The sequence below is a fragment of the Falco peregrinus genome, chromosome 3 (assembly GCF_023634155.1).
Source record: "Falco peregrinus isolate bFalPer1 chromosome 3, bFalPer1.pri, whole genome shotgun sequence".
Lineage (NCBI taxonomy): Eukaryota > Metazoa > Chordata > Aves > Falconiformes > Falconidae > Falco > Falco peregrinus.
The window spans coordinates 61,576,357-61,850,023 of record NC_073723.1 but is presented as its reverse complement, the minus strand read 5'-3'; the positions used below and the strand labels follow the sequence as shown (position 1 = coordinate 61,850,023).

Below are 273,667 nucleotides of genomic sequence, written 5' to 3'. Positions count from 1 at the left end.
TATTTCACTCAGTCCAGCAAAAGCCGTCCAGCTGCATCAGCCTGTCTATTACCTTCAGCCTTTATATCACTTAGGCAGGATGGATTCATACAATCAACTCCTGATGAAAGCTCCAGATCTTATTATCAATTTCCTTTTCTATATGAAAATTATACATATACTAATGTGAGCCATGGTGGTGGATGAGTCCTTTCTCTTGTTACACTCCATACAAAAGCATGCCTGAGCATGCATGTGTTTGCAATGTAAACACCAGTCCAAACAAAAGATTGTGGTGTTTTCATGTACCGTGGTGCAGTTCAGAACAGGGGGTTCACTGACCGTGGGCATTCAAGGATGCAGTTCGTTTGTGTCTGTGGTTGTTGTAATATGTTTCATTTTGCAGGTCCTCTCTTTGGGCTGCCAATTTTGAGCACCGTTTGAGAAGACATTATGATGATTGTTAAGAGTCCATGGAGGTGACATGAACTGTCTCAGTTTACTTTTGGTGGTGTTGACATTGGGTTGCTCCATTCTTTTCACGCTTCTGGTATAACTGATACCTGTTAGTTGCTGCTTGGAAAGGGAATGTAGAGATCAGCTTCGCCCAACTAGATGTTGTCTGACTGGAGTGACAACTGCGGAGAGACTTCTACTTCAAAATGCAGGGAGGACAGCGATACCTTCTTGCCTTCCAGCACGCTGCGGGAGCAGCCCAGTGAGGGTCATTATAAATTACAACTGGATTTACTGAATGGCAGTGCTGTTTCCTCCTAGCAGTATATTCTACAGTACACTATTCTCATAGAAAATAGAGTAGTATCTAGTAGCTAACTTTGCCCAGTCTACCACCATTAGCTTTGTATGGGGTGAAGGAGCCTGTGTTTACTACCAAATGAAAGGAGGGCATCCACAATTCTCCTTTTAATTAAGCTTAGCCTTGTAAACTGTGAAAAGGGTATTATATTAAGGCCAATGTTCTATTGTCAAACAAGCAGGCTGCTATTGTGCATATTGCCAAGGGGAGATAACAGGGCTCTTATACTGTCAGAAATTTGTCCTGCCAAGTGGGCATCAGGTTCATCTAAAACATGCCCAGCGTGTGTGTGCTGCCAGCCAGAGGGCGTTTGAACTTCACATTGATTTTTCTCATTATATCCTCGGGCAATGAATGCACATTGGTAGTGCTTCCTCTGGTTACAGAAGAACCAAACAGGGATCTTCCAAACAAACCTCAAATGAAAATTTTCAAATGAAAATGCATCTATCCATGCTGGCCTGCCAGTAGTTTAGGTGGTGAGTAGGGTGTCTGTAGCCAGCTTGTGGTGTCACTCCTATGTTTTTGCCTGTATCAGTGGAACTGTTCATTATCAACAACTATGAGGCAACTGAGAAGGAGAAATTAAAATTCAGTTGTAAGCCAGGTGGTGACTGAGGAGGCTTATTGACTAAGGTTGATTCATTTGTTTAGATTTAACAGTGAGAGGTTTCTTTGCAGTCCAAACTGAATAGGAAAACAATCTAAGAAAGAAATCTCAAAGGAACAAAAATTTGATCAAGAAGTTCTCATGAATTCAAAAAAATCTCCTACAGCATGAAAGATAGTCCCCAACTCCCCACCCGCTCTCCCCCCCCCCCCCCCCCCCCCCGCCCCCCATCCTCCCCCATCTCCCCTGGTTCTGCTATGAATGAAATTCATGTGTGTTCAAATGAGCTTAAGACTGAGTTTGGGAGTGTGACCTCTCCTCTTCCCACCACCAGTCTAAACAGTTCTGAAGTGCAGAGGATGTTTGATGTAAACTCCAAATCTCCTTTTGGGTCTCTGTTCTTTAGGAGGACAAATTAACCCTTAAAGAAACCTGCAGTTTTGACCACATGAATTATTATTATTGCTGTTATGATGTCTGTGTTTTTCTTTTCAGAACAGGTCCTTGTTTAATATTTATTCCAATTTCCATGTACATCAGTGGTAGTACTGCCTGTTTATGGACTTCAGAATTTGCCTTCAACATAGATAATCTGAGTTTGTTCAAACCTAAAAATAAATGAGAAGACTGTATGTTTTGTTTTGTAGGGTTTTGAATATTTAGTAATAAAATATTTTACAAGGAGGAAAAGAATGCACTACTTGATCAACAGCTTTGTTTTTCTAATGAGGAGTAATGATATAGTAGTCTCTTCAAATAAGCGATGACTTCTCAGGGCCTTGACTGTACCAAAAGATGCTGATTACCCAGACATAACTAAGAGACTAACGTGAAGAGCAGAAATTGGAAATATGCACAATGCAGCATATTTTATCAGTCCAGGTTTTTTACCCTCCCCTTCAATCATTTTTTTGTGGTTTCGTTAAAGGTGATTGAACAGGGATGCGTGGATCGGGTCCAAAGGTCCTGCAGTGTCTGAAGAGGCTCTAAATGTTATTTTTCAGGGCAGTTAAATGCCAAGCAAAGTTCTATACTAAGCTTGCATTCTAAGGGTACACAGACATATCTTCACCAAGTGGCACCCAGATCAGGAAATCACATCTCTCACCTTCACAGCTAGAAAAGTTTTAAGAACTGATGAGAATTAAAATAATAAAGCAATTATTGGAAAGGTCAGTTGTGAAGGTATAAAGAGAACTGGCACTAGTTATCTGCAGTAATGGAGTCAGCAAAGTGAAGATCTATCTGCAGGACAACCTTAGAGAGAAGCTACCACAGTCATAATCTTTCTAATGATATCAGGAGGGTGATAAAATGGATTAGAAAATATTTATGACAGAGACAAAATATCGTTCAGTCAAAACTCAGAAAGAGTCAGAAGTCTCATTTTGGTGTTAGGGCATATTAAAAAAAAATCTCTTAGCTGAACTCTTCAGCTCTTGGTTGAAGTCTAAGTTTGACATAGTCCTGCTGAAGCCAAATAAATCCTTTCAGTAAGACAGGTGGCCAGAATGGAGATGTGGTCCCCAGCCCCCTGGTCCAGGTGTTCATGCAGTCATTAGCAAAGGAGGAGCTTAACCCGTGACAAATTTGCACTTTATTCGAGCTACTATTGTTCACTGAACGTCTGGGCATGTGTCTTGACTGTAATCCCTCTTCCAAAAAAAGCTCAGATGAACTGCACCTGGGTGGGAGTATCCCCTTTGGCTCCTCCACAGAGGATGGGAGCACTTGGGCACCTGGGTGATGTAGGTCATAGCGCTTGCTTGTGGCTGCAGAACGAACAGCAACCTGGAAAGTAAGGAAATCAGAGCTCTGGAAACAGAGGATTTGGGGAGCTGGGTCCCAAATGATTTGCACAGAGGATGCAGAAAAATTGAGCTCCTGGCTGGCTCTGTCCTGCAGGAAGGGGAGGTAAATGACACTATGTGGGTTCAAAGACTTCTATGCAAACGCAGCACTACCTGGGTGTGTTACCCCATAGCAATAGCAAGCTCACATTTTACTTGCTCTAACACATGAGCAAGGACGTAAGCACCCCTTTGAGGGGTCACTTGTTCTACACCTATTCTTGGACTGGTCAGAACATAAGCTCAAACTGAGGGCTGGTTGGTTAGTTTGTCCAGCCCAAGGGAAGAGGTCAATTAGGCAAGTAATCAGGCTCAACACGCATATGCTGTGCTAGTGGCAACTAAGGAGCTAAATGTGGAAGAGAAAAGGATGCAGAGATTTTTGAGCATAAGCACACACAGAGCCTGTCTTAAAGCAAGACATGCTGCTTCCAGCTCTATCTTTATGAAAGCTCTGTCTCTGGATCAAAGAAATAAAATTGCTCTAACAACTTGTTTTTTCAAGATAAGCCAAATTTTCTGCCTCTCCTCTAACTTGCGCTGGCATGCTGTACGCTGCATGCTTTTCTGTTTGCTTACCAAAAGGTATCATGAGATAATTAATGCATATAAACTATAGCTTTTCAAGAGAAATAACCTTTCCTTTGTTTTCAGGTTCCTAATATCCTGAAGTTCTGCTTCCTGACAATTTTGAGGACTGTACAGATTAACTTTTAATGGGTAGGTGAAGGATACCGCAGCAAGCACAGCCTTCTATTTCATCTGTTTCTTGCCGAGAAAAATTACAAACCAGAATCTTCCCTGTATATTTAATCTAATTTAAATCTTAATGGACGTTTGAGTGAAAGGATGTAATATGTTATTTAAAGCTGATCCATTAACCACAGGTTAATAGCATTCATACCCTTAAAAAGCCACAGTTGATAGGAAATATTGAGAACTAAATAGCATCTGTGGAATATTAATTCTCTATACAAAGGTCTTGAAAAACAGCAGACTGCTTTTCCAAGTCAAAGGTAGAAAGCCCTCTGAAAACATTGCATCTACACTGCTTCCTATACCGAACCCTTTCCAGCACTGGGGGCAGAGCCAACCTTTCTTTTAGCTCCTGTTAGTAGGAGAGTTTGCCTTGTCCCATTCTGCTCCTGTCTTGTTGGGAACGTGAGTCTTGCAAGCTCCCTCTCCTCCATAAAACTCTTCCTCATGAGACAGGGTATCTGCAGCCTTCCTCTGGCTAGTTTTCCTCTTACTTCAGTGAGCTGTCCTACCTCACAAATGCATGGATTATGCCAAGGAATCAGTTAGGATTACCACTATCATAACATCATTTAGCCACTGAATCATACTGAGGCACTGAAAAAAGGCACTGGGACTGTTAAAGCAATGAGAAAGCCTGTCTCCTCTGGCTCCCTGACATACAGCACATGTACACTGCATGGTATGACGCGTGCTGTACCATCCTCTGGGTCTGCACAAAAGCAGAGGTGTTCTGCTGATCCCACCACAGCATCCCTCAACTTGGCTGGGCTTCCAAGGTGGTTATGCCCTCTGAGTGCATCAAAGTGGAGAAAGCAGGGATAAGGGCAGACTACTCTGTTCTTACTCTTTAGCAAGCAGTATAAAAAAAGCAAGACATAATTCTTGATCAGGAGCCAAAAAGTAATTAAACATAATATAATTAAACAGAAGTTTTATAAATGTAACAGCTTGCTTTTTAATAATTGAACTCAGGACAACATTATCACTCATACCAATACGAAACCCCCTAAGCAGGACTCAGTTTCCCAGTGTTAGAGCTCCTTGCTTTCCGTATGAGTGGCTCCTTAGTCTCAGAAACAAAATCAGCTCTGTGGTTTTCAAAATGCTGCCTGGAAAGAGATGTGAACAGGAAGAGTGCAGATGGAGTGAGGTATATGCATGCAAATGTGCAGCCTCAACAAACCCATCTCAGTGGGCTTATGGATCCTCACTTAATAGCAAAACTGTATTTAAATAAAAATGTTGCAGCTACCCTGTTAGAGAATAGATAGACATTTCTTCTATTTTGGAACTGCAGACAGTGTCCCTTTAAATAAATGTTATTTTTATTAATTTTATTCATTTTCCTGCCCTTTACTCCCAACAAGTCTGCCTGTAGTCTCATTGCCAATGGAATATGAAGGTGAACGATGAGGTTTCTTGTTTTACTTTGATACTTTCACTGGGTTTCACTGGAATAAATAACACTTGGAAATATACTGAGGTTCTCATGGGGTAAATCCATCTTTATTCAGAAAGATTTCCTGTATGCTGTGCTTGAAAAACATATTCCACTAAATCATTACTTTGATCCCACCCACATTCCAATACCACTGTGCATACTTTGTCTGACTTTCTTTATGAATCACCCAATAAAACACACCCAGTTCAAGATATTATTGGCAATGCTATGGTCTACGTACATTAAATCTCATTTTAAACAAAAACCTTTGACCCTGAAATGTTGCCTGTGCCTGGATCCAAGAAGAAGTTTAAGTGCAGTAATCTAAAGCTTCTTAATATACCTGACACTCTTTAACTGTTCCCACAGTTAAAAAATACTACAGCTTACATTTGTATCACAACCAGGCATCCAGTGGTTCAGGCCCTATATGATAGTAAGAAAAATAGGAAATGGTCATTTATGTGTCAAGTGAGAAAAGCTAATTTGGAAATTATTGAGAAATGAGCCTAGCCAGGAGTTACTTTAGGACCATAATGTCCCTTTCACATCCTAGGTAATTTAATTATACAAAGGGACTATTTTTGGACCAGACGGCTCTTTAAACTTTTGGTACTTGCTATTACAAACCATCTGGCCCTGTATATTGTCGGATTTCATAACTCATACTGTATCACCATCTTCTGCAGAGATTATACATGGGGTTTTATGTTTATTTTTCTCCCATCTAGTTTTGTGTACATTGGTTTCAAATAAAACACTTTGTTCTTTGGATTCCCTCCCAGTTCAATAGCTGAAAAGTTTTGTGTAGGAACTGGCACATAGCAAGAACCATCATTCAGTTGTCCTCTTATTTTGGGTGGCTTTTTGGTGTTTTTTCCCTCTGCTATACAATCCTTGCTCATAGTCTGCAGATCATTTTCTAACACTGTAAATAAGATAGATATTGAGTCTTTTAGAATATTCTCAGCTTCCACTTTTAGAAGAATAACTTCAGTTTCAATTACTTCTTTAATGAACAGACCTCTGCTATATCCTGGATATATTTGACTGATTTCCAAATGTTGTGCCACTGCCTGTCCATACATCTGTCTGGGCTCAGTGCTACGTGAACTGTAATTACACAGCTATTGATTTGAGTTGGAGCACAAGCAGAATGAGCTCACATCTGCCCTCAAAAGACTGTACAAATACGCACATCTAAAGACTAACTCCTCCAAAGGTCTAAAATACACGTGTGTAACTGACCCCGAAATTCAGTGTGCTTCCTACAAGAGCCAGGGTTATCTAAACAAAGAGTTCTTAGGATGTAACCCCTTGACATCTCCACCCCTCACATTTTTTAGGATTGACATGTCCTAGCAATCACACAGACTGGGATAACAAGCCATGTCCCAAAGCAATCATTCTCCTGACAGGCATCCCACTGGCACCTTACTACCCTTCAGATCAGCAAAATAGAGCATGGCTGCCTGCATGGGCACATACCCATTTCTCCCTGACTAAATGGATTACACTGCTGCTGGCTGAATAGGGTGGCCAAGGCGACTTCCAGCCAGCCAGTATCCACACGGGTTGTGAAACAGTGTTACTCTTGGATCTGACATAAGCCCAGTTCAAATCTTAAAAAGGTCCGCAGACAGGTTGCCAGGCTCCACTTCTGCCAGGATTTGGGGTTTGTTTCTATTTTACTTTGGAAAAAAATGCAATGTGAGTATATGAAAACAGTAAGAAGGTTCAAAAACTATCAATGAAAACAGAACTAGAAGTGAGGTACACAGCAGCTTGCTGCAAGGAATTTGGGATGGAGGGGCAAGAGGGTGGGGAGAGCTGGTGCTGTAGTAAGAAGAGAAAGGATCTTAGGAAGGGACCAGTTGGAAGGATGTGAAAGTGATGTTGGAGGACAACCACCAAAAGGAAAAGCAGGTTTGGTGGTAATGGTAATTCAGTCCCATTTGTCCCTCTGAGATATGTTCTGGGATCTGAATAGCTCATCTCTGATTCAGAAGATGCAAGCCCTCTGATTCAGGGCGTGAGCACATACAGTCAGCTCACACTCTTCTTGTGAAAGCTGATTGTATGTGCCAGTATCTCAGCAGACCTAGAGAGATGCAAATTTAAACTCAGTAGACCAGGAAATGGAGGAGTGAATAAATGCAAATATATTAATCTGAAAATCAGGTTAGGTATTGCCAGGTAGGGACCGGTTGGGTGGGGAAGGGAGACTGCGTGGGCTGAGGAAAGGCTGGAAAGCCCGGCTGACTCAAGTACAGGTCTAACAGGGAGGCAGGGTCTGGCCTGGCATACGACTCGGAGCTGGCACATTAGGAACCACGCATTAGATTGCTACCTGTCATATATGCAATGGCATCAGATAGCAAAAAATAGCACAGATTTTTTGGGTGTGCTTTATTTTATTCACTGTTTTTCATCTCAGGCCTCGAGCAATATCAGGCACATTTTCTTCTTTTGTTCTCTGTTTCTTTACCTGTAAGATGAGAATAATGATATTTACTTCCTTTCAAAATTGTTTGGAGATCTAGGATGAAGGGTTGGGGGATATCAGTATCTACTACAATAGTATCCCAGCTACACTTCTATGTAGTTGCTGTAATTTCTTGAAGTAGTTAAAATTTGGATTTTTTTTTCTCCTTGCTCAAAATAAAGAAATAAATTAAACTGGCAGTTCAGTGAGGAAAAGATTCAGTTCCTGATTGCCCAGTCTTATTTCTTTCCGGTATGTTGGTGAGCCACAAACCTCTGAGAACCAGGAAATCCAGAGCTAAGGTACATTGGTACGACCTGAACTTTGCCTTGTTTGATCAGTGACTCAGTCTTCCGGTAGCATACACATGATTCCTGAAGCAGATCATCTCTTAAAGGAAAACTTGTGTCCGGACCAGTGCTACTTAACAGGGAATCCTGTACAAATGCTGCACTCAAACACTGAGATGCAGCTCCCCGAAACAGCTCTGATACATTAATTCTTTGACCTTTTTCACAGTGAGCTTGAGCACCTACAGAATCAGATACAGAAACTTTCATTTGCCCACTGTAAAGATCACAGACCACTCTCATGCAGTGTCTATAGCCAAAGGAGTTGGGGATGTCACCACCGGTAGTGGTATCAATTGCAAGACTTGTCTCCAGATTTACATGCCTCTCTTCTGTTTGCCCACACAGCTACCATCTTCATGCCATTGGTGCTATAGATTTGTTTGCAAATTAATTCCAAGAGCTATTGTGAGCCCTCGGTGTAGCCTTAATGTTGCACTGGGGTGTACGTCAGGTGGATATGTCCTAGTTTTCAGGGGTCTGAGCATCACTTGAGCTTGCTGCTGAATTTTTTGCTGTCCTGGAATGACATAAGGAACCCACAAGGCAAACTTAATTTTGTATTAACCAAGCTCTTTGTCAGCAAATTTAGGTGTTAAGTTATTCGTGGTTGGCATACTAATGTGTTTATGATTCTTCTGTGAGGCCTTCACTGGGAGCAGTGGCAGCTGGACTCTGATATTAAGGTTTGCAGGTACTCACCAGCTCAAGCTTTTACTCAGGAAACATGGAAAGCTAAACAAATATGACTAGCGCACTGTCAAAAACTTTCACAACCACAAGGTATGTATCAAAAACCCTCCAGTATTTTTATTGGAGGGGAAAAAAAAGAACACGACTAGGGAAGGGAAGGAGAGAAGGAAGGAAAAGGGAAAGGAGACAAGTTTTATGACTAACACCTCTTTTTTAGCAGAAAGGCTTTACTGTATTTTCAGATGCAAATTGACTGTGCCCCAGGCTTCAGCCATCAGGTTTTCACCTGCATCCATAGGTATTATAGGTACTCCTGTGCTTATGTGTGTGTATATGTATCTTAATCTGTGTGTTTAGTAATGGGCCAATTTTGGTTAAGCACTCTATAAAGAACAAAAAGGTGGTCTAAGAAGTAAACAGTGTATAGTTTAGCCATAAAGCACAGCATATGCGTGCAGACAAAATCCTGGGGGTGGACAAGAAAACTATGACTCAGGATAACTCAAGAGGATAAGTAGTTGCCTTGGTGCACCAGCAGTCTAACCCCAGCACATTTTTGGTAGGCTTTACAGGAAAAGGGAGTTTTGAAGAGGAATCTGAAGGAGGGTAGCAAGATGGCTGCATAGGTACTTACGGGAAGCTCCTTCCACACACGAAGGGTAGCCTGTGAGAAATGCAAAGCTAGTTAATATGCAGACATTGAAAGCTAGCATTGTTATCTGATCAGACTTGCTTCTTCACAGCAAATGAAAGAAAATAGATAATAATATGCTAGATAATAATATAGTGATAAGCGTGAATTCTTGGGGCTACAGGGTTTTGAGCCTGAGGCCTTTACACCTGCAGCAGTTTTGACTGAAGAAATGTTACTAATCCAACTACAGAATAACATGTTGCAGATATGTCTAGATGGATGTTGTGTATCTTGTGTCTAACTTGGTCACTTGTGTAGGTTTGAAAGGATTTATGTAGTAATTTATGTAAATACTGTAATGTCTTGCTGATTGCTGTGGACTTTTTTTGAGATACATCACATAGATAGCAATACACGTGTCTTCTATCACAGGCAAAGGATCTTGCCAAAGAGCCTTCCATTTGTATCCTTCCACCCATAGCCTTGGCTTCCACCCTTTGTAGCGTGTTTTTCCATGGGATAGCGTGTGCGAACGTTGAGTTTATTTCTTAGCTTTTTTTACTTTCCAGCACCTGTAAGGGTACTCAAACTGACAATGAGAACTCCAGTACAAAATGTGCTAGAATTTTTTAGCAGGTGCTATATTACTTGCTCCTTAACACGTCTTGTTGGATAATTAGGTATGTTATTTTAGAATGGCAGTTCATCATGCTGTCTGAAAGAGTCAGTGTCTGTTGTACACTTACAGGGTCTCTGTCTGCCTTGCATGTGACCAGTGGCAGGGAATCTTACCATCAACTTCAACTTTGAATCAGGCCCTTAATCAGTACCTGGGGATTCACTGAAGCCTAGAAGTGTAGAAATACCTGGTTACTTATTCATTACGTGGGATTTCGCGTTGTGTGTTAGCATGAAGCCAAACAATTACACATTTTTTTAAAATTATTTTCCCCTCTCCATGTGTGTATCACTGTATAAGCCAAAGGTTTTGCCGCAGAGTTTCTACTCATAAAGGAAGAGACCATTCCTGATGGCTGCTAGCAATATTGCTAGGACCAGCTGCGCCTGACGAAGAGTCTGATGTTCTATGGGTAATACATAGCAAAAAAAATTGCAGTTCATGAACAATTATAATTTGTCTTGCAAGGCTAAATCACACTGATCCTTGTTATCTGTGCTATTTAAATACAACACAGTCCTGCCTACAGAGAAAGAACTAACCACCACTTAAGAAGAGCACATGCACATAGGAAGATCCAAAATTCATTTATGTATAATTATGTTAAGTATAATCTTATCCAATCATTTTAACTTGCTTTATTGCATAAATTGTACTTCCTTTCTTTAAACAAATACGTACATAGAAATACAAAACAAAACACTTCAGAGACCATTACATGTGGGGCAATCCTTAACTGATGATAATTAACACTATTATTACACTTTTAAGAGCAGTAATTCTGGTGCATTCCAAATTATAAACCCAATTGTCATAGATGTATCTCACTAAGTTCCATTTCTCATTCTGATGACAATAATAATGGTCAAGGTAGCTTTGATGGTCTCAGACCACAGTAACCTATAGTCAGTGTGCATTACTGCCTCTTCGTATAGTTGGAAAAAGGAACCAAACCTCTCGATTCTTTCAGTGGAACAAAACACACCACATTTTAAGCTGTTACTGAATTCAGAGGAAGCAAAACTGGGCCTCAATTGTGGTGAAGGATGCAGAGAGGAGACGAGAAAAAAACTTCCTGGAAATAACTTGCAGCAACAGAGATAATAAAAATGGGATCTTCAAGTACACTTTACTTTTCTGTTCTAGTACATCCAGCATTGCCAGTGATTTGTGATGTCAAGTATTTCCCCTGAATCGCCTCTTAAATTACACTGGCAGAGAACAGCATGGTTCATATAACTTAGTCATGGTGAATTTACTTGATTTACTCCAATTTTGAGGTTATATATCTGAATAAAAGCAAGTGTTGGGTAATCAGTATCCAGTTGGCCCTAGTGACTTGTCTGAAGATTGAATGGGCATGAAACAGGACTCAGCTTGTCCTATAGGATTGTAAGGAAAAGGATAGATGCATTTTAAAAGAAGATTACACATTTTCAGCCTCTATAGCAAAGAGAATGACTACAGAGATTTACTCCTTGTCCAACTTACAAAATAAAAAAAACCTTTAAGATGTTAAAGAGCAGCTTACAAGACATTCTGTCAAACATTCAGTTAAAACAGAACTACTGAAATTGCATCCTTTTCTGAAAAACTGAACAAAGCCAACTTATTTTGTTTTCCAGAGTATTAACAACTTCATCTATTACTGACATAAAAATAAGGCTGTGGAAGGCTCGGATAAGACTCCCAGGTAGCACCAGTACCAGTAATGTTCCTTTCCTTTACCCAGTGCTCTGGGTATCAACTAATTAGAGCATCCTTTTTACCCAGCACTCCATCTTCTAATTTACAGTGGAAAACCTATTTAAGATGACAACAACTATCAGCACTGACCATAAGGTAAAGCCAACAAAAGCAGAAAACGATAGATGCTTTTGCACATACATTCAACTAAATCGTGTATTTTTAGAAGTCAGAAGGCAGGCGGCCGAGCCGAGCACAGCCCGTGTTTTTCAGCCAGAGCTTCTCGGCCGCTGGAAGCCGGCAGGTCGCAGGGTGCCGGTGGCAGGGCCACCTCGCAGGGGTCCCTTCTCCTCGGGCGACCCCGCAAGGCCCGAAGCAGGGACTTTGCGGCCCCGCTGACTCGCCCAGACCCTCTCCCCTGGAAGCGGCGCCACGCGGCGCGAGCCCTTCCCTCCGGCCGGCCCCGCCGCACCGGGAGCGCCGTGGGGCAACGCCTCAGCCCGCCGCCCTGCCCACCCCTCGGCGGGCGGCAGGAGGAACCCAGCCGAGCCCCGGGAGGCCGGCTGGGGCTGGGGGCGAGCCCAGGTGAGCGGGCCGTGCTGTGCCGTGCCCCGCCGGTCGCCGGCTTCGCCGCCCGCGGGCCGTGCCGTGCCGTGCCGCGCCGCGCCGCTCCGGCCGTGAGTCAGAGCGAGGGGCGGGGAGGCGCGGCCGCCTGTGCGAGCGAGCGCGGCTCCGCCGGGCGGAGGCGGGGGCAGCGTGTCCGGCCCAGACCCCTCCTCCCGCCTTCCTCCGCCCGCCCGCTCCCTCCTCCCTCCCTGCGCGACTCTCCCGGGGACGCGGGGAGACGCTGCCGGGCCCGGGGCCTGGACCGCGCCGGGCCTGCCCGCTCCCGCCGCCCCCTGCCTCGCTCGGCCGCCGGGTAAATGTAGGCGGGCGCCCCGCGGGGGCTGCAGCAAGATGGCGGGTAGGTAGCGCCCCCCCTCCCCCTTTCCGCACACGCCGCCTCCCCGGTGAGGCGCCAGCCCTCCCCCCCCCCCCCCCCCCCCCCCCCCCGGCTCCCCCGCCCCGGCTTCGGAAGCGCTTCCCGCTGCTGTCCGGCTCGGAGCGCGGGGGCCGCGGGGTGGGGTCAGGCCGGGGAGGGCGCCGGGGCGCAGCCTGCGGAGCCCGTCAGCGGCGGCGGGGGGCGGCCCCGCGGGCGGGCCGGGTCACGCGTGGCGGGGGCGCGGCGGGCCGGGCGCCTTGGCACATGGTGTATCTCCCGCAGATCTGTCGCTGCTCCAGGAGGACCTGCAGGAGGAGATCGACGCATGTGAGTGGGGCCGGGGGCCGGCGGCGCGGGGCGGCTGTCGGGCGAGGAAGTGGCTTCAGCGGGGAGCGCCCACGGTGCATTGTGGGAGGCGGCGGCGCGGTGGGGGGAGGAGGCGGCCGTGCCCCGCGCTTCCCCGTGCCCATGACACGGTCGCGGACGCGCGTGGGGCAGGCCGGTTCCCGCCGGGCTTTCCCGCGGGGCAGCGGCGGCGCGCAGCGGGGTGCGTTGTCCGGCGGGCAGCGCGCGGGGCTTCCGTTAACGGCCACCGAGGGCGGGCGGGAAGGAGGCAGCCCCGCCGGGAGGTGTGGCAGCCTGCGGGCCGCCGAGGGGCGTCGTCCCCGCATGGCCTGGGCAGGGGGGGGACGCCTCCGGGGAGGGGAATCCTGCCGCGCCGGAGGCTGCAGCGTGTGGGTTGTTCGTTCCTTTTATATCTACGGTGGTTGTTTTATATATATATATTGTGTGTGTGTGTGTGTGTGTGGTATCCTTCCCCCTCCCCCCCCCCCCCCCCCGGCCCCGCTTCCTGACCCCGCTGGAGAGATGTGTGGAAAAGAGTTCACGTCGCGGTGCAAATCACAGAATGTGGTTCAGGTACAAAATGCCTAACTCAGGGGTACGCAGCGCGGCTGGCCAGACAGGTAGATGTTACTCAGGTGAGGAGGTGTCTGCTGGCGATGTCGGTACCGAGGGAGCTTCTTGGAAGCAGAGGAGGATAAATTTGGGGCTGGAAGTGAAAATGGAGGCGGAGGCAGCTGGTGAGGCAGGCGGTGCGGCGGGGTGCGGAGCCCGGCCGGTGCCGGAGGTGTGCCGTGCTGCACGGCCGCCCGCTCGCCGCGGGGGGGTCGCGGGAGGGAAACCTTCCCGTGCATGGCTTACGTTTTTAGAGGAGGGTTGGTTTAACTTTTCAGAATTGAACTGCTGCATCTTCTTTTTCAGTTTTGACATCTGACGTTTAAAAGGCCCTTATTGTGTGTTGCCTTGCACAAAGGGGGAGCAAGCTGTAAGGCTTGCTTTTTTTAATTCTGATGGCTTGAAATCCACATCGATAGCATAGCCGCTTGGAAACTTTGTATGGTTACAGGAGGAGGACTTCAGAAGTGACACACTGAAAAATAAAAGTGTGTTCTTTAAATTTCCACTTAAGATTATGATTTTCGTTGACTGTAAGAGAGGCATTGAAGTAAGAAATTGCGTGTAGTCATTAGAGAGGTGATTGTGAACCTGTGGGCTCCTGGTGGTGGTTTGAATGTTATGGTCTTGTGTTTAAAGATGAAAAAATAATACATGCATGGAGGTATGACTCAGTCCAGATGAGAGCATCCTGAAGGTGGGAGCCATAGAAATCTAAAAATTTGAAAGCTCATTAAAAATTACTGAGGTTTTGATGGAAGCAGATGAAAGCGAATAGCTCAATACTTATGCATATTCTGTTAAGAGAAAAAAACAGGAAGCTGTGTGAATGAATGTGTGCTGTCTGGACATAGTTCAGTCACATGATGTCTTTTATGGTTCTAAATTGTATATGATTTTCTTGTGAGATGGCCGTGAGCTAGAGAAAAATAATACAGACCAGGGAGGCTGTAAATGCTAGTCAAAAGAAAGACTGTTTATTGTGTGGTGGTATTTCTTTGAAATAACCATGTTTTGTACCCATGAAACAGGTCTTATATAATTTATGAAAGCATTCCCAATTGATGTGTTATTGGGGATTACATTTCATGGTTGCACATATGAAACTGACAATGAAAAAAAAAAGACAGACACAAAGCTGCAATTTTTGTCTGAACCCCACCCTACAGTACCTCTCTGTTGTAAATAGCTGAAATATTTCCTGTTCTTTCGAGTAGTGGAGTTAGACACTGTTTTAGAGGTGTATTCCTGAAGTAGGAGAACGCAATTGCGAGAAAACTGGAAGCGCTGGCAGCTTTTATGCATGTGTGATTCTGCCAGCTGCGGTCTTGCTATTACATGTGCTAAGCTATAGTTAAAGACAAACAAGGAAAAAGACATACGGGCATACTTGTAGTCCTGGTTAGTGTAATTAGGAGCAGACACGTAGGTAAATGTGAAATATTGTTAATTATATGAAAAGACTGAGATGGGATCAATGGATTGACTATTTTTGAAAGACAGCTATATAGTTTTCAATAAATCTTTGGGCTTTTAATTGAGCTTGTATCAAGCAATAGCAGAACATCAGTGAGGTACACTGGAGAAACAGGGAGTGATTGAGACTAGGTACCTGTGTAAAGATCTGGATTGGACATCTGAAGCTGCGTCTCTAATTAGGCATATGGTTTAGGACATTTTACTAGATTAGGCATTCCTTTGTAGCTCCTCAGTGAGTCTAGGTTTGATTCTGAATCACAACATTGGGGTTTTTTTTGATAATGAGAATCTACAATGTGATTCACTGATTTTTAACGCAATAAAAGTATAAAAGAAAATTAAAGAATCTTTAAGGTGACTAAGAGATACCTTTTATTAGTCTTAATCTAAAGCACTAGGAGAAGGTCCTGGAGCTGAGCAAAAAACAATGCACAGTTGCTGCTAAAAGTAATGATGCAAGCATCTGTGTATCTTCTTGGATATGCAGAGTTAAGAAGAGGCTGGTTTACGATCTTTGTCTTTAAGGTCTCTGGAATCAAGTATTTTACTGGGAAGTTGGAGTTTAAACAACGACTTGTAAAAATGTACAATTTGTGCTTCCCCTCATTTATTGTGCCAACTCATTGGATGCTAATTAACCCGAAACATAAACCAGTAAATTATTGTATCTTTGGAGTATGGTTTTGATAGTTTCTTGTAAAAGGAAGTTTACATTTTCATAAAGAGAGCTTGATAAATATTTAGGTTAAATGAAAATTCCTAGATTTGAGCAGAGTAGTAAATCTGCTTTTGGAGTGCTGGGGGAGCAATAGAATATATGCTGTGGAAGGCATCTTTTTAAAAATTGTCTTTTGTTTATTTGCTTAAGAGGTCAGAGATTAAACAGGAGCTTTTATAAGAAAGGCTTTTAGAGGGTGGTTGATAAACCAGCTGGATTGACTTTTAAATAATTAATTTCAGCTTTGGTTTGCACTTCTATTTTGAAAGCTTCACATTTTCTGCTCTTGGTTGCTTGGTTACCACTGGAAAGCTCAGATTTTTTTTTTTTTTTTCTTTTTCAGGTGAATGCATACTTTATACCTGATGGTGCATTACACAGATGATTGCTTTAAGTAGTTACATAGTTTGGCATGTGGCGTTTCAGTGCTTTAATTTTAGCTAATATTTTGCTTCTGTAGAGGTAGCTTCTGGTGCCAAAGGCTGTGATAAAGAAATTCTGGTTCTCCCATATTCAGCCAGTGGCTTTTCCTTGTTCAGTAGTTAAAAGGGTGTGTGTCAGTGAATGCATCCTTGCTGGACATGCAGAAGGTTATAAACCTTGTATTAACTCCTAAATGCAAGTTCTTATTGTGAAAGTCAACTTTGTTATTGACTATAACCCCTCAAATAAGTAACATATCATTGCATTTCATTTGGGTTAAGGTAAACCTCATAAGAATCCTTGTGTGATACTCATTAAAGCAAAAAAACCCAACCAACGCCATCCTAAAAACCCCACCCCGGTAATAGGGTGGAAATTTGAAGTGGAAGCAAGCAGAAGCCTCCCCATCCTATCTGGTTGCTATAAGGTGGCAAAATTAAGTTAGTGGTTCAAAGTCAGCTGGACAGTTACCCATAAACACTGCTTGGACTGTTGGCTTCCTTGATCTTTTGTCATAAATCTTGCACAGGATATGAAAAGAAGTTGGGGAAAAACTGGCTTTTGTTCAAATCTTTTTGTGCATACGAAATCAAAATACAGTAGTGTAAATGCGTAAGCTAAGTATAGAACAGAAAAGAAAATAAGCAACAAAACTGGTTGAAAAGCAAATGAGGGGTTGTAGAATTACATATAGCTGATGATAAATAAAATACTCTTTGACTCTTCCTAGACAGTCCTGCCCCTCTGCCCCGGATTTTTCTGAAGATTGAACTGATCAGTACAGATAGATGCAGTCAAATGTACTATGATGCTAACTTCTTTCAGTCTGTCCATTGATGTGTGCAGGATGTGTATTCTAATTACAGATGGCTCTATTTTTCAGAATCTAGATTGTGAAAAAGGATAGCTTTATTTAACTCCAGGATTTTAATTGTGATTTAAATCAGGAGAGAAAAGAAATTTTGATCTAATACCTGGTTATAATACTGTTTTGCTTTTTTTTTTTTAAAGTTTATTATTGATAACTGACAGCTGCATTTACATACGACTTTTGGTAGTTCCAGCTACTATATGCATGCTTTGGTGGTTATGTAGCTTAAGATCCAGATTCTGAAGCTTTGACTTTAATCATGTTGAAAAATGCTGAGTGATAGTTACCCTCTTCTGTATGCATAGTGTCCAGATGTTTTAACTAAAAATGCAGAAGAGGGTATTTTAATATCTAAGCATAGTTTTGACAGTTCTAGTTTAGAACTGTTAAATGAGTTTTTATAGATATACATACACACCTATGCGTAAACTTGTTTTCTTTAGCATAAGAGTTTAATGGTAGATGTAAAATTTAACAAGATAGTTTTTACAATTAGCAAATCTAGTGTTACTGGTTGGATTTCACTAGTGCATTAAACAGTTCTAAAAATAAAACCAAATACAGTAGCCATGATCTAATATACCTCTGGTCTAGCATCAAGTTCTTTTTCATTGATTGGAAAGGGAGGACAGGTCTTTCTAAGCTTTCCTCCCAGCTGGCTTCTCTGTGAGTGAGCCAGTTATTTAGCTGAGCTGAAGAAAATAGTCTTTGTGCATCTGCAGATATCAAAAGCTGGTTTATCGTTGATAGATTCCTTTCCCAGGTGATCAGCAAATCATCTGGTATTAGCAGTGAGCTTGTGTTGGTTGAATGCTTTTAATTAAATTATTTTCTTCGACTTTGGGTAGCACAGCTTGATGCTGTGTTGTAGTTCTTATTTTCTTGTAGTGAATTATACGGGCATAACATTCATTCAGTGTGTTAAAACTCACCTTCCCTTTCCCACAGCTGTACATAGTAATATCAGAAGCTTTTGCATTATGATTCCTTTGTTTCTTTGCCACAGAACAAGAATTAGTAAATTTTGTTATGCTCTTAGTTGTTATGTATAGACTGCAAGTCGGGTCACTTGACTGCATTCCAGCTTTGAGTATAGCTAAATTTCCAACATAATGTTCAAATGCCATGCTGCAGTACTGACCTTTTGGTCCCATCAGAGTCTTAGCTCTAGTTGAAGAGTGCCAAGTTAGAGTTACCAGGTTGGCATTTCAGTAGTCCGCACTTTTTAATGTCTGTGTTGCAAAAAATAACAGAAATTAATGGCAGATTTTCTGTAGTGCTTAGAGTCAGTTCTCTGGTGTGACTTGAGATTCTGTTCTGTTGGGACTCTAATGACCATTTTTTAATGGTAATGAATCATACTTGTTAAGTCTGTTGTTTCCCCTGGAGATCAGGTTTTAATTCTCCTGACTCTTCAGTTAATTTCTTTGTTGTTATTGTGGTGATTGACCCTCATAGAAACTGGGAGACTCGGGTGGACGGCTGTGTCCCTGTAGAATTTTGATTTTAGTGGTCTCAGGTGGGTGATGGTCAATCTCTTTCTCAAGCAACCTTTTAGGATCCTAGAGAAGGAGATTATGTGAGGAAAGGATTGTGCTTGGTTTGGTATAGGCTGATGAAACTTCCTCATGCAGCTGCACATGTTTTCTCCTTTACACCTAGCAGAAGATTGAAGAAGAGGTAATTTTCTAGGCTTTCAGCTTCCCAAGACCAGTAGGATCACTTCTGATGTGAAAATGTGCTTTTCGCCAGCCAACTTTTATGTTCCTGTCTCTCACAAGGATCCTCAATTAACGTTGCCAGCTCTTTTTTTTATTATTTTTATTATTTTAATTTTACTTTGTCTCCTTATTTATCTCCTAGGGCTTCAGGTATTCTCTTCCCTTTCTCACCAGCTCAGAGGAAAAAATCAAAATGAGGTTGGAGTGAATGAGTCCAGAAGGAGGAAGGAGCTGGAAATTTAAAAAATCCTAAGCTTAAGATAGAGTAAAGCCTTGGTGTGTTCATGCAGTTGTTTCTGACTGCTGACCTATTGTGGAGGTGGCAGACTGCAGGCTGTTGAAGATAAAATGCCTTTCTTTCCTGTGTGTGTCTTTTGCTGCTAAGACTTCCCCTCTGTGTGGGCAGGAAGTTTTCATTGTAAGAACAGTAGCTGCAAGAGATGACTTGTAACACTAGCAGAACTGGATGAAAGGATAACTTCTGCTTTGAGAGCTGGAGTAACAATTCTGTCTTTGGAAGAGCAAGGCAGGGGCTGCTGCCCCTAAAGGAACCCAAAACATTAGGGTTTCTCTGTACAGCATAAGAAAACTTTATGTGAATTTTTCTTGGTTTGGGAGGGATGCTGCGGTTCTTTCTGGCAATAGACTGTTAAAATCCTATCCAATATTATAGGTTGAACAAAAGGTCAAGGTATGTTTGTGAAGGGTGTTCATTTGCAACAGCAGAGAGAGAGTTGAGAGTACTGATTTGGTGGGGTTTTTTAAACTATTTTTAAGGTAAAGAAAAATGAAAGGCAAATAGTACAATAAATATGCATTATTCTGAGATAAAATTTTCATAAAAGCTAAATATATTAATGTATAAAAGTGGCATTCTGTATGAGCGAAAATGCAGACTGTTGGAGTGTTTTCCTCTGATTAAACAAGTCTGCTTAGGGTTTTTTTTTGTCTCGTTGCCATAGTGCCTGAACAGTTCACAAATACTTTAATGGGAGAGAGACTACCTTTTCCTTCCTCTCTAGCCTTCAGGAGGAATAGCTTGATTAGTCTGTAGGGATACTTGCTTGTGCAAGTTTGCTTGTATATATGTTTTGTTAGAGAAAACTGTATTTTAAATAACACTGAAATTAACACCCATGACTGTTCTTACTTTTTCTAAGAGTGAATCCATGAGTGAATCCACTGCATTCTGTACTGCTCAGTCTTCTCCCATAGATCAGTTTTATACTTCATGCTGAACGTGGGCAGGAAAGGTGTAGAGAGTTGCAGAAGGAAGAAAAGTGCGAAGAGTTACAGAAAGAATTTCCATCTTCGAACGTCTGGGAAACACAAAGGCTGTCCCACAAAGAGTTTTGAATGCTGTCAAGACTGTCTCAAGAGTGTTGTCTGGGGTTTAAGTGGAGAGAGAAGTACAGTTAGGAAGTTCAAAGTGATTTATTTTGCAAAGCCATGTTTTATAGATTATGGATGCACTAATGATAGAACTTGCCTTCCCTGCAGCATTTAGCCCAAGTAAGTGTATTTCAGTTACTGTGATTGAACCAGTCAAAGTAACTGCAGAGCGGAGCAACATTTCAATCAAGTGAAACAGTTGGGTTTAGTAGCTGATGTGTCATAACTCATGGGGTCACTCAGGGTTGCAAAGCTAGCACAAGCCTTTGCAGTGTCTGAATTTGAACTGCTTGCTTCATAATGCTCTCTCTTCCAGTTAGCCCAAGGTTAAAGCATATGTAGTTTGAACTTGATGTTTTTGTGTGTACTAGATGCCCAGTTAGGGGGCAGAATTTGAGCATGGCCCCAAGCACAGTGAATGCATGTGTCCTGTCACGGTGGGACCAGGGAAAACATCTTGACTGAGGATGGAAGTGGAATTCTCTTTGTACTGCTACAAAATTGTCAGTGATGGAGTTAATCGAAACTCCCACAAGCGACCGTGCTCTGCAGAGAGAGTGGATGCTTTTCCCTGACTGTAAGGAACTTGTAGAGGAGAAAGTATTTTAGAGGAACTTCCTGCTCGCACTAGCTGACTTTTGCTTCATTCCACAATTCTTAATTGCATGCAGTTGTTTGGAAGGAGTAAAAGATAGGGACCTAAATAGCAGGGAACTTGAGTACCGTGGTGATCTGTGTGACATGCTCCCAACAGGAAACTGGCAAACAAAATATAAACTGTTGATTGTTATAACTGGTAGCTTAGATGTCGTCCTCTTTGTTTCAGTTTCCTCTGGACCAGCTTTTGTTGCAGGTCAAACCATTAACTGGTAGAAGGTACATTCTGTTGCTGTGCAAATAAATGACTAGTGAGCAGTATGAAGTAGAACTCTTCTTTTGTTTCACAGCAGATCAGGATTTTCAGTGCTGCCTGTGTATGTCTGGAAAAGACAAACTTGTCTGTAGCTGTACCAGTCCTTGCTGCTTAGAGAATTTTGTATCGCTCCTTGTTTCCTTTGATGCTTGATGAGAAATGCAACTCCTTTGGCATGCTTGATAACTAACTATATTTTTTTAAGGCCTTTGCTAAATGAAAATACTATTTTAGTCTGTTATGTTTAGTCTAGCGGGTTTTTAAATTTGCTGTGCCATACTTGCATGAGTTCGGTGTGTAAACAGCTGCTGATTTTGATTCCTGTGCCTGTCTTTCATCTGCTAAATGCTCCCCTCACCAAGCCTGTACCAAGGCTTTATTTTAATGGGTTTGCTCTGGGCTTCAAGCTGTTAGCAAGCTCTTCTGTGTAAGTGCTACATAGGGGCTAATGTGGTAAGCTTTGCTGTTAACACCACAGCTTTGCATCAGAGCTGCTTTGCATTTCCCCCTTCTTAACTTCTTCCTTGCTCTTGCCTCTCTCCTCCTTCTCCCCCATCCCCAAACTCAGAGTGTAGACAGAATCTGTGCATATAGGTGTGGTAACTTCACATTCATAAAAGGCTCAAGGTGGACAGCACTCTGTGTTTGAAGGGGAAATTTAGGGGAGAGGCAGAGAAAGGGAATTGTGGTTCTTATTTATCCTAATATGGTGGGTGGACTGGAATATAAGATTGTTACTTGCAGATCCCTTTTATACTTCTGTTCACCTGCTTTGTAATTTTTGCTGATTTTAATCACACACTGTTTACACTAGCATTTTTCTCCAAAAACATTTGCAATATCAGGGTAAACTTGTGGCATCTTATTTGCATGTTTAGTCTCAGACTACAGCAGGAAAACAGAGATAGCAGATTTCAAGCGTCTCTTAGAAAAATCAGCTCCCACTTTCTGACAGTGGGATCTGTGGTCACCAGTGAGTGATACCTGGATTGGGCAGGCAAAGTGGTGGAATTTAGCATGACGTGCATTCTGTAATACATGTGCAACTGTCATCACAGTAGCTCTTGGTTAATATTACTGAAGCAGCACAGTAAATTTGTGGTAGCAAATGAAGCTGAAATAGTGTGACTAACACTTTGGTCTGTGCTGTCGCTGCAGAATCAGAGCTGGAATATAGTGCAGTGTGAAAGGGTAAGAGTAATGAATTCATAACTGTGGACAAATGTAGATGTTTAGCTTCCAGGCTTATGCTGAAGTGGATTTCTCTTTGCAGAACGTCAAGATGTAAAATGATATTTTGTATAGAAAATTAGATGGAAATGAATCTATTCACAATATTGAAGGACTGAGAATATTGTGTTCTGCAAGAATCTGAATGTAAGGTGAATTTATTCCTTGATAGCATAGAGGATGATAACTTAGAACAAAACTTGCTGTTATTTTGTGATTATGCTATCAAATGTTTGGGCTCACAGAACTACTCTTTTTGCTTTGCAATTAAACAGAAGAATTACTTGAATAGTAGAACAGAACTAAGTCCTTTCTGCATATTTGCTGTATTAACCTGGACATCCTTATGGTAATATTCGATGTAGAGCATAGTAGTTACCGGAACTATAGCTGAATAAAAAATAGTCCCTTTTACTAGATATATCTGTAGCAACTGCAGTAGAGACTTAGGATCTTGAGAATGCTTGGGAAACGCAGAAGATAAAATGAGAGAGCTCTAATATTAGTTGGAAATCTCAAAGCTTTAAAATTGTTTGTTGCTCAGCTTTCAGAAATGAAAATTGCTCATTTTTAGAATACCTGTTGTCTTGCCAAGTTTCCATGCCAAAATGAGGGAGGATATGTTTCTGCCATGGAGCCCATAGTAAACAAGAATACATGGAGACCTTGCTACCGAAAAGTCTATGGCAAAGAGTTACTCATGCATTGTCAAATAAAAGAAGAATACTTTTAGAAACATGATCTTGTGCACTTGTCTCTAAAAGAGACAACATGATCAAGATCTTTGTGAAGCGTACCATGAAGATGAGATATGTAGTAGAAAAATTTGCTCTCTTGAAAATTGTCCTATAGACTACACTTCTATAGGGGACTGAGTTTTAAATGGACTTTTGTTGTTGTAAGCTCAACCAAGCTTGTCAGTCGTTGACAAAGCACCTCTAAACATAGTCTGTCTCATCATGATTGCTATATGGTTTATGTTAGTTAATAATCATGGTAAGTAGTTGTTGTATCCTTGCATAAAACAGAGGAAAGTTTAAGGGAAACAGGAGAACTTAAAGTGGGAGGCTGTTAATGTATTGCTGGTATGGTATGGACTGGATGTAAGATAGATAGACAAGCCTGAACAACTTCTACAAAAAACAGTTAAGTATTTGGACAGGAAAATGAAGGTACAGAGAGAAGTTACTTGGCTTGTGTCATACAACAGGTCAGTGGTAGTCAGATACTGAAACAAAACCCAGTGCTTATTTTGTTATGCAGTGCTGCCTTATATTTGGTGGTAGTTGTATAGAGTTTTGAAGAGAAGTTTGCAAACTACTTACTGTAGATAAATCAATTTATTCAATTTGCTCTGCTTTGGTGCTTATGTGGACAGAAAATAGGGGCATTTGATTGCTTTTTGCACTGTTGTCCAATTACTGTTCCTCCCCCATCAGCACTGGTGACTTGAAACTGCTGGGATAGTTCTTATAGAAAACTTGAAACTGCTGGGTTTTTATAGAAACTCCTAATTTGTCTTAGCTGTACTTCTTTTGCATGTTGGTGTGAACATGTAAGACCAGATTAAAAGGTACTTAGGCTCTGCACTTGCATTAGTTTTCAGTGGTGTGTTATAGTTTAGATGCCTTTTGAGCATTTGGTCTGGACTTTTTGGTACTGGTTTGAAAAACTAAGAAAAGTGACCTGTAGTTTTTCTGCAGCAGGAGAGGGAAGTAACATGTGGCTCTGTTGCCTGTTCTATATTCTTAAGTGGGAATGAATTGGGATGTTCCGCATTTGAACTAGCCAAGACTTGTACTGGTTTTGCCTAGGATAGAATTAAATTTCTTCATATTAGCTTGTGTTGTGCTATGTTTTGGATTTGTGCTGAAACTAGTGTTGATAGCACTGTTCAGCAGTTACTAAAACACCAGTGTGTTTACACAGTGTCAAGCCCTTTTCTGCTCCTCACACTAACCTACCAGCAAGTAGGTTGAAACAACCCCGTAAGCTGCTGTGAAGAATTTTAACTCTGCGCCAGCCAGAAGCAGTACACTTGTGTTCAAGCTTGTCTTCTGCATTTGTAGAATTTACAAAAGGTCCTGTTGTGGTACTTGGGCAAGTGCTCAAAGCTGGGTGGAAAGCAGAGGAGGGCAAGAGGCAAAGCTCAGTTAACAGCCTTTTTGATAGCTTTTTTGGAACAATCTTCCAAGTGTAGGGAATATCAAAGTGACTTTGTTTATTGAATAATGCAAAATATATTCTATATGCATTTTAGATGAGGAGTGGTTAGATTGTTGGTCAGTCATATTTGGGGCAAGTTAAAGACAAACATCCACTTGAGGGGCTTTGTTAGAATGGGAAGTGTACTGGGCTGATGGCTCTTTTCACTTGGATTGGTGTCTTACTGTTGAAGGTGAAAATGAATATGTAAGATAACAGTAACAGTACTTGAATAGAACTTTAAACCGTTCATGTACAGTTTGTTTATTCATGTACATGTTTATTTATTTTTATCACCCCTCTTCCATGTTGGTATTAATGCTACGATTATCCAGATGTTGCTGTTTGAATGATCTCTTTTGTGACTATAAGCTGAGATGCTGGAATTTATTTAGATAATAAATGTTGCTCGGCATCAATAGCAGAGGTACATCAAGCCCAGTGTAGTGGTAAACTTAATTTTACAAAGCACAAATGCAGCACAAATCTACACACCTCACTTTCTGTTTGAACTAGTAGGAGACATCAATCAGATAAATTGTAAGCAGCTGCTTGTATTTTTATCATTGATATTTAGATGTGATATAGAGTGGATTTAGAGTTTGTTTGACTTAACTGGTTTCACAAGGCAAAAATTATCAGAACATTCAGTTTGCTAAATCAAAGGCATCAGAAATATAGTCACCTTCGGTTCATGTTTATGCATCGAGACATACAAAGTGAGCAGTTGCCATGTTTTACACCATCTGAGGTGGCATCTACATTGAACCACTCACTGTAGGAGTGTTAGGGGAGAGTAAATGTAGAGGGAAGAGAGAGGAGCATGGAATATGAAGTTGAGGTTGAGAGGAGAGAAATGGAGGGAGTAAAACTAGTGCTGGTTGATAAAATGTCAGCTTTTTTTATTATTCCTGCATTTGATAGCTAAATAAAAATAATCATATTGGTGACAATAATTATGTTGATATTTTGACATGTTTCTTCAAGTTATGCTTTTAAATTTGTAGTATGATCAACAGACTTCAAAATAGGAAAATAGGACCCTGCCGTGGAATTAATTTCACTGAATATTAGTGATGGGTTTTTTCTCCCCAGTTGGTTATGTCATAACTTAACTGTATTAATTTAAGTTCTATAGTTTAGAAATTGATCTGAGTGCAGTGCTTTAGTTCCCTAGTGAAGGACTCAATTGTAATGAGTTTTAATGCAATTAATTTCCTGGAATGAGGAGTACCTGTGTAACTTAATTAATATGTGGATGCTGCAGAATGTGTTTGTTGCTTCAAAGTATGTCTTGAGTCAGCACTCCAACAGTAGGAGCTTGTAAACAACAAAATGTTCCTATGAGGAATGGTGAAGGACTTTGGCCTTGTCTAGTTTGGAGAAAAGGAGGTTGTGGGGTGACCTCACGGCTCTCTACAGCTTCCTGAGAAGGGCACGTGGAGAAGGAGGTGCTGATGTCTTCTCCTTGGGATCTGGTGACAGGTTGCACGGGAATGATTCAAAGCTGTGTCTGTCAGGGGAGGTTTAGACTGGACATTAGGAAGCATTTATTCACCCAGAGGGTGATGAAACACTGGAATGGGCTTCCTGTAGAAGCGGTCGATGCCCCAAGCCTGTCGGTGTTTAAGAGGCATCTGGACAGTGCCCTTAACAGCGTGCTTTAACTTGTGGTCAGCCCTGAAGTGGTCAGGTGGTCAGAGTAGATGATCGTTGTAGACCCTTTCCAACTGAAATATTCTATTCTAAAAAGACTAGTTTGTGTGAGAGGATCATGGCATAACTATAAACCCATGAAAACCTGTGGTTTCAGTTGGATTGATGGGTTGAATTAAAGGCCTATGAACCTGTGAAAGGATGTAGCCTGGTCCTTGTTAACTTGACCTGCCATAAAACCCTAACTTGCATTATGAGTATATTTTTACCTTCCCTCCACCTTTCCTGTGAAAATAAAATTGCTTCTTGCAAAAAAACCACAACCAAACCACAAACCCAAACTAAAAACAGGTTCAAAGTTGTGTAAACCTGGGGTTGCTAAGTGCTTTCTTTCCCTTTGTGCTGCAGTAGCTTTCTGCATCTGACCTTTCTTTTGAGTCTTCCCTTCCTCCCCCTGCAGTTTGTCCTCTGCCTTAGGTGTATCCAAGAGCACTAGTTCCTCTCCCCAGATTGCTCTTTCATCTACTTTGTCTCACAGCTCCTAGCACAGTTTCTTCCTTGCCCCTGTCTCCCAGATTCTTCTTACACATTTGCTCTTCTCCCATCACTTCTTCATTTTATTTCTGGCAAGGGTTTCATGTCCTATCAGCAACTGCAGAATTTGGGCTCTCTTCCAGGCGTAGGATTTATTTATGACCAATTAAACAATGTCCATTGATTCTCTACCTAGAAAATGGGGGAATTAGTTTATTGGTAAAGGGATGCTGTTTGACTCAGTTTAGGTCTAAAAATATTACTCTTCTAGAGAAATTTGGTGTTAAACCTTTTGACATTTGAAATACATTAAGGAAGACTTCAGAAAATGGTAGCTACTTGTGTATTCTGAATGTTGAAGATGGTACAACGTTTGATAACCAATTTATGTAACATAGCATAATTGTACGGAAAGTAAGAGAATATTTTTTCTTTCCTCTATAGCTTTCACTTTTTTTAAAAAAAATCATTGTTAGACTTCTAGATCTATCTGTATTTCTCTTCATCTCTGCTAGTTTTCAAAAGGCTTTTCAGATAAACTTGGCTAGACTGAAGCATAGCTGTAGTGTTATATTTTCAGGAGTAAAGCAGGTGGTCTGGGATAGTTCTTGCAGATAAGTAATTGCATTTGCAGGCTAAGGTGTGTGTGTTATGGGTCTGAGTTTTTGAGCAGTTTAGGGGGCATATGGAAGCTAAAAAAGGTGGTAGTTCAAATCTGAATTCTTCAAGCAGTTCTGCAGAGCAGGGATGGACCCCTTTTCCACACTATTGTGGTTCCATGTTGATAAAGGTGTCTGTTCATATGAAGTTCCCTGTTGATGCCCTGGTTAATAATAATGCAGTAGGTGAATTGTGCCTGTTTTATTTGGTAGTCGGATATAGCAACACACATCTGAACATTTTAACATGCTTAATTTAGATTTTTCTTTTTTTGAAAAGGTTTGTTGGTCTGTTAGATGATGTATTAACTCTTTACTGTTGGGCTAATTGCAGCTATGATTTTAGTCTTTTGTGTCTTCAAAAAGCTGACTTTGGAATTAGCTAGAAGTAATTTCCTTATATAAAGATACAAGGTATAAAAATACTGTTTGTCAGCTAAAAATATCATGAACCTTGTATGTTTAGTGAAACATTGTATTTGGGAATCTAGAGAAATTTACTCAAAATCCATTTAGTCCAATTGGTATGTCATCAATCACTCTTGTGTAGAAAAGGCTTTCTGGGGTTGAAGAAAGCTGGGGGAGTGATGTAGCACAGTTAGTAAATACGTTGTCAATGAGACCTTGCCTAGACTTCTGTATTTCAAACCCAACAACAGACATCATTTTAGTGTTAAACTACTGTGATTATAAGGAATATTTCTGATGTCTCTGATAGTTGGTGTGGATGACTACAGCTCAGAGTCTGATGTGATTATTATACCTTCAGCCCTGGACTTTGTCTCACAAGATGAAATGTTGACGCCTTTGGGAAGACTGGACAAGTACGCTGCAAGTGAGAACATATTTAACAGGTATGCTTTTTGAATGTCCTGTCTGGCTAATGGTGTGCAAGCTATTTATCTGATTCAAATCTACTGAAGTTAATTTGCATGAAATACAAATAATTTAAAAAACCCAACAACTTTACAAAATTCTTCTGTTTCTGTTCCTCCTTGTGTTTGCTGATGCTCCTCCTTCTTACTGAGGGCGAATTATTAACGATAACAGAAAAACATTTGCTTACCTTTGAAGCAACTGTAGTTCAGGACTTCTGGAACTTTTTCATTAATTGAATGTTGTGGTTTAGCTCCAGCTGGCAACTAAGAACCACACAGCCGCTTGCTCACTTCCCTCTTTCTGTGGTGGGATGGGGAGAAGAATTGGGAAAAAGGTAAAACTCATGGGTGGAGTTCAGAACAATTTAATAATTGAAATAAAATGAAATTTAATAATAATACAATGAAAAGGGAAGAGAGGAATAAAATCTAAAAGGAAAAAAAAAGCCAACCAAGCGAGCGATGCACAGTATAGTTGCTCGCCACTCATTGACCAATACAATACCCAGCCAGTCCCTGAGCAGCGGTGTGCAGGCCATGGTCAACTTCCCCCAGTTTATATACTGAGCATAATGTTCTATGGTATAGAATATCCTGTTGGCTAGTTTGGGGCAGCTGTCCTGGCAGTGTCCCCCCTGCCCCCAATTTTTTTCTGCTTCTCCAGCCTTTTTGCTGGCAGGACCTAAGAAACTGAAGAGTCCCTGACTTATTTTTAGTTGTTGCTAAGTAATGTTTATATTGACAGTTGTGTTACCAACATTATTCTCATACTAAATCCAAAACCACAGCATTGTACCAGCTACTGGAAAGAAGATTGACTCTATCCCAGCTGAAACCAGGACATTGGACCACATCCTTTTAGGTTTTTTTGTGGGTGCTAACATTCCTGTTGACACAGGACTAGAAGATAATAGTCAACTGTATCCATAGCTCTGTGGAAATTGTCTTCAAGAAAATACTTCATCAAAGGTCAGGAGAGGATAATGAACAGTATTGTAGGTTGCCAGGGGAACCCAGTAAGTTTTTCAGGATCATCCTCATCCATAGTTTACAGGTTAGGCATTTCTGTTTCTGGTTATTGAAAATGGACTTGTCCAGGTAATACTGTGGTCTGCATTTTCCTCTTTGTATTTAATGCCACTGAACTAGTTGCTCCATTTAAAAGCGCAGGTACCGTAGCATACTTCAGCCACATCCCTCACTCCCTGCCCCATCCCCTGCACAGAGACTCTGCATTGGAATGGAGCAATTCAAAACCAGCTTTAATTGTATCTGTAAACAGTTACAAGATCACAGAAATGTATGAAATATGTTAAGGTTGAGGTTTTCTGGTGTTTTAATATAGTTTAGTTTGGGCTCCAAATAAATCTTTAATAAAGTATGTTTGCTTTTATGTTGAGTTCTTGTTTTAGTAGTATGCAGAAGATAAGCCTGTGATCAACCACCCTGTAGACTAGCCTCTATTTTGTTGTTCATGGCCAGAATTCTGTAAGGATTTAGTCTTTTGCTTAACTTTAGTCATGAGAAGTATACTTAAAATTCTATACTATATATATGAACATACCCGTGTTTGGAAGGTTTCATTCTGATTGAAACGAACCTAACAATTACAGAATGTTTTCTTTTCTTATAACTTACATAAATCTGTATGCATAAATTAGTTCTGAAATGCCTGATTTTAAAGTTTTCTGTTTTCCTGAAATCCGGACTTGGTTGTATTTTACAATTTGAGATGAAATCAGCAGTTGCCAACCAGGAGGAAGTTTTTGTGTGTGACTTTTCATGGGGAGGGAGGGAAGAGGAACCTTTAGGGCTATACGTGACAACTATGTAATGAAAGATAGGAGGGAGGAGAACAAACTCAGAAACTCCAGTTGTGTGGCTTGAATTTTAAACAAGAATAGTAGTCCTCATATTTTACTTGCTCATTTAAGAAAAAACTGACTGTCTGAGTCTCTCTGTATGGTTTGTGTGGGGTGTGGGGCATGCATTAGCTTGAAATCTTTTTGATGATGCTGTCCAGCTTTATGCATCCTCTGCTTTTCTGCAGGGGAGGATGGGTGGAGTAACAACAAGTTTTCTCTGGGTTTTTTTTTTGTGTTTGCTTGTTTGTGTTATTTTTGCTGGTATAAACATGCTGTTTAATCCTAGTTCTCTTTGTAGGCCTACTGAGTTATGTAGCATAAGAAAATAAAGGAAATAGCATATGATAGCCATTAGTGATGTAACTGTGAATAGCAGTGATAACACTGTAAGTGATAGTGAGTAACTATTGCAGGCAGTTTATGATGATTCAGCATTAGACAGCCTCAGGGATAATTGTTGAGATTTTTGCTAAACAAATGAACTGGGGCATTTCATAGGGAAAAGATAAGAATAAACAAATGTAGTTTAATTTATGTCTCAGTATGGTATAGTCACATACAATTACTTATGTGTAGTTTAACATATTTAATATTATGATTGAATTAACAATGTTTCAGTTGTTTCTGTGATCTTGAACCTACATTTGTATGGCAGCTTCAAATTATAGATGCCCAAACCCTTGAAACCTAATTATTGAGCCTGGGTAAATTAGGCTAAGAATTTTTTTGTTCTTTAAATGGATGAATTTGCTTTTAGTATGGTTTTTATGGGGAAAAAAATGATTTTTATTTGAAGTATTATTTCTTTTTGCATTTGTTTTAATTATTGTTTTCTGTCTGGTTAGCCATCTACATATGTATCATATTTGCAGCGTGTGATTATGTTGAATGGTTCAGCTGGTGTCTTGAAGGCCAAAGCCAGTTGCTCTGAGATGGAAATGGATCTGTATCTGCATCCTAAGAAATTTTAGCAGATCAGATTTGGAACATGCAAATAAGATTTTATGCTTCATTTATATGTGTATGATTTTTGATGGGATGAACAGAAAAAGAGAGTGTGAGGTAGGGAACAGGAAAAGAGAGTGTGAGGTAGGAAATCCTTTAACGGTTTCCCAAATGGTGGAAGGAGTTGCTGTGTGACAATTTTTGGCATGTTATGGTCTACATCCTCACTGTCTTTTAAGTGTTGATCAGACCACAGATGATCTCTTCGTCTATGAGAATGGAGAGGAACCTGACAAATATTACTATAAATGACCCTTCTTGTATCTAAAAACCAAAGCAAGTGGGACTCTGGTTATGGTTTTATTAATGAAGAGGCAGCCTCCAGACCACACACCTATTTCTGGGGCTGCAAGCATGTTGCCGGGTCATGTTGAGCTTCTCATCAATCAACAAACCCAAGTCCATCTCCTGAGGCCTGTTCTCGATCCGTTCTCCACCCAGCCTGTATTTGTGCTTGGGATTGTCCTGACCCAGGTGCAGGATCTTGCACTTGACCTTGCTAACTTCATGAGGTTTGCACAGGCCCACTCCTCAAGCCTTCCAGGGTCCCTCTGGATGGCATCCCTTCCCTCCAGCTGTCGACTGCACCACACCGCTTGGTGGTGTTGGCAAACTTGCTGTGGGTGCACTCAGTCTCACTGTCTGTGTTGCTGACAAAGATGTTAAACAGCACCGGTCCCATACTGACCCTTGAGGAACACCGCTCGTCACTGGTCTCCACAGTCTTCTGAGATTGGGGAAAATAGTGTTCCGCTAAGTTGCTACTACCAGTATTCACTTAAACATGAAATGAAATCTTCATTTAGAAGTTCTTCAAAAATGGGCAAGGAAAAAAATAATCTTCTTTCTTTGCCTTTCTCTTTTTTTCTTTTAACATCTGCTTACTTGCTAAATGTACTCATTGTGCAGATGAACTCATTTATATTCTATACAAGAAATTTATTAAAGGGCTAATGATGGTGATTGGTACACAATAATTATACCACTTAGAACTCCCAGTATTGATTCCAAGTAAGGTCAAAGGGGTGTATAAAAGGAGTTTGAATGAGCCAAGCAAATATATTTATAGCTCTTCTGGACATATGTTGTCACAAATCCTAATTACATCCGTGTGTGGAGTCTTCAAAATATCCGTTCCCTGCATGTGGACATAAAGACAGGATGTTTGTAATCTATCCCTGTTTTATCACACTGCTGATTGCAGTGAAGTGTGCCTACAAGTTATCCTAACTTACCAGTTTTTCTATTATTGGGCAAGCTCTCCCCATGCATGCTCATGAAAACTCGAACTTTGCTAATTTTCCTCCACTTAGGCACACATAATAGCTGAAGCTCTTGTACTGCATGCTACGTTCCAGCCTTTGGCCTTTCTTTGTCCTGTAAGCTATTTAATGGATAAATAGATGCATTGCTGCTTAGGTGGCAGTCATATGCCAAAGACACATGTGGTGAATAAATAGTTCTCTTTGAGAGTTCACAGCTGTAGGTTATTGATTTGAAGCATCACTTGCCAGAGCAGCTAGTGAAAGTCTCTTTGGACCTGGAGGAATCGGGTACAAAATCTGACTGAACAGGCAAGAAGATGCAATTCTATTTGTTGCCGCAATGAAGACAATTCTGCTGGCACGGAGAATGTGCAAAGGTAGAAGTTTGTAGTGAAGCTTAGTATCTCATTAGAGGCAAGCACTGCACAAGCCCAAGCCAGTGGCAGGAGGGAAATGGCAGTAAACCATTAATCCTTGTCCCAGATTGTGCTCTGATAACCAGGAGTAATGTATAGTAACAGACTGTATGCCACTGAAATCACTTATATTGTCATCATTAATGTTGGTGGAGCTATTTCTGTCACATATGTACTTGAAGGAGTCTGATTCCCTGTTAGAATGCAGTTTATGAGCACGTTGTCATTATCCCTAGAGGCTCCTCCTCCTTTTCGCTGTCACAAGGGTATCTCCTTGACTCTTGTGCTTCATGAAGCATGTCTGCCTATTTTAATTTTGTTGTCTAGACCAGACAGGTCATTCTTCAGAGCTCTGTAAAATTTCACAAATGCTCACCTGGTACTCACCTGCCAAATTGCTGGGCAAGCTACTCCTTGCTTTATGTTGTGCTACTATGCATTGATAGTTCATTGCAATCTTATGCTGTAGGCTTTTTTGTAGCTCGACTGCCAATGCTTGCATGAGAAGGAAGATCAGGCTGCTAGACAGGGCACCAGGGACCCTTACTTACTCTCAGCTCCCCAGTAAGCGGATCATGTCAAAGTCTTGGCTTGCAGGGCACAAGTCATTCTGCATTAGTTGCCTACATGCTAGTGCTCAGCCTGTGGCGAATGTGAGGTAGGTTTAGCTCTGTGTTCTGGGTTCGTGCCTTGCAGGCACAAGAAGGATTTTGGCAGATTGCTGGGGATCATGGCAGAACTAGGTCAGAGCCCATAACGTTTGGAGGACATGAGTGTATATTGTCTCCCAGAACACTAGATGGATGGAGTTAAGAGAGTACCCTGTCATTACTGGCTTTCTACCCTGTTAGGTGTTTTGTTTTTTTTTTTAAAGTGAGCTTAGCTTGGCCTGTTGCCTTTTGTTGTAATGCTTTGTACCAGAATGTGCTAAATGTAGAAGTTCCATTGATTTTATTACAAGCCAAAGAGGGAGATACTGCCTGGGTGCAGGTAGGGGCTATCTTCTACGTTTAGTCCAGGGGAAAAGTTGAACGCCCCTTCTTAGCTTTGAGTGAATTTAATGAATAAGTCCATGTCTGCTTCAGGTTAGGATTTGTGTTCTCATCTCCTCCTCTTGAGCAGAAGGTTTGTGGCCTTCAGTTTACAGGGTGGCTTCTTCTGCATAACCATCTGCCCAACTCACAGGAACTAGCAAAGACTTCCTTTGGGATCCAGCCACCACAGTTCAGGATACTGCTAACAAAGCTCTTGAGGAGATGAGAGTCTTCTCAAAACTCCCAGCATTGTAGGGGGGCTATTCCATAGTCTCCAGGAGCCAGATGGGATGTAGTACTGTTTGTTAGATGGGTGTTGTAGTGCTGTTTAGTGTGGATCCTTACTTGCTGAGACCAACCCCATGGGTCAGTTGACGTGTCTCTCCCTTTCCAATATTACATTTTATATGTAGCAGACATGTATCCAGGCAGGCTGGTTTATGAAATATGCTTCATCTGTTCCTCTTCTCTTTTCAGAGGTGTCCAGCCCTTTAAAAGACCAAGCCAACTCTGCTTCTAGGTTAGTGTGTCATGTAGTCTTGTTTCCCTCCATTAGGATTTTGATAGCTGAACTTCCAACTGCATATCAAGACCTTGGCTGAGAGATGTTGCACTTTTTAACAAGTCAAAAAGAGTGAGGGAGAGGAAATTTGTTAAAGGCTAACAGTTTTCTGCAGGTTTTTTTTAAAGAGAGTTTTGTTCATCTCTATGTCAAAACAGTTGAGTTTAATAGTTTTGCAAGTGGCCAATGTGAAACATGTAAATTACTGATTTTCAGTTTGAGAAAATGGAAATGTCTGCTTAGCTTTGGGAATTCATGAAAACCTACTGCATTTCTCCAGTTACATGGAATTGTGAAGTTCTCAAGCTTCCCCTATACAATGGGAATGTAACCATCAGTTTCTTACCAGTTTGTGAGCATCACTCACGTTTACCATTTGTAGTGATGATCAGGATTAGCTATGCTTCTGTTCATGCCTACAGCCGTGCTGTTTGTCAATAGTTTTTATAGGCTACATCCTAACAGTGTTTCTGTCAGGCAGAAATATCTGGCACTTGACCCTTGCTGCTTCAGCATTTTGATGAATTGCTCTGGGGTAGTACAAGAGCTAGCAGCTTGTTGGATACTGTTCCTTGGCCCATTTCACTGTTGGGATAATCCTGCTAGCTCTCTGAACTGATGTTCAACCTATGTTGTCCAAAAGTGTGAGGAAAAACAAGTGTTATACCATTACAGGCTGTTGTTGAGGAGAAAGGTTGATTGCCACGCATTGTCAGCTGCATTGTTTAAAAACTTAATATTAGGGCTCTTAAGGGAACTAAGTGATGTGTATGGCTCTGTAACATAGACTGCAACAGAACCTTAGAGGACAAACTCCCACATTTGTTATCTTGTCATGGACCAGTTAATCCTTAGAAAAATTTCTCATGCATTGGAAGTAGTAACTGAGTTTATTCTGACTTGTTTCATATTTTCTTGATGTTTCATTTTCTATGCTTAATGGAGAAATTAATGGGCTAGTACATTTTATTTTCACAGTGTATACCCATTGCGCTATGTAGCATTTGAATGAAGTTTAGCTTCTAAACGTCACCATCAGTATGGGAATCTTCAGCTTGAGTGTTCGTGATTCTGTGAAATAAGTTCATAATTCTGTTTAAAACTGTTCCGACAATAGCGGTGTTGTCTTGCTTTCTATGGAACAAGTTAGGGAATTCAGAGGTGAGGATGGAAGGCTGACACTGACTTCCTAACATTCAGCTCCTGTTTGCCCACTTGGCAGATGGTTACTGTTTTTTATCTTTGTGGCTGGTTTATGTTATCCTTGTAAACCAAAGGGATACTTTTAATGTTAATTTTAAAGTTAACTGTTCTTTAGGATTGCGGCAGGTATCGGAATTAAGAATTCCCAAAGCAGGACTAACTAAAATTTACTGAGTTAAAAGTGAATCGATGTAAAAATCTTACTGTTTGGTTTAAGAAACTTGTATGATTACACAACTTTTTGATTTGGCTTTATTTCTGGACACAATGCTAATTTTTAATCTTTCTTGTAAACTAGGCAAATGGTGGCTCGAAGTTTGCTGGACACTTTGAAGGAAGTCAGTGATGATGAGAGAGATTGTATTGCTGTGTTGGAGAGAATCAGCAGATTAGCTGATGATTCAGGTAGGTAGCATTAAACATTTTACTGGGCTAATGAGGGAAAGTCAGAATTACTGAACCTGTGTTTAGCACAGGACCAGTACGTTCTTTTTCATCTTCAGTATTAAAACTAGGCTTCTGCAAATGCAATAAAACATTGTAAAATTGCCTTTCACTAAATCATTGCCCCAAGGATGACTTTTTTTCCTTATTATTTTCCTCAACAGAATTAAGCCCCCTCAGAATGTAGGATTACCACTTCCCATCAGTATGTTTTTGAGTAACTTATATTATGTGCTTTGTCTGTTCAGCAGATTTACATGATTATTTTAGATTTGTAGATAAAGATTAATTTCTTGCCTTGAAAAAATCTTGCAAAACATCTGTGCAAAATGCTTTTAGTTTTGGTAGACTTGAAATGCTGAAGTTGTTCCCTTTGTCCCTTTTGGGCTACCAGTTTCGAAGATGAGGCAGCAGGAATTTAAGCAAGATGGGGGTGTAAGTAAAGAGTAGGAGGGCTCTGTGAATATAGAAGGGCTTTTGCTCGCAAAACCAGGAGGATAATGGAAAAAAAAAGAAGTGAAATAAAAGGAGTGCTTAAAAAGCAGTGGGGGAGTGGAGGAAGGGAAAAATGGTGTGGACAGAGCTGCAACAAGATTCCAGACTGAAGATGCTCTTAGAAAGAATGAAAGGCTTGATTTCAATGTAGCTGGTACAGATGAAGCACCAGAAGGAAGGCTTTAGCAGCAAAACATTAGTGAAGATCTGAATTTCATTCTTTTGTCATTGTAGGAGTGCTGTGGAGAGAAACTCTTATTAAATCTTGTACAAGAAGAAAATGTTTCTTTTGTTTAATGTCTGTTAGTTTTTCTCCCTTCTTCTGGAATTGCAGAACATAATGCTTTCCAACAGTAAAATGGTGTTCTACTAATTTCTATTATCCTGTTGTTACTATCTTCACTTAAAATGCATGTGTTTATTTTTCTGAGGGAATGTCCTTGTTTGGCCAGGGAGAATGGTTTGTTGTGAGCATTACATAAGTTGCTATTCATTTAAGATTAAATGTGGTTTTAATTCAGAACAGTGGCATGCTACTGTTTCTAGGTGCTTTCCTAGCAAAGCTCTGCTTCTGGGATCTCTATATACAGTGCTTGTTTGTGTGATCATGTTAACAGTTTTGAGTATCAGAAACTTTCTGAAGCTTCATTTCAAGTTTGGAAAATGGGACCTGTCCAGGGGAAAATGGCCTTGTGCAGGAACTTTGTAGCCTTATGTTTTTCATTGGTGACCACCAGTGTGTCAAATTGTTTGTTTAGGTAGAAATGTAATGGCAGCCAGAGTTGAGCTAAAATCAATTTGTTTCCTTTAACAAGGGTGGAGTACATTTTTTAGTCAGGGTTGGTATTTTCTCAGTGTCAGTAAAAGCAGCATTTCAGGCTTTTCCTGCGTTAGGGAAGTTGCCTCAGATCTGCCAAACTAGTAGCACTGGATTCTGCAGCTGCCTCACAAATTAAATTTTCCAAACTTAACAGCGAGTTTTGTGCCTCAAGCAGTTGCAGTACTGGACTTAGCCTGTTTCTGTAAGATAGGTTATTAGAATATTCTTGTGTCTTAAACCATGTGAAAATTTATTACAGAACTAGATCTGCTTTGTGTCTTAATATATATGCTTGGCTATTATTAAAACTGCAACACAGGGTTTTTTGTTTGCTTTTTGTTTTGTTTTGTTGGGGGTTTGTTTTGGTTTGGGTTTTTTTTGTCAAGGTTGCTATTACTGGAAGTGTTTTTCATTTTTCTCTTACCTGATGCTTTTTTCCATTTACGATACTTTTTTCAACTTGTTCTGTAAAGCAAAAACCCACACAATTTATAATAAGGAAACATTATAAAAGTATCTGCATTTTGACTTGCTTGGTTAGAGCCAGATACTTGTATGGTTAGAGCTATCCTGGAGTTAAGCCTTCATGTTTAATGTATAAATAAATAAAAATAAAAGCACACTGTTGGGAAGTCAAACTAAACTATGTACAGGTCTTCTCATTTATAATAGGTGATAGTCATATGCCTATTTTAAAACATTTGGAGGTATTTGTCTTCTCTGGTCAAATCAGGTCTCGGAAAGTGAAGTACTTTTTTTGGCAGTGTTGGTATAACGAGGTTTGAATTGAAGAATGTACCCAGGGTACACAATAGTTGTTCTCTCATTGTGCCACTGCTGCTGTTATCTAAAATATAGATACAGCAGTGACCTAGAAATACCAACTGTCCTGAAGTTGCCTAAGCAGTCCTCTGTACTGTTAATACCTTGCGACTTCAGAAGTCCTGTAGTTGGACTGCTGTTTTTCAGACATAATCTTTGCTTGAAAAAGAAACATTTTTAGGTTTTTTTGTTGTTTGATTTATTTTTAAGTTTTTGGGGTTGGTTTTGGGTTTTATTTTGTGGGGCTTTTTTTAGCTTTTTTTTTAATCTGTTTTGGTTTTGTGTAGGTGTTTGGGTTTTTTTATTTAATATGCTGGGGCTAAAATAAGACAGCCATTTCTGTGTTTGAGAGCAAGAGAATTTCAAAACAGTTACTGTTTTTATTCTTCATGTACTGTGATAATATTTAAAGAAGCTAAATGTTATATCCATTGTGCTAAACACTGCATTAATATGAAATAAAAATTAATCTTTACTACAAAAGGATCTAGGTCCACATATATGGTTGTGGGATGGAAGGCACAAAAAGTCATGAGGCTGTGGTTTGGTATGATTGACACGGATCTTGACATACCAACTGGCTAGCCAAGATGTAAATTTTTTGAGGCATCATGACAAAGGCAAATAACAGCTCCCAAACTATTTTGAAAAAACTATTGACAAAAAAAATCTCAAAGAAATAGCTTTAGATGGGAACTCCTTTGGACTCTTTGAATAGTGCCTTATTAATATTACTAATTTATGAAAGTTTCTTTGAGGGGAAAGAATTAAATATTGTCTATACCTGAAGAATGCTCAGTGATGTTTTAACATCTGTCAACAGCCAGTGTGCAGGTTACGGGTGGATAGACAGCGAGCTGTAGTGAAATGTGTTTTGTGAAGGAGAATTCCGACTACTGTTGTGTAACTGCACGTACCAATGATACGCCTTGGCCTTTCTCCTGACAGGGCAGTTTGTACTTCCTAATGAATTAGTTCCAGGTTGCATGTGGTTTTGCAGCCTTAAGTTCACTACTATGATTCTAATGGGAAAAAATATCCACTTCAGGTGATACTGGAAATTAACTGCTCCAGTGGAGGGTACCCATCAGTGGCAGTTGGGGAATAATGTGCTGTCTCCAGCCTGCTTACTTGCTGAAGAAACTTTTTCTCCAAATTTCAGTTGTTTGGAAAACTTACTTTCTTCAGTGTTTATCTTCGTTGCTGTAGTTGGGTGTTACTACTAAGTCTGTGATTTTGCTGTGGGGTTTGGGTATTTTTCAGTCCTTCTGAACTCTGAATTTCCCTGCTGTCTTTGGTAGTGAGTTCCCCAGAATAGCTACAGCTGAGATATTTGGTATTGCTTTCAATTCTGCTGTTTAATTGCTTTGCAATTTCTCTGTTACTTTAGGGATGTTGGGTATGGCTTCCCACTTAGATGTTACTCTTTTATGATGTTTTTGAACCTATAGAAGCCAAGAAGCAGCTTGGCATAGAAGCCCAGTGCTTGGAAAATGTGAATTTATCCCCCATAAACCCTTGTTAGAGATAAAATGCTTATATTTGTGTTAAAACAGCTGAGCCTTCTTCATCTTCAAATGTAGACTAGCCATAGACTTATGTGAGCTTGGACAAGGGTCTTATGTCTGTCTGTTTCACTTGAGTAAATTAGTATCATTCAAACTTCTCTCTTTTTTTTTTTTTTTTTTTTTTTTTTTTTTTTTTTTGGTACCAGCTTGTGAATGGCTTGTAAGATACAAAGGCTTCATCATTGTGTGCACAAGTACAATTAACTGGCTTTGAAAGTTGGCCTCAGCTGGAATTACTGCATTGTTGGCATTTTGCTCAGTGTGGTTGCAAGGGGCACCAGAAGCTTTAAACTTCATTTTCTGAGGGAGAGTCTATATCTTCATTTCTAAAATAGATGTGGTATTTTAGTGTACTATGAAACAGATACATATAGGTATCATTCTAAAGAAATGATGGGGAAAAAGAAAGGGACTACCTGGAAGACTGGTGCTTATTTGCTTGAATATAACCAACTAGAATTTTTTTCTCCAAAATGAAAAGTAATCTCTTTACTGCATAGAATCAATTGTGAATGCAGTTTGTGAAACAAACTGATTTTAAAAACAATTATTAGACTAATTGGTCATTAGGTTTTGAAGCTGTATAATCAGGCTTGATATGGATGGCCTGACAATCTTAAATTACTTAATAGAGTGCTTAACCTATGTTAGTAAGACCATTTCAATTACTGCTGTTGGTATAGTGAGAGAGGCCAACAATACCTGTCAGATAGCACATATTACAGCATTTCATTTCACAATATCTTCGTATGTAAGCAGCATTAATGGGAATGCTAATATTTACCCTTCCCAGCTGTCAATAGCTTTGCCTGTGTTTTCTCCCCTTCTGCAACTTAATGTTTCAGGATTTTCCATCCTACTTCTCTTACCTCCAGCTACACTTAGAACTTTTTCCTTTGCTTGATGTGATCCTCTTTTGTCTCTCCATGCATCAGATGGGTGACTAATGGTGACTTTACCCTCTTTAATTAGTTTGTATTTTACTCCTCACTCAGTCAGTAATAAAGTCCATTTCTGGGTAGTAAGAGAAAAGAACCTGGTTACTGAAGCAGCACACAAGTCAACCTGTCTTTCTGATGGACTCCTAAGCTCAAAGGGATGGGCCCTGGATACAGTGTATTTTACTTGTCCAGATTTTCTTTTGTCTTCAAAAAAGGTATGAAAGTTGGAGGGACAGATGAAATGGGAAATGAGTAATGGAATTAAAAACATGGATGACCCTAGAAAGAAAAGAAGAGGGGAAGGGAAAGTTATATTTGGGAAAGAAGGGTATAGCTAAAGTTTGAGTTGACAAACTAGAATTTATTTAAACTTTGTCTCTGATCGTGCAAATGACACTCACTTTGAGAACAGGTGTGTATACAAATCCAGCACTATTGCTGTGCTGTTGGCAGTTTGGCAGGTTAGTATACTGTGGACCTTATATTCAGGCTGAATACAGAAGTAGGGATCTATATAGGGGAAAGGGAATGAAGGTGTTTTCTGTGCTGCTTGTTTCTCTCTAGCATTTCTCATTTGCCTTTCACCGATACATTTTTTTAAAGAATGTAAGTGTAAATGTGAAACTATGCACTTACACCTCTACTTCTTACTCACAACCCTTAACAAGAACAAATGTTAATATTATTAATATTCCTGTGTACTTAAAAAAATAATGAAAAATGTCAGTTAAAGCAGCATTAACATCACCAGTAATTGTTCTTCATATACAAGTATAACACAAAAACCTTACAGCCCCTCACAGATGCAGGGGAAATTGATTGCTGCTTGTATTCCAGAATCGTCTTTTTTGGATAATGAAAGCATTGCAGAATTTCTTCTAAATACTGTACGTTGTAGAATAAGCTATTGTGAAATAAATCTGGTTGTGAGCTGGCTCTGGAGTAATTACTTCATTTGCAAATAACTGTTCTGGAGCAATTAGTTGGTATTGTACTGTGCAGCCCTGCAATAATCCCCTTTTAATTTCCAGTAGACAGGTAACCATGGTGCTTTACTTCCTCTCAGCTGAAGTGAAATACGAAGTGAACTGAAGCCTCAGCAGGGATGAAATAAACATTACAAATTTATGTAGGAAAGCTAAGTGGCTGTGCTAGGACTAGTTAGATGAATATATTGGCACTTGGCTTACATGAGAGATGGTGTCAATTTCTAAGGGACATTTAAATGTTTTTTCATGGGTGAGGAAGGAGCAGTTAATGACTTCTGTGATTTTGGAGTTAGTTTGGAATGTTGATTTAAACAGTGAATTGTGAAATAGCTAAATTGAAGGATGGTGTGTGCAGATCAAAATCTGCTCAGGTTCTGGAGACGCTGGTTGGAATATATTGCTGGCTTCATGTGGCCTGGAAATTGAGAGGGGTAGAACTGTGTCATTCTGGCACCCTCTTTTCAAAGTTATTTCATAAACAGAAGAAAGGGAAGTCTATTTTCATTTTCTTCTGTCATTCTCTTAGTTTTGCTTGATTTCTAAAACTCAGTTCAGTGTAATTCTGTATCTAGAGAATGCACAAGACCCGATAGAATGAAATAAAGTGCTAATGAATAAGAAGAAAAATGAGTTTGCTTCAAATTTTTTATATTAATATTTGTTTTCAGATTTGTTTGGACAAGTTCAGCTTTTTTTCCCTAGTAGCCTGCTACTTTAAGGCATAGACTTGTACCTTCAGGACATAGTTTGAAAAGAGTAGTATTTAAAGATACTTCCTCTGCTAAATGGAAAAATACTGTTCCAAGCAAGTGTTATGGAGAACCTAATTGTACATGGTGATTTTCCAGAGTGCCTAAAATAGAAACTTTAAGTCTTGATGTGAAGCAAAATTCTCCACCCAGATGTTCTTTATACTGTATGAAAGTCTATTCCTGACTGTATTGTACAGTGTAAAAAAATATGTAATATAGATGTATTCCCCAGCTAGATGACCTTCTGCTTTAAGAGGCTGTGTGTAGTAATTCTGAGTGATAATGCCTTGATCCATTCATTGTGGTGATGACCAAACCATAAATTTGGTTATAAAAAGAGAAAAGATTAAGCTGAAATGGTGGATGCTGTCAGATATTGAAGCCTGCTGGAATCTGTATTTGGAGCTGCCACCTGTCTAAGCTAAAGACAAAGCTGAGGAATGGATGAAGGGAATGAGAAAGTGCCTTATCTTTAGTGGAGATTTTTGGCATTGTTGCTTGAGTCTTTAGAAAACATAATGCAAAAAAAGCTCTACTGTAACCTCATCAGACTGCAAGATTAGGCTCTATTCAGTACACACTGGAACATATGCTTCAGCATTTGGAAGAACTGAGCTCTTATCTGAATTGGTAAGCTTAAGGTTCAGGTTCTTGCATAGCAGCAGTAATTGCCGAGAACAGCACAAATGCCTTTTTGATAATGAATTATGGTGTTGCATTACACAGCCAGTTACATACACAGTGCTCGTTTGTTGGTTGGTTTGAATTGACCTTGCTAAGATCGCAAAGCCATGTACTTAAAAGTTAGGGGATGTAAGAACTAGGGTGACTTTACAGTTCTAATTCATTCCTGGGCATTAATTTTTCAAATCTTTAATTGTACCATCTCATCTGTCTGTGTTCCTCACAAAGCCAGAGCTTGCTTAGTAGCTGTGGAAGAAGGGGGCTCACTTTACGTGAGCAGCTCTTCAGTACTGTCAGGTAGCGTGGCCACTCTCTTAAGTGCTGCATAATAGATGAACCCTGTTCTGAGGAAAAAGGGATCTTATGGTTTTGATACACATTGCTTTCTTACTGGAGTGCTTCATAAAGAAATTTATGAATTCATTTTCCCAACAAATCTAGCCAATTTGGGGAAAGGAAGTGTTACCATTACTTTACCAGTGAGTGGGCAAGCTGTAGAGGTATCACAGTCAAAACAGTGTGCCTGCTTTGAGTGCCTAGTGTCTAAAGCTTTATACGTAGCTTTTGATATGCTTAATACAGATCTCTTCTGTTTGCTTTGATTGCAGTGCTGGTATTTCTTCAGCAGTGAAGACGCAGAGTTCAGACTTGCAATCACATGAGCAGCGTGCAGTTACTCTGTGAAGAGTCTGGCTTGAGCATTTTGCACAGCTTTGTGCTAGACAAAGGAATGGCTTGGGTTTCTCTGCATTTTGCTTCTTTCATCCTGTTTTGATGGTAATGTCACAGTAAGCAGTCCCAGTGCCCTCTGTTACCATCACTTGCTTGATTCCGTCATCACATAGTTCTGCTACTTGAGGGAAATCTGTGACTGCAGAGGGAGAACAATCTTAAGTGCCACTTCTTGCTGTTTAATCATGCTGCTGTGGTGGGGCAAAAGTTGTGTCAGCCAGATGAGTTCTTTGATATGGTTTGTTGTCTGGCTGCAGGAACAGTTGCACTGGCATAATGGAGCTGCAGGTTTTGGCTTTGAGAGGGTGGGAACTGCCTGAAGGAAATTCAGAAACAATTTAAGAAGCACCGCTGCCAAACATACAGCTTCAGCCAAATTTATCTTCCTCATTCTCCCTCCTTCCTGCCCCCCACCCCAAGTCATCATGTCTACTGCAAGAAGTAAGGCAGGAGTCCTAAGAAGAGAGAATGAGATCCTAGTGATAAGTGTCATGACATGAGCCTCTAGTACCCTTAGATCATGTCCTGGGCATGTCTTGAAATAGTAGCCTTTTGGGAAAGGTGGGAGTAAGTCCCGCCAGTCCTGGCACTGGGCCCTGGTTCCAGTTTCTTGTACAGCAAGTTCCAGTCTCCTTTCCTTTTAGTTGCTGGTCTTAACTCCTTGTCAGTTGCTTCTCAGCCCTCCATCCCTCTTTGCCCAGTCTGATGGTTCCTCATTCTGTTCTGTTTCCCATCTGCAGCCTTTGAAAAAGTGGGAGGGGCTGTGTACAGCCCCCTCAGTTCGTTTCTTCTCGTAGCAGTACCAATTTGGGTTGACTTTCTGCTCAGCAGGTTTCTTTGAAATAGGTGGCATTCATAGGGAGTTCAGACAGATTCTGATACTTGTAATGTTTGGTAGCTTGCTTTCTTATACCTCCTCTTGGGTCCCATATTCTTAGTAAAAAAACCCATCTTTTTAGTAGTTTAGCAATACGGAGTGTAGTTGTACCTGGTTTTGCAAAAAGATGGTGCTTGTCAGAATTAAGCTTGACATAAACTTACTGATGTGAACACTTGAGAACATACTTTGTGTGTACGGGACTGTAAGAAGTTTGTTCTGACAGTATCTGGCAGTATCCTCGTAAACATTTATTGTGCCTTTTTTGGTTATATCTTGACCCTGACAGAGCCAACAGTGCGGGCAGAACTGATGGAACAGGTGCCTCATATTGCTATGTTCTGTCAAGAAAACAGACCTTCGATCCCATATGCTTTTTCCAAATACTTACTGCCTATTGTGGTACGATACCTCGCAGACCAAAATAACCAGGTAAGTGTCTCTTACAAACAGTTTATTAGCTAGTTGAATATACCTGGTGTGATGTTAAATTTAAATAATTTAGCATCACAGAAGTGTGTAATATTTTGGGGGTAAAAAGACTTTGAATTAACATGAAGTACATGGCACTCTGAACTTCTGGATTAAAGAAAATTTCCAACATCTTTACATCTAACATTATCTGTTCTGATTTAGGGCCTTTTATCTGGTATTGTATTCTTATGGACAAAATCAAACAGTGATTTAGAGATGCTTACATAATTTAAATTCTGTCAAAAAGGAAGAGTAGTCATGAAGAACTGACTCCTTGGTATAATTCAATTTTTTTAGCTCCTTTTTATGCCTTCGCGACCAGTTATTTGTATATTGATTCAATAAAGCTTTCAGATTGAACTTGCTCTGCAGGTATGAGTTAGCTTGCCTAAAGCTTTCTCTAGGTTTCTCCACATCATTTCTGAATAGACTACTCCTAGTTGATACGTTAGTTTAAGAATTTTAGGCCTCTGAGTTTGTCTCTCTTCCTCCCCGCTGTCTTGCCCTTTCTAAATTTTCCATAATTAAAAATAGGTATCCAAACCTATTGTTCTTAGTAGTTGTTTTGCTGATTCTTGTATAATACAACAGCCATCTGCTTGATATTGTCTTGCTTGCAGATTCAGTGGTTCTTTTTGTTGTCTTAACCTCTGTTGATACTCCATAGTTCATTTGGCTGGGTTGCTCTGAAACAAAGATCTCAAAGGTGTTTTCAAAATTGTTATGTTGCAGTATATAGCCCCTTGCTGTATGTGATGTTTTCTTTTCTAATGAATTTTTTTTAAGAGAGGCAGGGGTTAGCCATGTGTGAAGTCCATTATTAATGTTTATCTTATTGTTGTACAGGCATTTTTTTTAGGTGGGACTAAGCAAAATTGTGTCTCAGAACTTAAAATACAAAATAAACACAGTTATTCATTGGCAGCCAAACTTGTTAATCTCAGAAAAAGAGGATTTTTTAAATAAAAGTCACATTCCTCTGAACTTTGTTACTCCCAATTAGTCGTGCTGCTTTTCTTTATATATTGCATGAGCTTTGCCGTGACTGCTTTTTTTGACATTGCTGTCCTGTGTTTTGGGAAGTGTGTAGGTGGGCACTTCTGTAATAGCATTGCCTTAGTTTAAGATATGCAAGTGTTCTTGGGTTCAACCACAGTTTGTTTCAAACATGAAGTGTCTGCAAAACTGCTTTTGGATCACTCCTCCTCTCGACAAGTGCAATTAGTATAGGTGTGTGGCAGTGTATAGGTACAGCTTCCAGAATGAAGAACACACATTTAAACAGAAAACCTCTTTGAATTCCTTGGTTTGTTTTTTTGTCTTTTTATGATAGGTAAGAAAAACAAGCCAGGCAGCATTATTAGTTCTGTTGGAGCAAGAACTCATAGAGAGATATGATGTGGAGACGAAAGTATGCCCTGTTCTGATAGATCTGACAGCTCCAGACAGCAATGATGATGTGAAAACGGAAGCTGTGGCTGTAAGTAACAATACAAAATCACACAGTATAGTTTGCTTGAATGCTTGATACTGCAGTGATGGTAGTGTGTTTCCAAGTTGCACATCCATGTGGTATTAAAGCAAAAAAATTGCACTAATATCCATAAATAATCTGTAACTTTTTCCATGCTGTGTTACACTCAAGGTTATATTTAGATTCAGTAGCTTATATATGCTGTAAAGAAAACCCCAGCTGGACAAGGGAGCACATGGGATTAATGTTAAATTAATTATTTAATTAATATTTCATAATTAAGTGAATAATTCAAAGCATCTGCTATTGTTCCCTTTTTGGTTTTTTTTTCAGGTTGGTTTGTTTTATGGAGGTTTAAATTGCATTTGTGGAAAATTTCAATCAGTGGGAAATCTAATGCTTGAGTTCTGTTGGACTTTGCTCTATGTCTATTCTCTTTATTGATTTTGTCCTGTTTTATTGGAAAAAATAATAAGCATCTGAGTTGAGTAATTCATTGTTGATTCGTGGATTTATTTTTTGCATTAGACACAACCGTAATAATTATAAAATACTATGTGTGAAATTAAAACAGTAGGCAAATAATGTAATTTATAAAGGAGAAATGGCAAAATATGTGTGCCCTGATGATTCCCTTGAATTTTTGCAATTTATGTTGATGCTTTTTGCTGGACGATTATTTTTATTCTTTTGGTTTTGCTTGAGACCTCATTTAATATTTTACTTCCATAATGTGGCTGAACTTGTAAACAGTAAGCAGGCTGGGCATTATTGCATTTGGTACCGAATTTCTAGTACTTGCTTGAAGAAGCTTACAGATATGTAAGGAAATATAATGTAAATAAGAATATTTTTTAATGCAGTTTCATTGTTTTGAAGATATTGAAACCTGACAAAGGTTTCTGTAGCTCACCAACCCCCTAGAGGTTAGACAAATAATAATTTGCTATTACAGGAAAATTAATTTAAATAGTTCTACTGACGTGATTAGTAAAGTTAAAATTATTTCAGTTTACCTTCTTTTTTGGAAAGTTTTAATAAAAATCTGAAAGAGCAGTTAGAGGGAAGAGCTTTCACTTTCTTTAGTAGGATATGCTTTTCCAGTAATTTTATGTTAGGGGGGCCTCATCCTCATTATGGAATGTTGTAATTTTTACAACAGAAGTTAGAAGTTACTTCAGAATATTAATTGTCAATAATTTTCTGTTAATTGTAAATATATATTCATTAAGTATTCGAACAGTGAAAGAATCTTCTTGGGTATTTTTTTTTGTAGGTCTGGCAAGATATGAGAGTAATTTCTGAGTTCATTCACCTCCATTAGTTAGGAATTTGATTTAGTTTGGTGAAAAGCAATGTCTTCTGCAGCTATTTTACATCATGAGAGGGTGAGAATAAAAAGAAAAAAAACCCCCATAGGATTTTTTTAGAAGTGGCCAAACTTTTTCAATTAAAAATACGGGTTTTTTTCCCAATATTTTTCACAATTTCCAATAAAATTATGTGCATCAGAATGAAGAACAAATGAAAAAAGCCTCTGCTTAACTGGCATGAAGTTGTGTGTTGTGCAAGCATCCCTGATTAGTGTCTGTCTGTCCATCAGATAATGTGCAAAATGGCCTCCATGGTGGGAAAGGACATCACAGAAAGACTTGTTCTTCCTAGGTTTTGTGAGATGTGCTGTGACTGCAGAATGTTTCATGTTCGTAAGGTATGAATTATCAGCATCTGGTCTGGATTATCTATGAATGTCATGAACTTGGGACTTTCATTTGACTAAATAACATTTTCCTGCTAAATCTTGTTTGTTACATATATAAGTGAAAGCTATGGGGTTTCTTTGTGGTTTTTTTCCCCCACAGATTTTATTTGACAGTGATTTTTTTTCCCAGACTCCCTACCTTTATTATCAGAAATAAAGAAATATTCTGCTTGTCCTTATGATTGTGTAGGTAGCCACAAAAATGTGAACCAACAGTAACTGATACAGCATATCAGCCACCTGAGCTCATATCTTTGTGTATAGATGGAATTAAAGATGGTCATTAAGATGAAATAAACCAGTACTCCAGCACAGTATTTGGGTGCTGAGGCTGTGTTTTGGTTTTACCCTGCCATTGCATAGCTTATTTTCCCTGATAACTGCTTGTATTCTTTAGTTTGACAGCACTTAGAACACATTTTAATCCCTCTTACCTTTCACTTTATTTCTGGGTGGTTATTTTGTAATTAAAAAAGACTGATTAAGCTTGAATTGAAGAAAACCAGTCTGAATTTATTTATTTTTTTTTAAACCATGGGATCTGATGGAATGGGGAAGTAACTGATACTGAGTTTGCACTAAAACCTATTTTATGGTTTTAAAAGCTGTTTATTTTTTCCTTTGATTTTGTGTGCTGTATGAAAACTATAGTGATTATCTTTTGCGTTTTGTCTGCAAGGTATGTGCAGCCAATTTTGGAGATATCTGCAGCGTGGTTGGGCAGCAAGCCACTGAAGAAATGCTGGTAAGCCATTTCTGAAAGGATGTTTCTTTTTAATACAAGCCAGTAGTACAGCTGGACAAGGTACAGAAGAAGGGCACCTGGATGTAGTAGTTGTCTGATCATTTCCCTTACGAGGGACTAAAAGAAGCATGACTCATCAGTTTTGCTGACATGAGGTTATGATTGATATTTACAAAATCTTGAAGACAGTTATGAATACAGAACTCTTATTTGCCAAGTCACACGATCTAGAGTTAAGGCCCACTCTATTCTAGAGCTGGGAGAAGGGTTTAAACCAGACTGAAAAAAATATGTCGGGCTGTGGAGGCAGGGTATTTGCAAGTTCAAAAATACATTAAGCAAGAAGTAGGCAGGAATGTGCCTTCTAATGTCCATCTAATGCCCAATAAGAGATGACAGATACAGGAGGAGCATGGGAGGGTATAGACGGCTAGAAGTGGCTTATGTGGCCTTTTTAAACATCACTTAATGCTGCTGTTCATTGATTTAATCTTTTAAAGTCAGTTTTCATGGCTCTAACAAAGCCTCACAGCCTTCCTGGGAGGGAGGGAAAGAGAAGGAAAGGCAGAGAAAATTAATCTGGGCAATAACAAATGAAGGGAAGAGGTATAAATTCAAAATGGAAAAGCAGGGAACTGGGTGGAGCAGTGAGCAGAGGATCCTTGGCAGTGCTCCCATTCTCCTGGCAGGTCCAAGGGGCTGGTGGATTTTGCTAGGCTTGGAGACGTGATGGGGCTAGGGAGCAGAAATCAACCTGACAGTTGCAGGGATCCTTCTTCAAGTTTTCTCCTCTTGAGGATGTGGACAGTGGGTTGATGAGTCAGTGTCATGAATTAGTGAGGGACTGACTTGGAGAGAGCATAAATGCAGGGGTGACTTCAGCAAGAGGCTCTGCAGCTTTTTGCAGATGTGGTACTGAGACAGGTAAGGCTAGTGTAACCCTCAAGGCATTTTTTACATTCTTACAGCATTTGCTGCATTTTTCCCTAGGTACTGTGTGATTCAAGCCATTTGATAATTAAGTAGCGTTTGCAGATTTACATCCCATATGTTTCTTGCTTTGGGATGTAAATTGATTTCTCACACTTCTCACACTCAAATCGTTTCATCTATAGTGAAAACCAAGAAAGAATTTGAAAAAAAGGGATGTAAGTTAATCCTTACAAACAGTTAACAAAAAAACATGGCCTTGGAAGAAGGAACTGACCATAAATACGACATTTTGGAGCACAAAATAAGCTCAGGGATCACCAAATGGTTAATGAGACTAACCAGAAATTTACGGGAACTGTGTGTGAATTATCCAAATTAGCATACTAAAAGATCCACCCTCAAGCAAAGAGAGCCCCCTACTAACAAAGCCCTCTCCCTCCCCACCAAACGAGCATGGTTAAAAAAAAGCACACTGTACTTTTAAGTGGAGACGAGACTTGTAAGAACCAATGAGAGTTAAGCGTGACTAAACAACTGTAAAAATTGTTCAAAGTGTCTAAAAGGTTCTGCTATGTGTTAAGTGGTGTGCTGGCTTTGTGGGTTACCACCTAGCACTCATCTCTGCGCAGACAGGCGCTGCACCAGTATCTCGACACTGTGTGTGGATCGGCGCTTGCACCCCGAGTGAAGAACCCAGATTCAGGGTAACGACAGAAATTGGTAAATCCAACAGTGGGAAGTTTAGGTGGGAAAGAAAGGTTTTCTTTCTTTCTGAAGATGCTCTTCGTTTACATTTGAGTGAAAATCTTACAAAAAAATCTGGTCTCTGATGAGCAAAACGTTAATGCAACAGTATTCTTTATGAGTTTTGTTCCGATCAATGTTCCGACCTGCTTTAAAAGAATGGTGTAGAGATGAGAGTTTGTCTTATGATAGGTTTTATGGGCTTGGGGATATTTTTGGAGTTGGGTTTTTTGGCTGTAAATGAGGTTAGCAACTTAGGACTTCCTTGCTGTTCTTCAGACAGCTGCATTTTCCTTATCTGTATCCATAAGTAACGTGAGAGCAACTGATTAGAAGGGTGGTGCTCCTGAATGTGTGTTCTTTGTCTTGCAAATATTAAACTGATGCATCTGAGTATGAGGGCGGAGAAGCATATGAAGGAAATAAATGTGAAAAAAGAGCTTGCTTTGAAACTAGTGCTGCCTGTTAAGACTTGCAAACTTATTCATTATGTTCCTAATAGCTGCCGAGGTTTTTCCAGCTCTGCTCTGATAATGTGTGGGGAGTTAGGAAAGCCTGCGCTGAATGCTTCATGGCAGTTTCTTGTGCAACATCACAGGAAGTCCGGAGGACAAAATTGTCAGCCCTTTTTATTAACTTGATTAGTGATCCTTCACGATGGGTAAGAACTGTTTCTTATTTCTTGATGAGCTGTTATATTTAAAGGATTTTGCTGTAATAGTCCATATAGAACTTTTCCCCATAGGTGTGGGTAACATAACTTGTTTCACGCGACTCAAGCTAAATTCTTTGACTGCGTAGTTTGTCAATGCTTGTAGAGTCCCTCACGTTTTCAATGCAGCATGTAAGAGAAACCATCAGTGGGATACCTTTTCTTAGCTACAGAACTGTCTGTTACTTAACATTGCTGAAAGTCATTAACAAAACTGGAAAGTAGATGTGACTTATTTGTATTTCTTCAGGTTCCTTACCACCACCTCCCTTTTTGGGGTGGTGGTGGTAGTGTTTGTTGGTTTTGTGTTTGGTTTGGGTGGGATTTTCTGGGTTTTTTTTGTTGTTGCTGTTTTTTTCGGTGGTGGTGGTGTTTTGGCGGGTTTTTTTCCTCTGTGTGTTTTTTTGGGTTTTTTTTTTGGGGGGGGTGTTTCTTTTGTCTTGAAGATGTACTCTAACCTTGGTATGTTTGTTATTGAGCAGATTTGTTCTAAGAGCCAAAAGCACATTTTTTGCACAGGAGCATGAGATCTTGTATCCTGGAAAGTTGTGCAAGTTGTAGTCCAGCAGAATTCATAAAATAATAAGAATTGAGGTAGATAACTTTTGAGAAGGAGAGAGAAAATAGTAGGAGAAAGGTGGAGCAAATGAACAGCAAAGCCAAATAGGAAAGGGAGAAAAATGCAGAGCTTATTGTGAGTCGGACTTACAGTAGTGAAATGTCTGTTCACTGCGTAATTTTTTCCTTTAAGTCTTTTAAGTTGTTAAAATTCTTAACTGAGCTTTCAAATTTACCTGCTTCTACTGTCTAAGTAATTGTGATTTCTTTGGTTGTGGGGAGTAGGACTGTCAGCTTAGTTACCCATGATTTGCCCTGCTTTTTCTTAATTTTTTTTTCACTTAGCACTTTATGTATACAGCTGGCTGACTATCTAGGCAAGAGCCTCTGCTGTTGCTTTCCTCAGTAGGCTTATGACCCTTCCAATTCCTAGTAGCAGGTGTTTGTTTTATAGCACAGCAAGATTTTTATATATATAAATAATTTTTTTTCACCTTGGACCCTGTCCACTAGGTCCGTCAAGCTGCTTTTCAGTCTCTGGGGCCTTTCATATCAACTTTTGCTAATCCATCCAGCAGCGGCCAGTACTTTAAAGAAGAAGATGGTAAAAACCCAGAAGATTGTAGTTCTGCACAGGAAAGCAGGTAAAAAACTTGCTAAATCTACGAATTGTTTTTTCCTCCTTGTTTTTTCTTCTGCATGAACTTCAAGTTAAGAAAATTAACTTTCCTGTATAAATTGAATATTTATCTTGGTAGACGGAAAGATCTGGAACTTCTAATCTTACTTATAGACTACTAGAACTTTCAGTAATTTACTAAAAATACATGACTATTCATTAACTTAAGATATCTTAGGGTATACCTTCTGTGATGACGTGACTGACTTGATAGACAAGGGAGAGCAGTGGATATAGTCCACCTAGATTTCAGTAAGGCTTTTGACATGGTCTCCCTTAAGATCCTTAAAGAGAAGCTGATAAAGCAACATCAGCTGAACAAGCTGAGAACAAGCAGTGAGGACAGCTGGCTGAATGGCTGGGCCCAGAGGGCACTGATCAGTGACTGACACATAGTTGGAGGCCAGTAACTGGTCAGGTACCTCAGGGGTCAACATAAGGTCCAGCCCTGTTTAACATCTTCATTAACTACCCAGACAGTGGAACAGGGTGTACCCTCAGCAAGTTTGCTGATGGCACAAAACTGGGAGGAGTGGCTGATGTGCCAGAGGTTCATGCTGCCCTTCGGAGGGGCCTCAGTAGGCTGGAAAAATGGACTGGCAGAAACCTCTTGAAGTTCAACAAGGGGAAATGTGAAGTCCTGTACCTGGGGGGAAACAACCCCAGGTACCAGTACAGGCTGGGGTCTGACCAGCTGGAGAGCAGCTTTGCAGAAAAGGCCGTAGGGGTCATGGTGGACACCAGGTTGAACATGAGCCAGCAGTGTGCCCTTGCAGCAAAGGTGGCTGATAGTGTCCTGGGCAGCACTAGGAGGAGCCTTGCCAGCAGGTCGAGGGAGGTGATCCTGCCCCTCTGCTCAGCACTGGTGAAGTCACAGCTGGAGTGCTGGGTCCAGTTCAGGGGCTCCCCATTATGAGAGAGACATGGACATACTGGAGAGAGTGCAGTGAAGGGCCCCAAAGCTGCTGAAGGGACTGGAGCATCTCTCCTGCGAGGACAGGCTGAGAGAGCTGGGGCTGCTAAGCCTGGGGAAGCGAAGGCGCAGGGGGATCTTATCAGTGTACACAGACACCTGAAGGGAGGGCGCAAAGAGGACAGGGCCAGGCTCTTTGTGGAGGTGCCCGGTGACAGGGCCAGAGGCAGTGGGCACACACTGCAACACAGGAGGTTCCCTCTGAACTTGAGGAAACACTTTTTCTGTTGTTTTGTTTGTACTGTGAAGGTGACCAAGCACTGGCACAGGTTGCCCTGGGAGGCTGTGGAGTCTCTGTCCTTGGAGATATTCAAAAGCTGTCGGGGCAACTGATTCTGGGTGGTCCTGCTTGAGCAAGGGGGTTAGCCCAGATGACCTCCAGAGGTCCCTTCTAACCTCAACCATTCTGTGATTCTGTGATTTATTTTGCTATGTGGTAATTAAAACTAGTTTGATAAATAGCAAGCTGATAGCATGTGTGTGAATTTTCAAGAGCATGTTTGTAACAAGTGTGTTTTGGTTTTTAAATGTTCATTTGCTTTGGCATTCAGCAGTGGACAAGTCAGGACTACAGAAGATGTCACAACAGAGGATAAGCACAACAGGACAGAGGATCTGTCTTCAAATGTTGATAATGACGATTTTTCCACAAAACTTGAAAATGCCATGGAAGATCAAAATACGGTGTCAAGTAACTCCCAGAGGGAAAGCAATTTCCAGACTGAGTCATCCTTCCATTGCACTTTGTCTTCAGAATCTTGTGGGGAAGTGGCTGACGAGAATGAGCGAAGTTCTTATTGCTGTACAGCAGGTCTGCGGGAGGCTGGGGTGAATTCACAGGAAACCTCTCTTTCAGAGCAGGAATTGTACAACTCTTTCCATTTCTGGAGGACTCCACTTCCTGAAATAGATATTGACTTTGAGCTTCAGCAGAATTCTGAGAGAATACTTGATAGAGAAATTCAGGAACTCACCATGCCGGTGTCTCCAAACATTCCTATGGCAACAAGGAAAGAATTGGAAGAAATGATAGAAAATTTGGAACCCCATATAGATGATCCAGATGTTAAAGGTATAGTAAAGATACCGAAGCATTTTTACTGTTCGAAGGTAAACATATGTTGCTTTAGCAGTTTAGGCTTTAACCTTTCCATTGTTTTAGAAGTGACAAGTACTGCTTTCTTCCAGTCCTCAAAGAGATTGTCTCTGTTTTGATTTAATTGTGATAATCGATGAACTAAAAGAGAACTTGTGTTTGTGTAAAGATGTTTAAAGGTAGTATGATTCCTTCGGTAAACTGAATACACATAGAGTTAGCAGTATAAACTTTTGACTGCTTGTTTTGACAGTGTAATCAAATAAATGGTTCAATGGCTTAAACTGTTGATCAGGAAATTAATTTATAGTTAGCATACATGCAGAATAAGAAGGCGGATTAAGATTATTTTTTAAAACATTGAAGTGTGATGAATTGTTTTAATTTTATGCATTATCAATTATATTTTTAATGAATTGATCTCCATTTTTGTGCAACGGCTTTATTACTGCAGTCAGATGTTGTTGTCTTAAGTGTGCCAAGTTTGTGTCACACTGAGAATTGATCCAAACTGAATTTTTGAAGTGAGTGCACATCCTCCTTTTGAAAAGCTCTTGAAGGTTGTGGAAGGGTTTCATAAGTATAGAGCAGCTGGTGGAGCTGTACCTCAGAGGCACCTCCTGGGCTAAAATGACTTGGCTGTTTCACATGTACCTGCTGGAGATACCTTTCTTAGAATTTATTCAGCTTATGAATACCATAAGGCACTTGATCATTGCAGTCAAAGTCCAGAAGTACCACTGAGGAACAAGCCTTGTTATTCTAGAGCTAAAGAATCCCTAGGGGAAAGCATGCCTCTGTACCAGAAAAAGTAGGAAGAAAAAGGAGGGGCAAGCTGGGAGTGGGAAAAACTTTTTAGAATAAACTGATTCTGCTTTCAGCTTCTTTTTGTTTGTTAGTAGGTTGATATGCTGATAACTTTTTTCCTTAATCCATTTTGGGCTGTTTCTATCTAATCTATTGTGAAGTCAGCAGATGAAGCTTTGTTGCTTTAAGAGTGCTTTGGGCACTCTTTCCCTAAGGCAAGAGAAGAAAATGTTTCAGCCTTGCTAATGATCTCAGTCTTTGCAGAACCCATCTCTGAAGCCCACTGTTAAAACTTGCACTGCTGTTCAGGTTTGTTTTTATACAACCTTGTTCTGTCCAGTTACAGAACATATCTGAAACGCTTCTAATGAAGATTTATATAGGCATGTATTTGTACGTCTAGAATTGTCCTGTGTTTTGGAGTCGTTTCTGTTGTGTGTGTGTTCATGTCTTGTTTCAGAGCAGGTTGGGTTTTTTTGTAGCAAGGTGTCAAGAGGTGTTCTATGCAGTTAGTTGTCCACTAGCACTTGCACATTTCAGTAGAAGAAAAGTATTACTAGGTTGTCAACACCATGGGTTCCCAGTGCTCACAAGTTAGGAGAGGTTTGAATTAGGGTTACCAGCACCATTTATTCTAATTTGGAGTGGGGTGGGGGTGGGTGTTCTTAATTACTCAGTCATCATCCTATGCTGTTCAGTATGTCTGACCTGGTCAAGGCTGTGTAGCAAAGTCCCATGGAACACACCTAAACCTTGTACTCTTCTTCCCCCTCCCTCTTGCCTGTACCCTTCGTTATTCAGTCTAAATACTTCAGAAGCTGGAATTTAACAACATGCCTGTTTTGATTTGATAATGTTGCTATTTTTGTTTTACACAAAGTGCCTTGAGGCATAAGGAAATTGAGACTTAAACCAATAAAATAGTATGGATTTTGCATGCTTGTCTCAAACACTAAAGTGTGCATGGAACAGGTTGGTATCGAGACTTTAGTCTCTGAGTAGCTGACTTAATGCCTATGTTTTGGACCTTATGCTCAGTAAATTGTGACATGAGGGAGGTAGACTCCCTTTGGGTGATCCAGAAGATTGGAGCCCTGACTGCCTCTTTGCTCATGGCAATACCAGGAATAATGCTTCCATCTTTACCATCTAAAGCTGTCGTTGCAAACTGATGGTGTATATATTCAGTCCTAATTTGTTATTTTCATAGACATTTTCTGAAACTTCTTGATTTCACAAGTAATTTTGTTTCTAGAATATGTGGCTTAAAAATGTTTGCCAAATAGCCCAGGTTTCAATTGGTGCTTGGGGTCTTTGCCTGCCATCCTCCCCCTCTGCCCCTTGCAAGACTAGCCGTTACATTTTTATGGGTATTGTACTGAGTGGGTTGGTTCTTAGTAGCAAAGACGTGAGCAAGCTAAGAATTATTACTTCCCCCCCCCCCCCCTTTCTTACTTTTAAAATCCCTGTGACCTTTTTCTTGCACTTATTTTCTTCATTGGTTTGCTGTCACCCAAGTCCTGGATTCCTGCTTCCATGCTGTGCTCCTGTCTTTATTGCTGCATTCCCAGCCAAGGGATGGGAGTGGAAGATGCTGTGTTCTCTGTGGTGGGTAAGCGGAGGCCTGCCATACTGGAGAGCTCCCATAGGTACACGTCTTCTGGTTTCTGAAGCAAGTGGGGCAAGCGTCCTAGGGACATCACAAGGTGAAGTGGGGATGAGTGACCAAACGTCTAGTTTGGGAGTGAGGCTGTAGTGTATGATGTTATGCATGTGTCAGTAAGGTTAAGTTGTTCAGGCGACCTTAACCTGTGGCTGTACCTAGCCTTTCAGTGCTTGACTGTGCAACTTCAGCATCTTTCTCTTAACATGTTTTGTTTTGGAGAATATTTTCTAAACTTAAGAAAATTAATACCTCTTATGTGGAACAGTATTGGCCAGGGTCATTGTCTTGGAGTTTTTGAAGGTTCTTAAGATCACACTGAATTTTGATTATTTGACTCTGCAGAATAACTGGTGATGGTAGTAAAGTGGTATCCTTCATGGTACCATCAGTGGAGGTGGATTTCCATTCTTCTAGTTGGTTTCAGAGGGAGTCTCTGACAGCTGAGGCAGGTGTGGATATTTGGTACTGGAGTTTAAGTGGCAATGATTCTTTGAGTCAGAGGAGTACAGGTGGTTTCCTGCGCGCCCCCACCCCACCCCGTGCTTTGTGCGATGTATACATCCAATACAACTACTATACCTTTATACCCCTATCCCCTCTCCATATGTATTTCCTCTCTCATTTCCTTTTTTGTTTTCATTTCTCTTCCTTTCTGGATTCTGCATTCCTCTAATGCACATGTCTCACCTCACCCTTCCATGTTGTATGGGTTGCTTCTTCCCTCACCTGCTTGCATCACTATAGTAAAAGTGTTGAGAACAGAATAACTGAGTTTTTATCTAAGGGGTACCTCGGCATACCCTACCAAGGGGAAGGGTCAGTTGAAAGGAAAGGCATTGCCATCTCGTGTACCCCAGAGTATAGTATGTTCAGTGCACACCCCAATCTTCCAGGTGTCTGGGCTGCCAGGCCCTAACGGGTTACTGTTTACTTACATAAAATGAACTGTTTGTGTGTGTGTGGGGGGTTTGTGTGTGTTTTGGGGGGTTTTAGGTTTGTAACTTGACTGTGTTTTCTGTGTTTCTGTAGCGTACCTCTCTATCGTCACAGCAGTTTCCATTTCAAACTTAAAATCCTTGCTCCAAGGCATGGAGACTGATGAGGTCTCTAGCAAATAAAAATTTTAAATAGTGACCAGCAACTGCTGTAGAACATTTTTTTTTTTTTTTCCATAATCTCATTCTCAGAAGGGGGTGAACTGTTTTAACTGCATCTCACTGCCAAAAATCTTTACCTTGAGGCTTTCTTTCCAGAACTAGCATGTTGCCAAAGTGATAAATTTGAGTAATAGGTAGTAGAGCAGTCGGCAACAAAGGTAAAGAAAGCTTGTCTTTTCACAAACTCTGCTAGCTAGCAGAGCTACACGAGATATGCAGAGTTAAGCAGTGGTATTTAATCCCTGTTAATAGGATCTTTCCAATTCTCTGGCCAGACATCCTGAGGATCTCAGACTGGGAGATGGAAACCTGCACATTCCCTTGAAGTATGCCAGCTCTTTTAAGATTATCACAGAGTCTTTTTTTCAGGTCACCTTTTTCCAGCTCCCTGAGGCTGCTGCTGTTTTTACTTACTCCAGTGGTCTCTTGTCTTTCCCCAGATGTTTTTTTTCTTTATTTTTCTTTCCAGGGGCACTTTCTTCAGCTTTGTCTCCTTACATTCTACATAGAAAGCGCTAGATTGTGTAATGTCAGCTTTTCTTAATGTTATCTGGGGGAAGAGAGAAAGTCCAACTTGCAGGTTACTGGGGCTAGCTGTGGGGCTAGCTGTGGCTTATGTCAGTTACAGGCTGCTTTGCCAAATGGAGACCTAATGGGGATAAACCAGCCCAAATCTGGTATCAGTTGATCCCATTCCTTATAACATAGTTCCTTAACATAGTTTTTCTAAGTTAGGCTGCTAGTGCTACCTGCAGTAAAAGTCTAAAATGGTATTGTTAATGGAACAGTATGTGAGAAGAAGAAACTCTCATTTTTATGTTTTAATTACTTGCATCTCAGTACCCATTAAAGCAGCCATAGCTTTTGCCTCTTGAGTAAGAGTGAGGGTATGGAAGGCAGATCCTTCAGACAGAAGAAAGGAGCGTGCTGCTAAGTAATACCAGTGTCTTATGGTGAAACACCAGGAGAAATGGAAAACAACAATAAAGCATGTTGAAACTCCTGAGGACCAGGAAATTTAAGAAGGCCAGGTGAAACACGGTTTTGAATTTAAAGGTTGTGCCAGTTATTTTAGGATGCAGTTACAGTAGCCAAGAGTAAATAATTCCTTGCTGAAAAATACTTCTCACCTGAAGCAAAAGTCAAAGGAAGAAAGAGTTAGTTAGCAGATGGTTTAAGATCCAGTGAGCATTGACCAGTGCAATATGCACAAAACTGACCTTTCACTCCAGTTTTTCCTGAAGGTAGTTGTGAAAGCTAGTCAGCCAGCAGATTCCCTTCCAGTCTTCCTCACAAAAACGTGCTTTCCAAGAGCTCTGGAGGCATTTCTCTGTGTCATGCCTGAGAGGGGGAGCCTTATCCTTTGCTTGTGCTTTTAATGGTTTTCTGGAAAATGTTGCCTGTCTTAGGGCTGTAGGAAAGATCTTTCTGGGAGATGGGAAGGAGCAGCAGCCACCTCAGTCAGGAGGGTCTGTGGTGTGTGATGGGATTATGGGGGAATGTGCCCTGGCACAAGCAGCCCAGGGTGGTGAAAGACTGCTCATTAGGATGCTGTTTCAAGTTTAATGTCTTCAGGGCAGCCACCTAGAGCTCTGCACACATACGCACATACTCACACATGCACTCTCTTTCTTTTCCTCCTTTACTAAGCCCTCCACCATTCTGGAGCCTTTCATAGTGACTATGCTTGGCTCTTTTTTTGCTTAGGACCTTAAGATGTTTAGGGACTTCAGGTCATTCACCTTTTGGTGAATGACAGCACTGGAGTCACCCTTGGTGACAGCATCAAAGAAGGAGGCAGGCGCTTGCCAGTCAATGAAATCCTTGGGAGTTTGGCCTCTCCTGTTCTTCATCCCCACATTTGGGGATTGTAGCATTGGCAGGAAGCTGAGGAGATGCACGCTTGAGTGATGGAGAGTCCTTGACTTAGTGTAAACACTGCTTAGCAACAAGTAAAACATCAATGCATTACCAACATTATTCTCATCCTAAATCCAAAACACAGCATTGGTCCAGCGACTAGGAAGAAAATTAACTCGATCCCAGCCAAACCCAGGACAGATAATACCATCACTTTTGTTACTGGAACTAATCTTTGGAACTCTGTGTTTTTTTCAGTAAATACATATTCAGTGTTGAAGCAATATGTGTTGCCTAGTCAGAGTAAGCTTTCTTGACTTCTGAGTGAAAATGAGAGGAGTGTACTTTTTTTTTCCCCATGAAGTTGTCCTTCATGAAAGGAGTCTTCATGAAAAACGTCTCCTTGATGTGCAGCAGAATACAGTTATTCTTAATTTTCTTATTTGATTTCTCTAAATGAGAATAAATTGGAAATCACAGGCATTTTTGTGCCTTAGGTGCTCTGAAATGACCACCTATTTTGCATGGGCCTTAAAAGTACAGAGTTTTGTCAGTGAAGTAACACTTGAAGAATGAAGTCATAGGAATTTTACAGTTTAAGATTAACAAAAGCTTCCTATTTATATGTCTAGATTATATATTATATTAAAGATGCATATTGAAACTATTTTCTAACATAATGTGTTTGATAGTGGAAGTATTAGTGTGATGTTGGTTTTAAGTTTCTAACTTGCTGTGCTTTTTCCTGTTGAGGTGAATTGCAGTAATACAGCAAGAATATCTTTCAGTTATTCTATCAGAAATTTGATGACGTTACAGAGCTAGCATTACATATTGTAAAGAATTATCTTTACTCCTTCTCATCAGATTCCGCCTAGAAACCAGTGAACCTGTAATGTGTTTCCCAATTTTTGCTAGCTAAGATTGTGCTTCTTGTAACAGATGTATTGCAGTGTCTTCTGTCTACAAACGAGTCCAGCTTCCTTTGTTTAATTGTTGTTAATAACCCTATTAAAAAAGCTAGAGGGAGAAATTTAGATACTGTAACTTAGTGTGGCAACGTGGGATTAAAAACAAGCATATAGTTTGTTGATTAATTTTACAGTGAGTATTTAAGAAATGTTGGAAAAGCCGAAGTCTATGATGAACAGAGCTTCTGGATGGCTGGGTAAATTTAGTGGGTCAGGAGATTATTCCCCCTTACCTTCTTGGAAAAAAGTGGAGGAGGAGAGAGGCCAGGTAGATCTGTCAGCACTGAATGCTGTGTCGCTTGCAGCTGAGATTGCCTCTGATACCAGATCTGCTTAGGTCAGGCTATATCCAAGGAACATTGCTCAGCAAAGCTTTTTTTAATTAGCACTAAGTAGAGGGATGAAAAGCAAAGGGGTTCCAGAACTGCTGGATCTTTTTCAAAAGAGTGGATGGCAGGGTGTGAAGTGCTAATGCTTTCTTTTGATGAATAAGAAGGCATCAAACAGTGCAACCTTTATTATTTGTTTAAAAAATGGAAGGATGCTAAAGTGTCCTGTCCAGGAAAGAGTTACCAGGGTCTAGCATCTTCCTGTATAGAACTTGCTTTAGAGTTGCTGTAAAAACACAGGAATTTAACGACCAGAGGGAGAGAGACAGCCTTTCAGAACCAAAATCCTTTCTGTATGAATAAACCTGTTCTCAACCTTTTGAGTTACCTTTCCCTTCTCTCTCTTAGTCCCACCTCCCACAAAAGACCCAGTCAGTAAGTCAATATTCATGTGCTGCTCTGCCCTGAAGACTATTTGCACTGTTAATATGTACCGAGATTCTTAAAGAACTGATCCTGCCATAACAGCAGTCTCTTACTCCTGTTTTGGGTTTGGATTTTTTTCTTTAAAGACAAATTTCACTGAGTTGAGGGTTGAGCACCCTCGGAAAATAGTGGAGTGTTAATCTGCCTTAGATTTTACGCTAATTGTCCCCAGTTTGGGATTTACTAACAGTCGATAATCTCAAATTTGTACCTCTCCCATACTTCTTCCACCCTCTCTCAGTTAGTCACTGTCTAAAAGTTGATCTGTGGACTTGCTAAAAGTTTATTGCAGTTCGGTCTCTCATGTATTTCTCTCTCGTGTGCTGCAGCACAAGTGGAGGTGTTGTCGGCTGCACTCAGAGCATCCAGTTTGGATCCTCAAGAAGAGACAACGGCCAGCATGGGCAAGGGAACAGACTCACAGACTGAACTAAACATCGATGACCAACAAAATTTTAAACCTATACTGGGTGATATTGTGCCTTTAATTGGTGACACTGTTGAGGTGAGTGGTTTTGTATACTTTTTCTCCCTCCCCTGCCCTGGGATTTCCAGGGCTGCAGTACTAGAGCTGTATTTTGTGTTCACGTGGTAATTGCAGCCAAGTGCTTCCTACTTTTGGGCAGCGTGGTGTTTGGTTTTGTTGGCTGGTATTGAAGCACTAGCTACTAAAATGAAATTAGTTGTATTGGGTGGCTTTGTTTTTGCCAGTTCTGTGCTTGTCCATGTAAATTCTTGCAATTGTTTCCATTAATCTCTGTTGTGACTATGGCATTTTAAGATGTTTTAATGCTACTGCAGTTTATTCCTGTGAAATTGCCTTCCTTAAAACAGAGCCCTACTGGTAATAAGCGAATCCCCTTCTCCAGTGCCCTCACTGCCCTGCCCCCTGCAATCTGGAGAGAAGGAGGTACTTTGTTCCCTGCGCTCCCTGTCAAAATGTTTTATAGAAGTTTATTGGCCTGCATAAGAGAAGTTCAGAACCTGCAGTCTAGGCTGTTGTGTGGACTGCTGAAAGAGAAAGTGGATTTGAACAATCAGTAACAGTTTCAAGTTTTTTGCACTAAATTTTTCAGCACCCTGACTGAAGTCTGTGACATTTGATGCTATTTTCTGTTCTGTACTGAGTATTAGGCCAAACCGACTGTTTTCACTGCATGTTGTGCCACAAGCTGTAGCTACGCAGGAAGCAATGGTTGCAAATATGCTCCATAAAACCAGAGCAAGTGATTTGTTGAATCATATTGCCTAAATGATATTTTCAGTTGAAATTCTGATAAATGTCTTTGAAAAGTCTAGGAGTTGACATCAGTCCAGTGGAAACATTTTCAGCCTTAACTGGAGCAGCGTTTCTAGCTGATGTTTAATTAACTTTTTACCTAAGCTGTTGGACTACCACATAGCCCGTTCCTGATGTCAGGCTTGATATGTTGTTGTTGTCACTTTCTAATGCTAATCTGTAAAAAGACAGTGTAAATGCACCTGTTGTCCTTCTGATTTCTGGGGGTGGTTGGGGTGGTGTTTCTTTAGAGGGACTTGTGCTGCATTTTATACCTTTACAGAGTAGGATGCTGACAGAGTTTAACAGCCTGTCACATTGCTAGTATATGTTTGTTTTGCATGTTTCAGATCTACTTTTTAAAAGGATGCTTATAATCTGTCAGTTCCTTGTTTATTAGCACTGAATCAAGTTCTCATTTTACAAGTGAAAGGATGTTACAGAGGTGACCTAGAATTTGGGAATCAAGCTGTGATCTGTTCAGCAAGTAAACTGTTGCTTCAGTGAAGAGAGCTCTGATTTTTACAGGTGTTACTTTTTGTGGGTTTTTTGGGTTGCTTTGGTTTTGGGTTTTTGTTTGGGTTGGTTTTTTTTAAGTCTCAGTATAGCTACGTGTCAGTAGGGTACTGGACATTTTAGAAGAACCAAGCTACAGCGTTTTATGTTTGAAAGCAGCCTTCACAGTTCTACACACATACAAAAAGCAAAATAATAGTTTGTTTGTCCTTCTGCAGCTGTATTGGCTCCCGAAGGAGTTAATGCTACATGCTAAGGAGAGATTCTGTATTCAGATGAAAATAAGTATTGTAACAGAATGAACAGATAAGATTTTGGGACATAGATGAAGCTTATTTTTTGAGGATGAGGGTAGCAGTTTTATTTTTCCTTGAGCCACCATTTTGGGTTTTTTTAGGTTGTATGCTTTCTATAAGGTTTGACGAATGTAAGCCTGAAGAAATCTCCCAAATCATATTCCCAGTGGATGGGTGTGGGAGTCCTCTTTTTTTAATTGGGAGTAGAGGGAGAAGGGAAGGAAAAGAAAGAGAAAAGAAACTGGACTAATATCAGCCCACTCCTGTGTGGCACAAGTACTTACTCTTACTCTGTAAGAGGAGGGTGGATGCTTGGAGGAGACTGGACCCCTGAGACTGGCGTCTTCTCTCTTTCTTTGGGCCAGCTGCCCTGTCAGGAAATGCCAGCACCATTTGTCCTGGTGCTGTGGGCTTTGCGTGCAACCATGGTGCAGAGCAGGTGTCTATGGAGCACAGCCACAGAGATCTTGTAATACTGCAGCTAAAGGAAACCTCATGTAAGAGGTTTGTAAGGCCATGACAAAGGTTTTGCATCTCGAAGGTGGTGGTTCACCAGTTGGGTATGCAAGAAGCTTTCAGGCTAAACCCTGCTGAATTTTGATGTCCTGGCTCTCTGCAACACTCAGTTAGTTCAGTGTGTGCATGTTACATGGAAAGAGTACAGATGGAAATTCACCTGCAGGAATAGAGATCCTGCATTGACTTAACTACCAACTGGTGCTGTGGTTCCTCTGTACTGAAGCTCTTCCTTTCTGGAATGTGTATTTGACTTTAAAAGTGGCATGGTAAACACATTCCCATCTGTGACACCCTTCAGTATATTTTAACTTCACTTTTTAGAGTTGAGATAGCAGAGATTGTGAGATGGAGTCTTTTGATTGTAGCAGAATCATAGAATCATTTAGGTTGGAAAAGACTTTTGAGATCATCAAGTCCAACTGTTAACCCAGGACTACCAAGTCCATCACTAAACCATGTCCCTAAGCACTGCAGCTATGCATTTTTTTAAATACCTTCAGGGATGGTGACTTCATCATCTCCCCGGGCAGCCTGTTCCAATGTTTGGCCACCCTTTCAGGGAAGAAATTTTTCCCAATATCTATAATCTAAACCTTCCCTGACATAATTTGAGGCCGTTTCCTCTTGTCCTGTCACTTGTTATCTAGGGGAAGGGACCTACCACCCACTTGCCTACAACCTTCAGGTAGTTGTATGGAGCAATAAGATCCCCCCTGAGTCTCCTCCTCCTCTCCAGGCTAAACAACCTCACTTCCGTCAGCTGCTCCTCACAAGACCCTTCACCAGCTTTGTTGCCCTTCTCTGGACATACTCCAGCACCTCTACATCCCTCTTGAAGTGAGGGGCCCAAAACTGAACCCAGTATTTGAGGTGCAGCCTCACCAGTGCTGAGTACAGGGGGACAATCACTGCCCTGGTCCTGCTGGCCACACTATTTCTGATACAAGCCGGGATGCTGTTGGGTTCTTGGGCCCCTGGGCACACTGCTGGCTCATGTCCAGCTGGCCGTTGACCAGCACCCCCAGGCCCTTTCCCACCAGGCGCTTCCCAGCTGCTCTGCCCCAGCCTGTAGCGCTGTGTGGGGCTGGTGTGACCCAAGGGCAGGGCCCGGCACTGGGCCTGGCTGCACCTCATACAACTGGCCTCGGCCCATCGGTCCAGCCTGACCAGATCCCTCTGCAGAGCCTGCCTGCCCTCCGGCAGATTAACACTCCCACCCACCTTGGTGTCATCTGCAGACTTACTGAGATTGCCCTTAACCCCTCATCTAGATCATCAGTAAAGATATTAAACAGAACTGTCGCCAACACTGAACCCTGGGGAACACCACTTGTGACCAGTTGCCCGCTGGATGTGACTCCATTCACCACCACTTGCTGAGCTCAGCCAGCCAACCAGCTTTTAAGCCAGTAAACAGTACACCCGTTCAGGCCAGGGGCAGCCAGTTTCTCCAGGCGGATGCTGTGGGAGACTGTGTGGAAGGCTTTACTAAGGTCCAGGTAGACACTATCCACAGCCTTTCCCTCATCCACTAGGCAGGTCATCTTGTCACAGAAGGAGATGAGGTTAGTTAAGTAGGACCTGCCTCTCATAACCCCATACTGGCTGGACCCCTTGGCCCTTCAGAACTATCTCCCAAGGGTCTCTGTCAGTCAGGCTCTTAAACAGGGCAAAGCTGGCCCTCTGCAAGTCCAAGGTCGCGATTCTGCTGACACCCCTCCTTACTTCTCCAATAATCGAAAACTCTATCATCTTAAGATCACTATGTCCAAGATGGCCTCTGACCACCACATCACCCACCAGTCCTTCCCTGTTTGTACACAGCAGGTCCAGTGGGGCATCTCCCCTGGCGGGTTCTCTGACCAGCTGTGTCAGGAAGTGATCGTCCACACACTCAGGAACCTCTTAAACTGTTTCTTGTCCACGATGTGTATTTCCAGCAGACATCTGGTAGGTTGAAGCTCCCCATGAGGACAAGGGCTAGTGATCTGGAGAGCTCTCCCAGTTGCTTGTAGGATGTTTCATCTGTCTCTCCATCCTGATTGGGTGGTCTGCAAAGGACTCAACCAGGATGTCCGCCTTGTTGGCCCTGCCTCTGATTCTTGCCCATAAACACTCAGCCCTATTGCCACCATTATTCACCTCTAGGCAGTCAGTGCTCCCTGACATACAGACTTACCCCACCACCTCTCCTTCCTAGTCTAACCCTCCTGAAGAGTTTGTAGCCCTCCATTGCAGCTCTCCAGTCTTGTGAGTTACTCCACCATGTTTCTGTGATGGCAGTTGTGTCATAGTCTTCTTGCTGCATAATGGCTTCCAGCTCTTCCTGCTTGTTGTCCATGCTTTGGGCATTGGCATAGATGCACTTCAGCTGTGCTGTTGATCTCACCTCCAACCCTGGCATGCTGCCCCTGGGCTCATCTCTAATGAGCTTGGTTTTATTCCCTTCCCCCTTTGAATCTATTTTAAAGCTTTCTAGATGTCCCCTGCTAACCCCTGACCTAGTTAACTCCTGACCTAGAATCCTTTGCCCCCTGTGAGGCAGATGAAATGATGATAGGAGAATGGATGCCCATGTACCTGGGCAACTCATGGAAAGCACTGTGGCTGCCTAATAATTTCTTGATTTGAAAGGGGTCAAGGCAGGTGACTTTCTGGCAATGCTGAAAATTGTCTCTTTTTCCTGGGGAGAAAAAAAAGGCTAAAAAAGAGTAAAGAATTGGCTGACAAACCGAAATCCTACTGAGATGGTGTTGAGAGCTTCTGGCGGTTTTACAGTTGGAGTTTGCTGCTTGACACATTTAGTTACGGAGTCACTTAAATATCTCTTCTTTCTCTTGGCTCTTTGACACCTTGCTGCTGCTTGATAAGCCTGACAGGTGACTTGGGCTGCTGTGCCAGCGGTATGTAATTGCCTCACAGTTCTACCTGTTCTTTATCACCTGTAATTATACCTCAGCAACTAAAATTACAACCCAGTGCTTAGATGAAAGCAGCTCATGGAAGAGGAAAAGCAACTGTCTGAAGTTAAACCAAGGAAGGCAGATGGTATCCTGGAGGCTTTTTTGAGGAAGTTTTATAGTTCATTGACAAACTGATCTGAACAGCTGGTAGAGTAGGCACGTTCTCAGTGCTTGTGTTGACCCTGAGAGCTCACCCTGCAGCATCTTTGGATAGATCCCTTGGCTCATACCTAGCAAAAAAATGCCTGTCCTGTTCTGCCACACAGGAGCCTGATCAACTTTTCAAATACTCATCATGTATTTCTTGAAATTCACAATTGATTGTGCAAAGTTGATTATATTTGGGGAACTTCACCAGTATAGAAAGTGACCGTGCATCCCCTTAGCAGCTCAGTTTATGATAGAGCATCAAACCTTTACTGCTCAATAGAGTTCTGAAACAGAGTCTCAGTCCTTATCTTCACAGCCCAGATACGTAGCCGGGATGCTTGAATGATTGCTAAAACTTATTTTAATAGAACTGCTGAGAGGGGTGATGACTAGTGTCAGCAGCAATGGTCCACTAAGATTCTGTATTATAAGGTATCAACAACGTAAGTCTCATCAGTTTCTGCTCTTAAGTGTGAGGGTGCCTTTGTTTTGACCTTTTCTAGCACAAATCCAACAAAATCAGCTACAGATGTTTTCTCATTTTCCCTTCAGGAGAGAAGCAATGTGTTAGATTTTCCTTAATGCAGTCTTAATGGTACTCCTCTCCTGTGATTTTCATTTCATAAGAACCAAAACAGGGTAGAATAAGAGGAGTGTGTTTGAAAGAAGAAAGATTTATCTTACATACCTGTTGATTTTGGGCTGTAGTGAAATTGTATTAGATATTAAAACATTTATTCCTTTAAACAAAGAAAAAATCCCTGAGGTGAGGACAGCACTTCTTGATGTTGACACTTGTTTTGTGTTTAATCCTTGCGTGTATTTTGTGTGACCCTTTTTTTCTTCCTCCTTTTTCATAGAATATTGACTCTACGCTTCACTATATTCACAATGATTCAGATTTGAGCACCAACAGTAGCTTCAGCCCTGATGAAGAAAGAAAATCCAAAGTGCAGGTAAATGACAATGATTTCTGGTTTTCCTACGTGTTTTAGATAAGTGGATTTTTTTTGTGTGTATGTGGGGATTGCTTTTATGCATGGTGTTCAGTCGTTTCTGGTGTAGCTTCTATTAAATATGGCAAACCTCTCAAATAAGTATTTTAAAATGTTCTGTGTCTCGAGAGATAATGGCTGATTTCAGCAGTTGCTTCTGTTTTAATTATGTATAAGAGATACCAGTATTTTTTGACATGAGGTAATGGTTGTTGTAGACTTCCAGGCTCTGGTTTCATTTGGTTTCATTTTCTATGGAACCTATCCTGTAATGGAAATTAGGTTATTGAGGAAACAGGATTTTTTTTTTAAGGGTTTTGAGTAGAACTGCCCCGACCCCATGACAGCTTTTTGCAGAAAAGTTGCAAGAGGGTTTCATTAAGCTTGAACTGTCTCTTTGTTATTTTTTCCCAAAAGGAATGACTGTTTGTTGTTACATAGTTCAGAATTAAGCATGCCACCTTGCACCAGTGTGATACCTTGAGTGGGAACCTCAGTCCCTCTTGTTGCTTATGTAAGCTGAGCTATTTGGCAGCTGTGTTAAGGAAATCCTATTGTGCACCCCCTTGGGTAGAGTCAGTGCTTGAAGTAAACTGACAACAGCTGAAACAAAGACTGTGTTGAAGTCAACGCAAAGAGATTTTCACAAAATTTTAGTTCAGATGCTTTAATTTGTCAGTGGGGAGAAGTATTGGTCTTCACTGGAGATCTCTGTCTCTGGAGACGTCTTTTCCTTCCTGCTGAGTGTTTAGGGCAGGGGTCCTTGAACTACGGCCCGCGGGCTGGATACGGCCCCCCAGGGTCCTCAGTCTGGCCCCCGGTATTTACAGAACCCCGCCAGGGGTTGGGGGGGGAAACCAAGCAGCGGCAGATGGCTGCCTGCCACTTCATCCGTGTGCCGGCCCCCTGGTTAAAAGGTTTGAGGACCCCTGGTTTAGGGAGTCCAGAAGCGATATGGAACATGTATACTCTGCCCCCTCCCCTTCCCTCCCTCCCCAAGGCGTTGTAATTTAGTTTTCTTCTTCCTACCTCCCCAAGATTTTGAGAGGAACAGGAAAATTATTTTCGAGCAAGTCTCACTTGCTAATCTGCTATTTGTGTGGATAAGTTGTTATGACCAATTTGCACAGCCTGTGAGCCTGAGTGTTTGTAGAAAGGTAGAATGTAGCGTCTTAATATCCTGGTCTGCCAAAGTAGACAGTGATCTGCCCATTCAACTGTTACTAAGTTAGTCTGTATATTTTCAAATAGCCCTCAGTCTTGTCATTGTTTCTTTGGAACTTTTTGGTGGAACTTATGAAATACAAACCCTTTTCATTCTTAAGAGATTGTAATTAAATCATACTCTATATTTGTGGGGGGAAAAAATTTTCTTCTGACAGCGTGCCCTGGAATTTTAGTAAGCCTCATGAAAATTTACTGAAAATAGTATAAACACTCTACCCTTTTCTTGCTGTAGGATGTTGTACCTCAGGCCTTGCTAGATCAGTATTTATCAATGACTGATCCATCTCGTGCACAAACAGTTGATACAGAGATTGCCAAACACTGTGCCTACAGCCTGCCAGGTGTGGCACTTACGTTAGGCAGACAGAACTGGCACTGTTTGAAAGATACCTACGAGACACTGGCATCTGACATGCAGGTAAGCTCAAGAAGCTCTGACAGTGAATGCTCTGAACTGTTATGATGATTTGTCTTGTTTAGTGGGTGTTGGGTTGCTCTGCTCTCTCCAGTGGGAATGTGAAGGAGAGGTCTCCAATTTTCTCGGCTCGCCTGAGATCTTGTGGCAGTGCTTGGGGTTCTCATAGGTATGAGAATTTGGGCTGTGCTGCTATGCATGAGCAGACATGTGCCCCTGCAGGCATGTCTGGAGCTCAGTGAGTCAGCCTCACACCAGGCCTTTTTCGGTGGCCTTTTGGTGCTGTATCCAGTTAGTCATAAGGGAATAACATCACCACCACCACCACGCAGTGTTGCTGTTTTAAAAACAAATACTGGAAATAACAGCATTTTCCTTGTCAGGTGGTATGGAGGTAACTGTGCATTTTACTGTTGGTTTACAGTTGTTCCCCATTCCTCCTTTGTTTCCTTTTTTGGAGATGCTCTTTTTATGTTTTGGGTTTTTTAACATTCTCAGACTACTTCACCTCTCTTGAACTTGCTGGTTGCTATGTCAGAGCAGTGGTTCTCGGTGATGTGCAGTGAGTAATTTTATACATAGCTATTGCTCACATTTTCCAAACTCTTTTGAAGCCATTAAAAACAACTAGCTAATAAATTTAAAAATTAAATATAAACAAATTACTCTGTGTTCAAAACTGTCCAGAGTTTATCACCAGTCTAATCTAAACTAAGATTGAATCACTAAACCAGGGCAAGAGAACAATACACATGTTAATTGGAAAGTGCTGGCTAAAGAATGGATGCTTTTTTCTTTTTGAAAAGACTTACTTGAAATAGTTACTGTATTAAAACAGTGCCCCCTCGGTTTAGGGCGAGTAAAAGCTCTACTGGTCCTTAGACTGCTGAGCACTCGATGTGGATGAAACTTTACCTGTTATGGAAGCTAAAATATGCCAGCTGGAACACTGTTGGATATATCTTATGCTGTTTTATATATTAAACAACTGAGAGAGTAGTAGTGTGGAACTAATTTATCCAAAAGAATTTATAGCAGAGTGTAACATGTGGAAGAGCGCCGATGTCAGGAATACTGTTCTCCTTCCCGACACCTGGAAAATTGAAATATTTTCATTACTCTGTTTGCCTAGTTCCTTGATACTCAGGTGGAAGAAGTGATACCTTGTCATTTGTCCATGCCACCCTTCTCCCCACCCCCCTTTTCTTTTTGTTTTTAAATTCGCCATTTAATTTTCAGTTGTTAATTGAGATGCTGTGGAATATATTTGTAAGTGCTGTAGCTCACTGGGAGTCACACTTGGATACTGACCCTCAAGTTAAAATAGAGCATTTCAGATGATACATCAATAGAACTTATTTATTTGTTTTACAGTGGAAGGTTCGGCGGACACTAGCATTTTCTATACATGAACTTGCCGTCATCCTTGGAGACCAGCTTACAGCTGGAGATTTAGTTCCTGTCTTCAATGGCTTTTTAAAAGATTTAGATGAAGTCAGGATAGGTGTGCTTAAACACTTGCATGACTTTCTGAAGGTATGTCTGTGTTCAACTCTGGGCAAGTGCAGTTATGTGTTTTGCTTCATTTAGTTATACGGACTTTTTAAAATAGCACAGTATAACTCTATGGGAATCTATGCAGATGTCGGTTGAATACTAGAATGTATTGCTGATACTTTCTTTTCTCTGAAGAGCCTGGTTCATGCATGTTTATTCAGTATATAGATGCAAGCGGAGAGTATTAAGTTTTTTTTGACAGCTCTAACCTCTCTACACAGCTTACTTCTCAAATTTCTTTAGGAGTTTTTGTGTTAACTGCCTCATTTTTGGAGCTGAAAGACACAGTTTGTAAAATCTTCTAAAATCAATGCTATCTTTACTGCTTACCCGTCTTGTTTCCTAGAGTAAAAGTAGAGAATAGATTTTCATTTCAGTAGTGCCCCATGTGATTTTACAGACTTAAGCATGATAGGGTTTAGCCTAGGAAAGCAACACTATTGCTGAACGTATTTTTTTCTAAATTGAAGAAAGTTTTTCATTAGTTGTACTTTAAAGCTGCTCTTCTATGTGCTTATTGTAGCCTACGCTTTATGTAAGCTTATATTTATTGTTACAGCTTCTTCATCTTGACAAAAGACGAGAGTATCTTTATCAGCTTCAGGAATTCCTCGTGACTGATAACAGCAGGAACTGGCGTTTCCGTGCTGAGCTGGCTGAGTATGTAGTTTTCTGGATGCTTGTTTTTGTTGTTATGGATATGTAAAAATGATAAAATGATAGAATAGATATTTTACAGTGACATTATTAATTTTTAGTTAGTGGATAGTCCCTATCCTCCACTCGTTCCTGTTGCTTAAAAATTCCCAGTAGCTGTATATCACTGAAAATATTGGAATGTGAATGTCTTGTTCCATCACCATATGCTGGAAGCATTACCCTTCCATAGAAAAGAAATTGCCAAAAGAGAAGACCACATCTGGTTGCTCTTGAAGTCAAATAGAAGTGGTTTAGCTGTTTGGTTTCGAGTTGCTGTATTTGATGAGTAGGCTGAATTTGTGACAGTGAAATGGAGGAGATCGAGATCTTGAGGGGAGTAAAGAAAGTGAGCAGCAGAGTAGTGACCTTGGACTTCATCTGAGCAGACTTTAACTTTTTTGTGGAACTGGTAGGGGGGCTTCTATGGAAGGCAGCTCTGAAGGGTCAAGTTGCTCAGGAAAGCTAACAGAGGAAGGGGCTTCTGAAATTCAGTGAGGGACAGATGCCAAATCCTGTGCGTGGGAAGGAAGAGCCTCTGACAGTGATAAAGACTGGGGACTGGCTGCCCTGGGAGCAGCTCTGCTGGAAAGGCCCAGAGTATCACGGAGGACGGTGAGCTGCACGTGAGAGAGCAGTGTGTCCTGGCAGCACAGTCCTGGGCTGTATCGACAGGAGCGCAGTCATTATCTGCCAAGGGAGCAGATTAGCCCCCTCTAGTCAGCACTCACTAGATCTCATCTGGAGTCATACATCCATACCAATACAAGAAAGATGCTGATTGGCTGGAACAAGTTCTGCAGAGGGCCACCAAGTTGATCAGGGTTGCAACACTCATCCTGTGAGGATACACTTTGTGACCAGGGCTTTTCTAGCAGGAGTGATGAAATGAGCACGTAGTAATGACTATGACGGTGTATCTTTTGAATTAATTTTGAAAGACCTAGTTTAACAACTCATCATGATGCCATGATGTTTTTGCTGCATTTAAGTGTTGCTTTGATTTAATAACTATAAATCACTTACCTGTTACTGTGGTACGGAGGCGTTCAATCAGCTGCTTGTGACGTGTCATGCCGCTTCTCTTGACATGCTTTCTACCATTCATGACACACTAGTGTCTGCAACTTGCTGAAATCTTGATGAACTCACTACAAATTGAAGAAGACTGGTAATTTGTCTAGTTGTCCAGTATACTCTGAAATAGAGAAAGTTTATTGATTCGGTAAATCAGTGGACGGAGGTTACTTACCAGACTTAAAGAGTAGTGACTTTGTAGCTGTACATGTGTTATGTGTGAGATGTCTTTACTAGGTATTCAAATGTGTGTGCACACTGCGGTGTCCTTCACAGCTGGATCACTGTGCTGCATGTACCTTGTAGCTGTTACCAGGATCCCTGCCTTGTAAATGCAACATTGGTTTCCTTGCCTTTTCCCCTAGTTCTTCATTCTTTGAGCTCATGCATGCATTATTGTGAATAAGTGGCAATTTAAAATTTGTAAGTGACCCATAGTCTGACTGATAGCACTGAAAAATAGATTTTACTTTTCAGTAACTTTATTATGGCCACTTTGCATATTTAGCAAGTGTTGTCTTACAAATGATCGTATTCACAGTTAAAGCTACCTTTCTTCTTATTATAATGTACTCTGGTTCTTTTTCCATCTTGTAGGCAACTGATCTTGCTTCTAGATCTGTACAGTGCCAGAGACATTTATGACTACTTGCGACCTATTGCTTTCAGCCTCTGTGCAGACAAAGTGTCTTCTGTCCGTTGGATTTCTTACAAGCTGGTAAAACAATCTACGTAAATTCAGGATTTCAAACTTCTGAGGGTTGGTGGTCAGAAGTAATTTTTTGTATTTTTTTTTCTTCTCATTTCTTCAAGGTTAGTGAAATGGTAAAAAAGCTGTACCTGGCTTCAACATCAACCTTCGTGGTAGATCTCATGAATGAACTTGTTGAAAAGTTCTGTAGATGCCGCAAATGGTCTGGTCGGCAAACTTTTGTCTTTATTTGCCAGGTGAAATGTCTTTTTGTTCGTCTTACTTGGTTTTGGGAGGCAGTGGTGGTAAGAATTAAGGGGAGATAGCCGCTGGAACTCTTCAGCTGTCTATTGACACTATTTTAATCAACATGTGAGAACTCTGTTTCCAATAGGTTTCATAGCTGCTTTCTTCTGTGTTGCTCCGTAGGTGAGCTTTAGTGCATCTTCAGCTTAGCATATTAACATCAGCTTGTTAAATCTGGTGTTGAATGTAAAACAAAAGCATAGCAAAATAATCTCTAAATTGGGAAGCCGCTTTGTTACTCGGCATGAAATGAGATTTTTACAGTATGCTGCAGCAGCCTGCTGCTTTTTTGGGTTACCCTTCAGAAATCAAGCACTAGGAATTGCCTAGAACTCTGTAGCCAACTAGTGCAGCTTGGTCAAAACCAATGTATTCTTAGCAAAATAAGCAGAAGAGTTGAAACTAGCTGGGGTCCTGAGGAAATGGTCACATTTGGAGGCAGTAGCAGAGGTGCAGTCTGGGAGCCAGCATGACTGCTGCCCAAGTGGGACAGTTCTTTGAAGTATTTGGAGAAATGCGAGCTTTGAGTGTATATAGAGAAACATGTTTGGGTGCAACAGAGGCTTATTGAGATGAATCATTCTTATCATAATACAGTACCTAGTTAAAAGAAAGAGTAAATCAGTCTTGAGAAGGATTGGGAAAGTCTTTTACTTTTCTTCCCTGTTTTTCAAATGATACGGTGATTAAAAAAACCCCAAACAGTAAAAATAAGTTGCCAGCCTTCATGCAAAATAAAGTGGGCTTCTAACCAAGCCTGAATTTCCTCAACACTAACTTGCTGCATTGTGTATGACTTTGTGCTAGAAAGTATTGTACCATATTTTGTAACGTTGTGGATACACCTACTGTATTTGTGCTATGAGGGCAATAAGATCTGTTAGCTCTGATTATGTGTTGGGATTTTATCCTCACTGTGCTGAAATGTAATGAAATTGTTTCTGTGCTCTTGCCAGACTATCAGCGAAGACGACTGCCTGCCCATGGACCAGTTTGCTGTGCATCTGTTGCCACACTTACTACACTTGGCATCTGACAGGGTTCCAAATGTTCGAGTCCTGCTTGCAAAAACATTGAAGCAAACCCTTTTAGAGAAAGGTTAGTCACAGAGAGAGTTGCAGTGAGCTCACTGCGTATCTTTTTGTCCCTCCGCTTTCCTGTAGTCAGCTGGGAAAGAAGAAACAACATCAGAAGTGGGTCACACTTGCTTTAACAGTTTCCTTGGTGTGGGATGTTACCTTGGCGGACATAAACCCACAAACCTTGTTGTGGCATCAGAGCCACTGTTTGTAATGCTGAGGAAATAAGAGTTCTTGCTCATATGCCAGCCTGCTCTTTTGGTACTATTTTCCCTGAACAAAGTAGTTTGTGGAGTTGTCGTCAGGGCACAGAAAGCACACATGAACAACTAGCAACTGTGAGCTTGTTGAGCAGTGCCCTTTCTTCAGTTAAAAAAAATTTCTGTTAATGTTCTTTGTAATAAAAGAAAGAGAAATCCTTACATACAAATCCACCATCTGTTTTCTTACTGGAGATGTCAGCTGTTTGTTTTTTATATTTTATGGTAGCAGTGGGAAGAAAGTTTCTCTGGAGTATCTTCAGGGAAATTAGACTTCCAACTTTCAAACTGCAGACTTTGCTTAGGAAGGCACCCCCAGTGCATGGCAGGTGCCAGAAGAGTCAGTGGTGCTCGGTGCCCAAAGTACTGTAAAGGAAAACAGCATCAGAAATACTATGCTATTTTGTAAACAAGCAGTGTCCACACTCGGAACACTTCATCCAGTTCTGGTCACTTTCTCAGAACCATAGACCGGCTTGAGGACTGTTGTTTGTAGTGTAGAAAGCGTGAAAATAAATGCAAATTCAGGGCACCGGACGACACAGAGGATGCCAGCACAGTGAGAGCTAGGCTACTGCTAGCTGTCCTGTGCACACTGGAGACTCTGAGTAAACATATGTAGGCAGTTAAGATGGATCAGCTGATGTGCAGTAACTTACCCTCTTGTAAACTGTGCCAAGGCTGTCACTGTTACTGTGTAGTATTGATATTTTTGTTGTTGTCCTCGCTATTTTTGTGTTCCTCTACCTGGACGGTACACCCCCATTGTGCATTGCCACTATGTCAGCTTATAATACAGATAGTCCCTGCCTCAAAGATGTTACGTATATGATTAGGGATGGTGGATAGATTATGAAAGGCAGATTTAAAAAACAAGTTCGGAAGTTTTTAAACCTCAGATCTAAACTGCCCTTTCTGAGCTTTTTGTAGTTACGTCGCTTTTATGCAGTTTGCCTAGTTCATGAAAACTGTCAGATGTTGTAACTTCTTCCACTCTTATTTCATGTTACCCATTTTATTGTTTGATAATTATTTGGCAACGGAATTGGAACTGAAATGGAGTGGCATGGCCATGGGTTTGTGATACCTTCCTTCTGTCACAACTAGAAGCACACTCCTTCCAAGTCTCTTGCAGGTTGTTTTTCCTCTGCTTATGGAGTCTGTCATGCTTACTTCTATACTGAAGGACCGTAGAAATCCTGTACTCTAACGCAGCACTGTTAGAGCCACTGTGCTTTGAATGATTCTCATTTATTCTGACATGGAATGATTTAATTTTTTTAAAAGTGAATTTATAGGTATATTCAGAAGCATATTGTGTGTCTGCTCAGATATTCCAGTTTGACTATACGTGTACGCGGTCTTCTGAGGTTTTGAACCTCATGATAGTATGCTGAGGTTTGTGTTGAAGTATCTGCTGTCTTTTCTTCCTGTAAGTCTTGTGCATTTTCTCTTACAGAATATTTTCTGAATTCTGCCAACTCTCATCAAGAAGCTGTGGAACAAACAATTATGGCGCTCCAAATGGATGATGACAGTGATGTCAAATATTTTGCAAGCATACACCCTGCCAGTACCAAAATTGCAGATGATGCTATGAGCACTGCTTCATCAACGTATTAAAAAGTTCTGAATGTTGCTATAATTAAAAAAAAAAAATTAAATTAAACACACTGTCCTCAAATGCTTCTAAAATGGTTGATCTAGGACAGCCTCTTTGGAAGGAGAGATTTCTTGCCAGACTTAACAGGTAGATGTTATCTAAACCTGGTAACAGGAAATTTTAAGTCAAGAGAAGTAAACATACCTGTGTCAGCTTGACTTTAGAAAAACACTGCTCAGAGGATTATTTTTGCCACCGAAGCCTTAAATCTTCTGTCTTCCTGAACAAATGAAACTTGAATTGGCAGATCATTTTAATTGTAGAAAGGATGCGATTTCCAGAGACCTGCATTGTTTCTCCTGAGGAGTTAACTTAGTAAGTATTTTCTGTAGCAACTGATAGATGAAATGGCCAGAAAGGCAAATTTATACCAGGATGCAAGACCTCCAGTATTAGCGCTAAAAGTTTTTATCATTCAAGGAGTTGATTTGTGTGCAGCTGGGCACACCCTTAAGTGGGAATAGCTTTGATGTTTGTAAATGGGAAAAGTAGAAATTTGGATTTCTCTTAAGGGCTCAGTGCTAACACTAAACTAGAATTTGATTTTAATCCTTAAATGCAGCATATTGCTGTACCCATTAGCAGACAACTTTGCTGAGTACCTGTGTCCTAATTATTTTCATGCTGGTCATGACCTAAAGAAAATTTATTAGCACATGTGCTTTAAGTCAGGTATTTTTAACTTGATCATGATTGGCTCTGAGGTGCAACTTTTTTCTTCATATACTGTACATATCTGTGAGCCTCCTTGGAGAGCTGCAGTCCTTACTCATGTTGTTTAAAGCTGTTGTGATACAAGTTGTTCTCTACTTGTCCAAATAAAATTTATTAATAAGATTCAAAGCAATCTTGTGACCTTTTTAAGACATTAAAAGAATAAGTTTGAAATTTAAGTGGTCGTCTTTTTTTCTAGTTCTTTACACTCTGATGGCTGTTGCAGGGGGAAGTGGTTTGCTTAGTGATTGTGAAGAATTTTTCATTTTGAGATGGAGTGTACTACAGCACAGGTATGCCGTGGCTGTGTAATTGAGGTTTTGCTAGATTGTCTTTCAAGCATCCCTGTTGTGCTTGGGAACCTGTCGCTCCGGTGTGAAACGGCATCTTTGCTAAAGTGAGTGTGAGTATCCACCTCAGTGCAGATTTACAGGAAACTGTGAGCTGCCCTTAACCTACCTTCAGTCCCTTGACTGCTTTTGTTTCCTCTCATTTAAAAATACTGATACAATATCTTCCTCTGTGTCTTCCAGGGGCAACTTGCTTAAATCAGCTTTCTCCAGCCTGGCAAACCTGAAGTGTATGAAGCTTATTTTCTTGAGGAAGTAGAAATGGTTTATGTCAGCTTATCTTTGATGTATTTTAGCAGAACTTTTTCATTTATCAGTCAGGTGCCCAATACTCTCAAGTTCAGCCTCAGGCAGGCATGTGTTTTTTTTGTGTGGCCCTCTTTTCTTGGGAAAACCGATTCCTCTGCAGTTTCTTCTCTGGTAAACAGAAAGCTGCTCTTTACTCCCCAAAGGCTTGCTTCTTGATTCCTGAGCATGGCCATGGACGCATGATACAGAACCATCTCTGTCTGCCTTGAAGCTTGGTGGGTTTGGGGTTTTTTGTTTGATTTTTAAAATATTTTTTTATTTATTTTAGGGTTGGAGTTTGTTTTGTTTTGGGTTTGGTGGTTGGTTTTTTTTGTTCTGGTGTAGAGGTTTTTTTTCTTTCCTTTTAGATTTTTCCTTTGCTTGTCCCTTTTTCTTTTCAAAATTGGCTTAAAATTTGAAAAAGTAACTATATGCCCAGGTCAGAAGTTACTGTAGTATAGGTAATATTCTCATCAGGTGTTCTCCTCCTCATGTTCTCTAAGAATTGTTCAGAAATCATGTGCAAATCCCTAGAGAACTAGGCAGGGTGCCAGCAGACTGTCAGAAAGCAGTGAGCTCTTCAGGCAGGAGGGTATCTGAGCTCTCCCTGCTGACATGGAGAACAACTAAAAGTAACTAGCCCTTTCCCAGGCCAGATGATTTCCATTTGAGAAATGCGTGTTGAAGTCCAGTTAATTTCCACATTTTTTGGAGGGTACATAAATCCCTTTGTTTTTTGCCTCAGTGACGGTTGAATTGTAGTTGGGTCACGTGTGTGATTTCTAAGGTGAATGGCATCAGCTTTTTGTTGAGACCAGAGCATGCTTCAGGTCATCTTCTAACTGTGAATGGAATGCAGTACTCGCTGGAGGAGTAGTGAGACTTAATAAATAAATAAATAAATAAAATCTTAGCGTTTGAAGTCCAGAATGAACATATCCAACCTAATTCCATTACTGTACTATCTACTTGTTCCACTAGTCCAGTAAAATGAAGCATTATATCTGATCCATTTAGGTATTTTCTAGTTATTTAAGGGTAAGACACCTTTAAGTTGAAAAAAATGAGACCGATCTTGCCGATGCTTTATTTCTCTGTTCTGTGTTTCTTCAGTACTGGTGTGGACTTGTGAATTTGAGGTAAAGTTTGAGGCTTTTCCTAAGGAAAACTGAGTGGTTTCAGTTGCAGAGTGCTTGAATCCCCCTGACATGGAACAAATAATGATCATATTGAGGGAAGAGAAGAAATAGCTGTCTTTCTCCTTTTTCCTTCACCCAGCATGTCATGGATCTGTCTGCCTCTTTTTCTGCTTCATTTGGTGATTCCCAAGAAGTGAAAGGTAAGGAAAGGTTTGCTTTATTCTCGGCATTGCCCAAGAGCACTTGATCTGAGGGATGTCGTCTCTATTGCTGAACTTTGCTAGGGAATTTTCTCGTGCCAGCACTGTTAGTGGTGTTGGTAATTCAAGCTTCAACTTGTCCCTAAGGATATGGAGTTTGGCAAAATGTGTATCTCTGTTCTGAGCAGCGAAGAAAGATGTTTTTTCTGTGGGACAGTGCCTGGGAACACTGCCAAAGATCCTGGTGAATTCTCTCGTGTGTCTTCCCCAAAGAAAGATTCGAGCTTTATATCTCAATTGATTTCTGTTTTGGTCAGGATTTCTTGAGCAGAATGTGTGGTGGCTACCAAATTGTCATCTGTTGGTCCATGGTTTCCCAAAAGCAGTATCACAGCTTTACCCCCACCTTCTTGGGAGAATACCAGATCAGTCCTTCACAAGCGATTTTCACTGTTTTCCTTTCAATCTCTTCACTCACTCATCTTGGAGCTTCTTCCTGGGAAATCCCTTTTTCCCCACATCCTGGTTACAGCTCTGTCTGGCTTTCTCCCTCTTGCTGTTTTTCACAGCAGGTTTTCTGTCTTTGGTTGTTCCTGCCCAGAGAACGTCAGGATTTTGTAGGGCAGTTTCCTCACCACGCTTTCCTGCGGATGTCATGCCAATAAAAACTGGCAAATGTCTGACACCCCCTTGAGGGTAGTTTGTTTTTAAACGAGACATGACTGATGCTTGGAAATCAGTTTTTACTCTTTTGAGTGTCCCAGATAGCTGTTGCACAAATTCCTGGCCCTGTGGACAAGATCTGAGGTTCATTAGGACTACAGAATAGCAGGTTAATTTTGGACCAGCTGAAATAAATGTTTACATGGGCTTGGCAGCAATCCTTTGCAGGTGTAGGTCTGGCTGTGATTGTTTTCATGTTCAGCCAGTGGATCATAGCCCCTCAGCTGCTTGTTACGCACTTTTTAGTGCTTGCCCCCTTTTCTCTGCACTGTCAGATGCAAGGGTTCAGAGATGGTTGATTTGAGTTGGTGGTGGTTGGGCAGAGAGGGGAGAATGGCAAAGTCTCTGCTCGGCACGCTCTGACGCTTTGATCGGGTTCCTTCCCATTGGCAGGGTCTCCTTTTGTTCCCTTGTCCTTTGTGTGGAAGCTGGTGTGCAGTGCTTATGTTTTCTGACCTCATTTCAGCCTGGGCACCGCTCTGTCTTGGTAGGATGGCAAGAGGAGGCTGAGACAGGCAGATGGGCAAAAGCTGGTTCTGTTTCATTTGTTCTGTCATGTCAGTTCTCCCCTCCCTGATACTGCTGGGAAAGGCTTGTCTTCCTAGCTGTGCTGGCGTTCAGACAACATGGAAAGTACATTTAAAGTAATTAATCTTTTCTTTATATGCAGAGTTAGGACATACCGATGGACTGCCTTAAAAATGTAACACCATGACAGGAAAGGCCATTTAAAATGTGCATGATCTTCTTCTCCCCCTCATCCCTATGTGCTTTCAGACTCTGCCTTTTAGTTTTACTTAACTTTTACTTTATTTTTTACTTGGATCAGAAAAGGAAGTAAAGAGCCCAAGGTAATGGGATCGATTGCTGTTGAGGTTGGACTACACCTAGCCAATTAAAATACACTTGTGATTTAGCAGAGACAAGTACAGAGATATTTAAACATCTCAGAGCCCTCTAATCATGGTCTGCTTGGAACACCCATTTCTGCAGAGGTGTAGTAAAGTTGTATGGGAAATGTTTTAAAAGCATTAACTGCAGGTTTTGAATCGTGGCTGTGAGAAGCGAAGGTACTGAGCACACTTTTCTGCATGTGTTTTAACAAGGCTACTGAGAGGAGGAGAGGTGCGCTGTTTGAACATCAAAAGAAATTTCAGTTGGTTTTAGTCAATCCGGGTTTCTTGGGTAAGTAAGAATCCCAATAAACTTGGTTTGAGTAAGGTGACAACAAGGCTGAGATGGGGCCTGGGCATTGTGTAGGTCATTTGTTTCACAGTTGTTTCTTCTGGTCTCTTGACTGAGGGCTTTTGTGTTCTGTTTTGCTTTGCTTTTTTTTAATTCACCTTCTGGATTTTTGTGCCTGACGGTGTTTTTTCCTACAAGCGGTACGGTCGGCAGAGGTGTCCTCCCCTACCTCCCTCCAGGTCCCGCACCGCGATAGAACGGGCACTGGCTCGCAGGACCGGGGTGAGGGTCTGTGTGAGGGGGGGGTGCAGCAACAGGAACGTGGGACTCCCAGGCAGACCTGTTGCTTGTTGGCAAATGGCGTTCCTTGGTGCAGAAATCTTGGATGCAGTGTTCCCGCCTGTCAAATCAAAATGTTTAGGGGCTGCTGACTTCCCCAGTCGTCTTCTGAGCTGGAGCTAAGCACGGCTGTGCTGCCAGCTCCCTTCCCCCTCCGAAGGGGAGCTTCAGGCTGTGGGTGAGGGGGGCGGCATGGTGGTTCCTCTCCCAGACTGGGGAGTCCAGCAAAAAAGAGGGATTTGGGAAGGGGAAGGCCCATGCTGATGAGCCCCAGTTCGCAGTGAGCTGGTCTCTCCAGCGGCCTTGGTGCGTTCCTGTTTTGGAGGATGGAGCAGCCCTGACCTGATGGGGCAGGCCGGGGAGCTGCATATAGGGAGGAGTTGGGTGACAAGTCAGAACGACTTGAGGAGCAGCATTAGAGGTTTTAGGGTGCAGCGACCTTTAGCCTCACAGTAGAAGGGCTCTCGGCCACTTTTCTGACTCTCGTATAATCGCAGGGTACGGGCAGGGCATGGGGCCTGCCAGCAGCGCGGGCTGCTCTCGCTGCCTTCAGCAGTAACCTCACTGTATTGAGAGCTCTTGTGTTTTGCTGTTCAGACAGGGAATTTTTCAAGTGCGTGGGAGTGGGGTTGTCCGGTTAAAATCGTATGCTTTGCAACATAATCCTTTGGCAGGCCACCTCGTTCAAGCCTTTTAAGATAACAACGCAAGAAACTCCAGACAAAACACGGTAGCAGTCTGTTGCATCCAAGAGGGTCAGCAGGGAAAGTGCCAGGGCCGAGTCAGGGGCACGGAGTCTCCCAGGGGTCTGTTGTGACAGGTGTTACTTTGGGTACCCGCGTCTGTGACCGGATGGAGGAGAGCGGGGGGCTTGGGCCAAGGCTGTGCCGGGTCTCCCAGCACCAGGAAAGGCTGACAGCCATTGCCTGGTAGAGTGCAGCGCTGCCGGAGTCTGTTGTAAAGAACACTGCAGAGAACTTGTGCTGCTGAGTAGAAGCCCTGTTTGGTCTGAACGAGGCATTTTCCCCTCTGCAGATGAAACACTGTGGGTCAGAGGTGCATGCTGAAAACAGAAAACCTTGGCAATTTAAGCTTGGTGAAACCTTTTTGGCATAGGTTCAGGTTGGTGCTTTAATGATTCTTTTTTTCTTTAATTGAAACAGAATAGTCTTACATGATCAGGTGTAAAATTCTTGGCTTCGTACATAGACTTCAAAAATTAGATTTAGCTCTATCTGACAGGACAGAGAGGTAAAAATGAATCTCTCAGTGCTAGTATTTAAATTAGCGCCTGGAGGTGGAAGCTTCCTGTACAGCAGTTCTTCATCTTCATCATGGATGATGAATTTCTGGAACACCTTATGGTTCCCTGAGAGGAGGAGAGAAAACCTTTCAGAAGGTGGCTTCTGCCTCCATCAGAATGAAGCTGAGTTGAAAACCTGGTGTGGACAACGCAGAGCCCAGGAAACATGGAAGGCCACTGGAATGCAGCAAGGTGTTGGGACACAAGCTGATGGCTTTAGACTTGTGGTAGGGGTATGATCTGAGAGGGATACTGCCCACTGTTTTTTTTCTTTTTTCTTACCAATAAATATAACACCACCACCCCTTTTTGACCGCTTGGACAGTAACAGTTCACTTCAGGCTGCTATTTTTCAGAATGGAAGGACATTATTGGGAGGAAAAAATCCCTCTTTGTATGCCAGAGGCCTGAAGTTGGTTTCTTGTACAGCTGCAGTATTTCAGTAAGCGATGAGTCCAAAAGCGGTCACATTTCCAGCTGGAAGTCACCTGCTGCTGGCCAAAACCAGGTTTGTGTCCTGATTCATGTTGGCGTTGTAGTCCCGGTGGCTTGTTTATACGGTGCTTCTTGCTCCTTTGGGTTTCTGACTGGTCTGACATCTGTTCCAGGGTTGTGTTGGAAAGGACTATAAGGACAAATAAGGTATGTAGTTGTCCCCTGTCCTGAAGTAATGCTGCGTGGTGGAAACACCTAAGATTTTCAAGAGGAAAATGGATGGGCCACATCAAACTGTCACAAGAGTTGTCAAGAACACTAGAATAAACGTTGAAGGCCTGTTGTTTCTTCATTTTGGTTAAGGTAAGTCAGTCTGGCGTTTTGTCCAAAGGTCTGACAGAGGTGGTGTTTCTGCACTCAGCACATACAAGGTGCACGCTGTTGACTTTAAGTCAATTTCAACGATGCTTAGATAAATTGAAGATAAATTTAGATCAATTCAAGACCTCACAAAGGTGGCTTGCTGTGCCGGTGCCACGGGAGGTGATCGCTTGAGCACCGCAGCTGCAGATTTCACGGTAAGGCACTTGGGGCTGGTAAGGCAGTTTTATAAAGTGATCTGAATAACGCAGTCAAGATTATTGTATTGTAATTACTTTCCACTTTATTTGAAATTAGCTTTGGGGTTTTCGGCTAAGTATTCGCAACTGCTGCACAAAGTCTTTGAAAGCCGCATCATGGAGGTTATTGGGGCAGGAAGAGCAGCCACCTTGCCCCAGCCCCACCTGCCCCTGGGTGAGCACCTTGCCCGCAGCGCTTCTGCAAGGGGATGGTGTGTGACGCAGGGCTGGGAGGCTGTGGCCACCTGCCCCGGGACTTCCCCGAGGCTGTCTGGCTTCAGCGCTGTCAGTGGGTGTTTGATTTGGCCAGCACCGACTCACACCTAAAATTTTAACTACAGCTTGATGGGAGTTATTTTAGCAATAACTGTTTATCGTTGGACATAGCATTTGAAAGAACATGAAAGAAAGTTTCAAAGAAACATCTTTCTGGTGTTTTGAAACTAAAGTTCTGGTTGTGGTTACAGTTGCTGTACTACTGCAGGAGCAGCAATTCCACCTCCATTTAAGACTTCAGTGGCAACACAGTTCAAGTGCCTTGTAAAGAACGGTGTTCATGTGTTGGAAGTAATGATGTGAACAAATAGGATGGTTTTTACCTTTGCAACTGAAATCTCTAGTAGTAATAGAGAAGCAAAGTCTCAAAATCTTTAATTTGATCCAATTAAACTTGATCTTTAGCTGAGTTACAGAAGCTGACAGTATTCTCTCAGAGGAAAGCGGTTAAGGAAGTCTGAACGCATTTTTCGTATAACTTCTCAGCTGCAGGCAGCTACCCAAGAAGAATAACTAACTATCATTTGCATTATGGAGCAGATAAATCAGAAACTACTTTCAAATGGCTGTTGAATTTATTTGTTTGATAAATACAATCCTAACAAAATAAAAGTTAACCAATATTAAGAGATTTGAAGAACATTAGAAAAACCCATGACAATTCAATAGGAATTAGTGTGAATTAAACAAAAAAAAGTTTAAATATTGCCAGCAAATATAAAATGTTTGTAACGAAGGCAAGGGAGAATGCTTTACTTTACATTTGTCATCTGACCACATTTTCTGTGTTTATAAACTTTTTTTTCCAAATTTTAAAAAAATACTATGCTGTTTTCTATAACATATCAAAGCATTATTTGTACAAAATCAAATCATGGCCAATGATTCACAACAGTGCAATAGATAAAGAATACAACCACATCCAACAGGTGCTGAAAATAAATATCCAGATTAAAAAATAAGATAGCCTATATGCACTCTGTGGAGTTTGCTGTCTATATATGGATTGATGGATGAGTCTTGTGAGTGTATCTGAAACATTAAATGGCCCTTAAATGCCAGTGTGGCTGGAGACTTTTAAAGGGTACAAGCAATAAACCAGATGAAACCAAAAGTAAGTCCCAGGTGGTGGCTGTTGGCTTTTTAAACAGCAAAAAAAAGAGAGGCTATTGCTGAACCCACAGTGCCTCTCATTGGCATCCTTCTTCAGGCTTGTTTCTGCAGAGAGAGATGCTATATTGCTTGGTCAGGTAGATGTCTCTTACGTGACATAACCCACCCCTGTCACTGCCTAAAGCATCCATCGGTGGATTTCTCAGAGGGACTGAAACATTCTACATGGACTAAAAAAAAAGCTCTTGGCAATATGGCAACAGTGTGAACGCAGCCTGTCTTAAACACAGGTATGATGACAGTGGTTTATGACTAAATGGGTTACCTACATTGCTAGTAGATATGAACGGCTCTTGATGAACATTTCCATCGTACAGGGACATAAATGTAAAAACTCGAGAGATGTTATTTATTCAGCACATTTCAGAACAAAAATGAAGCTTAAGGGCATGTTAGGTAAACACTATACCCCACAGTCTCCCAACTTTTCAGCCAACCCAGAATAAATTTAAAGCTCCCTTGTATATAATCTGCATCAGAAAGGTATCAAAGGCACAAGCAAGAAGTGACTAGGTTAATAAGCAGAAATAATGGTGAATGAAGATGAAGAGATTCACAAGGCAAATAATTAGTAAGTGTGGGTGGGGTGTTGTTTATTTACTGAAAATGAGATCTTCCAATTCTGCTCCAAATGAATGTATATGATGATTTTGGTTTAAAATAAAACCGTTACTAAATTACTTTAAATCACCTGAAGAAAACCAGTCTTGAAATAATCTGATACTAACTGGAAAACTTTTCTGGCCTCTCCAAACTCACCTGAGTCTGATGAGTAGAAGCCACAAGTATGAGAGACAAAAGTCTCCAGGGCTTAAAGAAAAGTTTCTTTACAGAATGTACACAGCCAGCAATAATTTGTGCAGTTTGACTCAAATTACAGTAATTTGCACAGTTCAGTTGATATTATGCATATCCAAGCAGCCTGATCAAATTGGAGTTTCTTTCCTGTCTTTACTTGGCGATGGCTTGACTTGCTGCTCCTTGCTTGCTTTTGGCTGCTCTTTGGCTGCTTTTGTCTCCAGGACACTGTCTCTTTGCTGCTGAGAAACACCCCCGCGTTTTTCTGGCTCCTCTTCTTCCTGCACCTGCTGCTCGGCTTTAGCTCGCTGCAGTAGTCGAAGCTGCACTCGCAGTTCTATGATGGCCTCTCGCTCCTCGTGAATCGCCTGGTTCAGGTGATTGTTCTTTATCTTTTAAGTAAGGAAAACAAACGTCAGGCTCCTCCTGACAAAGAGCTGCTTGTAGCTGGTGGGGGCATTTAGCATTGGACAGTGAAGCTTTGCTGTTAACCTGGACAGCAACGTGGACTTGCACACAGCGGTGATTTAAAAACAGAGCACGTGAGTTGTACCCCTCGGCAAAACTGATGCAAAACTACCCGTCTGCACATGTGCAAACATGTCTGCAGACTAAATTGAGTAACCATTAGGGAGAAGAACAGCAGCCAATAACAAGATTCAAATCTTACCTCCAGTTCCTCATTCTGTCTCTGCAAATCTTCCAGGATGACCTGCAGTTCCTCCTCATCTTCACTCTCACTTTCACTCTCAGAAGAATATTCCTCAGTTTCACTTCGGCCGTGCTGCTGGCGACTGAAAGATCAATGACAAAGTCCAATTTAAACACTTCCTCAAGTCTGCCAGAACTGTAGCAGTGTTAAAAGAGTGAACTTACATTCACTGAATAATCTGCAATGGTTGTAAAAACAGTATCAGAATTTCCTTTCAAAGCTTAATTAAATCAGTTATTTCCTAGGGGGATTTTTTTTTTTGTAGTGCAGAGGGTCTAGTTTCCTTTAGATCATAATTCCGTTGTTACGCTAAGAAAATATTATAGTTGCTGAGATTTCAATAAGAGGCAGCTTTCAGATGTGATGTTCATAGGGTAAGCTTTTCAGTGTAGTTTAGAGTATGATTTCAGAAAAGCCTCTATGTATTTTTAATGAGAATGCTCTCCTGCTGGGGGCTGTGGTGCCAGTAGTTTCTCTTTTACCTTTGTATTTCAGCTATTTCTGCTCGAAGGCGATCTATTTCTTCCTTCTCTGAGGCAATCTGTCTCCGCAGAAACTGCTCCATGGCCAGCAGTTCTTCTTGTTCTGTTAAAATCTCATTCTCCTGCAACGATCAATTAGTTCACTTAAAGCCCAGACTTTATTTTCTACAGGAACATAAATATGAGACTATGCTCTTCTCTGGCATACTTTCAGTAGAAGTGGTTAGCATGCCTGCTTTGAAATCCGATTCATCGAGACCACAAAGCAAATATATGTTCAAAATCAACAATGTCTGTTCTGAATCCCCAAGACTATCGCTGTACTGAATACTTGTGGCGATGCGATGACACACCAAATTCTGCAGGCCTGGCTGCCTGTTTTTTCCTTAAATCACAGGAGGGGAAAGCTCTGGCTAACCAGTAAAATAACTAGAAAAACTGAATTCTAAAATACTTCTTTGAAGATGAATATAAGGAGGAAAGTACACTGGGAAGAAGATCAAAGCTACTGAGGGAAGCAAAGGAAGGTAAAAAAAAGCCAGAGCAGTGCCTTACTTCCTTTGATCAGCAGGACAGTAGTAAGTAGTTAACAGTATTAGAACTGGTTAGATCTGGAAGTGCTTTCTAAGTACATTAACACCACAGAGGCTACTTTTTCTTTTTTTTGCACAGGGTCTCTTTTCTGCTGTCAACAAGTCTACTCAGCTTGGGGTTCTCTCCTGCAGGCAGCATTCCTTCCCTGATTTATTTACCATTAGAACAAAGTCTTGTATTTTAATGGACAGAGAGACCCCCTTTAAGCCTTCCATTCCCACTGCATTAGAAGGAACAGAGAAGTGTTTACTATTTCTGAAAGATACAGAACAAGAAATAGCAGCAGACAAACAGGAAGGTGCCTGCCATCTACCTGTGCAAGTAGAATATTTATAACTTCTTCATTCTCATTCATTTCTTCTTTGGAGACATCCTCCTTTGAAAGGCTAGCAATTTCTTGTGCAATCTTTGTTTCACACTCCTGCCAGAGAAAGGGAACAACTTTCAAAAGGACAGCTTCCCTGGTCACTATCTACTGTAGAAATTTTTTTTTTTAATATATATAATGTATTATTTTCCAAATTCAGAATCACCATCTCAGTTGTCTTGAAAGGTTTCAGCAAGGTCTGTCCCTTCTCTGGGACATGAGACAGTTTGGAAAAAAAAAATGCTTCTGAAGTTTGGTAACCTTGAGTCTTCCAGTAATTCCTCTTGGTACTCCAGGACATTGTTTTAAGCATATAATGAATACGTGCTCTGTGAAACATGAATTTTTTAATGATATGCTGGGCTTTTTTTTTTTTTTTCGTAAACAGCTGTGAAGCACTGAAGATCTTGCTGTCCCTAGGGAGAGCCTGCTGACCAAAAAACGCAGTACAAAGATTGAAATGTGGTTTAACCTAACTGGGTGCCTTTGCATCATTGCAAATTAGGGATCTGTGATTTGGATGTTTGGCCAATAAACAGAAAAGTTACCCACCTGTCTCTTAGCTTCTCTTAGTTTCCTCTTAAGAGCTGTTAAAATTCTTTGCACCTCCCAGAGTCTCTCTTCTTTGGATAAGTCTTTTATCCCTGCCTGCAAGTCTCTGTGTAAACAGTTCAGTAGGAACTCCTAGAAATATTGCCAAAGTAATTAGTGTCTTTAAGGTATCATAGCAGGGCAGACAAAATAGCTTTTTGGCTTTGTGGCAACAGGCTTAAGAGTCCTGGTTTTCAAAGCTTGATGTCTAACAACACGTATTAACATACATTCAGCACATGATCTAGATGTTCTTAACATGTTCTCCTAGCCTCCCTCCCACAATAAAAGTCTTGAAGGACAGAGCAACACAATGCACGACAGACACGGCTGTAATCACCGCAATACTCTAACAACTTTAAACCCATGAAACAGGTAAGAATATCACCAATCTCTTTCCAGTGGTCTCCGCTGACAGGATAATTGTGATAGAATTAAAGAATAGGTTAGAAGTTTATGAGAATTCACTACCAAATATACGCAAGCCAGCACAACGAGAAACAGAAAAACACTAAAGTAACTGCCAACCTGTCGCCTGATTTCTTCTTTGATGCTTTCTTGTGTTTCTGGAAGTGCTGGCATTGTTGCCATATTTGACCAGCGAAGAGGTTTTGTCACCTGCTTTAGGGTCACATTCCCAAAGAACTCTTGAACATGTGTAAAAAACACATACAGGACACGGTTGCTGATCTGCAAAGAAAGGACAGACAAGATATTGGTTAAGATAATTTATTCATATCACGTGTATCTGTGAAGCACAGTATCTTTCTTCACAAACAGAACAGCCTTTACTATGCCTTTCTGAGTGTTTGTCCTAAGAGGTTAAAAGCTAGATTAAAAATGATGCTTTCAATGACCCAGCGCTGGGCTCAAGGAATCACTTCAGTCTCTCTCACCTGTGTATCTGAGGCATCTTCACATGTCTTAATTTCCATCACTGGTAGATACAGAAACGTATTAAATCTTTCTTTTTACTCACGTAAAGGTAGTGACAGCAACAGGTAAGATGGGACATCAACCATACTGTGCTGTGGCCGGTTGCTGGCCACCTTCTCTCTCCTCCCCCTACCTGAAAGTCTATAACTTCTCTCTCAAATAATTTAGTATGGTTGAAAAAAGTAGTTCAAAAGGACCTGCTACTGTATTCCTTGTTTTAACACGAGACAGAAGCAAGTATTTATTTTGATACTACTCCTTCCATTAAATTTCAAAAATTTGTCCCGAAAGGAAGATCAGAGTTCTGTCACTACCTACTTTTTAACTGCTAAAAATCTACTTAACAAGACATGATTTGGCTTGCATTGTTTTATATTAATTGTTACTTTTTTTGATAACTAGAAAGTGTCTGACACAGCAAAACAGCCAAGAATGATACCCAGCCCTTTTGCTACTGGGCCTCCACGTAGACTCTTAATTATAAAGCCTAGCTTTTCTAAAGTGTGGGTTTTCTTCTAGAAGACCTACACACAAATAATGCCACATTTCCATTACACACAGGGCTAATTCTGAGCTGTATTTAAATTAAGTATTTCTAAGATGTTTATTAAGGAATTAGTTAATCCAGAAACCACACCATCTTACTGGAAAACAAGTCAGTTGTTTTTCCCCAGACATTTGACTGCAGACACCAAAGCCATTATACTGAAGTCCTTACTGCACCAGGAAGATCCATTTGTATGACAGGGTTGTACATTGGACATGGCTTGATATTAAAATTAAGCAACAATATAAATATAGTCTTCACTAAATTATCACTGAATCAAAAGCCCACAGAAACTGTGTATCTGCATGAATTATTGGATGAATACTTCTGTTCACAACTGCATTAAAACCCTGAGAACAGTCTTTGTAATACTCTCATCATAAATCAAATTTCAGACCCATAGCATGCAAGCTCACATTTAAGAAAGTCTTTTCTTCCTCCCTTCCCAGCACTTTAGGTTCTGAGGTATAAAGAGAAGCTGTAATTTAGCTTAACTGTATCAGACAATACCCGATTCCCACCTGCAAGAGAATTCCTACAAAGAAGTCTTTCTTGGGCTGTAGTTCTGCTCTGACCCTTGCAGCGTAGTGCACGTACCTGGACAGTAGGGCTGAGCACTATAGAAATATTCTGGATGTTCATTTTTGTTTCCAGTTCCTTTGCAATAACATGGTCCATATGCACAATCAGCCAAGAAATTAGGAGGTGGTTACACTCGGGCAACTCTTTCAGCAACCTCTGGCACTCCTGAACTTTCTCAGCTTCTGTGCTCTTCCCACAAGCATCTTCAAAGCGGGGCATTAGCTCTTTGGTAAGCAAATTTTCAGGCAGTTCTCGTAGGTACTGTTTCAGCAAGCTGGCTACTGTATTGGGCTCATATTCTTCCAGGTTGGGAGATTCTTCTCGATCATAGGCTGCTTTTAGCTCATCAACTTTTGATTTTATTCCTTAAAATATTTAGATCAAGAATTAAGAGAAATCTTCAATTGTAAATGTGTAATAAACTTTTTTTTTTGAGATGCATTTACTTCACCTCTCCTTACAATTTAAATTAATTGAAGAATACCTTTTAAAAGTTACCCACATGTAACAGTTAAAATCATGACTCAAATTACGCGATCACTGCTTCTAAAAGCACTGACTACTACTGTGAAGCAAAAACAGCTCTGCTGAAGCTCTGAGTCCAAACTGGTGCCAGCATTCCCTTCCCTATTCAAGGAACATAAAATAGGGTGGAAGGGTAGGGGAACGTAAGATCAACTGTGTATCGGCATTCAGCATCTTTCTGGCTGTTCAATTATACAGCCCTACACCAAGTAGCAAATATGTCATCAACTCAAATACTGTGCAACACGTTCCACCTATAACAGCTTTCCTCTGTCAAAACAAACCCCACACTTCTTAGTTTCCAGATTTCCAGCTGGCCCTCCTCAGTGGAAGAATCCCACACAGGATTCTTGATTTGAGGCACTGCATGAATAAAAGTGTGTTCACATAATTACTTAACCCAGCCAAGATGTTCCGTAAGATGGTTTTATAAACTCAGTGACATTCCAATCTTCCCAAACTCAGGGAATTTTCATTCTTCAAGCTCAAATACCCACGTGAGTTACAGCAACTTAATGCAGTGCCATGGCTTGGCTCATACACAATAAATATGAAGTCAGCCCATGGTAAATGCTGGGTAAAATATGCTCAGTTTCATGTCCAAATAAGTTAGTTGGTCACCACAACAGCTGGTAGGTTGTTAAGCCACTGCAATTGTCTCTCTGAGCTCCCAATTTAAACCATGTCACACACACAAGAGGGTGCTATTGCACTGGAGAACACCTAGAAAGTACAAACGCCAAAAGTGATTGAGGGAAAACACACCGCCTTCCGTGAAAATTCCCAACACACTGTATCTTGAAAAAATACACAACCAGAATGTTCCAATAGGCAAGATGAAGAAACTGTTTCAGCTGCTGCAGTATTTATGCATGCCTACCAAATACCATGCAGATCAACAGCATGAAGGCAGCTTAATGAAGCTTTTAAAATCGTTTGATTACTGTTTTACAGAGCTAGGCAACTTGCTTCAAATGCTTTCCCTCAAATTCCTTTTCTCACTTGTTCTTGCTCCCTTAAACATACCCACAGAAGTACTTACACAAGTTATATATTGCAGGTGCGGTCCACAAATAAAGGGACTGTTTTGTTTCATGTGACTAAAACTGATGTTTCATTTACGTTAGCTGGTGTTATGCAACTACCATGGTTAATTAGCCTGCTGTTGCTAATCTTAAACAGTGAAACTTGTATTTTCTGCTTATTAAGTGCATTAGCTCGAAGAAAACAAATTTTTAAGAAAAAAAATCACATAATGGAATTAACTGGAATAAGCAACTTAGGGGGAAGCTTAAGTAATAAAAATCGTATCTTTGCTTTTGCAGTCAACTAGCACTGTATTTCTAATGCAGAAGTAAAAAAACACAAGCTGGACATACTAACACATTTTATTCATCCTTGCCATCCTATCACAAATGGCCAAAACAAGTGTATTTTTACTGCCATTAAGCAGAACCACCATATTAGCAATTTTTCTGGTACTTCAGACTTACGGGTTTAACTTTAGCTACCAGATTATCTTTTGGATAATTAAAATTAATGCAGCTATAAACAGAGTCTCTATGTGATGAAAATGCTAAACAATATGAAAATTGCAAGTAAAGACCTTAGGAACCTGCATGTCAGTGTGCCCAGAGTACCTGAAACTCTGTAGATGCCTTCACATTTCATGCCATACTTCTCTACGTAATCTATACATTCACGGAAAACTGCTGGCAGGCGGATGCCATCGTACATCATGGTCCTGTCTACTGCATCAGACAAAGGAATGCCAAACACGGGTCTATGACTTGGAACATCCACTTGAGGTATCTCTGTCTCCTGAATTGGCTTTTTCTTTTTCTTCTTCTCTTTCCACTGTTTTACAACATCTGCTGCAGTTAAGTCTTTTGACTTCTTCTCCTTATGTTTGTCTTCCTTGTGTTTTTCATCTTTGGGTTTCTCTTTTATTTTAAAATCCTTTTCCTTTTTTTTGGAAAAGCTGGGTTTCTTGAAGACATGTATTCCCTTGGACCGCTTTAACTTTGAAGGACTTTCAGCTTCGTCACCAGAACTGTCCTCTTGAAATGCAGCATAACCTTCCGCTATTAGGCAAAGGAGGAGAAGGCAAGAGGACAGCTGTAAGCCTGTTTAGTTTCTAGACAGCATATTATAACAAGGAGAGAACAAGAAGTAGTATGTAAGGAGCAGAGAGAAGCAGCAACACAAATAAAAAATAGTGCCTGCCTGACTCTTCAGAAGATTTTATTTACACAATTAAGTCGACAAGGATTAAATCAAGGTTGTATAACCACACCAAAGATAAGCCACACAGCTCCTGAACGATCTAAACAATTAATTCTTTATATACTTACTCATAATGGCAATGTCCATCTTATGGGCTAGTTTCCCATCTAACAGTCAAGGAAATGCAAAATAAAAACAACTGTCTGGCAACTTCTCTATGTTCCTGTAATCAACAGTATAAGAGTCGCTGTTAAGGATCATCTACTGCACACAAGTTAAGTCCAACAAACTTCTATTAAGAACAAACTAAATTTCAGCCACTTAACTCCCCAATCCCTTTCCAGAATATTACAAATTTTAAGGTAAGTATGAAGTTAATAAAGTTTCCGCCTCAAATATAATACAGGGGGAAAAAAGGCCAAGCACACTTACTTTTCCTTTAGACGAATAAAACAATTCCAGTACCACTAGCACAATACCTGTCAGCAAAGGCGTGTATTTGCCTTAAAAAGCTTATGTGAAAGCTTCAAACAAGTCCATGGATGGAGTGCACCGTTTCAGCAGCAAAACACCAAGTGCTGACTAAAACATGCACCAAGTGCTTTTATTAACTATGCCTCTGCAGCTAGCCCTGCCTATCCTTCAGGCAAGAACAAGAACATCTTTAAAGGTGGGTTACAAAAAAACCCACACCAACAAAAAACAACCCACATCCAAACCCAACAACAAGTCAATTCATTGTGATTTTACCTGAAACCTGGCCAACAAAGATGACATTTTACATGCCATTTGCACCAGTCAGGTCCCCCAAGGCAGTGGGCAGCAAGCTCTTGATCCTTTGAGGCTCTTCCACTACCTACAGGCAGTGCCTCTGCCCAAGTGAGAAAGCATGCCGACAGCCAAGTGATCTTCTGGAGCGAATAGTTTTGGGTGGTAGAAAATTACTCCCTTAGATTACAAGGGAGAGCATCGCAGATGAGATTAGAGGCTGTAATTTTTACAGGTGAAAGATCTTATGCAAAAGAACAAGGGGACATTCAGTCTTTTGTTCTTCCAACCATGAACTATACTAAGCTGCAGAGTTTCTCAGCATTATTTCAGCACATCCGAGGAGCTGTCTGTATTTTGAAGCCTCTGTGGCTGCTCTGTAGAAGACTGCTTTTAATAGTCAAATAAATACAAGAAATGTATTAAAGCATGGAACTGGCATAAAGTAACGAAAATGGTTTGACCACGTCACCCTTCCTATCACAGACTCTTCCCTAGGACTACCAAACATGCACCGTTCATAGAAGACAGAGAAAGACCATAGCACTGTTCCTGTCCAAGTGAATTTTAATATAAAAATGCAAAAATTAACTGGAGGACAACCAGCAACCGGGTCTCATCCTCCCAGCTTACTGGCTACACCATCGTTCACTCTTTTTATAACCTAAATGGGCAAGGAAACCTGCAGCACATAAACTAAGGATTCAGATCTCACTCCGATACAGGAAGACCTGCTGGTGCGCCAGCCACAGGACGACGGAGGAGCACACACCACCACCGTGTTCTGTGAGAACGAGGTGGGGCTGGCACCGAGCTTCAAGATGGGCTTCACAGGTGTAACTTCCAAACAGAATGGCAGACCCTCACCAGCCAGAGCCCAGGCCAGCCTGCCCTCGATCTGTCCTGCTGGGCAGCTGTAACAGCTCCCAGCCGAACAGCGCAGGGTTCCCCCCCACCCATGGAAAAGCATTCGCATGTCCCCTGGGTCAGCACAGGGGACCCAAGCTTGGAGGTCAGTGCCACCAGCAAAGCACCTGCCTTGCATGTCTCAATACTCCACGTTGCAACACAAACCTCGGTGCCTTTCTACATCTGTGGTAACGTGACACCAGCAACAGCACATTACTGAAACTGGTATTTCTTGACTTCGTGAGAAGACATGAAGGAGCAAGTTAAATACAAACCCAGCCTACGTTAATTTGTCTCAGTGACGTTAAGTCAACAAAGTTTAGAAATATATACTAATTACAGATTCACTGAGAATCTCCCACCCATACCAAGATAGGATTTGCATCTCTCTCACAGTAGCCTCATTTTCTTTACCATACTTCTAGGAATAAAATTACTGTATCCCTTTCACCGGTGATACAATATATTGAAACATATACAACCTAAATTCATACAGAACACAAATTATCAAAAGCACTTGACAGATCAGGTAATTTTAATGTGGAAAGAAGTATTACCTACAGTTAGTAAACTGGTATTTCTATCCAATGTTTCCTTAAGACTTCTAATAGTCTTTTCCCCCATCACTAATGTATGTCAATGAAGTTTTCCTGCACCTATATGAGACTAGTACTGATTTAATAAATACTCCAGTTCCACCACCGCAACAACTGGACTATCTGCCAGTTCCATGCTCGGACATTGTTAGACCTCCCCACAAGCATGCCTTAACTGCAGTTATTTTAGATGTGATGCTGCAAATGTAGCCCTTATCTTACTGAAAATTATGGAAACTTCTTTCAAAAATAATTTTAAAAAATTCCAGCATTACTCTGGAAAAATCTAACTTACAGGCTTAAAAGCTTTGTTGTGCAGCGAGGCCACTGTTTCTATCAGTCTGCATCCTTGGGAACACTTCTCCTGCACTCCTACAATGAAGCTATAAATGCGTAATATAGTATTTATTGTTAACACAAAGCGTTGTATTATGTAGAGTTGCCGCTTATCAAACCTAAAAGATACATTTTGACAGCAAGTCTCTAATGAGTTTTTAAGTCATTTATACCTCTATACCTAATTTTGGCTCACTGGGGAAATCTGCATGCATCTGTAATTAATTCACTGAAAGAAAACATGGATTGCTTTAATATATGGAAGAATTAGTAGGTCAAATACGACTATATGGACCGATGTGCAATGCTAGCATTAGTTGTCTAATTTCAATTTGTCAGAGGGATTGCCATCAGCTTTTTATACCATTTCTAAATAAAACAGTAAGACACACAGGGATGCAGAATGAGCTTGGGTAGATGGCTTCTGTTTTCTCTCCTCACCCACAAAATGTATTGTTGTTATTAACAGAAATTTCAAACTTACAGGCACTACCAACGCTTACTATCCAACTTTCATTTAGACCAGTTTGCTTTTAATATACGTTCAACTCGCTGATGTCAGCACAGCACTCCCAAACAAATTCTGCATTCAGATTAGCCCACAGTGCTATGCAAGGAGAGCAAATTAAGTTGAAATATGAATTTTGCCTTGCTTTATTTTGATTTAAGATAATTACTGGCATTGAAAGGTAGACTTTTAAACTGTTTGCAAATGGTACTTTGCTAAGTCAGCAGAATAGGATGTAGCAACACAGAAAGATAAACCTTGGTATGAAGAGCCTTTAATTTATCACGGGTTGAAAATTCTACTAACTTCTTATTCTGTAGATCTGGAAACTGTATTCAGAGTTTCCCTACACACCAGATCAGTAAAAATAATGTTTTGGCTGCAACAGCAGCTACTTGATTATCTTCTAGGATGACAATGGCCTCCTTACAGTTTCTGACAGACTCCTAGAGATGTGCAGTATCCACTCCTACTGTAGAATCCATCTCCATTAGCACTCTGCGCAGAACTGAAGGATCATAAGCACAGAGACAACTTACAATGTCATCGCTCTACCTGGAACAGCTGGGAATATCGTTAGAGCTTTTGTATGGTTGCTGCATGTCCATATTCATGAGCAGAAATTATTTTGGAGAAAAATCCCTTAAGATGACAGGGGAGAATAGGCTGGCTCTTCCACCTGGTAGTACCTGGCGGAGAGCTGCAGATCACTAGAACCTCAACTCAGCAACTCAGAGGAAGAAGGTTAACACCCCATTTGGACCAAAGATTGTTCAGAGCAGGTCACCATTTAACAGCTGGAATACTTCAGCCCTCATCTACATCAACAGGACCCTCTGCCCAATACAACAGGAATTTGACCTTCAAAAATATTTCCTGAAAATTTCAGACGAGTTCATACCCATGATATTACTGTCCTTTCACAAGATAGCTTTGTTTACAATTCAACCACTTCTCCATTTTCCTAAGAATTATAAAAAGAAAAATTATTCTAAACAAAAAAATCCTAGCTGCATACTGAACCCATCCTGCCCAACGGAATCAATCTTCCAAGTAAAATGAATAAGCAGAGTAAGATCTACCACATACAGACTCTCTATCTACAGAGGTTTTAATGGATAGAATAGCTTTTTCTCAAGTATTTCTTATAACCTTTTTCTTTTTCAAGGAACTGCATATTTTGTGACTTTATCAACATGTGATTACTGACAGGTGGTTAAACATTAATTTTTAAAAATCAATTATACTGGCCACGGTCTCATATAAACCATTACTGTTTAAAAAAAGATCTATTTTTGCTCTCCTGCTGTCCATGGAAGAATTTGTACTGTGGCAAGGGATATTTTGAGTCAGGGAACAGATCTGAGTTAAAACTATCAAAGCAAAAAGAAAATTTTAATCCCTACTAAGTCCCCTGATCTAACTCACTCTGCAGCTAACCAACACTCAGTCTATCACAGAGGAATGGAGAGCAGAAATTAGTCGCTGAAAAGTTTTTCCAGCAGCTGACAGGCCACACAAAACAACAGCATTCCATTTAATTTTCTATCGTCTCCAAAACATTTTTAGGACTCTTTCCCCAGAATAAATGTTATGCATTATTAGGTTATTGCCATTAACACGGAAAATATTGAATCATTGTATGAACCACACAGGAAAAAAGGTCCCTTGCTAGCACACAAAGATGCTTTTTTTGATATAGATAATAATACTGAAGCTAAGTGCATTTCTCACGCAAACAGGATTTATCTGAAAAAAACTGAAATGAGTAATCTTGGGATATTTATCCTTCCTGTCTCCACATACCCTCCTGCTCTTCAAGCATTTCTGAAGTTTACATTTAAAGTATTATCAAAATACCCCCAAATCATTGTAGGACTAAAGTTATACACAGTTTCAGTAGTTTGGATGACCTTATCATTAATTCACTAATATTTTAAGTTCAACAAACATTCACTCTGTCGTAATTTAATGTCAGCACTTGTCTTTCTCTCATTGAAATGTTCAATGGTATTTGTTGAAACTTCAAACTACATGACCACAGCAGGTTGTCCATTGTCCAAAATCAAAGCAGGGAGCCAGAAAGGTGAAAAGAAACAATCTGAACATGCAACAGAATTTAAAAGATGGAAGAAACTGAAGAATCAAAAGAATGAAAAGCAAAGTTGGAAGGGGAACTCTTAAAAATCAACCGTGTTAGGAAAGTGTAAAGAACCTTTGTCATTTACATAAGTAGTCTGTTCAGGGCATACTTACGATAACAACCGTTTATGGACTGTATGAGATGTACTGAAAGCTTTGTATGTTAACTTACACTTACATCTGACTGGCAATTATATGACATACTTATATTAAGACTGAGAAATTATGAATGCTTTTTACATTACAGCTGCAAGAGAATTTGATTTTTCCTAATTTTTGCATTTTTGTGTTTTTGAGGATTTTTCATACATTTCAAGCTTCTTCTAAGTCACAAAAATTGCTTTACATCAGCTATAAAACGTGTTGTAAACCTTGCAGAAGAAAGCAGTTACAGTGCTAGTGTGCACAGACCTGCATGTATTTGCTGAAGAAGCATTTTTCCTCTTCAGCCTTCAGTTAGACTACCACCATGAGACATGCTGAATTACACCATAAAGAAACCCCCACTACGTATAATGCTGACCTCTAGCAATTCCAAATTTAGAGGTGTCTGATGCAGAGTTGTAACAGAAAGCCGATTTGCAAGAACTCCAACTACTAATAGCCTGAATTTAGACCTATCCAATCAATACCAAATTTTCACCACCGATCCAATAATCTGTATTAAGTTGTCACTTTTCTTAAAACCTGTAGGAATTTAAACTGTTGGTTTTAACTTGAGGATAATATATTTTTGAGTTACAGTATTCCTTAGGCACAAAGCCTTTAGATAAAATAATAGTCCTTCTAAACTGTGGGAGAAACAATGCCTGCGTTCCAGGAAACTGGTTTGATTAAAAGCAGTGCAGTGACAGTAAATTCTTAAAAAGTAATTATTCAAATACGTGCATGCACATTACAAATAGTCACCATATTCATTCTGACAGAATACTGTGTGCTGATCTTCCAAATTTCACATGTAAGAAGAAGCCAGGGTACACTGGCACCCAGAGCTTCCAGGCAAAAAGCAAGAGTCATTGTAAAAGAGGAACGTTATTTCAACATTTTGCTAAAACAATGTCAGTTAAAAAAGTACTAGCATTTGGGCTGTGATATTTAGGTTTCAGAGACCTGCACAGTAAGGATCTTTCCGGTACTGAGAGTGCTCACTATCAGCTTAGTATTTTCAAGTACTTTTTTCTTTCAGAATATGTAGAAAAATTCTATCGAATAAAAACTCTCATGTTTCTAAAATCTTCTGCACAAATCTAAAGACAGGAAGTAAGATTGATCTTCTGTTGATCTGGAGGAACAGTGCACTTTTCAAATGAAAACTTCCATTCTGGACACTGGTACACTGACAAAGGATGGATTCTATAGCCAAAGCTTTACTCTCCTCTAACCTTTACTCTAGTCGGTTCTAATAAATTCAGATCTCGATGCTGGCTTGCACGTTTTTGAACTCTGCAATACTTTGGCACTGCTAGAGGAAACTGCATCATCAGAGTAGACTGAGAAGCTAGACCAAAAAAAGGACACAGATTTTATTACTCCGCAAATAATGGTGCAGTGTGCACATGAAAACTTGAGATGGTACACAACTGCAAACTCTGAACACTGAAGATATAAGGGGAAAAGGTTAAAGCTGTTGAAACTAACTCTTCCAAATTTAAAAGTACAAAATTCAGGTCAAACTTAAGAGTTTTGTTTTAGGTAGCACCTCAGCTACAATTTCAAAAAGCATCTATTTGGAAATACACTTACAAACCTCCACCTAGAATGTGATCAGATAATGAGATTAGAAGAACACAGTGGCAGTCAATTAGCAATGCATCGTTAAAGGTTTTAAACAAACATGTTTATGAGTAATTCTGGGCACCTGCTTGGCACCTGTATCTTCGCAATAAAAAACAAGTCAATTTTTTGGTTAAGGTGTGGGGTTTCTGGAAGAGACACAGGTATGGCACAAAACCTGTTTGTACAAGTTAACTTCCTTCACACATAAACAAGCCTGAAAAACCCCATTGGGAATACTAAGAAATTTTGAGAGAGAAAGCAAGAGAGAAAGAGAAATTATAAGCACGAAATAAGAGAAGTTGCCTACTCACTTCTTTTTTCTTTCTTCTTAAATTTTCCTTTCTTCTTCCCATGCTCCTTTTCATCATCAGATACTATATCTGGAGGCTCATGCAAGCTGTCATGAGGTGGTGAAGGCTCACCGGTGCGGTACAATCCAGGGAATTTTGTAGGACTTATTTCTTCAGAGCTGGGAGTACGAGCAAGACCCCCACTGTGTTCTACTCGACGGTGTTCACTGGGGCTGCTAGTGGGAGGCAGGAAGCACTCAGTCATTCTGATTCCCTGATATCAAAGTGAAATTTTGTGCTACCTGTCCATCACACCTGCAGCAGGGAACAACAAAAGAAACCCCACACAATTTTAAACAATGGGTTTCAGAACACCTTGTTTAGAGCCCAGTCCCAAAAACACAAACAGCAATACCTTCCACAATGAATGCTCCAACTTTTGTCAAGACACAGTAATATCAGGCTCAGCATTTACAGAATCTGTCCATTAACTCCTAAGCCATATTAACATAATAAGGGAGCTGCTATTTTAGCCATTTGTACGTTAAAATATATTAAGTTATGTATTAAATATCAGAATATTTTAACATTTGAAATAATTCTTAAAAAATTCATAGGCAGTTTGCATACTGATTGGTAACATTTACTATAAAATAGTTAGCTAACTATTTTTTTGACATAAAAATAAATTTGTCTGGAGGCTCTGAGTGTTTGTGAGCACTGCACTTAAAGCAAAGATCATTATCATCTTTCCCAAGCATATTTTATAGATGCAAATAAGAACTTGCCCAGCCTGTTGCAATGGGGGGGGCGGGGGGGGGGGGGAGAGAGGAAGAGAGTGTTAAAGCAAATCTGTCTTCTAATTATGCTAATACACATTAAAGAAGGTAGAAAAAGAATGAATAAGTTTTTTTGGTATACAACACCACCTTCACATTTGAAGAAGGTTTATCAGGTCATCCACACCCAGATGCTGGTACATTGTTTGCTTGAGAGTTAGGGCCAAATAAAAGCTTATATGCTGAAGGAAGCCAACACATAAATTCTCAGTGATGGAACTTGTAAGCAAAAAAGATCTTCCTAGCACATACATACTTCGGAATTCCACAGGATAGATATGCTGTACGGGACATCACACCACTGGAGTCCACTTTGCTGAACTTGGCCCTTTGTGTCTAAACGGTCACCCTCAGATATGAGCCCTTCTTTCAAGGGATGAAAGGAAAACAGAAATAAGAGCAAACCTTAGAAAAAGAAAAATCTATTTCCCACACCCAGTGGTGTACTCGGATGACAGGTCAAATCATGGTTACATGCTGACTTTAATCCAACTGAAATCTGTGCTGCTGTGTTGCTGCTGAAAGGAAACTGATCTACTGGAAGACAAACAGAAGAGCTTTTTCTTAAAGCCCCGTCAGTTCCACACAGCCTGGCTCTCTGTGCAGCCATGCAAGTGTCAGGGCAAGCACAAGGAAGGCTGAGAGATGGAGGAAGATGCCCTGCACTGCAGACAAAGCGATCAAGGTGGCTGTGTAGCCATGGACTCAAAAAACCAGAATTAAAACATGTTATAAGAACACACACAACCCCCCTATTAAACCTACTTCTGTGAGTAGTTTAGTCATGACAAGAGTATAGATATAATAGCTGTGGCTTCTGCCCTAGCCTTTGGACTCTGCAGTCACCTCTGGCACTCCTGCTATTTAATCCTGATGTACAGATTACAACCAAGAAGAAAGCAGTCAACCCTTTGCTAAGTTAGGCAAACAATCAGGAATACCCGGTATTTTATAAAATCTCATTCAGGGAAATAACACATACTGGCTGAGCAGGAACTCCTGATACATCATACAAACCAGACTACGACTTCTTATGCAAAAGCAGAAAACCTCTTTAAAAGAGAACAGCATTAACATGAGGCACAGCCATTTTCATTTTTGCCATGCTCGTTGGGTTTGTTATTTTTTAATTTATATCAAATAATCCACTGCTATGCTAATTTGACATTGTGTTTAAACAAGTACATGGCATGCTCTAACAAGAGATTTTAGAAGAAATGTCCAGGTATCTGAAGAGTCTGACTTACAGATATCAAAAAAGGTCAAAAATATCAACTATATAAGCATTTTCAATATTAACAATGATACAGACTGGCCTGGCAAATGCTATTGCATCTTATCTGAGTATGAGAATGATCTGTAAAATTCCTACACAGCATTGCATCCACCAATTCCTCTCCCCCACCCCAAAAAACAACCTAAAACACCCCACCAAAAGCTGCTAAACAACAGACAGTGATTCATAGAATGAGATATTACATATAATTTTTTTAAGCTAACAGGACAGACCACACCTACAACAAATTGGTGCACATCTACAGTGGGCAAGATGGGCAAGCACACAGAGGAAAAAAGACAATGCCACTGCAAAAGCACAGAAAAGCCACCCTGGAAAATGAGGACACAAATGCTTTGCCTCTGGAACCTGGCAGAGCTCCTGGGATGAAACCAGCCTTAGCCCGAACATTGTACAGCACTCTTCAGCAGTGTTACTCAACTCCTGGGGCTGTCTTTACAGATTGGTAGAATATGGAAACACATAATATGGAATTATGTTTTGCCAGGTTAATAATTACAAATGTATCCAGCTAAGTGGGTTTTGGGGAGGGTCGTTGGTTTGTTTTGTTTGTGGTTGGTTATTTTTTTTTTAAAAAAAAACTCTCATCCTTCAGTTCTCTGTATGCAAAACGCAGCGAAAATTTAATGTAAGTATGAAACCAAGTACCTCACTACAGGAGATCACTCACAGAGTGCTTATGGAAATTAACAATTACTCAGATCAGAATTTGAATAGAACACAGTAAGAGACAGAATTATGATGAGAAGCAAAATATTCATGAAGTCTTTTCATGCTGTTCATTCTTTATTCTGGCTAAAGGAAAGACACTGACTAAAAATAAAGGTAGTGGCGCATATTTGTAAATGTGACAAATTAAGACTGTACTTAGGTTTCATGTTTTTTATTTTACCGCTTTGAGAAAGCATTACTTTCCTATATGTGTAATTTCCTAGGCCTTTAAGTAAGGAAGAAATTTCACAATGCTCAAATTATATCCAGACTTATCAGCAGAATCAGAGCCTTTAGGCCTACCACAAAAACCTCTTCCACTTTTACTAATGGTTGTTAATGTACTGTTGCCGTACAAATCTGCACCTTTCCTCTGGCTCTTAACAGATTTTTTGCTGACAACAGTAACTGGCGAGACTGAAAAAAACATGGATCCTCTCAGCTGATTGTCTGCCAACTTCTCCCTCTCGGACTTGACCCTTTCTTCCCAGTCTGTTATTGCTTCAGTCCTGCCTCTGCAGCAGGCTCCTTGCTTCAAATTGCTTTTCACCTATGTGGTTCTCATCTGCCAGGAGATTCAACAACTCACTACTGCCACATGGGGAAGGTCATACTACTCCCTCCCATTAACATCCCCCACCCACCAATTCCAGTAGTTTGCTCTCCCAAGACCCCTTTGTGAGATGATTCAATTTGCTAGCTGCTCCAACAAGCTTCTGCTGCTGAGTTGGCTCATGGAAGAGCCCAATAAGCACTAAAGATGGAGAGCAGAGGAGTGGAAGAACCATGATGACAGGAGTGCCGCCTCCCTCTTTGGGCAGCTCTGTTTTGTGATACTGTATGCACAGCTTCATCTCCCCAGATTTCACTTCTTTCTTAGTATTTTCCCCCGTAACTTCAAGTTTTGATTTCTTTACCACCCAGTGTCAGTACTCCCATGGTTCCTGTCTTGATTGATATCTTTTTCACCCTCAGCATACCACACACAACATGTTCATCTGTGTTGGTCCCTGTGACCCAAGCTCAGTCTCCCACCTTCCCCTCTCCTTGTTCTTTATTCACCTGGTTCCTAGTCTCCTGCTGCACAGTGCTTCCTTCAGATAAAGTTCTCCCTCTTCTTCCTCTGTTTCTTCTACCTGATTAGTTATCAGTTCCTGTTTCTTCCCGGATGTTCTCCTCTGCTGCAGTTTTTTGTTTCCTCATGACTATCTACCTCACCTTCTCACCTTGTCCCCGTGTCTCCCACAGATTCTCAGTCTCTCCCTCAAGACTCTCACAAGAAGTCATCTTCCTTACCTCACTACCAACAGCAAGCTCCTCGACTCCCACCAGCTCTCGTTCACTTGATTTCTCTTCCACAGGAGCCATGAACACTGTTACATGACAGTGTCAGAGAGCTGCTCGCAGTTCAAGCACCTCCTCAGGCCTAGCCATTCTTTTCAGTACTCCCAAAATGCAGTTTCTTGAACCATCTTCCTGCTCAACGTGGAGTCAAACCTTCAGAATAACTGAGTGTCAGAAATAAACAGCCTTCACTGAACATGTGTGGAATTGTCACCTTTCCTCTATCCCCCAAGGAAAGACTAAATTAAAAGAGATTTTAAACATGGAGAGGAGAAGGCATGTCCTTAACACAAAACCTCCCGCCATCATGTCACCATCTTTCAAGCACAGGAATGTGGATTGGGGAGAGGAAGACGCCGGCATGGGCAAAACAATGTGTTTTTCCAAGCCTCATTTTTGAAAGTAACTGAACTCTTTCCTAAAAAAATCAGCTGAGCTACATGTCTAGTAAGTAAAAAATAATATTAAACAGCTGAGGTTTGGAAACAACATAGAAAAGTGAAGACAGTGACATGCTGCAGCCAGCTTTAATAGATTTCACTTATTACAGTGTGTCATCTAAGTCGGCATGAACACATTAAAAGAGAGGCACAGCCTAAAAGACCAAACTCAGAGCTCTTTCATTCGGTACAGAAGGCTCCATTATTTCTGTTTTGCACTGAGTCTGTATTGTGACTTTGTGCCTTGTAACCAATTGCAACAGCAGAAGCAAATTAGAGCAGGTGATTGCAAGCACAGATGTTATTTTGTAAAGCTGTTGGGCGGAATGAAAGGCACAGGGAATTCTTCTGCAACAAAGTATTATGCAAGACCACATCTGAAGCATGGTGGGTGTCCACCGGTTATTCCGTTTTGCCACAGACACACTCTGAAAATGTGTGAAAATTAAAAAACATTGAAAATAGTCCCAAGAAGTCAGTAATCAAAGGATGAAGGCAGAGTGGGGCTGCTCCCTCAGCTACCAGAACCTGTTCTATCCCAACTACTCAGTAACACAGCAAGGCTGCTAACACAGCCCTGCCTCGTCATCATAGGCCCCGAGTCCTACAGATTTGGATATATGTGAAGAAACTGATACTACCTGAAGAAATGAGACACACCGCTTTTGGACAAAAATTATCCTAGTAACAAGCATAGCTCCATTTCGGAAAGTAATCAACCATAAGAGGAAAGAATAAAAACTACCACTTACGGTCTAAGCATGTCAAAGCACTTCAGAAACTGTGAGTGGTACCCATACAGCTGCTGAGATGGTTGAAAAAAATGACTTGGAGATGAGGACACAGAGTTTGACACAAGTTATTTACCAAGACTGCACAATGTCTGAGACATGTCTCAGTTCTGTATCTTGCTCAGACCATTGCATTTTTTACAACATACTGAAAAGCTTAATACAAAACACTGCCTTCAAACACTTCTTAGACTGAAATGTTGCCATTCAGTCAAATAGCAAAATTACATTAGAGGCCATCTATTTTATTTAACAAGCAGTACCCAGGTACATAAACAGTGCCCTTTAATAAGGCAACAAAGCCATGAAAGGGGAAAGAAAAGGGAAATGCTTCATGTAGACAGGTAAAGCAAGTTTAAAATTTCATAAGTCATCTCATAAACACAGTATTAAGTAACTCCCTTGTGAGTTACGCACTCTTCATACTGGCAAGAACTAAAGCCTCAGGAATGGCCTTCACAAGATTATTTTGGATAGAGAATAAAATACAAATTGCTTAGCAGCATTCAGCTCCTAAACCTAAGATTACCTCACAGGATATGTGACGCTATCAGAATGTTAGAAAATTTACTTTAAGGGAGAGTGTGTAATCACACAACTGAAGTCACATAGGAGCAAGCTGCACATTTTTCAAAGATAATGCCAGCACTATAAAAGTAACAAACAGGTTTGTGTGTTTTCCCATTTACCTGTAGGTGGATAAAGTCTGCTGCAGTTACAGCACCATCCAAAGTATTTCAAGTTCTGCTCTGAGAGTCCATACCAGCTCAGAAGTAGTGCTATACAAATACACAAAACTACCCTTAGCTCTCAGCAGACAGCTATAGACCACATCCAAATCTGAGTGGACTGTTGGAGGAGCCAGCTCCCATTCAGAGTATGTAGCAGCATCCAGGTTATTCCCTATTACTGAGGGCATTCCTGCTCTTCATTAATCCATTCAGGGGACAGCCAACCTTAAAATAAATAATTAAATAATACCCTAGCATTTTAGAAATATCAGAAACAAGCTTTCCAATCACATTATGATTAAGTCTCATAATCACATGAAGATAGAATCTCCAGGTATGTGGTAGCATATGCTTTCCAGTTTGGTTCACTTCAGGGGAACAGTATCAGTCTCCAGTCTACAAATTCTGTGGAGCTCTATCAGGATGCAATTCACAGGCTGTTTCCAACAGACATCTTGGGGAAAACGAAAGATGGATGCAATTCACAGGTTGTCTCCAACAGACATCCTGAGGAAAACAAAACTCGGATCCCCTGGGGGAGAGTTAAGTGCTTTGCTCCAGAGGGAGCACACCTGAAAAGAGACCAACCATAATCACACAGGAAAAGCCCTAGTCCCAAGACTCTACCTCCTGCGCTGGCTGTGCTATCACACTGCCTGTTTAGCTGTAACATCCTGCTTCGCTGGTGAGGCATGCTGTGACAGTTTACATCTTGCTGTCTGCTCCAGAGCAAGCTAAAGCAGGCAGTCTAGGAGAAAAGCCTTGGCACAAATCTTTGTTACAGGTAACAACGAAAGCTGCATACCAAGTTACACAAACCATGCCACATGTGACTCCCACACCCATTCCCATCCTTCAGGTGTACCTCAGCAGCTCCTGCCACATGTCTTTCCCTGGCTGAATTAACTGCCATGGAAGCAGTTTCAAAGCAGTGCATTATATTACGATCACAAACAGATATATATAAAAGGCATTCTTGGAAACAACTGGCCAGCTAACAGCTGGAGAGACTGCTGTTTAATTGCTGGACACTGCATGTTTCTGAAGGAATAAGCAGAATGTCTGGACTCTGCATCATGAAGCAGATGGGCACTGTAACCAGGACAGACTCTTGCAGGATTATCTTGACTAATCAGCTACCTGCATCACAACTGTTACTGCCCGCCCAGGGAATAATTCCTCATTCTTCACACTTCTGGAGAAAGTGCTGGTCCACTGTTTGGGGCCCTCCAGTCTTACACCCTATGAATGCTGTTCCTGGTTCCTATGGTCTTGTGACCACAAAGTAACCCAATACCAACTCCTCCAATACCATACTCAAGCCTGGTACGCTAGTTTCCCATTCCGTGGTCTAGCCCCACCACTCCCCAGGTTCAGTCCCTCTCCATTAGTTTCTTCATTCCCCTCTCCTGCAGTCCAGTTCCTCCACCATCATCATCTTTCTCACAACCTCCTCCCCACCATGCAGGTGTTCAGCACTTAGGCCCCCGCAAGTTCAGTTTCACCATTCCTCTTCTCCAAACCCAGTTCCTCATCTAACCTCACCTTTTGGCTGCTCACTGTTTCCCAGGTTTCCCTTGCCACCTTTATTTCTCCTATGTTAACTTCCAATTAAGGCTTCTGAAAATTACAGTCCACACATAAGCAAGGAAACCCAGGAGGTCTTCTCCAGCCAAGTTTAGGTTTTCCCTCTAAATTACGAAGAGTATTACAAAGGCTTGCCTGATTACCAAAATATTTTTTTATTACAGAGAACAGGCAATTCTTCCCTGATAGCTAAATTCTCAGAAACAGTTTGAACAATTGGGCTAGTGTTTTTTGATTAAATATTTTAATCCCAGCCTAAGAAACGCAACTTTTCAGCCCAAATGAAAATGTGATCACTTTTGATAAGGGCTGAACTATTGAGAGCTGAATCGAATACTACAAAATGTCCTGCAAATCTGTCAAACCCTCCTATACTTCTGAAAAACACTACATTGTACAGTATATATAATATGCCCTATTGCCTGGATTGGCCTTAGAATTATTCCCAACCCCTATCCCTTTTCTCCTGTCCACCTCTCCAAACTCCCGCTTGTGCCAGCACTGATGGTTATAAAACAGAAAGTTTTACCACTTAACAGAGGAAGGGAGGAAAATGCAATAAAAGATCTGCAGTTTACTTTTTCAGCAACTGCTATAAACATAGCATCACCTCTGGTTTTGTTTGCCTCAGGACTATATACATGTTTTACACACTTTGAAAAAGCTGTCTAATCCCTAGTCAGCAAAGGTCTGCAGCAAGTTGTACAACAACTGATGGGATCTAGTGAATTAAGGCTAATTTTTATACTTTACCAGTTCCTGGGCTGGATTATTTAATGACGATTTACCCTTATTAGAGATTTCAATTATGACATAGTTCAGTTCCACTCCAGTAGCTGACCTCAAGCCATCTTGAGAACAGCTGTCCATTTAGTGGAGTCAGTTAAAATACCAAAAAACTGTGATCAGTGGAGCTGAATGTACTAAAATTGCTGATAAAAAAACCAAGTGCTAATCATCAGAGTGAAAAAAAGCAAAATGAAGCAGAAGATGAGCCAATGGATTTGGCATCAAATTTTTTACTGGAGTTTTAAGCATTTCTACTATTCTTTCAAGAGCATCTACAGACTAACCACAACAGATCGCATGACAGACAACAGAATCCAGTTTTCCAGAGGCCAGAACTTTGCACATTCAGTTCCACTACCCAATTAAAAAAAATATCTAAGGCTATATATAGCCTAGTTGTGGGTTTTGGGGTTTTTTTTGTTGGTTTTTTTTTAAGAGTGCATTACCTAGTCCATGCTAAAATACTAGAAACAACAAGGGTAAACAAAAAACATTAAAGACGCTTTGCTTTGGATTTAGCACTGGTAACAGATTTTGGACATGTCTATACACCAGAAACACGTAATATAACACACTGGGCATTTCTGTAACAGCAATATATCACCTGGCAAAAACAACAGCAGCAGCAGAGATGCAGTAATACATCGTGATGCTCCTGCCAGCAGGTAAAGTTAAATCTCTATGGAAATCTTGGGAACATACCCAGCTGACATGTATAGGCAGACGCCAATGCCACGCATTATCTTTCTTAACCATGCCAATTACAATGCAACCAGAACGGGTATGCCCCCCCCCCTACAAACATGGCTTAACTTGTGTCTGTTGGTTTGTCCTTTAAAAGCCACTTGCCACCACCTATTAGCACACCAAGTGCAGTACGGCCGAAGCCTGCTACACTTTGTCAGCTCCGTACACCTGCTTAATACATGGAGGAAGTGACAAAAAGCACATGTGTCACACGAAGTACTGCATGCTGAACCCTGACAGTGTCGCTTTCTAATCCATTACTGAGATACTATCTTTTAGATTGGATGTAGAAAAATTGCTTCTTCACTAAATTGGCTGAATTGTGCTCGTCATTTTATTCACAGATTTTTCAAACAGCATTGAAGTTCATTTATGGAATTCATAATCCTTTAACTGGGAGGTCAGTATGAACAGTCTAGTTTACCTTACTAAAGGCAAAGAATATTCAATTCTAAGGCTTCATCATTCCCAGAAATAAGCATTTTCTGAAAATACATTGCCACACAAACTTTTAAGAGTTAACACTGTGAAAATTAAGTTTCTTGTGCTTTACATTCAATTTTTGCCACCATGTATTGAACACAGATGATGAGATCTATAATTTATAGGCTGTCACTTGAACTGACAACTCTCTAACATAAGAAGGAACTAAGAACAAACAGCGTCGCTTGGATCTTTTCATAGTGTGATATGTCACAGATGATCAGTTTCCATGTATGATTTTTGTTTCATATTTAAAACCCTGCATGTTCCAACGTAACACAGGCAAATCATATCCAACTTTTAGTGAATATTAAACAGAATTATGGTGGCTGAGATAAAACTCATTCTACTGTAAGAGAAGGAAAAGCAAAGACATCTAGAAAAACAGTTTATGTAACAGCTTCTCTGATTATTTTTAGTGATTATTTAATAACGACGTCTATCTGCAGCACCTTAGTTTTTGGCTTAAAGAGTCCTGTATATTATCAAGCTAATACCAGCAGTATTAGGTAGCAGTATTGACCTCGCAGCCTAAGTAGAAGGAAAGTCTCCCCTTATGCCTTCACCAGTTGTTTTATTAGGCCCATATTGAGTAAAATCAACTGGAGATTGGGTTGCATGCAAATGTTTTCCCAACTTAACTGTAATGGATAGGAGTATAATGTTGTCATGCTCCCAGCATAGCAGCTTTTAGGAAAGCTTAATTGTAGATGCAGTTTTACCTGCCAAAAGATTTTTTTCTGATGTAGGTTACTTCATTTGAAGATCTGTTTTGAGCCATGCCAACAAGATAATGGTTTTATTGATCCATGTTACAACTACAGCAGTGCTACCTGATGGAATGGATGCTGATGTCTGTCAAACTCATGCTACATAGGAGAAAGTTATCTTTTTCTTTTCCTGTCTTTTTTTTTTACCATGGTACAAGACAACTATATAATCTCCTCCTTTCAGACATATTCCCGTCAATGCCAATGGCAACCCTTCATCAAGACTGCATGAAGTATTTAGCCCTTCTGCAAATTTCTAAATTTTTAGGGTGGTTTTTTTCAGTACCATGCATAAAGTTGGGATTAACAAGTTCTGTTTTTCTCCTCTGCCCCAGACTCATGCAATACCCAAAGGGAAAGTAAATTTAAATATTTATAAGCTCAGTAGATTATTAATTATGATTAACATCACCACCTCCAGGGCTGAGATGTTGCAAAATGTCATGCATGTGAACACCGAAAACATTCACAAATACATTCAAGGCAAGGTGTGGCACCACTCGTCTTGGGGCAGCAGCTGGTCTCTGCAGCAAAAGGCTGGGAAGCAGAAATCTGTCTCCAGAGCCAGCAAAGGCCAGAGGCAGCTATGGGGAAAACTGATGAGTTAAATCACCAATTACTGAAACAACAACAGGACCCGAAAATTCACAATATTTGTCTTCTAAGCCAATTTACACAGCCAAACAGCCTTACAAGAAAACTTACATGAAATACCAGCTTTCTGGAAAAAAAGTATAAACAACCTTAGGATTTTAAATTAAATTCACATAGATTTTCTAAAACAAGCTTCAGCTCAGTCTGCAGCACCCACCACAGTAATTTTTGGCAATCCGATGGCTTCAGAGTATCATAAAAACAAGCACACCTTAGGAAATACATACTGATTGCTGTTTTCAATTTACTTGCCAAATATAATAAAAATGAATTCAATAATAACAAAAATAGACACTAAAAATACATATGCCTCACAGCTACTGAAAAAACTCAGCATCTGACAGGACAGGAACAAACAAATTCTGACTGTCATTCCCAAATCTGCTGTGTAGCCTAGTCTACACAAGAAAAATCACGCCGCTTTAAATAAAATTAGTGTACATAGTTTAACGGAAGCCCCAGTATACATAAGCCATTGTCCTCCCCCCACAAAAAACACAAAACTGCCTCTGTCAGTATAAAACATTTTTCAGAGTTGTGAAATTCTTGCTCTTAAGTACTAAAAAACACCAAATGTAATTACCCCTCGAAAATACGCATCCGCAACTAACTGTTCTAATCACACAGACTAACTGCAAACTCCTGTGACATATGTTTGTGATTCTTTTAGATGCCTTCAAAGTTGGGCTGAAATAGCCTATTAAAAACTTACTCACAAAAAGATTTATAAAGAACTAGCAACCAAAAGAAGCCAAACACAACAGAAAACTGAAAGCCAGTTTTATCATAAATAGGTAAAATATCATAAAATTGAAGCAGCACTGCAGGTAACAGCCAATGCAACTTCTCCATTGTTTTTTGGTAGAGTATACAGATTTTGGCATATTCCAAGACGTGTTTGTGATAGTCTTTGCCAGAAAATTAGTTCTTAGTTATCTTTTTCTAGGAACCTGGATTTCAATCTCCATCGTTGTATGTCAGTTACATTACTGAACCATCCAGACAACAAAGACAGAACTCCACATATTTATCACTTCCTCTTTCAGCTGGAAAGCTGCATTTCATTTCCTCCAACAACTTTTAAAATCCTTTCCAAAACATGACTGATAAAACTACACCTGATCACCAGTGGTATGAGTTGTATAATTTTTGGAGAACTGCAACCCCAAATTTCATGATTAAAGCTTCAGAAGCATGACTTGTGAAAGATCTCCGCATCTAAGATTAGCTTGCCAGTGGCCAGCACAAAGAAAACTTAGAGAATTTGTGAAGATTATAACATCTAAAGAACAGGAAAAGCTAAACCCACTAGACTAAAATAATCCAAGGAGTTTCTGGGTAACTCTATCAAATCAGTTTTGGGTTCGCTGTTGGTTGTTTTTTTTTTTTTTTTGTTTGGTTTGGGTTTTGGTTTTTCTTTGTTCGGGCTTTTTTGGTGGTGGTGGTGGTGGTGTGGTGTTTCTTCCTCCCAAGCTCTTACATTTTTAGTCCAATCAATTAAAAGAATCCCATCAAATATGAAAAACTCTTTAGGCTACCTTAAAAGAACAGCTTCCATTGAAGACACAACAACTGAAAATTAAGAGGAAGTTGTGAGGTGATACTTTTTCTCAAATCAAATTTAAAAAATACAAGTATTTAAGGCTTTGTACAGATTAGCATTATATTTTTATACAGCATTTGAGTCACAATATTAAAATCTACTGGAGCTAGATTATTACAAATATGGTAAAATATACGCCAATTTAATTATCTTACATCAGGCAACATCAAATTAATACACTTAACATTAAGTATGTGAAAGCAGTGTGGACAGAGGAAAACAATGACCAAGAATTATGGACTCCCATACTAACATGATAGAAAAACACTACTAATACCATGAAATGAGAGAGTTTAATTGCTGGCATGTTTAGCATTAGAATTTACATTTAGTATTCAATGTAATTCATGCTCATAAAAATCAGCGAAAATTTATTTTCACTGCAACATCCAAAAAAATTTCTGCACCTTGACTGGTGACGCTTATAGTTAAAAAACACACCTGGACAATCTAGAAATGTTGAAGTAGCAATAAGCCTTGTTACCAGGGTAAGTTAAATGTTAAATTTCAAAAAAGCCATTATAGAAAACACATTAAAATTTAGCTTCTAAGTCTTAGGTATAACTCCCATTTCAAAAAGTTAGGTATGGTTTGAAAGAGAAGTGATATCCTTGCAGAATTCTTACTCAATTTTCTGCGAAAAAGAGAAGCTGCATTTTTTGTAACTGTGATAGCTCTTTTTCCACAAGTGTCAGGTTAACAGTATTATCGTCGTACATTGTGTTTTTTAAAAACCATGTATCCAGCTCAAGCTCTGGTAGCACCAGAGATCTATGTTCAGTCCCAAGAGTTCCTTTCTGCCAGATGTTTGTTCTCCAGCATGAGGCTCAGTTACTCATAACACAAAAGCCTAAGGATCCCACTGAAACTTTAAAACAGGAAGTAAACTTCATGTGCTGACTTAAGCTAGATCACAGAAACGGGGAATTTTCATACTACAGAGGGCAAAAAAGACACAAAAACACATATTATCTATACGTAACTATATGAATACTTGGGCAACGTTATTCACTGATAGCAAACAAACAAAACAACCAACTTGAAACTAGATTTATTTTTCTGAAAATAATTTCCAGTTTGGTCCAAACTTGCATTTTGATTTGGAATGTCAAACCTCACCACTGAGCTCTTCCTCCTCAGTTTTCCTCTACTGCAGCCATTTGGCCCCTTCCCACCTCACGCAAGCAGCCATCGCTCATACCTTCCCTTGTGTGCCTCCGGAGACCAAAACAGCCAGTCTAAAAAAGCTCAGTTCCTTGTGAGCAAGAAGGAGAATAAAGGAGGCTGTGTGGAAATGAGAAATCTGCTCCTACTAGTTGCAAAGCTGCCCCTTCCATTGCACTGAAGTGGAGGGCAGCATCTACTCCTACAAAAAAGTGTAACCCCCAGAAGCTAAAACGGTGCATCTCTGCACACTTACACAAGGTGCTCCCCAGCGCTGTGCTTTGTGTTGGGCTGTAGCTGGCAAGAATGGTTCAGCCATTCTCTGCTTCCTCCAGGAAAGATAGCAGCCCAGATGGAGGCAAGCCAAAAACTGCCTACAAGGTTAAATTGTAACACCAAGGATCATAAACCTTCTTTGAAAGAAATGTTATACTTTTATTGATTGCTTAAGGTTTGTATTTCTACATATCTTCCCAGCACTTAAAACAAATGGACAGGTGACAAACTATTAACAATTAAGGGCATACCTATGAGGATGAAGTGACTTACATCACACACTTCAGTTATTATTATAACAGAACAATTGCACAATTTAATTCTGCACACAAAAGACAATACTAAATTTGATATTTAAAGCCAAACATTAAATTTTCTCCATTAATTCTTTTTTTAAAGTGGGCTACATACCACATTGATTCGTGCTATTAAACAGCTCACTATACTTTCTCAGTTTTACATTATTATTGTTTTAGCAGCTGGTGAGCACTTATTTGTTTATTTAATAATATAAAAATATGTGTTTATGAAATAATTAGTTGCTATTTTTTAGTCAGGATGGTATGCTGACCAGCTTCTGGAAGAAACTGGGACATGTTCATTACCTGTACTTCTGTTTACGTAGCATTACAGAAGCTACACAATAAAAAAATACCGAACTGTGTTCTCTATTTACATATGTCTTATTTACTTACCAAAGGAAACATCACTTGTAGGTAGTGAACTGATTGCTCCTAAATACTGTGATCTCATGTTTTAGATTCGGTACATCTCAGTCTCCCATACATACTTGGAATTCATAGATTAGACAAGAAAAAAAGATGCCTTCTGCTTTTTCAGCACACAACTAGTAATAAAAAACACTAAGTACCCCAGTTACACTTCCCAAATATTTTTGGTCAGACATATATTGTTTAGGTATTAACATTGTTTTTTATCTTCCTAATAAACTACTTTATCCGCTGAAGCCACTGTACTTTGTATTTATCTTTTTCACAGATTCTGCCCTGCTAGTTCAAAATTGTCACAGCAATTTACTGATGAAACCTAAATAAAATATTTCTTCCTAAACTGTAATCTCTTAACATATTTCAGCTAAGTGTTGTGTGAGCCTACTTACTGGATCACCACTCATTACTCAGGCAACTATATATTTATCCCTCCCCACCCACCCAGCTGCTCCAAGTAAGCAGTCATCCCTCGCTTTCTACTGCAGCCTAAAGAAAAACTGGAAGTGGGGAGCACCGAATCCCTACTGTAATTCAGCTTCAGAGACAAAGGCTTGCTGTTGCTGCCACTAACATCAAAGGCTCTTTCACCCTACTACACCTTCACAGCTTCAACCAAGTTTGTATACCCTGATGTCACGCCCGAAAGGTGAGGGATGGCTGGAAAGGGAAGGGTAAGTATGGACAGGAAAGGAGTCATACCTTTCCTTTTTCTAAAATCAACCCGCATCCTTGACTTTCCGGTTTCAGCCATGGCAGGCAGAAGAACTAACCATTACCTGGACAGCAATCACCTCTAGACACCACCGTGTCTGGGGATACAGCCTCCCACAGGCTATTTCCAGCCCAACTAGGGGCTCATTTGATTTTTTTATTTTTTTGAGCAACATTTTGAAAACTATGATCCATGAGGCTCAGCTGAACAGCAGAAAGCTGATGAATGCTTTAGGTGAAAATATGGAGCAGGCATATGGCAAAGCATGACTAGTTTAAGGGTAGTGAATCATTCACTGATACAAAATAATCAGATGCTTTAGTTCAGAGAAAAGCTTAGTAGCTTATACTAGAGATACAATAAACTGAAGACAAATGTCACATGAGGCTTTATTTTGGCGTTTTGAGGGCAGCTACATGACACCAAGCTTTACAGAAGGAAAGCAGATTTTCATTTGTTGGTATTTATTGCTAAACAGCAGCATCTTCCACATTAGTCCAAAAACAGCTTGTAAGAAACAGCAGTGTTTACTCTGAAAATATTAAAATCTTTCTGTAACAAAATATAGCTAAAACACATTAGGGAAGTGCCTAAAGGGTACAGCTGAGATCAGAACCTCAGAGTGTTATATATGGTGCCTATGCACATCAGTTTTGCTTTAAGTCCATCTATAGAATTAAGCCATGCAGCTCTGAAGCAAGAACGCTATATTGCAATACCAAGACAATACAGTCCATTAAAGACATGCACATACAGAAATGGAAATATGCTACCCTACAGAACAAGAAAATAAACTTTCTCCCTGTATAACCATCACACCAGGGGTTTCACTTGTCAAAGCCTTACTTTTTTTGGGGGGAAAAAACCCCACCCTAACCAAAATACAAAACATGCCCTCCCACCCCTGAATGCACCTTCACCAAGACAGAATAATGCCTAAGTTGCTCCTGGAGTATTACAGTTTTGAGGCAGCTATTTCTATTTCAGATATGGGAAGACTAAAGAACACAACTTATTTTCTTGAAGTTAGAAATGCGATCCCTAGAACAGGGAATGTAAAGCTCCCTGCTTCACCATAGTAAACAACTTGGTTTTGACCCAGCCCAGCTACTTAGAACTTTACAGTAGGGACGGGTAGTAGATTTCAAACGCTTAGAAGTAGCAAGCAGTCAAAACCACAACAGTTTGGAAGCTTTTTTAATTTCTGTTTTACTTCTCTGCAGACAAAAACCCCTGATAAGTATGTATCACACTGACTGTATAACTATACTATAGACGGACTGTACCAAAACGAACTGAAGAAGCCACCAGAAGGCATCATTCATCAGAAGCTGTACGCAACACCTCAAATGACATCAAACCCCAAATCTAAGGGAACTCTCTGCCATTTTTCTTTAAGCTTGCTAAGAAAATCACACCCATTACAGTCCTGCATCACGCCCAAGAGAGCCTTAACATCACCCTTGAACAAGTGTACGATAGCAACGCTGAACATGCATGGTAAGTGCTTTCCAGAGAAATACGAATAAAACCGTAATTACAGCTGTTTTGCTGTGCTGGAACAAAAGACTTACACAAATCCATCTGGTTTATGTAACTGGTAAAAAGGGTCTTAGTCTATTATTTTTTATTATTATTCCTCATTAAGGATGACCATTAACCTCAGGGACACTGGGGCATGGGGGAATTCAAATGACACCACTCCTGTGAGCTGATACTTTCATACTATCCGCGTGGACTGCCTGCATATTTTTTGTCATTTGTTCTAAAATACATAAGCACTTGGACGTAAGATCTGCTTTTTTACTCAGACGTCACACACTGACATACGACGTATGGTAACGTATGGTTTCTGAACAACGTAATTCGGTAGACAACACAGCATCCTTAGAACCTGTTAAACGTACTAGATGCAGGAAAATGACAGCGGCAGTCGGAGTTGTCTGGGGTTTGGTATGTGACCTCTAGGCGAAGGTAAATGAACGAACGAACGCGGCCTCTCCCCTGCCAAAACCAACCCCGCCGCCAGCTGCCCCACGGCCCCGCCGACCTCCGCTCCGTGCCCGAGCTGCAGCGGCCCCGCACGGCTCCGAGCGCGCGGACGCTGCAGGAAGCCTTAAGCGAGGCGCCCGGCGCTACCCCGAAGGGCAGGAGGGCGGCCAGGCCGGCAAGCGAAGCGCCGGGCCCCTCCTCGGCAGCCCGACGGGGCACTCGCCGCCGGGACGCGCGGCCTGTCCCCGCCGCGGCACCTGTCCCCCGCGGCCGGCCGAGGCCGCCCGCCCCGCCCCGCCGGGGAGGGCCGATCCCGCAGGGGGAGGGCGAGCGGGTCACCCCGCGGGGGACGGTGGCGGCCCGGGCCGGCCGGGGCGGCTGCGGGGAGGAAGGGGGCGGTACCCACGACGGCTCCTCCCCCAGCCTCCGGGCCGCCCCTCCCCCACCCGGCAGCCGCGCCTGGGGGCGGGGGTGGCTCCCCGCCACACGTTACCCCCACCCCCGCCCGCCCGGAAGCGGCTTCCGCGCCCCCTCGAGCCGGAGCGGCAGGGCCCGGCCGCGGGCCGCGCACCGCGGGCACTCACCGCCGGGGTCCCGCTCGCCGGCGCAGCGGCTCCTCCTCGGCCTCACGCGCGGGGCCCCGCCTCGCTCCCCACTCCGCCTCCGCCGCCCGGCTCGCAAGGACGGCCGGGGAGCGGCACGAGCTCGGCACCGCGCAGGCGCCGCCGCCTGCCTGGCTCCGCGGGGCGGGGCGGGGCGGGGCGGGGGCAGGGCCTGTGGGACGGGAGGCGCGTGCGCCAATGGCCCCCCGGGGAGCGGCGCGCTGCGCCTGCGCAGCGCCCTGAGGGCGGCGGGGGCGGGGCCCGGCCGGCGCGCGGGGCTCGACGGGCGCTGTAGTTCCCCCGGGGGAGCCGGCGGCCGGGCCTCTCCGGCCGCCCCACTGCGACCGCCAAGGACAGGCGCGCCGCGGGGGGGCGGCTGGCCGGGGGCGTCCGTGGCTGCCCCGCTGCCCCCAGGCCCGAGGTCGGCTCTGCCGGCCGGCCGGCGGGAGGGAGGGAGGCAGGCGCGCAGGCAGGCGGCCCGGCCGTGAGGAGAGCTGGCGGGCGCCGGGCCCCGGCCGGGAGCCGCCTGAGAGGACCCCGGCGCCAGGCGCCCCTTCGGCCTCAGCCAGCCAGCTCCCGGCGTGGCGGCCAAACCCCTTGGGAGAGAAAATCTGCAACGAGGCGAAGTCGGCAGCACATCGGAAGCCGCTAACACCGGTACCGGGGCTGACCCAGCTCCACGGGTGTCTGCATCTGGCCTGCCTTCCGAATGAGGCAGCTACCGACTTGCACGTTTTGCAGCTCACACAGGAGCAGCCGCCGACTTCGGCTTCATCTTGCATAAAGAACCTGACCTTGCACCATTACCCGCCGTCTCTGCCACTCTGGAATACAAGAAAATGGAGAAACACTCTGGATGCGACTTCAGGCGACCTGTGCCAAGAAACCCATCTCCATCTCAGCGCACATCCTGTTTACAGTGATGTCAAAAGGAATTTTGTATTCTTTGTCTCTTGCAATGCAGATTTCTGTTATGTTAAGCACCTGCATAATTTGAATCTTTTTCAGGATTCCTCATCAACAAGGCGGTTTGTTTCAGTAAGAAGCAGACCGATTCATTCCCACAGCCTCAAACATAATCCCTGGGATACTGGGCGCATTAATACTGTGGCAGCGTGCCACCTGCTTCATTTATTCACTTGAGATTCAGTGCTGCTTAGTCCCTGTCAATTGGGCTCTTTGTGCAACCTCCTGTGGTAATGTAAAAGGTCCCCCACAGGAATTTGTGCTATTCAGTAGAAAATACAAAAGGGAGGGTTGTAAACACTCCGATTAGTGTTGGGAGCACAGAGGTATTGTCTCCACAACATATTACGCAACTTCCAATTTACCTCCTCCCCTCCAGAAAAAACAGTTTAACAGCAAGGGCTTACTGGTTTATTTAACTTAACATTGCAGCTAATGTGTTAGGGTGGGTGGTTTTTTTTTTTTGTGCTACAAAGGCTGTGTTAATTCTGGCAAAAGAAGAAAGGTTACTTCAGTAACATCCCGTAGTAATTTGAGATGATTGCCTGAGAGGATCTCCACTTGAAGCGACAGCCTCGGGAGGCTCTTAGCTCTGAAGAATAAGTACTATCAGAGGACACTGCCAACACAAGTTCATGCACAATGGGCCCATCAGCTAACGAACCCGGAATGAATCTTCTCCCAGTTTTTGAAGACAAACAAGTGATTGTGTGCAGTGCTGAGGATGCCAATTACTAGTGGCACAATGGTGGGTGGGGGAACCCCAATATGGTACCCAGGGAAATGAGCCCTTCCCAAGGCTGTCCCATGGCACCCATCCTTGTATGTTATGGGGGTTCCTGCCTACAGGATATAGAGGAAGAGCATTTTGGGGTGGCACAGCACTCATTACAGGATTTGTAGCAGAAAGACTAAAAGCAGGGAAAGGGAGGGATCACAGTTGTCTGGGGAGGAGCAAAGATGGAGAAAAAGGATAAGAAAATAAAAGGGGCTGCTCAGCTGTAAACAGGTGGCCAGTCAGCACACTTGTCTGGCCAAGCCCTGCGGGTAACCTCATCACCCACAGTCTGTCCTGTTTTCTCATTAAACTCTTCCGCTGGGTGAGGGGGTGCCTGTGCTGTGCGCATGGAGGTTTAAGTGCCAGCTACTGGGGAGGGGACCACAAGTCACAGGGACCTGTGTGTCTCGGGTGCCTGTGGCTGGAGACAGCGGAGCATGTACATGTTGTGCGGGTCTGCGTGTAAGCGTGGGATCGCCAGCAAACATCAAGCCAGACCAGCCAGTCTGGGAGTTTGGGAGCCAGGTATCGAAGTAGCCATACTGAAGAGACCATAGATACGTTATTGAAGATATAAGCAGGTCTTCTTTTATTTCTTAAGTACTAGATGTGAAATCCATTGAATGTACTAAAAGCAATGACAGGAAAGCAATGTCATGTTGTGGCCATTGTGCTCACTCTTTCTGCAAGGTGGCAAGGCTTCTGAAATTTACAAGCAACAAGTGCCTGTGGGGAAAACCAACCAAACAGAAAAACAAAACCAAAAAACAAAGCAACACACAAAATTTTCTCTACTTTTAGAGAAAGAATAACTAAAGGCCTTTAACTCCTTCTCAGTCAGAACCCCAGCAGACTAGGGATTTGTATCACTTCTTGTCATATAAATTCCCTTTTGTGCTTCCCTTTAAATTCAGTGACTTACAATTCTGTTTCCAAAGGACAGTGATAAAACTGGCTGATGCTTTACCTGGAGAAGATTCCTAGGCAGAAAGTTTTTAAAACATGTTCTTAAGTATTATAAAGCGCTTAAGTGAGCGATGGTTTGCTGGCATCCAGACGTGGTGAAATAAGAGCCCCTAAAATAAATTATGATTTTTCTTGCAAAATTAGTAAGACTAAATAAACATCTTTCCAAATGGTCAGATTTGTCAGAAAGAGCACTTTGAATATTAATAAAATTCTATTTTATTCATTTATGTAAAGAAAAAACCCCTCGAAACCAAAATTTTAGTTTTGGCAGAAACCATATTATTGTCCATGTAGATCAGTAACTTTTACAATATGCTTCCTGGTAACACTTCCCTGGGAAATTCCTGAGAAAGAAAACACAAGAACCAGTAATGTCTTTTTATTAAAACACCACTTAAAACATTCATCATAATAAAATACACTGGAGGTTGCTGTATGACATTTGCATACACACAATGTTTACAGCAAACTCCGGACAGCACTGGGAATTACAGAAAGTGAGGGAAGCCCTGGAAAGTGTACATCCATATTACCTACTCTCAAGCCATTACACAGACAGCTGAGCTTACATTTTTCGGCTGTTCCCCACAGATTTTCCTGGACAGTTCCCCACCCCCACCCCCTGCCACTGTACCTCCTGCTCCCCACCCTTGCTGTTCCCTTGACTTGACCTCACAGTGAAATTCTGATGAATTAAATGGAGCTGGTGTCACAGATCCACGGGGCAGCAGGTGCCTGCCCAGAAACGTTAGCCCTGTTTTTCCCCCCCAAGAAGATTCTGAACTACCATAATGTTTCCAATAATTGAACACTGCAAGATTCTGAGGCATGCTAATGACCTGTAGTGATGCTTACTATATGTCTTCTCCTATCTTGGTGAAGATAATTGATGATGCATCACACTTCAGCTAAAAACAGTCACAGCTACTCTAACATATTCTTTCTCTCCACTCATTTTAGGAAACTCCAGCAGAAGATAACATGAATTGTCAAATATAGGGAGAACAACTTCATGAGAAGCTATGTTTTTCTATTCACGTCTATGATTTTGCATCACTTAATTGCAACTTTAAAGTATGAAGGTATTCCATTATCCACCAGTTCAAAACAATAAACATTAATCTTTCAAGTACTTCTTTACAGCTGAAAAAGACTGAAGAAAGTAATGTTATTTTCACAAGAGTAGATTTTTTTATTCTTATTATTACTACTTCATGAAAGAACTGTATCGTGAGAAAAAAAATGAAAAAACATTCAGGCAAACTTTTCAACAAAATACATTTAAAATGACTGCTTTCATTTGTACACGGTACAGATAGACAGGTGTGACTAGAAAACAGTTTAATCCCTCTAGACTGAGGTTAGTGAGAGAAACATGAATAGTCAAATTCTTTTTTGTGTGTGCATAGGCATATACACATTAAAAAAAAATTTCAATGAGTTAAAACCTACATCATTATAAATACCAAAAGCTGATCATTAACTACTCACACACTTTATTCTTGTACTTAGTACCATTATCAGTGGAGCCCTAACCGGGTCATAGTAAATGCTATGTAACTGTCCACATATTAAAACGTTTACTTGGAAAAACAGACAATATTATAAACTCAGAATATCCTAATTTTGCTTTTGTGGACACATCTTCCCTTCTTCAGTGACAACACATCATGGGGAGGGGGCGGGAAGAATTGTTTCGGAATAAATATTTACAGCAAACTACTAAATGGGAACATGCCTGCTTCCAACTGCTCAGCTGGTAGCCCTGTACCGCTTGCTAATCCATGTAATTTCATTCTTTTTTATTCATTTTGTCATTAAATCCATAATCATCTTTCATGTTTCCTTTACTGGACTGAACGTTCAGGGAGTAAGCAACCCCAGAGAACAGTGCAAAAGGAAGGAGATGCAACTGCACTTAACAGCTTTATTTTGGTATCTCACAGAAGACTGAAAAGATAGATATATATTTAATATATCAATTATGCAACATAGGCCCCGATGTACTTATGAAAGCAGGGCAAATGAAACTTGGAAGAAAAATATCCCATACACAGTGTTTTGTTGGGCAGCCCTTCTAAGAAGGTAGGATTTTATCCACGACAGCCCATGCGTTGAACTTCAAGAGAAAGCACGGATTTTTAAATTTTTCCTCAAATGCCACCTTCACAATAGAAGACTAAGCTCAGAAACTGGAGGCTAATAAAATTAAAAAACAAAGCCAGAAACTAAAACAAAAAAACCCCAGCCCCTAAAGAACAACCACCCCCCTCCCCTCCAACCTAGCAGCCATTTAACTTTTTGTTGAACTTAGATGATGGAAATCTCATTACCATATTCTTAAGGTTTCCCTACTCTAAACTACGAGATATAGTACTACATTCTGAAAACCAGTACAGTCAATACTTTCAAATCAAAGGAAAACAATCAGAACAGCAAGGATGAGCATGGCTGTACCATTCAAGCAAAAATAAAAATAAACATAAAACATAGTGTTGAAACTTCTACTAGTTAGCCTTGCGTATGAATTAAAAAAAAAAAAAAGTTTTCAGATTTTATACATCTTTTTTTTCAACCAGGTACATTTAATTGCAACCAGTAGGCACTCCACCAAAACGCAGTATTTGCAATCCCCATCTCTTTAACTGAGAGAGATTACTTTGGCCTCAGTATTTCAGTACTACAATTTTCCTGCTTCAAAACATGCAGTTCATACATTTTACAGTTTTACTGCCATAGTCGATGCATTCTGGCCCAATACACTCACAGCAGGCGTTGTGAAACCATCGGTATTTGGAAGCTCCCATGGACTCGCAAGAGATCTTGCACTGATGTATTGACATGCAGTCATCAAAATACACCACAGTACACATGTGTTCTAAACCAAGAAGGGGGAAAAAATTTGGTTTAAAAGGTCTTAGAATATTTTTAAAGGTTAGTTAAAAATTAATTAAATGTGCAGCTTTTGAAGTAGGATTGCAAATCATCATGACAATGAGGCAAAAGAAAAAAAAAAAGGAGATAGTAAAAGCAGAGAGAGAAGAGGCAGAGAGCCAAGGTACAATCTATCAACTTCAAGACCGCAGTGTCTACAACTCAACCGTTGTCTGCTCTCCTCGGAATGTTTTGGGGTTTCATCCCCCAGTTATGAGAGATACCTTCTGAAGTGTAAGGATGCCAAAATAACAAGCCGGCATGTGTCCTCTGAAGGTAATGAATGTATCACTTTCACAGTTGCCAGCAGTTACTATATGCTATCATGAAAAACTTCAGGTTTAGAGTTGTTTTTTAAAAAAACACCAAACCCCACTACATGTAAATGTTTCTCCCCTTGCCCGCAACTCTACAATATTCTTCAGCCACATTAAATCACAGAGCTAGAGAATCCCCTTTTCCTCATCTTGAAACTGCACTTTTTTAATTCCTTTAGCAACACCACCAGCCTCACTACTAAGGTTAAGAAACCCCTTCTGCCTAACCGTTTACTTTATTCTTCCAGCATCCATGCTATTACTTGAAATGCCATGAAGTTCGGTGTTGCAACCTCAAACCAGAGCAGAGGCATTCATCACAACTACCGAATAAAACCATCCCTCCCCAGTCTACTTCCAGTTCTCCAAGGTGACAGATGCTACCAACTTTCTTCTGTGCTGAACTGTGTGATTACACTTACTTCTTCCTCCAAAGGACCTTGTTTGCATCACGTTTACCTCCAATGTAAGCTGGCACAGTTTTGGGAAAAGCACAACTGAAAGCTGTCTGTAAACACGAATGTCTCACTCGTGCACATCAGACAGATTTGAGAGCAGGAGATGTCAGGGGTCTTTCTAGCCTAGTATGATAAGGTGCGTGGATCCAGGAGAAACATACTGACCTACATTCCAACATGGATTAGAAAAAATATAATCCAAACATAAATGGTAAGGCAAGACAGTGGGGTTTTTTCTTCTGAATGATTATAGAGCTATGGAGAAGGGTGAGTAACTCTCAGTGCAGTGTAGTTGTTAACCGTAGCGTTTACTCAGTCTCTTATCTGTGAGCCAGTCTCGGGAGGCTGAAGAGCACTGGAACCTCCCCTTCAAAATATTGGTGCTCCATAGCTGAGCAGCCTCAGTAGTACGCACATCTCATGGCAAGCCTTAAGGTGAGGTCCAAAGGTGAGTCGAGGCTAGCAATGGTCTCCATCACCTTACAAGTCATCAGATCTAAGCAGTCTGTTTCCCCCGTACCAACAGTAGATGATCTCTGCGGTGCCCATGCTTTTGGGCACATGACAGGGGACAACACAACATACAAGAGAGCATGATGCACCCTACAGCTTTTCTGTAGACGCATCCTCCTCCTTGACATGTGGAAACCCTGCCCGCTCTTCTGAGAATTATCATTTGTTAAAACATGTATGAGGGAACCCTGACCACTGTCAAATCATTCTACTACTACATAAACAGCTGCAAGAGGGTCACAGGACACGCTGCCCGTCCACTGAACGCAAGAGAGTATTCACTGCCCTGTTCAGGCTCTGCACCGATGTACACGTCTTGCAGACCCCCTATAGAGGGCAACAGGCGGTAAGGGCCTTGGGGAGGAAGTGCAGACCTGTAGCTATAGCAGCCTTCTGGTGCCAGACAAGCTGTGCTGTAAGTAAAGCTGCAGTTGTCCAAGAAATCTTGGAGTACCTGAAATACTGCTGGGAATGTCAACAAAATACCCTGTATCTGTGTAAGTCCTGTCCCATTCCTGGCACTTCTGCTTCTATGACCCTTTATAATAAAGCCTGAGGCACAGCAACCAGAGGAAGAGAGTTCTCAGAGAAAAAAAACCTGTGCCTAAAACCAACCCACATATCTACAGCTTCAGTAAGGACATGTTATTCACAGAGGGGAGGAGGAAAGATCAAAAGAAGTGAACGTGATGGTACCACGTGCAAAGAGTGACCAGCCAGGTATACACCTAAAGTGCTCAGCCAAAGCTGAAAAATGGTAGGGAGATGCAGCCACCACAGCCTCAAAGGCAAGAATCCACCCAGAGGTCATACAGCAGGTCCATCTTCTCACAGAGGACACACAAGAACTTGGCAAGGATTTCATCACCAGCAACAAAAGGCTCACCAGGGTCCCACGAAGGAGCACACACCATCCATTCCCAGGAGGTCCAGACACTCTCAGGGATCTGTCCCTCTCACACCTCACAGGAGGTTTGCAGTGGAAGAGCAGGATGTGAGGAGGTAGAGGCGAGTCTCCAGGCAGCATTCCTCAGGAAATCTAAGCACCAGCGAGTGCCCTGTCAGTCACCTAGTTCAGTGCCGGCGTACAAGCACAGGAATCTTACAGAAGCCTAAGACATACTCATACTCTTTGTACCCTCTCGCTTAAACCAAGTTCACTCCTCTGATACGTTTTTAGTAGCTTTCTTGAGAAGTTTGACCTTAAGTGCCAAGGCGTCAGCTGGAGGCACAGCCTTTGCCTCGAAATACACAATCCTGGCTAATGCAGAAAGATTTCTTCCTGCAAAACCAGCTTCCAAGATGCCATCTCCAACTGACTGACTCTTTACAGAAATGAGAGTCCTCTCCAAAGGACTGCCAGAATTGCTCACTGCTATCATGTTGACCACTGCACTCCGACAGAGGAAAGCCCACAGTAGGTCAGGAAAGCTGGTCAGGAAAGCGGTGCATGCTCTGAGGTGGGCTAGCTGCTCCCAGCACTTGCAGGCTGTCTTCAGACCAGAGAATGACCAGTGCCCTCTACGTGAGGAGACATCTGTGTTCACCTTCACGTTAACCTCACCTGTGACAGACTCATCCATTTTAGTACCAGTCAGAAGTCCTGGAGAAGCCCAGTTCATCAGCTAATGCCTACTGAAACTTGAAATAAACCTCTTGTGGAAGAAGAGCCTATGATTTCTAGCATGTAAAGAACAATGACACTGAACCAAGACACTGAAGACATTGCCGGGAAGGGGGTGGGGTGGGTGAGAAGAACCCAGAGGATGAGCAGCACCAGACCCATAACTCTGGCAGAACCAGATGACAGCAGTGAGGTCCTGTGAGACTGGAAAGACTGGTCGTCTCAACCACTCTCCCAGAATCAAAATGAGAACCAAAGCCAAACCTCGACCTTACTAAGGCGGCAGCAACAACCAAAGACATTAATCTTGACTGGAGCAGAGAAGAAAGTTTATTTCCACCTGCACACAAGCTAAGAGGATTAGGTCCTAGAGGACCAGTCCAAAAATGCCGTGAAGGGGAGAGAACAAACTGTACGCTGCAGGCCAGAGCCAGCAGTAGATCTGGCTGGCTCCCAGTAGCTCTTGTAAGCAGCTGGAGTACACGCTCCGTGTATACGCTACCAAATGATTTCCGAAGTCTCGTTCACTCGGAGCCTCACCAGGTCTGAACGAGGCAGATGGGCCAGGGTGCATTCTGTTGTCATGGGACACCCCTAGTCCCCTCCTCAGCAGCCTATGTGTGCCAGGGTAGAATCGGAATTACTGAAAGCAGGAGAGTTCCTTGCCTCACACATTAAATCCCTCTTCATAGGCTGCAGAAACAGAGTTACACAGGGAAAAAAAATACATACCTACAGGCTCAAATGGGATCCGGGAGAGTATTTAAATTGCTTCACAAACCTAATTACATAGTCATCACTTGGCTCCCTCAGTGTAGATAGAAAGGGTATTAGTTAGCGCAGTTACAGCTCTTTCATTTGCATTTTGCCAATTTTCACACAGTAAGGACTAGACTACAGGTGTGGGGGGAGAAGGATGCAACAGCGTTCTTTTTTTCCCCAGAACGTGAGTTTCTCACCTCCCCGCCCCCTGCAATTCATACCCAACAGAGGTTGTGTAGGAGAAACAACAATCAAGTCTAAATTGAAAATAACCACAAGAAATGAACTCACATTTCTATCAGGCTTTGCTACAATTCTATCTGTGCAGCAAGTGAGACCTGTACTGGTACACTATGGAAGAATTTAGCAACTTGGAGAAAATTCAGTTCTTGTTAAGAAAAAATGGGTATCTACAAGATGAAAAAAAACTTTCCCAGTTAATGACAATTCCCTGTGTGCCACCTTTGAATTTAAAGGTGCTATGCAAGTTCAGTTGTCTGCCGGTCTGTTTATCGGTAGCTCTAAAAGTACTTTAAAAAGGCAACTGTCCATCCAGCAGCCATACCGTTTTATGCCAATCAGAACTTATAAAAAGAAGCATTTTTTAAAAAATAAAAATCTTCCTAGAGTATCTACATAGGTAGATGCCACTTTACTGGATTTCTAGCTCTCCTCTACCTGGCTGGCACTGGAGGAGAGCGGAAACGCAGAGTGGACACCATCCCCTGTGTCACCAAGCAGTGTAAGTCAGAAACCCTTAATTACAACAGATTTTGTTTCATCAGTTGCCAAAAGATTATCTAGTTCCCCTCTGCCTCTTGCCAACATCCCGTCATCATCTGAAACAATTAAGCTTATTTAAACATCTGAACTCACAGTTCAGAGCTCTGAGGGTATCAGCTAAAAGTAAAGCAAAAGGAATAAAGTATAAATATAGGTCTAGATTAATAAATATCACAATCCTCTCTGAAGCACTGGCTCAGATGCCAGAAACTACTGATACAAAGAACTCCAGCAGCTCCAGCAGTGCACACATACTTTGGCAGCTAAAACGTTACAAGTCAATTCACAGGAGGAAAGGGAAGACACTCATTAAGATAATAACGGGGAAGTTCAAGGTCTGCTGGCTGGGCTTGCAGTAGGCTGCGGCAAGAAAGGAATGCTTTATATCCCACTGTACCCCACCTCCTCCGGGATCTGCAGCCGCCCTCCCAGGGCCGGTGGCTTCACACCACTCATGCACAAAGCTCACGGGTTCCCGTGGCTGGTACTGCTTTTCCTGGCACTCGCCCAGAACTGCACTCAGCAAGTCTGGCATCCTGGACCGGCTTAACAGCAATCCCTGCATGAATGTGCGTTGAAATTAAAATCAGAACGGTGTTACTCGATGTAACAAGGGGTACCGGTAGGCAGAGCCTTTCCAAATTTTGGTATGTATTCCAGAAGATAGCACAGGACTACTTGTCCCCTTACCAAAGCCTACCTCTCATTAGCCCCTCTCCCCTTACAGACAATGCAACAGGCTGCTGCCAGCACACCATGTTGGAGTGAAGCACGCAAGGAGCTGCAGAAGAAGTATAAAATGGAGGAGGCACAGCACCGTAAAGAAAACGTAAAGCATCTGTGTGTTCCTGCTCACAGGAATATTCTTTCAAAACCCTGAATGTCATGGCCTTGAAGACAACTGCTTAGTGGGTCACCTTAAGGATGCCTCCGTTTGCAAGATCTGCCTTAAGCCTAGCAGCATATTTGGGGAGAAGGAAAGGGTCCAAGAGATGGTCTTATTTCTTCTACTGCAGGCTGTGCTTGTACTGCTACGTATGTACTGCAGCTGAGCACGCACACATACACCACACAGACCCCCTTCTCTTGCAGTGGTTCCTTAACACATGCTAGCTTGTTAAACCACAGGGACTTGATTGCATGACTGAACTTTGCATAAGCAGAAGCCATCAGACTCCAGCAACTTCCTGGGCTCCCTCTCTGCGCCCATAATCACAAGGCTCTTTAGCCCTTGACCTGCTACTCTTCCACCTTTTGGTTACTGCTTCCCCACCAAATTAATCAAAAAAGCATTAAAAACAATGCCACCCCACAGCTCACACAACATCCAACACAAGAGGTATAATTTCCCAGTTGTCCTTGCTTCCACCATAATAAACATCAGCTGACCAAGGCCAGCAGCCAACTTTTCTTTCCACCTTCTCTGTTCTCAATACTCAAGTCACCCATGCTTTTATAAGCAAACTTTAATGTCACTTTGAAAAAGCAGAGAACTATGAAGCTATCTGCATTGCAACCAAGAAGAGAGACTCCTCAACAGACTTAATTATTTAGATACTTAAAGTATAGGATGTTGTAAGCCATCTTCTACCTCTTCCTGTTCTTCTCCATCACTAAGAGGGAGGAGGCACAGTCAATGATTACAAGAACAGCTTTGACATTTATTTCTGTTCTAAGTGTCGACTGAAGCCTGAAAACCAGTGGCATTTGGTGACTATTTCCAAATACCACTGTTGCTTTTGGACTGTCATCATTTCAGTGAAAGCTCTTTCAATCTAATCTCTAATACATTCTTAGTAAATGAAATGGAGACTTCTGACTAAAAAAAATTGCAGTGTTATGTATTTGTCTGTGTTGTTACACTCAAAACTCCTCCACACCCTCGAGATGCAATTCAAATTCCAAGTTTAATCCAAAACTATCATTAGCCCATCCTGTTGGTATGGTAGTAAAGGACTGTCAGGGAACATCCATCTGGGCTGCAGGACCTAAGTACAGTGGGGTATATTTAAGATTGTTCTAAGCACCATATTTCCCCCCCCAAGTATAATTTACATCTTTAAATACCGTAGCATTTGCACACAGGGGTTTTTGTGGCTTGCCATCTAACGTGGCTTTCTGCATCACTCTTAGAATGGCTAGCAAACATTTTAATAACGTCACAGACATATGAATGAGATGCTTTCTAAACATCTGGAATTAATTTATTTTCCTAACGTGCCTTAACCAAAGGAAATTAGAAAAGTTGCCATTACAGTCCCGTTTAATCAACAGCAGTCCTGCTCAGAAACGGAACTAGGTCAAAGGTTCACAATGGTATGGAAAAGCAGCATGCCCATCCATTAGGGTATCTTTCATTGATGAGATAAAAGAGCCATCGCAACAGCAGCATGTGGGGTTAAGCATATTTAAAGTGTGTGTTGGGAAGGAAGCAAAGCATTAATTGCACTGATAAAACAAATCAGATGCTCTTTTTTCTCTGTTAAGCAGCAATTTCACTATGAACTGTTTATGAGATTCTTTTAAGTCTGATGTAATAATTTCAGGGAAAGGTATTTCAGGTTTAGTATGGAAACTAAGTAGCAGAGAGTGTTTTTCTTATGCCACTGTCATCACTACTTCAATCTGCGCATCCTCCCCCCCAGCAAACAATATCCTGAAGCCTGTCCTCTAAAGTGAAGGTAAGAATATAAAAAACTCGATAAGAGGAATGAGTCCGTAAGTTGAACCCCTGCCCCCAAATTATTTTTAAGATTGCCTGTCACATAGCCCTCCTCAACATACAGAGCAGTCTTGCTAATCTTACTCAGTTTACTGTAAATCCTGGATTTCTTACAAACCATCCTCCTAAAGAGTTCAAGTTATGCCAGCTCAGATGAAAGAAATAAACATCTACTCCAGATACAGGTTTATAGCATGTGGCTTTCTCAAACCTCTGAAGCCATGCATTTCAGTTGCCTGCCTTTGCACTGACACATGATTTGGATTCGGTTTTTGATCTGTCCTGTCTCCTAAGCTACAGGTAACTGCTTTGAAGTCAAAGAACCTACTGTGCCACCGCACATGAAATAACGTGAAGAAACTGCCTCATGCCACAGGAGGAATTTTACAGATAAACTCATGTGATTCAGCATCTCCTAAGATCATCAAACACTGTAACACCATCTTCCACGTTCTTCAGTACTTTTGCCTCGCTCCTTTTTTTATGTCAGGCCCAAAATTAGACTGAACTTCTCACACTTTCTTACGGGAAAAGAAGAAGCAAGCACAGACAAGCAAAGAATACGCACCAAGGCGGCTCCTGGAAGAGATGAGAGGAAACACGAGGAATTTAGACACTACACTCATTACCTTTGTCACTAGAGTAAGGTGCATGGACATTGTTGCTTGGAACAGAGATGTTCTGATGCTGTGGCTGGTTCACTGTTTCTAAAAAGGAAACAAGGTTCTCGTGGTGCGACAGTTCTTCTGCCACAGGGAAGGAGACGATATTCCAGTTCAGCTGAGTATCCCCTTCTGTCAGTGCCCGGAAAAGGGAAGGAATTGGTTCATGCAACTCCTCGACAGTGCTCTTGGATGTTGGAGGTGTGTCACTGTAATTGCGAGGATTGCACATACCTGCAAAGAAATGAAACAGTAAGTTACATGAAACACCCTAAACTCTTCTCCTTGAAACACGCAGGAATATTTAGAAATTAAAATTGCTGTTCTTTGCTAAGCAGAACGGAGATTTCTCATACATATGCCACTCTTAGCTCACTAGCTGAAGTGCCACCACATAGAGCAGGATGAGCTTTCCATAATGACAGATTTCAGATCTCTGCAGACTTCCACAAAACACACCTGTGACTTTGTGAGACCCCAGTGAAAAGAAAAACCCAATCCAAACAGCACTTCGCTTCTCTTTTAATGCTAGCATCACAGTTTAGAACAAGAAGAGTTCTCTTCCCTGGGAAAAGAGACAAAGCACAGTATAATGGATACTAGCATAAATCTGGAACAAAAGTTTACAACTGAACATAGTATCTTGACAAGTCCTGAGGCACACGAAACTTGTGATCACAATTCAAGAATCTGATCTCATCGGCTGCAGCAGTGCACTAGATCTATTTAGTCATCTGCCAGAGATGCAAAGATCACTATCAGGAGGGAGCCAGACTCTGAATTACTTTTCCTGCTTAGAGACAACTTAAATGAACCTTGTTTTGCTACTTAGCTGGAGGGGTCACTACAGGCAAGATGCCTATTTCCAGGTTACCTCTTCCTTACTTTTCAATGGATTTTGTGGTATCTTTTTCAAACCTTGTATCCTTTTTTCTCTTTGCCATTTCCTATGAAATGTTTTTGTGACATGCAATGCAGGTCCCAGTTTTTTATAACCATTTAAACACTAACATTTATTAGTAGCAATGAAACTGAAGGATATCTTGATTTAGTCCAAACATTGAAACAACGAAGATTAAAAAAGAAAAGGTGTATCTGCACAGGTATTTAAATTCAGAAGCAATAAAACACTATCAGAAGTCACCTGGCAAGAGACAGACAAATCCATTTTCCTCATGCCCATCTGCATATTGTTTTGGGTAGTTTCACAGACACAGTTCACACTAATCCTTAAGATACCAAAGTGATATGGGACATAAACGTTCAAAGTTTACCTGCCCCACACCACCAGAGAAGCATCTCCTGCCCTGCAGATCCATGAGGACTCCAGCTTCAGAAATCGTATTGCACTAGAACCTTACACAAAAGCACGATCTTTTCAATCTAAGTAGATATATTTCCATAATGAACAAAGCAGAGTGAAGTTTGTCCACGACAATTAGCAGATCTGGCAAATCTTAAGCAAGTGGTTAGCATTACCAGCATTTAATAATAGGAACACCACAAGGCAGTCTGCTCCTATAAAAAGGTGAGCCAAGTATTGAGTAGGAAAAAAAATAAGCCTCTCCTCCAAACAACATCAGGTCACACTGAAAAATAATTCCGCTTACACAAACTTCCTACCACAAGCAATTTTTTCCTACTCCTCTCCACTAGGCTTGTTCTTCACAGATGTTCCTGGACTCACTGCCTTGATAAAAATGTTCTGTCCCTGCATTACTACCTTTTAGTAAGCACTTGCAATACTGACCATACAACTGTAATAAAGGATGTCCACCCGAAAATTAATTAGGAAGATATCAAAACAGGTTAGCATTTCATACACATACATCAAGAGACGTACACTTCAGTTGATACAATTGTATTAATTTTGTGAAATGGAAACCAGTGAGCCTTTCCAGAGGCCCCCTGTCATGCCGGATTCAGAAAAATTTCACTGATAAGAAGGATACAGGAAAAAAATAACATAGATTGTTTATTAAATTATTGCAGAATGTGTACAAGCTTGTGTGTGTATCAGTGCAGTATTAAAGTATTACCAAGAAACCATTGCTCATAGTTTAAGGGGTTACTGCTCATTCCACAAAGACCCTTCCCTCTTACTATTTTTTAAAGCATTTTAATTATAATAATTATATTTTTATATAAAGAATATTATAAATTGCTAGCTTTGGTTAAAACAAAAATAAAAAAGCTTAACTTATGAACAACTGGTAAGGAACAAACATGTCTACATTACTGCTTTGGAGTGGATGAGAGGATGCAGAAATGGGTTATGGAAATGATGGGAGCAGACAAGCTTTTACGCGAAAGACCATAAGTACTTAACTCACAAAGCTTAGAAAAATGGAGGAAAGAGGAACCCGCTGCTGTTCTCCCTCATCCACTGGGTTTGTTTTCCCCTGTCAGGGAAGGGAAAGAACATTCACACAAAACACAGGGCATCAACTGAGCATCAGTACAGTTAGTGCTGGAGGGCAGGAGATAATTCCTGACTTCAGGGCAGACATGACCCGAAAGACATGACAACCTATCTGCTTTTACATTAGACATGATCATCTTATAAAGAGACTTAAATATCAGCTCAAGTATCAGCAAAGAACTATCCCCAGGAAGCTGGGCATGGCTTGCGCTCCCGTTTCCTCATTTGAATAAGGCTACAGCAAGGATGACCCTACACTGAAAAGAAGGACAGGACCACACCATAGAACCAAGCAAGGTCTGAGGCACCTGCAGAACCACCAGGAGATGTTTCAGCTTACTTAGTACAGGGAAAATGAACCTGAAACCTCATTAACTTCTCTCCTGGATAACACCATGCGAAAGAGTAGCAGTATAGCAAGTAATCTGCAGATTTAGAAAAAAAAAAAAATAAAAGTGTGTAGACTTTGCTTTTTTCCTTTACAACCTCAAAAGATAGGTTCTTCCTCTCCCTAGAGGAGCCTTGCACAATACGCCTTGCTTTCTACAGGAGATGATGGTTCTGGACTAGAGAAATAACCTACTATCCCATTCCTCATTTCTATGAATATGACAACAGCGCACTTTAGCATTGCATTACATTACAAAAAGCATGAAGGCACTGGAAGGGCAAAGGGGATGGGGAAAAAAGGATATATATACACACATACATATTTATATTTTTTTCACTTTTCAAGGAGCTCAATATCAAATAGAAAAAAACCCCAAAGTGTAGGGCTCCTTTTTAAATGTATATCCTCCACACATGCATAGGCTGAAAATACGTTATGCCATTGAGAAGAACCACACATGCGCAGGACCGTGCCACTCCACTGCTTACTGAAAGACAGTAAAGCAAAGGTAAGCTAGCCAGAACCAAGCAAAAAGCAGGATATCAGAGGGCATATTTACATCACGATAGAACAGGAGAAGCAATGGACTGCACTGAACAGGAGCATTTTGACACTAATCATCTTCATGAATTCAGAGAAGACCCAGCCAGCCAGACAAGCTGAGGGCAGGTACAACACTCAAAACACATCCCTTTCATGGAAGCCAGAAGGATTTTGAATGGCAGCAGAGGGAAACTTCCAACAAGCACAGACGGATGAAGCTTTCAATACATGTAAAACAAGAGACAGAACTAGAATACACCCTCCTTAAGCAGGGGAAGCATTCACTTGCAAAGTTCTGGGCACTCTGAACACTACCTGTTAGTAGTAATACTGTTGTTATTAGGACTATCATCTAATCCTACAGTAAGAACTTGTATGCCTCTTTCTTACCCTCCATGAAAAGCTCTTTTTGCAAATGAAAGAATGATGAAAACAGTGGGCCATGCATATTTAACTGCTAGTCCCAAGGATTCGTAAGGGAACTCAAACTTAAAATTGCCTGTGTGGCAGCTGTAAATACACTCGACAGTTTAGACACCTCCGTACAGCATCCAACCCCTTGAAGCCGGTGCTGTGTAGTATCCTCATGATGACAACTGAAAAAGCAGTTTATGTTTTAGAGACAAAATTAGTAAGTCAGTTGTGATGACATTAACCAAGAAAAACCTGGACTACCACCCCTCCCACTCCACAGAGCAGATACAGCCTTCAAACGTTTGGTTCCCCACAGCAATTGACTCAGTACCCACAGAATGAGCGGTAAGATGTTTAAAGCACAGATTCTGTCCCGATGTTTTACTTCTATTATAAGACCGTGAGCTCAGCATGTGGCAGGAGGAAGCAATTTAAAAAAAGAAGAAAATCCCAAAGAAATGCAAGCTTACCAACACAGTCACAGCACTCATCCCAAAGTGTGCCCAGGCAAAGCATGCACTCCTTACAGCAGGAACAGTTCCCTTCCCCAGGGCGGCACTGACACAGCTCCTGAAAACGACAGAAACTCATTACACTGCAGCAATCCCAAATGTAAAACACTAACACAGCAGAGCGATTCTTCCTCAAGCCACAACTCAAATTATGACATTAAAAAAGCTTAGTACACTAATGCAGTAGTGAGTAAGTGGTAAAATTGTTCCAGCCAAAGAACCAATCTTAGTTTACAAAAGGATCTTCTGCAAGATTGTTTTGGTTTTGTGGTTTTTTGTTTTTTTTTTTTAAATAGGTGACATTCTGAAGACAATTTTCATCGAGAAGCCACATTTAAAGTCAGTGTTTAAAAGAGAAGAAAATCCTACTCACGGGAAAGGTGTGTGCACTTCTGTGTATGCCTCAGCCTAGAAGTCCTTTGAACGTTTTTCCCATCACAACAGGAAATTCAAAGCAGCATGTTTCTTTATATATAAATAGTGCATGTATGTTATAATTTAGCTAAAAAAGCAAGTTACTATAAGCCGCATGTGTACATTCAAGAAGACACACAACATCTACCATCACACCTACTTGTGGATTCTAAAAGGAACGTACTCATTTAAGCCATCTGACCACAGGATTTTCTGCATCTCTGAATGCTTGCTACACATTGCTCTCCATCTGCAGTATTAGTGACCAGATTATTTTTTTTCCCCCCAGGTCCAGCTGATTTATTTTCTCTATTATGAAAATAACCCTCCGCCTCCTCCCCCCTCAAACTGATACCCTGGGATACTTCCAAGACTTCTGGAGCCTCTAGAAAGTGAAATGGTATACGTACACATTTTTTGTTAACCTTTATTAAGCTAAAAAGATGAAAAAGGCATGGAAGCAAGGAGACAAACCTTTCTCTTTATGTTACCTAAACCTAAAGGCGCTGGTTTAGCAGTCCTGCAGGAGACATACACTTATGGACCTCAAAGCCTGGAAACAGCTTACATGGATGAAGGAAATCTAAAAACCTGGCAGCCTCCTTCCCTCTAGCTCAAATCCGTACAAGTAATTCGTTTGGCCAAAAGACTGTGGCTACATGACAATAATATATGGGCTTGAGTTACACCATACTGCAAAACGTGGACAGCCAAGAAGTCACAGTCAGTTGTCCTGTCAAAGCATTTGGTTTTGATGACGTCTGCCTAACTATCACATTACGCACAACCGGTGAGAAAACAAAATCCCGTTACTGGAAACACTGACCACAGGATCGTTCCCACCCTTGGCTTTACTGGAAGAGCCACTGGCAGATCTCTGCTATGCACCAGCCTGGGGAGCAGATGATGCCCATCCCCGCTCTTTGATCCTGTTCTCCAGAGGCAGGGGAGGACACACTGTGGTGTGGCTGGGAGATGCACATGGACAGGAGGGAAGGGCAAGAAGATGGCTTGGTGTGAAATTCTCCTAACCTGGAGTCACCACCCCAGGCTGCACCTCAGGGAACCACAGCTGGGTCAGCAACACCACTCCTTACAGGCAGACACAAACATCACTCTCAAAGTCTTTCTGTAGCACCTTGGGAAGAAGCCGAGGGTGCAAAATTCCACTTTAACCTCTCCTGCACCAACTCACGCAGGCACACAGAAGACCAAAGGGTGCATTTTGGAGGGAGAGGCCAGATCTGGCAAGGGCTGGCTGGGGACAAAGCTTAAGGATACAGTGAATCAAGCTGCAAGTTCTAAAACTCCAGAATGTGCTGCAGACACGCTACAACAACATAGTATAAATGCATCAATCCCTTATTTTTCCATTCACTTCATCCCAGATCACAAATCTTGAAAGCAGCAAAGAATCACAATTCAAAACTACTGTGTGTGCTATGTAATGCTGAGAAGTGCTGTCCGTTGTGAACTGTTTGCCCTGCTGACTGATGCAAGTGTGAGCTCCTGCTCCACATGCATTTCTGCAATATGCAGTCTTAGGAACTATTGAAATTTTAGAGTGGAAAACTACCAAGATTTTTACTTTTTCATGCTCAAAAATTATTAAAGTCACCTATTACTATGCTGTTTCCAAGTGAAAGATGAAAACCAGGCTCATTAATAAGATACACAAATTTTTCCACAAAAGGAACCACAAGCTTAGAAAGATGACTTATGTGAATGAATGCTGCATTTATGTAATATTTCTCTTATCATTTGATAAATACATTGTGTCAGCCTTGCGAATAAAAAGCCTGAATAAAACAACTTTAAAAGCAGCCATGAGTAAAGCACTGTTACCTTGACCAGAGAATAACATTAATACATATTAGCATTAAAAATATCCTATATATTTGTTCTTCAACAGTAAAACTGGGCAAACAACTTTATACTTATTAAAGACACTGTAACACCCACAAGCCACTACGTAGGAGGCGGCAATTCTCCATAAACTATTAAATGTAATGCATGAATCAAAGCCAGAAAATTCACTAAATTTGTTTCAGTTTTATAGAAGAGCATTCTTACAGAATTAAACTTAACCTTAAATTCTGGACTTACAACGTAATAAAAAAAATTTCTACTTCGCATCTGTATGTGTCAGCACTATCCTGGGACCATCATTATACCCACCAGTATTTTAACAGGTTTGTTTTCATAGGAAGGGCTTAGGAGCAATGTGATTTTTGGAAAGTTTTTATTTTTTACCTTTTATTTTTTTTTAAACTTGGAGGGGGAGGAAGGAAGACAGACCAACCTGATTAATCAGTCTTCTGCACGGTTCTTCAGCTCCCCCCTTCTCAGAGTCTGATCATCTCTTCAGGGCAGTAACTGTATGTTTTTCCATATATGTGTTTGCACGAACATGGTTTCCTTAACCACTCTTGAGTCCTTCTGCCTGACTCATCCACACTGGATACTTGTACAGGATACATCTTTTAAAAAGAATGCTTACACGAGATGTGGGTGAAGCGAGGCAGGATGAGAAACGTTCCTTGTTGATAGCTGGGGGTGGTGAGGCGTCAGTGGAAGAAAATATTACTCATAAGTCAGCTTGGCAACCTCCCAAGCTGAGCTACTGAAGGTGCATCAGAGAATGTATTTTGCTAGGCAAGAAATAAGCCTCTCAGTCTAAAAATACAGCATTAAATAGGAAGCAGGCGTGTTCATACAATAAAGATACTTCTCCTCCAGACAGCAAGTAAAGGTTTTTACAAGGCATTTAACATCTGCATTTTTTCAAAGCTTTCTTGAAACGACAGAGGCTATTTTCTCGGTGCAGTGAGATACAGGACCTGAAGGCACTGGCAACATCTTTGCAAACTGGAAGGGGGAGTACAAGAAAAAGAGCTCATGCTTTTTTTCCTAGAACAGTTTAACAACAGAAAATCTCCTGGAAGCAAACCAGCCAGAACTGTTTTGTTAACCCGACTGTGTTATGTACTACAGCTACAACATACACACTAAGAGCAATTTTTAGACACCCGAGCCCTGAAGTTAAGGAGTGGTGTTTATTTCATACCACAGGGCTAAAAAGTCTTGGAAATCCTTTCAAGCTGAAAGTTTGTACAAAAGATTAACAGAAGGCGAAGACAAAGATGAAGAGATATTTTAAGTGGAATGACTCTGCACAAGCTGAGGTGACTGCAGGCATGTAGCGTTCAGGACAGAAAACGCCGTATTCACCGCAAACCCACCCCTCTTAGGAGGATCTGAAATCCCTGCCTGAACTACAGCGCCGTTTCCTACGTACTAGTTTAAAGAGCTGCTGCAGATGAGACAGCAAAGCTTGGCTTCCAGCACGACGTGGACATCCCCACCCCAGCCTGGCTACTGCAGGTAGCTACGCACTGCGAGAGCCAGCCTGGGACTCGCCTCAAACCCGTTTGCTATAAACAATTGTGGGAACATCCCATCCTAGAGGTTTCTGCCTTCAAGGATTTCCTCCATGTTTCAAGGACACAATATACGCCCCCGCTCCACCCAGTGAGCGTAACTGGCCTTCTCATCTCCTCCACACATGGAAACATCAAAACCACCCATGCATCCAAGTCAAAAACAGATGTGCTACAACAAATGCTGCGATACACACGTTGTGTGCAGCCAAGGCTCAGTGGCCTACCTGAACAGCAAGGTAAGGTCAGTTATTGGCATCAACACCCCAATTCCAGAGATGTGGGAAGGAGCTATGTCCAAAGCCTTCAAGGATACTAGTTTTGTGGTCCCACTCTCTGCACTCCCAAGTCTTATCCACAACTCCTTCAACAACTGCAGGAACAGGAAGCCACAAAGCTTTACTGCGAAGGCTAAGCTGATGCAGAGAGATGCCTCAAGCTATTTTCTTACAGGTCTTTGCTTACAGAAAACCAAGAAGTAGACTACAAGAGCACCAATGAAGCTACAGCCTCAAGACGGAAAAGGAAAGCTGAATGCATGCGAGCTGTTCATTTCATGCTCTGTTCCGGATCTAACAAAATAAATATTTATGTAGGGACCACCCTTAAAGCAGAGCAGCTCCTAAGGAGTGGCAGTAATGACTGTACTGACTTCTGGCCATGCTGGCAAAAATATTTATGTTAACTGTATGCTTTTTGGGAGTGTGGGTCTTTTGTCCCGTTACGCCTCTAAGACAGGCAGCCTCACTTTCTGCACACAGATGCAGATGACAAACAGTCACATTCTGTTTGCTCCCTCAGTCATCTCCAAGTGACATTATCTTGGTCTCTAGCCATAGATTTTGCTGAACTAGAACCGTTATAAAAATAGGTTAGGGGAAAACATCATGCAATAGTCAAGCAAACTCCATCAATACAATATTATATTTGTAAGTTCAGATTTCTCCAGAAGAGTTTAGTGGGGGAAAAAAATTGACAGATAAACTCTACTTGTATACTAGCCCAAGAAGCACAAACTTCACATACCAGTGCAGCACTTCTGCCACAACAGTGCTGAAGACTTTTTTTTTTAAACAAAAAAAAAAAAGCCAAGAAGGATGACAATTGCTTGAAGTCAAAGCTTTAGGAGTCTTCATATCCATAATCAGACTAGTCTGACCTGATCTGTTCTTCTATAAAGAATGAATAGTGACTAGTATGCCAGGCCTGTTTGCAGGAAGAGAGCAGCCAGACGGTGAAAATGAACAGCAGCATTCCACCGTAATTGTACACAATTCACCTGGCCTCGGTTACTTTAGGGTCTCAGAGAACTGCATACCATTTTGGTTTTAGGGAAATGCTTTAAAAACAGAATCCACATCACCTGTACAAAGTAAGAGAGAGCACATCTACAACAAGTAAAGCAGTAGCGGGGTCTCTGCATGCACAGGGTTGTGTTGCTGCAGAGATGCCAACATAATCCAAGTAAAGCACAGTTGTGTGAGCCACCTCCACGCAGCGCTGAACCTCAGGCATCTTACTCCCAGCTGAGGAAGGACTCCAGTAGCATTAGCTTCACTTCTCCTGGGCTGTACTCGAATCAGACTAGCTCACAAAGTTTAAATGCTGGGTATCTCAAGCTTGACACAATAAAAGGTGACTACTTGGAAGGAGACGCCTGTGCTTTCACGGACAGTGAACTCCACCAGTGGCACAGGAAAAGGAGACAATAGATCCCCCCTGTTTTCCCCTTCATGTGGGCCAACAGCTTTCCCCTGAATCAACAGATGTGTACCACTGCACCTGCTGTTTAAGCACCTCGTACATCTAATGTCACAGCTAGCATCTTACTTTTTAAAGGTTTCAAGCCTAGAAGTAATTTGAAAAAATGCAACAGAAGAAACTTTTAAGTGCATCAATTTGTCACAGTGCACAATGCCCAATGTACCAGCAAAAACACTGGGTTTTCTTTGAAAAGGTAAAGTCAAAAGCCTCTTCCCTGTTCCCGTATTTAACAACTTCACAGACGATGCTAGGCCCAGGAGAATCAGCAAAATATTTTTTTATTTTTTTTAAAAAGCAATGGCAGTGCAGAAGCCAGAAAGAAGCCAGTTCAGCCTACAGCCAGTCTTCATTCCACAGGCTGGATTTGTGAATCTGGGAAATATTTTTATTTGTAAACAAGACAAATTTTATACAGAAGTCAATGAAATGAAGTAAACTTGAAATGCTTCACGCTACTTCTGCATCACTTTTCAGGCTGTGATTATACGTTTACAGTAAGCATACTAGCACATTACCAGCATACGATCCGTGTTCTCTCTGCTATTGCATTTCCAATCTACAAAGAGGCAGTAAGAAACTGTTTCTTTTAGAGAAGCTGCAAGTGACCACATGAAAGCTACTTTTTTCAATATGGACTCGAGAAGCATGCTCAATACACCACTAGTAAATAAATATTTAGTAGTTACCAGAACTGCTTGCAATTTTGCTAGAAAAGGCACTTTTGTTCTGCTGCACACTGTACCTCTTAACTCCTCCTATATGAGCAGCAACCTGGTCTCAATCTATTTCTTTCAGTGCAGACAGACACACAGCGAGTCAAAAGCAGTGCCTGGATTTGAGTTTAAGATCCATTTTCTAGCAGTTTAGCTCGTATTTGTTTTGGGCTTTTTTGTTGTTGTTTGGGGTGGTTTTGTTGGTTTTTTTTAGGTGGACTCACATGCTTTCAGAGCTTGCCCATCACCATTAGCAGCTATAGGTCCCTCCTGATCAAAATGCTTTTCCAAATGCACCTCAGGAGTCTAAGACAAGTTAGGTCCCTATTCGTGTTAGTTCCCTCATGTGAGTTTTTAGACATCTTTTAATCAACTGTACAAACCTGACATTATGGAGAGCATCAGGCGTCAACCACTGACCCTCTGCCTGGGCCAGGAGATTTAAGAAAGTGGACAGATCGCAAGTTAAGGGGAACAGATATGGACAGCACCTCAGACTGAGACAGGAGCACTGTAAGCACATCTGAACCTCACATATTGCAGGTATCTTTAAAAAACCAAACCGTTGCCCACAGAAACCTTTCTAATAAAATGTCTGTTTTAAACTGCTGCATGTTCATAATACCACTAATAAAGAAGAAAGAGACTGAAAACTAACAGCATGACTGGTAGTGGCTTCTAACGGTAACCCAGCAATCATAATTCTCAACTTGAAAATGTTTTCATTAAAAAAAATGAAACATGCCCATATACACATGCACTTAATCTTACCTATAAAATGGTTGTTAATCTGCATTTGTGTGTGCAGGAGACCAAATAAACTTCTTTAAAAAGACACTATTTAACACCAAATACCAGTTATTTGTATCACTGGATCAAGCCACAGCTTCAGAACTGTCTCTTGAACACTTAAAAGCAAATAAAGGAACCACAATTCCTACCTGTATCAGACATTTACTGACATCGCTAGCACAGAGAGCCTTATTGCAGCCTGTTGACGACTGGATCCACAGCAGGAACAGCAGGACAGCGACCATGGGTGCCGTGATGTACTGAGACCTCATGTTTCCTGCAGGTGAGCAATTTTCACAAGTACTTCAACCAGCACTGAAATAAAAACCAGCGAATGAAAAGGCTATTGGAACACAACTTAAATCCTACTTCCCTTCCCCCTTGCAACTCCTTCAATAAAGATTAATATTTCGGGGGAGGGTGGGGGGTAGGGGAGAGTTCAAGTGGGTGTGCCTAACAACAAACCCAACCCCTCCTCCCCCACCTAACTTGTGTATTTGAAGCTTTCTGCTACTGAACCTTTGGATTGAAGCTGCAATATACTTAAGGTGAAGAATCTCGAGTTTGCAGTATCAACCACGATACCCTATAAGCAGTGACAGTAAAAAAATGCCTTCCAAGACAAAACCCACCAACGAAGCCACAATTCTGTAATGCATAAAGCAGACAGATTTTGTGTAGCATCTCCTCAGGCTAAAGGCACATGCAGGTGTCTAGGAGCAAAACTATACAGCAACTTTTTATGGCCTGTGAGGTTAAGTTGCCATGTCACCTGTAATGTAGACAGACAGTTGTTTTCATGCTGATGGATGTCACATCGCCTTTCAATTCAATCACAAAGTTCTTAACCTCTTTTTTAAAAAAAAATTTAAATGCTAACATTGTATATATATGAAAAAAAAAAGGACCGGAGGCTTTGAACAATGTAATTTTCAGGAGCCAGGCAAGTGACTGAAGTCAACCGGAGACAGCATCTGCTACTTCAAACGGAGGATGAGCCGGGTTTGTTCAAAGCATTCCACCTTTCCCCCCTGGTGCATCCCGCAGGTGGGACGTCGCCAGGCCCGTGCCTGGCCGTCCTGGTGCTCGGCCAGTGCGCCCAGCCCCGGGAGGGACCCGCCGCACCAGGCACCGCACCAACATATAATAAAAGGCAGCCCATGTTTGGGCAAGCTTACAGGGATTGTTCTCCTACGAGAGGAAAAAAAATGCTAATGGGGCACTGGATTCCTTTCTTTTGGTATCTAGAAACGTTTTTCTGCTTTAGGAACTAAAAAAACCCAACGCGCTCAGCGAGCGGCATCCGAACACAGAAGAGCGGAGCCAGGACCCGTACACACACCGCCCCAGGTCAGTCTGCTTCAGCAAATGCCCCCGAACCGCGCCGTGCCGGGCGCCCCGCCAGAGCCGGGGGGACCCCCCCGCCAGAGCCGGGGGCACACAGGGGGGCCCCGGGGCCGCTCCCCGCGCCGGGGCTCGCCGCCCGCCCCCCGCGCAAGGGAAGTTCCCCCCCCGCCCCGCCGGCCGCCCCAGCCCCGCGGTGCCGCGCCGCGGCCAGCACGGTGCCGGGCGGGACGGCGACACAGGGCGCTGCGACCCCGCACCGCGGCGCCCCGGCGGGGCTGAGCCCGGCCCCCACACAAAGGGCTCCCGAGACGCGGAGCCGCTGCCGGGAGCGCCCCGCTCGGGCGCGCTGCCGCCCCGGGCTGATGGCGCACGTACCCCCGCCCCGGGCTCCCCCCACCGCGGCACCTTCCCCCCACCCGCCGCTGCCTCCCCGCACTTCTGCCCGGCGCCCCCCGGCAGCCCCCCCGGCGGCACCGGCTGCCCCCGGCCCCGGCTCAGCATCGCTCCCCCTCCCTGCCGCGGCGCCCCGCCGCCCCCCGGGAGGCCCGGGCCCCAAAGATGGCACTGCCCGCGGCCCGGGAGGCCGGTGACAGGGCGCGAACCCCCTGCCGAGGCGGCCCGGGGCAGGCGAGCCCCGCACGGGGAGCGCCGCCGAAAAGCCGCCCCCCCGGCAGCGGGGGCCCCGGCCGCCTCCTCCTCCTCAGGCGGGCGGCGGGGCGGCTGCGCCGCGCCGCACCGAAACTTTCCTTCCACAAAGAAGCAGCCGCGGCCCCGCCGCCGCCTCCCCGGCCACCGGCTCCATCCCGCCGGCGCCGCCGCCCGCTCCGCTCCCTCCGCCCCACCGGCGGCTGGCTCACCGGGCGGCGCCGCGGGCCGGGCACCCCCCGCTCCGCCGGGGGCTCTCGCTGCTCCGGCGGCGGCGGCGGCAGCAGCAACCGCGCGCCTCGGCCCGCTGCTCCCCCCTCGGCCGCAGGCAGCGCGGAGGCGGCGGCGCGGCCTCGCATCGCCCCGCCTCGGGGCACCGTCAGGCGCCAGGACCCTCCCCCCGCCGCCGGCAGCGCGCCCCGGGACCCTCCGCCCCGGCGGGCAGCGGCTGCGCGGAGCGGGGCCGGGCGGGAGGGGGAGGCTGGCGGGGCGAGCTTCGCGGCCGGCGCTGCCCGGCGGGACGGGAGCGGAGAGCGTGCGCGGCGGCGGCGGGAGAACGCTTCTTCCGGGGCGAGCGGCCGCACGTCCCCCGCGGCCCGGGGCTCCTGTGGGGAGGCGAGCCGGCCCGTGGGGCTGGGGGGGGCGCCGGGCGGGGAGGGCGTGAGAGAGCGAGAGGGGACGGGGCAGCCGCGGCGGGAGGCACCGGCGGGCAGCCCCAGCCTGGCGCAGAGCGGGGCCGTGCCGTGCCGTGCCGTGCCTGGGGCAGAGCCGGCGGCGCGGGGCAGGCGGCGGGGAGAGCTCCGCAGGGCGGGCCCGGCCTGTGCTGAGGACGGGACCCCCCGGGCTTGCGGACAGCCTCGCTCAGGATCGCCACGACCCTGCCGCGCAGGTGGTTTATCTTCCCGCCGAGATCCAAGGGAACAAGTGTGGTCCCTAGAAGAAGAGCGCAGGAACGCAGAGTAGCCCTCGCCCCCCCCCCAGGAGGCAGCTGGACCCCCGCGAGGGAAACAGGGCGACCACCCCACAAGCTGCTCCCGTGCCTTCCTCTCATCCCCCCTCCTCCCCTCCCAACTCCAACCCCTTCGTTGAGGGAAGCCCACCGCAGGCTGGCTGTCCTTAAATAACGCCCGAGGTATCATCCCGCAGAGTCAACGTGAAAAAAAAATAACAATAAATACAAGACTGGAACAAAGCCGGGATTCAAATGAGAGAAGCCAGGAAATCGTCGTCTAAGAGACTAAAACATGTGGACAGTCCCCTTTCTTCAAGCAACTGAATTTTTATTAAGCATTTGCAATTGAAAAAAAACCCAAAAATCTGTTTCACAGGCACCGGTAACAGGAAACTGTCTCTCCTTGTGCAGACGACACAGGCTAACCCTAAGAACCATCTGTCTCCACATCTCCTTAAAAGACAGGGTACTGCCAAAATATTTTCAAGTTACCACAAAAATGTTTTTTGCTGATACTTCCAGAAGATGAACTTTCCGTTTGTTTTACATCAAACACACTCAGACCCCTACCCTCCTCCCAGCCCTGCGAGCGACCCCTGGGGTGTTCTGGCTGCCAGGCGGGCACAGAACTGCTGCCGTGGCCCCCAACATCATCCTGCTCCCTGGTTTGGGGTACGGCCCTTGCCCGGCCCACCCTGACATCCTTGCTCTCTGAGCACATGCCAAGGTACCACTGTGCATGCACACCAAGGTCCAGCTGTAAACCTGCTTGGCCATCTTCTCCGTCCCTAGGACTTTGTCACCTGCTTCTTTTCTAACACAGCCAACACTCCTGCGACCCAGTTTATCTCTTCTGTTGGTTATGCAATACCCTGAACTAGCCACATCCTGTACTTCAAAGTCTGTTACGGGTTCGCCCACTTCCAGATATGTATGTTATGTTTTATTACTCTTAAGTATCTGATAAGTAAAGTCGTACCCACTTACTAGTTGTTAACACCTCGTAGCTTTATCCATTTTTTTTTCCTTGGGATTTGAAGCAGATTAATACAGATTTCTGCATTATTTTGAAATTCTACAGCTACATTCAGAAGAATATTTTACTTTCAGGAGACTATCACATTTGCATTTTCCTCAGGTACATCTTCAATTCTGAGCGATGTCAGGAAGATATTCCTACATAAGAGCAGGCACAACTACTCCTTCCACAGGCACCTAATAAAAGTGGAAGAAAAAAGTTACAGGGCAGGAACTACATGTTAATGGGTTTTACTGTGCTTGAGTTACTGTTACTTTATTCTGGACTGGAACTAGCAGCTATGTGCACAGGGGCAGGAACCTCCTGCCCATACAGTCTCTTGTTCCATGCTCGTTTGCTCTCCATCACACGGAAGGCACCCTGGGCACTCACACATAAGCATAAGGAATAGAGTACTCTGTAGTAGTTCACTTAGTAATTAAAAAAAAAAAAAAAAAAAAAATCAGCTTGGACCAAGTACTTTAAATCCTGTTTCTGGGTAACCGGGTCTCTTGCCTAAGCCCTGTTTCTTTCAGAAGTAACTTCACAGACATCTGACCCCAAGCATTCTTGAATAATTTACAGACTAGAGGGTAACATCTTTTTCATGAATACCTGTAACCTCCTAACTCATCAATAATTAACTGTCTGCTCATTAACAGTACTAAGAATAAAAAAGCATTAAATTTCACAACACAGGAGTTTTTTCTAGTTTTTCATTGAGCCTCCTTACATAATATTTCAGGAATACTACAATTTGATATTATCAAGTGTTACAATATTAAGAAATTCCAAGTAATAACATGACCAATAAAATTTATTAAACATTATATTTACAACTATTTACATATCCTTCTATAGATTAATATTAAAATAGACAATATACAATTTAAGAATTTTAATTCAAAGGCATTTTGTTGGAAAAAATAGGCTCTATTACGAGACCACCATATAAGAGCAAGAGGGTTTTTTTTTGTTTTACACAAAAATAGTTTCGGTATAGTAAGTCATAGGTATGGCATTACAATAGCTGACTAATATGAAATATGATTTTGTACATATTACAGTTTAGGTATCAGTTATTGGAGTAAAGGAGTTAAGAGTTCTGTGAAGCATGCAATACAGTTCAGTTTCAATTCTTTTACAGTTATGGTGATGAAACAAGCAGCTAAATCAAACACATGCCATACAAAAAAAGAACTGCCAACCAGGAACACGCTACACTTAATAAAAACTACAACTTTGGTCCAATAAAACATTAGACAAAAACCAGTTTTACAGTTAAAATATCTATTTTTATACAAGTTTGAACATTAATTACAAGACTATTTACATTTGCACAATATGTATAAAATAAATTATTCAAAAATGAAGACAATATTACATCTTTTTCCAAGAAGAAAACTGTACAGTAATTTACAAAATGTAGTAAGATTAATAGACTATTTTCCTCCAAGTCTTACATTTTCTTCCACAGGCTTTTTCATCACTTTTCTGTGGGAGTTCAACTGTTACTGAAGTTTCATAATACGAAGCTTTATAGCAGATTTTAAGTGTCATTTGTTTTTTGGTGGCTGTTTTAGTTGTTAACAGCTTCCAGCACTGTTAACTCACCATGTTTCGTCATCTTTTTGAGCAGTAAGCTCTAAAGCTACAGGCAATTTTAAAATACAGGTAATGGCAGTTACTAGGAAACTGACTTTAAAATTAGCATCCATCTTCTGTGTTTGAACAAGAGCCTGTGCCATGCTTCTCTGAAGGAACACCTCAATTATTGAGAAAGGTAGCATTCCACAGAATTAAGTGCTCTGTCTTAAAAGAGAAATACCTTTATGTATCACTGCACCTCAATCTCTAGCTGTCCAAGGGAAAGGGGTGAGACAGAAGATGCTAGTTGTCATATTGGCGTCAATTCAAAGTCATCATTAACATCCACAAGAGGAACATAAAACTCCTGAATTTCATAAATGCTGAGAGATTTGTACGTAGCAGGATCAATTTCTTGTAGTTTAAGCTGCCACTCCAGTCTTTGTACCGCATTTAAAGCTGCTGCTTCATGCTGCTGCCTCATCAAAAGGCACGTCTGTTTTAAAATTGAGAAAGAAGTTATTTCAGTATTAAAAAAAAAATCACTACGAATTTGAATACAGAAAGAGTATCTAGGAGTCTCTATGGTGATAGTAATTTCCCTACTACGTATTCAGAAATTTGCAGATTATTCCATTATACTATATAGCAACAAATGTTAGTTTCTTATACCGCTAGACTCTCCTTTATGTTGCCCTTAAAACCTCTACAACAGCCTATGATTTTGCATAGAAATCCACTCTTTATTCATCTATTTATTCATCTAATCTTCATAGTGACATTAGAGTTTTGGTTTGCTGTTTTTTTGGGTTTTTTGAAGTGGAAAACCAAAGAAGTGTACCTTTAATTTGTCAAACTTATCATCAACATCCTGTAACCACGACATAAACTGTCTTGCATTAAATCGATCCCTCACTGATGTTTTGCTGTCATCAGCCTGCAAAACAAGATTTAGTCTAAGTTATTTGATGATTCAAACTTAAACATACTTTAAAACATAAAACCTACTTTGTAGGACCTTCATAAACAATACTTCAAATGGAAAAATAAGCTCAAAGTATCGAGGTATATGTAAGCATAAATGTTGACCACCACTTTCACTATGAGCCAGCTGCTCACTAAAAATGGGTATTTTCAGATTCCCTCAAGCTTTTTATTGTACTTTATTTTTTAAGTTTCAAGTAGTAGGCTTAAAGATTCTTTCTGTAAAGTCTTCATCAGTACAAGGCAGATCCTTCCACAAAATTGCTGTATCTTTGTTCTCTTTAAAATTCAGTAACAAATTAAATGGATATTCCCTCAGGGAAAAGCAAAAACAATAATAAAGGAAAACTTAAGCAGCCTGACTTAACTGCTACACAAAGTAATAATAAAAAAATATTTCCACCATCAAAATCCCCCAAAGGAGATTTTAAAAAAGTGAGCAGACGTATCTTATATCCTACTCAATAAAAGGGTTTTTTTTAATTATTTAATAAGAATTTAGAATGTCACATCTGCCCATCGTGAGAAACTCCAGATACTCTGTAGATAGTCCTAAAACCGGACTATGCCAACTTAACATTTAAATAATAATCAGTAAATAGAACAAGCTACCGTTACTTCTTTTTTGGGAGTGGAGTGGGAGGTTTGTGTGTGTATGTGGGGAGAAGGACACTGCAGGAATTTGTCCACCGACAATGGGCAAGAACAGGAAAAAAACCTGAAAAGCCTGAAATCTCTAGAAAACAGCTGAGATTTCAGATATCAAGGACAGCTGAACAGGTTGGTTCTAGAAAAAGCCTTCACCAACACTGATCATGTAACCCTCAACTGTAGGCATTTAGGTGAGCTGTGACCAGCTAACAGTCTGTTCACCAGAAACTTGGGCCTTTTTCCTCTCTTCCTCGTATGACTGTAAACGCGGTTCTCAAGCTCTGCCCAACACGTGCAGCCATAAAGGCAACCCTCCAAAGACCCACAAACCCCATAAAACCAGTTCCGAGGTGGTCATTTTCCTGCAAAATAAACCAGATCTTAGCTGACAAGTCTTACCCAGCTATTTGCTCAAATATGACAAAAGTTTCATCAGAATGTTTCTTCACTGTACAACAAAATAAGGAGTTGCTAGTGAGGTAACAGAAAAGTGACAGAATATATTACAAAATAACGGTTTCTTATGCATCTTCATTCTTCCTATGAAGCAAATTTAAATCAAAGCATCAAGTTGGTAGTTTAAAACATTGATTTCAGTTATAATAAAAAAATATATTTCATTTTGCGCAGAACATTATGTGCAGTATTATAATTTTCTAGGAAAAATTGCCACAGACTGAAACACAAAGCTGTTGAGGTACTGAGGCGGAAGGACAGGCGTTTTACTAATGCTACTGTTTATTTTATGGATGGTCAAACAAGCTGCAGTACTTGGTGGCGGAGGGAACACGGGACAGGACAGAGGGAGAACTCCACAACTTCTCCCCCAATAAAGAAAGAAGGATTCCTTTTGTTTCACAGAATTCAAACATAGAAGCAGTTTATTTCGAATCAGTTTTAAAATTTAACTATAAAAGTGCAGTTACATGCATAACTCAGATGTATCTTAAATTTCTAAAAAACTCAGGGCCTCTAAATTAGCACATGAAAAAGCAAACAACGTTCTGAACTTCAAAACTAACGATGACATTTGGACTGCTAACAGAAGAGAAAAATCTCATTTTTTCCCTTTCAGTTAGATTTACTAAGGAAACGATGATTATACAATTTGACAGTATAAAGCTTAAAATGGGAGAACAAGACAGTCTCCATGAACTGCTGTCCCCTGGTGAATCACCTTGTGCATAGCTCTAGTTCTTTATAAAGATGAGGAAAACGTAACAGATTGAGGAAACACTAGAAGCTGTAATAATTCTCTAGGTGGCTCCAGGACTAAGGTAGAATTACACAGATGTTGGAAAAACAGGTGTTTCATTTTAAAATGCCCAACATCCAATGCATCAACACTTTTATTACATCCAAACCATCAAATTTCTTCCTTGCACTATGTGGTCCTCACAGTCCCTAAAGCAGGTCCTGAATGCTGTTCCCATTTTTGTTAGTTAGCAGACCTGTTCACAAAATACTGACATCATGACATTGTACTCTCACGAGAGACACAGCTGCAGCAAACCTCTGAGTGGTAGCCCATAAAAGATATGCAGATCATAAACTATACTGCTCATTTACTGGTTTAATCACAACTAAATACCAACATTGAAAGTGTAGGTAACACTGCACATGTAGATATTATGGAGCTTGAGGTGATTTTGAAAAAAATAATTTCATCTGGTAGTGTTCAACATTTCACTGTTGGTCGTATTTTTTATGGAGCAGTTCCAACAACTGCCTTATAGAGAGGAGAAAAGTATAATGCAAATATCTCCACCAAACATTTCCCCCAAACCAGTCTCATCACTTCACATACTACTGCATTCCAGTTCTCTGGACGACAGACAAAAATGATCTTCTGATATTATTTTTTTATTGTTTAAGCTATATTTGTAAGCTTCCAATATTCTGTTCATGACTGAAATCTATTTTCATAAAAATCAGAGTAATGTTCTCATTTTATCCTTCTCATAACTTCTGGAGATGAAAGAAAACCAGACATGGTACAAAACAGAAAACCAGCATATACACACCCATATCCTCTTGTTATTGTACACCCAAATGAGGCCTAATCAAAGTAACAATCTATAATACTCAAAACCTTAATTCCAGACAGATCAATGACCATTTCAGCATGGGAACAGGATTCTCCCTAAACTCTCCTTTTTTGAGTCATGCTAAAAAGACCCTTTTTCTCTGAAATACATCTCTTTACCTGAGCATCCAGAGGCACATTATAAACCTCAGCATCCAGCAGAACCGTGCAGGCACTGAATGGTAGTGCTTGATTAGCTAGCGTTCTTGCCGCTCGATAATGAACACGTAGAACTTCTTGTTCATTAGAAACAATAAGCTTTTCCTAATTGAATAAGGTATCAAGATAAAAATATACAATTGGTAAATTAAGCATTTCCATTTGATTCATAAAGATGTCCATTCATTTAAACATTTTCTTTTTAGGGCTTACACTTTCGAACAGCGTGGGAAATGGGCTGGTGGAGGGAAGAGTGGTTTGTTCATCTAATCAAATCCAAAATTTCAATTTAATGATGCAAAGAGTGTTCCCTGAACATCGGAACTGAAAACACCTTCTTCTCCCCCACCACTGCTGGCTGAACGTCATGCCCAGATTTTCCACTTGGTGCTATTGAGGCAAGTTCTAGTTACTGAAGGTGAAGATGAAAGGTATGAGGAGCACAGGGTTGGGATATAGATTTGTGAGTCTCAACTGTAGAAAGATTTTTGTGACATGCTTGTCATGCTAGGCACAATGGCCATGTAAACTGAAGCAGAAATATAATTTGCAGATGATTTAAAGTTTGGTTCCTTTTTTTTTTTAAAAAAAAACAACAACATGCACAAACTCCATAAATTCATAGCTGGACAAAGATTCTTTCCTGACCCAAGACAAGAAAATATAGCTTACTTGACAAAACTTAACTTAGTAGTTGTATAAAGTAGATTTGATTTGAAGAACAGTCTATTTTAGCAAAATAAATAAACATATGCCAAATTTTAGAGATAAAAGATAGTGTGTGTTTACTGCTCAGCAACATAATGGCTCTAATTTTTACTGGAAGAAAAGGTAGATTATAAAAAGCTGCAAAAACAGAAAAAGCAGCATCTTTCCTTTGGCTACAAATTTCAGTCAGAACTTAAAACTATGTTTACAGTCTTTGTGTTTGTTTTTTTTATACCTAGCTTTACACTGAAATATCAAATTCAAGGAAAACCCCTCCCTCAACTGGTTTGTTAAGCCACACTGAAATCAACTTAACTAAAAAACTACCACATCACATTTTAATGAGCCAGCTGCTCATATAACCGTGTAGAAATCCTTAAGATACATTCCATGTGAGAAACAGGTCCTGTCTGTGTCCTCAAGCAATCTGGCTCACAATACTGACAAGACACCTAAATCTACCCTGCCAAGGAAAAAGGTTTTGGCAGCTTAAAAATAAAGAATACTCTTAAACCAGGAATATTTTCTCAATTTCTGTGTTCAAATTCAGTGAAGCCTACAGATGTACTTCTAACAATCTCAGGCTGCTTTTACAAGCAGAATATTGCAAATTATATTTTAGAAGACACATATGGCTCTAAGACTATGAAAATGGATTTTACTCTTGCTTCAATTCTTTTAACTCAGACAGTTTGGTTCTGAAGTCTACACCATCATTAGCTTTCAAAACTAGTCTGCAGCTTTCTTCCCACTCCCCATGGGAAAAATCTGGGCCACATCTTAGAGCAATTAACAGGAAAAAGCTGCTCTTATTAACATAAGTATTCTACTAACAGTTGTCAAAACTTTTTTTTTTTACTTAGAAGTTTCTCCAATTCATAAGTTTGGATAGAAGGCGTATTATTTCTAAAGCACTGTTAAATTGAGCAAAATATAGTCTGTCCATTGAAAAAGAAAAAAACCCCTAAAGCTTAAAGTCGGGAGATAAAAAAATAGATTACTTTATTCTTACCCTTTCAATACTGTGCTGTAAACGTAGTTTCATCCTTACAACCTCCTGTTGTTTAAATAGTTCCTTAAGTGGGTCTGACAGTGAGGGAGGTGGTGTAATCTGTGGAAAAAGTTTTATAAATAGCATCATTAATATATATTTAACACATGTTTAACATTGCCTATATGATACGAGCATTTATTTTTAAAAAAAACAACCCTCCAAAACATATGCAAGGTATTTTTTAGGGAAGATACAACAGTTTCATACATTCCATTAATTATGTGACTTCAATGCACTTGCAATAGAAGGTTTTAACGAATCTTTACCTTAAAAAGTTAATAAACCTAACTGAAATGGCATTTCAAACTATTTAGTGCTTTTAACGAGACACTGTCAGCATGCCAGAGCTGTTCTTTGAAAGGGTTATACATTGTAAGATAGTAAAAATAAAAGTTACTGTCAATTTTAAAGACTCATTAAAGCATAGCTGTTCATTTTGAGAAGTTCAAAAATGCCTAGCCAAATACAAGAGCAAAATAAGAAAAATATTGCTAAAAAAAAGTCAGTCACTTGATACATCTATAGAGTGTCACTGGCATTTTATAGGGCACAGAAGATAACCAACCATATTCCTAATCTTACAATCACACAGAACACAGGCAAGAACAAAAAGTACACCAGAGCCCCAGGCAGTAGCTTGGAAAAGTGTTTCTTCATGTCAGTTATTCAAATAATTTTTTTAAAAAAGCTTATGCCTAAGCCAAACAAATAAATAAAAAAAAAAATAAACTTGAGCGAGCTGTCAACACTGTTACTGATTGGCTATATTCTAAACGTTTTGCATTTTTAGTCAGTTATAGTAAACAACCGGTATTACTCTCTGGACTGAGCTGTATGCCACACTGAAAAGGCACCTGGAGCCCTCACAGCTACTGCAGAAATCAGATGTTTCTTGAGAAGTAACTAATAAACATCCTGGGAGTTTTTAAGGCTCCACCAAAAGTTCACTTTTCTATATGCCAGTTCAGTATTGTTTTTTAACAACCACTTGATGTAAAAGCATTGATACTGCTTTGGAAAGACGCATCAAAACTAAATGACATACTGCTTACTACCACTGATACTCAGAAACCACAGCTGAAATACATACCTACAGGTATGATACTCTAACTTGTACTTACCACAAACACATAGACATAATTCTGTTCAATAACATGGATACTGCAACTGTCAAAACCCAATAAATCCATTATGAAAATACGGACACACTGCATGACTAGTATCGATCTCGCAATATTACACTCTAGTAACAAAGTGATTTATCTACCAACAGTTACTCAATTATTTTATCTTGGAAAATTATTTCAGGACATTTTTTTCCCCAAGTGGAAGTCAGCCAATGTGTTTGGAATTAAAGAACATACTGAGTAACTAAGTGCAGTTCATTCCTGAAGCTATTATTTACTATAAAACGACATTAAACTCCTTCACGTTTCAAACTACTAAGCAAGATATGCTTCACTTCCCTCAAGGAAAACAGTTTGGCTCCCAAACTAGTGGGTAACATTTACGGCATATCCCATTTTGTATAAGTCATCAGTATTAAAAACAAACACAACAAAAAAAACCAAACCACAAACATCTACTGCAATAATCTGTCTCAATCACAATGGGTATCAGTGTATTTAAATTCAGCCCGAGATACGCCGCAGTCTCGTTTTGCCCAGAAACTTTGCATTCCTGACACAGTGCAACAGTGCAGTCATAGTCTTTCAATAACATAAGACAAGATGCTTGTAGTAACACCAAGCTTTTATTTAATTAATTTTACTAAGCCCCGAAAGATCTCTCAAAAATCTCAGTGCTTTTGCTAACCGAGAAGCACACAGCATGAGGCAAGATAAACAACCTGTCTATAAAAATTATTTGAGTTTATGCAGCCACGTTGTCCAGAAATAAAAATTTCGGGGCTGGCGAGCACCCGTATCAGCTGAACAGTTTCAAATATGATGAAGCGTTATTCCCTTGAATTTATGGACTGTTTAGTTTTGCAACGGAAATCCCAACCAATGCCACAGCAGATAACTGAAAATGACTTAAATTACCTACACGGCAAGCTTGTACGGATTTTTCCTTAAACAGCCATGCGGACTGTGCCCCCGGGCAGATGCCGCTCGCCCCCAGCTGCAGTACCCGATGGGCGCCGTGCCGGCCGCCCCGTGCCCAGCAGCCCCAGCGGCAGCGCCGGCCCGCGGCCGGGCAGGCGCCTCCCGAGCGCCAGGGGGCGCCCTAGCGCCGCGGAGGCGGCTGAGGCTGCGGGCTGCGGCCATGCGGGCCCGCCGGGCGCCAGCGCCGCCGCCCCGGGCGGGCACCGAGCCCCAGCGGCACCGCGATGGGCTGCCTGTGCGGCGGCCACCGGTGCCTCGGGTCCCGGGGATCAGCCCGCCCTCGGCATGCACTTAGAAACGCTTCGCTCCAGCCAGCCCTACACCGCCTCCCAAAACAAAGTTGAACACGGGGCTGATTCTGTTTTGAGTAATTTCTGAAATGACGAATTTTTTTTCCTCTCCTCGGGAACACGGGAAGCCGGCCTTCACACCCTTAACGCCTGCGAGCGCCATCCGAGTGGTGTCACCACGCCTGCTGGTGAACAAGCCCCGCGTTCAGGCAGGGGAACCCACCGCCCCGTCTGGGAAGAAACCAAAGTTGAGGGGCTCAAGGCAGGAATTGCCGGAGGAGCCCCTCTGGCCTCAGATCTGAGAGGCTGTTCGTAACCAGACCTCAAAAAGCCTGTTGGGAGAACACAAACACGTATGTTGGACTTGCAAGAACAGAGCATGACACTGAATGCCAAAAGGAAAAGGTGCCCTCAGGGGTTTTTTTTTATAACCAAAATAAATTATCAAACTAGTTTCTTAAGGGCTCAGACTCCATGTGGAAGAGAGGGAGGCAAAGGGGTCCTGCCTTCTCCAGTATTTTGTAATCCCAGCCGGAGAAACCACCCAGAAGAGCCAGATGGAGCTCAGCCTTTCACCTTTGTCCCGCTGCACCAGGCAGCCGCCGCTGCAACAGGTTCGTTCAGCCATCACTGAGGTCAAAGACATACCCTCTCCATCTCCAACACGTGAAAATCAATTAAACGTGTTCCCTGCGTGCCTTGAATTCTGCATAACTACTACTACTAGACCACCACTCTGTAAACCTTCAGTCCTTATTTGTGTCTTTTACAAAGAACAACAACACTGAAGCTAACTCAAGATTCACACATACACAAGTTTTCTGCAATTATTATCGCACATCCCTCTATCTCCCCTCGCCTGTGCCACTCAAATCAACTGGCCTGCTCTATTGCTATCATATTTGAGCATTCAGGAAGCAAGCTTCTGGTAACATCACTAACATAAGCTTTTACCACTTAAGTTTCTACAGGAAGGTCAGAAACTGGACAGAAACCCTTTTACTAGAAACATATCTTCTAGATAGCCATCTGAAGCTGGAAATTAATCATCTTGGTATCTCTTCTCAGGAGGCTGCACAGATAAAGGCAACTGAACCCTGCCGAACATACTGATTTAGCAATCTGAAAGGCAACTTAGCTAAGTGCAGTTTAAATTTACTGTTAGAAGATTGAGATTTGTTTCCTTCTGTTTTGAACTGACCTGATGTATCCTATCTTATGTTTTGTATTTGCATTGGTGAGAGGGAAGCCACAATTCATATGTGACTATCCTTACAGCCTTAGGTGATATGGGTAATAAATTACAGTACATAAACAAGGCTGTGGAAATCAAACTTAAGCACACCATCTCCTGGTTCCCACCTACAGGATGTTTGAAGTTCATCAGATAAACCATAGTGCATCATTAAAATTCCAATGCAGAGAACAGCATGTTACACAAACTATTCTGAGTCTCAGAGTGTCAGAGCTAAATATATTGTCTTCACACAGACCTTCACACAGTGGTATCTAAAATATAGGAATAATTTAAGAAAAAGTATCTACTTTCCCATAGCCAATGTACATCCATAAGGCAAAAATCAGGTTAACAGAGAATCATTAAAGAACCATGAAAGGAGAAATTTAAAAAGAATCCCAAGAGAAAAGTAGTTTTACCATTGCACCACACCATTAAATTACACGTTATATGCATAACAACTTGTACATGGTATTAATATTCCACAACTGTGGAGAGGCTAGGCATAGCCCTTCTTTTCATGTTGTTGGACAATGTGTACAATATACACATAAATAAATATTTCTGAGCATGAAATGATATCTGGTTTAGCAATACTCCTTTTATGGTATTTGTCATAGGCACTATTATGATTGAGATTTTCAATGGTGCCGAACTAAAATTATTAAATTGTATACACAAGCAAGCTCTGAAGAAGCTACTAATAAATCAGCTAGAACTACTAATAATTTTTTAAATGTTATCTTTTTTGTGCAAAGAAACATGAGAAATTTTGTGAAAACGATACATTTAAACAAGTGACAGTAATTAAACAAAGCATTTAGCTGCATTGTAGATTATTTTTCTGGCAAAACTAAGATGCTTGAAGTATTTCCCTTGATAGATTAAAACTAACTATGCTTTAAAGATGCTACTTTCTTACACTTTACTCCTGAAGGAAATAAAAATCAATTTTCTCATAATTTCTTTTGGATTCTCACAACTTTTTTCCTTCCCTTTTGCTCCGAACAGCCTGGAATAAAAATCTCCACCTGTTCTTTCCACAGCTGTAGAAGATTTAACAGTACCACGGAAGCATATACAAAACAAGTTACAGTTTAAACATCATTATCACCAGAACATGTATGTGTAGGGACGCAACCCAAAAATCTAAATGAGATAAAAATCAATGACTGTAATCCTTCAAGTACATATTCACATTTTTATCAACTTTTTAAAGAGGTTTTTAACAAGTAATTAAAAGCCATTGAGAATGGGGAACACACATTTGTCTCTGGTATCTCCTGAACTTAAGTTGCCCAAGAATTTGCGCTACCCTACTACCTAAATTTATTTTAATGAACTGCAGATCCCTATTATATACAGCATGAGACATACGAAGGAAGCATGAGGCAGTGGCTTTACTATGTCTCCCTTTCTTACAGTACCTACATATACTGCCATTTATGACAGGGAAATGAATTCTACTGCCCAGGTAGAAGTGGGCCAAGGAAAAATACATGCCATGCTTCTCCACTTTCTGCTTATCCCAAATTAAGCACTGAAGTGTGATGCCAAAGCAGTAAGCTGCAGCTTGGAAACAGTATGTACTTGACTAGCAGCTGCTATATATATATATATAAAATAATCAAAAAAATCTCTGCTTCCAGTGATAACGATACATTTCAGAAGCTGCAACAGCTACTGAGAAACCTGTAGCCTGGGGAAGGCTGACAGCCTGGTACACTGTAGCAAAGCTTACTATACATCCTAGTTCACTTACAGACCAAGTAGATGTGGGTCATCTTACCCACATCTTTCCTCAGATTACAAGTGATCTACTAACTTCAAAGAACCGTGGTCACCATCAAATAAAAGAACTCACTTCACATTAAGAGGATACACATTAATTCTCTTGGGCAGACATAGCAGGCACAGTGGAAGAAGAATGAGAGGAAACAGTCTATACAGGGGATTATGACTACCTCTGGAACGAAGCAAACATTTTACAATTTACTTTCATGTATTACATTTGAGTTCATTGCTTAATCAAAAGAATCTTCAACTCTACTGGAAAAAGCTAAGGCAACATCCTTTAGCAGGGGCAAGTTATCTTAAATGGAGTCAATGTAACTAACCTGTTCAGAAATAGAGAGGCTGAAGACTGGATGCTTGGCTTGTGCTTACCAGATTTCATACACACAAACAGCTCAAGTTTAGTAGGCATTTTTGCCACACAAGGATTAAGATATTCTCCCCAGTAGTCCTAAACAGACTTTTCCTAACTTGACGCATGTTAAGGAATAGGCATACAATCAACCGCTACTAAATTCTGACATTATGAAGCTACTGTATGTCAGCCAAAAAACTGCTTTAGGAAATAAAATATGTGGTTTTAGCCTATTTCAGGTATTATGTGTGTTAAGTTAAACCATTCAAACACGTTTAAGCTAATATGTTTTACCTCAGAACTAGAGCATTTTAAATGGGTCAGATAATAGGTGGAGAAATAGTAAACCTCCTACTCCCAGAAGTAATAGTTCTTCAGAAAACCCTCAACAGCAGTGACCGTGTTACTGTGTGACACCTTGAGGGGCACCTCCATAGCAAACAGCAATATTAACTGCATTTAAGCCAATTATGTTCTGCATTGCACAGACCTCCCCCACAGCTGTTATCAGACATATGCCCAATATGCTCGTGTCAGAACTACAGAGAGCCCAGAACCGAACAAATGCCCCTAAACTATGGATGGCCTTCAGCGAAAAGGAAAAGAATTTCACATTATTAAACAGAATTCAGAACACTTTAAATCGATAGATTACAGAAGTTGGGACACTCTTGGGAGTACTAAGGAGAAACTGAGATAGCTAGCAGGTACTCTCCTACTTAAAACTTTTGGTGAGGGACTTAATATTTTGAAGCACTGCACATCCACACACACACACACACACACCCCCCACCCCAAATGTGACAGCTTTGAAGAATTAGTATTAACCAAATTATTGCCAGCAGAAATTCGGAGAAGCTCTCAACAACTGACTTCACTTTTGAGAGGGTAGGTATTACAGTAGTAAATGCTTTGAAATACAATATTTGTCTATGTACCTTTTACAAGTGTCATACATGACTGTTCATCTTGCAATGACTGTCAAACCACTGTTTTTATTGCCACTGAATGGGGCTTTTAAATACGACATTACTGGTCAATATTAATTTGACATATACTAAGTTACTATTTTCAGCATGAATATTCAGAAGCAAGTTAGGAAGACTATGAAAGTTACAAAACTAAAACCAAAACATTTACTTATTTAAAGACCATGTTACTTACAGTTGGGATGCATATCTTGCTCAAGGGATTGCCATCCAGCAGGTATGAGCCATTGAAGGTCACGTATTCATCATAATATTGAGGTGCCTGGGGAATAACACTGCACAGTAATTTACGCTTCTCTTCTATTTTTTTTCTTATGTGCAAGTACTCAAAATAAGGGTTTGCTCTCTCAGAACTGTATGGCTGAATCTCTTCAAGTTTCAAAGAATCAACAATAGCTGCCAGTGACTGCTGGGTTTTCTCCTTAGCCTGCAGTAAAGAAGGGTTCACTTGCACAGGCTGAGGCACACGTGACACCTTTCGTTTACGTGGATGATGTACCTGAGCATCATCCTCTTCAGTTAATCTAATCCTTGCTTTCATAGATGCTGACGATTCAGACTCTTTTTCTGATGTCTGCATGCAGCCAAGAGGATTCTGCTTACCCTGGTTAGCAAGCATATTTGCTCTGTTCCTCGTGATTCTTTGAGGTACTTCTTGTTGTTCCACCTTCTGATCCTCCGCAATTTCTTCTTCTAGTTTAACTATTTGGCTGTATTTATGCACCTCTTCCTGTGTAATCTGTTGTAAACTATTTTCCAAATTAGATAAAGAGGAGTACTGTGGTGAATCATCTGTCAACACATTTTCTCTGTCTGCAGTGCAGGGTTTTTTATTAGCCGATTCGTTCATAATTCCCTTTGACATTCCTGAACTTAGTTCACAGAGATCAACATCAGCTTTATTATCAACAACATGCACTGAAACCAACTTTTCTTGTTGGCCTTTTTCATTTCTAATGTCTGAAGCATCTGCTGTGTTACTATCCTCTTCACTCTGAGCATTCTTACAAACAACTTTACTGAATGTGTATGAATTTACATTTAACTGTGAATTGCTATCACTTTCAGGCATATCTTTTTCTAACGGTACTGTAGGTAATTCATTCACCCTTTCATTGCTCTGTAAAGTATCCTTCACAGAGCTCTCAGAAAGTACAGCAATGGGTGCATCAGCCGCCTTAATGTTTGAAGGGAAGAAAGCATTTTCCAGCTCTCTGGTACTAGTAGCATCTGTCTCCAAAGTAGAAGTTGTAGTTTGAACTGGATTTTGTTGCTGTACAAATGATGAATCTTGACTGCTAATGCCTGGTAGAGAAATGTGTTTAGATACATCTGGGAGTGGCTGGATAGGTAAAGAATAAAGCAACTGTGAAGGCAAAAATGATGCAGATTCTTGAGAACTGGAACCTCCCTTAATTTCAGGATGCTGAGGCAAAAATTCAGATACTTGTTGCTCTTTTAACGTCCTGTTTTCAGAATTATGCACTGCTGTAACACTGTTAGTATCTTGTTCTGATACACCATAACCTGAGCTGTTAAACTCATTGTTTAATGGATTAAGTCCGTCAAAAGGCACATCCCACAGTTTGGTTTGCTGAGTCACACCACTTTGACTACATGGCTCTAAACGCATATTACAGTCTTCTGGAGGGCCCAGCTGAGCAATATTTTTAATGGTACTTGTACCCGTTGTTGCCTGCTTGCTGCTAACAGCTGCAGTTGGAGATGATGTAAAGTTCGACTGCAAACTAGACATACTACTTTGACAATCTCTTTCAAGCATGTTACATAGCAGTTCTGGTTTAGGAGAAGTGCTAGCATAAGTCTGAGCTGATGGAGGAGCATTCTGATTATTTTCTTCTGATGCTCGAGGCTGTTTGCTGTGTTCAGAAACAGCAGCAGGCATGCTGCATCTTCGAACCTCTACAACAGGTCTACACTCATTTAAAACCAGTTTAACATCTTCAACAGATGCTGATCTAATGTACATTGGTGGAAGCCTGTTTGCAAAAGGTGGCTTAATGCGATCTGGCAACTCGGCAAGACCATCGGTCTCTTTTTCAAGAAGGGCTGGTGATTTGGCACTTGCCAAAAATGGTGACTGTGAAAAAGACATTTGGGAATCAGAACCTTCTAGCATAAAATCTGAATCATATTCGAGTGCAGGCCTTGGAGTAGTTACTGTGGTATGACAAGAATCCTCAGAGCTTGCAACTGAAACCATGGACACTGATCTGGAGCTCAGACTTGTCTTTTCACTTTCTAATTTGGGGGATCTATTTGAATTATCTGAAACCAATGAAGGCTTTATAACATTTACGGTTCTGGTGTCTACTGATTGCGATCTATTACTTGTGGCGTCTTTCAGCTGTTTTTCCTTTACACAAACATCTGGCAGCTCTGAGCTTTTTGAACGAATCAGTTCTTTGCTTTTTACTTCAGCTAATGAGTGTTTCTGTTTTTCTTTCATCTTGTTAAGTTCTGAACAAGTACGGTTTCTTAAACGTTCCTTCTCTTTCTGCTTTATTTTTTCTTTATGTTTTCTATGCCACTGCTCTATTTCCAGATCCTTAAGGCTAAGCATTCTTTCAAAGCTAGTTTGCATTAAATCATCATTGACTAATCTTTTTTCTTTAGGTCTAGCATCTTTTGGAGCAGGAGCTGGTTTAGGCTTAGGTTTCTCATGTTCAAGTTTTAGTTTTAGTAAACTACTTTGATGCAGTTTATCTTTATGCTTGTCTCTCTCTTTATATCGGTCTATATCTTTATCTTTTTTGTCTTTCTCTCTACCATCTGGAGTTTTCAACAAATCGTCTTTTGGTTTTTCTTTCAGAGATGGCAGTTTGTCATGCACTGTTTTATTACTTTCTGTAATACTGCATCTCCTTTCCTCTTGCATGTGTTTTGAGTTTGCTACTGTTGAGATCTCCTTATCTTTGGATTTGTCTTTTTTTTCAAATTCCTTTTCTTTGTCTTTAGTTCTGTTTTTTTCTGATTTAGTACATTCAGATTCTTTTTCACACTGTTTGACTTTTCTTTCAGTACAGTGTTTTTCTTTGCTTTCAGCCCAATGCCTGTCTTTATCAGCCTTTTCTTTATCATGCTTCTTATCAGTTTTTTCTTTATTTCTTTCTTTGTCATCAAGTTTTTTAAGACTACCTGTGCTTTTTATCTTATCATTTTCCTTAGGGCATCTTTCCCCTTGCTGGGAACAGGGCCTCTCCTTTACTTTTTCTGTATTTTCATTTACTTCTGCTTTTTCTTTCTCCATCTTGTATTCATGTCTTACCTTTTTCTCTTTTTCTCCATTTTTTCTTTCTATCTTTTCAACATCTTTTTCTTTGGCCAAAGTTCGCTTTTCAGTCTTTTCTTTATTTTCCTTTAAATTCTTTTCCTGCTTTTCAGTATCTGTTTCTTTTTCTATTAAATGCATGCTGGCTGCCACGTCTTTAACACCAAAGCAGAACAACTCCATCTCTTTATCTGCAAGCGTAACTTCTTTTTCTTCTTTTGTATCTTTTAGTTTTTCATCCTTGAGAAACTTCTCATTTTCCTTTTTGTTCTTCTCTTTCTCTCTCTCCTCTCTAGCATTTCTCTCTTTCTGGATCTGTCTCTCCTTAACCAGCTTATCTTCTTTTGCCACAGCTTTTTCTAGCTTTGATTTTTTGTCTGAAGAAAGAGATTCATGTTCTGTATTTAACGACGTCTCTTCATTTTCATCACTTTTGAAAAAGTTCTCTTTCCAAAATTCTCTGTCAAACTCAATACTTCTTTGAACCTCTTTAACATTATCTTTATGTTTATGTTTTTCCTTCTCTCCATCCTGCTCTTTTTTGTGCTTCTCCTTTTCTCTTTCTTTGTGCCTTAATTTATGCTTTTTCAGTGTTTTACCCTCCTTGTCAATCTTTCTCAGAGTATACTCTGAATTCTCCAATGTTGAGCTATTGTCTTCCTCTTTAATTTTAGGACTAGATTTTTCACCAAATTCTAAGTGAAAATCTTTCTGATGATGCTTGCTTTTATCTTTGTGCTTGCAAGACTTGCCACTAGAACTTTCTACTAGATATTCAGAATCAGTGTTGTGATCATACCGAACTAATTCTGATTGCAATGTTATTTCAGAACCTCCTGGTGATAAGCAAGTTTTGGTGTTTTCTTGCTTTAATGGTGTTGACTGCTTTTCGCTTAATCCACAGGGATGCTTTGGAGATTTGCCAGCAGTGATATGGAACAGATGTAAAGAAGAATCTTCTTTTGGGGTGAAAGACTTCTTAAAGGTTTCTTCCTCTCTAGTTTTATCTAAAGAATCTAAGCCAGAAGTAGCTATATTTGTTACTCTAGCGTTTTCTTTTTCTTGCTTTAGTTCCTGATTCTCTTTATTTTTGCTCTGATTTTTTACGTTCCTTTTAACTTTGCCTTTTTGCTTGTGTTCATTTGTAACCATATATTCTTTCTTCACTCTTACATCAGAACTTGATGTCTCTGAAATAGAGCAAGGAGAGACTATATTCTTGTCCTGAAGTACTTCTTCATCTGAACTTTCAGAACTTGAATACAGAACTCTAGATGGCTTCTGCTTTTTGCTTTTAAATGATTTTGAAAAGACAACTTTTTCCTGCTTCACAAATAAGCTGTTCTTCTCAACTTCTGTCTCATCCTCCTTCCTTGGGTCTTTTCTAAGAATATGTTTGTCATCAACCATTTTTTTCATTTCCTCTTCATCATCATCTTTAAACTCATACTCATCAAGAGCAGATGGAAGTGGTGCCTTACTAGGGACCATTTGTTTGCTGTCATTGGCTACAGAGTCCTTTTCTGCTTCTGAATCAACATTCGCCTCTACGCTAGAAGGATTTACAGATGGAGCTTCTTCAGAATCTAGAGTAAGAAAAAAATATTGGTTGAATATTGATGGAACATTCTTCACACTTTACTCAGGACAAAATAGTTCAGTTCAGCAGTCATAGAAACACTCAAATCACAACAGATCTTCTCACTGGAATTAAGCTTTTTAGGAGAAAACAAAAGGTCATGAAACCAAAGTGCTCCCCACACTTAACAGCTCTCACTCAGGTATGTAAAAATAGTAATTAGTGTTTACATCCCCCAATCTAACAAAAAAACAATGCACTTTAAATTTTGTAAACAACATCTACTGTGTGTAATTCCTGCATAACATGACTCTTTCTCAAGGACATCTTACGATGATGAGTCACTCTTCTAGGAGACAATTCATCAACCGTTACGCTCTCTAATAACTAAGCTATGTTTCTCCACATGAATATTCAGTCATGTTTCAATGGCAGATAAGATTTTACTCTTAAAAGACAAAGAGCTGCTTGTGTAAAGAAGTTTGCTCATGAATCTTTACGCACCCAATATGGACAGCCTAAAGCAGACCATGCTATAATTCACTGCAACTGGTCTCCGCTATATGAGTGCACAGCATGGAGCAAGTATATTGTACTGGGTATCTTGGACTTGGAAGTCCAAAATGTAAACCTCTCAACTGTTGCTAAAATTACATTTTAAGGAACATTATGAAGTGTTATCACCACCTGATCACACAAAAATCTAGACCTCAAAAAATCTTTAAGTAGTATTTCTGGATGTATTGTTCCCTCCAGATAAGGTTCCAAATCAAGCCTCTTCAGCTGAGTCTATCGGTTTGCTTGTTAAAAATAACTGAGTATTGTATTATTCAGTACCATGGACTAGAGATTTGATGTACTGAAAAAAAAGTAACAGATGAGTTTGAAATAATAGTGTAAGGGAAGCGATGAAGCAGTTTCAATGCATCAAAAGTTTGAATAAGAAAAAAATAGTTTTTCTGCTGCAAGATTCCCCCTCATGTCCAGTAAGATCCAACTGCCAGTACATGGTGATTAAGACACATACCTTGCCAACAGGCCTCTCAGCTCTTTTTTATTCAACAACACTATCCATAAAATAGATGTCAGAAGTCTCTATTATCTTCTATGTTATCTGATGCACCCAGAACATATTACTAGTTTTGTGCTACCAGCTTTTTATATACATCCCTCCTTGCCCATACTATACATGGCATCATCTTCCTGCCTTAACTCTAACCACTCCTTTCTCTGTGGCTTCTCTTCACCCGTTTCCTACAAGGTAGTTGGTGCTTCTCTCTTCCGTATCACTATTTGCTTTGCTCTTAATAGTCTTTCCCCATTCCAAACACATCAGGGAGCTTACTCTTTCATGACTAAAGATAAAGCAATGGAAGTGCAAGAGACAGATCACCTATTATCTAATCCTGACTCCTTGAGAAACTACAGAGAACATTCTGCTCCTCTTGGAAAGCAGCCCATGGAAACTAAGCAATACCCTGCGCTGACACACAACTGTTGAGGAATCAATTGCTAAATAGTAACAAGTTTCTATGTGGCATATATAAAAATATTTTTCTCAGATTAATGATGTAGCTAAGCTTAAGTAGATTCTGTGGAGCAATGCTGTGACTGTCCCTTAAAACGGAATTACTATGCATGTATTTCATATTATTCTAATGCCAAAAAAGTTAACACTACATCAGAACATTCACTAGCTCTACATAGGACAACATGACTTTTTTATTTGGCTTGAACTACAGTGAAATCTTGAACAGAAAACATTCCTAGCCATTTGTTTTTGATCTTTTTTTTTTTTGTTAATTTGTTTAGTTGGTTTGGTTTTGTTGGGTTTTTTTTTTTTTTTTTTGATTGTTAGGGGAAAAGAAACTGACTTTAACGTTCATGTGACACGATGCTCTCCCTCCTGTTATTTTCAGGATCACAGAATGCTTGAGGTTGGAAGGAACATCTAGTGGTCATCTGAGCCAATGCCCCACTGAACCAGGGACACCCAGAACCCGTTGCCCAGGACTGTGTCCAGACAGCTTTTGAGTATCTCCAAGGACAGAAACTCCACAGCCTCCCCCTGGGCAACCTGAGCCAGTGCCTGGTCACCCTCACAGTAAAAAATGTTTCCTGCTGTTCAGAGGGATCCTCCTGTGTTTCAGCTTGTGCTCTTTGCTTCTGGCCCTGTCACCGGGCACCTCCACAAAGAGCCTGGCCCTGTCCTCTTTGCGCCCTCCCTTCAGGTATCTGTGTACACTGATAAGATCCCCCTGCGCCTTCGCTTCCCCAGGCTTAGCAGCCCCAGCTCTCTCAGCCTGTCCTCGCAGGAGAGATGCTCCAGTCCCTTCAGCAGCTTTGGGGCCCTTCACTGCACTCTCTCCAGTATGTCCATGTCTCTCTCATAATGGGGAGCCCCTGAACTGGACCCAGCACTCCAGCTGTGACTTCACCAGTGCTGAGCAGAGGGGCAGGATCACCTCCCTCGACCTGCTGGCAAGGCTCCTCCTAGTGCTGCCCAGGACACTATCAGCCACCTTTGCTGCAAGGGCACACTGCTGGCTCATGTTCAACCTGGTGTCCACCATGACCCCTACGGCCTTTTCTGCAAAGCTGCTCTCCAGCTGGCCAGACCCCAGCCTGTACTGGTACCTGGGGTTGTTTCCCCCCAGGTACAGGACTTCACATTTCCCCTTGTTGAACTTCAAGAGGTTTCTGCCAGTCCATTTTTCCAGCCTACTGAGGCCCCTCCGAAGGGCAGCATGAACCTCTGGCACATCAGCCACTCCTCCCAGTTTTGTGCCATCAGCAAGCTTCCTGACAGCATACTCTGTCCCAGTCATTAATGAAGATGGTAAAACACAACTGGACGCAGTACTGACGCCTGAAGTACACTGCCAGTTACTGACCTCCAACTAAACTTTGTGCCACTCATCACCATGCTCTGGGCCTGGCCATTCAGCTAGTTTTCAATCCACCTGATTTCTTTTACTCAAAAGGATCTGAATTCCTGAAGATTCTGTGAAAGCAGAATGAGAAGTTGCTCCCTGCACTCAAGTTACTTGTTGTCAAGAATCTTTTGCTTCCAAGGAGAAAACCGTTCTTTCTGTGTCCCAAGAGGTGATACCTGTACCATAATCTTCAGAAATACAGTTGGGGCCAAGAATTACTGCCTCCATGTAAGCAAGCTACTACCTGGTCACCTTCACAAATTTGTGATTCGCCCACTGGCAAGGATTTTTCTTTACCAAGTGTAAGTTTTACCCACGTGTGACACTAGCTGCCAACTCATCTACTAAGCCCATGAAGCAAGTGACTTTGGGGATATTTTCCCCCAAGAAGACCTCTCAGAAACCACTTCGTAGTATAATAAACACGATTTTTCTCTGTATCTTTCTCTGGAAAACCCACCATTCTGAGGTAGGGCTTATTAAGGAGAGGGGGACAGGCTTATTAGGCAGAGGGGCAGGAAAAAGGTCAGGATAAATATTTCAGATAAATCAACTCAAAAGATTTGAAAACTACCTCTAAAAGCAGGAAACAACAATAGCAACTGCTACCTGCAGCAACTCTTTAATAGCTAATGTTATGCAAAAGATTAAAACCACCTAACTTCAGCCAAATTGATGCACCTGAAGTAAGCAATTAAATGGCTACTTTCACCTGAGCAACTGTCATCATCATCAGAGATGGGCACCTCCCTTTTCAATAGCATTTCCAGCTCTTCAGTTTCAGCAACATCAACAGGTCTCTCCCCATGCTTATTGGCTTGAAATGGATTTCCACCATGTCGAAGCAACAGCTTCACAATCTGCAAAATTAAATAAATTAACTTTCAGGTGTTCCACAACGTTACTTGACCAGCATAAATATCTCCCATTGCACACGAATGTGGATAACTAATATGAGATCCTAAACTCCTACCTATGAAACTGAGACTGGAAAGCAAGTCTTCAGCAACTAGAATGCTAAGTCCAGGTATATGTAATCTGCCTGTTAGAAGAGGTAACGGGGAAGACTAAAGAAAGTTGTCCCTCTGTTATACAGATGTGGCACCATCATAAATAAAAGCAACAGTGGCCTTTTGTTCTTGCTGTTCTAGCGTTTCCTCAACAATTCATCTGGTTCCTCACCTACCAAGCTCGGTGCTCTTCTGCACTTGATTCACCTCCTTGCTCTGAATTTTATAGAACTTAACCCTAAGGAACAGGGAAGTTTTTCAAGTACTAGCAGCATTGGTTACCACAGCATTTCAGAAAAGCCCTGACAGAGATCCAAATATCTTAGTGGAAGAACAAACTACACCCTTCCCCAACTGAATATAATACAGCAAAATCATAAATTCCTGTAACATCAAGGGCAACTAATCATTGAAGTTACAACGATACCAAGTCCACTTCATTTTCAGCACAGCATCCAGTATGGGTTACTGTTTTTTTGGTCCTACATGTTAAGAATGGGGAATTTCACCAGACTGTGGTATGTTAACATGAAACTTCAGAGTTTTTCCAATACATAATGTCAGTGAGATGGTCTCAGATACATATACTGAAACCAGACAAGCAAGAGGTCCTGTTCTCCAAAAGTCTAGGTCAAACTTGCATAAAACTGTAGTAAAGACCCACTTTTGTTTAGATACCCATAAGAAACAGTTACTGAACAGTTAATAAAAGTTTCCCAATCAGATTATCTTAATTCACTTCTCTAGCTTTTCCAGAAGATCCTTTCAAACTGAACATCTTGTTTGGAAGGTATACTTAAGGATGTTTTCTATTTTCTGCTTTATACAGCAAATCATACAGAGCAATGAAATAAAAGAGATCTAAAAGGAGAGTGGAGTCATTTCTGCATCTAGCAGAAAACTAGAACAAATTCAGAAAGCAATATAAAATACCTACAGTCCTCCATTTATCCTCTCTGCTAAGTAATTATTGGCAAATCAAAAAAAAATATTAAGAATATACATACATCAGTGCTCTGCGTCAAAATCCATAAACAAAGATGTAAAAATACATGTAGGCTATATAGCTTTAAATGTTTATACAGATATATATATATACATACACAGCACGTACTATTTGGATAGCATATCCATAGCACTGTGAGAATTCTATACAGTAGAAGTCTTAAAAGAAAGTAATTTTAAGTGTTTTAGTAAAAAAGTAAAACTGAAACTTTTAAACATTTAAGAAAACAGATAGGGTAGAAAATATCTGGTGATAGAAGTAAAATGAAAAGCAAGATGAAAATCAGAACAGCTTTAAGATGAACCCAAAACAGCAGAAGCAGAATTATAAAACCATACGACAGCTATCAGGACAGTTAGGATTTGTTCTAAAGACTGTGCATTTCAAACCACTTATTTTTTCCCTTCCCACTCTCCCAGTACTCACATTTCTATGACCACTACTAGCAGAATCATGAAGTGGCGTATCATCATCCAAGCCCTGTGTGTTCACATCAGCTCCTGCTGCTATCAGGACTTTAGCAACATCGTAGTAACCAACATTACAGGCTTCATGCAGTGGTGTCCAACCTACAGTGAAGAGTAGTTAAGTGCAAGTTTGAAAAGCTGAAGATTTACGTTGTTTTTCTTTTTCCTGTGCTGTAGATTTCTATTGCCTTGAAACATTTCAAACTCTCACACAGTAGTTGGCAGGAAGATAATGCCATCCATCTGATGCAAAACACATGCTTTATCAACTTCAAGCTTCATGCCAAATTCCAAATTTTACTGTGATTAAATTGAACACAGAAATCACTAATCAAATAGTAAAAGAAAAAATCTGGCACAAAATTCCCAGGCTAAACATGCTAGAAATACTTTGACTAGTGAGCATTTGAACATAGTGTTAGGTAATATATAAATAACATTATCCTATGTGGAAACAGTTTGAAAATCATACTAGTGGAAATAAGTATGGCAAATGGTCATAACCAGTGCTCCTACAGAGCCACTGACCACGTACCAGGAATCACTAGTAACATTCAGCAGCTATTAGTCTAGATAACAAGCTATTAATAAACATTGGCAGAGAATTAATTCCTGATATTTCCTAGAATATTAGTAAATTTTTGCAATTTTCATTTCCACATTGATTTTTTTGTAGCAGAGCCTCAACTGAAGACAATGATCAACCCACACACTATATTCCTTACCTCAATTCCTTCTCCACAACTCGATGCCTTCCACTTCATAGATGCCCTGAACTTCTACCCTGTTGCTGATGCCTTCTCAAAGCCCAGTTCTGGGAAGGCACTCAACTATAGTTTCCAGCATAACCAGTGCAAGTTTGGAAGAGTTTATTCACTTGAACTCTGCATGTAATAAGTAATGGTCTTGTACATCCATGAAGAGGAGGTACACGAAAACCCTAACCTATCTAATCCCTCAGTAAGGTAATTTCTCATCTTCATCTCCCACTCAACTTCTCACCTGCCACTCAAATAAAAAAAATAATAAAAAAAGGAAAATAAAAAAGCTTCGGCCTTATTCTACAGCAAAACACTTTCTCCTGATCTCCTTATACTAAATTCCCTTTCCAATTATCACCTGGGTCACTCACTTCCAATAGTGCCTGGCTAACACCACCTTCTTTCCGTTTTCTTTTCCCCTTTCCCACTTTCCCTTCTTTCCCATCATTTTCCCTTTTTCCACTCACCCACAATGATGACACTCTTCTGCTCTCAGACCTCTGATCCCAGTCTTCTTTCCCCTTGTTAATTCTCTCTGTAACTCGCTGTTCTCCATGTTTTACTGCTTTTCCTTTCTATCCTATCACAATGTCCAGCCTGCCAACTGTAGCCCTGGCTTGCTCTCAACATCTGTTTCCTTTACTCTTGTTCTCACACGGCAGTATCATTCTGGCAGACAGCCCATGAGCAGTTACTTCCTCCATTACTAATTCATTTTCTGCTCCTTTAGTTCTGCCAAATTCTTAGCTAAAAAACCTGTAATTCTCTAAACTTCATTACATCCTAAACTCTTATTTTTCTCCACTAATGACTCACTGCTCAAATCCTCTCCCTCTTCTGACTTCTGCACAGAATGTTGAAGCTCAGCGACCTCTGCTTCTCACTTTGGATTACCAATAGAAAAGTATCTCACTTGATCCCTAACACCTCCTCCAGAGTTTTGAATGAAGTCTCCAACGACTTGCTCCCAAGTGATTCTCAGAACCAGCTCTCAGCCATTCTCCTTATCCTTTCACCTGCCTTTAAAATTAGTTAAATGTCTGTACTAGGTTGGGCTGGGATGAAGCTACGAAGTTAACTTGCTTCGTAGCAGCCTACAGTGTGCTGTGCATTGCATTTGGGGCTAAAATACTGTTCATAACACACCAGTGTTTCTGCTGAACAGTGCTTGTACAGTGTCAAGGCTTTCTCCCTCTCCCTACACAAGAGGCTGGGAGGGGACATAGCTAGGACAGCTGACCCAAACTGACCAAAAGTATATTCTATACTATAAGATGGTCATGCAATAAAAGCTCAGGGAAAGGAGAAGGAAGGAGGGATGTTTGTAGTTATGGTGCTTGTCTTCCCAAGCAACCATTACACCTGCTGAGGCCCTGCTTCTCAGGATGTGGCTGGACATATGCCTGCCAATGGGAAGTAGTAAATTAATTCCTCTTTTCCCTTTGCTTGCACATGCAGCTTTTGCATTTCTCATTGAACGGTCTTTAATTCAACCCATGAGGGCTTTTTTCCACCTTATTTTCTCCCCCTGCCCTGTTGAGGAAGGGAAGTAAGAGAACAGCTGGGTGGGCATCTGGCAGCCAGCCAAGGTTAACCCACCACAACATCTCTTCTTGAAGCACTTCTATTCTCCCTGTGATTTCTATGGGCCTGTCTTCCCCTGAACCTCCCCCTCCTTTTCTAAAATTGCTCTTGTCAACAAGTTCTTCTCATCTCCTCTCTCAACTTCTCTGAAGAGGTCACAGGCTTCCTTTCTCTTTTTCCTCTACATATCAGTCCTCAGCAGCCTCATCTTCAAGCACAAATTCAGCTACCCACTGCAAACCAAGACATTACTATTCTGTTTCTAACCTAAACAAAATAATCAAGATTTTAGTCCATCTCATTAATAGCTAATTTTACCACATAGTTCTCGATTTCTTCCACGGTGGCTCGATACCTCAGCTCATCTCACCCATTCCCATTTGAGAGTATTATTCTCATGATAACCATCCAGACCCATAAACTGAGCATCTTTAGTAGGCTTTGCTGTAGGTCTAGTTAAAATTCTCATTCAGACCTTGATTATGTTTTTGCTTCTGTTATGCAATGCCTCTAAAAAACTTGAAACTACTAGTGTTGCCATCTACTGTCTAATGAATCTTACAGATGTCTCCTAGACCCCAACCCCACAACCTCTGCACCTCACCTTTATCCTCTGATTTGGCCTTCCCTTCACTCTGTTACATCCCTCCTCATCACCCCAACCTCCTTCTGTGCCCTAAACCTCTACCCAATACTCCAGCTCTTAAATCTTTAGGCCTTTTTACACTAGTTGAGGAAAAACCAGCAAGTACTGTAGCTTATGCCACTATGTAAATGCATTCAGTTCTGTGCCTGGCCAATCAACAACTGGCAACTACTGAACTCAGAACTGCAGGTTGTCTTCTGTGAAAGCATTACTTTGGGGACCTCGCATTTGCTGGAGATTTTCACTACAGCATGTAGAAACTCAACTACTGTGAGTTATCAAAAGCAAAATAGGCAAAAGTCGGTCAGCAGGTTCAAAAAAATTGTTTAGGAGGTCTTACAGACAGACAGACCATAAAGAAAGATACCAAATCAAGGTTACTAAAAATATGGTACAAGTTACAACTCACCTTGAAGTTCATCAATCAGTGCTGAAATCACAGCAAATACTAACATATCAAAACTACCATTAATGTAGCAGGACTAGATGGCAAGTGTGAGCTGTATCACACTCATCTGCTTTGGTGCATATTTGCTGTCCCAGTAAGAAGACAGTGTACATTACAGAGCTACCACCTTCACTGTTCCTACACTTGGTATCTCCTCACATAGACTACAATTTTATTATCAATTACTGACTTCACCTAGTATAATTCTACAAAGTTCAGCAAGAACGCACACATATTCTTGTAAATACCTAGCATGCAAAGGCCCTGGTCAGAACTAAAACCTCCAGGTATTAATACACTGTTCTAATAATATATTATTAGTGTCCCAGTACTACCACTGCCATCAGAAATAAAAACCATGACTTCAGACTATCTAGTAAGTTTAAAGTTATATTTTTTCATTTGCATATAGCATGAACCGAAATTAAACATCTGATAACAACCTCGGCATTAATTTTGAATTTGTGCCATTAAAAGAACATGTATCAACTTACCTGCAAAATCTTTTACATTCACATTTGCACCTAAACTGATTAACTCCTTAACCTGTTTAACATCCCCTCGAATTGCTGCCATATGTAGAGGAGTTTCCCCTCGTTCATTTCTCTTGTTAACTTTGTCTTTTTGTCTTGAAGAAGAGCTTGATGTTTTCTTTTGTGTTGGTGTTGTTTGTAAGGGATGATTTAAGGTGGAATCTACAAAATAAGTTTTTAAATGGTCACTGCAAGTTATTTAATAATATTTTTACTTCACCTTCTTTTAACACTTGCACTCAAAGATGACAATAATCAGGAAATAACTGTATACAAATAAAGGAAGTATTTGACACTTTACACATACCAACAAAATGCCTCTTTGAATGTGCAAAAGGGTGTTTTGCAAAATGGCACTATTTTTAAACTAGGTTTCAAGAACAGATGACTTCTATCCAAACTACAAGGTTCACATACTCTGGTATAAATTCTGCTGAAACAAAGCATGATCATGAAAATTAGTATCTACCCTGCTTCCTCTTCCTCCAGCACAATTCCACTACATTTTTATGTAGTGGGATGCCAGTTTAAGGAATTACAATCTGTATACTGTACTCTGTGTACTTCCTCAGCTGTGCCAACCCAAATATTTTCCAGTGGGCTGGATAATTCCTTAAGGAAATGCAGCCATTCACTTTTAATTGCCAATTTAAAAAAAAACCAACATTACAACTGTATAGCATACATAAGGTCTTTTAAATACAAATGGACCAAGGACAGTTTGAGGTTCCGAATTAAAAAGAAGGTGCCTCTCCTCTCCCATTAGATCCTAAGGAAACGATCCAGTTTCCTTCTAAATTAAAATCCTGCTTCAAATTCAGACAATGAGACAGTAGTTAAACTTCATAAAAAACACAGATAACACTTTAGTTTTTAAGTAATACACATGGAACAGTGTTTGAGAGGCAAACAAAAAAAAACAATGGAAGAAAAGAGATTTTCAGATTTTACACCTATCATAATGCAAAACTTTGCACCTAAATACTGAAGATTTTTTTCATCAAATCACTCATCAATGCAAAGGAAGAGTTTTAAGAGAATTATGAATAATTTTTTATAATTTCAATAAAAGTCAAGGATTGCTGAAAAAACAGCAGGGTTCAGAATATTCTGACAGAACAGAATTAAACAGGCAGGAGAAAGAAAACTGTTAACTTTGTAAGATCACCTGGACTGTTGTCTCTTGCCGTCATCTGCATGAGAAGTGCCATCTGTTTGCGCTCTGACAGAGGATAACCAAAAAGAATGCTAACTGGTGTTGATTTCTTATTTCCTGCATCCTTCTTCATTTTCTTTTTCTCCGGACCTTCCTTCTCTGGAAATATTAACATTTATAAACTCAAACCACTGTTCTATTTGAACATTTTTCTAGAAATAAAAATATCCTTTTAAGGTATGTGAACTGGTAGTTGGCGGTAGGTGATAAGAAACAGAAATTGCATCTATAATTTACTGCATTTGCATTAGTTTTGGTTACCTGTTCTAATTGCAACAGGATACTAAGCTACTGAGTTAAAGCACTTAAAGCTGTAAGGAAGATTACAAAAAAAATCTAAAAGATGAAAAACCTGTTTCACAGCAAGAAGATTACATATGTCATAACTTTGATTTTCAGAGAATCAAGTCAGGTGCTTAAAAAATTCTGTAAGATCAGCTAGTCAACTTTCAGCCTTGAATACAGATCTGAGATTGTGGTCTACTCTACTTATCTCCAGACACCATGTTAAAAATTAGGAAAAGACTTTTTAATATTGGTATTGTGTAGTTTGATAAAAGATGTATTTCTCTCAAGCTCATCCTGTTACTTCAGCTTAATTTCTTCTCCAAATTTCATATAATTCAAAAACATACAGCTATTTTATATACATAACTTCTTTCATCAATATTTATGGAAGTTGTTTAATATTTCATGTCCAAGTTTTAAACCAGAAGCTAAAATTACACATCTGAATAAACAAATCATTTCTAAAGTATTCAGCACCTACAAACTCTCACAGATCTTCAGATTGGTTAAATGTGCTCTGAAATCACACAATTTTTTAACATCTAATGAATTTAAAAACTAGAACTTTATTTGTGTGATTTGGAAACTTTGGCCTGTATCTTCCATCCTTTTAAAAAAGTTCCTCCTTCATTTTCCTGTGTAAAAGTCCCATAAGCCAAAAGCAGGCATTTAGGTTAAAGTATGATAGAAAACAACTGATTTGTGATTTAAGTGGCTTTGACTAAATCACTTAACTGGAGCAGTGTTTAATGATCTTAACATCAAACAAGTACAAACTCTCCATGCATGAAATTTCTTTTGGTACAACTGTTTCCTACAGATCTCCCTACTTGGTCATTATTGTTTAACTGTGTTTTCTAGAGACATATTAGTTTACATTTATGTGTACTGAAGACCATTCATTTCGTGCAAAACCTTGTCTTTCTAGGCAACTACTCTTTTTCCGTCTTAACAACTTCTTATCAAACACAACAATTTATATCTTTTAGGTAGCTTACATGTTAGATCTGTAATGTCTACTTTTTTTCTTCAGAGCCTCTAAGACTACTACTTGAATAAAAATGCAATGGATGTAAAAGATGGCTCAAGGAACCTTAATAACAAATCAGGCGATTTGGAATTAGAAGTTTTGAAAGAGTTAAAAAAAATAATTCTAACCACCACTGTCAGGAAGGAATGGTCCGAAGAATATTCTAACAGACTCAACCAACGGAAGCACCATCTCCAAACCCCGAGCAAATAATTCTCCTGGTTTCCTTCCCTAAAAGCCCAGGTTCAGTATTAGGTTTTCCAGAGATTCTGCTCACTCTACTACATCTTCTCCTTCTGGAAGCCTCCCTACCGACCACCTTCCTAACAGTCCTTTAACAGCTGGACAGGACTCCGCACCCTGCAGTCATGGGTAATCCCAGCTCACCTCCAGGCTGGACCACTGACCACAAAGATAGGGACAGAATTCCATAAGCATGTCTGTTGCCTGCTTTTTCTCCTCTGTGCCATGAGCCAACTCCCATAAAGCAAGTAAGTACATGAAACGAAGCTGAGCTCTAAAAATTACAAGAGAATATATAACAAATGAAAAGGGGGCTGGGAGGAAAGTTGTGGGACTGCTTGACCAGACTTGGCCATACTAAAATGCTAGAATTCGTCTGGGAATTGGTTGAGGATTGTTACTATTAGTTAATCCCAGCTGGCACACTGATCTTTTTAGCTTTTTCTGTAGTCAGTTATTTAATCTTATTTTTACTGTGACCAATTACCATCTGATGAGACACTGTTCATCCATTTTAGTTAATCTTAGTATTTTGGGTCACACTACAAAACTCCTGGAAATGCAATTAAGCTAAGTTAAAGTAGGGGGTGGGGATTTTGCTTTTATTATTGTCCCCATCATTAGACTGGTTCCCGTTTCCCTTCCTAAATGCCAAGCTCAAACACCTATATGATAAAAACATCATTAAAAAACCATGTATTTGTCATCTGCAAAAGCAGAAAAATCTTAAAACAGAAGACTCCATTGAGGCAAACCTCAGTGATCTTCTGCAGAGAGACAAAAATTAACTTTTAATTTGTAATTTTTATTTAGTCCCTTTGAGGTTTCTAACCATGCGATTCCATGTTCCATTAAGCCCCAAACTGACTCTTTTTTTATCTTTTGATTTTCTACACTTCTGCCTCAGGCCCTCTGTGGCCCTCCTTGTTTCACTTGTTTCCTCCCAGCTCATTTTCTGCCTTCCTAGCCTTCTCTAAATCTCATCTTCCAGGCTTGATTACAGACAGAGGCTGTAGTAATGCAACACTCCCGAGGCAGAGGAAGGCATGCATATAGTGCAGATCTCAAATTCCATGGTGATCAAAGAAGAAATACATGATTTTACAGACTAAACAATTATAAGCAAGGCTATTTTAAGAATGGAAAGCTACAGACCTATGTACATATTAACATCCTTCCCCCGCCCCCCCCCCCCCCCCCCCCCCGCAGTTTATCCATCATGTTTAAAAAGGAAGCCAGGTCCCTTTTACAGAAGTAATTGAGATTTTTTCTAAACCGCATCTCATACTCCTGAACACCTAAAAAAATTAATTCAACATCCAAACCAACACTACTGCCCTATCACCAGAACATCTGCATAGGAAAATTTGAAGAAAACCTACAGTGCAATTGTACTTTCAACTTTTCACTTCAAATATGTTGTTGTCTCTCCAAGGATAACATACAGCACACTTCACTGACTAATTCAGTACTTCCATCAAAACAACACATTTCCGTTTGTCTGGCATGATGTGCTGTTTTGTAGCTTAAGCTATTTACTGCTCGTGATTCTTTTCTTGAAAAGCACATTCATTTTCATTCTGAATTATTCCTTACAATTTTATAGATATAATCAGCTTGAGAAAATAATACATCAAAATAAGTGAAATAAATCTTCTGACAATCTAGCTTTTACTTTTTTACTATACAGTGTACTTTCCCAGGTATTTTTATCTGTTAGCTTTTGTTTGGGATTTTTTTTTGGTTGTTTGGTTGTTTAATGATTTTATTATAAAAAACTACTAAGTAAATGAACACAATTTATTCCTGTCTCACGTTTACTGTTGTCAAACATCATGAAGATCCTCCTCTACCTATTCCAATGCATTTCAGTGGTGGGGCACATTATTCTTCTATTACTTTTTAGTAACAGTGTTTGCACAGCATTTCTAGAGCTTACCAATGAAAAGTACCAAGTAAGAATAAAACTGCTCTCACCAAGCTATACTGTAATGATGCCCTTACCACTCAAAACCCATACAATTTTATTAAAACTTATGTCAGACCTCACACGTGTTTTCAGTAAATCTGAACAGTTCAATACACAAAATTAATATGACCAACAACAAACCGAAAAAAAAAAAAAAATCAATTCTCAGGACTACAGCAGTTGCACCTGATAATCCATTTACTAAAGCATGTCCTGTAAGTGGATATTGCTTCTCCCCCCAAAACCTGATGCATATGTCCTGGCTCTGACTGTACAAGATAAAACAACATAGGACAGAAGGGGTGGAAGGAAGCAAAAGGAAGGGAGTGGGGCATATAGAAGAAAAATTTGTATAAACCCACAAATAAATTAGATAGTAAAAAACTACCTTTTTTTTAATCCCAGGAAAACAACAATGCAACTGCTGTTAAAACAGCTACACAAATCAAAAGAAAAAAATCTTATAAATTACTGAGAATCCCCATTATGCTTACTACAGAATGTATTATAAGATTTGTTTTCCCTGCTCCAAGAATACCATCACACAGCTCACTATACTTTATTTAGCAGAAGACCAATTTAACATTCAGCAACTTTAACTTTTTAGCTATGCTTTTATCTTGTGGTAACAGGAAACTTTTCACAGCTGTGTGCTTTATGTTTACACAATTGGAACAGTAATAACTGTTCCTAATAGAATAGTTTTTCATAATAAAATTTCAGTTTAAGAAATTAAGTTTAAGTACAATTTCATGTATAAGATTGACTGTTAAAGTAATTTAATTTTTTTTTAATTTTATTTTTGAGCATTTTTGTTTCAAACTCTATGGAATACAAATATTTTCTTTTGCATTCATTTTCTTGTCACTATTTGGTGTTCTTCAGTAGTTAGAAGATCAGGGAATTTCTTACTTGCTATCAAAAAAAATAAAACTCTTCAAGTGGCTCCATGTTCAATTATCTGTATTAAGTAACCTTCATGATATGCAGCCAAATCTACCCAGACAACATTCCTTTTAAGATTTTCCTTTTGCAATGTAAGCTTTTTCCTGGCTATTCTTAAATCCTTTTTTTAAAGTCTTTGGTGAACAGTGCTTTAGGTGCATTTCAGCACTTGTAGCAGCGCTTCATGAAATACACTTACAGTACTTAAATGTACTGGCACAAGAAACAACAGAATTACCAGCAATTATTTTAGGAGAATTTATGCATGATAGATTATATCCCAAGGCAACCAATAATGGATCTGGCTTGGGTTTTTGGGTTTTTTTGTTTTGTTGAGGGGGCGGGAGTGGTTTTGTTTTTGTTTTTGGTTTGGTTGGTTTTGGTTTTGGGTTTTTTTTTGTTTGTTTCTTTTCTATTATTTAGATAAACTACAAATTCCCAGTTAAGTAATTTCTATAATGTTTCAGGAAAAGAAATAATGTGACATGGGGATTTCTCAAAACAAATCATGCCCAAGTAACAGAATATTCCATTTTGTAAAACAACCACCTTAGTGGATAAAGAAAATAAAGGAAAAAGACCAAATTCAACTTTCAGGGCTCATGACAGTCAGGTTTCAGGAAGAACTCCTATCATAGTGCAAACTGTAAGGAATAACAGGATTAAGAAATAGGACCACGTGAAGCTAAAATATGAACTACTTGAAATAAATGCTTCTAAGGAATTTAAAAGATGGAGTGATACACAATACTCATATGCTTATTACTAACAACTGTAGAAGACAGGTCAAGATGATCAATTCTGCAGATGTCAAAAGTAAGAGAAAGAGTTATTAAAGTCTGTGTGACTGTGCTAATCTGACTGAAGTTATTTCAAAGAGAAACACATCATGATTGACTGCTGCTTCCCACCTTCAGTAGAAGGGAAAGATGAGAATGTGATGATGAGACCTCACAGTATATTCAACACTGCAGAGATATCAAGGTACTATTGTGATACCTAATTAATCAAGTTTATGGAATATTTAACCAAACTAACACACACACACACACAAAACCACCTCCACTTTCCTGCCTCTAGCCCAAACAACTTGTAATAGCGGAACAGTAAGTTCAAGCCCAGCAAGCAGTAACACTGTAAACATTCCCTTTAACAGCCCCACTAACCTCTGCACCTATGGGAAGCACAAGTATAGAAATTGTGTTACTACGATGTACACATGGAACATAAAGAGGTCAGTTGCTTTGCTCTTCTGCATGTCATCTAAATGCTGAAAGAAATATGACTGTGCCATGTTTGGACTACTTTACAGACAAAATTGAAAGGGTCAGAAAACAAAACCGAGATGCTACTATAAACAGAGAGTCTGGAGAACATTAATTCCAAGGGAAGATCAACAAACTAGCACATTCAGTGTAATTTAACTTCTGTTGTTCTTTCAGAATAATCAACTAGGTAACAATGCTGCAAAAAAAAAAAAAAAAGCCTACACTTAATCTTCACAATGCAAAGATTTTTGCAATCTGCAGTTATGTTTAATTATTATGAAAAATTCAGCTTTCTCTCTTCAAACTAGTAAGGTAGAGAAAAGAAATTTGTCCTTTGCAAAAGCAGCACTTGCCTGTTGTTCTTACTCTGCTAACCACATCTGAGGTTATTTAAAAATAACCAGTTAAATCAATTAAATAGCATTTCTGAATTTTTTTTAGTCTAAATAACCGATGTTTTTCAATCAAATTATGTTTTTGGATCGGGAGACCTCAAATCAGAGAACTTACTTAATAAGGTATGAAAAACGCTTCTCCTTCCATCAGCCATTCTACCAGTCTTAAAGCTTGCATGTAGAATCTTTCATAAGATTAACTTAAATAAGGGCTAAAGCTATACTGCAAATTTTGCAGTATAAATAAATTTGACTGTAGTACAGATATACTGTATTAGTTTTTGTGGTTGCTCTAATCAAAGAATGGGTGTGTGATAACAGAGTCCTAGATTTATATGGCCATCGAAACCAGGATCGTGTATTAGAACGGACCCCTGCACACTGAAAGAAACAGACTAGGACACCGCTGCTTAAAGACAGGTATGTAGTGCCATTTCAGGTGCTGTCATTGTCCTGCTGGCCTCTTCAGAAGGCCACAGGTCTCCTGTGACTCACATTATCTTTCAGCCCACTGCAGACTTCTCTGCTACTGCAGGCATTTCAACCGGCACTGGATGATTACCTTTAGGCAACTATACTCAGTCCTAACCAGTATGAAATTATGATGAAATTAACCTAAAGGCTAAATCTGAAAGTGTTTAATACTAGTTTATTGCAGCAGTTTCTTAGGCAAAAACACCGATCTAAAACTAAATTTAGATAAACACAAAGACTAGAATTGTCCTAGGCTCTTATGGGACACTACAAGTGCTGTTTGATTTCAGTCTTGCCAAAAGTGACTCAGTGTAAAATTTACTTTATGTAGAGTAATCATCTCTACATAATGTAGAAATCAACATTCAGTTTGGCTTTCTATGTTCATTGTCATTTGTAGTTTCTAGACAACACCTGAATCAAAATAAGCCCACCATGAAAAGGAACAAGTGGAACTTCAGGCGGCAATTTTTACCAAAATAAAGCAAAACAGACAAAATCTTAACTTATGGATGAATATTCTGGAGATAGAACCAAGATGGCTCTAATGATCTAAAAATCAGGTATTCCCATTCTTTGATCGATTTACCCGCCTAAACAGGACAAAACCCAATTATCATGGGATTTCTACAGTCAGCTAGCAAACCTATCAAGTACCTTGGAGATAAACCATTTATTCAATTAAACAATTAAATCGAATTTTTTAATACTGTAACTACTTTTTATGGCATTTCTTGATTTTTGTTCACCCAGACATTTTTCGAAGACCCTAAATCTTTAAAAACATTTGGAAAAATCAAACTTAATGGTCTTATCTGTTACAGAGAAACTATTCAGCAAAGCAGTAAGAACGTTTTGCTATTCTGAACTCTGAAAATGTTGGAAGGCTATTAAAAAGCAAACTATCAGGAAAGGATAAAATACATTCTGGAACTGTAATGCACAGTGGGAACAATGGAGTAGTACCACATATCTCTTGAGAATCTTTTCATTTATGAATTTTATACACAACCTTTGACCATTTCCCTAGAATACCACTACAGATTTTCACACAGTATCAGAAGAAAACTGAGATTGTGGGTTGTTTTGTTTTTGTTTTTTTTTTTTAAGCACTATCACTACTAGCCGATAAGAAGTTTTTCATCACCTCGTCTGTTGCAGGTTACACTCATCTCCAAAAACTTAATAGCTATCAGGGAGACACTTCAGTCAGAGGTAACATTTCAGTCCAGTGATGGCAAACCTTTTCAACGTGTAACGCCAAGTTTGTGTCAGAAGCACCACCACATTTCATGATCACTGATGTCAGTTCTAATCCATGTCTGTCACAAGCCTGGCACTAATGTTAATTCCAGTGGTTAATTCTCACTAGTCTAATCTAACTGGTTAGGTACAGAATCAGCACTACAAGAACTGTTTTTTCATCCTAGTAATGCTCCTGCCGCTAAAGTTTCTGGAAAGCTTATGTTCCTCATCTGCAAAACAGGGTAGTTGCTCTTACCTCTTTACCTCAGCAGTAATGAACTGGACAACAGGCTATGAAGTTTGCTACGCATTAGTTAAATGCTATGTGCTTTCTATTGTTATATTTGCTCCTACTTGAACTGTTTATTTCATCTCCCTGATACAACAAAAAGGTCTTGTAGTGTGTGCATTGTCTTTTTGTGCATGTCTAAGTGCCTAAAGTAATCAATCTTGCTTGTGGCAACTGGACAATAGATGCTATAGCAAGAGAAACACAAACAATTACATTACCTTACAAGATGCTGTGACAATGAATTATTTAAAGTTGATGGGGCCAGGGAGAGATGACGAAAGTTTTTCAACACAGAAAACAATAGATAAGTGCTAAATATTACTTCTAAACAAATTTATTTCCATTATGAAAAATAGTAAGGGTCTAATACCAAGCAATAAATTTAATAAAGCAGATGCTGGCAGCATACTCTTAAATTATGCATGGTCTTTTCAGAATCAAGCGGTATCATGAACAGTGTAAGACTAAAATTCTGTAAAACCACTGATAACAGAGTTCTAAAGCCAAGAGTATTGTTTTGTAATGTGACTATTACAAATTTGGATTTCATACCATGTTTTTTTTACAGTAACAAAAACATGAGTGTAATATCCAGGAGCCAAATCTGCATGAAATACATCCTGGACAAAAATTCAACATGTACTGAGATATATACCTCTGTCTTGCATTTAAATCTAGAGCATATTATGGGAATTACCTATTTATTAAAATATTCAAATGTACAGTGAGCGCTGTACAAGAAACTGTAGTACTGCACCTTTGAGAAATTTGGGGAACATACCTTCTGGTGGCCTTCCAGAAGGCATTGATACTGTTCTGCTGCCAACAGAACTGCTACTGAATGATGACACAGATAACTGATTACCTAGACTCAGAGATAACTGTACTCTTGGAATATATCCAGATCCCTCCATCTTGATTTGAAAAGAGCCATGTCAAGAATAGTATTTTGAAGTCTTTAAATCAGTGCTAACAGAATATGATTAAGTTAGGAAGAACTACGAGCCTGTGCAGAAAAGGTATCCCGAGCAGATCACAGGAGCTTAGACTGAAAGAAAAGTTTGCTCTCCATGACTAGTTTAGTTACTTGTATTACCTTAGCAACCTTTTCTTTTATATGAAGGACAGTACATCTACCAATCTTTCCCCCACTCCCTCCCTGAAAAGGCTACAAATGGCTGACAGCTGTCTCTCAAATCAAGGCACTTACATGTCTTTTCATCAGTTTACTTGTTTAAACAAATGGACCTCTAGAGATGTCAATGAAAAGAAAGATTTATTACTAAAATAGGAGCAAAAGAATGAGGTTATGAAACAACCAGAAAATGTAAATAAACTATGCTGGCATGTTAGCTCTTGCTAACGATAAGGATGAAAGCCTATCAGGCTGAGATGCAACAATTAGAAGCAAGCAAGCAACTTTTATACTTAGTATCCTTTTTTATGGGGGAAAAAATTAATCAGTATAAAAACATAATATACAATTAATTAAATTAGGATGTATTTTATCAACAAATAATTAGTTAAGGAAATAAAAAGGTTCTACCTGTGTCTGAATTGCGATCTTCATTTCTGGATGGACTAATAGTAAAAGGAAGTTTACGTTTCATGGAAGACTTTTCTTTCATCTCCTTCCCCACATCACTCCTATCCACTTTTGGAGTTTTGCTGTAGGATGCAATCTTGTCCTTGCTCTAATATAAATAAAAAGTATACTAAGTAATTTTTGCATAAAGCAGAATAGTCTTATAACGTATACAGACTGAAAAGACCTGCTATGCGAGAATGTATATGCATGTGTGTAAGTAAATGTATTACATAGTTTATTCAAAAAATTTTAAAGTAACCTTTCTAAAATAATGGCATTTCTTTCTTTTAAAAATGAGTATCTTCTGTGTTATTTCTACTTCCTGATAGTTCTCACTGTAGAACTACTGTTGCCTATTAGAGCCTTGATTAATAAGCAAAGAAACAACACAAACTGGATGAGTATTTGCTAAGTCTTAATGACCAACCCGATTTCCTTCTTTGACCACAACATAATAATCACATTAAAAGCATATTAAGAGCCCACACTGCAATTCAGACTGTGAACACAGTAACAACAAAGAAAACCTCTAACAACCCTCCCCTGCCTCTGCCTCCACCCCCACCCCGTAATCCATCCAAACAGAACTCTCTGTTTCAACAAGAATAATAGTGTGGTGTTTCATTTTCTAAAGCAAAATTTACAAAGAACTTAGAAAATTAATGAAGAAACTTTTAAAACTCATATCAAATGTAGAAAAAAATAGGTACAAGCTATTTGGAATTTTTATCTGGGCTTACAAAATGTATTTCAAGATAAACAGAGAAAAACCTGGACGGGCACAATATTAACTTATGTTTCATCACCTTAATAACAGCATCAAAGTATGTAAAAGAAACCAGGTTAGTGAGAAGACTGCTTCAGGGAACCCTCTGCAAACCCCAACATTTTGGCCTATCAATCAAGATGCAATATAGAGACACAGCATTTTCTGTTCATTACATGCTGCAGAAACATATTATCAAGCTGTCAGCTATCACAGCTCCACAGCTTTGTATCATTCCTACAGATGATCAGATGGAAACACTAAAAGATTCATTTTCTAAAGGTAGAAGAGGAACATACACTGACTTGCCAATCAGTGAAAAACAAAAGCCTGCTCCTTGGTACTTTTGAAGCAAGAAGTTAAAAGATCTATTCAGATTAGAGAAAAACTAGAAAATAACTCCAAGTAAAGGTACTATTCCCAAAAGCACCTTTCTTTTTTTTAAAAAACAAACGTAAGTACAAAGAGTAGTTTGATTATCTGACACACTGAAATTGTGTGCAAAGTGTAGGCAGAAGTGATTACAAAAAGAACCTGCAAACAAACTCTGCAATCTTCAGATGACAAATATCTGTACCAGGGAAATCACAAGGAAGTGATCAGTCTATGTCAGGAGAACTCCAGAAGTAACAGGTTGATGCCCCCAGACAAAATCTATCTTCGCTCTGAGTTTGGAAACCGGGGGGGAGGGGGGGGGGAGGGAGGAGCAGGGGGAAACAACAAAACCAAAACAACCCAAAACACTAAACCCCTAAACCAAAACACAGAATAAAACCCACACACGAAAACCAACCCTCCTCCAAAATCCCAGAGGGAGGAACAAACGCTCCTCCCTGCCTTTTTCCTACATGCTAGAACATCGAAGTCTGAAAGTCTAAAAATCTAAACCCCCTTAAGACTCCCCTAAGGCCTTGGGAGACAGTGTCTGTACTATTACTTCTGAAAGAAGCTAATCAATCTAACACAACTGATTATTTTCAAATAGATAAATTGACAAGAGCAGATACAAACTCCATTAAGCCGATACCGATCTCTTCTGCTACACATCTGAATTTCACACTGCAGTCCAATCTCACCAAGAGCTATCTCATACCTTGTTCCAAACTACTCATTTATTTGTCATATTTACGCATGTAAATTTCCCACAATATGATAAAGCAGTATTACAATTTATTGCTTTCTCTGGAATATTATCTTACGTTAGGTACTATGCAATAGAGAGGATCAATTAAAATAATTTTAAAGTCTTAAGCAGGAAACCTTGCTTTCAACTTCTTCTATAGAAAAAAAAAAAGGCAAACTTTTTGTGGTTGGCAATCCTTGAAAAGTATCAGTTTTTTGGTACTAGTCAGTAAAGTATATCAGTATGTGCTCAAAGAGACACAAGCTGCTTAAATAATTTGATCGCTTTAAATTTACTCTTACTCTTAAATTGTATATATGCATTATATTAAATATTATGACTGATGCACTACTTTTTTGATAATCACTGAATATTAATTTTGTGATGATCTAATTAGGAGGCAAGACAGTTCAAAACGTGTATTTTCAGATAAATAAAGATACATTGAAAAGGAAAGAAGAGGGTATATACAGAATACACAGAAATGGGGCGGGGGAGGGGAAAGGGTATTTTGTCACTTTGCTGTTGTCGAAATAAGCATTTAGCCACCATCAGTGGTGCATTTTCTAACCTAAAAGATGCAACAAACAGGGTGTTTGAGAAGTCTGTACGAAGTCAATGCTATTTAGTATTTTCTGTGACAATGCTGAAACAGAGATGCAATTAGATATGCAGACATCATCACAACTGGGAGAGAGGGAGAAGCAAAAAGCACTGGCGAAGGGAAAGTAAAATAACTAGTGAATTTGAAAAACAATCTAGATACAAAACAAAACTGGAAAAGTCAGGATAAAATCAAGGTTCTACAAACTGATAAAAGTAATTAACTGTACAATCAGAAGACCCCACATTAAAAGCCAGAAAACATGTAACAGCCTCCTGGATTCAACTTCAGGTAAAAGAAGGCAAGAGAAGGTAGCAAGCCCTGTAGGTCAGAACAGGCATTTTGATTTAAAGAGTGAACGTTCACTGTTACAGATGCTCCTGCTCACTGCAACAGCATAGACATCTCTTTTTTTCAGGGTCCAAAGCAAGGTTCAAAATTCAGCATGAATAGGCCTATGTATTAGTTTAACGATATCCATGGAAGCAACCTAAACCAAAGCTGGTATCTTTTACAAAACAACCTGTAACTTAGAATATCTGTGGACCTTCTAAAGAGGTTCATTAATCTAAAGTGAAAATTGCTAATCATATAAAACACTCAAGACATGATACTGTTCAGATACATAAACTATTGCTGCAAAGAGAAAGGCATTACATACTCTCCATGTCCACTACAGTTAGAGAACATTTAATGACTTTAGACAGCAACAGAAGACAAACAAAGGTTATTTATGCTTCTACTAAATATCTAACTCCATGCCAGTCAGCATAATTAAGTATCAGAATAAACTGCCCAAGGAGACTGGAATTTCCATCAGGCAAGGCTTTAAAGAAAAGGTCTGGCAAACATCTGTCAAGAACCGAGTACAGCTTATTCTACTCTGGGGCAAACGGATGAACTGGATCTGCACGTCTCAACATTTAATGCATGCCTCACTGGAGAATGTAGTAACAAGGAAGAATTTTCTCTGTTAACAAAACCATACTAGTGTGCTGTGATGAGGAACACATTTTTAATCTGTTCCAACAGAAACTGTCTCAGAAGGCTAACAAACAGCAGTCTGGACAATTTCTTGATATCCCATTCCAGCTCTATTGTCTGGTACTGCTACAATCAATGACAATACACAAAAGGAGACAACAAAGTGCCATATAATCTAGCAGATGTACTAAGCCCTGAGAGAATAAGCATTCTTTTTCTGCCTATCAGAGAGAATTACATACTGAAGCCTGTTCTGTATGGTACTGTAACAGCTTTGGGCACTACTGTTGGACTCTTCTTAAAGAGAGTTAATTCTTAGAAATCCCAAATGTGTTTCCCCTTTGGACGACATACCTATCACTTCCCTCTTTAGTTTTGACCATTTAAGTTCTAAAGTATAAATTCAGATAAATTGAAATTTCATTGTGTTCTTATGTCTATAAAATATCTCACGCAAACACTAAGTGGTCTATCCACTGTACACACTGTTACTGTTTTTTAATTTATTTTATGATCCCAAGATGAGCAACTGAAGTAAAAATACACATAGCCTAAAGTATGTATGATATAAACTCAACTTATTAACAGGAAGGTTATTTCTAATGACTTTCTTTAAGATCTCAGAAGACCTGAACACATAGCTGATTCACATAGCTATTTACTGGTTGCTAGAACAGCACAATAAGCAATGATCTTTCATATTTGTCCAGTGGAAGTTAAGTCTCATAACAACAATAACTTTACTACATTCTTCAGTCAACAGCTAAGAGTGCACAACCAGTAAGAGCTAAACATTTTATCAACTATGAAAGGAAAACCAAATCCTGCAAGTGTTTTTTTCTTTTATCTTAATGTATTAACCATTGGAATAGTCTTACATCACATATGCAGGCCATTCCAGTTTTTATTTTGAGGAGGAGAATGAGGATCTTTTTAGGGAGTGGTGTCCTTTAACATTACTGTTCATTTGTAATATGCACTGTTTTGTATGAACATCACTTCATATTAGGCTTCAGTACTTCCTTATATCAATTGCACCAAGTTAACGAATCCCTAACTTTTCGTAAGAAGTTTTAATGTTTCCAAAACTATTGTTTTAAAATTAATGGTTGCAAATATACATACTGAGAAAAATCCTGATTGGCTTTACAGAAGCTTCCAGTACTTTCTAACTATACTTCATTTTAAGTTGTCACTGTTGACTTGGCCTGGTCAATCTTTACTTCAGGGTTTTAATGTTTGTGTATGTAATACAGATTTACCTTCATGACTTTCTGTTGTTCAAATTCAAATTTTACTCTTTCCCTATTGCCTGTTGAATTTTAAGTAATTTTCTATGCTGAATCCAAATGACTACAAGTGGCAATATTTTGTCTATTTTTTCTAACACAGGGGAAAGATTGCAGATTAGTCAAGAGCTAGCTAAACACTTCTGACAATTACTTGTCTGTGTGTTACAGAACAGATCACGTGTCTGACTATCATCTTAAACATGTATTCAGTTTTTCCTCAAAATATGACAAAAGCAACCCAACTGTATTTATTATGCTAAACAAGTGAATACAGGAATATTAACTGCAGCACTTAAGTAATTCTGCAATTTTATTTAGCATCTCACATTTTCAATATTACATATCAATTTATATCATACAATCCCCAAGCCAAACCCTACATTATTCTAATCTCACATTATATGTTGTTCCAAGGCGGACAACAAACAAGACTGAACCTAACAGTGCAAGCAGTTTATCAGCTTCCTTTTTGGTATCAATGTAATTAGTCCACCATTGTGATTCCCTAGCTATGTCCTTGGTGAAACTTCCATCTTCCCCCAGACTCTAATTTTCTAAGTAATCCTGCTTTGACTGGCATCTTAATCTCAAATACCAGGCAAGGTAGAATCTAACACTTGTCTACATTTCTAATTCCTGCACTGGTGATCAGTCTCAACAACAAACACCTCCTTGTTAGAGCAACCAGCTAAGGACAAACCTTCACACCAACTAATATGACAATCAAAGGGGTATCTGTGACCATTAAAAATAGAATGTTACTATAATCCTTTCTAAATCAAATCTTGCTGTATTTCCTGGCCATTAAATAAATAATAACATGTTCACTCTTCCGCTCCCTGGAAAGTTACGCCTACCTTCATATGAATTTGTATCTTTAATGTTCTGGCCAAAGAGCCCGCATGTTTCAGAAGACTGCCTAACTTTGCAGAGATTGCAAGGTATGGGGGTTACACAGCTCAGCAGATTAACTGCTGCTGTTACTAGAAGAGAGGGAACAGTCTACTGGGATCAAGGGCAGGAGATTATGGGAGAGGAAGGTGTCAAGACACCCTGTGAATACTGAACTGGGCACAAGGGTCACTGATAAGGTAGTTTCTTTGGCAGTGGCTGCAGACTGAACAGCCACTCCGTAGACTAGCACCGTTTTTCTACAATGGCAGCAAGCGACACGGAGGAGATGAGGGGGAGTAAGAGGTGGAAAGTGGAGGAAGAAGAGTGGCCTCCCAAGTAAACTATTTTTACTGATTTATATATATTTTTTTTAACTCAGATTACAGAGCAACTTGTATGTAAAATTCAAAGCCTAGGAAGAAAGGAAGGAAGAAAGTAATCTCCACTATCAAAATATAATCTATTTCTACAGACTCAAACATATAAATGCATTCCAGCCATTTCAAGCCATACCTTTAGCAAAGAAACAGGGAAAAGGAAAACTTAAAAATGGATACATTCCAGCAAACCCACTATTTTTGCTGTGAAAGTGAACAAAACATGAAAATTCATTTTAACCTCTATTACAGGTTTTTATAAATTTTTGGTTAGATTATAAGTACAAATTAAGCTTGAAAAAACTGATGTCAAGTCTGTTCTCCTAGCATGAGCAGCTTTGTCTTCCAAGACTTTCCTGTGCCAAATGGTGGGGTTTTTTTAGAAATACTGAAGTGTCAATATAGTAAGAGTTTATAAAGCCAGAAAGTATTCCTTTTGTTAAATAACCTAAAACCTTTACAAAATATAACTTAATTACAAGTATATAAATAAAAAAGCAGTATTTAATACCACTAAATGTCACTGTAATAGCCTTCATATTCTTGCTCTTGTAGGCCCCAAGACATTCCCCTCTCTTTCCCAGTACTGAACGAAACTTCAGTTAACTCAACCATATCCCAAACAAGAACCAGGAAAAAAAAACCCAAACACCACACAAACCAAACCACTCCAACATTTTTTCATCCCTTTACTAGTAAGCCTATTTCCTTTCCTCATTCTACTCTGTTACCTTCCTCTTCTTATCTACATATTTCATCACAACTAGCAAAAGTAACTACCTTTGCCTCACTTTACTGGGAACCATAAAACAAACTGGGAAGAGATTAAAAAATCTAAAGGTTTTTATGAATGTTTTCAGAAGACGAATGGTTTGAAGTAGATGCTGGATCTTCTAAACTTCCCTAGTTTTTAATCTCTTCCTATCTTATATCCATTCATTAAATGATCTTGCAGAGAATACAGACTTCAACAAAACAGTAAGTATGACCACACACACACAAGAGTCTCCTTTTCCAGAGAAGACACTCTTAAATACCATTTGGGTGTTAAATGGATTCTCTTTCCTTAGGGCTACATACAACTCATCATTCACAATTCAGAATTTTATTTTATCTTCTGTTATTCATTAGTACTACAGATAAAACTGTTGTCTATTGTAAAATTGTACTAGGCAGACAAAACTGAGAACTGAGTTATTTGCAACTCTGCTCCAGAAGTTTGAAAATGGTAGGATACTTCACATTTATAAACAATAAACCACTCTTCGGTGTTACGAGAGCTCCCGTATTCCTTCATTCTCTAACACTCAAAAATGGATCTTACCATTTTTGAAGTGGACTCCCTTGTACAGGTGTTACTCTTAACTCTTCCACAGCATTTAGCTTTCAAGTCCTCCTAACAGAGGGAACAAGTCCCTGTGTTACAAAGGAATGTAAGAAACTTGTGTTTTTTCACCGGTCTGTGCTGTCACAGGTCTTCAGAAACGTTTCATGTGTTTGTAACAGAGAGTAAGACCGTAAAATTAAATAAAATATGAACCATTGTTCTTGTGAGCGTATGGACTTCATATGATGTAAGATATGAAAACCATGCACTAACTTACACCAAATAAAGCCAATCCATCCAGCTTCTTCTGAATTAAGTTGCAAGTTACAATAAAAGGTATATTCTATTCCCTAGTTTAATTTAGTTAAAGCCATGTAAAAACCTACACTTCTTTTTTTCTGCACATAAGATATCAGAATACAGATTCATATTCAGTTCTTCCCATTACAGCAAAAAAACAAACCCCCAGTGTCAGAATACATGCTCTTCATTTCACTGAAATTAAATGGACATGAATATGATTTTGTTACCTTTCTTGCAGTTGGTTTTTCCACCATGGTGCTATCACTATCAGAATTTTCAACTTGAACTGTTTTTGTAGACCCAAATTTGGGCATTTTATAGCGGTTTAGCTAGCTGTATCTTGCATCAGTGGGTTCATCGTGTGTCTGAAAAACAAACAACCACCATTACATAAATATACACACTGCAGTGTTATTTCAGGGCAAATGTTGTTACTGCACATGGTAGCAGAGTTGAATAGTGCCCCAGAAAAGATGACTAACAATGACACCTGACTTCAAACATCCCACTCATCTGCAGCTTAAACCTTGGGGTGAAAACACAAAAGGTCTAACATGGCTGCTACTGGGGACAGCGTCATCAGAAAGCCACAAAGTCAGCTGCTGAACTGCCTCATCCCTCTAACCTGCACCTTTGGCAGACTTAACGCTTTTGGGTATTTGATGTCTCATTGGTTCAGTATCTCATTTTTGTAAGTAATAAGACTGGGAAGATGCAGAAGATGATTTCTAGCAACACTGAAGAGAAATCAAGCTTTCTAGCCTGGGAAAGTGAAATACCATCTACCCAAAATATTATGGAAAGAAGATCAAATCTTGGCGATTTGGTATCCTTTCTGTCGGAATGAGAAATAAGTGTCAGAAGAAAAATCTTCTAAAGCTTAGACCTGGAACTAGAACCCTTAACTTTCACTGTCTAGCAAATTAATCACATAAGCCATCACTACATATATATACGTATGCACATAACACTCTTAAGAGAGAGAATGTGGCGTTTCATCTCCAGGGTATACCAAGTACATTACAGATCCACATAACAGAAAAGGTCTGATTCGCCTCTTCCACAGAACAAGGAGTCACTCCTCTCCTAAGAGGGCCCAACAGGAAAGGTCACGTGAAAAGCACAACTGCATCAGACATCACTGTAAAGCTGGTGACATTTTATGGGTCTTTTTGATATGATGTATTATGTTACAAATATTTAGGTGATCACAGTCTTGCTAAGTCTTGCGGTGATTCTAGGTCTCAGCTAGATGTTGTTTCATGTGTGACATTTCTACTGCTGCTTTATAGGTTAAAAGTTTTGGATGATCACGTCGCAAAAATGTTGCTGTCACAGGACCAGGGCCACTATTTTGGTTTGACACAGGTAACTTACAATAGAGACTGGTATTTTCTCACTGCAGATGACTTTGAGAAAACCGTTTTGCACACTAGACCTGACACACAGAACTTTCATATTCAAGAAAATTTCTACACCCCACTGCACCAACCCACCCATCCCCCACAAGACCTAAACTATGGGAAATTCCCTTACAGAATACTTGGTTAAGATTAATACCATTGTATATAGCAAAGTAACATCTTACTTTCTCATTCTTCCACAAGAGGAGAGGAAGAACAAGAGGGGAAGGAAAGTTCAAAATGTTCAATCCTAAAGTTAGAAAATTAGGAAATGATACACTATGGTTTGCTCTTTTCTTTCCTTTCCCCCACACCGGAGTTTTTTGTTTTTATTTTTTTAACATTAACCACAAGCTTATGAAAAACAGGAAGAGCTTAATTAGAAACTGTCTCACGTACAATAACCTGAATCTTGTCTCCACTACTATACAAGGTACAATATTGTGAAATTCCTACTGTTCCACTCTTACCTAAGATAAAAGAAACATTAGGGTATCCCCTTCATTTATGTAGGGTCAATAGGATTTATGCCCTACTGGACAGGGACAGTAATTGCTCATTTTTAATGAACAAAGCACACTGTTATTTGCCTGTTCTTTTTATTTGCTTTTTGTTAACAGTTGCAGGAAGAAAAAAGGTTATTGGTGCAACGCAGAGTACCCTAGAATGAGTTGCCGGTAGTTTACAACTAAAAGAAGCAATGAGATAGCATCCTCACAGACAACAACTACTGTGTTGATTACACCACAGAGTATTACCATAGCAGCAAATACCCGTTTTCATGGTTTTAAAAAGAAGTCATAAATCTTCTTTTGCTCAGTTAGCCTCTCAAATCCTCTTAACTTTCATTCACAATTCCCGTTGTATATATCATCATGTTTATAACTACTTTAAAACAGATTAACATGTGAAAGTTATCTTTATTATTTTAATAAAAATATTTCTCATTGCATATGCTGCTGTTTTCTTTCCTTTTTTTCCGCTGCTGGACTCCCTGAAACTAACTCCATCCCTGCTTTGCTTCTTTTCCCTTCCTGGTTTGGTAATGCCATTCCCTATACCCTTCTGGTACTGACAGTAAGGAGCCAAGATTCCTGAGCTTAAGTAAAATTTATTAGCTTAGGCTTGGCTCCACTCCTTTTATTTGCCTCACCAAGAGGGGCTAAAACACATTAACTGGACAAGAGTTCTTCCTCCACAAAATGCCCAGCTTCCCTGCATGTCCTTTCAAACCTTACCGAGCAGAAATAATTTATTTTCAAAAATGGTAGACCAAAAAAAATTCAAGCTATAGGTATTGTATAGGGACAAGAGGATGATGAAAACATTTTCAAAATAAATTTAAATTAAAGGTATTTTTATATAACACAGCACAAATAATACACAAATTAAGTAAATGAAAACGGAAAGCATAGGATGTTTCCATTTTCTTTACCACATAATCAAAACAAAATGTGAATTCATTTAATTCTTGACCCCAAGCCAGCTATGTTTTGAAGAGAAAACTGTTTTGGAAGTTCACTAAAGCTGAGTATCACATACTGTATTATTAAAGTAGAACCATCCACCGATCACATTGACACACGGCAGTATTTCCATGAAGTGTTTTATGTACCAGGTTGCCGTTCCACAATCCCTGTATTAAATACTTTTCAGACAGACATAAATGCTTCAAATATTTGAGAAAAAATTTAAAAAAATGTCATAAAGGGTAGGGTTTTTTTTTATTTCCTAAGATATCACAGTCCAGAAATGTAAGAAAACTATTCAACCCATGATCACATACTATATATTACAATAAAATGATGACCTGAAGAAGTGATTTTACTGACATTTTAACTTTATTTCTGTTTGCCTGCAGTTCAGTGCCATTTCAACTCATGTTCTGAACACAGTAATTTGCATTCCAAGTGAAAATGGAGAACATTAGCAGGTTCTTCCAGGGAAACCCAAATCTGTCTGCTTTGAGTTTCCTTCAGGGCTGTTTCTTAATGCGATTACTGGCTTATTAGGCGGTCTTGATGGCATGTTTCAAATCAACAGAACTTTAATTTAAAAAAGTTAAAACTCTTTACATTCAAATTATTCTCCTCTGTCACAACAAGCAGCACCATCACTTTTCATCTGACAAACAGGCACAGCTGTGCTTTTTCTCTGACAAACTGATCTATTTCAAGCTTTTCAAGAAAACATAGAATCTGCTTCCGACTAAAAGAAACTTCTCTGCATGTAAAAGAATCAGATATTCTGATTTTACGTTTGGACATCTTTCCTGCACATTCATTATAGTTATCAATGTCCTATTACTCAAAAAACAGTTCAACTTCTTTCGTTCATTTTTCACCTAAAGGAACTAAAAGATTCTTTTTTCTCCTTAAAGTATCAAAGGTGAGCATTTTGACAGATCTACAGGCAGTAATATAAAAAGCTGGAATTATTTAATAAAAAAACCCCAACCCCAAAAACACCCAAACCCCACCAACTACCAAAATTTCAGATACAAGTAGCTTCAGAAAATTCAGCATATAATAAAACTCTAATACCAACAAGTTACTGTATTGATTTGTATAAGCTTACATCTAGCACTAATAGAAGGGCATGCCTTCACTTACGTAAAAACCCAGAGAACTCACACAGTACTCCCAACAACGCTGCTGCCACTGTTGTTCAATCCCTTTATATGAGTTTTTGCTTTCACTCTAGTCACTTGAGAAATGGAGGCCCATGTGTTCGTTACATGCATATGTATGATTCACCAATGACTTTCACGCCCGTAGACATATTTTCTTCAAACTTGACAGCAGAGAAAAGTTTTCAAATATATTAAGCACTCACAAATTTAATGGAAAGAGGTGGCTGGTAGATAATAATGATCATCTTGTCACCGTTTTCCCCGAGGGAAAGTTTCAGTATGAGCTTCATGCTACATTGCATATAAGAAAACCCTATGTGAGATGGCCTTTACAAACCACTTTCCTTCTTTTCCCCTAGTCACAGGGCAAGTTTCAGTTGAGACTTGCACATTACCAGAGTCAACCAACTGTAAGACACAAATCTGTAAGAAATTAAGCATCACTAGTTCTGGTGCTCACAGAACTACTTGTTTCCTTTCTGGTTTATGATGCATGCTTATCTTATTCCTGCATGTCTTCCCCATAATATAAACAGCAAAAAGTTACATGATACTTAGGGAAGGTTTTCTTTGGCAGCCCTGTTGTACAGTTGATCTTGAAGGTTAGACGACTGCTATTATAGAAGATCAATGGGGTGCAAGAATGAACTTGTATGAGAATATTAGTAGCAGATGAGTTAATTTCCAAGATACTGCATTTATGCTTGAGCTCTAGAATACATCTGCACTTGAAAAGCAGGGGATCTAACATAAGGCAATCTTCTCAACTACCTGTTCTATATTTCCCGTATCTTATTTCATCTGCAGAGGAAAAAAAACCAAAGAAAAATATCCCTTTCTTCTAATAGGGATTTACTCCAGACTAGGAAACAGTGAATCAACTGTAAAAAATTTCTGCTATAAATATTTGACATGAGTGCTTCAGAATGTTTTGCTAAAATTAAACAGATGAAAATGACAGCTAAGGCTACATCTACATTAGCAAGAACTACAGAATTATCAAGAGCAGATCTCTAGTGTGGAACTGCTTGTAGCAAAAAATCAGAATTTACTCTAGTTACATTTAGCAGTTTTGCTCTGGACTAGTTCTAGTGCAGTCCCATGTACTAAACACATATTAAAGGTTGGAGCACACTGAGCACACATCTCTGCTTAAAACCGAAGGAATCAAGCTCTGCAGCCACTGCATAGATCAAGCTAAACTACAGAGAGGAGAGATAAGGATAGTCACTAAAAGTGTATTCCTGATTCAAACTAAGACACTGACCTGATTTCCTCTTGGCAATCTCCTCCCTCCCACACCCATGACTTTGTCTCTTCCAAGTTTATTTAGAAATGACTAGTACGATCTAGATCTCAAAGCTATTCAGTCTATTATGGAAAGGGAAAAAAAAAAAAAAGCTGGTGGATGAGCATAAGAGAGCGACGTCTAAGAACAGCTGAACTGAGGGAAAGGCAGGCAAAAGCCAACATTACATATTCTGTTCAGAGAAAGCCAGCTGGCCAACCCGTATGTACATACTGGCTAATTAAGAAGTAAGTAGGTAGCTCACACCTAGCCATGCCAAATGCTATCTGCGTTCTGGTGGGAGTGTCAAAGGCAGCTGAGGTTAATGCACTGGGAGAAAGGGAATGGGTATAGCACAAAGGACCAAAACCCACAGAAAATTGGGCTTTTAAAATACTGTAAGAAGCAGAGTTTAAGCAAAAAGATGTTCATTTAACTAAGTTTAGCACTCTTTGGGTGTTTTTTTTTTCTTCTCATCAGGAAAGCGCAAGTGACTTCAGTATTTTATTTCACAAATAAAGCATCCCTCAGCAAGTAACTCAGAGAAGTGTTTTCTTTCCAAAAGAGAGGTTAACAAACTCCAGCACTACTAGCGCTAAAAGAAACATTGTGATGGGAGATGTAGCAACATTGTCAATCATCTTGTTGTTCTTCCAGAACTCTGTGCTTCTATATCCACAGTTACTCAGCCACAACCTACTACCATACAATGCAGCCACTCCCAGTCAGACTGTAGTGCATGTACTATCATACCAGCATCTCCTTCTCACCTACAGCATCCACCAAGAAAAAAAGGGCACGAGTTGAAATGAGACATTATTTGGGAAATTTTGGTTAGAGGCTGGGGACATTGTAAGAGGCACAAGATCAGGAATTTGGGACTGTCAGGAAAAAGACCATTCAGGTCCAACACACAGTAGGATGATAGTAAAGTTCAGTAGTACAGAGCTGGGCTTTTCTGGCTTGGGAATTTAAACATCATGTGTAGGAAAAGACCATCTATACTTTTTACCTGGTATTTCCCACACAGAAGTATGCCTGTGAGGAGTAAAGGTTCAGATTAGCTAAATAAGAGAATGTGACTGTGATGAGGAAGCAGCAGAGAAACTTCAGAGGACAGGTAAGAAGGGATTGTGCTTGGGAGGAAAGCACAGTAGACTCCATGATCAACACTCAAGAATTTTTTCCCCAGAACATAAAAACACAAATCAAAATTCTTTAGTCTTGCCACTCCTGTGGCCCTGTAAAAAAGCACAAGTGTTTAATCTTCTTTTAGTATTAATGGAGAATGTCAAGCTAACTACTGTGGTCAGTTTTCCATTACCTTCTTGGACAGACATACTCATAGAAATGAAGTCTCAAACACTACTGACATCTCATGAGAATGTCAAAATGGTGGTAATGGATGGGATATTGCCCAGTGCATACACTTAAAAAATCTCATTCTAACATTAAACAAAATACTGCTCTGAAATTTCAAAATTTCAGAGAGACCGTAGCCACAAAAACATTAGGTTTTGTACCAAGGTTTTCATTGCAGAGGACTACATAAACACAGCTATTCTATAATCATTGCAGCAGTTTATTTGATCTTTACAATTAAGAAAATTGAAAGGGCTAATAAAGGTTTCATTTGAGCAAAAATATTTTGAGGTTTCTTGTGCAGAGTCCTATGAAAACATGTTACATGGATCCCCCCAAAAGACTTCTTTCCAATCATTTAGCAACCGATGATGCTGCTGGGTCCGCACACACATTACTGCTAAGTAGGATTACCAAACAACTTAACTACCAGGGTGCTAAAGTCAAAGCTGAGTAGGCATGAGATCCATATAACGAAACATTTTTTCCAAAAGCTGATAATGTATTACACACACAGAGCTATAATGGACTAAACATACACAGCAGTACATCCCTACTGCTGCAGGATAGAGGCATTATTGTCCTTCACAAGCTCAAAAGGAATACACATTTTGCGTAAGAAAAGATTAAATAAGAGGCTACGTGTGTGTGTGTGTGTTATACTATTTAAGACTAAATTTTTTACCATCACCCCTTCCTGTATATGGTGTGCACTAAAATATCATGAAATGTAACAAACAGAACAATTTACCAGGCACTTTTTGCCATGCACTCCACGGTGTCTCATTGTACTTGCAATACAGCAACCAGCAAACAAGTTACCAAGTACTACTGGCTTTAGGTAGCACACCAATTAAATATATAGGAGAGAAGAGTGCCTGAATGATACATGCAGTGGCTTTTACAGATGAAAGTTGACAAGAACATTTTTATTTGGAAAATATTCGCAAGCTCTTTTCACACGATTGCGACAGTTCAGTCCGTGCAGATTCCAGTGTCAAGAGTTATGATGAAAGACCTAAGCTCCAACAAAGTCTCAAACTAACAGTGCCTAAGGCAACAGTCTGTTGTGGTATTAAGTGTAAACGCAGTACCCAGCATGGACATGAGTCACAAATTTGGCAGATTTTACAGCATTTGATGATAAAATATGACAAAACACTTCTGGTCCAGAAATGAGAATATTTTTTTTTATTACAATTTTCCTTTAAGATTTACACAATACTTGAGATGACTTCGTGGCTAGAACATTCAAGGCTGAGTTCAGTTCTACTCCTTTCTTTGCTGCACCTATTGCACAACCTCAGAAAAAGTACCTTACCTCTCCCCTGCAGCAATTCTCCCTACCAGATTTTAGAGGCTACACTAGAAATAAATAAATAAAAAAACCCCCAACCCCAAACCCCAGCCTAACAAACACACCTTTCAGAAATATATGCCATGAAACAACTTGGGTATGTATATTTCAGAGACTCCTCAGAGCCCAGCTAATATATGCAATGGACTACTAGACTGGCTGTCCTATCAGAGAGTATTTCTACATTTTATTTTCAAATGTTTAGATACCTGAGATCAAACATAAGGATCACAAAAATCTTTCTGTAATAAGGAAAATAAATTATTTGAATTCCATTTTATAAAGGTGCCCTTGAACAGTGAAATAGGAATGGGCAGTGACTACTCAACCTCCAGAACGGCTTTTAAAATACTCCTAAGTACCTACTCATCCCATGCCAGACTACACTACACAAGGCTAGGATGAAGTCCCTAAAAACCAGCCAACACTCAGGCAGCAAGAAAGATTTTCCAATACTTCAGCTGGAACTCACTACTACTTCCTACCAAAATAAAGAACGTATCTCATAGTCTAGGAATTTCTACTAAGAGCAAAAAATGAGAGGACATACAACTCTTTCCTACACAGAAAACAAACAAGACTCTTTGCAGGGGTTTTGTTGCACTTGCCTGTATAGGACCTTGGGCTCCTACCCAGAACACCTCCAAATTCGTATTTTAAGAGCCTGAGTTTACCTGTGCTTGGTTTCAAGTATCAAGTTCCACAGATTTCACAAAACCCTTCAATCTATTTTCCACACTAACAGGAGCACCCAGACTTGTCGACCTCTTTCTAACAAATACACCCTATTAAAGAGCATGACCAAACCTGTAGTTTTCTGATTGAGTTTTGGTAAGGCTTCCCACCTCTCCCCCCTTTTTTTTTATTTAAAAAAAGCTAAACACATGCTTACCAAAGAACACAAAAATTTCATTGATCATAGAATTGAAGAATAGTTGAGGTCAAGGGACATCTGGAGGTCATTTAAGTCCCTCAGTTATCTAGTCAGTTAGGCGCTTTCAGCTGTCATACCTTACACAGATCAGGTTGTTTGTTACTTGAGGAGGAAAAAACAGTCAAAGAAACCATGGAATATACATACCTTGCTATTCCTGATTAACTGTAGGCACCTATACATCATGCAGCAGTGTTTTACAACAGCACACTGTGGAATAACAAAAAAAACCAAAACCGAACAACTTTGGCCCAGAATTTAATTTACAAAATTTTATTCACTGATTGAAAATACCACACCCCAATATGCCTTTCAGATTTGTTGCACGGGTTGACTTGAATTTTAAAGGTACTACTGGTTTATAAATTACAGATAGATCATGCTTCGGTAACAGCTGTCTGAGCAAGTGATGGCTCCTCTTTCATGACACAGCTCATCATTAAAAATACACCTGCACTTCTTTCTGTAATCTTCTCTTGAAGCTACACTTACAATAAATGTCAACCAAGTGAGGACTGAAACGTACTGGAGTAGCATTGGACACCTCTTGCCTCATGCACTTTTAAGTAAAACTCCAAAATCTACCTATTGGAACAAAACCAACACACTGGTACTGATTTGCTTCAGAAAGTAGAAACAAAACATGACGAAACAAATCAGATTTTTAGTGTAACTTACATCTCTGATTCATACTTCCTTAGATGTGATCAAGCAATATATTAAATTTGCTGAACATTCATTCCTTTTAAGCTAGTTTAATGCTTAATGCTCCTGCTGAAATGTTTAAGCAGCACTCAAAGCAAAAAGCGGACTTCAATTTTCTGTGATCATTGTTACTACTGGCAAAGGCAAATTCCCATAGCAATTCGAGACACTTGCTTCTGTAGCTGTGTGAAAATTTTTTGACAAGCTGGTGAAATTCTGAGGAATTACTGACCAGAAACACATGCAGCAAGTGGCTTTACTTGCTTCCACAGAAAGAGAATCTATCTGTCACTCGTACCACAATTCCCTGCTATTTCAGCTTGCCTCAATTTCTACCTTCTTAAAGAGAAGGAAATGTCTACAACACTTTTTTTAAAATTTGAAAATAAAACAATCCTCCTAAATGAAAAGGAGGGCCTTACCCTGGACAACACCACAGAACTTACTATCCAAAACTCAAAATTTGAAATAATAAGGGTTAGGCTCTCACCCCTTCCACAGACATTAATTTATTTTCACAATATTGCTGGAAGATGAAAACTTATTATTTCCTTCATTTTACACACGGTGACTTAAGTGCACAGAAATAATAAAGTCATGAATTTGACTACACTTGCCATGTCCATAACACATTATGGACTTTATTTTCCTGATTACTTCATGCTAGGTAGTACTTTATACTTGGTTAGACCATAGCTGCTAGCAACTTCAGTTTCAGCTTCTGCAAACAACTCTTCTTCCCTACTACTGCTGAAGGAATAAGCTGTAACAGTCTCAAAGCAGTTATCCACAAGGAAAACACTTGGCAAATGCTCATAAAAAGCCTTTATCTTACACAAATTCCAAAACAGACTGAAAATTGGTAATTTTCAGGGTCAGTACTCAACTGCCTTTAACATGGGACCCTGTTTTCTCTTTCTGCAACCTCCTCTTAAGATAGAGAACTCATTCCAACTTCTGCAATAGGACTCCTCTTGGAGCAGTTTCCTGGATGCCACAATCCATCCTCAGAGAACCACCTAATTAATTCTTTAAAGTGGAGTCCCAATCAAAAACCATCAACTCATGATCCCGTTCTACTATCTCTGCAGAAAGGCAAATGAGCAGTGCTACTCTAATATATGGCAGACAGAATTTCTGACACAGCAAACCACAGAGGTTAGTGACACTGTAGCATAGAGCAAGAAGATGTTCAAATACAGACAAGACGCACTTGTTTCACTACTTTTGCAACACACTCCCATTTCCTTTCTTAACTTTCTCGAAAGTTTCCTGTCTCAGATTGTGAGATCCTCCCACTGCAAATGTCACTCCACACATCAAGATTATGAAAAAAATCAAATTGGTCTGTTGGTATCAGACTTCTAAACTCATATGGAATTAATCAGTTTACATTTTGCCAAGCCACCGAAAAAAATCATAAAGCCCCCTAACATTTTATCAAAATATCCTTGCAGGTGTTATACCAAATAATCTAGTCTTGCTTGGCATGTAAGAGCTAAAAATTATTAGCACAGGAAAAGAAATAAAAGGATCCCAGCTATTTATAAACAACCTTTAATGTTCTTCCGCATAGATAACTGAACACAGAAGAACTAAATAAAATGAGTGTGCTAGGCTCTACTTCTGCTTTAACACCTCACTGTAGTATACTAAACATTAAGGTCCAAGTATCCAAAAAGTGTAATTTTCAAAGGACAGGAAACACTCAAAGAATCTGTTAAATTCATGGACCCAAACCCTGGGTAAATCCATCTACATCAAGCCCCATCTAAAAGAAGACACCAAGAGACTTGTCTCCAAAGACCCTGTAAGGTGCTGAGAAAAGGTATGAAGCAAAAGAAGTAGGGAAGGGATGAATTCTTTCCCAGTTGACTCTTAAACACTTTCTAGAACACTGAAGTCCTTCATAACTTTAAAAAAAAAAAAAAAGAAAAAAAAGAAAAAAAAGAAAAAAAAAGAAAGCTATGGGAATTAATTTAATGCTGTTCAGGGTGAAAATCAATGCTGACAAACATGGCCTAACCTGACAGGGTGGCACAACACTGAAAACAGGTGAGTGGGGAAGATGGTACTTTGCACAAGGGATCCCAAAATAAGATTTGATATAAACAGACAGCTGAAACAAGGAAGCATTGAATGAGAAGGTACCTGAAGGAACAAAAAGTAAAATCAAATACTATGATTTCTTCCCTTTCATTTCTGAACAGAAATAGTTTCACAAGTCTGAGATCCTAAATGTTACTTGTTTAGTAAAAGAAATACACAGGGCAAAGGAACTGTCTTTACAATAGGTACTCTCTGATTTACATCTCAATTGTATAGACATTTATATTCAGTATAATCTTTCAGAACAGAAGTCCTACAGTTTAAGATTACAGAATTATTTCAAAGAAGTCTCTGAAGGGCTGTGGGCTTCTATAATAGTGAAGCATGTGGACTGGATACACACATTACAAATGAACTTGCAAAACCATAGCCTTAAGTAATTAATAATTTTCGCAAGACTGGGAAAATGCTAGTTTTTCTAGAAAAGCATAAAACAGTAGGACGTTTCATATCACAATGGCATCCCAGATTGTACAAGAATGGCAGAACCTTCATCAATAAGCCATTATTACCTTGCATAAAAAGGTAGATCATTCCATTATCAGTATCTCATATGATTTCCCCTTAATACCCAAGTGTTGCGTTCAAAATCACTTAAATTAATATTTTATGACAAAACTTATTTTAAATTAAGCAGCTTAAATTATCAAAGTTCAGAGTTTGTGGAACTTGCATAACATAAACCAGGTGACATTTTTATCAGAGAACGGTTAGGAATTATTTAAAAGCAGAAAATCCTCCCTGATTCTGAGACTTCCGCTGAAGATACTTTTTACATGTATAGGTACACATCTCGTGCCCCAAACTAGGAGGGGCAAGATGCAAGAAACAAACATTTAAGAGCAGGATTAACTCCTGGCATTAGCAACAAACAGAAACAAACAAACAAACGGGGGTGGTGGTGGGGGTGGTGGGGCGGGGGGAAGCATTGCCTCTCCCAAAAGGGTGATAAACCTGACTTTGAGAAGTCAGACAGTGACTCCCACTTCAGTGTGGTAGGAGCAGCTGCCCCATAGCGACAAGGGGCATCGTTCCTTCTGAACCAAGGTACTCTTTCTACAGCATTCCTCTACGTGGGCCAGTAAGGATCTGCAACCAGCGCCAGAATCCAAGATGAATCCAAAGGATGTTTGTCAGTATTGTCTTACTCTCAAGTGCATTTCTCTACTCTCAGATTAACACTTTGTCTTTTCATGGAAGATACTAGCATTATTGCTTTTCCATATGGCTGGCTGTTCTGCAAGGAAGCACTGGAAAGAAAAACAGAAGGATGATGGTACAAATAAAACCAGTTGAATAAACTGTTTTTTCTCCTTGAAAGGAATGCTGCAAGCTCAAAAATATTAAGTTTCTTTTCAGATGTTAGCAATATTCAAATGATAATTTCTGAATAAATGCTCTTACAATATTTATGCTTTAGCTACCTTTCATATTTCTTCTTCGGTTGTAGAAAATAAGGTTGTTTCACTTTCAGTTTCTCATTCACAAGCCTACTCTGAGTTGCAGACATTGGGAGACTTCCTTCAAGTAAGTTCCAGCACAACGTAAAGAAGAGATACACATATTTGTCTTTCCTTAAAAAAAATAATCAGAAACTGCATTTTTAATAAGCAAAACGAAGTGCAAATAAGTCTTATGTACCCAGTTAATTAGTCATTTCAATAAAAAAAAAGACCTCATTAAGAGTCTGTATAGCAGTACTTAGTAGAATGCAACACAGCTTTACAAGACTACCACACGCAGGCAGTACAAGAAGAATGCATGCTTCTACTATTAGAAATTAAATTAGTCAGGAGAAACACATTACCTACAACAGCTGAAAAAGTTCTATTCCACATTTGAAAAAATGAAGTTTGACCATTTTACAATTTATCAAGCCTTCAGCACCAGGTTCAGCACAGAATCCCAACAGACTAACTAAAATTAGAACCTAACCACATTTTACTCATGCTGTTGGGGTGAATTCCAGGTTCAATCAATCATGGCTATAAGCAAGCTGCTCTAGCTGACCCTGCTCTGAGCAAGGGGTGGACTACATGACCTCCAGAGGTGCCTTTTGATCTCAACTAGTCTATGATTCTGTTCCATGAATGAAAAATGCAGATGTTTTTTACCTCAGCAGCAACAGCATGCCCAATGGCAGTTCTCTCCTCCTGCTGCTACATTCGGCATATGAAAAAGTTTTTCATACTCTCCAGCAACTTATGCTGTGTAAACAGGACTGAATTTATTCCAAAGACTTACATACGTGGCTTGAAGAATCTGTGTAGCTTGTGAGTACTGATGTCATACTCAAGTTAGATCATATCATTAAGACAGCCACACAGAATACAAGCATCATATTCCTACTGAAGGACATACTAGCTGTCGAAATAAACATTGACATGGGAAAACAACCCCACCTTTTTACTCTGAGAATCAGACACACATAAGCTTTCAGAGTGCTTGAAGGGATCTCCCTTTATACGGGCTAGCCTCTCAAAACAAAGCAGATTCTTGATCCCATAAAGAGGAAATCTGGGAAAGAAAGAGAGTCACACTTGCCAAGAACTCTGGCTCTTAGGAGCCAAAGACACTTATTGCAAAATCCATTAGTCCTCCCTTTTAATCTACAAGTCTAAAGACTCGTATGTTCACAGGTGCTTCCTCTTGAGTCTTTTTTAGGACGAGTTATGAGTTCAAAGGAAGCACCTGCACAGATGTTTAGAATAATATGATACTCCCTTTAAGCTAAATGGAGAAGTGGAGTTGTAAACTTCAGTTTTGATCTACTGGTTATTCCTTAAAGGTGTAACTAAGCCGATCTCTGTCAACTAAGACTGATACATTAGTACAGTGCCTAACAAAGAAAAACATAGAAGACTTTCTATCAGTACTTTGCCCAACTTAAGATAAGCAAGCCTATTGCCCATTAAATTTGAATTCTTCTAAAGGAACCTACTTCTCTCTGGAAACCTGAAGATCTGCACAATAAGAGATTTCAAATCTGCTCTATACGTTACTACTAGGACCTCCGTAACTTCTATTTAAATCTTCATAAGCAAATGATAATTTGCCAAGCTAAAACCAAGAAAACCCACAACTTATCTGTAGCACTGCCTGAAGTAACATAACCACAAAACACGCAAAGGCCCTTCATGGGTTAAAAGCAGACTAACTGGCAACACCTACTCACAGTGCTTCAACTTTAGCCGGATTCAGCACGGGTAAAACAGTGTGCATGCGTGCTACCATTCACGAGTAAGAGCTAAAGCAGCAGATGCAGGAAAAAAGCAAGCCTCTGGCTAGGCTTACTTACAGGTCCCCAACTGGGTAACAGAGGTTTTTGTCCTGGCTAAATTGTGAAGACATGCAAAACATTCAATGGTCTTTATTGCCACCTCTTGGCCATCACCACATATCACAAAAGTAACAGAATAAAATCATATGCCAGTTCCTCTACATAAATAATTTTTCTTTGAGGGACAAGAGATAGTGAGTGAACAGATGGAGTGGAAACAGAATAACCAGAATACTGTTTGCATCCAAGTATAACTATTTAGAGCTGTAAAACTACAATAAGTACAGCAATTAACCTTCATTAATGTTCTGCTATGTCATCTGGAGAATTGAAGGGACTGCAAAGCAAAGTATGAGTTATTTTCAAGACAAAAGAATTATTTTTTATTTATTTAGAAAAGGTAATACAGTTGTCAAAACACCTGTCCCCTCTTGAAGTCAGAAGACGAATGATTTAGTATTACCCACATGAGAAAGTATCACGAAATGAACTTTCCATTTTCCCTTTATTATTAAACTGCTAGTAAGAACCCAGATTAGCAGGTTGCTAAACAGCATAGACTACCACAGAAAGTTAAAATTTCTCTCAGCATTCTTTGTTCCACACAATCTTGCAGCAAATATAAACAAGAAGGTACTTCCACAAACTGGCTCAAGGAAGCTGTTTATATCAGAGCTTGGAAGTTTCAAAGAACCAGGCACCTATTAAGTACAACTAATACAAAAGGCTTTGAAAGAGAAGGGAAACTACAGGAAATGTCTTCTCATAAGTAAGCTCATTTCTTCTGTCATCAAGCAATCAAACTTCCTAAGACTTCTACCACAATACTCCTGGAAATGCAAAGTGTTATATGGTTTCTGTTGCATTTAATAAATTTCAAAGCTAGGAGAGGGGAAAAAAGTACCTTCTATTTCTGATATTTTCCAGCCTCATGAATGCAAGACATAGGACAAGAAGAAAGTAATTCCAATACTCTCCATCTCCACTGAGGTTTTGGTTTGCCAGTAGCCTATAACAGGAGCAGGGAAGAAAGAGTCCCCTCCTCAACTTGCATTTTTACTTGCTGCCTCTAATATAGCTCATAATTCTCTCTCTAACATTGCTAATGGCTTTTTTTGCACAAACCAGCGTGAAACCAATCCTGTTGTGACGTTATCACTACCTAGAGCACTCTTGAGTAGCAGCCATGAAACTGAGGAGAGTTTATTCATTTGTTGCTTGCTAAAGATAAAATCAGTTGCAGCAGATCGTCAGATCCAGAGAGACAACCTAAAATAAGCCAAGGCAAAGTCACACTTCTCAAGGTCTTCGAGTCTCTCCTTAAATAAATACTTAGGTTTTATGCAAGGTGGCAATAAAGGTCTTCAGCTGCACAGTTAAGATACAAATCAAGTCTCCATAAGCTTACGGAGGAACTTGCAAAGACTTCTTTAGGTTCTGGAATAATAATGAACTCTTAAAAAAAAAGATGTTAGCAGGGCTCTGACTTCTGTTATTCTGTTAGTAAAATTATTCAGTGTCATAACACAAAATGCAAGACAGAGTTTGTGCTAATATTTATTTCATACCATCTGTTGCTAAAGTCTATGTAGACTCTAATGATGCAGTTTAAAAAAAAAAAAAAGTCTGATTTGGAGACTAAATGACCAATCAACATTTATACCACTCCATCTGCAGTAGAACATGGAAAAGAAGAAACACCAAACATTCATGCCCAGCCTACCTCTTCATAAGATAAGGTCCAAAAAACATCAAAAGTTGTTCTCAGTGTGTATATTAACAGGGCGGTAGCAGGTTAATCATTACATATTTTGTGATCAATAGTTTTTTCCAATTTTAAAGAGGACCAACTGTGCTACTCTTTCAGATAATTTCATCAGCCTAAGATCATCTAAACATGGTACATCAGTTCAACGAACAGAATTTACTTTCATCTATCTGTATGCCCAATACAGAGGAAGAAGTTCTAGCTCAGCCATTTCTAGGTGCCTGTATTTCCACTAGAAGGATATCCAGGACTTTTTTCCATCTAGTTAAGTTAAAGCTGTAATAGTTTACAGGTTTTGTAACAATTTAAAGAGACACCTAATGGTGCAAAGAAACTGCTGTTTCACACTATGATTGATGACCTCTAATTTAATAAACACAGATATTTAATTTTTAGTATATACTTTTAATTGTAAAGGAAGTGGTAACATAGTAATAACCCCTGTAACTAGAACCAAACACTGAAGCTTCATACAAGCACTCATTCAGCCTGCTCATTGAAAGACCTCCTCCTCAAAGAAGTTACCTATTATGCAAGCCTGCTGGAAGAAACTGTAAGTGAACTGAAGTTTGTTGCACAGAGCCTGCTTTCTTACACAACATCTGTCCTAAGCTTTACTGTCTCTACTACTCAGAGTTCACAACTAATTTTGAATAATCCTCTGGGTGGGAGAAGAACATGCAAAGAGGTAACAATGGAAAGGCAGAAAGCCTTGTATTTGTAAGACTGAGCTGTCATCTTTGTGAAAGAACCAAAGGCGCTCTGATCATCTGTCTGCACTTAGTAATTACTAGAGAAAAGCCAGGAAATCAGAAAAGGGACTCACATACTATACACCAAAAAACTGACACCACAAGAATGCCACCACAGTCCTCTGGGTGCCGAGAAAAACACTGGCACTCCTTGACATTTTAGCTTACAAGACACATACAGGAAAGCAGAAGTAATAACAGGGGCGTGTGTGTGTGTGTGTGTGTGAAGACATAGTCAATGGGTTTACCATTACCTTCCCAATGAAGTATTCTACTGTACTTCAATCCCTGCAGTTTTATTTGACCAGTTTCTTAAGCTTGCACATAAACATAGTGAATTTACTCAGGGTGAGATTAAGGTCCCTAGCTGATCAAGTCAAAAACGTTGAGTTTCCAGCTAAAGAATGAAGAAAAGCGAGCGACACCCAACATCTGCACAAGCCTTAAACAATAAGAACAGGTGAGATGCCCTGACGTATCATTTTGAAGATCTATTGCTCTGGGGAGTATTACCCACTGAACTATAGCAGAGGATTACAGTGGATGAAGGAAAGACAGCACAGGACGCTCTTTACAGCTACACAGCACCTGTGAAGAGCTCACCATGTCCCTACCTAGAGTAACTAAGATGTGAAGACAACCAAGCTGCCATCAACTTCCATACTAAAAAGCATCTAAACCCTTACTGCTTCAAAACTAGAGAGCAGAAGCACCCCCCACCTCCAAATCATGACATATCAATAACAGTAAAATTATTTTAATAAAAGTTAATGATTTCTTATAGACATGATGATCTCACCCTTTCCTAGTGTTCCAAGATTATACAGTTTTTTCCTGGAACATAAGAACATTTGGACTTTTCCACATCTGTCTGATAGCTTTTTGTTCCTACAAGCATCACAACTTACTCACTCGTCTCCATTAAGGAACTGCTTTACCCCACAAACTACCTTTCAATTCAGAGGTATAAAATTCAGATTTTCTTCCACATCACATGGCCCACAGAAGAAAGGCACAGAACACATTGGCCATGTCCAGGCAATTTCCACAAGACCTCTAGCTGGTAATACTGGTAGTAAACTGCTCATTTTATTTGGGAGTTTAAATAAAAAAAAAAAAAAAAAAACTAAAATAAAAAATCCTATAATTGCTTGTCAGCTACCCAGTCCTTAAAAAAAAAAAAAAAAAGCTGAATATTAACAATAGTACCTAGAAAGCCATGCTAGAACTGTGCAACTGAGCCTGGCATTCTCTCATTTCTTGTCCTTCCTTTGTTGCCTGGTGTCACCTGTGCTGTGCGAGTTACGGTGCTCCACACCGGCGGCGCCCGCCGCCTTGCACTGGCACACCAGGCAGCTGAACGTGTTATTCTGCAAACAACCGGGCAGCCTTTCGCATTTAACGGAAGGCGCCAGAAACGCCTCAGCCGCCCGCCCCGGGTCTCGGCTTGACGAGGGCAGGCTGGCCCAGGGAGGCGGCACGGCCGAAATCGGGGAGCAACTCCCGAGGCTCCAGGGAGCGACCGAAATTCCCGAAACGGAGGCGAGGCGGGTGTGTGAGTGTACACCGCCATGCCGCGCTCGGCACCCGCGCCCCGGCCGCCCGTGCAACCCCCGCCGCCGCCCGCCTCCCGCCCCGCAGCCCCGGCCCGGCCTCCCGCTGGAGCCGCCGCCGCCCCCCGGCCGCAAGCGGGCCCCCCGCCGGACTCGGCGGGCGAGAGGCGCGGCCGCCAGACGGTGACAGCGGCGGCCATGGCTCCCCTGACAGGCTGACAGCGCAGAGCCGCTGCCCGCCGCCGCCCGCGCCCCGCGCTGACAGGCCCGCCGCCCCGCCGGGCGGGAGCGGCGCGGTGCCCGCTGCCCGGGAGGGCAGGGCAGCGGTTACACCCCCCGAGGCGGGCACCGGGTCGGGGCTCCCCGGGCGCCCCGCGCCACCCGCCGTTCAGAGACAGGGGGGCGGCACCCCGCGGGCGCGGGCACCGCGGCGGGGGGTGGCACGGCGGGTCCCCGCCGCAGACCGGGAAGGGGCGTGGAGGTGCGCTCCGGTCCTTACCTTCTCCTGGGAGCCGGCGGCGGGACGCGTCCTCCTCCTCCTCCCGCCGCTCCCCCGCTCCTCCCTCTCCGTGCCGGTGCGGCCGCGGAGATCCGACAGGAGCGCGGGTGCCGCCCGCCGCCACCGGCGGTGCCCAGGGGCTGGGGCGCGGGCTCAGCCCCGGCTCCGGCCGCCGTGGCTGTCGGCTCCGAAAGCTCCCCTCCCCCGCCCGCTGTCGCCCTCCCTCCCTCTCACCCTGCGCTGCCGCTCCCCTCCCCCTTCCCCAACGTCGCGGCTCGAGTAGCGCTCGGCGCGGCTCCCATTGGCCGAGCCCCGCCCACGTGGCCTCACACAGGGCACGGGACGCGGGCGGGCGGGCACTGCCGCGAACGTTACACCGCCCGGGCGGCGGTTGGGGAGGGAAGGGGGAGGGGGGGCAGCATCACGGCACCGCTCTGTTCCCCATCCCAGGGGGAACGGACGCGGACGCGCCCCCCCCCACCCCGCCCCGCCGGGCTCCTCAGCCGCTGTATGGGCGGGGCGCCCCGTCCCCCCGCGCACGCAGGCGGCGAGGAATAACGGGCTCGCAGGGTGCGGGGACGGGGTGGGGGGGCGTAAGGGAAGAGGGCGGCGACGGGAGGGCGCGCGCAGTGCGCACGCGCCGGCGCAGCCCCGCTCCGCTGGGCCGCGGCCGCTGGAACTTTCTGGAAATGGCGGCGGCCCGGCCGCGCCGCGCCTGGCCGCAGGGCAGGGACGGGGCCGAGAGCTTCCCGGTCCCTACGGGACAGGAACGGACCTAGACCCAGAAGCGCGACCTTCGCCGCTGCCACGGCGGCCGCTCCCTCCCCGGGGAGGGGTTTTCCGGCGGCGATGGCGCAGTGAGTTTTAACAACCGGCGCACTGCGCCTGCGCGCTGGGCGCTGCCCGGTGGCGGCGGCGCATCCAAATGAGGCGGGTGCGGGCGCTGGCGGTTAGGGGGTTGTTGGTCCCGTTTGGGGGGGCGCCTCACGGCCGGGCGTACGCGTGCTCACAGGGGCTGAGAGGAGCGCAGCGTACCGGCAGGCTGCAGGTACAGGGCCCGCAGCTTTTGGGAGAAGCGCCTGGAGGCAGGTGCGTGTGGCGCGGCGCCGGGGGGGGCCGTTCGCCTTCGGGGCACCCGCGTAGAGAGGGGGGAGAGCGAGCCCGCCGCGCCGGGCCTGGGCAGAGCCTCCACCGCACCCCTCCGCTGCTCCCAGCCGGCGCGGTGGGGGCCCGCAGAGCGCTGCGGGACCTGCGGGGGGAGCATGCGGCCCGCAGGCGGGCACAGCTTGGCCTTTGAAGCTTAGGCCCGCTTCCAGGTTTCAGAACAAAACCAGTATTTTGCGGTGGGGTCTTGCACCGATAAGACAGACGTCATACAAATGCATCGATAGGGGTTACAGTGGACTAATGTTAGTCTTAGCTGCAACCTTGAAAACTGGTCATTCATCTGCACTTGTGAAAGATTTTGCATCTGCTTATTAAAGTAGTATCATGTCATGAGACTTAAGGCATCTGTGTGGTTCTGTACTGGTGGGTTCTCAAATAAGACTCTCCAGATTGTTTCTGGAAGGTGCTAAAGACAGGTGGGCTGTTGGGATGCCATGTTTTGAGAAGGCAGCTGAACAAGGCCCTTCCATTTAGTCTTACTTGCTGTGCTTAGTCTACTACTGGATTACTTTCAACTGCTACAGTGTAGAAAGCAAGAATTCCTTAATATTCTACACAAGTCAGAAAGGTGAATTTTTCAGAATTAAAAGGTGACTTTGATTAAAACTATCTGTTGTGTGGACTGCCCTTATATTCTGATTTCCACCCATCATGTTCCAGAATGGGTAGAGAATAGCATCACAAATCCCAAACATTCGCATGCTGCACAACAGCTCATTGTCTAGGCAGACTTCTCTCACCTGCTTTCAAAATCTTGGTGTACAAACACAGAGATAATAGGTAAAGCAACTGCCTTCATTTTCATTTGATTCTGCTAGTGTAAGATGAGTAGTGTCAGCTGACCAGGAGCAGGTAGGCCAGCATCTCGGACCACCTAACAAAGGGAGTTGCATTCACTTTCCTGTTGCATCGATTACAGAGATCATCACTTGAGGTGGCAAGTGGATGAAGAGCAGATGGGCTATAGACTGTCAGCATAAGTGGAGTAGAACTGTTTCCCAAGGCGGGGTATTTTTTCTTTCCACAGTACTATATAGGGATAATGATGATTGACCCTGTAAAACATGACAGGCTTCCAGTGTAGTGCGGTGGTGCAATGCTGCATTCTTTGTGCATCAGCGTGAGTGGTGCACCTCCAGGATTTCACTGTGTGTTGGTAGGTGTTTGCAACCAGCAGCTAAAGTAACAGGGAAGGAGTCTCATGAGAACATCTCCAGCAGCAGATGTTAACATTTTATAATAGTGTCTATCAGTAACTAAAAAATAGTTCCTTAAGCCTTTTTTAAGAACTATTATTTGGACTAGTAAAAAGCATCAGTCAGTTAATTGCTACCACTGTTAGCTTCTTCCCCTTGTCTCCAGAAGCCACTCCCTTTTACATCCAGCATAGCTGCAAAATGCCTTTGTAGCTCCACTGTGGGGGCATGCACAGCACTTCCCTTGATCTGCCCTCCCTAGAGAAACATTTGTATTGTCAGCTGTGTGAACTGCTGGTCTTGACAAAGACAAACGCGCATAGCACCTGGTTGAACTGTGTAATTGCTGACTTCAGTCTAGTAATTGAATGACTGAAAAATCTCAAGACTGCAGTACAAAATACTAAATCAAGAACTTTTATGCTAAGAACTTGCACAATGTCATGCTGCTGAAAGCATACATACTGGCCCCTGGCAGGTCAGCCAGTGAGCCCAGCTAACACACTGCACAGGTAGAACTGAATTTCATTGTTTCTTCCTATGTAGTGACAGAACACTGTTCCAAGTAACATTTTTCTAGTGGCACGTGGAGGTCTGGAAGTCTTTCCGTTATCCAACATTGAACACATCATTGGGTATCCAGTGGTTTCCTATTATTCCAGACTTTCTTCCATCTTTACCAAAGGAAAGAACCACGACCTACTCAGTCCAGTGGATTCTTTCCATGTCTTCTGCTTCCATGTTCTAAATCTCATTTCTTTTCCCAAGACTGTACCTGTTTTTCTTAAAAACTTCTCTAGGTAGTCTTTTATTATTTTTTTTCCCCCTCCTCCCCAGTTTATTGCTTTTGTTTTTTTTTTTTTTAACTTCAGCTTTTAGAGAATTTCTACAGCATGTGAATTCTTCCATTTTTCCCCCATTGGAGAAGAGGGGCAAACAAGACCACTGAAAACACAGGATCAGTTCTGTTAATGCTGCATTACCCATTTTAAGGAATGTCTTGACTGTTGCTGTACTTGTTTTTCATTTGACCACTTGGTACTCTTACAGTCCAAGATAGTAACTGGTAGATCAAAACTGCAGAACTGTGTTTACTTACTTGACAGGTTAGCATCAGCTGCCCAGAATTACTATTAGTAACCCTCTGCTATTAAGAATTGAGGATAACAGAAATTTTGTCCTGGTAATACTTGTTACCTAAAATATTCAATACTATCTTTCAGAAAAGCGTTCATTAACTTTAAAGTACAGATAATACTTCAGGCAATGTAATGTTTTCTGATACACACAGTATTCTATACCACTTGCAAGGTTTTTTTTCCATGCTTATAGGGCAACTGCTTCACTCATCAAGTTTACTTTTCCATTTGTATGCAACTAAATTATTTAATTTTATAAATTCAGTAGTGTAGAAGGGATAGCAAGTTTTACATACAAACGATAAACATATATATTGTTTTCAGAACTACCAACAGTAACACTACTTGTTCAACAATAAATCAAGGAACTTCACAGAGCCTACTGAAATAAAGGTGGGGCACAAACATATAATCATTATGCAGGAAAATCTGTAGATGCAAAATTTGACTTAAAGGAGGGACAATAGTTTAGAAAATTAATTGGATTATAAAAACAACATAATGTAGAATAAGATACAAATAATACAGTTAAGCTCCATCTATCACATTAATTGTAATAAATGTAAGTTCCACAGCAGATTTTAGAAGAGGCAGGCACTATATGCTCTCAGGTGACAAACATGTTCACATTTCCCGATTTACAGTGAAATGTTGTATATGTACATATATAAAGCATTTGCCAGATTTTATAAGCATAGATATTGTGTTAATATGCAGTCAATTCAACTTTGTATTGGGAGGAATACCTCAATTTCACACAGATTTCTTAAAAGTAGCTGATACACAGCAGTAAGGTCAGAGAAGGATCTGTGATCTAGTTTCATATATTACGCTTACGCATGTATTAAAGTGCCCCCAACTGCATACCTTGGCTGTATTGAGTGAATTTGTACAGGAAGTTGTTTCTTGTTGCTGTACATTCTTTTAGTAGATTACTACCACTATATGGTTGGAGGTTTTTTGTAACAAAAAAAGGTAATTTTCTCATTTTTCCTGGCCACTGAATGGTGACTCAAGAAGAACCACTTCTTACTGAACATACCAGTTTGTTTTTTTTTAAATGCAGCTTGGATCTCCTTTCCCATTTTTTAATAGTTTTTGAATTGCAATTAAAAGTAAACTGTGATGAAGTTGTGACAGATAATTTCCTTTCAATTTGTTTCATTATGCGTTTACCAGATTTGTAATTTAGTCAGTTTTAATGCTTTGTCAAAGAACCTTAGAAAAAAAGTGGAAGGAATTTTCAATGACAGATCAAAAGATGCAGCTTTCACCTCTCAGTGACCATAAGTGGACTCTCTTAGCGAGTCACTTTACAGAACCACTTTTCTTATAATCCAAAATTACGATTATGCTTTACAGGAGTTAAAACCACAGCAAGTAAGATACACTATTTGCTGTTGCATTCTTCATTTTTTAAAAAAAGTAATAGCACATACATCACTTTACTGAGATTAAAGTTACTTTATTATTTTTAGACAGTTCATTTTGTATTACAAAAATCCTTAGAGGTCAGCTCGAACTCCAAAGCCTGGTCCTTTGGGTGGTTCAGTCAAAGAAGTAAGGCCACCAGCTGGCTCACAAGAAAAACGTCCGCTCCTGAAAAATAAAAGCAGTTTTTTTCATTACTGGTATTGTTATAATCTCAGATACTATTTTAATCACTGGATAGAAGACAAGTTACAAAATCTGACTTAAGGCTGAAGCCACTTTTTTCTTTTCTTCCTATTCCTCCTTCAGAATGCTACTCTTAAATCAAAAGGATTCTAAATCAGGTAGTGACAAAGTCTTCTGACTGAAATGCAAGACAGGACCACTAGTTTTCTTTCATTTATTTGCAGGTTGGCCAGCCAACACATGATGTTGATCCCAGTAATACCAAAGGCAGTATCCAATTGTATCAGTGATTTTTGTTAGTGATGCTTCCCTGTGTTTGGAAACTGTACCTGTTTTAAGATTGTTCTTGTATTAAAAAAAAATTATAGAATCAACAGGAATAGCTAACACGTTCAAGTCAAATTAATTCCACCATCACATAAGCATATGTGTAGTTGGGCTAATAAAGAACAGTGGGAAATAACTGATAAGAAAAGTTCAGAAATAATAACACTTTAACAAACTCACTGTCTGTTTTTTGTCAGAAATAAAAAAAACCCCAAGCAACCAACAGGCATTTGTTGATTTAAATGATCAAGACAAAAAAAATTTCCAACAGGTGATATCATTCACCTGTTAAGTACTAAGCCAAGTCAGAGTTGATGTTTTCACTCCTCCAGTCAGTCATCAATAACATCAAAATTCTCAGTTCTTTCCTGTTCCTTTTGGCTTTGAATGTATAGAAAGGCACAGAAAGCATGCCATTCTGTTCAGTAAATTAATGCTTTTTAGCTGTAGGTTGTGAACTGAAATCACTGGAACAGGAATTTAGTTTCTGAAAAGGATCAGGCTTCAATTGATTAGCCAGTATTATACAAATATACCTCGGGCCAGGTTTAGGAACTTTCCCAGCCTTTAGTTCATCAATTATGTCTTCAATATCTTTGGGTGTCAAATCTTCCTGTAAAAAAAAGTAAAATAAATCATCAACCAACCACCACTGACAAAACAGAAAAATAGTCAGCAATTGTGCTAACTGCAGCATTCAAAATTGTGCTCTTAGGTGTTAACCTAGCATAGGTAATTCTGATCCTGTCCATTAACACACATACTGGTTTAAACAATAAGGAAAATGAAAAAGCCTACTGTCATTTTAACGTGAAAAATTTGTTTTACATATAGTTGCAGAAGCTATGTTAAAACTTAACAGTGTTGATGTGGGTCCCCTCTAACATTGGTTTGTGTTTCCAGCTTCCTTGGTACATTAGTGAGCTGGATCTCTGCCTACACACTATACACGTGCTGTTGCATGTACTGCAAAATAGGGTCAGCTGTGATAAAAAAATGTGGATACAGTTCAAGAGAACAGTTCTGAAAATATTAGTCAGACCAATAACTTGCTTTTTTAAAGAATATTTAAATATTTAGATTCAGTCAATACATTAACTCCTTTGGTCTGATGGCATCTAAATGAGTCATAATAATTCCAGAAGTTCAAAAATAGCGTTAAACCAGTCCACGCTTTCTAACAGACTGCTTTAAAGCACATTTAAAGGCTTATCAAATACCTATTTAAAAATTCCAGATTATTGGCAGACCACTACCACCAAAAATATATTGTCCCACTTGTATAAATCAAGACAGTAACTGAAAGGAAAAATACACTGACACACTGTGATACAGATGAAGTGTTCTAGGAAGGGTCCAAGAAACTAAAAGATGCCCTAGGTTGTAACATTGTCCCTGCCAATAGGAATCTGAAGTAACTGACCAAAACTTCACAATCTGAAACATGTGATAGTACAGGTAACCCAGCAAAAAAGTTTAACCTTTAAAAAGGGAATGTAATACTTACATAGTAATTGTCGTTTATTTGTACCATCGGGGCATTTACACAAGCACCTAGACATTCCACTTCTATCAGCGTGAAGAGTTTATCCGGTGTGGTTTCCCCAACTTTTATACCTAAACCAATAAAGAATACTAGGTTCAGCAATGCTTATTGAACGAGTTTAATAAAGCACGAATTTAAGTACTCCATAGACTTCTCATTACTTGTAGTTTGGCCTTAAACATTTGCATAGTTAAGTCCCCTTAAATACGTCCAACATGTTTCCATTAAAAATTCTAATAAACTGTGAAGTCTGTTTTCAGATACATTTCTGAGACCTCATTTACAGGTCTGCAGGTATGATTTATTAAAAATAACTATGAAATGACAATTCTAACAAACAGAACAGCTCTACTCAGGAACATTTTTAGTAATCCATGCAATAGAATCGAAAAATAGGGAAAACATAGCTTTCACATGCCGATACGAAATATGTTAATATGCAGTGCTGAGTATTAAATTCCCAAATAAACAGATCCAAGCATTAACATTGTTAGCTACAAATTCATAAACAAGTTCCAAATTTATACACAAAGACTCATTTATGCAGCAACTCTGTAAACATAAGTTAACTTCATGACACACTATTGTTGTAGCGATACAGAACCTCCCCAGAGGGCAGGTTAGCTGGAATAACATCTCAGAATCTGATCTTGACAAAATATTCCATGGAAGGAAGAATGCTGAAAGCAGTTTTCCTCCATAGTTGGGTGTGTGTGTGTGGAGTGGGGGACTAGTAAAAGTCTTAAGGAAGGTCTGTGTCTCAGTAAGAGCTACACAATTAATCCTTAATGCTTCAATTTCTCAAGCTTAAGAGTTTCAGTTAAAATTAAGCTACCTTTGCAGTAACAGACTTAAGACAAATTTAATCTAAATATGCCTTTTCCAGACAACAGAATATATGAAGTGCAAGATAACAAGCAGCTGTTCTGCAGCTCTTACCACAGTGATTCTTAGGAAATGTTAGCACAGATTGTGCCTTCATAGAAGTGGAAATGTTGTTAGTTGCTGATCTTACCCCCTCCGCATGACCACCTAAGGATGAAAAAACCCCACAACCAAAGCCAACCCACACACAAAACCCATGAGCTCTCCTTGTATCTCGTATGATGCAGTACTCTCAATTGACTTTTTCCATGGAGAATACTTAAGGTATATTAACATCACGTTGGCCATCAAGAGGAACCTTGACAGGCTAGAAAGACGGGCCTGTGTGAACATCATGAAGTTTAACACAGCCAATCCCTAACATGGATGCAGGCTGGGCAATGAGTGGATTGAGAGCAGCCCTGAGGAGAAGGACTTGGGGGTACTCATGGATGAAAGACTGGACATGACTCAAATGTGGGCTCACAGCCCAGAAAGCCAACAGAATCCCGGGCTGCATTGAAGCATGACCAGCAGGTTGAGGGAGGTTATTCTGCCCCTCTACTCAGGTCTTTGCAAGACCCTATCTGGAGTACTGCGTTCAGTTCTGGGGCCTCACAATATAAGGAGGACGTGGGCCTGTTGGAGCAAGTCCAGAGGAGGGCCACACAAAAATGATCAGGGAGCTGGAGCACCGCCACCCCACCCCCCTGCATGAGGACAGGCTGTGGGAGTTGGGGTTGTTCAGCCTGGAGAAGAGAAGGCTCCAAGGAGACCTTATAGTGGCCTCCCTTTATGTCTAGTGGAAGGTGTCCCTTCCCACAGCAGGGGGGTTGGAACTAGATGATCTTTAAGGTCCCTTCCAACTCAAACCATTCTATGGTTCTATCACCTTATATAAGTAAAAAAACCCTCACAAACAACTTTTATACAGCATATACCTTAAAATCTTACTTCACATATAAAAAAGTACCCCATAGCATTCAAAGTCCTCTCCTATATACGGGATAGGGCTTACTTTCTCAGTCCAGAGTCATACTAGAATAATGTATTTCCTGGCAAACTGCCCTTAAAACCACTTTAAGACCACTGAATGGTGCTCCAGACAATGGTCTTTTCTGCTCTACTGCACTGAAATTATTAAAAATAAAGAATAAATGCCAAATCTGAAATGTGAAGTGTTTAGTGCCTGTTTTCCAATTATTTCACTCTATAATTTCAATACTATTGCTCTGTCCCCACCATATGAAAAAATTTACTTCAGTATCATTAAGCAAAGGTAAAAAAAAAAAATCACAAAAAGTATTATAAATTCGTGACATACCAAGTTTCTTCTTAATGGCTTCTAAAATACTATCAGAATCTCGCAGCATGCAAGGCGTGGTAGTGCAGACCTGAATATGGTATTTCCCAACAGGTTTGCGATTATACATTGTATAGAAGGTTGCCACTTCATATACTCTCATGGGAGGCATTTCTAAAATTTCAGCAACCTGTAACAAGGGGAAAACAGACACTATATTGAATTCTCACAGGGCATTAGTAAAGGCATTTAACACACCATTTCAGTAAAATCACCTGTCCTCTGTTGGTAATGGATAAAGGAGAGGAAGGAGATGGGTATCAAAGCACAACTGTATTCAAGTGCCAAGAAAAAGCACTTGAGTTACTCTGATTGGAGTCACCCAGCTCGAGCACAAACTTGGTCACTAAGGCACAGATTAGCAGTGTGGAGTTCAAGGCAATTCCCCTCCAGCATCTAGCACCATGCACAAGCAGATGTGAGGAGTCAGCTGGGTTCTAGCTTTCACTGCCACCTCCAGCTCATACTATACTTCTCCTTTGCTGTATGAATGAACAAATTTGTATGAATCTGCTTGCACTAACCCACATAGGACTTTTTTGTTATGGGATACTTACAGGCTGGCACTAGCTCACCCAATTCAGATACAGCAGGTGTGTCTCAGGTTCTGCGACACACCAGGGCTGGCCCAAGAAACACCAGAACTGCATCTGCAGGTTGGCATCACAGTGAAGCACAATCTCCAGGAAGCCAGTTCTGGTGCAAGTATCCCTGACCTCATTAACCTGGAACCCTGGCAAACTGCTCAGGTTGAGAACTGGCTCTGTTTTCAAAAGGGTAACTGTTTTACGTTCCAGTCTCTATAGCAGACAAGTAACAAGCCATGGAAAATATCTGTTCACTTAAAAAAATATCTTAAGATTATTTACTCTAAAATATAGTATCAATCCAAAACTGAAATAAACAAAAATACTTGCCCCATTCAGTAGTAATGGGGATTTGAGGCTTTATGTTACACTGTAGAAACAGTTAGCAGATATGTTGCCCTTCCCTAAATGTGCACTTAACTCCTTCAATAATTTCTATAACACTGACACTCAGCACATCTTGATTGCATTTAACACTTTTCACTTTAAAACTGATATGCCAGATTGCACCACAAAATAGGACAGATTTATTGATATGAATATAAACCAGAAATTTTTATTTCTTGGTATCTGATTACCGTCATGCAACCTGTCACCTCAGAGCAGTGTAGTTGCTTGCTTATTTTGAAACCATTTTAATATATAACTTGGTAAGTCTTCTGGGCACTTTCTGTGAGGCATTATACAACACTCATGACACATACTACACTAACACTGCTCTGCAGAAGCCTTTACGGGCCTAGAGTACAATCCTAGCAATGCATGTTGTGCCACTGATCTGGGAGGAGAAAAACTCCATTGTTCTTTTCTTCTTTCCCCAAATTCAGCAGTGAACCAAATCTTTCAAGTTTCTGTTCCTACTTGCAGGATGATTCTGGGAAAAGCGCCTATCTAAACAGGGCTCATGTAATTTTTCTTCTGTCTGCAATTTCTAGCAATGAGCTAACATTATGTAAACAACAGAGCCCCCAGTTTTCTGCATTAGTCTTCCCTTTTATTTTTTAAAACATATTCTCATAGGAAATTCTCACAATTCTATACCACATGTAAATTCCTACACTAGTATACTAATATTATAGCAAGATATTTAAAGAAAACAGTATTATTCTGCTTGAAACACAATTAATTACCAAATACCTTGTTCATAGCTGATATGGGCAACCATCCATGCTGTCTTTGCGCCAAATCTAGTACTGCCATGACAGCTGCAGACTTATGTCCCCCTGGGTAGTTGTTTATGATTGCTTCTATTCGCTTTTTAAAGGGAAAGAGGGAAAAGGTATCAGTACTGATGTGAAGACAAAGTCTGTGTATTTAACTTTGTTTGTCTGCATACCTTTTGGTTTTCAGGTGTGAACTCAAATGGAGTATCTGGATTATTTTCAGGACTATCTCTGTGCTTCAGAAAAAGAAAAAAAATGTGTAAACATAGGGATTGTCGAAATTATTCAGGACAGATTTACTGTTGTAAAGTATCTTCTCATTAGACAGTTACAGTTGAGTAGCTTGGGTAAAACCAATATATTCCAGATAAAAATTTCATAGTACTCAAATGATTAAATATCTCTGGGAAAGTTATCAAAAATACTGATAATTATTTCATCACTCAAAAATAATGACTTATTCCTCTTATTTCCTATTCAAAAAATTATTTCCTGAGGAATACAGTGTTATCAAAATATACATTTTTTTAAACACTGTTAATACAGTTTGGCAATTATGTTCAAATTCATCTCGGGTAGATTAAGAGTCCTCCGGTTAATACCTTAATAAACAGCAAGGGACTAACACAACAGCCCATTTTTTCTTTTCCCGTGAGACATTAACTATAAATACTCTAAAATTCATCAAGAAGCTTACTATGCAACTAAAATGTTTGCACATTCAAACACATTATTAATTCATTTTAACATCAACTTTTGATTTGTATTGGATTTAAACATTTTAATTTTAGATACAATTCTGAATCAGAATGGAAGAAGCAGAATTTTGAATTAAGATTTCCAAAATAAGATACTCTATCATACTGTTTTTAAGGTGGTCTTCTAAGGAAACATCAAACTGAAATTAGTTCTTCTATTTTCAGAAAATAGAAATTTGGAAGTCTTGAAGAAAGTTGACATTTTCCTGTAATAAAATCTTAGTTCTGATGAAAATCCTTATCCACCAAAGAAACTTCCTGCACAAAAATTTCAGTTATCTCTAAGCAGCTCATTATGGTATCCTTGAAATAATCACAGCTAAGCTTCATTCCAAACTTTATAATTTTCAAATTGAGAAAGTTTGAGGAAAGTACAAGTTATACCTGAGGCTTGATGTTAAAAGTAATCCACAACTACCTAATAATAAAAGCTTTAAAAGTATATTTAGGAGAAAGAAACCCACTCCACTGACTTTGATCATTATCTCAAGTAACCTAGGGTGATTTTGCAGTTTCCACACTGCATTCTATTAAGCAGCAAAGGATTTAATGAAATTTTTTAACATTGCAAGATACTTACCTACTGAAAGACCATCATCAGTGCAGAAATGAAAGTATGTATGGTCCACAGCTATTCCTGGACTTAGAAATTTTAATATGGAATTATCGAAAAACTTAACTTCAATTACATCTGTTGGGTCTAGTGAGAGATTCCCTTTGCTTATCCTGCCTATATCCTGGAGCAGACAGTACTACTGCCATCATCAACTGGAGAACATGTATCCCTACTACAGTTCCAAGTCAAATATAAAACTACAGTCAATATACACTTCTCCACCAAGGCTGACTTCCCCCTAGTAACAGGAATTACAGAAAGATAACCAATTCCCTTTACAAATATTTTATGAAGTATGAATTAATTGTCTATTGTGTGGTCTACAAGACAACATAAAACAGGTTTTAGGAACACAATTGCCATTTTTTTATACTGACCCTTCCAGATAAAGGATTTGAGTCCTTGTATTTAGTGTTAGTGGGTTGATACCAATTTTAATGAAAGTTCCTCCATCAGCAATTTTTTGCTAAAAACTGATAGTAAATACTGTGCAACTTTCAATTTTTTTCCCCTTACAGATCTGTTCTGCAACTACACAGACCAAATACAAGGGGATAAAGGATAAGTATTTCCATAACTTAACTTTTCCTTCTCAAATCTGCATGCCCGTTTTATTTCAGGCTGCTAGTCTGCTTTCCATAGCTATTTCATACAGTTACAATTGTACTTGATCTGAATTTGTTTTCAAATAAGTATATTTATTAAAATCTTCTTGTCTAGAACAGCTGCTCCTTTCAGTCTATCATCTCTAAACTGATATCCTTAAATACCCTACAAGTGAAAAGGAATAATAAATACTTTATATCAGAAGCTGGTTTGTCACAGTCAGTTCTGTGCAGCAAGGCTCCAAGATGCACTGTAAAAGCTACAGCACAGGTGAACACTGAATACGATCATATCACCTTGTTTATTGAACACTGAATACGATCATATCACCTTGTTTATTGAACACTGAATACGATCATATCACCTTGTTTATTCTCCATTCTAAGTGGGCTTCACCCAATTCTGTGCTGTGGTAAGTTTCATAGTTTTCATCCAGAGTTTACAGAGTTCTAGGCTTAGCAAGCTGTTAGGAATTTGTCAGTCACCTTTTCCCTAGTCTTCCATTTGTATGATTTATCAGAGACCTGCACGATCTCACTTACTTCTAAATGGCGAGTGCATTTCTGCCTTTTTTTAGGCTATAGATTCTGCAGAGAAAGATCACAATTCAGGACATAGTACTGGAAAAAATACTGTCTTAAATCACAGAGTGGTTGAGGTTGGAAGGGACCTCTGAAAGTCATCTGGGCCAAACCCCCCTGCTTAAGCAGGGCCACCCAGAGCTGCTTACCCAGACCATGTCCAGATGGCTTCCGGACCTTCTGTGGAAACTCCACAACCTCTCTGGGCAACTTGTCCCAGTTCTTGGTCACCCTCACATTAAAAAAGTGTTTCCTGATGTTCTCTGAGGCTGTCACTGGTCCTGTCACTGGGCATCACTAAAAAGAGCCTGGCTCTACCCTCAGTGCACCCTCCCTTCAGGTATTATGGACATTAATAAGATCCCCACTCCCTCAGCCTTCTCTAACAGACCAGCTCTCTCAACCTTTCCTCATCTAAGAGATGCTTATAAAAAGAAACAAGATATATTAAGGCTTCCTCCATACACAAACTAAATACAATTACATATATGCCAACTACAGCAGTTTCTTGAAATGCAAGGTCAAACTCTATCCACACATTTTTTCCGATACCCTTTCACGCGCTCTGCAACTTCCTGAAGTCTTACACAATAGGTTTTGATTCCATGCATAGCTTTACTGTATCATATTTGTATTGCAGCATCCAGCCTAGACTACTTAAAAGTGTGAAAAATGCACTGAGAAGGCCTACCCAAGCCACGCTGTCCCCATAGATCACAGTACTCTCCCAGGGAAGGTACTAAGGCTGCTGGATGGTCATCTCACATTTTTTGCTACACCAACCTGGGCCATTTTATTTTTCTTTTTCAGTGATCTATTCATCTGCCTTTCTTGACACAATTATTAAAGAGCACTGAAGAATTACAATAGAATAACTAGAATGATTTAGCTTTCATGTATACTGCAAAAAAGCTGGCTGAAATTTGACCTGTACCCTGCAGTGAATGCCAGTTAAAAAACACTGTAAATCAAAATGGTCTGCATGGTCTGCAGGGGAAATTATGTTTAGGGCAACAACCTATTAAAAGTCTGTATCAAATCAGCAATGAAAAGAAATTTACTACTTCTCCAAAGGGCAAGTATTCACTGTTCCAGCAGAACTCCACATATAAACCTCTTAATTTAAAGAACACTGGAAGTGCTCTCAGACCCAAGTAACTGACCATTTCACAAGTAACAAAAAATATAATTAGCAATTCTGTAACCTTCTCTACTGAATCCCTGTGCAGCCCTATGACAAAGGCAACATCAGGGCAGTTGATGTGTTAAGGAAACTCAGTTCATGTATTAAAACCCACAAAGTACAACAGTTAAGTTTAACCTCCTTTTAACAGCTACAAGTCAGGCAGAAGTCAAAGATAGAGAGGGCATGTTTAAAGAAAGAAAAATAACTATTATAAATAAAAGTATCTTTGTAATCAGGCCTTCCCTAACCATCAGAAATGATAGATTTGGAGCAGCCCTCATATTACTATGGGCAAACAATTTATCTAGTTTTGAATTTGATATGTTCTTTCTGGAGTGTGATCCAGCTGCCTGTGACGGCACCAGACTGAGTTTAATGGTTGAGAGAAAGTATCTTCTTGCTGTTTCAGAATAAAACGAGGTTTCAGTAGAAGTTCTCTTATCTCTGTACGTTTCTGATAAGATGTAAGGCAAAAACTTGCATGAAAAAAGTTTGCAAAGGGATACAGAGGCACAGAGATTAGAACTGCCTTTTAATACTAGATTTTAATTAGACCACCAGGTCCCCTGCTGTTACAAAACAAAGACACTGTATGCATTTCCCTTCCTCACATAGAGATTTCATACGTGGCAAGTGCAACAAGAAGCGCCAATATGCTTTGCAAGACAAAACAAAGACATTTGTGTGTAAACTGACATACAAAGAGGACCACCACAACAGGTTACAGCTATTCCCAGGTAAGCACACTATTCCTCCACAAGCGGTTCTTCACAGCCTTTGTTTGACCCTTTATCTGCTAAGACCTTTTTCATGTTGGGTTTTTTCCTCTAGAGAAATGGGACATGGACACACACACATGACCCATTTTCTGATTGTATACAAACAGCTACTGCTGATTAAAATAATGCCTTTAGCTCAAATCAGCAGGACTAGTTTCCCTTGAAATTTGCTCTGAAGGTTTTTATTGTAGTTAGGGCAACTACACACACACACACAATGACATCCAAATGTCTTCTTCCCATAGCCTTTTACTTCACAGAACAAATATTACCCTATTAAAAAAACTCAACACACACACAGAGAACAAGCCCCCACAAAAACAATTTCCTATGCTCTTCTAGCAAAAATCCTGTTGCAGAATAAAAATAAATTGATGCTATTAAATAAACAGTTGCAAATCACAAGAAACTAAAACAGACAACTTCACTTTTCTACTTTGCTTTCTGTTTTCAGGCTCCTCCCTCCAGCAAATAAGCCAGACACCAACATCCATTAGGGTACAAATGACACCTTTTGCCTGTCTTTACTAACCTCAAACTACATCTGAAGTTTCCTCAGTTGTCAGCCTACGTCGTTTCCTCTATCCCTTGAATACCAGCTCTCACTCTGTAAATCATCAATGCCTGCTCAGGTTTCTGGAAATGTATCCAAAGCATGTACTGTAATTCCATTAACTTCATCTTAATTTAAAAAGCTGTAGAAACAGCTGCATAAAGGCAACAACAACAAAAATCTGTTAAAAAATGCTGAGCATCTCCTTTCAAAGTTGTCAGTTTTGTACAGTGGTGATTTCTACCAACTGTTGGAAAAATCCCAAATTATTCAGCAGTTAAACTGCAGACTAGGTAAAGCTCTGAATGGAGCAGAACAGGACAGAACACACCTCTCTGAGATGCTTCTGGTTCTCTTCAGAGGTAGAGAGCCAACGCACGTGCTTTACACAGTTAAATTTGAGGGCTTTTTCTTTTTTGCAAGCACTATTACTATTTATAACTATTACGATAATGCCTAATGACCTCAATTATAAATCATTATGCAACATGTTATATCAAATATAATATAAACAAGAATTGCAAGAATTGCACTTTTCAACACCTGGTCCTAAGGGTAATTCTGCAGCAAATTTTAGAAATCAAGAAATTGTGCCTGCAAAAATTTTCATGAGCTTCAATTACAAACTCAATAAAAAAAGGAAACAAAACCTGTTTCATAATGAGATAAAAGTTTAAGCAAACTCTCATCTGCAATCACATACAAATGCTGCTAATATTACCATTACTATTAATAAAAGAGTTTTTACTATATAAGGAAAGAAACACAAGGCCAAATAAATAAGCAAGCCTTTTTGCTTCTCCGTCACAATTCTAATGAAAAGTTCTACTGGAAAAAACGCTTCTTCGCAAATGCCAGCAGGCTTCTATAGTAAATTTCTGCCCATCAAAAACTTTTAGGCAAATTAAAAAAGCATATGCCAAACTCTTCTTACACATCCCCCTTACAGTAAGGTAGAAAACTACATACCACAAATAAGGCTCCTCCACTGGCACTGCACACTGCTGTTCTATGTAAGTATCGGACTTGTCTTATCTACAAAGAAAATAGATAGTATTAATAGTTAATAATTTACATACTGCTAGTAGCTGCTTTCAGACCCAGCTTGATTTCTATTTAAGTGTAAGCCATTAATTCTACTGTCATCATTAATAATTTAAATCAACTCAAGAAGACTATTAACAGCTCTCCTGTACTATTAGGAGAACAAATTTCTTAACTCACCTTGACCATTTCAGACAATGTAGAAGTTAAAAGGATTTAACTTCAAACAGGTAACATTCTGCTACAGCTTAATTTATGATTTATGTGCCTTGAACAAATTCTTATCAAACATTTCATGAATAATTTTCCAATTTTTACATCACATACGCTTTAAAGTTTGCAAAAGCTACCATTACTACGAAGATTCTTCTCTACATTTACATGCTTCTTCAGGCATAAGAAGACAAACGTAAACACAAACATGAAATAACCACACACAGACCCATATGCAAGTTCTGTTCAGCTATTCTCAGTACTTTGTCTGGATCCATCATGACAAAACTGATCAAGAAAATTAATTTTACATAAATTTTTACATTGGATTCTAGATCAAGATTGAGATCCCTTCAAAGTGGAAATATAGCATATTAAAAAAAAAATATCCCTCAACTACTTAAGTTCTGTTACCATATACAATTTGTGGGACTTCCAAGTGGCTCAGCATCAAACTAGCAAAAATACAGTCACAGGGCCAGATTTGAAATACAAACCTAAGTACCAGGGAACTACAGCCCCTGCTCTTCTGTAAGAGCAACCTGATCTGGCTCAGTGTTTTCAGAAGCATGTCATGTAGTTTCACCTGCAGCATAGTTTCACATGATGGCTGCAGTCATACGATCAGTCCTTCCAGGAAGAAATTTACTGGATTGCAGTTGTGTGTTATATTGTACACATGCATTTCATCTTTGCTTTCTAGTTCTGGCTCATCTGAAAGCAGCAGCCAGGAAAGCAATTAATCTGCCATTTCTGTGTCAGAGGCCAAGATGAACTCTGGAATACCTGGGTAACTCTGTGGACTGCAGATCACTCCTGAGTGACAGGAGACCCTCAGTCTGTTGTCTTTTATCAACAGACTGAGGCACATCGAATGAACTGCACTGACATGCCAGTGTGACTGCCCTCAGTGAGCCAGACAGCGTATAAAATTCGGGCAAAAATCTTATAAGCCTTAGCAGAGCCTGCAAATACAACTGAAATTCTGCAGACAATGCTGAAAGGCGCATGTAAATGATGTGATGCTGTAGTATATATAACACACATGCGGCGCTCCTTCAAAAGGATGCACTTCAGATGGAAGCCCTTTATTCTATCCACAAATACTGCTCTGTTTTCAAGAACCCCACCTGTAAATTCCAGACTTGAAGACGAACTAAGATGAGCCCCCGTTTTCTGCACTGGCCTAAAGGATTTCAACTGGCGTGAAGGGCTGCTCAGGACCGAAAAACAAACCAAGGGGCTTCCTTCCCGTGGTTAGTCTTACGTACGCCAAGTCGGAAGTTTTATTCCCGCTTGGGAAGCTTTCCAATAACCTGCAATCGGCACCGAGCAGTCGCTGCTGGAGCCTCTGTCACTCGAGGCAGGGAGCGCCCCTGCAGAGCCGGCCGAGCAGCTCCGGCAAGCACCGGGGCCGCCAGGGCGAGGGAGACAGCCGGCACCGGCGCCCTCCCACCGTCGGCACCGGGCCTCTCTTCCCGAGGCCCCGCGCCACGGCGGCCCCCGCCCGCCCGCCCACCGCGAGGGCAGCACCGGCCCCGGCCCCCACCCCGCGGCCTCCCACCCCTCCCGCGGCCTCCTCCAGCCGAGCGGGCGCCCTGCCTCGGCCGGCGGGGCCAGACGCGTGGCCGCCGCTGCCTCCCCCTTACCGAGCGTGTGGCCGCGGCCCGCAGGGCAGCGCACAGGAACATGGCGCCGGCGGCAGAAACGGCGACCCCCGCCCGGCCGCGCTCTCCTTGAGGCCTACCCGCGCCCTCCGCGCCGCCCAAGGAGACCCGCCCCGCGCATGCGCCGGCCCGAGGCGCCCGGGTGCGCGCGCGTGCCCGCTGAGCCGGCCGCTCCGGCGGGAGCGCGCGGCGGCGGTTGGCGGTCGGGCCGCGGGCCGGGCCCGGTGCGGCCGCTCGGCCACAACGCGGCGGCTGCGGCCGGCGGGGCTCCCCCGGCGGGGACGGCGCTGCCTGCTCTGGAAGAAGTCACGGCCTGCCCCTCCTGCAGCCTGCGGTTCCTGTCCTGCAGAGCGGGAGCGTCTGGGTCAAAGAACGGAGGGAACCCGCAGGGTCTGTGAGAGAACGTTCGGTGAATTGTGAGTTTCTGTGACGTACATCAGCGTGAAAAAAAACCAGTTCCTTCGGAAGCAAGGACCTGAAATAAATAAGGGGAAACTGCAGAAACTGTTGAGGTTTTTTTGGTCCTGTTTTCCTCCTTTCTACCCAGTTCTGTTGATCGGGGTACTGAATGTTGGCACTGCTTGCATCTCTGTTTTGACCTCCCTTGACCGGAAGAAACAAGACTGAACGTTTGCTTGTCTTCTTGGCCTTTGGTGAACACTCTCATTTCACTGTGTAATCCAGTGAACACAGTAGAAATGTTGGAACTGAAAAAGATCTAAGTAACAGGTTTTTGGATGCAGCATGCTGTTAGAAACTTTGGTCCATCCTTGTACAGACACCTTATCATTCAGGTCTGGCAACGAGGAGCGCAAATGTGTCTGTCACTGTAAAATAAATTCACGTTTTTCAAATAACAGCTAAGAAGGAAGTGTTTTATACCGATGAGTACTCAGCATTGCAGATTGCAAAGCATCAGCTGATGTTCCAACATCTCTTACCATGGCCGCCTCCTCTCTGAGGAGGCATCTCCTCTGCATTCCCCACCCTCTCTACCCTGGCTCTCAGTGGTGAGCCTTACTACAGTCATGCAGTGCCCAGTGAAAATCTATCCATGTATACTTTACTTCTGCAAAAATTGTGGTTTTTGATTGATGATATAGTATCAAGTACTTTTAGTAAATACATGCTAAAACAAAAATTCAGCTTTCCTTACTGTGTTTTCCTTCATCCAAAATGCTAACTTATTTTTCATGTGCTTATTTATGTTGAAACACTCTTTTTTACTTCATACGAACATTCAGAAAGGCTGGATTAACTACACTAGAGCGAACTGAATTTTATTAAAAAGGTTTCATGACTACATTATGGATTTGAACCGACAAAATGATCTATCAGGGCAGTTGTTGGAACTAAAGGCCAGGTTACATGGAACCACAGCGGCTATGCCTGTGTAGTTGCACCTGGAGGGCCCCTGTAGAGAGAGACCTGTGCATGTGATGAGACAAGAGCCCCAGTGTATCTCAACAGCCCAAAACACTAAGCAATGCACATGCTAGAACAGTTTAAGATACTACTCTTTCAGACAGTTGCATACATACAGACAGACATGCATGTGTATGTGCATGTATATATTTGGCAGCTGTTATTGTAATTAATGTCCTTTTAACATTGCCATTTGCACAGATCAGGTAGGATGTGGTGCTAGCTCTCTGGTTAGATTACATTTGGGTTTACTGTAGTCAGTGGTTGTCTTCCTGTGCCTTATTCATTTCCTCAGTGCTGCAAGCTACTATCAATATTTGTAATTTAAGTGCTGCTACTGGTATTTGACATTTTCATTGATTTGTTTTCACTAATTGTTTAGTTGCTTATAAACCTCATTTTTGTACTTGTATACTACCCTGAGATGAATTCTTAAAACACTTAAAAGACTGACTAAAGCAGAGCAAGTATAACGGTGCAGCCATGTTCAAGCACAGATTACAGATTCTGTAGCTAAGCCAAATTTTTATATTGTGTTGAGAATCAGCCCTAAGCATACAGTCTAAGAATAGCAAAGGCCATGTATGATTAGATACAGGGACTGTTCCTGTGCAGATAAATTAATAGGCATTCATTTTGATAGTATAAAATATAAAATCACAGTATTTTATTAATTGTATGTTAGGTCAACGTGCATTTTTCATTTGAACTTCATAAATGTGTTACTAGACAAATAAAAACAAAGGATTTAGAAGCATTTGTAATGTAAACTCAATCAATTTATCAAATGGCATTACTAAAAAACCAGTGTGGCCTCAAATGGGAGTCCAGTATCTGCAGTGATACGCAGACTTGCCCATTGCTTTTTGCATTCTGCCTTCTTCGTGCACTGAACCGAAGTGCCAAAGTCCTGCCCATGCAGGGCTGCAGCGTGTGCACATGACTGCTCAAACTGCCAGTGATAGCTAAGAGGGTCTTTTGTGGACCACAATGATTTGAGACAACTCCTTTTCCAGTGTGACCCATCAATAAGGGAAGGTGCACCAAGGAGAAAAAGACTCCCTGTGTTTTGACGAGGGTCTGGAAATGCAGAAGATGATGTACTCATGCCTGTGCCACCAATAGGGCAGGTGTGCAAGGATGGCTGAGGAATGGCCAGACCACCTCTTTCTGTAACCTTGCACTCTGTCCCCAGCCTCCTCACAAGCTCTAATTGCATGGATTAGTAAGGAAAAGATGGAACATGCTGTTGTTTTCTGCAAATGTAGGCTAGACAATTATTCTTGCAATCAAATAATTATTTACTGTGTCACTGGATTTCTTTATTAGTATCCATTATGCCAAATAATTGCTTTCAGGCTTTTGTTTTAAATGGAAATATACCAGGGATATTTAATGACTGTTACATTACTTTCCATCTTCAAATAAAAAAATAAACAAATTGGCTTTCATTAACCATCAATCCATTATTTATGTACAGGCATTTGCTGTGTATTTGCTGACATCCAAAAGCAGTACTTCCAGCCATAGCGGTACAAGTAATATTAAGCAATCATACTTGAAACGATTCAATTTTTATTATTTTATGATACATGCTCTCACATTAAGTAATGTAAATAGTAAGTAATTTGCAGTGTAGGGACTGTGAATGTTGACAAGCCATTTGAAGAGATTCTTCTGAAAACAGGTCATCTGGAAAGAACATAAACACTACCAATGGTATCAGAAGCTTCTTATCACATTAAAACACCTTCAATCAGCTCTGCTGTCAACTATGTAAAAGAAAAAGAAAAAAAGAAAAGCCTATTAAGATCCTTCTGGCACCTCAGAACATTAGTATGTTCATATCTAACCAGTACAGTGATCTATTTTAGGAAGTGTGAAAACACAGGGGACAAACAGAAGAGACCGTATTAAATAATTAAGACCTAGAAACATTGGAAAAAAAAACATTCTAAGTTGCAGTCTTCACATTGCAACATTGTGTAGAAAATTGGCTTATATACCCATCAGTGTTGCAGATGAAAAAGTGTTGCTATCCTTGTGATAGATTAGATTTAATTAATCAAAAAAGGATATGTACTACAGAGCAAAATTAGTGTAAAGTATGATCTGAGACCCATTTCTGTAAGCAAAGTAGAGACAAAGTGGACAATGAAGCCTGCTTGGTTAACACACTCGCCTGAGAACTGTAAATATTAGAATAAGCATTTATTAGCATCACAGAAGTAACTCCTGAAACAAAAGATGACTGTGTGAGTAATGTTCAGATTGTACATGGAACCACATCTGCAGAACTATTTTCTTCTGAGAAATAACTGCGGAACGATAGAGAGTGGAAAGAAAATGAGAAGGCACATTGCAACGTGGAAAAAAAACCAGCCCACAATTACTTAGCCACAGTGCTGAATAATAATTAAGAGCCAAACTGGAAGTGAACACCAGGGAATACTGCTGTAGGAGGAGGTTGTCTGGGATGATAACAGTCCTTACTATACCAGAGCAACCTGGAAGGTGTAGTAGGTGTTCGAGCCTCTGAAAAGATGTTATAAAGAAGAAGCATGATGCTGCCATGGGCAACTGGCCATATCTTCTGTGCTGGTGGAAAGTGGTATAGTTGCGCTGATTGAGAGAGGACGGAACCGATTTTCCTCATCCAAACATCAGGCCCAGTAGATTGCGAGATATGAGCTTTCACAGCCCGTTGTATGCAACAAACATATTTAATTTCTTTTGTTGATAATCACTTTGCTTCCATGGCTTGAGTACTAGAGATGATAAATTTGCATCTCTGTTCTACAGTTTGCTTGAAGCAAATGGTAGCAGTACCAGTAAATAATGGAGAATGACAATAAAAGTAGGCTCAGGCTGTATTGTGTACCTTATGGAGATAAAATGCTTGTAACCTTGGCATCCTTTATACAACACTCACTGAACAAATAAGAGGAAGTTTTGCATTAGCTGTGGAGACATGAACTCAGTAAAATATTGATACATGGCTTAGCTCGTTTTCTTTGATATCATGAAGTTTTATATATATTTAAATATAAAACTAATTTGTGCTTAAATTCAAAGATGACTTGCTGGCATTCCTTCATGATATAGTCTGTTCTGTATACAGATGGCATTGCAGATCGGCAGCACATGATGTGTTTTTCTTTACCATTTACTTCTTTTATGACACACTGTACTTTACTCAACATGCCTACATGTTGCTTATGTTCCTGGATGTTGCTTTAGTGTTACTGAGGTCTAACAAGCAAGCCTGTGCAGTAATATGAAACATTCTTCCACTGATAGAACAAGGGGTGATGAAAAATGTCTTAATGGTGTTTACTATTTGCACAAAGGCACTGCACAATTTTCTATGTTCCTTGATGAGATTTGTACTTTCTACAAATACAGTTGTTTCAATATGCTGTAGCAGTTCTAATTTCACCTTTATGTGGATTTCGTATTATGTATGAAAGTGGAAATGCACTTAAAGTTTAGAAAAAATCTTAAACTGTCCTTTAGTTCTACTACTAACATTATTTAGTAATATGTAACAATAACTTAACTGTGCCCATACAGATAACTATTCGTGTAGGGAGTGAAATAATTGTAGTTGGTATATAATTAAGACTTTGTTATCCAAAGATGACAACCTTTTTATAATGTGGTTATGAATTACTGTATCTATTTTACAGATAGAAAATGGGAGGCAAATGGGTACTGACCCCTGGTTAGTCACAAGAAGTCACAGAGAATTGGAAAAGAATGCAAGTCCACCAGCCTATAACCTGGCATCCTATTCCATGGACCATGTTTTTCTCCCAGTCTGAAAGAAACTCAGTTCCCAGTGATCAGGTATTCATAATCCCTCGTCTGCGGCATGGGAAGGGCACTAGCAACAAATTCTCCTCAATTAAGCTATTAGAAGAGAGGGATGAGGAGGTAAATGCATTCACACACTTAGCATTAGACACTTAAATGCCCAGGCTAGGAACCTGCACCCCTCCTGTAGTTAACTGAATCTCTCCTGACTATGTACAGAGTCCAGACAGCTATTTTCCTAAGTTAGTCTCCCAAGCCAGGTACCAAAAGCTATAAGGAAGAACAGCTCCCAGATAGCCTACACGATTTTAATTTTTACACACATTGCTTCTGTATTCAGGCTTAATATTAATTTAAGCTTAAGAATGTTTTGATGTGTAAATAAACTGATGTAAGAGATACTGCTCTTTTCAACAAGGCTGTGAAAGGCTAGTGTGACTTCTATTGGCATCTTCTCACTTTCTGATGTTAACAATCCGTGAAGTTCAAACACCAGTTCAAAAAAAGGGATCAGCATATTTTTGCAGCAGCTTTGAACCTTCTTTATTTAAAAGGGCAGCTAGAACTATAATTAGGTACAGCTAGTCTTCATTACTTAGCTCATTTATTATTTATGTCTTCCTCCCACAGTGCCTGTGAACCTCAGATCTTGTGCTGACAGAGATGAGAGTCTGAATGTTGCTCTGCTTGCAGTCCTCGTGGCATGGCCCTTGATTCATAAGCTGGGCTGAGGGTGCTGACCAAATGCAACCAGTGATGTTGCAGCCTCTAACATCCCGAGCAAAGCATTTACCACTTTCTCCACCTTTCAGGCAAGCAATCACAGATGAATCCCCCTGTACACAGTACTACCTGCATATATCGTAATTCTTATCACTCCCTCACTGCAGTCTCTCCCCACCTCATGCTGGGTAAATTTTTTTTTGACATTTTGAGGGTTATTGTTATTAAGTTCTGCAGGTCTTCTGGGAGGTGAGAGGAAACGTAACTGTTATTTTCAGTGGAGTTAAATGCAGGAAGGACATAATGGGATGGAGTTTTAGACTGTCATTCTTTTACGCTGCTGATGGTCAGTGTGTTACTGTATTTTTACAAAGCTCATCCATGACCAGAATGGTGAAGCTAGTAACAAGTTGCATTGCCTTGTCATACTCTTTAAGAACAAGTTTCGTCTTTCCTGCAGTATGCAGCTTTCATCTTTGTGGGATGTCTTCCTCCCTGAATCCTTAACTGTGAAGGACTAGCAGATGGAAAGGCAAGAACTTGAGAACAACCTGGTGGGTATTGAATGGGTGAGGTTAAAATGGAATACAGTAGAATTGCTAAAGTAGATTTTAAATTTCTGCAGAGCTTCCCCCCCCTCCCCCTTCTAAAGAAAATAAATAAAGGTTTAGACTACAAGTTGTTTTAGAAGGAGGGCAGTGCAGAAAAGGAAAACCAGTGACCTACTTAAAAATAAATTAAAATGCATTAAACCTCTTGGGGTTGAGGTTACAAAAAATAGTAACAAAAATATGGCAACACAATCAATGCGAGCATGAAAGAAGACAACATCTTCATTTCTTCCCTAGAGGCAAGGCAATTCTACCAGGAATGAATTTTACTTCTGGTCAAATTATTATTATGCAGTTGTTATTATTATGCTGTTTAAAGGGTTGTTTTTACTTTGCCTAGTCAGACTTCTAGGTGCTGACTTTCTAACGTGTTAGTATCTTGTCTGAAAACAAATGCTTCTTACCCTGTCAGGTATCCTAGGGCACAAATAAGTTTCTGCCATCCTTGTCTATTAACCTTATATTAGAAGCTAGTTTGTCTATTAACCTTATTAATTAGAACAGTTATACTGTATTTCAGTAACTCCTTTTTTAAAACTTTTTTTTTTTTTTTACCTATTGCATAGACACCATCCTGGATGATCAGAAGCTGTTTTTAATTTGTCCTTTAATCTTTGATCTGTCCACCTTGGATGGTCCTTCCAGTACTTAATGCTTCTGTTGGCACAGCTTTTATTATCATCAGGTCACATCAGTTTTTCCCTTTCATCAAAGCAGGTCCCCAGGGAGTCTATTTTGCCTCATGTAAATCAAAACATGCAGACCTAGTCAGAGCTACCTTCACAACTCTACGGATAATAATTACAAGCTCCGGAATTACATTTGTCTTATATCCAAAGCTTTGAGAGTAATTAAGTGTGTTGGGAACAGACAGGCTAATTTGATACCTTTGTGGATTATTAGGATCCAGCTCCTGTGATGAAAGAAATCGCTGCCAAGTTGACAGGAGCATCCTGGTGCACAGGTCCTGCTTACAACACAAGAGCCTCCCACGGCTGTGTGCCCTGCACACTCATGCCATTCCAGCACCCAGCACCAAGCCTGGGTGCCAACAGCATGACTGCGCCAGAGTTCGGGCCAGTCTTTCACCACCAAAAGCTGGCACAATGATTCATGATCGCCACACTGATCAGAAGTGTGGAGACAGGAGACAGAGGAGCTGTGTACCAGGTGCCCAATGGGAAGAAGTTTCCTATGTGTGCGAATATCTAAAATAATCTTTCGATTCCTTGTTAAAGTTCTTCTTTGCTCTGATACCTAAAACCCCCATGACAACAGTTAAGACTGTTGGAACTGATACCAGTCACACTGCTGGGTACTGTCGTGTCATTTCCTTGCGCTTCCCCATCTGTCCTGTAAGTACTTCTGTCCTCTCCTGTTTAATGCTTTGATTTAACCTGGAGACTAGGATAGGGTGCAAGAGGGGCTTTAGTCAGAGGAACAGTTCCAGTGACAAAACTACTTCTAACGTGGGTCCCTGCAAAAAAAGAGCTATATTGGAAATTACTGTAAAGGGTTGAGTGGAAGAGCGATGTGAAGGAAAGGGGAACCAAATCCTAGTCCTGATGTAGATTCATTCTTCTCTCCCACAGTTTCGTATCCATTTGTGGTATGGTTGATTCTAAACTGTCAAATGTAATATTTATAATCTCAAAATCTGCTCAAATCAGTAGATGTTCAGTGCTTAGAATGCTGTCTCCTATTTTGCATGTTCTAACTGTAATTGGTGTTAAGTTATTCCTATTTATTCTGGAAATACAAAATGTGTTACTTTGCTCTTAATCTGCATAGACTGAAACCATCTGCTGTGGTTCACAGTTGAAGAACAAGAGATTATACATTCCATCTAGTATTTATATCCAGCCTTCATTAAACAAGTAATCGTTACTGCTACCAAGTTTTAAGTCAGGGAAGTGTACAGTCATAATCTGAACATTGAAGCACATGAATGATCCATTCCCTTTTTTAAAAAAAAACCCAACATTTAAAGACACTTTTGTCTTTTGCTTCTACCTAATGCTGAGAAGGCAGCTTTTAGTGGCTTAGGTAGAGAAGGAGTGGAGGCTGTTGTCAGATGAGTCACTGACTTAACTCCATGCTGAGTAAAAGGTGATTTGACAAAAGAAGGAAAATCATGCTGTACTCAGTTGCGGGATCAGCTAGTTTGCTTCCAGAATGGCAGGAAGCAAGAGTCAGCAGGGATAGCTTTGCAGTGAGATGACCTATTTGAGAAATAAAGGTTTTTTTGCATTACACAGACATACTACAAGCCTGCCTGAATTAAAGCAGAAACATGAGGCATCCTGTTTGCCTTCAACCCAGACATACCACAAGACTGTTTGATTTAGGAAGTGAAATATTGTGTAATATTTGTTTGCTTGGCATAGTTGCACAAAAATAGTAGAGCTAAGATAACTGTACCCAGTCTGCAAAAAAATGGAAAGAATCAGATATCCAGCATGCAGTCTGCAAATGGGTAGCACCCACTGAAGAGGCTGGACAGGACCTATGTGCAGAAGAGTGTAAAATCTGTCTGACAGGTCAGAACAGACTGGACCTGACCTAGGGGAAGAGGAAGTAAACCTTTGGGCCAGCCTGGGCTTGATCCATGGGAAAGCTGTATGTAAAGACGAGTGAAATACAGTAGAGCTTGGGGAACTTCCTTTGGTTTTTGCTTGCCCTGCTGGAGAGCTCTCAAATCCAGCCACCACAGCCTTGGAGGCTAAGAATCATCACATGATGTAGCCACCAGAAACCACAATGCAGCATCTGTCCCACAGTATTGTAGACCTAAGGCTTCACGTTTAGGTCTGTATGTTTAATTAATGCATGATTTTTTGCTTGTTAAAAGATAGATTGCCTAAAAGCTGAGCATAAATAGGTAACTGCTTGAATTATTGACTGGCTCTTCCCCTCAGAACCCTCCCATTACAATGGTCCCCAGGTTGCAGCTGCAACAGTGGGTGAAAAGCAGTTTCTGCTACACACACCAGTTTGCCAGGCTTTGCAGGGCTTGAAAAGAAACTCCTGCTGGGATGAGTAATACCGCACAGAAGCTGAGGACAAGAACAGGGTATCTGTGAATCCAGTGGACCATGCCTCCTGTGTTGGTAGGTACTGGAGTGCTTTTAATGCATGCATTGAACACCGAGTATTCTCATTGGGTTTGGATATTCGAAATATGTAGACAGAATTGTATCTCCCACATTACCCATGCCCACTGTCTGTCATCCTCTAGCAATCAAATACTGATTCAGTCTTGGTCTTAAATCCAGCTAAATTACACCAGAGGTGAATTTGGTCCTCTCTGATTGGTAAGTAGATTTTGCTTCTGTCCTAAATAAACCAGAGAAAGAAATAAAAGCAGCAAGGCTGAATGTGTTAGAGCAGATCTGAATCCTTCTTTAGCTTTTTTCTGTGATGCAAGTCTTCACCTCACTATCTACCCTTATGTCTCCTAGAATATACTTCGAATGCTGCTGCTGCTGCACTCTTTCTGGAACTGTTTACTCAAATAATTTGTTATATTTGTGCAACATTTTACAAACAAGATAGGTTGAATTTTTTCCTGTTGCCATAATTCAACAGGCTTCACTTAGGTTTGCCTAGAAGGAATTTGGTCCAGTTAGTTTTGTTTACAGATTTGTTCAAAATCAGGAAATGCTTTTAAACTCTAGGTCTGCACCTAGTTTTCTGGCTGACCTTAGAACTGGAAAATGCCAAGGCCCATTTTTTGCTCTTGAAAAATGGCACTTATGAATAAACTTAAGAATCTTCCAGTTCCTTATTTTGAGATTTTAATTGTATTTTCTGTAAAAAAATCTTTCAACCACCAATCTTTAGACTGTTTCCAAAGAAAAAGTTCTTTCCCCCATCCTTTTAAGGGAGCAAGTTTCCCCATAATTACCCTGGTCTGACTTTCTAGAGGAAGCAATACAGCAAGATCTAATCTGCTGAAAGGGGGAACCACAGAGCTTCTGATTCTGATGGATTTAATCTACAGTCTGTTTGAAGAGACTGAACCTTTGGCTGTCTTTAAATATACAGCATGTATTTCGTGTCATATAAAAGATTTTAGCATAAGGGGATGATACAAGGCAGTGTTGTGACCCTGTGAGCAGCCCAGAGAGATTTGAAGAGCATAAGGCAGAGCTCCTCAGTGACAGGGACCCTCAGAACTGGGTAGGTGTAAAATTATCTTACATCTAAAGATCTTGTAAGATGATTCAAGCACAGCACAGAATCTCACCTCGGCGCTTTGTATCACTGTACTCCCCATATGTAATTATGAATATAACACTTCTCCCTCAGTCTGGAAAGGCCTGAGATAATGAGCTTATCCTCACAGCATCTTTATGCCTGGATGAACGCTAGTTTGGTTCTGAAGGTCTTAGCCTTTATAGCTGGGCCTTACAGCTGCTGTAATCACCTGACTTCAGAGAAGTTCTAAGAAATAATTTCAGGTCCTGTTACCATATATAAGTATAAAGCATATATATGCAAAGAACATATGTAAGTCTGTTTGGTTAGGCAGCCATCCTTACTGATTTAGAAGTGTGAAACTTCTCCCCTCATGTGTAATACCACAGCATCATACTTGCATTCAGCAATATTCTGCTGGTTCAAAACAAACAAAAAGAGACACCTTTTCAAGCAATGCGTACTTAAATGTGGAACTTACTGCCATGCAGAGCGATCAAGGCCAAACCATATGCATGTTGAGAATATGGAAATAAGACAAATCCATTAACACCACCACCACCCCAAAAAAAACCCAAACGAAAAAAAAACAGCAAACAAAAACCCACCAAAGCACAAATACCACCTCTAGGCAAGTGCCTGAGCTTCAGGCTGGTGGGAGCTGGAAGAATTTGCCATCAGTATTCGTTTGCCCTGTTACCATGTGCCCCATGCTCTACTGTGGGCCACTGCTGGACTGGGTGGACCTTCAGTGTGACCTCTCGCAGCCACTTCCATCTCCGCATGTCACTGTTAACACACAAGCGCGGAACAGGGGCTTATGGCGATGCTATGTTTTCACAGGCAAAATCGCAAACACCACGTCCGGGTGAGGATGTTTTTCAGATGTTCAGTTCACTGAAAACAACGCAAGAGGGAAATTTTTTGAAGCCTTAAGGTTAGTATTTGTTAAGCGACGAGGTTCGAGTCCTGCAGAACGCTGTCCTGCGGCAGTCTCGGCCGCCTTTATGCGGTGAGCACTGTATTTACAACAAGGTTCAATCAACAGCACCATCAGAGCTCCCCCGCGAAGGTATGGCCGATCTCGTTACCACGAAGCGAAAGGATGACGTAAAGAGCAGGCTTTAGCGTCAGAGAGGGACAGCCACTGAGCGAACTGCTGGTTGCCGGCACAGGCAGTGCCTTGTCCTGCCCCCACCCCGCCAGCCCCCCGCATTGCCACGCCGCAGCCGCAGCGCTGCCCTTGCGGATGGTACCGAGCAGCCCGGCAGCCCCACGTGGTTTAGCCCGGTGGTTTAGCGCCGCCCAGCGGCCGGCGGTGGCCACTGCGGGGGCTGAGCGGGGGCTTCCGCTGGAGCCCGGTGCCAGCGTTGAAGCGGAGCTGCCGCCGCGCGCGCCTGTGGCGAGGGACTGCACCGGCCTGGTCTGTGGGACAGCTGCTGCGGCTGTCTGAGTGAACGTGAGCCTTAACGCCTCAGGGGAGTAGAGGAAGAACCAGCCCTACGTAAATACCTGCAGAATCAAAACATACTGGGTTGGTAGAGCCGACTTCGGTGATAGTAGCATTTTTCATGAAATTGGCAATCAGGTGGTTTGTTATATAAGCATCAATGAAAAAATTTAGGAAATAAATGGCAGCATGAAGTGCTAGTCAAAGGGTCCATCAACATGAATCACAGAACGGTCAGGGTTGGAAGGCACCCCTGGAGATCACCCGGTCCAACCCCCTGCTAAAGCAGGGTCACCTACAGCAGGTTGCACAGGATCGTGTCCAGGCAGGGTTTGAATGTCTCCAGAGAAGGAGACTCCACAGCCTCTCTGGGCAGCCTGTGCCACTGCTCTGTCACCCTCAGGGTAAAGAAGTCCTTCCTCATATTCAGATGGAGCTGCCTGTGCTGCAGTTTGTGCCCGTTGCCCCTTGTCCTGTCGCTGGGCACCGCTGAAAAGAGCCTGGCCCCGTCCTCTTGACACTCACACATGGGATATTCGTGTGCATCTGTATGCATTGATAAGATGAGTTTGAGAAGACTACTCACAGTAAGTGTGAATTATGCCTATAATCCTAAATGAGTGTCATGGTATGTTGCATCGTATTCTGTTATGTATATGCTGTTTATATACTATAGGAAGAAAATCCAGTTTCTATAAATTTCTAAATATCCTAGCTGCGCAGCTGAGAACTACTTATTTTAATCTGAAACATATTGAATAGAGGGTCTGGTAGCTGGTACTATGCAAAAATTCTGTTTGCATTCATCTATGATTTTCTTCAGTCATTTCTGCTTTTGGGTTCATCATGGCATTGTATATACCCATTTTGAACTATTGGTAATAAAGTATTTCCACTTTAATCACAGTAGCATAAAGTCTCCAGACATGTATAAGAGATGTTGTTTGTATATTCCGGATAAAGCGTAGTGGAGTAGATAACTCTGTGGTGTAGTATGCCATTTCTTATATACATTTATATTTTCCTTGGATAGCTACTAAGTTAAACGCTAGAAAGAACCTAAGTCAAACACTAGGAAGAAAGCACTGTACAGTATTTTTTTCTTAACTGTGCCATGTTCTAGACTGCAATGCTTAATAGCTAAGTTTTGAGCTGTGGGGGTTATCTCTTTTCCTTCTCAGGTACGTCTTACTAAAGCATGACCCTAAAGCATGACCCTTACCAAAACAAAAAACCTGTGAACAATGCTGGTGTTCTGAAGGAGGCATTTCCAACTCCCAAACTCCCCAAGCATTTTTAATGTCAGAAGGGAGACATCATTTTACCACCCAATCAATAGGTGGCCCTGCTCTCTCCTGCTCGGACAGGTGCTCTGGGAAGGGCCTCCTCTCCGCTGGTTAAGACTGTCCATTCCTCTGCACTTAGGAAAGACTGGTAAAAGGTGGGAATTGTCCCAGTGCAAAAATCCACTTCTATAAAGTTAGATCATGTCTTGATAGGCTGAACACAATGCCTACAGTAGACAATGCACAGTATTTCCAAGCTACGCAACATATGACACAGAAGGAGGATGGTGACTAGGGTGATAATGTTGTCCTTCACAAATCTGAAATACATCCTGGAATATCTTTGTTAATATAATTATCCTCTGATGACAGTATGCAAGATAAAATAGAGCAAGCACCAGATACTCTTCACCTGACCCTGTGGCTCCCTTCTTTGTCAGGATAACTTGCATTATATGGAACGGTTCCTTTCATGAAAAATGGTAGAAAAAATCTACTGTATAAGGGCTACTCAGATTAAATTTATCCAGGGAAATTTACCTCCTTTTGCTTATCCTATAGCCAATGGGGTGAGGTAACTTTTCCTATAGTCCAGAACAGGTGAAATATTGTGTAAAGGAGCTGACTATAAAAGAAGCTCTGGGAAATTAGTGCCCTAGGAAAGAGTTAAGAATATCACTGATTATATTGATCAAACTTCATAATTTAAAGAAAACTGTGTGCATGTTGCTCTGACCCTGCAAAGCTCTGGCAAGGGAGTTTATGCTCAGGAAGAACTTTGAGCAAAGTGTAAGCTGCTATACAAACTTGTCCACATAAGGAAGTGCTGTGCCTCAAATATATGCCTATCTGCAGAGCATATGCTTTTCCTATTGCTGCCTTGTGGGCAGGAAGATAATTTTCAGCAGGTCTTTGAGAAGAGTGTGCACTTCTTTACACTGCTTTGCCAACAAAATGGCTATCTGAGATTTTTATGGGACAATTCCACTTTAGCTGGAGGGTCTCTGCAACAAAGGCTGCCTGAAAAAAACCAGCATACCTTTGGTGATTCAGGGAGCGCAATGACACCTCGATGTTTTTGGGACAGCATGATGTTTGGGTGTCTTACCATCCAAATGATAAGTTTTCCAACTATAAAGACAATTTCTCTCACTTGAATGAGCCCAAAAGGAGATAACATACTGGCATTATATTACTCATATTCATATTAATTCATATGTTCAAATCTTTCCAGGAAACTGAGGCCTATAATTTGATATGAAGCATTCTTGTGTTTTTGCCCTTAGTGGCAACATTTTTAATGCAAATAACAGCTATCAAAACATTCAGCTGCAAGCACAGCTTTGGGATTTGCACGTGTAAACACAGATGTACTCATATGGAGCTCCACTTATTGAAAATGTGGCCCAGTTTATGCTTTGGTTCATACAGGAGGAAGAATTAAGAGGCACTAGTTTGCATGTAAGTCCAGGGATGTCGAGCTCCACATGATAAAATTTTGAAGCAAATTAAATAATAGGAACATGCTGCCATCATTTTCAAGACCTGTATCACCAGGGCTTAATCCTAGACGTTTTCTTTATCATTGCAACATTTTAATGATTCCCATAACATCTGGATGCAACCATAAGACTTCAGACCACTTAATCATTTATAAATGCTCTTTTCTACATGTTTTTTGTGTTTTGAAAATGAAAGCATTGTCAGAAAACTGTAAAGCCTGGTTGAGTGAGGACCTCAACTTTAGGTCTTCTCAGCTTGCTTTTCCTCCTATTCTGTAGGTGAGCAAACGGTTGCATAGCGTTGGAGGTTGAGTACTGAGCTCCAGCCCTGCTTTTACTTGCCAGGCTTATGAAACTCTGGCTCCCTGCTACTGCAGTCCTTCATCGTGCTTAGTCTGAGGAAGAACAGTCATTGACAGGCCAAGTTCTCTACATGAGATGTTGGGTACCTGATTTTTCCAAAATACCTTGTCAACCAAGAACTGGCTCTTGACTCATTTCTTCAGTGCTGTGTCCTGACTACCCTTGGAAGATGCCTCTGATGAAATACTGTCTGTGTATCCCATTGCCCACTGAAAACTGACTTTTCTTAAGATTAATAGAAGTATTTTAAGCAATTTTTCTATCTTCATGGCCCTTGGAATTTCCTAAACATCTCCAAGCAAAGCTAAGTGATTTATTTTCAGAGCTCAGCAGTTCCTCTTATTTATAGAACTGTGAGGACACTCCTGGCTGTGTAAGAAATCTTAATATAACCAAATCTTCATCCCCCAAATGGCAATGAAGAATACTGCCTAATTCAGCACACATTTTTATAAGCTAACCTTTGCAAGGCAGTAGCTTGTGGATAGCAATTTCTCATCTCCCTTGCTATGCTGCAATTTAGTCCTCTGGAAAGGCCTTTCAGGTAAATTTACCAAAGACAAACGTAATGACGATGATATATTAAAAGCTCCCAAGCTGGTTAATCTTTAGAGGCAATGGAAATTTATTGAGAGCAATAGAACAGCCTGTGCTGGCCTCTGGTCACAAGATAAAAAATGTGTTTATTTTTAAAAACCTGAGTGAGGGTTGAGCTTCACAATCTATTTTCCACACTATTCCACTGAGTTCAAGGAACCTTTGGTGCTAGACAGGGAAAACACAGCAGCCTGGATGCCCAGGGCTCTCTGAACACCAGCAGAGTCTCAGTGTCAGAACTGGAATACAAATGCCCAGTAAGGTGAGCCAGGGGTAACTGTTCCTCTGAGGCGCCCGTATTCAGGATTGTCGTGATAACACACGTAGATGCAACACCTACTGTGTAGCCATCTCATCCTGTGGGGTACCATGAGATATAACAGCTTACATGATAGTTGAGGTTGTGCTTTACGTGATTTTTTTTATTAATGGGGAATCTCTAATGCAGAACGGAAGAGATTATTTAAGGATGTTTTTCTCTGGGGAAGTTTATAATCTGTACTGGTTTAAACAGATCACTGAGGGTATGTTAATTTTAGTCCCTTTGTGAACCCCTATGTGATTTTAAGCTTGTTTTCACTTTGGCTTAAACTGCTTTTGAAAAGAAATATCTTGAACTGAAAAGAGACAGTCCAAATCCTGAGAGACACTATCTACAGAAGTTGTCACACCTCAGTAGTAGCAGTGTAACTATTATTCTTATAGCTGTTTGGAAAATTTCCTTTCACAGGCAAGTTTCTGCAGAAAGTTTCTGTAGCAGAGACTATACCCAAAAATGCTCCCATTTTATTTCCCTGGGGTAGCAGCAGTTGGAAGCTCTGCTACTGCTTGTGAGCCAGTTACAAGGGAGGGAGGGAGAGGAATGTTGATCCAGCACTTTGTAGATGGTTACATTGGCTATATAACTAATTTCACTAATGGAACATGAATTTTCACTAATGGGTTATCACCAGAAATACTGTTATAGGTAACAACTCTTCCATAATACACCATTTCTGACTGTGAACAATTGCAAGTTACAGAGGGGATGGAAAATACACCAGAACACCTGATTCTCTTTCATCTTGAAGATACCCAATGCATAAGAAAGACTTGAAAATAGATGAAAATATAATCTACCTTTAGACAGAGCTTTTACTCCACCAGAGTGACAGCAGCATGAGAGAAGGAGGAGCCAAGTTTAGAGTAACAACGGTTGTAGATAAATAAAGAAAATATGGTATTACTTCGGAAAGTACTAACAGTTGAGAAATGATGTAACCCAGGAGCTGTACTTAGTACATTAAAGAGATTTAAAATGTATATCTATTCTTTATATTGTTGTAATAGTATTTGTTCATGAAATTGTTAACTGCAATTGCTGTGAAGAAGTGTGAAAAAACCTGAGCATCTGAAGCATGATATTGCAAAAACTAGGCAGAAATTTAAAATATCTTATCTATAAGCTTTCAAGCATTACGATTTCTAAGCAGAGGCAATGTCCTAAACCAGACCTCTGTTAAGCCCAGAAAGAAAAGAACTGAAGTATCAGAAGTATGTGTCTGGCAAAAGGTTTATTTTACTGCCCCTAGTTTATGATTGAGAGTGCAATATATACATATAAATACATAAAATGAAATGCAAAAATATCCATATGTTTATTTATAAGTCCAGTTATTATGCTTTACAATCAAATAATAGCAAGATCAAGACAATATTACTATTGAAATATCCAACTTCAGTCACAGCTTTGTATCTAGTTATATAAATACAAACAGGTAACATAGCTCTACCTTCTGAAAATCTGGTGTTGACAAAATTCTTGATCAGGTGGAAGGAAGGACTACAGAAGCATCAGTCTGCACGTAACATCCTAGGGAAATACAGTCCCTAATAATGTAAGTATGGACCGTACTGCAGATAACTGTAGTTTCAAGTATTCCGGTGACCCCAGGCTAGCGATACAGCTGTTTTATATCACAACAGGGAGTTTAATTGTGGTGGTTTCAAATTCAAACAATCCAGAGATTTTGTTTCTATGGCAGCATCAGCCCTCCACTGCAGAAGTCCAAATGCATGTGACACCATTCAAGTCCTTTCACATGTGCCCATTTTATTTCATAATAAAACCTTTGAGAGCCAGCATTTAACCATGCTAACACAGCCACTGCGTTAAGTAAAGTTCAGGGTACTGTTTTTAGGAAATACATTTCACAGCATTTAGCTTCATGACAAGAACCATGACTCATAACACTGAAGAATGTTTTCATTGCTAATAATAGGCTGCAATTAATATTTTTCCTGAAAAACAGTTTCTACTGTTACATAAGTCTGCAGGTGATGATCTCAGGGACTATATGATATTCTTATTTCAATCAGTCAGATGCTAGAATATTCTATAACAACTGAACTGGGTTTTATTTATTCTTATATGAGTCCTATTACTAGAGGAGCACCTTACATCTTCAGTGTATTTGTCCTCTCACTGTCCCTGTGAAGTAGGACGATGTTTATTAAAAGGTCTTTTAAACCTGTGGATCTTGCTTGCCAACATTTTAAATATTTCTGCAAAATGTGGCATTGATATATGTGACATGTGTACGTATGTTGGCTTACCCGAGAAAAACAGCCCTCCTTTTTTTTAGATTGCCACATTATTAACCTGTTTCCTGCTTCAAGGAACTCACAGATGGAGATTAAAAGAGATTTTTATGTGGTCATGGAGGTCTGTGAGGAGGAAAATTGTTCCCTGGTTTCCCAGTTTCCCGTTTAGTGCCATAACACAAGGCTGCTCTGTTCAAAGGCTGCAGCTGCGTGTTGCTGCGCTGTTCTTCCACTTTACCAGGAAACCAGCAGAGCTACATCACTTTCTTGTCATGCTGAAGTCCCTGCAACTTCAAAAAGCCATTTGCAGGTAACTGATTTGTTTTGCTTGGTGGACTGAATGAGTTACCGTTGCGAGCTTTACGCTTTCCTGTAGCCGCCCGAGTACAAAATCAGAGGGCTTCTGCATGGCAGTGTCTCACTTTTGACAGATGTTGCAAGATATTGTATGAAATACGAGAGCTTGGGCTGGAGGCAAAGCATTGCACAATGTGAGTGAAGAGACTTTCAAAATAATGTAGATAAAATTATGTGAGAAGATCTCTCAATATTAGAGACTCCTGTGTATGTTTTTCTCCACATAAGGACTATAGGGTAGCAATAAATAATTTGTACATACGTATGAGTAGCCTGGAAGCATCTCTTAATTCCTCAGTCAGTAAGTCACCAGTCACTTGCGGCGAATCAAGAGACGGGACGCAGCTTGATGCAAGCAAATGTCAATTTATTGTACAGAAGCACGAGTTTTTATACACTTTCAGAAGCTGCGCGTTTTAAACTAATTGGTTCTTGAAGCTAAGCCTTGCATACTAGGCAGTCCCTGATTGGTGGTTAACTACCAGCAATTAACCGCAAGGTGTTACCTTTCCTCGGCACCATCCTTGGCGCCATCCGTCTCCCACTCCCCTGTGCTCTGCAAACATGCCTCATCATGTTAATTGTTGTCTAGACAAGCTCGAGCACATTCCCCTCAGCTAACTGATTGCCATGCATGGTCCTAGTTTCCAGCCCGCTCCTGCAGTCACTTTACTTTTAGAATCATATTTTAGCGTATGTTTGGATGTTTTTCTTTGCATAATGAATTTTTTTGCCAGGCCTTAGTAGGTCTTTGTAAATGCATGGCATTTACACGGGCACCTCAGTATGTTCGTGTTAAGAGTGCACTGCGCTTCATTCCTGTCAATTTCCATAAGAGAAAAATGGCATTTACCTTCAGGTTATGATGGAAAGGATGGCTTGCAACCCTCCCTCCAAGACTGGAATTACTCAAGCTAAAGGGAAAAGAAATCTCCGTAGGCAGACTTATTGAATTATTGTTCTGGAGATTGTATTTTTCTATCAAGTTCAAGGTCTAAGATCTAAGAGAAAGGGAAGTAAGTGAAAGTGGAAGAAGAACTGATGGATGACTGAAAAAGATTGCTTGGATACTGTCTATTTGAAATTGTTTTCCAGTCATGATGTACATAGTATCTTACTTGTTAATTCATTATTTATATCCTTAAATCTAGACATTTATTTAAATGAATACAAAAGTTGAGACAGTTGCAGCCAGAATACTGATGGCCTTTTTATACATTAAAAATAACAGCAGATGCCTCATCAGTCTTTAAAAGAGCTACAGAGTTTGTTCTGAGGGCAGTAAATCTGGCTTTTGTACCAAGCAAATTTGTAGAAACTGTAAGAGACAATATAATCAGTCAGTGAGTAGAGTGTAAATATGAGATACAGGGGGAAAATCAGCTCAAATTTCTTTCTATTTGCAAGTTTATTACAGTGTTTTGAAGGTGTCAATGAGCAGATGATTACAATTGTTTATACATAAGGATTTAAAAAAATCTTTCAAAAAGATTTCTTACCAAAGGCATGTGAATCTATCATGATCTAAACCAGAAGATATCGCAGGGATTAACACTGTGTTGAAAAATAGGAAACAAATGGTAGGAGTTAATGTTCTGTTTTCACAAATAAATTTCACATTTAATGAAAATCTTGCCATTCATCTTGAAAGGGTAGCACTTGAACTGGGAAGGATGCTAAGAAGAATGGCAGCATTGACCTGCAAAGTGGAACAACTTCCACAGAAGAAAAGCAACTAACCTCCAGCCCTTCAACTTGGAAAACAAACTGTGGAGGGAAGATGGGGGGGAGATGTGATAAATTTTATAATACCATGAGTAGTTCAGAGAAGGTGATTAAGGAGTGGCTGTTCATTATTTCTCACAGTATGAAAAGTACAGAATATTCAGGGAAATTACTGGGTGTCAGGTTTAAGAGCAAACAAATGCAAGTTCTCTTTCCACAGGGTACATGATTAAATCATTAAACTCAATGCTGCAGAATGCTATCGAGCCCAGAGTATAAAGGTCTTCAAAAAGGATTTAGAAACAGTCATTGGAGACCCTCTAGCTCATGACATCCTAATTCAGGTGGTTGCAAAATGAAGCCCGTAATGAATGACTTTGAAGACACTAAGTTGATGATTTACCTCTGATATTTGTGTTCTGATAGTCAATTTGAAGTAAATGTGACATATTAATCCTGTAATTGTTTCCCAAGAATATCTTTTAAATGTTGTAGATGAAAAACAACCGCAGCAAGGCTATTAGGTTGAGGGAGGTGATTCTGCCCCTCTACTCTGCTCTGGTGAGACCCCTCCTGGAGTCCTGCATCCAGCTCTGGAGTCCTCAGAACAGTAAAGACAGGGACCTGTTGGAGCGGGTCCAGAAGAGGGCCACCAAAATGACCAAAGGGCTGGAACACCTCTCCTGTGAGAACAGGCTGAGGGAATTGGGGTTGTTTATCCTGGAGAAGAGAAGGCTCTGGGGAGACCTTATTGTGGCCTTTCAATATTAATGGGGGCTGATAAGAAAGATGGGGACAGAATTTTTAGTAGGGCTTGTTGCAATAGGACAAGGAGTAATGGTTTTAAACTAAAAGAGGGTAGATTTTGATTGGACATAAGGAAAAAAATTTCTACTATAGGGTTGGTGAAACAGTGGAACAGGTTGCTCAGAGAAGTGGTAGATAGCCCATCCCTGGAAACATTCAAGGTCAGGTTGGATGGGGCTTTGACCAACCTGATCTAGTTGAAGATGTCCCTGTGCATTGCAGCGGGGGTGGACTAGATGACCTTTAAAGGTCCCTTTTAACCTGCACTTTCTATGATTCTATGATACAAAGACACTGTCACCTTAGTGAACACCTGTGAGTAGGCGCCAGAGAATTGCTTTGCTTGAGAAATTTGAATATCCTTACGGACACTATGAGTCATTATTTGTGTTTTATTGCTGTGAATAAATAAATACATGCCTTTTTCTCAGCAAAATTCTGCGAAGACATCTTTCCACACAGCTACATATGAGACGTGGGATGGATTCTTGTTTTTGTTTTGTTGTGTGCATGAAACATTACATACCACCCTAATCTTTGGAAGAGAAGACTGGCTCATTCAGCACTCCTTTGGCTGACTAAGAAATGATGCCAGGAAGTTTTAATGTCGGTCTCTGCAGTGTCTTTTTTTAGGCAGATTAGCAACAGTTCCCTCTTAGATTCTTATAGCAGATGTTGTTATACTGCTGGAGCGCAAAACAGAGTGCAAAATATCTCTCTGGAAGGCTGAAGTTAGAAATGTGGGTGAAAAGAAATACAGGATTCTTTCTTCCACGCTGGCTCTGTACTGTTTTCTTCCCTAAGTCCGTCCAGAAAGATACTTTTGCAGTTTATTCATTTGCAAAAACTATTTAGTTCCTAAGGTGGAAAAAAACCTGCCAGTTTGGAGGCATGAAATTCCTGATGCATCCAGCTGAGCTGCTAATGCGATGAATCACCTGCAGTATACAGTGCTGGGCTCAGCATCACTTTGCATTCAGCCTTATCAGGCTGCTAATGTTTGGTCCTTTATGCAAACCCATGGGGTACAGGTATCATCTCATATGGGCAACACTCCCTCCTGTGAAGTGGGTCATGTCTAAATACATCCAAATGCACCATCTGGCATCTGAGTTAGCAGCAGGTATTGGCTTCCTCTGAAGAGAAAGAGTTCAGTTTAAAACCAGCAAGCACTTTCCTTGTCGTGGGGTAAAATTGAGGGAAAGTCACAGATTCATTAAGGACTTAATGACCAAATTAGCTTTGGCAAATGAAAGCAAAAGAGAGCAACGCTTAGAGCAGGATTAATCTTATCATGTGCAGTATATACATTAGGACTCTAGAATGATCTTTTCACATGGTATTTTTCTTACATGTATGTGAAGAGCAGATAGCTCACTGTTTTTGACTGTTTTCCACCTGAACTGAGGCTTTTTTACTCTTCTCCCTACTTTTCGGTTCAGTCTGGCTTTCCTCTCTTGCAGCAGAATCATGGTTTGCTCTTTCCCATCTCAAACATCTATTCTTGACCTTGTTTGTTTCTCCAGTCCCTTTCCCATCTTATTTCACCACACTCAAGTGATTCTGCATTCTAGAACTTATTCATTATTTTCAGTCTCATTTACAGCTCGTGGCTCATGGAGGTTTTGTCCAGCCCACTGCCTTCCTTCTTCAGAGTCACATCTCAGAACCAGTGCACCATTTCCCTCAGCCTGGTCTAGGGAGGTAGATTAAATTTCTTAATGGTTGGGACGTACACACGTACAGGGTAAGGAGAAAAAGGGCAACACTCACATTCAGGCTGTGGAGCCTGCTCCCAGAACCAGGCACCGTGCTTACGGGTGCAGCCACGACACCCAACAAATATGCCAAGGTCCTGGCCAGGGATATGTGGAAGGATGTAGAGGGAGTTTGTGGTAAGGAACTGCAGGCTGGTCAGGTAAGTGTTGTAACTACTGGGACAAGTTTCATCTGACCATCACACTCTCCAATTGCTTAGTTTAGAAGACGTAGGAAATGCACAGCCTGGAAAGGATGAACAGTAGCTCTTTTAATTTTTGTTCTGTTCATGTAACTGTAAGTGGCATCAATAAATGAGGGATACTTTGGAGAGGCTGCTAACCTACCTGCTTTAATAACCTCTGAAATACTGAGATTAATAACTGACACTTGGGAAAAAGGAGGGAGAGTAATCTTATTTTGCTTTGTAAATCAGAGTAAATGTGGAACTTATTGAAGAGTAGATGGATAACATAAATCTGTTGGTTTTAGTCACTGCCTAGATCGTCACTGACATTTGGAAGACCCTATGTAACATTGTTGATTATAACAACTATTAATTAAATCAGGGGGAGGGAGGTATTGTTTTCTGTTTGGTTGATCTTTTTCCCCAGAAATTCACCAGTGTTTTTTTAAAATACATCCAAGAGCTCATCACTCCATAGATGTTTTATTCTTTCCACAGAGTGAGACCATAGGCAGACACAACCAGAAATATCCCGAGTTCCCTGGAGGAGAGGTGGCCGTACTTGTTTATCACTTGCAACCCCGAAAGAGAGAAGCCTGCTTTCTGCATGGTTTGGAGCAAGGATAGAACTGGTCCCTGAGTGAATAGCAAATGGAGTTGAAACATCCTGCTGCAATGCAGAGTTTATGGTCCTGCAGCCTGAATAACTATCATCACAACATGAAACAGGACTGAGAACGAGAGACCTGGCAGAGGAGGAAGAGGGCAGGTGTTGTCCTTGTTTGGGGGTAAAAATGGGATCATAATCCTCCCTCCTCAACCCCCTCACTGCTTTTCTCCTCAATAGGTTTTAAATGTGGAACATGTATTTGATGCAGTTGCTAGCGCTGAGAAATTAGCAAAAGTGGTTGAACGAGCATGCTGTCCTGTTAGGTATTAATTTAATTCACTTAGAAGATTTTAAAGCAAAATTCCTCAGGTTTTCATCTTGAATAAAGGTGACTCAGATGAGATCTTTACCCTTGGGCTGCAGTTTGCAATTCAGGCTGCCAGCATGCAGGGAACATAAGAACTGATTATTCCTTCTACCTGGACAATTAAGACTAATGGGCAAGGGAAGAGCTGAAGCACCATCCCAGAGCAAGGCTAGGAGCTGTAATAGTTCCTTCCCCTTGAGTTATTAACCCACAGGGTAGATGCGCAGCTAACCCCTTGGTCAAGATGGTAATCTCAGACAGGAGATGTCTGATTAGCTACCTATTTCTTCTGCTATGACAGTAGAAGTCCTTAGCAAATGGCACAGGTATAAAATATGAATATATGAGAGGAAAAGTTAGGATTTAAGTGTGCAGAACAAAAAGGAAGTGTTCTAGCTCACCTTGGAAATTGGCACACACATAAAATAGTGACCAAGGGGATGAACAAATGAGTTGCTTCCACGGTTCTTGCAACTGATTTTCCTAACGCATTTGAAAACAATTCTCTTTGACCTGTGATGCACAAATCTCACAGGACTGCCACAGAACTCAGTGCTGCCTCCAGATCTTCTTGGTCTACTTTTGCTTCCTTTGCTGCTCTATTCAGTAATTTTTAAGATATCTGAGCAGGAATCCTTGGCTTGGAGATATTTGGCATGCTTTCTGAACCCCTTGAAACTAAAGTAAAATACCTGACAACCTAGACTTGACTTGAACCTGCTATTAGCAAGAAACAACTTGGCTTATGGTAATATAAAGGTGAAAAGGTGAACTGAGAGTAATGGGTGAAATCTTGCTCTCAGTTTCATCTGCGTGACATCCCTTCATTCATTGAAAAAGCCTAAATGTACCTCGGGGTCAAACTTGTCTACTGTGAGGAAAGAAGAAGAGCAGGAATGCTAAAGGCTCTTGGGAATTAATGAAGTTCTGGAAAGGAGAGTGATGGATGGGTGTTCATTCTCTAGCTTGCTTGGGCTGATGGCAGGCTACGATCAGTTTTTAAGCTAGTCTACACCTCCTCCTTCAACAGACATGATATGATAAGCATGTTAGCCATACTCTGATGCCTTACACACCAAACCCTTGAAGGAATTTAGACAAGAGAACATTTTTGTTTTCAGTTCTTGATTTGACTTGAGCTTGATCTCTGCATAGACCGTATCTGATTTTTCTTGGATGATTCCTTCCAACTTTCTCGGAGGCATCCATGAATAGTCAGGTAGCTGACATTAACCTTCCTTGATCTGGATGCCCTTTTGGGCTTTTGCAACATGCCACAAAAATGTGGCACAGATCGCTACGTCTGAACCATGTGTGGAAGTGATGACACACTAGCTTGCCATTACAGCTCAGACTTTAGGTCACTTTTTCACTTTAAAAGCAGTTTTGAGCAAAGAATTTGGTGTCTACTAATAGTCACATTTATTAATAGTCAGTCACATTCTGGCACTTCGAAATCCTCTGTCTATCGAGACAAAGGCAGTACAAGTCAGAGGACCACAATTTCTCTGCCAATTACTTTTTTCCCTGGAGCTAGATGGACTCCATTCAGAAATCGGAGGACAGTTTATTTCCATGCCTCTTGGATTCTTGGTCTGTTTAATGAGCTAACAAGGAGCCCACCTCTTGGGTTTTATGATCATGTAGCCATATTATCTCTTGTTTACAATATCTCTGCTACAGTTTATGATCTGGCATTTGTAATGCAACACAGCAAAAAGGTAGAAATTAGGAAATTATACAAGAAAGTTACAGAAAAACTAAAAAGATAATCAAAGACCAAAACCCACCACCACCAAAATCAACAAGCATTTTCCATTGACATAGAATCAGAATCATAGAATGGTTGGGATGGAAGGGATCTTTAAAGGTCATTTAGTCCACCCCCCTGCAATGAGCATGAACATCTTCAAACAGACCAGGTTGCCCAAAGCCCATCCCATTGAACACTTCCAGGGATGGGGCATCCACAACTTCTCTGGGCAACCTGGCCCAGTGTTTTAACCACCCTCATAGTAAAAATTTTTTTCCTTATGTCCAGTCCGAATCCACCCTCTTTCAGTTTAAAACCATTGCCCTTTGTCATATCACTACAGGACTCAGTAATAAGTGGTCCCACTCCTCAAGCCTGTCAAGGTCCCTTTGAATGGCATCCCTTCCTTCTGTGTCACGACTCAGCTTGCTATCATCTGCAAACTTGCTGAGGGTGCACTCAATCCCACTGTCTACATCATTGATGAAGGTATTCAAGAGTGTTTGTCCCAGTACGGACCCTTGAGTAACACCACTCATTACTGGTTTTCACTTGGACATTGAGCAATTTAACTGACTCTGGATGCAGCCATCCAGCCAATTCCATCCATCTAACAGTCCATTCATCAAACCGATATATTTCCAATTTAGAAGTAAGACTGTTGTGGGGGACCATATCAAAGACCTCACAGAAGTCTAGGTAGGTGATATTCATAGCTCTTCCCTTGTCTGCTGATGCAGTCACTCCATCGTAGAAGGGCACTAGGTTAGTCATGCATGATTTGTCCTTGGTGAAACCATGTTGGCTGTCTCTAATTACTTCCCTGTCTTCCATACCTTTTGACTTACCTTCCAGGAGGATCTGGTCTGTGATCTTAGCACACACAGAGGTGAGGCTGACTGGTTGGTAGTTCCCAGGGTCCTCCTTTTTCCCCTTTTCAAAAATGGGTGGATGTTTCCCTTTTCCCAGTCACTGGGGACGTTGCCTGACTGCCATGACTTTTGAAATATGATGGAGAGTGGCTTGGCAACTACACCAGACAATTCCCTCAGTACCCCGTGATGCATCTCATCAGTCTCATGGACTTATGTATGTTCAAGTTCCACAGGTGGTCTTGAACCTGATCTTCACATAACCATGAGTTCTGAATCAACTTCTGAGGAAATTAACTGCTTTTTAAATTTGGTATTTATTCCCACCTCAGATACACTTGTGAATGAATAACAAAAAATCATTACAGTTTGCAGACAGCAGGAGCATCAAACCAAAACTGTAATTCTTTTCTTACTCAGAAAATAGTGATTTTATTTGCTTTATTTCTTTCTGAGTATATTTAAATCAGATAGTCTATCAAGATCTATGAACTGCTGGAAACTGAAGGTAGCTCCTTTTACCTTTCATACCTGGCAACTGCATTATACTGTCTCAACAAGTTAAATGAGAGAAGAGAAGATAACAAAGTCTTAAGTAGTGATGGTATAAATATTTTATTCAGGATTTTTTTTTGCTGTCTTATTTCTGTGGTTTTTAAAAAAGATCTCCAGCTGAAAGCTGTTCAAAATCAAGCGTGTCAAATGAAGCAATACCAAAGAAATTTTAACATGCATTAGCTTGACCAATTGGGAATAAAGCCAGGTACTTACTATAAAAATATGGCCATCAAAATATATAATGCCTTTAAAAAACGACCAAGAGGCTTGTTAGTCTCATCATTTAGCAGTAGGGAGAAATATAAAAAGAGAATTAAAAACAGATTAGGTAACTTGAGTAGAGGGCAATCTTGAGAAAATGTGACCCTTTGTGGCTTTTTTTTGTGGCCAAGAATCAAAATACAGTTTTCAGAGTCTGTGGCCAGGGACGAATAGGCCAGACAGGAAAGCTATGGTGACCTTTCATCTGCTAGCATGAGTTGTTCCTGTTGTGTATCCCCAGGTGCACTAGTTTCACCTTGAGCATCTCAGGCAGTGGGCTTTGACCATACTCAGAAGACTTTTTTACAGTTTTTGTGCCATGAAAATGGATGTTTTTCCCTTCAATAATGTTTAATTCTTTCTTCCCCAGCGTGTTTTTAAATACTTTCCAAACAACTCATCTCTCCTTGGTATTTTTATCCTTTCTCGATGAGACTGTCAAAACCTCTCACACCTGGCTTACTGCCGTTCTTATCAGAGTCAATTGCTAAAGCACTTGGTGTTACAGCTTTTCATTTGTTGAAGTCAGTGGATGTGACTACTGGCCTGACAGATGCTATGGAAAATCTGCACTGTCCTTTTTGGATTCAACTTTCTGTGGAAATCTACAATTGCTTGCATTTCTGGCAACTGCAGCAGCAATAAAGAAGCTTGCACTTGGATGCAGAAAATTTGATGTGACCTTATTTTGGAATTTAAAACAGAACGACACAAGCTTGGCTGAAAAAAATACAACACCCTGCATCTGCACTCCTTCCATACAGTTTCACAAGCAGCCAATGCAGCCTTTCCCACTGTGTGAGCAAGGCAAATATATAAATTAGAGTAACAATTATTTTCCACCAGGAATGCCAGTGTTGATTTTCAGTCAGCACGACCGATCCCAGCACCATGCATAATTTAGCCATTTTAAAGGTATTGAGCTCTAATTAGATTTGCTTCCATGTAAGTAGTTAGATTACCTCTGCATATTCCAAACTCAGTGCTCCCTGAGCTCTGCCTGAGAGTTAAGCTATTAAGAATTAAGCTATTACCACAAAAATAATGATTTCGACTTCCAGGGAAACCCCCCTCTGAGACTTGCTTTCAAGTGCCTTTTCACACTGGCTTCAAAAGGCTTGTTTACCACATTAAAAAGGAATTGTGTCTAAAATGTAGAGAATGTAACAAATTAATACAAGATACGTATTATTGTGTCCAAGGGCCTGGTCCCACAGACATAAAACACAGATTTAACCTTGTTCCCAGTGAACTGCTTGGTTCAGTCAATGGTTTACTCATAGGAATAATACTCTGCACCTTTTTCTGTGTGCAAGCTCAGAGCCTTCTGTTTAGCAAATCATACCGATTGCACAGATCCTTGATAATAACGGATGAGAATTCTTTGTCTCTTGTAGTTTGTATATTATTTAAGTTATTGCTAGATGAAAGAATATAGAATATTGCTACAACTGTTGCAATGGATTTCTACCTTAGATTTTCTCCTAAAATGACCAGTTTATGATCATTCAAAAGAGGAACACAGATTTTTTTCATTACTTCTGATAATGACTAAGATACTGGCCAGAGAGCAAGAAACTCTTTTTATACTAAGTTTTCGGGAGGGAATGAGAAATCCATTATAGTTGTCTGGACCAGTAAATGACATACAGTGGCTAGAAACCTGCATCAGTTCCTCAGAGGAGACCTAGAGGATTCAAGAACGATGGTCTCCCAGGAACCTGGTGGTACTTGCACCAGTGCTGATTTGATGACCCTCCTAAGCAATTCCATCTTCCATTAGCAATTTGATATTCAAGCACCACTTTTGGAGCACGGGTGATCTTGAGCCTGTTTTGGAACAGAAGGACGATGATATGGATGTCAGAGTCCTGACTGCACAAAGAGGGTCTGCAGCCTCTTCCCTCACCACCCCAGGGATTTAGCGGCCTGTGTGTTGAAGGCCAGCCCTGATACGGTGTGGCTGTGTATCCTGGGTCCAGGGTGCTGTGGAAAGAGCTGTGTGGGAAAGCTGTGAGAAGCCTTGGCAAGGGCCTTCCCTTCCTTGGCTCAGGAGCTGCACTAAAGGTCAGGCACTCACCCTGGGTCATTGCCTGAGCTATGTTGTAGGTACCTGTCTGTGCCTGGTCTCCTGGCTTGCTGATTCTGACCTTGCCTTTCCCACTTGGCTTCCCAGCTTGACCTCAAACCTGCCTTGCCACTGTACACCTCTCTGCCAGTCTTCACTCTCAGCTGACTTGGGTTAATTTCGTTCAACTTGCTCTGCTCTTCGTGTTCGAGTGCTGTGGGACTGCACTCCTGCTGGCGAGGTCCCTGCTCCTGCCTGCCTTGCTGTCACTCTTGGCTCCCACCTTCCCTTCCCAAGTGGAGCAAGCTGCTGCTGCTCTCCAACAGTGAGGGCTGTAATCCAGCAGTTTTACCCTTGCACCATCATTCTGAGTAGCAATACTGCACTAAGGGACCCTACAATAAATGAAGGTGACCAAGGCAGCTGAACAGGACCATCTGGTGCATGCAGGAACTGAACAAGACCCTGTTCGTGATGGCAGTCTTCACAGGCACCCCACTCCAGCCCCTAAAGCTGTTATCAGTAGCATGTGGCAGAAGTCTGGCAATGAAATTTGTAGCAGCTGAAGCCTTGGTCTGGCTGGAAAGAAACCTGTGTTTTAAACATGCATGCTAGGAAGTTGTGTTAAAGCCAACATTATTATATCCGGTTGTGTCTGGAGATGGAGAGAAAGACAGATGTGCATGTGAGAAGCAGGAGCCATGAGCTGAGAAAGAAGCCCTGTAATGAGTTCAAATTAGATTAAATTAATGAATGCAAACTAATGCTTTGGAGAAAAAGAATCCTACCTATACTTGTGCAATGATAGGTTTTTAATTACTTATTACCACTGGGGAAAGACATCCTGCAGTCTCTGCATTTAGCTCTTTGAAAACATCAGTGGAAAGCAAAAGGCAGATCAAATGACAGGAATTATTAAGGAAGGAATAACTAGCAAAACAGGAGACATCATTATGCTTCAGCATAAATCCATGAATAGCGTGTGTGGTTTTGGTTCTCTGATCTCTGATAGAGTATAACTAGAAACAGAAAAATGGAAAAAGGATGATCTTCTTGCATTAGCCTTGGTGTGGTAGCAAACGCCTTACATGATTTTTTTTCAATGGCCCAGATATGCTTTTTAGCAGGTTTAATCCCTTTGAAGCTGGCTGTTATAGCTGTGAGTGGCACTTTGTGTTGAGTTTGCAGCACTTGAGTTCTTTCTCTCCAGGCCATTAGACAGCAATTCTTACAGTACTCTTGAGGCAATTCTCACTAGACTGAATTATGTTTAGTGCTAATTTTGGGGAAAAGGTCAAGCACAGAGCTGGGAAATGTTTGCGTCCATCTGTGATGTGCCAGACACATAAATAAACTTCCCATTTTTCTTTTCTTTTACTAGCAAAACCCCGTCAGGACACAAACTCATCCTATTTCATAGCAAAATTTCTGAGCCATGCTCAATAGTTGAAATTTCTCAGAAATTCTCCTGACCCAAGTAGGAAATCAGCCTGCAAAACCCACAAATATGGAGCTGCAGCATATGCAAAGTTTCTGCATCAGTACAGTCTAATATTTGAATCACAAAGCAGTAGGGCTAGTTGCATACCTGGCTGCAAGCTACTGGCTCGCTTGCTCCTTCTCACTCGAGAACTCAGCAGAAATATGGCACCTATCTTGCCAGAGATGTATCCTACAAGTATGCCACATGGCAGAAAAGCAAGATTAGCAGGTAAAGCGAAAACTGGGATGGGGATTTCCTCTCCTATTTTCCATCAGATATTCCTGATCTGACAGCATTTGGGCTCTCCAAGTGCTCAATATTAGCCCCACATGCTTTTATATCCTATATGGGCCATTCTCTTGCAGGAGAGAAAAGGAGGTTGCTTGAGGTTACCAGGGCTGTGGAACACAATTGAAATGACCATCCTTTCTCTTGCATGGAATTTCTGATTTTATTGCAAGACAAACATACCCAAATTAACGTACTCATGCACCTTATAAATATTTTAAGTAAACACAAATTAGTAATAGTTGTTAATTTTTTGACTAGATCTTTTACACTCGTCCAGATCAGGAGCCACAGTCTGATCTCACAAATTTATAACAGGGTAAGTTTTTTCTTTTAAAATTTAATCCTTATTTATACAAGAAGGAGAGAGACAAGAACCAAGCCCCACATTTCCATCAGGTGGCCTTTTTATTAAAGTTGTCATTCTAGCTTTCTCATTCCGTGTCTGTAAATTTACCTGCAGCAGTTATGATATTAGTCTTTTTAAGTGTTTGCACAGCATTGAGGAAGCCTCTAATGGTGAGCTATCAAGAAAAAAAAAAAAAAGCTTGTTCAGTTTTCTGATGTGCAGCCCGCAACCTCTCCCTTAAGCGGGTCAGATTTTTCATCAGCTGCCATGCTCCATTGCACAGCAATTCTCCAAAGAAATAGAGCAGCCAAAAATGGGTCTGAGAGTCAAAAATCAAATATATTTGAAAATGTTCTAGGGAACATACTTTGTGAAGACATTACTCGTGTATGTATGATAGCACGGCAGGTCACTGATGGCCCATTCGTTATGTAGCACCCTGTGAGGTGTCTGCCTACATGGCCTCAGCGTTACAGTAAGCTTGTAGCAGTAATCAAACCCAGAGTAATATCAGTGCTTGCACTAGAGGTACCTGTGAAACGGAAAGTAAACAAGACCTTTGGTTTTGGTTTTGCCAAGTTAATTTTGCATGACGTATTAATATATTCTGTATTTTGTTGGTACATTAAATGTATACTACAGTGTACATCCCCTTCCTTTGGGAATGTCATCACTTAGCAAGATGCTAAAAATGGCTTTAGAGAGGATCTAGCATCACTATGCACTAATTTTTCCTCTGTGTGTATGTTTGTGTAACAATTTTGGCAGCTGCCTTGGAAAATCTACTGTACATTTTCCCTCCAAATTATCTTCCCCCTGCCCCCCTCATTTTTTAGAACCATGGGTTTCAGACAAAATTAGGTCCACATAGGTCCACATAACTTGTGTGAGTTCAGGTGAGATGACTGAGAAAGTAGTTTTTTTCTGCTTACTGTTACTGGTAGTGAAGGTGCCAAATTCTACTCCCCCTGTTCCTCTTAGCTCAGCAAGTGGCCCCAGCCATTTTCAGACATTGAGGGTGTCACTGAATTTGGCTTTGTGAATTAGAGCAGTGCAAATCTGGCAGCATGCAAATAAATAGCAAAGACTGAGAGGCAGGGCCCTCGAAAGACTGGTATCTCATATTGAAATGTCAGAAATAGGTATTACTGGATATATGAAAAAATTCCTCTGTGAACAAAGGGTTTAGACAGGAATTCATCCTTAGTCTCTGAGAGACTGTCACATCATGGGAAATAAACACAGATTTAGGTCCAAAATAATTATACTACAGTTTTAGAAAATGCAAAGTGGAAGCAATCTAATTGAAAACTCTTTCCATAAGCAGTAAAAATGTACCCCAAAATTTGAGTGAAAACTATTGCTCGTCTAAAATCTTTTTTTTTTTTTTTTTTTTTAATAGAGTTTAAATAGGACAGTTCTGAACTGAAAGAAGAGCAGAAAAAAACATCTAAAAATAGCCAGCCACTATTAGCAGTTGCCAAACATGCCTTGGAACTGTAATATAATTCAGCCTGGCCTGGAACAAAACCCTTCCTTCAAATCACAGTCCCCAGGTGCCAAGGTAATAATGAGATATGTTAGAAAACATACAAAAATAAAAAATCAGATGATACCATGGGCACACTAAGCAGATGCAGAATTAATGACATTTGGAGGACTTCATCTGAGGATACTTTCTCCACACACCAGAAAACAACACTCTGAAACCTGTATCTGGAAAACCAGGTATTCACCACCTTTTGTCCATTTTCAGGCAGATTTGGTTGAATCAGTAAGGCAGGGAAAACTCGGGACTTCAGCAGCTGGAGAAGCTTAAACGTGTTCTTGAAGGGATTTGGAAGTCATTAAAGAGGTGGGAGTGGGAGAAAAAAATAAGGGCTCCTATCCCTATGGCACTGTGATTCTGCATGTTGTGGGGAACTTGAAATAGGAAATGGGAATTTGCTCATAGGCATTTTCTCTGAAGTTAGATTTGCTCAGCGTCAAGGAAATGGTTTTGTTATTCTTTCAATTCTTTCAATAGTGACATGTGTCTTAGTTACTACTTCTAAGTAAAGTAATTATAACTTAGGGGATGGATGGGATCCACCCAACAGTACTGAGGGAGCTGATGGAAGTGCTCACTGAGCCACCTCCCGTCATTTATCAGCAGTCCTGGCTAACCGGGGAGGTCCTGGTGAACTGGAGGTTAGTCAATGGGATGCCCATCTACAAGAAGGTCAGGAAGGAGGGTCTGGGGAATCACAAGCCTGTCCACCTGCCCTTGGTGCCAGGGGAGGTTGTGGAGCAGGGCATCCTGGCACCATCACGTGGCACGTGCAGGACGCCCAGGGGATCAGGCCCAGGCAACATGGGGTTATGAGAGGCAGGTCCTGCTTAACTAACCTGATCTCCTTCTATGTCAAGGTGACCCTTCCTGAATGAGGGAAAGGCTGTGGATATTGTCTACCTAGACTTTTGTAAAGCCTTTGACACCATTTCTTGTAGCATTCTCCTGGAGAAACTGGCTGCTCATGGCTTGGATGGGTGTGCTCCACAGTGGGTAAAAAAATGGCTGGATGGCCAGGCCCAAAGAGTGGTGGTGAATGGAGTCACATCCAGTAGGTGGCCAGTCAAAAGTGGTGTTCCCCAGGGCTTGGTTTTGGGGAAAGTTCTGTTTAATATCTTTATCAATGATCTGGACGAGGGGATTGAGTGCACCCTCAGTAAGTCTGCAGATGGCACCAAGGTGGGTGGGAGTGTTGATCTGCCGGAGGGCAGGCAGGCTCTGCAGAGGGATCTGGTCAGGCTGGACCGATGGGCCGAGGCCAGTTGTATGAGGTGCAGCCAGGCCCAGTGCCGGGCCCTGCCCTTGGGTCACACCAGCCCCACGCAGCGCTACAGGCTGGGGCAGAGCGGCTGGGAAGTGCCTGGTGGGAAAGGGCCTGGGGGTGCTGGTCAACAGCCAGCTGGACATGAGCCAGCAGGGTGCCCAGGGGCCCAAGAAGGCCAACAGCATCCTGGCTTGTATCAGAGACAGTGTGGCCAGCAGGACCAGGGCAGTGATTGTCCCCCTGTACTCAGCACTGGTGAGGCTGCACCTCAAATACTGGGTTCAGTTTTGGGCCCCTCACAAGAGAGACTTTGAGGTGCTGGAGTGTGTCCAGAAACAGACAACAATGCTGATGAAGGGTCTAGAGAACAAGTCCTATGAGAAGCAGCTGAGGAACCTTGGGTTCGGTCTGGAGAAAAGGAGGCTCAGGGGTTGCCTTATTGCTCTCGGCAACTACCTGCAAGGAGGTTGTAGTGAGGTGGGTGTCAGTCTTTTTTGCCAGATAACAAGTGATAAGAGAAGAGGAAATGGCCTCAAGTTACATCAGGGGAAGTTCAGATTGGATATTGGGATAAAATTTCTTCACTGAAAGGGTTGTCAAGCTTTGCAACAGGCTGCCCAGGGAAGTGGCTGAGGTATTTCTGGTGGTATTTAAAAGATGTGTAGATATGGTGCTTAGGGACATGGTTTAGTGGTGGACTTGGCAGTGTTAGGTTTACAGTTGGACTCAATTATCTTAAGTCTTCAACCTAAACAATTCTATGATTCTGTGATTCTATGATTGTAATTCTGCACCTGGGAGGATATTTTGCACCTGGGATGGTGTAATCCTGGATGTAGATGTAGACATGGGGGAAAAAGAGGCTGGACTGCATCCTGTAGAGAGGGATCTGGGGGTTTTGGCTGATGATAATCTCAATATGAGTCGACAATGTGCCCTGGCAGCCCAAAGGGCCAACTGTAACCTGGGGTGTATTAGATACACTACAACTAACCAGTAAAAGTAAGTGATTGTCCCACTATACCCAGCACTGGTGCAGCCTCACCTTGAGTACTGTGTGCAGTTTTGGGCTCTATAAAAATATTAGAATGTGTCCACACGGGAGTAACATGGTGAAAAGAGTAGATGGCATGACTTATGAGGAGTGGCTGAGGATACAAGGTTTGCTCATCTTAGAGGAGACTGAGGGGTGACCTCATTGCTGTTTACAACTTCCTCATCAGGGGGAGCGGAGAGGGAGGCGCTGATCTTTTCTTTCTGGTGTCTGGTGATTGTATGCAAAGGAATGGCTTAAAGCTGCATCAGAGGAAGTTTAGACTGGACATTAGGAGAAAGCTTTTCACTGAGAGGGTGGGCAGTCACTAGAACAAATGCCCCAGGGAAGTGGTCACGGCCCCAGGCTTGCTGGTGTTCCAAGCTTTTGGACAATGCTCTTAGATATATAGGTTTAACTTCAAGGCTTCCCTGTGTGGAGTCAGGAGTTGGATTTCATGATCCCTGTGGATCTCTTCTAACTTGCAATATTCTGTGATTCAATTCTGTGTTTCAGTGATCGTATTTCAGCACAGCTGGGGGAAGGATCTGAGACTGGGACCCCCACAGTGGTAGACACAAATTAAGGGAACAGCCTGTAGTCCAAAATGTTCCTACGTGGCAGGGTCCAAGCAGAGCTAGAAGTGAAGGTCTCAGTTCAGGCTTGTACAATGAGGTTTCTACAGTGCGAGTGTCTATGTGAGAGTCTGGTGGTGAGGGTGCTATTATAATGAATGGTGAGCTACTGTAGGGTTCAGTTGCTTAAAAATGGGTTCTTGGTACTGTCTGAGATGTCTCCTCACCTCTGGAGCATCCATGCAGGACTATGTATATGACATAGGACCCTCAGGAAATATTTACTCTTCCGGAACACCAACCGGACACTAAGCAAGGTAAGATACTTCCAGTGTGGACACTAGATCCAGCATCTATGAATCCTCCCCATGTCTCCTGGGGAACTTGTCCTTGCAGTGGATGAATCTATAGGATTATTGAATGGATGTCAGTGTCTGCATGCCCAGCTGCATTGACATGTGGTTCAGTTGCCTAGACAAGGTTATCTACATCACCATTTGGCCACCCTCAAGTATTTATCTAGTGCCAGTTGAGGTGACCAGGATGCCTTACCTGGACAAGTAGGTTTATCTGTCATTTCAGACAGGCAAATACCTTGCAGAGGTCCTGTCCCATATCTTCCAGCCTTGTACACACCATCACAAATGGTAACGGATGCCCATGCGTGAGCAAGTAAATGGAGCCCCTAGCTTAAGGACATCCTGCTTGGTCTTTAGCAGGATCTTGGCCCTGCCGCAGGACACAAATTCCCTGTAAACAATGTGTAACAGCTGCCCTTGGGAGTCTCAAATAGCACAAGACGCATTTAAGAAGCTGAACCGACCCTTCAACCTCTTTTATGATAATGGTGCCATAGAGAGCTGCCTCATCATAGACACCTACACTGTACACACCTAAATTTAGGTGCCTGAATCATGTCTTATAAATAGATTCTAATCCCATCACTAATGCTGCCTTCTTTAGTTAGAGCATTTCACTGCTTCACCTCAGTTGCAGTATCTGTACAGCACCAACGTTATGTAAACCATGAGGAGCTCCAGTTTATCTCATTAGTCCAGCAGTCTGCACGGGATCTGTATGAAGGCACACCGAGAGTAAAAGAGAGTTGGGAAGAGAGTCTGAGAGCCGGTCTGCGAGTGTGTGACTGGAAAGCTAGCTGCAATCAAAGAAATTCAGGAAATATATCTCTTGGTTAAAAAAAGAGGAGCTTTTCCTGACATTGTTCCACATGGTTCATGAAACAAATGAAAAGGAAGAGCTGTATATAACTAAGTTGCAGTGCAATAAGGTGTTGAGTACGAGCTGTTGCTTAAGTTTCTTCAAAATTTTAGAAAGAGTTTTGAAGGTACTTGTTGTTATTCAGGTGTGACAGAAGGATTTACCCAACCTGGCATGCTGTGCTTCCTTCCCTAGAGATCTATCGGGCAGCCACATACTGAATCTCCCAGCAGCTCTCATTAATGGGCCACTTGTGGGTGTGATGCCATATTTCAGCTTAAAGCTGTAGGTGGTGCTTCTTGGAAGTTTTATTTCTGTTGCTGGAGGGACTCATCCCTCTCACGAATGGGAAGGGCAGTTGTCAAGGCACCAAGAACTTGCCTGCCACAGCTTGAGGGCAAAGTCCCCAAAACACTTTCTGCACTATAAGGAGCTTTAGCTTTCATAGCAGACTCCAACTAGCAGAAACAGAACCTGGCAGAGAAAGGAAAGATTAAATACTGCCATCACCTCAGCACCACATGATCAGGTGTAGCGGCATGTAGGACTGCCCAAGTGAGCAGGAATGACTCAGACCTGGGCCCTGCGCTATGCGGGTATCTAGGCCTGTCTAATACAGCAAGATGGGTCTTACTAACCCAACTACTTGGAACAGAAGAAACAGGCTAGTCCACCTAATTAGCTTCAGTAGTGGCCAGGAGCACTTGGTCCAGCAAGGTGTCTCATCAGAGCTGCTCCCCAACCTCTGTGCCACTCTCCAGTTTTGGGTGACCAACACCGCACTGAC

The 273,667-nt window shown here is 40.8% G+C and overlaps 5 protein-coding genes and 1 long non-coding RNA gene across 26 annotated transcripts; 2 read left to right on the top strand and 4 right to left on the bottom strand.

Moving 5' to 3' along the window:
- Nucleotides 1–12,767: 12,767 nt before the first annotated feature.
- Nucleotides 12,768–79,083, top strand: PPP4R1 (protein phosphatase 4 regulatory subunit 1). 10 transcript variants are annotated; one of them, XM_055800840.1, is made up of 20 exons: nucleotides 12,768–12,947; nucleotides 13,248–13,292; nucleotides 28,493–28,577; nucleotides 36,250–36,356; nucleotides 45,365–45,507; nucleotides 46,883–47,029; nucleotides 48,627–48,734; nucleotides 49,465–49,530; nucleotides 51,710–51,868; nucleotides 52,991–53,121; nucleotides 54,684–55,201; nucleotides 62,831–63,006; nucleotides 69,085–69,180; nucleotides 70,679–70,864; nucleotides 72,236–72,397; nucleotides 72,978–73,078; nucleotides 74,789–74,909; nucleotides 75,005–75,139; nucleotides 76,145–76,286; nucleotides 77,987–79,083. In XM_055800840.1, the coding sequence occupies exons 1-20, from the start codon at nucleotides 12,941–12,943 to the stop codon at nucleotides 78,148–78,150; spliced, it is 2,799 nt and encodes a 932-aa protein (XP_055656815.1). In that variant the 5' UTR covers nucleotides 12,768–12,940; the 3' UTR covers nucleotides 78,151–79,083. The 10 variants fall into 10 exon arrangements, with proteins under 10 accessions (XP_055656815.1, XP_055656811.1, XP_055656814.1 ...); XM_055800836.1 differs by having other exon boundaries at nucleotides 28,442–28,577; XM_055800839.1 differs by having other exon boundaries at nucleotides 12,769–12,947; nucleotides 54,681–55,201.
- A 7,232-nt stretch (nucleotides 79,084–86,315) lies between these two features.
- Nucleotides 86,316–121,031, bottom strand: RALBP1 (ralA binding protein 1). 2 transcript variants are annotated; one of them, XM_055800842.1, is made up of 10 exons: nucleotides 120,866–121,031; nucleotides 102,642–102,935; nucleotides 94,710–95,153; nucleotides 92,560–92,909; nucleotides 91,008–91,169; nucleotides 90,441–90,572; nucleotides 89,835–89,942; nucleotides 88,928–89,049; nucleotides 88,404–88,527; nucleotides 86,316–88,125 (listed from the first exon to the last, which is right to left on the bottom strand). In XM_055800842.1, the coding sequence occupies exons 2-10, from the start codon at nucleotides 102,883–102,885 to the stop codon at nucleotides 87,862–87,864; spliced, it is 1,950 nt and encodes a 649-aa protein (XP_055656817.1). In that variant the 5' UTR covers nucleotides 102,886–102,935; nucleotides 120,866–121,031; the 3' UTR covers nucleotides 86,316–87,861. The 2 variants fall into 2 exon arrangements, with proteins under 2 accessions (XP_055656817.1, XP_013155757.1); XM_013300303.3 differs by lacking the exon at nucleotides 120,866–121,031 and adding an exon at nucleotides 95,424–95,518 and having other exon boundaries at nucleotides 102,642–102,781.
- Nucleotides 121,032–123,959: 2,928 nt separating this feature from the next.
- TWSG1 (twisted gastrulation BMP signaling modulator 1) lies at nucleotides 123,960–150,097 on the bottom strand. 4 transcript variants are annotated; one of them, XM_055800846.1, is made up of 5 exons: nucleotides 149,700–150,097; nucleotides 145,926–146,091; nucleotides 138,612–138,711; nucleotides 134,339–134,605; nucleotides 123,960–126,474 (listed from the first exon to the last, which is right to left on the bottom strand). In XM_055800846.1, the coding sequence occupies exons 2-5, from the start codon at nucleotides 146,046–146,048 to the stop codon at nucleotides 126,293–126,295; spliced, it is 672 nt and encodes a 223-aa protein (XP_055656821.1). In that variant the 5' UTR covers nucleotides 146,049–146,091; nucleotides 149,700–150,097; the 3' UTR covers nucleotides 123,960–126,292. The 4 variants fall into 4 exon arrangements, with proteins under 4 accessions (XP_055656821.1, XP_055656822.1, XP_055656823.1 ...); XM_055800847.1 differs by having other exon boundaries at nucleotides 149,708–150,097; XM_055800848.1 differs by lacking the exon at nucleotides 149,700–150,097 and adding an exon at nucleotides 147,981–148,153 and having other exon boundaries at nucleotides 145,926–146,053.
- A 440-nt stretch (nucleotides 150,098–150,537) lies between these two features.
- On the bottom strand, nucleotides 150,538–216,455 carry ANKRD12 (ankyrin repeat domain 12). Of its 6 annotated transcripts, none has more exons than XM_055800830.1 (12): nucleotides 216,268–216,454; nucleotides 196,853–196,990; nucleotides 188,914–189,061; nucleotides 179,171–179,317; nucleotides 177,964–178,164; nucleotides 173,990–174,132; nucleotides 172,260–172,407; nucleotides 163,916–168,618; nucleotides 156,926–157,024; nucleotides 155,167–155,310; nucleotides 152,167–152,262; nucleotides 150,538–151,821 (listed from the first exon to the last, which is right to left on the bottom strand). In XM_055800830.1, the coding sequence occupies exons 2-12, from the start codon at nucleotides 196,937–196,939 to the stop codon at nucleotides 151,636–151,638; spliced, it is 6,102 nt and encodes a 2,033-aa protein (XP_055656805.1). In that variant the 5' UTR covers nucleotides 196,940–196,990; nucleotides 216,268–216,454; the 3' UTR covers nucleotides 150,538–151,635. The 6 variants fall into 6 exon arrangements, 5 of the variants coding, with proteins under 5 accessions (XP_055656805.1, XP_005238847.2, XP_027644453.2 ...); XM_005238790.4 differs by lacking the exon at nucleotides 216,268–216,454 and adding an exon at nucleotides 212,600–212,704; XM_027788652.2 differs by lacking the exon at nucleotides 216,268–216,454 and adding an exon at nucleotides 209,840–209,989.
- A 4,359-nt stretch (nucleotides 216,456–220,814) lies between these two features.
- On the bottom strand, nucleotides 220,815–235,402 carry NDUFV2 (NADH:ubiquinone oxidoreductase core subunit V2). The gene is made up of 8 exons (XM_055800843.1): nucleotides 235,222–235,402; nucleotides 233,285–233,350; nucleotides 227,410–227,472; nucleotides 227,211–227,327; nucleotides 225,448–225,616; nucleotides 223,221–223,330; nucleotides 222,250–222,326; nucleotides 220,815–221,368 (listed from the first exon to the last, which is right to left on the bottom strand). Exons 1-8 carry the CDS (start codon nucleotides 235,261–235,263, stop codon nucleotides 221,275–221,277), a joined length of 738 nt encoding a protein of 245 aa, XP_055656818.1. The 5' UTR covers nucleotides 235,264–235,402; the 3' UTR covers nucleotides 220,815–221,274.
- Nucleotides 235,403–235,513: 111 nt separating this feature from the next.
- Nucleotides 235,514–263,721, top strand: LOC114012574 (uncharacterized). 3 transcript variants are annotated; one of them, XR_003555119.2, is made up of 4 exons: nucleotides 235,514–235,655; nucleotides 240,354–240,513; nucleotides 241,111–241,757; nucleotides 259,128–263,721. It is a non-coding gene; the product is annotated as an uncharacterized LOC114012574 (long non-coding RNA). The 3 variants fall into 3 exon arrangements; XR_003555118.2 differs by lacking the exon at nucleotides 259,128–263,721 and adding an exon at nucleotides 242,718–248,365; XR_003555121.2 differs by lacking the exon at nucleotides 259,128–263,721 and adding an exon at nucleotides 242,718–248,365 and having other exon boundaries at nucleotides 235,554–235,670.
- The last annotated feature ends 9,946 nt before the right edge of the window (nucleotides 263,722–273,667 follow it).

Bases quoted from the DNA above. Each gene is read 5' to 3' on its own strand.
- ANKRD12 (XM_055800830.1), bottom strand. From the start codon at position 196,939: ATGCCCAAATTTGGGTCTACAAAAACAGTTCAAGTTGAAAATTCTGAT. The intron at 179,318-188,913 runs GTAGAACCTTTT...TAATATTTCCAG, and splicing joins AGATCGCAATTCAGACACAG to AGAAGGAAGGTCCGGAGAAA. The intron at 155,311-156,925 runs GTAAGAATAAAG...TTATTCAATTAG, and splicing joins TACAGCACAGTATTGAAAGG to GAAAAGCTTATTGTTTCTAA.
- NDUFV2 (XM_055800843.1), bottom strand. From the start codon at position 235,263: ATGTTCCTGTGCGCTGCCCTGCGGGCCGCGGCCACACGCTCG. The intron at 233,351-235,221 runs GTAAGGGGGAGG...TTTTCTTTGTAG, and splicing joins GGGCCGCGGCCACACGCTCG to ATAAGACAAGTCCGATACTT. The intron at 225,617-227,210 runs GTATTTGGTAAT...CCCTTGTTACAG, and splicing joins CCATATCAGCTATGAACAAG to GTTGCTGAAATTTTAGAAAT.
- PPP4R1 (XM_055800833.1), top strand. From the start codon at position 13,434: ATGACACGGTCGCGGACGCGCGTGGGGCAGGCCGGTTCCCGCCGGGCT. The intron at 28,578-36,249 runs GTATGCTTTTTG...CTTGTAAACTAG, and splicing joins AGTGAGAACATATTTAACAG to GCAAATGGTGGCTCGAAGTT. The intron at 72,398-72,977 runs GTATGTCTGTGT...TTATTGTTACAG, and splicing joins ACTTGCATGACTTTCTGAAG to CTTCTTCATCTTGACAAAAG.
- TWSG1 (XM_055800846.1), bottom strand. From the start codon at position 146,048: ATGAGGTCTCAGTACATCACGGCACCCATGGTCGCTGTCCTGCTGTTC. The intron at 138,712-145,925 runs GTAGGAATTGTG...TGTCGTTTTCAG, and splicing joins TCAGTAAATGTCTGATACAG to GAGCTGTGTCAGTGCCGCCC. The intron at 134,606-138,611 runs GTAAGCTTGCAT...ATTTCTTTGCAG, and splicing joins TGAGTGCTGTGACTGTGTTG to GTATGTGCAATCCTCGCAAT.
- RALBP1 (XM_055800842.1), bottom strand. From the start codon at position 102,885: ATGACTGAGTGCTTCCTGCCTCCCACTAGCAGCCCCAGTGAACACCGT. The intron at 92,910-94,709 runs GTACTCTGGGCA...AAATATTTTAAG, and splicing joins AGGCATCTACAGAGTTTCAG to GAATAAAATCAAAAGTTGAT. The intron at 89,943-90,440 runs GTGGGTAACTTT...TTTCTCTGGCAG, and splicing joins TAAGAGAAGCTAAGAGACAG to GAGTGTGAAACAAAGATTGC.